Consider the following 288,358-nt stretch of genomic DNA (forward strand, 5'->3'; position numbering starts at 1 on the left):
TGCCAGTAAGAACCACTCCAAAACAGATTTAGGGGAACTGGAATGAGCAAAGTTCGTAAGAGAATAATCCCTAACTAGAAATTTCATAAACATCCCTAGAATTTAAGGCGACCCATCACATTTTCTGTCAGTGTTCAGTGTACTGTTATTCAATTTAATGTAGCACTAATAAAGACACACAATTTATTGAATCATCATTTTTCTCTACAAAGAAGCATTTGATTGTGTAAAGACTCATATTTTTGTCATATTTTCATGTAACAGTCATCCCATGAAACTTTGACACAGCAGACTTTGAATCCAGTGAAGAACAATGGTTTTTGTTTAAAACTAAGTTTTAATCTTGAGTCCTGTGTGCTTACACGTGATTACAGCATCTTTTCAGGTGGAAACATTTGCAATTTGTTGGGCTTTTTGGTAGTTGGTTTTGGTTTGGTGTTTTTGTTTGTTTGTTTGTTTTTTGTTTTTTTTTGTTGGTTTTTTGTTTGTTTTTGTTTGTTTGTTTGGTTGGTTGGTTGTTTTTTTTTAAGGTTTCTCCCCCCAAAAAGGTTATCAGATCAGTTTACTAAAATCCCTGTTGTTGAGACACTACAGAGTGTGGTGGCTGTTAGAAGCTCAGGCCAGTTGTAAAACTAGTTACTGCAGGAGATAGAGCAACATCTGCAACAAGAACTTCCACATTCCCAGTTATTTCTGCTTTCATATAAAGGAGACATTTACTTCCCTACTATTCCCTGACCACTGCAGTAACATACAAAGAAGAGGAAAAAAATGAGGAAGAGACTACTGCAGCTGCTGGAGTCTACTTCTCTCCCTGACAGTGTCCACTATCTCTACCTTGTTTTGTGATTTGGAAGGGATCCTGGTCTACTCCAAGTCTCCAGCAGTGGAAACAAACAGAATTTCTTGTCATTGCCAAAGCTAGAAGGCACATCTTGATACTATTCCACAAGTATATTACTATAAAGGATGAACCACAGGTGAGAAAGGTTAGCACATCAGTAGTAGAGTGCAGAAATAATGCGGAAGAGAGATGCTTCAGAAGGCAAGAGTATTTCAACTTCAAAGGTCACAAATTATATCTGTGCAAGAGGAAAATACAAATACCATTAAGACTTCAACAGTGTATCACTATTAAAATGTCATTGCAGCTTCACAACTCAGTACTGTATGTCTGGTAAGAAAACGTACAGTTTACCATGAACAACAGGGCACTTGTAATCCCAACTCAATACGAAGAATGGTGCCAGTGTAGCTGCCCAAAAAACCCGAAACCAAAACAGATGGGAACCCCGAACAGATGGAAACCCCTTAATCTTACTTCTAATCATCCTTGGCTCACTCCTAGGTACACCAACATCTGTTGTCTTGACTCTGTTGACTGCTGAACATCTCTTGTCTTCCCACATTCCCAACTGAGAGAAGCAGCATTGCGCAGCACAGGGTTGATTCATGCAAGACACACACTTAGATTCCCCCACTCATTTTAAATGTCAACTTTAACACCCCTCTCAAGCTTCAGGCACAGTTGCAGCAACCAGTACTTGCCAGTTCAGAAGGATTGCTGGGAAGGAAGCCTGTCTTGCTTTAAATAGACCAAGGTCTCAGATAAATATTTTTTTTCAACCACCTGTAAACTGCCTAAGACACAGCAGTGAAGACATTCATGGGGAACAGAAAAATCCTTTGCAGCTTCAGTAGTACCAAGAACACTGGAGCATTATTTTTCAGATTCAGAGGTAATTCACAGGGGAATGAAGCAACAGGACCACTTTCAAAGGCAGAGAAGCATACTCCCAAGTGTGGCATAAAGGCACTGAAAGCTAGGCTGCATAACAGAATACTGAAGAAGGATTTTAGAGTGGTTAAACTGCATGAAAACATTGGATAAAGAAATGCAATTGCTACACAGAGGAGAAAACCAGGAGTCCTTATCCCACTGTCAGACATGCTCTCAAATGATTACCATGTATCAAGACTATATGTAACAGTGCCACCTGGTGACCGATGGTATGACAAATTCCTCTTAAAATACAAGACAGCACAGAAATTTATTGTATGAAATAACGGAATACCCCTTATTTTTTAATAGGCATATTAAATCTTACTGTTCCAAAGCTCAGTATGTAAAGTACAAAACTAACACTAAAACTTCCAATTTATTTATATAACAACATTTTTAACGTAAACACTAGAAGAGTACTTGGAAACTATGCCACCTACAGATATCAAACACAAATTCTCAAGTTAGGGCAGCTAGACTGCAATTAGCCATAGGAAGAAAATGCAGTACAGGGAGGAAGAAACCCAGAAACACTAAAATTAGCCTTCACGGAAAAGATCTGCAATCTCAGCTTACTTTCTCAATGACACAAAGTCATAAATAATTAACAAAGATATCCCAGTAACTCAGATCGAATGGCAGGTAATTTCTCCACCTTCCCTCAGAAAAGTCCTGGAAATGAGAGTCAGTAAATCTTTCAAAGCATCCAGGACTGGGTATGAGGAGTGCTGAGCATCATCCCTTGCATGCTTCCTCATGCGCTCAAGCAACTCAAGCACCATGAGCGGAGCTGGATGAGCATACATGGACAGTGCTGCATCATAAAATGAAACATTTGAGCAAAATTGAACAGCAACAAGCAAATCCAGTTGTTTATGAGATGACCGAGCCTCAGGAAGGGAGGACTGTAGCAGCATACCATGCAAGCTCAACCCAGGCTGAAGCACTCGTCATGTCATGTCCTGACCTGCACAGATCCAACTGCTTAATCGAGTGAGTACCCAGTAAGCTAACAGCCCAACAAGCAGCAATAACATTTTACTGAAAATCTGTCTGGGAAATGAGCATTACCGTGATTAACCACAGAGTACTGGATAGGATACAGGCTGCTGAATTTCAAGTCCCTCCCCTGCCGTTGCAAAGGTTCTTCAGAGATGGGGCATTTTTTGCTGCAGGTATATTAAGTATCTCAGGCATTTTTGTGTGTTAGCTCTTGCCAGTACTAGAATAAACAGAGCGCTGCACGCCTGTGCAAAGGAGTGGAAATTACCCTCTCACTATACCCACAGTTAGGAGGGTAATAAAACGTTCAAATATGATAGGGAACAAGGCAAACAAAAAGAAGAAACAATATTCTTCCTCTCCCCTAGTTTATCATCTCTCTAGCTTTGTTTTTAATTGGTCCAAGCTAATGTATCTTCAGGTGTTCAAATAGAGTACAAAGGTTTGAAAACAGGACGGTAGAAAATAAAGTGGGATGAGCTCACAATGAACAAGGTTACATACCTTTAAAATGTGGTTAAAGAAAGGCAGTACAATTTTGTGGAAGCAGGAACAGAGACATGCTTTTCCTTTGACCATGACTAGGCTAAAGTGTGCACAAGCTGAATATATAAAGCACTAGTATACAGGTATGACTACAGCTATTTGTGCAATCTTTCTGTGGGTCTATCTCCATTTTTCTACCAAACAGCTTTCTGCGAGTGGGCTGGTTTTGAAACTAATGAAAAAAAAAAGGTCGTGATGAAGAGGACAGTCATTGTCAGAAGATTCCTTCATTATTCCGTGCCTTGGGTTTGCTTACTGTTTAAGACCCTCTTCCTTTCTCTTGCTCTGTTCCAGGAAAATGTTGAAAAGAAAAATTGTTTACTTGTCTCCTAAATACAGTTAAGGAAAGAAAACCACTTGAATGCAATTTCCTGCAAAATTTCATTAGTCTGTGTTCTCTGTTTTTTCCTGGTTCAATACAGCATTTTGTCTAGCTGTAAGTAATTGATACAAATATTTCTTGTAGCCTGCAGCTACCTCTCAGCTCCTTGGTACCCCATCACAGAGAAAGACTGCATATGTCTGAACTTCATCCTAAGTTAATAAAGAAAGAAGTTCTGTCAGTCTAGTCCTAAACTTTACCCCTTATATTATTTATGAGACACATTCATGCAGTAGGCTTAAAACAAAATACAGACAATTTTTATCTTTGTTACCTATATGTTTAATGACTGTGGACTTACAAAAATATTGATGTTGTACAATTTCATATCAATCAACAAGTAGGATTAAGAACACACAGGGACTCCTGATTCTCTTTGAAAAGATCTGGTTTCTGCACATATAGACAATTCAACATCTTGTTTGAACATGCCAATATTGCTACCCTGCAAATTGTTAGGGTTTTTTTTCTGTTATTAAAGTACTTAATTCTTCCATTACTCAGCACAGGAATTCCTACTGATAGTGATCAAGACAAATCTCAGAAGTTTGAGTACATAGCCAACTTTTAATCACATCTCCTAGATGTCCATAAACACCTCTGAAAATTCTCAGACAGTAAGCTGGTATAACAATCATGCCCAGGCATCTTCCAGAGTTAACACATACTGGAGTTCAGAGACATTTCAAAAATATTCATTAATATTTCTAGAATATCTGACCTCACAATATGTAACAAAGACTGCCAACTGTCTCCTCTTGGTGATGGACCAAGCAAAAATGGTAACAAAGTTTCATCATTATCATCCACTGCCTACTAAACTATTGTTTCTAGAAGTTAAGACATTAATTAAATCTTTCCCATCAAGTTCCAATGAAGGCACAAATATTTCAAGCTATATGAAGAACTTAAGTGCATTAGAACAAATGCAAAGTATTTGTAAGGCTCCAGCTTTACTAAAAAAGTATTCTTCTGGAACTCTTGGCACTGATGTAAACCAATTCATTTACTAGGCCAAAGCATGACAATGTTTTCCAGTATACTTAGCCTTCCACTCCAACTTGTGCAAATTAAAAAAACAAAACAAACAAACCAACAAAAAAACAGCTGCTCACATCACTTTTCCACAGAGGGAAGAACATTTGTACTATGTTCAGACCCGAGCCCTTCCATACAGGCAAGGGAAAAGGTAAGTCTGTTCCTGAAACCGTTTTGTGACATTCTGTTGAGGGCCCCATAAGAGAGTAATCTCCTCTCCCCAGCCACAAAGCAAACTCTTCAGACTTCATCAGCACAAAGGAAGTATCATCCAGAGCAATGGCCACAGCACGAAACTTTTACTATCTGTTGTTAAAGCCAACACTGTTTTGCTTATTTAGGCTTCTAAGCAACTCAAGTACTGCTTTTATGCACCATGCGTAATGCCCAAATAGTGGGGGTGTATCTGTTGCTGCATGCAATACACTCAACGTGCTGCAGTCTGTTTTCATGACACAAAAAGGCAGGCATAACCAGAATCTGTGACTTTCAGCCAGCTTCTAAAAAAGTTACTAAAAAAACCCCCACGTAAGTGGGTTAGAAAGATAGGTGTTGTCCCTTAAGGGGGCCTGAAATCACTTGAGGATCTGTCCCAACAAAACTGGTTCTCAGTCTCTACCATTCTGAAGTTGCAGCATAAACTTCAGTCTGCTTATCAGTATGAATCATCTCTCTCCAGATTTACTTGCTCTACTACACCACCAGCACACCCTGAAACGCAACAGTTGTTTTTATTACAACCCATTACTTTTGCAGTTTGTATTCTGTTTATGGAAAACTCAAGAAAAAGCGAAACAACAAAAAAAAAGAGCATGCAAGCACACTGGGTTTATCACTTGCCCTCTGGAAAAGCCCCCATTCTTCAGAATCAAAGTTAAAATTTTGCTGGTTAGGACACTCTCTGAGAGCAAGTGACCAGTGGACTCCTGCCACACAATACAACGAGCAAAGAAACCTTGCTGACTTTCAGTGTAGTCCTTTCTCTGATGTGCTTGGATAACATTCCAGCCTGAATTTTCAAGTTTCCTCTTGACTCTTCTAGTTCAGAGCTTGGAGTGAGGCAACTACACCAATATTCTAATTTAATTAGAAAGCAGACTGCCAATCAAAACATCAAGCAGAATGCCACAGATGAGAGTTGGATTAAATGCAAAAGCAAAAATATATTAAAGTGCTTTTGAATTAAATTCACCTGTCTACCTTTATTTAAAATTAGCCTCAGGGCTTCATTTCAGAGAATACATTTTGGGTCTCCAGAAAAGCTTAATACATTAACTCAGTTTTTATAAGCTTAAGTGGTAGGAAATAAGTATTTGAAATAATAAAGCTGTTAGGATAAGCACATTCTCCAGTTACTAAAAGAAGACTGGAAGCCAGGTCTGCAAATATGTGTAGCTAACTACTTGACATCGATATTCTTCAAGAGTAACTGTATGCTTGTTACGTGTAACTTCATATATTCCTTATACTTAATAATATTGTTGAGTTCAAGTGCATCTCAATTTTACAGACAAAGTGTTAGCATGGGATTTTACACTTCTCTCTATCTTCCCAGTCAACATTTTCAGGTGTCTTTCTGCACTACAGAGTTAAATGTGTAGTTTCTTACTCTTGGATATTAGAAAGTCTACAGCGATGCTTCTCCATTCACATCCTGATCGTTTGTCTACCAGGATGAACAAAGCTGAGCGTATTTTCACAAACACTGCAGAGTTAGCTTCAAGCACTCAAAAGTGAAGAAACCTTCACAGCAATGCAAGGATGATGCTGACAAATACCTGTTCAAAAGACAAGGATACATACCTTGTCAAACAATGGCACTTTATTCCCTGTGCAGAACAGAAAGTTTACTTGATCTAAGTCTGTCCAAAATTCAGTGTAAATAAGAGTTCTCTTCAAACTGTTTCAAGAACAGCTGCCATTTCCTTGAACTGTCTGAAGAAGTTCTGAAAAGAAAGAGTAAAGATAAATTTCAGTTGCTTGGAAAAAAGCTCAAACTGTACTTCAAACTAGCATGTTAGGAAAAACCCACAATCCACGCTTCTTACATTCTCTCTTTCCTCCAGTTACAATTTGCAGCTTAAACTGTAAGTTTGTGCTTTTCTTTTTGTGAGCTGATTGGCATTTGGACACATTCACTATTAAAGCTACACAGGCTTTATTTGCATGGGTTTGCCTATTAATAGAAGACGCTATAAAAGAAAAGTAGCTCTTCACCACAACAAAAAACAAAACAAAACACCAAAAGACCTTCTCACATAAGTGTTTCTATTCCCAGCTGAAATCATCCAGGCTTCTCAAGTGTAGCATCCATTTCTTGTAGTAGTTGAGCAAATTATTAAACAGGTTTCAGCCAGAATGAATACAACATTTCACAATACCTAAGGATTCAAAATATGCTTCTCAAATTCTTGCCAACCCAACTCCAAAGATTTATTTATTTGTAAGCTTGTACAATACTCTTAAGTGATGTATTCGCCCTTTAAAAAGGACTGACAACAGAAATGCCACACTTATGCAAAATTAAACAAAGTTACGTAAATTCATAGATGAAGGCATAGCAGTTAAGAGCCAGTGATAACAAAGCAGACTGACCTCCATTCCTAATTATTAGCAAGTGTAAAGCTTAACTCAAGTTTTAGATTTTGAGGCTGGGGCACAGTTCCATAGATTTAGAATATTCCATACATTTTTAATAAGGCAGAGTGACAGCTGACAAGATTGATCCAAAAGTCTTTACATCTTCAGTTAATTTATTTCTAAAAGAACAGATTAATTACTGCTAAATTAACCTTTTCTGATAGTGATGTAGAACTAAATGCTATGAAGCAAGTATTTATCATCAGTGTTTTAAATAATTATTTAATACTTCACCTCTGAATGACTGTATTGGTAAATAAGCAACATAAATGTATATGTCAAGGTACACAGTTGCTCCTTCACAATATCACTGTTGCTTTTAAGAGACTGAATCAAGTAAGACTGATTACAAACCTTGAACTGTGGGATCGTCATTTCAAAAGATCTGTCTGTTATTTGTCCTGAAGGGTTTGCAACTTTTATTGTCATTGTAACATAAGGATACTTCAGAGACCTGCAGCTGTCGGAGCTCATCGCAACTCCCAGTTTCCATTTAATATCTACAAACTACAAAGAAGAAAAATAGTTGGAAACAGTTTTGTTGGATGGATGTTTTATAGACATCTAGAGCTCATATCCAAATGTGAAACAAACATACACATTCAGATATTACTGGGAATACAGAATCATCTGTTCTTCCTTTTAATAGTGGAAAAAATAAACAATTTAGTAAGTTACTTAATCTGTTTTCCTTTTTCAAGTACTGTCAATAGTCAAATATGGTCTACTTAAAGTTCTAGTAAGAGGAGCTTGAGCCACAGAGTTTACCTGGCTTGTATATCATTTGTGCTTTTGTAATTTTATTTTTTTTAGAAGCTTCTAAATCTTCTAAATCAAGTGGAAACATGAGAAAAACTTCAGGCAGTGCAAAAAGAAAAATTATAATAGCAATAATAGAAAAAAATTAAGGCATTTCATAACTGTATTTTATATAAATCAAAGTACATCATAAATACATTTCAGATGGGTAAGTTACCATTGTTAGCCTTTCATGGTAGGCAGAACTGTTGAATAAAGAAATGAAAAAAGCCCTTATAAGCTTATTATCAAGCCTCAGACAAAGATTTTTTTTTCCCCTATTTCTGTGCTCTTAAACTGTTGTTAGAAAACAAGATCTTAAAATGCAAATACACTGTGTTATTTTTTCAAAATGTAAAAAAGGAATGTTAGAAATTGACAGAAAGCAAGTTTAAATTTTTTTTAAAGATAAGGGAGACAAAGAAGAAAACAATCAAGTGTTGGTGTTACCAACTCTAAAGAACAATGCAAATTACATTTAAAACAGCTTTACATAAACTGCTAATACAATTGTCTGCCACACTGACTGCCACTTGCCTTCCCTAATAGTACTATGAAGCACTAAGTTTTAAAAAAGGTATGAAATGTGACTATCATCCAAACGGTAATACTGGAAAACTGTTCAGCATTAGATAAAACTTTATTGTATATGATTCTTTAACTGGGTAGACATTTGGCAACATATATATAGGAAAACTTTCAGCAACTGAGATACCACCATGTGCTTGACAACACAACGTACACAATGAAGCACTGACATTTCTGGAAAATTAATAGTTCAACTGCACTTTGTCATTTAGTTACCTGCCCCACTGTGGCCATATCTCTTGCATCTTCTGAAACACCAATCGATTTACCCTCTTCATTCCATACATGACGAATAACTTGAACTGCATGTTTTGGCAGCACGCTCACTGCACTGCCCAAGGTGGTGATGAGTTCTTCTGTAGAGAGATTGTTTCTGGCTGCTGTGCTATAGGTGTAGCCAAAGAACACTGCATCAGTTTAATTCTCCACCAACTTAATAAAACTCCTCACTTCACCCTCAAATAGGCAATTTTTTACTTCTGCTTTATGTGTCTATGTACTTTACAATAATTAGGCAGCCTGTGGGTTGTTTTTCTTTTTTCCAGAATATTTTACTAATCTTTTGTATCCACAGATAAAAAAAAACATGACTTGACTTTTAATGTGTCTTAATATGCAGAGAGCAAGCTTTGCTGGGCTTGCACAACACACAACATTAAGACAAAAATAATCACAGCCTTCAAGTGCTCTTGCAATTGAAAAATGCATAATCCACTGAAAAGACGTGCAGATAGCAGTTAAACAACATTATTTAGAAACAAGACAATTTAATTAAACTTTTAGGAGAGGTAATTTAAGTATCACCAAAAGGCAAGTAAAGACCTCCAGGTGATGGTATAATTGGTACTAACAGGAGTCAAATGATGCAATAAACACAACTGAAAAGGCAGCAAGTCTAGAGGAAACTTGCCACTTGATTTCCTCTACAGAAACAGGTTACAAAAAATTCCCACCCAAGGTTTGTTCATGCAGATCTACTCCTCTTGAAGGACCAACCCTTTTTTTTATTAATGTCTCTAAGCAGCATGGTCTAATATAATGTAAGGCTTTATATTTTATAGAGGAAAATGTAGTATGTTAGATTTCTACTGGTGTATTTTCTTCAATCATATTCATGTTACATAAAATGTTTAGATACTACATATTAAAAGAACAAGCAAGATCTTGAAAATTTTATCTCTGAAAATAAAAAAAAAAAACTACAGCTAAACAAGAGCTGAAAATACTAGCTAAAAACTCCACCTCTATCACGACAGAGCTCAACATTATAAAATAGCGTGCCCTTCAAACAGGCACAAATGCTGGTTTCTACTCTCTGAGAAACAAGAAGTTTTTAGAACTCACTTCTTGCGGGCAAAGGCCTAGCTGACTTAGCTTTAGAACTGAGCTTAATTTCCTTTTATTTTGCTAGTAGTTCTAAAGCTTGCAGACAGGATCTGAGAACAACTTCCTCCTCCTAGTTTTTTTGATACAAAAAGTGAGACTATATATTAAGTAACTACACATTTTTTAAGAACTTCAACTAAGCCCAGAAGTTCCTTTTTGCGAACCGAGAGTTACAAACTTCAGCCCTTTTCTCAAATCAGTAATTTTACACCCACGTTTGATGTCACTTTTTAATACCACTATTAATTTGGGGTGGAGGGAAAAAGATGTGAGACATGGTAAATTATATTGTGCTTACCTAAATAGAAAAGAAACAATGTTAGCTATTTTTGCCAGGTCATCAACATTAATCTCAATCCCCGACGTTTGAATTCTCTAGAAACAGAATGTTCAAACAATTACAACAAATAATAAACTATGCATTAATAAAAACCTCTTTGTGTATAGATACAGACACAAAAAACGTGACTCAGAGAATGTATAATTTACAGCATATATAGCTAATACACTTGCTTACAAGTGGTAGTATCCAAACTTACCTGACACAGCTCAGCTGTATTTACACCTGGGATCTTATGGTTCAGATGTTGAATTATTTGTTCACACTGTAAAGAAAGTAAATTTGAAAATATTATTAATGCATAGTTTAATATACAAGACAAAGCTAGTTTTCATACTCGGAGATTACAAAACAAAGAAGAAAACTGGTTAATGCAAAAATATACAACGGGAAGATGACTTAAATGAAGAGCAAATAATAAAGTCATTGAAATGACTGCTTTTAAAATTACATAAAATCCAAGAAAAGCAAATCAACTCATTCAAGACTTTTAGTTACTACCACACTAGCTATTCCTACAAAACACACCATTTTCATACTAACTGAACAGCTGCCATGTTAAAGTGCACAGCACAGTAAATAAGCTGAACATTTTCCAAACAAGCTAGTTTGACATGTTATTTAATTGAAAGGGCAAAAATACATTCTTTAAACTCTTCTGTGATAAAAACATAAATTTAAAGCAATCCCATTGCTCTTAGCAAAACTGGCCCATTTCAAGTCATGTCAATCTAAGCTACCACATCCATAACATTCCCTTTGCAACAGACAAAAAAACAGAAGACCTTAAATAAAGTGGTTTCCTTGAATCAAAAAGTGCCAGGAGCCCTTCCACATCCCATTTATTACCCTACTTACCAGTTCTGCAAAAAAGTCTTGCGGTATTAAATTAATCTTATCTGCTGCACCACTAACATCTGAAATACACAAGCGGTTGCAATCAGAAGCAAATCCTTAAAACGTTACAGTTGTAAACCTAGTGTTTTTCTGAAGAATTCCTAGGTAATCACGCACATATTTACATAAAACCAAAGCTTTCTCTAAGGGAGCTCGTCCCGAAGGACACTAACGTAACCTGCTCAGCATCCCAAGTAAAGCCAAATAGGCCCGAGAGCCCCAGGCTGAGCCTGTGCAACTGCCGTTTGCCAGCTCCGAGCAACGCCCCCGGCCCCGCACCGAGCCCCTCGGCGTCGCGGGCAGCCGGGCACGCAGGGGAGGGCCGCTGCCCTCCCGGAGGCTTCGCTTCTCCATCCCTCAGGCCGGCGCCCTGCCCACCGGGAGGAACGCCTCACCCCGTGGCTCCGGGTGCGGCGGCCCCTTTGGGTAAGCCCTCAGGAGAGCGGGGGAGGGCCTGCAAGCCGCGGCCCGGCCGCACTCCCCTCCACGGCCCCGCGTGGGCCCCATCTCCCCTCACCCAGCGCCTGCAGCCCCCGCGCCGCCGAGCCGCCCGCCATGGCGCCGCGTCCCCGCCGAGGCCCAGCTTCCGCCACACAGCCCTCGCCGCCCTGATTGGCTACCGGCGATACCGGAACGAGGCAGGGCCGGCGAGCCGCCTCCGTATTGGCTGGCGGGCCGGGAGCCCGCTCGCGCGCAGGCCGGTGTCCCTCCCTCGCTCTGGCGGCGGCGGCTCGTTCTGCGCGAAGTGAATCGCTTCTTAAATCGCTACAACTAAAAGCGGGGCTGCGTTTTAAGAGGCAGTGGGGTCTACGGTTGTTAGGGGGAGAGGGTCGCCTGCGGGCGGGGGGGGCTCAGGGTCTCCCCCCGCATCGCCTGCGGCCGGCCCGTGGGCCCCCTGGGACGGGTGAGAACCGCCTGGGGAAGGCGGTTGGAAATGGCGGTTGGAGTCGCCGCCAGCTGGCGCAACGAGGTGTTGGGTTGCGGGGTTCGTCGGTAACTGGCGCCAGGGGTTTCTCGGTGCTCGTTGTTGCAGTCTCAGGTCCGTGAGTCCCGCGCTGAGCTGTGCGTGTGCGGCACGGAAGGTGTACCGAACTCGGTACGTGGAGCGATTGTCCTGCGCGCAGGTGGACTGGGGAATCGGCCCGTACACCTACACGTAAGCTCTGCAGTTGTGGATGATTTGCGTCGATCAGCTATGTCCTCGGTTTTGTGGTAAAATAGCTGTATTTGTAAAACGACAGCTAGCACCATATTCAGTCAGCTTTTCACACTGAACTTGAGTTTGGGGTGTAGCAGGAGCCCTAAAACAACACTGATCCTTCACCAGTTTCACCTTTTAAAAACAGCTAATATTCTTAGATTTTTCTAGTCATAAGTTTTACATTTACTTTTTTTATATTGTAATGTTATAATCTCAGTACATCTACTGTAAAACTGTAACGCAATAGTGAAACGTAACTTCTCATGTACTAGTGCTGGCTAGGTTAAAATTATGTACTTACAATAAATGTTAAAGAATTTAGAATATATTTCAGGAGAAGGATAATTATTATGGAATGTGGTAAGTGTCTACTAGCTTTATACATCTATAGCTTGTTTGATCTTGGCCTCTCCCTTTTTAAAGTATCTAATTAAGTGTGCAAATATTTTTGAGTAGTATGTGTTTTCATGACATGAATATCAAAACACCAGCAATGTACATACTGGTGAGATCTGCCTCTGATAGCAAGGACTTGACTTAAAATTCTCTTTGTTCTTAACTTTTGTAAGTCTATTACATTGTTATCTAGAGAACTTTACATATTATTTTATATTACAATTTCATCATGTCTCCTGGTAGTGCCTTTAGCACTACAACTGATATTCATTACATTACTTTTAATTCTCTAAGATGTGAAGATAGTTTTGAAGTTGGATATCTTGGTGGTTTGGTAATTACAGAATCATTTGCTGAAATTTTGAGTTATTTTGGGGTTATTTTCATCAATGTGTAAATGTGTTTAGTTCCTTAAATTTGGAAGAGAAGGTGGTGAAGTATGTAAGGATTTTGGCTCGTCTGCCCATCCACAGAATTAAACTGTATGTTTAGAAAATCCTGCCTGCTGTAAGTGTGCTCTGTGAAGCTTTTTGTGGCAGAGGAGGGTAAGTGGGGACTGTGATAGTGATCTGGCAGCACAGGCCCATCTTGTAGCTAGGTGAGGACTGAGAACTTGGTATAGAAACTGGAAGACAAATCTCGTGAGCTACCAGTAGACTGGATTGCTGGCAAGATACACTGCAGTATTGTTGATGGGTCAATACAGAAGCTTCAGGCACAGGCACCGTTGTAGTCCTGCTGATTACAGGGGGCTGAAATAAAATGTGAACATCATTAAGTAATTTACTCCACTGCGTAAATTTGACATTCACAGAACGGGGTGAGAGTTGCATCAATGCTCTCTGAAGAAGTACACCAAGTTCTTTTACAAAGCTTTAGGCAGATGGGAGGACGTGTCACCCATTAACGGGGTTTCTCCAGTACCTGGGCTGTCAACCGTAGGTACCCCCAACACCCTGCCCTTCTGGCTGCCTGGCGCTGTGGTACTCCCATCTCCACCGTACCTAGAAACACCCAGTCACTCACATTCTACTTCTTCCTTCTCTCGAGGGACTCGGATTTGCCTGTAAACTGGCACAGTTTCTATCTTTCCTGCAGCCCCAGGCCTTTCCACTCCGGTGCTGGGTCGGCCTGGAGCTCCAGCTCCTGGGCTTCCACAAACACCTTGTCGCAGGTCCCCCGCTGAAAGCACACGGCCGGTGGGCAGAAGCGATAGGGGCGGGCTGGGGCCAAAAAATTTCGCGCTCCTGTATTTTTAGCTTTTCTGAATCACCTCACTACCTGCCGGAGGTCGTTTCCGAGGGGCCCGGCTGCGCGTTAGCGCCAGGTAACCGCCGGGGGCGGGGGCGGGGCCTGTTCCTAGCGGGGGCGGGGGCGCCCCCTGGCGGCTCCTGGCACACCGTGCGGGGCCCTGGCGATTGGGAGCGCGGCGGCCAAGGCTCCACCCTCTGCCCAGCTGGGAGAGTCCATTGCCTGGGGAGGGGGGGGGGGGGTAAGAGACAAGAGAGTGGGGAAGGGGGGAATTTTTGCGCCATTAATACCCGGAAGAACGCAGGGGAAAAAGGCGTTCCTCACCGTGAGCGCCGCTCCGCAGCGGCTGAGGTGTGCGTGGGGGCGTTGGAGAGTTGTTTTCCTCCGCTTCGCCCCCGCCCCCATTCCCGCGCGTCTCGGTGGTGCGGTCCCGGGTCAGGTCTGAGGCGAGGCGGCGCGCGGCGCTGTCAGTGCCGCGCCGCCAGGTTCAGCCCCGCGCCGGTACCGGGAGCCGCCGCCCCGCCGCCATGGAGCCCCATCGCTGGCTGCCCCTGGAGGCCAACCCCGACGTGAGTGCCCGGCTTCGGGGCGGGGGGGGAGCCGCTGTGTGCGCGGGAGGGCGGGCGGGCTGGCTGGCAGCTGGCGGGAGGGAGGGAGGATGGAGGAGGGGAGAGGGCTCGGAGCCGCTCCGGGCTCAGCATCGCGGGCTGGTGGGGGGCAGAGAACGGGGGAGGTCTTAGCCCGCAGATCTAAATGAGGGTCTTAACGCCTTTCTGTTTTCTGCTTTCCTTTCAGGTCACGAATCAGGTAAGCAGCTTTTATTTGAGGTAACCTTTAGCTTCTCTGCAGTTTTAGGCCCACCTCCTTTCCTTCTTCTGTAGTAAAGGCTCTTGATTCTCCAACGAGAGTAACCCCTTCCTTCTCCATGGGTGCCTTCTCTCTTCTAACACTGGACCGTAGTGCAACCTCCTCTGAAACCCCCCAGTACATAGTGTCATGTACAGATACTGTATGAAAGAAAAAAACAGTCGAAGGAAAGAGAATAGATGTAGTCTGGCTATTAATGTAATGTAGTCTCTGATGTGTTTCAAGGTGGGTTTTAACTCATTAAATAATGAATAAAACACTATTATATATTTATATATAAAGTGTCCCGGTTCTGGACCTGTACATGACGGCTTTGTGCACTTGTATGGATCTGCTTACATCCCTGTGTCACAGTCTTTCTTCTTTGGCTGACTATAAGAAATAATGTCATTTAACCATCTTTGCACTTTGCTGCTTATTCATGACAATATCTGCCATAATGTGTTGCAGCTTTTTGTTAACATAGTAGAAACCATACTTGAGAAAGGAGGCTTGTTCTAGACCGCAAAACAACATAGGTACTAGATAAACTTTACCTGCAGGGAAATCACACATACTTCAATCCTGCATCATGTTCTTAGTAATAATTTTGAGTATTTTTAATTGAGCATTTGAGGTCAGATGTTGATTCCAGCAGACATGTTGATAATGTTAAGGGTGGTGCTTAAGCCAAAACACTGAACCTCCCAACGGTGCGATAACATTCTTAAAACTGTATCATTGAAATGTTTTGGAGATAAAGAATTTCTGTGTGTGAAGAATGTATTTTTTAGTTGTAGTTGTTGTAATATACTGAGTCTGCAGGATGTTATTTGATGCTGGGTCATTTTGTACTTGGCTTTATAGTTTCCTAGGACATGTAATTTTACAATTCTTATGGTATTGCTGCTGTGAAGCAATTTGGGAACTTTTTAAACCCAGTCCTGAATGTAATTAACAACCTTTCCTGGGACCTTTTATTGAATGTCTGCTGTATTTTCCTCATGTTTTAGATTTTTAAAATTTTTTAAATTCAGAGACTAAATTCCAGTTTTGAAGAAAATAAATATGAATAAATGAGTAGTAGAATTTAAAATTCTCTAACTTATCACTTTCTAGATGTTGAGATGTGCTCATCATGGTACAAATAAAGTCCTGACAGCTCTAAAGTAGAAATTGAGGAGGGAAAACTAGTGACTTTTAAAATCTGAAATATCTTGTATCACTACATGTTTATATTAGATGGAAAAAATCCTAGAAGGATGTTAAATGAACAATTCTAAGTGCGTTCAACATCTGTCTCTCTTACCTATTGATGATGGATGATATATATCAGTTGTGGATGATTGTGGATTATAGGAACTTTTACTCCACAAGGATTTTCTTATTAATATTTCTGTACAGAAAATACCAATTTAGACCGGTTAGACTTCCTCCTTCACTATATTTTGCCAGTCTTAACTGGGCAGTGATGGTTGTTATTACCTAGACTGAGAGATGTATATTTAAAAAAAGGCAGGGGGGGAGGGAGAAAATGGGCAGTGTTGAATACACCTTGCATTATTAGTCATTGTTCTTTTAATCTCATCGGTACAGTCGTAACCGGTATGACAGCAGGGCTGTTAGTCACAAGTTATTCATATCCTGCTTACAACACGATCCCTTATTACAACATTAATAGTAATTTGAGATTCAAATGAAATTGTGAACACGTTTTTAAGAAACCCTCTTGAGTTAATTGCAAGGACGGACCTTTTTGTGTGGTACTCTGTGCCATGCTTTGTAAAATATTCTAGAATTCTTCAGGATTTTAAACCCCCCAATGCTGTGCCCCTAACAGCTGTAATAGTAGTGTCTAATAGTAGCTTAATAAATTAATCTCTTTACACAGACATCTAGCCATGTGTTTCTGGATGTTTTTTTATTGCTATTTGTTTTTTTTCTTAATTTGTATTTTGTTTGTTTTACTTGAGTGTTAGACTATCCTTGGAACATATTTGTTAGTATTAAGGTTATTTCTAGGTGTGGTAGTGAACTTTTAAAACCAAAACAAATTCAAATCACCTTTAAGATGTGTAAATTCTGAAGTATTAGATTGTAGTCAGAACTGTCATTACGATTTAACAAATGCTTAGCCTATTTTGGTTATTGTACCAATCGTTTTATTCCCTTTTTTTAGTAGTAACTAGAAAGGAAATGTACTAAGTGCAGGTTCATTTGTTTTTGATCTGTTATTACTATACTGTGTGCTCTCTTGTTTTGAAACATAAGTTGTGAGTTTCAGACTCTTTCAATCTTTGTGGTAGAAATTCAGGCTATAATGGAGAAGAACTGATATTTCTCAATTATAGGGTATGTGGAATCTTTCCAAAGTACCTTGAAGGTTTTTCTCTGTCTGGAAGCATTTATGTTATATTACAAGTCTAGGGATTTCTAAATCCTTAGTGTATATAGGACCTCTCTTTGTGCATATGTGTTAGAATTATTTAAAGGTTCTGAAACTGGATGGTGAGGATAAATAGGAATATTGTTTCTTAGCTTTAAAGATTTCCAGTGGCAGTGACTCACTTGGAGTACCACAGCCACATATCTGTAGTGCTGGTTGTAAGAGAGAACTCAGCATACTTAAATGTACCATACAGTGCTAATATAATTGTCACAATACTTTTTTTTTTTCTTTTCCACTTTTATGGTCTAATAGAATGAACTGTTGTCTACCTCTGTTACAGAAAGAGTTGATGATTCAGCATTTACAAAGCTCCACTTTGTGTACAGTGTTGACAGGGGATGGTTTCTTTTCTTTGACCTTCAGCTGTGGGGCCTGATGTGACCAGTGCTACCCGTCCCGAATCTCTTATGAGACTTTCTCCACTAATGAGAGAGAGAAGGCAAGAAAATTAGGTTTATCTGCCCACTGTTTGCAAGAGGATGTTTGGCCGTGTCTCTTGTTCTCAGTTTCTTCTACCACCAAAAAAAAAAGTCAGACTGCATACAAATTTCTGGAGTGAAAAGATCAGACACAAGCTGATTGTTCATCAACATGATGTCACTTTTGTCTGGCTTTCAACCCTCAATTGATTCCCTAGCAAGCATAGATAAACAAAAAGGTAGAATTGGTGGATATCTTTCTTGATCTACCACCTTTCTTCATTCTCTCTTACTTTTCTTCATCTCATATGTTCTAAGAAATATCTTTACTTCCTAGATAAGGTGCTATGTCAACTCATGCCTTCATTATATCCAGATAAGGATAGGGTATTTGTCTGTATCTGATTATGAAGCTCCAGCACTAGCTTCAGGTAGTTCAGAGTTAAACTATTGAGAGTTGGCTGTGGCTTGGGTTTCTCTGGCCACATAGGGTTTACTTGCCAGTCCTTAGTTACCTTCCAGCATTGTTTTCAGGCCTTTGAGTCAGCTACATAAAGAAATAAATTTTGGTCCGTGGACACCCTTGACAGCTGTGATTTTAAGGTTACAGGGGCAATAAAGATCACAAAACATAGATCAAAAGGCAGGAACTGGATACAGCCAGTCTTCACCCAGTTATGGAACACATTTCTTAAGGGTGTGAGGAAAATACAGAGATTGATTAATTACCTCGAGGAAGTAAACTTTACTCTTCGTAAAAGGTCTTTCCATTTTATGATCTCCGCAACGCTATCACACAAGCTTTCTCAAAAGAAAGCCCTACTGATCAAAGTAATTGAAAAGGTAGTGCCAACGTTTCCTGAAGTGTGTTGGGTGGTGGTACTCGTAGATGAGTTACTGTTTTGGAGTGAAAAGATGTCAGATGGGAAGCTAGGCTTACTTATTTTGGAAGCTTACTTATTTTGTCAGATGGGAAGCTAGGCTTACTTATTTTTTTTTTTTTTCAGTTGCTGGGTGGGAGAAGGGAGTTTAACTCTTCTGTTGTAAGCAGGGTGGGAACAGCGAAGATAGTGTGCATGCGTGGAAAACAGCCTGTTGTTATGAGTGTAGCCTCAGAAAGTGGAAGACCAGGACTTCAGTTTGTGTCTTTCTGTAAAGAGAATGCCCCAAAAAGCCTTCCACAGAGCCAACAAAGGGGAAGTGTTGAGGCTGTGGCACAGCATAACGAAGTGTAAGCACAAAGACAAATATGAAGCAATTGTAGATGGCCACTGTGAGATGACTTGTTGAATGGCTTCTTCTAATTTAAAATATCTCAAGCTATATGGACGACCTCTTACTGAGTTTAAATAGGTAGATATGTTGCAAAGAGAAAATTGTAATTTGTTTTGGGGTTTAGAGCATTGCTTATACAAATAGTTGAAAGATTGACTGTTGTCCTGGGTTGAGTGAGTGGTGGAGTTTTTTGGTGGCAGGGGAGGGGGCTATCGGGGCGGCCCCCTGTGAGAAGCTTCTCGAAGCTCCCCCAGCTCCACGTCAGCTCCACCTCTGTTTGGGAAATGGAGCCAATCGGCTGCGCCTCTGCGATAACGTATTTAAGAAGGGACGTGGTGACGGGCAGTGGGACTTGTGAGGAGGAGTCGCTGCAGCTGCATGAACACCAAGGTCAGTGGAGGAACGGAGGAAGAAAGGAGGGGGGAGGTGTGCCAGAGCAGAGACCCCCCTGTATCCTGTGGGGAGACAGCAGGGCGGCCCCCCCTGCCACCCATGGAGATCTACGGTGGAGCAGACATTGATTTATGGCCTGTTGCTCCTGCCTGATTGATCAAGGTTCTGTGCCCGAAGAAGGCTGGGGTCTCATGGGAAAAGGCAGCCCCGCTGCTGTAATTCAGTGCTGGGAGGATTGCAGCATGCGGGGGAGTCCCACGCCAGAGCAGCTCGGGAAGGGCTGCAGCCGTGGGAGAGAATCCAGTCGGAGGAAGTTAGTGACCCATGACGGAGCAGTGTGGGGAACGCTGCGGCACATGGGAGGAATTCATGTCGGAGAAAGTTTGTGGAGGACTGTCTCCTGTGAGAGGGGGACCACGATGGAGCAGGGGGGAACAAGTTTTGGACTGGGGAGGAGGTAGAGATATCGGGAGCAGAGCTGAGCCCGGGAAGAAGGGAGGGGTGGGGGGAAGGTGTTCTCAAGATGTGGCAATGCTTCTCACTGTCCTACTCTGTTATGTGTTGTTAGTGTCTGTAATAAATGTATGGGGTTTTTTTCTTCCCCTAATGAGTCTGCCTTTTGCTCGTGATCATAAAAGGGGGATTTTTCCCCCATCCCAGTCCTATCTTGAACCCCAAGCCTGGCTCTCTGTCCCTTCTCATTGCCGGAGGGGAAGGGAGAGAGAGCTGCTGCATTGTGGTTGGCTGCCAATCAGGCCTAAACCACGACAACTGTCTTCATACATTCCTCAGTAATTAAAAGCTAAGAAAACCATGTGTTTAATTTCTCTGTACTTGTTACTTGTGGCCTTTTATTACACTCTTCCTTGCTCAGTTTCTTATTTATGTTTCAATGACATAAACTAAAAACTGTAACAAGGAAAGCCCTACTGTCTCAAACACTGTTTAAGTGAATGGGGTGGTACAAACTGGAAGATAAGTGGTGATGGTTCTTGTGATAGGTTATCTTGATGCACTGAAGATGCTGTTCCCTGCTGCTGCATTTTCCTCGGCTTCAAGAACCAGTAGAATCCAATTGTTTTAGTACACTGTAAAAAATAATGTGTATAACAGCTTATTTGGAGGAGTGGATTGATCTGGCTTGTGCCTGTTATGAATAATTGTTTAGGTCATCGAGAAAGGTCTCTGAGTGTCTTTCAAAGCATAATGTGGTGTCCTGGTTTGAACCAGTGGCTCAGTAGCTGCCCCTCAGGACTCTGGAGCATTCTAAAGCTCTCGCTCACTGGGGTGGTTTTGGAGGACGCCTGGGTGAGTTGGTTAGCCTTGGCTTTCTGTGCGCTCTGCATTGCATTGCTGCCTGTGTGATGTCCTGGTTCAATATATATGGCAGTGCCTGGGCATACCAAGTATTAAATTTTGAAACTGCTTGATGGCTATGTTAAAAATATATACCTCTGATTGTGAAGATAGGAGCACAAACTATAAGTCAGTGCTGCTCTTTTAGACACCCTGAAGAAACTAACACAATTGGAAGGATAAGAATTTTGCAGGTTTTCAGACATTTTCGATGAAGTTTAAAGTGTTCTCTTTTTTTCCTCCTTTGTTACAAATTTTGAAAAAAATAATTTAAAAAAAGTTTGTGATGATGAATGGGCTATATTCCTTGAACTTCATTATGAGGTCCTGAAATACAGCACTTGAGGATATTAAAGAACTTGTAATAAATCTTGAATTCCCCAAGTAAGTTTATTAAAATGGAGCATCCCTTGTTTGGTCAAGACCATATTGTGGCCAGTCTATGTGAAGAGTAGTTAGCAGAGGAGAAGAACGCACCTCATGTAAGTTACAGCCCTGTATTTGCCACTGTTATGCCTTTTGACCTGCTGTATAGAACTAAAATTTCTACAGCTGCTGCCATCTTGTCACATCGGTCATTTGGATTAATGGTCAGAAAGATGCCTTCTCTAAAACGTATTGAAAAATGATCCCTTCGTTTTAATTCCATAAATGTCATAATGAAATAATTAAGAAATATATCCTTATAATACCCAAACAATGAAATGTTATTCCCTTATTTCTATAAAGGACTTTTACTTCTGAAACAGTTTTTTCTAATAAGCCTCTAGAATTGATTTATAAGGAATTGAAAGCAAAATATTGTTAATTTATATTTGTAATACGGCCGAATGCAACCATCTATTTGTGGATATTTATAAACTGCAATATAAGTGTTTCTCTGTTTTGTTTTCCTGGTAATAATTTGATCAGTCATATTTTATGCACTGTTTTACTATTTGCTAGGGAAAAAGATTAGCCTCAATTTAACAAAGTGCCAAATTCATATGTTTTAATGAAAAAGTTACAAAATACTGCTTAATTGGCTTACTTAAATGTAGTCCTTGCAGTTTCCTGAAGCTACAGGCATGTTTCATTTTTGCAGAAGAAAGTCTTAACTGTGTGTTTGTTGTGACGCAGAGATGCTTTAATCCACTGAACAGAAGTACAATGAAATGTAGACTCTGCTGATGTCTTGGTTTGCACTGCATTTAGAAGAGGATTACAGCAGTTGGTTCTTCCCACAAAAACTCTTGGGTTTTTGCATCTGAGTGTCTGGAAATGTTTGTGCATTTTGCCACTTCTGTGTTTTCATGGTTCCAATTTGTGTACAAATGCCACAATAAAATGTGGAAAACTCAGTCTTGAGTATAATGCCTTAGTATTTAGAATGTGGCATTCTTGAAATATTTGTAAATACCGTTCAACTTTAAATGCACCTAAATTTCAGAGTCCATTTTGTTTCAGTGTTTGTCCTCACTGTTTTTACATACAAGTGATAAAGTGGAGAAGAGCATCGCTACTTCAGACAATATTTAAATTGTACATTAACTACTTCAGAAGTTTTCTGCTAAAATAAGTTGCACCCATACTTTTCCTTACCCCACCTAGCCTTTTCACATCTCCATCAGCTCCATAAATCAAATCTTCTTACTGGCTGCGTAACTGTGTTGGCAGAAGTACTATTTTAAACTGCTGAAGTCAAGTCTCCTGAGTCAAAGTGTTGCTAGGTTGCCTTTGTCCACTGGGTTTCCATTCTACTTTTGAGGCTCTTTAAAAAGAATTAAATAAGCATGAGGTTTGTTTTGGGTTGGTTTGGGTTTTTTTTTTGCACTGAATAAATTTCATGAATGTTAAAGTTAGCAAGTATGCAAGTATGCCTTGGAGCAAAAGATAACTGCTGTGTGCTTCTCTGTGCTAAACAGTAGGTTAAAGGAGTGATACTGAGAATGAAAACCGCGTGCCTCATATTGTATAGGTAACGTGCCTAAATATGCTTATTGTAATGTTTTTGCTATTAACTAACATTTAGAGGCACATTTACAGTTTGTGGTGATTTAGAATAGAATTGGGTAGGCTGGAAGGGACTTCTTGAATTCTGTAGTCCGACAGTGTTCTGTTCAAAACAAGTTGCTCAGGAACTTGTCAAGTTCTGAATTCCTCAAAGGATGTAGACTCCACGTCCTCCTGGGCAGCCTGTGCTAGTGGTTGACCATGGTCATTATTTTTTAAATTTATTTTTAAATGTTTTCCTTATCAAGGTCAAATTCCATGTGTCCTAACCTATGTCCATTGTTCCTCATTGTTCTACTTGGCACGGCTGAGATAAGTCTGTCTCCATCTTCACTGCATTTCCCCTTAGCTTGCTGAAAACAGTAATAATCAGGTGAGAAGGAAGGGCCTCCTGCAATATGGGGAAAAAATTAGAAATGCAGATAAGTGGTGTTTGTGTGTAAAGTAATTTCAAAAGTGATTTTTTTGTCTAATGGTTAGCTGAGCCAGTGAAAAACCATGAATGCATTTTAATACAAGAAGAGACAACTGAAAATACGACACCAATCAGTAAAAATAAAGCTCTGAAAAAGTTAATAAACTAGATACAGACATATGTGGTGTGTCTGTTGTTCTCCCAGAGCTCATATAAGACTTTGCAATGTAGCCAAATATCTTTTTTTTTTTTCTAAGGTAAATGCTTGAAGACACGAGACACGAGTTAAGTGTATGTGATGTGATCAGCAATGTGATAAGCAGTGACTGAAAAAGAGTATCTAATACTCTATTGTGCAGATCTAGAGACATATAAAGCTGTTTTATGTTAACCTGAGTATGTATTATCAATAAGCTAAGAGAAAGTAAACAGCTGAGAGTGAGCCCTCCGATACAGTGAAGTACCCAAACTTCTTCATCTAGTAGGTATCTGTAGAATAAAATTGCTTGGATAATCACTGAATAATTGGAATGCAAAGCAGCAGAGCTCCCTCCCTATGAATGACACTGTCTAAAAAACATACTGAATTGTCTGTTGTCCTAAAACAGGAATGATTTTGTCAGTGGGGAAAGGGGTTGCTTCATCTCCTGGTGTGTGACATTTTTTTAGCACCAACATCTTTGTCTGGCCTATGAAAGGACTAGAAGAAGACTGAGGGAGGAAAAAAAGGTTTAATTCAGTTATTAGTAAGGTATTCGGAGTATTCAGGTAACTTTCCAAAACTGAAGCTGTTGCTTGTGACATCTCTTTTCTGATCTTCCTGTATCACATCTAATAGGTGTTTTCATCCCTCTAAAGAGTTTTCCTTGGTTCCTAGCAACTTGTATTTATTCCTACAAAATTTCTTCTCCCTGACCTTGCTAAATACAGTCTTGTCTTGCTTATCCATTCAGAATACATTTACAAAAAATTACTTATCTGGGTGTGTCATTGATTGAACTCATTTTTTTCTTTGCATGTCTCCACATTAAAAATAAGCTCCATATATTTGTTTTAAGGGTTCTTCCTATCCTGCCATCTATTGTTCATCTGTTACCAATCTGTTAGTCTCTCTTACACAGGGGCTTATGCTGCCAGATTTTATCATCTACTTAATAAATTTTCAGAAGGATATCGCTATAATTTTTTTCCCAGGCCTGAATGAAATCCTTTTGATATACGGAGATATCTCCTTTGCCTATTTTGGGTCTCTCCTTGGTCTTTTTTTTTTAATGATTATACAATAAACTTGTTAGGCTGCTTGTGTGTTATGATCACTGCCTGTCATACTAAGCCTATGCTCTTGCTGTTCCCTGTAGTGCTGACCATCACTTCTAGTCATCATTCATTGTATGCTAAAATCTATAATTTCTTAAATTGTAAAGTTTCTAGGCAGCATGGTAACACAAATAATGAAAGACACTCTATGTCTGTGGAGTTCTAGTTATGTTGAATATTTTACTCAAGAGTTTGAGTAGCTATTTAGGGAGCATTTTGTTGATTTGGGGTTTGTGGTTTTGGTGGTGGGGTTTTTGTTTTGTTTTGTTTGGGTTTTTTTGTTTTGTTTTGTTTTGTTTTTTCCCCCAGTGATACAGAACAGGGCAGGAAAACCTGAATCACTTATTTGTCCAGTAGCTTAATGTGATCTTTCTAGCATTGCCTCTTCTGGTTGTGGGGTCTTTTTCTAGGTGAATGTTGGTTTTATTTTGTTGGATTTTTGTACACTTATTTCATGTAATCTGGCAAAATAATAAATGGTATTTTTTCAATTGCATTACTTTTCCTACAGTTCTGAATAACCGCAGGAAAAATTATGGAAAGATTACTCATTGGCTTAATAAGAAAAGTATTAGAAGTACAGATAATATTTTAATGCGGTCATACACATACTCCATTCCCCTTTACGATTTTTTTTTTTTGTTGTTATTAACAAAGTGATAATTATCTTCACAACCTTAGAGGGTTAGAATAGGAGTTCAAAATATACTGCCTTCTGTTTTATTAGTTACTAAATACTCATCACTTTCCCTTTTCCCTATTTTCATTAAAATACAGTAATTTGGCCTTCTTCCCAATCTTGGCAAGACTTAAAGATGGTATAGAACTAAAAGAGCTTGGTGTATTACATATGGAGTCTTCTGAGTGAATTTTCTTATTGTACTTCCAAACTACCTTGTTTTTTTAAACAAGTCAAAAAGGGTAGGTTCTGCAAAGCCTTATGGCTTGTGCCTAGTCCCACAAACCTCTACATAAGGGAACAAAATTTCTTTAAGAGCTTGGTAAAGACCCTTTATTTTCCCCTTATGCCCATTTTCCTCTTTGAATTTATGGTCGATCCCTATTTTTCATTATTGGTAGGTAGTGTAAGAAAAATAGAAAAATGGGGAAAGTGTTTACATGGCCTTATGAAAAAAAAGCCCTCCATATTTTGCAATGCAGCCAGACTCAAATACTGAACTAGCTCTGTGAACTGTAGAGGTTATTACTGTATATACACAGAAAGCCATACTCATTTTTCCAAGACACTCTTTAAACTTTTTTCAAACTTAAATTGCCTTTACTTGCCCTTGGTTTTGATGTCATGTCTTGTAGTGTAAAATGGAAAGAGAATAATGAATTTAAAATGGTACAGTGTGGCATTTTGGTTTTTGTGTTTGGTTTTTTTTTTTTTTTTTTTTCCCCTCAAAACACTGGCTGCAAACTGCAGATTCATTTTCTTAATAAACTTACAGGTATGTGTATTTTCTGTTGTTTTGCACCCTTGTAGAAGATATTCCTAAGTGTTACTGGTAAAAATATTCCTTACTCTTTATAAATACTTGCTGTCCGTACATTCAGCCTTTGTAGAAACTGTGTTCTTTCTGTCTCTAAATAGTGAGAGTCGGCCCCTTGGCTATGTGTCCTGAAAGACAACCACCTTGCCTCTTGCCCAGTAAAAGTTGAAACTGGTATTTAAAGCATCTCATGTTAGATGAAGTTGCTTGTATTTCATTATATGTTCGTGTGGTTTGTTTTAATAAAATATTAATTTGTCGTATTTCTTACAGTTGTATCTATGTAGGTATGAATCTACACAAACATGGCGTAACTGTTACAGAATTCTTGTGCCTATGTGTAAGCCTGCTTACTAGGTGGATTATGGAATGAAAAGAGAGCCATCTATACCTTTCATTCAGGCTTATCATTTTATGTGAATCTTAAGTGTCTTTACTGCAAATCTACCAATAAATACATTTCCTCAAATAGCATTGGGCAGGAAATATGATGAAGCTTTTAAAGTAATCTTTCCCTTCTGAGAAAGATAACGGACAAATAGCTCTGGTCTTCTACATTATCATTTTTGAAAACAGCATTGGGAACTGCAGATTTGAGTTTTGTGGAGAGCTTGGCTAAAGAAGTAGATTAGGATTTCATTGTTTTTCCATTAGAGAGGATAGAGGAGTATTACTTGCTACATGTTTTTTTCAGGTATTTATATTTGCATCTGTTTATTAGCTGACTTCTTTATTTTAAACTGGAGAGCCCCAGGTGACTGGAAAAGATTTTACTATAGGATATGTTTTTTACCAGCAGAAATATAATAGGCTGTGAAATGTTAACTTTTTTGAAAATACACAGCGTTCCTACATCTTTAACTTTTTCTCCAAAATGTATTTCTTTCATCAGTAGAAGTAGTGTTTCAAAATAGGATTTGTTTATGCCACAGCGTACAATTAGTTTTTTCTTGTAATTATGAATGGTCAGTGTGTGTATAGTAACAATAGCTTCTGAATTCAGTTATGTTCTCCTAGACTCTGAGAACACAAATATTTCAAATTGGTTTAGATCACATATAGTTACTAATTCTGCAGCTGTTGTTGTACATAACTTATCTGAGTAGAAGAAGAATATCTGATTAAAAAGTGAGCACCCAGTTGTAGGCTACAGTTGTCCAAGCTCAGTAGGTGCTTCAGTCTCTCTCTCCTTCTTACGTGGTTTAATGTTAGGTAAAAGATCCCAAATCACTTTTCGTATTGTGATGTATATAGTAGTATAGGAAAGATGATAAGAAAGCCTTTGGTTTAGACGCTGTTCAGAAGTTCTAAACAGGCAGCTGAGAATCACTTGAAGATTCATGTTTTTTATCTGGCACTTAATCTTTGTCTACTTCAAAATATGGTGTTCAGTCGTAGTTTGAAAGGATTTTTCATGTAAAAGAACACCTTAAAAGGTGCATCTACTACAACATATATTCTGTCTCTTGGCTCAAAAGGTCATCAAAGATCACGATTTTTTTGAATTGCTGAAACCCAGTAGCTCCAGTGTGAGCAGTGGTGTCAGGTATTCTGAAGTACTCATTAAGTCAAATAATATCATATTTATTCATATGTGATCTGACCCATGATTTCTAGTTAAAGTGAATATTCAGTAATTTTCTATTTTGTGACAAAACACTTTCAAAATGACTGAAATACTTTAATGCTTTAGTAAATAGTGCTGAGAGTGTTTTCATCTTCCTTTCATAAATGTATTTAAATAAATAAAACATGGGGATTTTGTGTGTCTTTGTTAGCACTATGATTTATTCAGACTTATTTATTGAAACTTGAATCTCATTTATTCTCCTTAAATTTTGGAAAGTATGGATGTTGCAATGTATTTCACATTGTAGATAATCTGTTATGATATGTTATGATGTGATAGGTATGCGAGCGTACTCATTTAATATTATTCTGTGGTTTTCTTTTCCAGTTTCTCAAGCAGCTAGGTATACATCCTGACTGGCAATTTGTAGATGTTTATGGTATGGAACCAGAACTGCTTAGCATGGTGCCAAGACCTGTCTGTGCAGTGTTACTTCTCTTTCCAATAACAGAAAAGGTAAATGTTTATTTAATAATTAGCTAATCACTTCTGTAAATGAAATGGGAACAAACAGTTTGAATCTTGTACATTGATGTCATAATAGAGTCAAGATGAGACTCAAACCTTATTCAAGAGACTTCTTAATTAAAAACAACAAAAAATGCTTCCTTCAGAACCTTCTTTTGATAACCTTACAGGTATATTTCTAATTTCTTTTCAAGTTGAAGTGGGAAAAGCTAGTGTAGAAGCAGAGAGTAATACACCTCACATTTTTCTATTACAGACAATTTAAGGCATTTTTTAAATTTAAGTATGCACTGTGAAATGGCTCAGTTACGCTACTTTTAGCAGAAAGCTACAATAGCACAAGCAAAATAAGAGGTAGGGTGGAGGACTATATCAAATGCAACTACTTTTTGACTCTTCATACCAAACTTCAATCCACTTTCAGTTCCATCATCAGTACCAATATGGCTTTTGCTTCTTGGATAGATGGGGGCATATTTCTAAGATTAAAGATAATCCCCTTCCCCTGCCCCCTTCTTCCTCTATGTTAGACTTTGAAATACTTGATTTGGTTGAATCTTCAAGTCTGCTTATTTTGTGTCATCATATGCTTCTACATAAAGAAGACATCCATCGTAGGTATCTTCAAGTGTTACGTAGGTTGAAATCTGTGATTCATATTGATCTTTCAATTCATAAAAATCTTACATGATTGTGATGTCAGCTAAGATGTTTGAGGTGAATTTGCCCAAACATCTTCCTTTTAATGTGTCTCTCAAAGACCATATAATTTATTAAGTATAAAGCAGTTACCTGTTAAAGCTTAACTTCTAGAACAAAACATGTTTAAATGGAGAGTCAGTCCTTTTACTCATTAGGTCCTGTAAACCTTTGCATTCTCAGTTTCTCCAAAACAGCTATGCAGACAGTCCTTTTTGGGGTTGATTTCAGCCACCTTGATAATTTGAATTTAAGCAAAGCCTTAACTGTCTTCACCTTTCTTCAGGAAATATACTTTCTTCCACCTTTGAGGCATTGTTTTCTGTGTGCTGTGGTTTCTGTCTGGCTGCTTAAGCTATGTGTCTGAGCTCCTGCTGTGACTGTCACTTTTCTTTTACTTCCCTTCCTGTGCAAACTTCCTTTCTTGGATCATGCTATGGAAGCATCATCCCATAGGAAAAAACCTTTCCCTTGTTCCAGAAAGTGTATCCGATTTCATCCTGAAGAAGCATATAACAAACAGAACCAGAGAAACAGTATATGCTCTGTTGCATTGATCAGTGAAATTTGACCACCAGCCAAATATTTGAGATTTTCTCCAGCATGTTAATCCTTCAGAAACATAAGGGACACAAGTGTTTCTATCAACTGTTTGGCCTGAGTGTGTGAAGGCTGAATCTTTCATGTGAAGTCCCAATGTCCTGAAGCTTTTGTTGTTCAGTGTGAACTCCACAAGACTCTTGATCATTATTATTATTTCATATTTCTGGAGTACTTTTCCCCTCCTCGGTCTCCTTTTCAATATGGTCTGTTATTTTCTGCATTAATTTATTATATATTTATTTTCTTGGCTGTGTCTATGCTTACAGAAGTGTGCCTCAATTAATTTTGCTGCCTTTGTAAACACTTTTCTATCATGTCTTTGTTCTTCTGTCTAGAAGTTCCTTTCTTTCATGTTTCTTATGTATCTTATTTACTTGAACTTACTTTTAGGACAAGATATCCTTGTTAGCTCACACCCAGTCTTAGAGTTATTGTCCAGTTTAAAGGTCAATGACTTTCTTAGTCTGCATTGAAGGCTCTAGACAGAGTGAACACTGTGAGTGTTGGGTATTTTGGGCATGGTCCAATGAATACATATCATGAGATAGCTCAGGTTAGGAGAAACCTCTCGAGGTGATCTGGTCTAACCCTTGCTCAAAATAATATTTTTAGCATTCTCAACATTTATATATTTTTTTTTTTTGCCATGGAGTTTGTTTTGGTTGGCAGGGAATGAATGATAGCTATATTGTTTCCCTTCTCTGATCTGAATTTTTGTCTGATTATGCACTATGAATTTTTTTTTTTTCCATTAATGCTATTTTTGTGAACTTGTAGATAAGTGGTGTCAAATTAAAATGCTTTTTAAATGCTTTTGCTGTTACTTAGACTATTCATAACACTCAGACAAGCTGCAAGCATGGAATCATGATGCTGGAAAAATTTGTTTCTTTCTTTTCAGGAAGAATTCCTTGATGATAACATTCTGCATTCGATCTTTACTTTTGTCATACTTGTATAAAAAACCCATCTACTTCAATATTTATTTCTTTTTTTATAATCTACAAAGGTACCTAGTAAAAGAGGAAGAACGAACAGCATTGTCTGGAACACTTGCAGTTTTCTTTCATTCTTTTTCTGTTTGAGATGAAAACCTTAAAGTGATTTTTAAACAAACAAACAAACAAACAAACAAACAAAAAAACAACCTCTCCAAAAAGAACCAACAAACCACAACCCACAAAAAGCCCCCACAAATCTAACACACTGTTGCACAGTATAACAGATTTTAGTCAGTTATGATTTTTACAAAACAAGTACTTTTGAGGCCATGACCACTATATAAATCTTATTTTATATTCCTGGAAAAAATGAAATGTGAAAATGGAATTTGTAAGAATCCTTCATGCTGATTAAACACCTGAAATATTATGGTTTCCTTGATAACACTTTGAGACCTCTGTCATTAAAAGCTTTTTATTGGATTGAAGGGAGATGGTGACAGGTGCTCAGATGAAGGAAATACTTTGAACATTTTTGAGATTGTTAGGTAACACATATTTCAAAATTATGTTTCAAGCGTGATTGGTTTTTGGCTAGTGACAAGGCACCGATTTAAGAAACAATGCAGAGCTGTTCAGTTGAGTAAGCTTATATGTACTTGTTGGGCCACGTGTGTTAAAAGCGTTTCAAATTACAAATCGACTTTTGTTTTTTATTAGTTAGCTATTGCTTTTTTTTTTAATTATTTTTGGTTGGATAATGTAGCCAGTATCTATTTGTACTGTTTGTGAATGTCTTTAACTTTCCTTCTAGTATGAGAGCTTCAGAACAGAAGAGGAGGAGAGAATAAGAGCTAAGGGGCAAGATGTCAAATCATCCGTTTATTTCATGAAGCAGACCATTAACAATGCTTGTGGAACAATTGGGCTGATTCATGCTATTGCAAACAACAGAGATAAAATGAACTTTGGTAAGTTTTTTTTGTTGCTTGGGTTTTTTCTTGCCTTTTCCCTTTTTTTCCTTAACTGTAAGGGGAGGAATGGAGGGAAAGATATGTTTTGTACTGTTTTCTCTGAATATAACAACTCATAAATGATGATCCCTATTCAAAGGGCATTTCTACCTTTAATTATGAAAACATTATGTCATATTAATCCACGTACTAAACCACTAGAAACGTTGAAAACTACAGGAGGTGGCTATTCCTCTTGCAATCAGCCTTCAGTGTCTTAAAGATACAATGTAACTATATCTTTAAAACTTTTGTTGTCTGTTAAGTATACTGTAAGCTTTGAATGAAGTTGGAGTTAAAATATGACTAATTATGTCTTTTTTTATTTTTGAAGAAACTAACTCTTCACTGAAAAAGTTCCTAGAAGATTCATTATCTATGACTCCTGAAGAGAGGGCCAAATATCTAGAAACTTATGAAGTCAGTATCGTGTTTCTACTTCTATTTAAAATTATTTAAGAATTACTTGCATGAGAAGGTACTGTCCTTAGGACTTGATCCAGAGTAGCACTTAAACAATTCGATTTTACATGTGATTTTGTGATCAGAGAGTTGATACAAAGAAAACTGCTTTGCCTGCCCACAGCTCACTCAGCAGAATGGATTTTGTCAATGTTCCTCATCCATATTAATTCACTGGCTTACTTTAAAATTACTTTTAAATGGATGAGAAATGTATGCATAACCTTTTGGTGGGGTCAGGATCCGGTTTAATGGTCGATTTAAGCTGATCTGGGGCTATTGCTGAAATGATCATCCTTCTGCTGCCTCTTTTCATTTGTGCCTTCTAGTTGTCTCTTTTTGGCTCTTGCAGTGTGGGCCATACAAAAAGCTGATTTGGCTGAAATATAATCTCCTTCCCCCACCACCCCAAACAATTAGATGAGCTAGCTGATAGTGTGGGTAGCCAGATCGTTAGCGCTGTTTGAAAGGATGTGTCAAACATCTGGTCAGTGGTGGAAGGGGAGAAGGTGCTGTTGCTGCTGATCGTAATGATGATCCTCTTTCAAAATTAAAATCTTGATGATTTCCAAGTTTGAGTTCAGTTTAAGCTTACTGTGAAGCCTTCAGGAATAACGGTGTTAACCTGTGGCTGAGGGATGTATTAACAAGCAGAAACTGTAGAGGTTCAATGAGATTTTCTGTAGAGATGTTGGACATAAGATGTCTGATCAGAGCTTCTATCTAAAATACTTTGTCTACTCAAGAAGTGATACATAACAAAAACACCTGCCTGTAGTGTTTTCTGTGTGCAAAAGTGCCATTACAAACTGTTAGGTGTTTGATTTGAATTGACTGTGATGAAACTGAAATATTGGTCTTCCGAGATCCTTGGAAGTGGAGATTATTTGTTTAGGAATTTTTTATTTACTTATTACATACACTGAACAAAAATAGTTACATCTATGGCATTTGATAAAATTAAGAGTATACGTAATCCGTAAACCACTGAAACTCTCTCATTTAATGTCTGATTGAAATATGTTTTAATTTTAGGCTATTCGTGTCACTCATGAATCCAGTGCCCATGAAGGTCAGACTGAGGTATTCATTTTTTTTAAAAAATCTTTGTTAATAACTACTTTGAGTTGAATATAATTGAAATTAAAACAATCCTCTATTAAAGGTTTACAGTGAAATGGAGATCATTGCTTAGTTTGCAGCATTGTGTCATCAAACAAAAAACAGGGCACAAAATCAAGTGTCATTGTTGAGGGGAAAACCAAACTTAAAGCTTGTTTGTGAAGTTTTGTTTTGGGGTTGGTGTTTGTTTTTTTTTGTTTTGTTTTTTTTTAAGCTTTTATATAACATGACTGATATTTTCAAGCATCGTTTCAGAGTAAAACGGCCAGTAACAGTACTTTTAATGAAAGTTGAAGTTTTGATGTTGCAAATTTGTAGCTGAGACTGTAAGATCCATAGTAATCACACAAGTGGATTAAACATTTTATGAGAGTCTGAAAAGTTTTCCTTCAGAAAATAAATAGTACAATATTTGTTTTGTCATTGTGTATGTGCTGTTTGTGTACAAATAGTAATTCAGAGTAATTTTTACTAATACATGTATTTATAAACTTTTATCCCCCAACAGATTGGGCGATATTTAAAAAAAAAAAAAAAAAAAAAAAAAACACAGAAAAAACACCCAACCCCAAAACCAACAAAAAAACATAAAAGAAACATAAACTTCACACTTGGCATTTTTCTGCATCAGTCATACTATGACAGTCTTCTGTCCTTCCAGTTCAGATTTCAGTATCTGTTCCACAAAAATAAAATTGATTAGATCATTGCTACCACTGCATTTTTTGACAAAGAGATAAACCCTCCTTTGTTTGGCTGTGATTCCAGTGTCTCATCTGCCTTTTTTTTTTTTTTTTTTGAAGTACAGTAGATGATGAGATTTTCTTTCTTCTTATGACTTGTGGGGTATCTTCTAAACAATGCAGGAGAAAGCAAAGCAGTCCTTTCTGCTTCCCCTTGCCTCAAAATCTGGAAATTAAAATTAAGAGAATTGTTTTAACTATTTCTATTGTGAAAAACTTTGTGATATTTTCTTTAAAAAAATCCACTGCTCTTTCTTCTTATCTCTTTTCTCTAAATTAATCAAGGTTCTGTATCTCAAGAAAAAATGTCAGAGCAGTCATATTTCTCTTCCTTTTTTAAGTGAGAGACTCCAAAAATCTGGTCTGTTTTCTTTACAAATTAGTCCTTTTCTAGATATTCTTGACAAGCTCAGTAAGATAGAGGCTGTGAAGATTGTTCCCACAAACTGCTGAAGAGTGAATCTTTTCCTAAGATCCTTGTGAAAGAGAAAAACTTCTTCAGGCGTTTTGACGTACTGTGACATTCATCCAGGGAATGATTTGTCTATGGATTCTTCTGGCAGAAATTACAGAATGATTGTGAAAGAAAATGCAAGGGCTACACAGTTCCTGAGAGTCTTTGTAAAGATTCAGGAAGCATCTAAGTGATGATGGAATCCCCTAATAAGGGACAATTAATATTCTGGACTTACACAGATTAATTTGTTTCCCAATCAAGATAACCATAGTAGAAAAGATTAATAGTTGTGTGGAAATATTAAGACCTTTTTTTTGTAATAAAAACTTACAAGATTGTTTTAGCAATCATGTCTAAATGCAAATATTGAATAGGTAAGTTCCTTGCTAAATAACTATTATTTAATTTTTCATAACTGAATCTGGAAGTAATTCAATATGGATATTCCTTAGACTGGTAAAATAAGTTTTTCCTGCCCTTCTATTTTCAAAGTTGAAAAAGTACAAAGACTGAACACATGTTCTAGGACCATTTTTCAGGATACTTCTGATCCATCAACCAAGGAGAGAAGAAATAAGCAGGTTATCTTTTTGGAACATCTAATTGCCTGAAGATCCTGTCCTACCATAGTGTAGTTAAATTGGCAGCAAGGCCTCCTCTTTCATCTGTACAGGAGGAATTGCTTTACTTGAAAGTACAATTCTTTTTAAGCAAAGCAAGATCTGAAACATTAATATGCTGAGAAGTGTAATTGAGGGTTGGAGTGAGTTAATTTAGTCTTTTTCCTTCCAATGGTACATTTTAAATGTTGCTGTATACCTCTTCACGTAGTGGTGAAGGGACTGATGAACAGCATGCCCTTGAAGATGCTGAAATTAGCCTATGCAGGTCATACAAGGATATTGACATGTCCTGCTGGGTAAATGAATAACTTCTAGCACCTTTGGAGCAAGAGAGAAGAGAATCCCATTCTTCCTGCATATACATTATTGCTACAGTTATTTTCCTGAGAACTTAAACTTCCTTTCAGAGCACTGGAAAGGAACATGTTTGTCTTCCTATGACACTGCTGGGTTTCTGTTCTTCACCCCCAGCGACCCTAAACAGCAAGGGCATTTTGCATAGAAACCTTTCCTTCAAATAAAGTGGCTTATATAGTTGCTTAATAATAGTAAGTGCTGTAGCTTTGCAAGCAAAAAGTCATTCCCAGGTTCCTACAGAATTAAAGATTAAGAAGATATGCAGACCTACTCTTCTAGGATGGTTAACTTGGCTTGCATGCTTTCTAAGAATAGCCTGCTCTGGGGGTAGTTCTGTCCCTTAGATAGGTATTTGATACTACTATCCACTCAAATTCTTCTGAAAATGTTGCTTAAGATCAACTGTGTTAGACTGAATTAATTTCCAAAAGTGTAATCTATGACAGATGGCCTTGCTGATTTGGTTAAGTAACAATGTACCAGTTCTCAAGATGTTGTTCTTTCCCTCCCCATGCGAAACACACCATCACACCATAGATCAGTATTGTGGGATAAAAATAAAATTTTCTGCAATCTTGAGATATGGAAGGTTTAAAAATAGCGAAGAATACAGACAAGTTATATTCTGACAATTTTTTTTTTCCTGGGCTCTGATTTCTCATAGTTTTGAGGATTCAGCCTTTAATGCTTTTAAGTAAAGCCTTTATTTGTTGATTGCTCCTTGACAGTCTTGCTAAGCCATCTCAGTGACTACTTCATTTTTACAATATGCAAGTGGATTTTCTGCTTTTTTTTCTGTTCTGTGTATGTGGGTATTTCAAACCTTGAAATAAAGCAAGGTTATCTAGAAATAAAAGGTAGCAGTAATAAAGCAATGCTATCTTTCTAGTATCTGTGCATTTCATCTATTCACCGTGTCCAGTAGGTAGGATTTGTTTCTGTTTTAGAGTAGTCTGTAATCGGATTATTTTTATTTAATTTCTTACATTTTTAAGAAAAGTTATGTTTGAAAAAAAAAATGGTATCTGACAAGATATTACTTGTATAATATTAGTAGGATGTCACATTCTACATTCCAGTTAGTGAGTGATTGCTGGCAGAGAAGCATTACAGTGGTCAGTTTGCTTCTGGGATTTATCACCAATGTGTGATCTCCATAGGTGAAGCATTAAGATGAATTGCTAAGCAAATGGATTGAAGCTGAGAGCTATAAAGTGTTGTGCCTTGATGGACATTTTAACAGGCTTTCTAAGTTTGATAGCTGTGATTAATTTGCCTACTTTCAAAAGTTAAAAACAAACAACAAAAAAGGCTGTGTGTCTAGCGATTTTACATAATTCTTAGCATCGCATTTAAAACTTTTACAGACCATCCATACACTGGATTAGAACTGAGTATTTCTGGGAGGTTTTTTGTATTAAAATATGTGAGGTTTTTAATGTTTAGTGAATTTTTATTAAATGATTTAAAAATTTTCTTAAAAACAGAGAATTTTTTTGTTCTTTCAAAGGGATTAGATTTTAAGAAGAGCTAGGCAGTTTTCATTTTGCTAATTCATTTCAAGTTTGCAAATTAAAAGGACTGTAAATTTGGGCTTATCTTTCAGGACAGGTTTTGGACCAGGTTTGATTCAAGTTCTGTGTTAAGACTCCAGGATTCTGTGGCTCCATGGCTTATTTTTTTGCTACAGTAAAACAAATAATTAGATAAAGCAGTCCTATGACTACCTCTGTGTTTTAAAAAAAAAAAAAAAAAAAAAAAAAAAAAAAAAAAAAAAAAAAAAAGTAGGTCTGTTTAAAATTACTTTAGTAGGAAGCAGTAAGATCTGGGAATAATTCCACGGAAGCGTGGTGTTGGTTTCAGGAGTTTCAAGGTTGGTTTGATTCTGAGCCCATGCTCCAGTACCATAATGAGGGCAATTAACGTAAGACTCTTGTAACAGTCTTTCTGTTAAACTTTATGCTCCTGAGGCTTATCCTTTCCCAAGTGACAGGTATTTCATATCCAAAGCTGCCAAAAAAAGGCTCGATGTCTTTACAACAAAGCTTCATGGGTCCAGCTTCCTCTCCTTTCTGTGGGATAGCTCCTGAAAGGCAGCTATTGCCGAGACTAGAATAGTTGCCAGCTACTCAAGAGCCTCTTTACTCTTTCATGGGTCTTCTGCTGACCATATACTTTTGTTTATAACATTTAGCACGTCTGAAGATGTGGAAAATATAATCAGCTTCTTTGCGGAAACTGCACACGCTTTTAAGCTGGTCCTTATATTGTTGCTTCGTACTGAGCAGTGTTTGACTTTTCCTGTTCATTTGTTTTGCATTTGTTTTTTTCTCTTTTTGTTCTTTGTGTGACTCCTTCAGCAGTTAATGAACTGCTGAAATCCTGTACTACCACACGTCTTAACATTTCTCATACTCTCTTATAAAAAACAAACAAAAAAAAATCCAAAACCTTCAAAAATATTAGAGAGACAATACAGTTTGTGGACGCTAGAGCATCCTCATTAGCTGTCTAATGTACCGTAATGAAGAAGTTATGGCAAAATCTGAGGGACAAAAAGTAGCAATTAACAGCACTGATCAGGGTTAGGTTCAAATCTAACTTCTTTGTATTAATATCTTGGGTTGCTTTCTTTCAAAACAGTTGTAACGAGAGAATTTTTTTCAAAGCAGGAAAACATGTCTTCACATGAGAGACTTCCAGATCTAGAGTCTTTTGCAGAGCAAATAGCCCTTTTGAATTTGGAGTTGGGGAAGAAACTTACTTGGTATCCTGTGGACTCATTTTTATTAATAATAAAAAGTTACTGTGTAGTTTTCTGAGAGAGTAGGAAAGGAGGAAAATAGGAAGGGATGCTTGTTACAGAAATAAGAAGAAATTGTTTAACTCAATTAAACAATGGTATGCTATGATAGCTTGTGGGAAGTTATTCCAGGTAGAAAATATTATCTGTACTGATTCTTGAAACAAATGGCCTTTTTGATGTGTGAATATAATAATGTGAGTAGCAAGATATTTTTGTTCTGCTCTCATATCACTGACATCCACATCCACTTCTTTGCAACTATTCTTCTTTACAGTTCAAATCCACAGCAGGGAAAATGGTGAGCTATACCATATAAAGTACTTTTAAAAAGATTCATTTGCCTTTAGTTAAGGAATTAGGTCCAGAGAACAATCTGTATTCAATTTCTGCATTTCTAAAGAACTCTTATTCAAATACTGTTCTGGTAATAGTATCTGAACTTTTAGTCAGCTGTGTGTGTCTGTGTCTGTTGAAATAATTCTGGATTGTCAGATTACCAACAATATCTTTTGTCTTCCATCAAACTCCTGAAACAGCTCATCCTATAGCATTGTAGGAGCTATTGCTGGCATAGGGGATTTAGAAGCACACCCTTGGGAAGAGAGGAGGCTTAACAGACTACACTTAGATCAGCTTTTGCTGCTGTGGACAGCAAATACTCAGATAGTTGTGGTGTTAAGTAATTGACAGGCTGTTTGTGCAACATCAGGGTATCACTAACTGCTGACACAGGGCTTTCCATATCACTTTTTGTTATAAAGTTCAAATGATAGAGTGAACTTTTTATTATGTCTTGTGGTACTTGCTGCATATGGAACCACTTCTGTGTTTGAGGTTGAAATTTTTTTGGATGGGGGAGTTTTAGCATGGTTTATGCATTACTGCTTAGCAGAATGTGATTTGTGGTCTTTGGGAAGTTTACTTCTTTAAATGTTATTACAGCATAGCTCAAAATGATGTTTCAATCAAGCTAATAAATATGAGTAAAATGGCCTCTTGAAATACCTGCATTAGATACTGGTTAGAGGATAATAAGAGCTTTTGATTTTGTTCATGGCCTAAATTCTTAGGAGAAAATTAAGAGTGCTCAAATTCCTATTTTTTTCCTCTTCTTTAGAGGCTATTGAGAATGTCCAACTAAATGAAGTTTAACCTAGTATATCAGTTACTAGTTATTATGGAAAAGAAAACAACTGGAATATAAAATATATCAACTATTTTCATGTAGCACAGAAAATACTGTCTTTGGTTCTGTAATTCCTCCTGTTTGTTTGGTTTTTATATTTTAGTACACTTCATACATCTATTTGCCAACTGACAGCTTTGGCTACTAGCACTGTAGGTTGGGCTAAATGAGGCTCAGAACTAAGACTGAGGTGCTGCATCTGAGCTGCCACTTCAAATAAAAACAACATTCTTGCACCTCATTAGACCTTTCAGAATATTGATGGTGGAAAACTTAGCCTTGAAAATCAAAACTGGTGTTTGACTCTGTCACTATAAAAGTCAGAAGTAAGAACTGGTCTCAGATGTTCACAAAAAACTGAAATACTTGTGCACATTAGTATGTTTTCTTAGATATACCTTTTGTTCACAAGTATAATCAAGAATATTTTTAACATGGATTGAAGTTGGAAGTCACGAAAAAAGCTACCACAGCTTGATTTCTTCCTTAACTCAAACCATAACTGCAAACTGTAGTCTGTAAACTTGTTTAGTGTGCCTTGAGAACTATAATATTGCTTGGAATGCACTAAGTTAGACTTTGATCACAGTAACAGTCGTTAACATTGGCAAGAACTAAGTAGAATCAATGCACTCTGTTCTCAACTGCTATAAAACTTGAACTTTCAAAGATCTCTGGTTCCCTGGGGCATTACAATTTATTGTTAGAGAAGAAACATAAAGGAGCTTCCCTTTTGCTCCTGCCAAGAACATATGGTGGGATTTTTTTCTTAAATAGCCCATATTCCTCAGTGTTTCTTCTGAATAATCCATGGTCTTGTAAAGAAACATTTGTGTCTCAGGAGAATATAAAATCAATTATATAACTGTTTCTAATATGATTTTTGTTTAGCTTAGCATTACAGAACAAGCATGTAAACTCCCCTGTAAAGGGAAAGAAGTTGCCTAAAAATCTTATCTATAGCTTTTTCTCCTTTACAGCCTATGCAGTAAAAGTATAAAAATGAGCGTACTAGAATCACATTAAATGTTTTGGACATTACACTTGGCTAGTCTTTGACACATTTCATTGCCCTGTTGCTTAACATGTCAGTGTTTCAGATACATGCATCAATCGGATTTCTATACTTTACTGAGCAAATAACTAGTAAGGTATTAATTAAGTATTATTCTGAATTGTTATTCCAGGTCTTAACCATAAAATCTGTATGAAGGAACTCTGATTCCTAGGATGAAACATAACTATAGAGGATATTCGCACCCATAAAGCAGCCCATGAGTTAATTAACAAGTATATAAGAAATAACAAGTGAAAGTAACAAAATGTTTCTACAGTTTTGCATCCAACATCTCTACCAACCAACTGCCATGAGGTGTTTTTTTTTTGTTTTTGTTTTGGTTTGTTTTTTTCATCTCTCCAATCCATAACGCTTCCAGTGCTGTTCTTGCACTATCTGTGTAAGAGACAGTAAGCAGCAGGCTCTAACCGTGTGTTTGCTCACTGTCATTTTAAGCAGGCTGATCATGACAGGTGACGGTTGAGTTCACACTCAACCTCTTTCCTTTAGGCAGAAGAGAAACTGATTTGGCTCATTTTTTTCTTTATCCGGCCAATAATTTGGGGGAAGAACATTGTAAGAACTTACAGTCCTTAAGACTGCCAACATTGATCAATATGGCTGAAGCTAGACAGTGAGCTAAAATTACTCAGAGAATTGATGTTGCATCAACCGACTTTGCTCAAGGAAGCACTCTAAAAATGAAGTAATTGGGTGTGCAACAATGCTGTTAAATTTATTTAAGAAAAAAAAAAAATCTTGTGGAGGAAAAACTAATTGAAAAAATCTAATTCATTTAGGTTTTGCAGAGCTCCCTAACCTTTGGAAGTTTTGTTTTTGTAACTCCACTATTTTTTGATCACAGAAGTCACCATTGTGATAATCTAGCTTGACTTTTGCCTAACATAGGCCATAGAACTTAAATTTAGGTCTTCAGAGAGAGATAAATTATCACTAATTTTGGAAAGATTTTTTTGGGTGCTCTGATCTCACCATTTTTCTCATCTTTAAGCTCTGTATTTACCCATAGGTCTAGCAAAGTAATACTCTCAGGGTACTGTCCATTTTTAAACATGGATTAAACTGACATGGAGAATACTGTAAAGATTTTCTTTTTACCAGCTGCAGGAACACTAATTAGACTTACCAGTGCAGAAGTTGATTAGCTGGCAGATGTAGCCCAATTCAGTTTAAAAAACATAGTCTCAGTTTCAATACATATTAATGCTGGTAATTGCAGTGTTGACAAAACAAGTAGGTCTGTGAGGAATGGGACTGATGAACCTTAACTTTCTAAGAATTTGCATGTTGTGCAGGCTTTTGTTGCATGTAAGGGAAGTTCTAGTTAGAAACAAGGCTTTTCTTACAGTTGAACTATTCATAATGTCTCTCATTTGAGTGAATTCTGTGGTGTGCTGTTGGACACAAGCTTATGAAGCAGCTTCTGCCTCTGTGGAATACTTCCTTTGTCAGGTTCCTCTTCCCTGTCTGGCTGTTTATCTTCTTAGAAAAGCTTGGAAGAACTTAATGTCTCTCACAATTTCACTACCACCACCAAAACAGGCTTGAAATGCTGATCAAAGATCACAGTTGTGAAGGAAGGAGGAGGAAGAGGACTTTTTCAGACAGTGTGATGCATATACTTAATTTGCATGTTAAAAGCCTACCAAGGATAATGAATTATAAGGAAGAAAAGCACTATTACTCTTTGAAATGTAATACAGACCCTTTACAACGCTGTGTTTAAATCAATAAGGAGTAATTACTTAAGCAAAATTTAAAAAGCCTCAAAAGGTGGTGAGGAAAAATGAGAGATATTAAGTACATTCTCTCTGAATATAATCTTAAAGCTATTATAACTCCTATATTGCCCATTTGGCTGGAAAAGTTGCACTTTCTGTTGTCACTTCAACATTCCCCCATCATGACTACAGAACTTACTGTATGGAAACTGTATAACAAAGGCCACAAAAGCTACGTTGGTTGGGAGGAGTTATTGCATGCCCGTGGACTGACTCAACTGATCAGATGCAGAACATGTGTCAGGGCCTCTGATCCCAGGATTGTGCACGTGAGACGAAGGCCAGGACTAAAACTGTTATATCTCCCTGTTTCCTAAGTTTCCAGTGATGTTGGTATGTAGGTAAAACTCAGATGATGTCTGTCCCAGTGCAGCTAGCATTTCTTTCTACACAGTGAAACAACCTCAAAAAGGAGGAAAGAAGAAAGCCCCAGTCACAGCATAGTTTATCAGCTGACAGACAGGGAAGCTTCCAGAGGAAGGTGAGGCATGGACTTGAACTTTCCACTGAGAAGATGCCCATGAATTTTTGTAACCACTAGCAAGTTAATAAGTAATAAATATTTATTAGAAAGAGATGGTCATGCAATACCAGATGCCATTTTGTCCTGTCAGGTCTTTGGTGCAGTAGAATTGGACTGGGATGCTTTGCTGGATTGGGTTCCCCAAACAAGATGAGCAGACAGATCCCTGTTTCTAGAACCTGACAGGTTTGGACGTGAGCCAAATCATGAGCTACTCGGCACTATCAAACTTCTGCACTTTTAGGTATGTGCAAAAGCACAGCTCTTGGTGCCTGATGAACTTTATAGGTGTTTCCTTTTAGAGCTTAGATTTAAATGGCTCTAGGCTTCAACAGCTGTATATAGGAATGAGGTTTGGATTGGGTCAGATAACTGCCTGAGCGTTGGGTTGGTTTGTTTTTTTTGACCTATTCCATGAAGCTTTTAACTTGTTTATTATGTATTTTTTTGCATTACAAACCATAAACAATGTGCTTACTGATTTATATAACAATAACATTCAATTCTATTTCAGAGTTTTTGTTTTACCACTTCAAATATTTGATCTACTGGAATTTTCAGCACAGACATATGCTCCTGTGATCTTTTCATCTTGTGAAGTTAGTCTAATTCTCTCTTCTCTGCAGTTTCTAGCTGTTCATAAGTCTTGTTTGAATAGTGTCTCAAGTTATGATTCATCTTCCACATTTTAAATTAAATGTGAAATGTATGGCTTTGTATCCTTTATTTGGAGATGTGTATTTAACATTAATTTCATATTAATACTGACATGTAATTATTTTTTTTAAATAGCCAGTTGAAAACTTCAGTTGACGTAGCTTAATTTGTGCTTATTATTAAAGCAACACATGGAATTTTATGGCTCTTGCAAACTTGTTAATTAGACATAATCCATCATTAACTTTGCTTATTCCTATATACTGTTGAAATACGATAATACAAATGCAAAAGTGTATTTTCAGTGAGGAGGAAGTTTCTCTGTCTTGGCTGATCTCACTAGGGGACCCACTTGTACAGGAAATAAAGTATAAAAAGATTAAATGAATGGAATTTAAAATGAGGATAAATACTGACCTAGAAATATTAAAATATTAGTTGCCTTAAACTGAATTATAAGTTCCGTTTTGAGAACTTAGTCTTTTTTTGGTCTCATTACATTCAGGCAAGGGGTGTTTTTAATATATTCTCATTATTTTAGCAATATTAGCCAGAAAACAAAGATACAAGTACAGTCATTAAGACTGGTGATAGTGAAGAATAGTAGTAAAAAATGGTAACAGAAGTAAAAAAGGCTTTATAAGAAAACATCTTTCAATATTCTGGTCATCCCTGTACTGTTAAACAAATCTTAAATTTGGTATTGCTCAAAGTCTTATTAATGGTTTCATAGTAATTACACTAGGAGTGCTAAAAGATAGGTTTTTTTCAGAGCAAAAATACACAGTTTAACAGCTTCCAGTCAATGGAATGCATTAAAGCCAGACTAAATGCCTATTCTAAACAAATTTTTCAGTTTCATTTTTTAACTATTTCTAAGTAAACAGTTACCATAATGCAGATTCTAGGAAGACCAACAGTCATGTCTGTTTTGATAGCAGCAGCTTACAAAATTATAAAACATAATGTAGTGTGTATTGCTATTATTGTGAGCTGTCTAGTCAGCAAAACTCTGAAATTTCTGCCCCACAGCAGGTTGTAATCTTACAGGTTCTTCCCTGCATAGGGAGGTCTGTGGACTGTGAAGACTTCTAGGAGCAGAGTTTTATCAGTCATCTTTTGGAAGTTTCTTAGGAAAGCTGATAATATATTGTTTTTAAAGCCATCTGATACATTATCTAAATGTAAAATGTCTCATTTTAAATCTCTCTTGAGAAAAACAATCAGTAGTACAGATAAACTATAATAGCTGCTAAACTCTTGTAAGCTTTTCTGACTCATAGAAGTGTTGTCACTGCTAAATTCTTCTTTCTTCGTATAGTTACATTTTGAGACTAGAGGTTTTTCTGGTTTTGTCCTCTTTTATGTGGAGCTTCTGAGATTTAGAGGTAGATCAGAATGCTTGAAAATCAGAAGCTAATTGAAAAAGAACCAACTGTGACAAATGTGTGGAAAACTCTATTCTCCGGACAGGTTATGAGACTTGATAACACTCCTTATCTGTGAGTTCTACAGTTTCTACTGTACTTGATGCTTGTTCTTCGGGAAGAATTCCTATGCCTGTCTTTGTTCTTTAAGGTCAGCAATATGGGAGCAGAAAGAACCAATTCGTTGTCCCACTCTTGATAGGAAAAGGAAAAAAAAAAATTGAACATGAAAGAAGCTGAATTGCTTCAAAAATACAAAGAAAGAAAATGGGTTTGACTGGCACTTATGCATTGATTAAAAAGAATGAAAATACCTTTTTTCAGAGAATTTATCTAATGTTCAGTTTTTGAAGTCTACTAGAATCATTCCACTGAATGCATAATGTGGGGCATACCTTAAGGAACTGCAGTTTCTATTCTGCTTGCATAATTTTAATGGATTCACAAGCAGCTGGCAGGTTTCAGTGCAGATAAGTGGGGTATCATAAGTACGTTTGCTAGTGGAACTCTGCAGAGTTTGGTTCTAAGATGTGTACTGTTAACAACTGTCAGTGACATGGAAGACAACATAAAAACACACCCCAATACCTATAGGCAGTGTGAAAAGATTGAGAGATAGTAAAGCACAAGACATCACAGGACAATCTGGATTAGCCTTTAGGTTAGCTTCAAACAAATGAGTATTTTTCTGAGGCCAAATACAAGCTCTGTAATTAGCACAAAAGATAAAGTTTATTTCCTGACAGAGGGTGAGGGGTTCTCTGAAAGACTGAGGATGACATTGGGGATTTTTATATATGCTGAGAGGAGGAAGTAGTGGTGGATGATAGGCTGAAGGTGATCTCCTGGTTTGACATCGTAGCCAGATGAACAAATGTAATCCATTGTTCCATGTTCACATAACTGTTAAGCAGAACTAGAAAGGTTTCATTTTTGTTTAGAACTAGCATATTTAGTAAACCATATGAAAATGTTACATATTGTCTCTGTAGCTATAAACAGGATTTATTGAAATTTATATCTGTTCTTATTTATTTCAGTAGTAAAAAAAAGTGTTAAGCATGAATGTTTGCTTTTGTTTTATGAGTGTGTTGTGATCCAAACAAAACTTGAACTTGATTGGTCCTGTGGCCTGTGTGGGACAGAAGATCAAAACTAAATCATCACAATGGTCCTTTCTGGTCTTAATATATTTACTGTAACTTTGTCAGTTGCAGCTGAGAGTCATTTTTAATACTTCTGTGGTCTTTCTTCTAATAGTAACAATTTGAATGGTTTAACATAGTCCTACTGCTTCCACGGATACTAAAGGGATCCTGAGTGTTAATGGCAATACTGCCACTGGCCTGCTATTTTAGAAGAATAGGTGAAAAACTTAGGAAGTTGCATACCTCACCACGGTAAGCTTCCCTTTTCCTTTGCTTTCCTTTTATGTTAGACATGGAACAGTAAAGAAACTCTGGGTTCTGTTAGAGTAGTTACTTGATCCATTTTAAATCCCAGAGTAGCACAACCTAGATTTCCCAAATTACCAAAGAACTGTTGCTTACAGTTTTTGTAGCTGTAGACAAAACTGATCACTGTGTTCTCGACTATTCCTTCCATGAGATGATACTTAAATCCCCTCCCTCCTCACTTTCCAACAGTATGTCTCTTGAATGAGTCAGTTAACTTGTGTTCATATTATGAAGTTCACTGGGTGTGAATAACCTCTAGCTTATCGAGCAGTAAACTTCAGATTTGGACCATGTCTTTGCTTATTTTCATTGTCCTTTTGTCTTCTCATTCAAATTCAACATGTTCTTGATTATTATGTATACGATTTGATCAGATAAAGGACAGTATAATAAATAGTGGACATCTTTGCAGTTGCCTTTTTAGATATGTTACTTCAAGTTTCAGTGGGCTAAGTATGTTCTTTTTTAATGTTTATGTAGTCGTCATCGTCCTCGCTGTCTTCACCACCATCCTCATCGCAGCCTCAGGTTAGCCACAGCAGAACGAAGGCTTCACCATTGTGTCACTCTGCATCCCTCTCCTGGGCCAAACGTAATCATGTAGGTCCTGCAAAGGCTACCAGTCCGTCAATCCGTCTTCGTCGTTGGCGGCCCTTGATACGCCTTCCATCTGTTGGGCTTCATTCTGTTGTAAGTGTAGTCCATCTTCAGTCTTTTCTTACTCTGACACGACTGGCCTTCTGCCATGTAACTTCAGTCTTCAAGGCATCATTTTTTGTTGGGGTCTTTTCTCATCCATTCTTAGGATTTCTTTCTTCCTTTTTTTTTCCCTTTTTTTTTTTAATTTCACCCATGTCGGACAGCAAAAGTACATCACCCCACACTTTGTTGTCCAGGTATTTTTGATTCAGTACACGTGCCAAATCATTTTCAAAGCACAGATCAAGTTTGCCCTTCATGAAATGGCTTTTTTCTTTCTGCCATAGGCTCCACATCCAGCCTCTTCTTTTCACCTCATCTTCATGATCTTTCATTTGGATGTGAAAAACTAAGGGGCTTCTAATTCTTTGTCACATGATATTATTTCTTCTGTGTTTGAGACCTGGTTTATGTTCTCATATCCTAAAACTAGTCTCCTTTTCTTTCATTCTAAGTCTTGCTTAATGGTCCCTGGGTATTTCAATACAGATGAAATGTTTCCTGTAATTCCAAGGGGCTGGCTTACTTTCTCACTTGCCATCTGTTTCTTTCTCCAGTTTGTAGACAGACATTCTAATTAGAAAAGCTTGTCGTCAAGTACCATGCTTACACTTTTTTCCTTCGTCACCCATAGGGCACAAATATCTCTTGAAAATTATGAAAAAAATTAAATTCACAGAATAGCCAATGTGTCTAAACTGTCCCACGACCACCATCAGAAACATTAAAGAGTGGTTTAGTGGTATTTCATCCTGCTTTTAGGGAATGATCACACTTTTAGTACACATTAAAAAAGCCTTGGTATGTAGAAGTGAATTATCTTAAATGCAAAACTGGGGCAGTGATTTTGGTTTTATCATTCTTTGGTAGTGACCACATTTCACCTGTGTTACTAGAAATTCTTATTTGAGGTATGTGGATTTTTTAACTGAGGTGAAAGAACTATTCTGACCGTGGTCCAAATAATTTCCTTTTTCATACAGATCTGTCTTTCCAGATGTGGAAATACTTTTTAATATTTTATTTCTATTAAAAATTCAAGTCCAAATACTTCCATTTCTCTATAGCTTTTATATTTTTATCCTGATAAGTATCTCAAGATGAGACCTATTCCTAGACTCTTTTCTCTTTATGTGAATAATAATTGCTATTATTAAATACCTAGTGCTCTTGTAATCTTCAGAACTATGGAACATTCTTGATGTTATCATTTGGAGCTACCAAATTTGGGATTTGAGGAGGCATAGAGTTCAGCAGAGTTAAGTTCTCCCCAACTCATGCTTCCTCCCCCCATTTCATATTTAACAATTAACACTGGCAAACATCTGGCATTTTACCTGGGGACTTTTTGTTTGTTCAACAAAACTTGGAAAATTCTACATCATGTTTCTGTAATTTTAAACTGGAATTTTGTATTAATTTGACCTATATAAGCTTGTTGTTAACAACCAACTTACTGAGGAAGACTTGAACTTGAGTGTGCCTGCCTAGAACAAAAACATTTAATTGACCATGAGTTTATTTCAACACTAAATATAGTATGATTAATCCAAAGATGTACGTTACAGCATAATCTATTGTGATTATAGTAGAAACCCACTGTTGGCAAGTAGAGAGTTTTATTTATTTCAGAAAATTTCTAAAAACAACTCATCCATTAAAAGTGAGCATTTGCTTTGAAAATGTTCAAAAAATTCATTCAAAAAAATAAGTGCCCTTCAATACAACTGTCTGACAAAACAGAAGCTTGCCACTCAAAATAGTTTTAAAATATTGCTTGTTAACTCTTCTGACTGTCTCCATATGAGAGAGTAAAGTTCTAAGTCCTATATGCAAAGACTTTTCACCGGATATAATATAGTCTGATATTTATTGGTAACTAAAATGTTGTTCTTGTCTTTACACTTTTGTATAACAGACTTTTCCAACAAGTTTCAAGAACACACAAACTACATGTAAATTAGTTCAATATGCAAAAAACCAGACAGCATTTTAGGCATTAAAGCTGTCTCAATTGGCTTGATGATAAATACTACCTTGTCCTTCAAGTTTCATCCTGTCAATGCCCATCAACAACTATTACTAGTATTGCTTTGATCATTCTGCTAGACATACAAAGGGACTGAATTGGTCTCAGCATTGTATGAAAATGTTCTAGTATTGTTTTTATTAAGAAATCTATGCACTTAAATTTAAGGGGGGATGGAAACAATGGGAGGCTGTATTTATGCTCCTTAAATAAACCCACTTTCCCTACTTGAAAACATACCTTGAGTTTTGTGGTGGGTTGACCTTGGGTGGACACCAGGTGCCTGCCAAGCTGCTCTATCACTCTCTTCCTCAGCAAGAAAGAGGGGGAGAAAATAAAATGGAAGAAAACCTCATGGATCAAGATAAAAGTAGTTTAATAACGCAAAAGCAAAGGCCACGTGTGGAAGCAAATGAAAACAAAAGATTTATTCTCTACCTCCCATCAGAAGGTGATGTCCAGCCATTTCACTGGAAGTAGGGCTTCAATGTGTGTAGCAGTGGCTCTGGAAGACAAATGCTGTAATAATACCATGCCACACACACCCCCCTCCTTTCTCTTAGCTTTTATTGCTGAGCAGACATCATATGCTATGGAATAACCCTTTGGTTAGCTGAGGTCAGCTGTCCTGGATATCTTTCCCCCCAGCCTACTGGTGAGGGGAGAATGTTGGAGAGACAGCAGCTGATGCTGTGTCAGCACTGCTCAGCAGTAGCTAAAACACTGGTGTGTTATCAACACCTTTTTAGTTACCAATACAATAGAGGGCTGCTATGGGGAACATTAACTCTATCAGCGAGACCCAATAGAATTTTTTAGAGTAGGTCTCCAGATGAGTTAAGAACATACAATAGAGAGAGGGGAAAAAAAAATTACTGTCCTGAAATGTTCTGTGCAAACCTGATAAATTGCAGTAGGTGTGGCAAATTTTTAAGCTATAGGTAACAGCATGCTTCATTAGTAATGTTGACTTTTCCTCAATCCTTGTAATGATCTCTTGTTCTTCCAGCCAATCTGTTCTTTTAGTTTAGTGTCTCTGCTTGCCTTGAGAACATTTTGCTGCCTTTTATGTGTCAAGCTAATCTCCTAATTCTTTTTTCTCTCCTACACTCCTCAAGCTGGAAAACATTCTCTTTGTTTTCTCCTGCTTACTTCTTGTGTCAGACTAAAGGTCCCATTCTTTAAAAAAAAACTAAGAAACACCAATTTAGAGCAGTTACGGATCTAAAGGAAGTTTTGTGTTTGTATAAACATTCTGCATCCAGATACTCTGGTCATTGATAGACCACATCTCTGAATTTCCCTTCCTTGCTTGACATACTCTCATTCAAAATCGGGTGCTACTGTCCTGCAACTTGGAGTTATACCTCACCTGACACTTGCAGATTCTAGCTATAGTTGGGGACATAGAGTTAATAAGCTTGAGATAGCTTGTCTACCATGACAGCATAGTAGAAAAATACACAAGCCAATGCTTAGCAAAGGAATTTCTTGTCTGTTCTTGAGTCAGCAGTCAAGACAGTCTCTCAGCACCTTTCTTACAGAAATTCTTTTTCAGTATTCTGGACAGGGGATACCTTAATCTAAATTAATCTTTGTATGTTCAGCTGTGAAACTCCAGAGCATTTCAAATATGGTACACTCACTGCAGTATACTGAGCATGAGTAGAGATGTAGCTGGTCTGTGAGAATGAGCTAGAAATATTCTTGCTGAAACTTGCGATCATCATTCTAGTGGTCTTTGTTTTAATTGCAGTATTTTAACTGGGATTCAAATGCCTTTCACAAGCCTACACAGTACATCTGCCCAAGCGTGTTCCATGCTTCAAAATGAAAATTACAGATTCCTAATCTACCCAATAGAAATTGTATCACTTTTTCCCCTTTACATCAAAATTTACTGAACCATACTTAACGTTCTGTTGTGGAAACTTCATTTTTTAATATGTTTTTCTTTGGCTTCTTGTAACTCCTTGTGAGTGAAATTGTATAGTCAAACCCCTAAGGTTTTTTTCTTCTCTTAGACTTCAGTTACTTTTGTCATGATCTTTCAGTTGGATGAATCTGAAACTTGTTATTCTTCAAGGTTCTGCAAAATTGTCTTTTCTTTATCAGTCTTTGCTGCTCGTCTTCTACAACCTGACAGACTCTTGATGCCATTTTTTTGACTCAACACAAGTAGTGTTTTTTCTTTTCCCAGTCTCCCAGTCCTTTCCCTGTAATCAAAGCATTCTACTAAACTGTTTTTTGAGAATTCTTTCTTCACTCTCTTCTCTCAAGAGCAAGTGGAAAGAAATAATAAAAAGACAAGATGTAGTAGGAGGAAGTTGCCTGAAGTCTGTCATCTAACATTGAACCTATTTTTATAATGTGGTCTTCCATAAATAAATTTTAAGCAGGATACAGTGAGGACTTGTTCAGTATGTCCGTGAGAGTATGACAATTTTACTTTTTTTCCCAGTTGTGTGTGTTTGTCCCAGAAATGTGGTTTCAGGGAAATTAAACCAGTTGCACGTCAAATTTGATGTACTGTTTTATTCTAAGTTAACAACATTTGAGGATCAAAACGTTTCAAATGCATGAAAATCAAATACTGACTTTTCGGGTAATGGTCTAAGTGTATTATCGAGATAAACTGTGTAGGTGATGAAAAATACTTTATTAGACCGGCTGATATGATTGGACAAACAGTGATATAAGGGTGTACTGTTGAGTTTCTGAAGGTTAGTGCAAGAACAAGAAAGAAGACAGCTGCAGTTCATGAGAGGAGAGCAGCATGCAGAGGTGAAAGGTAAAACTAAGGCATTTATCAGAACAAGAGGGAGCAGAAAGGGTTATCATTTTTATAGTAAAAGCTTTGGGAAGTGCCATTTTAAAAATTAGACTGGAAATCCACTAATGAAGAATAGAGGAAGAAATGTAGAGGTGCTGTTTTGATAACATGAAATAATGGGTATTGACCTCAGACAATTCAATTAAAATTGACTTTGCACAGCAATCAGCAGTTGTTTGTTATTTAATTTGAATGTCCAGGTTGGCAGAGAAGGCAGTCAAATCCTCTGAAAAATCAGGACTCAGTCATTTAGGTGCTTTTAATGTGTTATCCAAAATTAGAGGGCATGACAAGCTTGTCTGTTGTTTTTGTATATGAGACTGGGTATTCATGAAGATATGCTATATTATTATTATTGACCAACATTGGAATACCTTGAGAAAAAATTACATCTGACGAGATGTTCTCAGAACCATCACTTTGAGCACTAAAATTTTGCATTTTTCCTCTTCAATCAGTTTCAGCTCTACTGGTCATTATTTTTCAGTTGGGTTTTTTTTGTTTTTTTTGTTTTTTTTTTTAATTGAAGAGATAAATTGGAAAAGTGATGTCCACTAACTTGTACTAACAAAACTTATTTCTTATACAAAGGTTGAAACCATAACATAAGCTTTGGTAAGCTACCGAAGATGCTGGTATTTGTCCTCTTTCTGTCTTTTCTGGATGAGAAAGAAATATAAATTTTCTTCACTGTGTGCTACAGCTCTTTGGGAGACTTGAAAGAGAAGTCTTGAATCCCATAGGTTAGTTCCAAATACTAATTAGACAGTCATCTTATTTAGACTTCTGTGTCATTCTCCTTCCTTGTGGTTCATACGTGTGGTCATTCAAATCTGCTGTCTCCTTTTGCACACTGAGTGGGCTTCTAAGTGAAAAAATCTGAAGGAACAGGTCATCTCAACACTTGACTGATGTTCATGTTACTGTGGTCTTTGACAAAAAGAGTAATTAAGAGAAAATCCTCTGTAATTGTTCTGAAAATAGTGCCTGGTGATGAGCATGCAGGCAGACTTCTTAAAGCTACGTTCTCTTGTTCTTTTAAGCATTCACACAGGCTGTTTATTAGAAGCTGAAAACCTGATGAAAGGCATAGCTTTTCAAGGAGACCACAACAGACATCTTCATGAAGCTGGCATTCCTTCTTCTTCCCACTCCTTCAAAGTTTAAAGTCTGCTGGTTCAAGGGTTAGAACTTCTAGAGCTTCCCAGTGGAGTAAAAATTGGCCTGACAAGGCTTCTTTTCATGTGTGTGTCTGTGTGTGTGCGTGCGTGCGTGCACACACATGCAATGGATGTCTTTCCCCTGAGGAGGGGAGGGGTGGGGTGGGGGGGTTGAAACAGATTCATCACATTGGGGAAGTTTAATCCAGTTACTTGCTTGCCTAAGTCATAAGAGACAGATTTTTATAATACCGTGTTTTAGGTCATCTTGACTATTCAGACCCAATTGTTTCTGTGTGCTTACGATTATGAAAATAAATGACTGTCAAAAACGATTGAAATCCTATTCTTTCAAGAAATGTAATAGATTTACTTTGTATTAAATTTACTACTATCTGCATTAGATGAAAAGAAGTCACAAGAGAGGGGGACTGTCTACACTAGAACATATGGTAGAAACGTTAATAATGGCATGGTTCTTCTTCTCTGAGGTTGGGGAATTAAAAATGTAAAAACACAATATTTCTCACGGCTTGTGGCAACAGCACAATGAAAGCATGTTATTTAGATTAGGCATGTACAAAAACTCAGCAGGATTCTATAGGAGTCTGTCTCCAAGTAAACTCTATGAAAAGTTAATCATGCTTTTTTTGATGTCTTCCCTATCCATCTTCTAGCTGTAGATAGGCTCAGCATTCCAAGCATGCCAAGTGTGTCTCTCTATAGAAAAGGTGGTTATTAGAAGCTGGCAAAGAACACAACCCTCAAAATGGTCAAAGAGGCAACTGCATTTTCTTCTAAATGTGATCCAAACCAAAGCCTGAATATCTTGACGTCCTCTGAAATAGTGATACTTTGAGGTCTGAATATGCTTAGATGCAGGCTTCTAAATGCTAAGCCATTTCCTTCTTACAGTGAGACTAACTGGCAGTGGTCTTTCTCCTAACCCTGAAATTTCTTAAGCCCACATTTACCAGTTGATAGGTTTAATTGATAAGTGAACAGCCATGAAGTCATATGTCTACAAAGGGCATTAGGTGGCAATGTGGGATTTGGCAAGAACTCTCAGCTTTGCCTGCCCACACACTTTTGTAGCACCACAGTTTAGAGGCCTGTAAAAAGTTGATTGATCGATGGAAATAACAAGGTGTCACTGGTTGTCAACTACTGTCTTGTGTGGTTTTCAAGAAGTTACAGAAACCTATGGGCCTTCAAAATTTACAACCAGGGCAGCTAAACTCTTGAGGCTGCTTCTTTTTCTAAGCCCTGGCTCTATTTGGCCTTCTGTAAAACAAAATTCCCAAAGGCATCAATGATGCCAGAGAGGAAAAAGATTCCTTGAAGTTATGGTGAAAAAGTCTTCTCGTCCCTTTGAGAGCTGCCTCATCTTCAGAGGCAGGAATGCTCTTTCTTTGTTCTAGGCCCTCTGAAATAGAGATGAAACAAGGTATTTATGCCTTTCGTACTTTTACTAGTCACAGAGATGAATCTCAAATGAAGGTGCGGGGAGGTTGTGTGGTTTTTTGGTTTGTATTTTTTCTCTCTTTTGTTTTTGAGCTTGCTACACAGAATTTCTGTAAGTTGTTGGCAGTTCCTCTATAATGCTTTGTTCTTTGGTGTTCCTGTTGTACTGAAGGACTTACAATGACTTCTTGTCCTTTGCTTTATTGTTCTGGTTGTTTGCTACATTTCTTCAATTTGGATCATCTTTCAAAGTCATAACCATCTGGAAGAAGGAAACTTTTAACCCAGTCTTTGAAACATGGTGCGACTGTAAGCTTCGACAACTCATTTTACATTCTAACCTGTTTCTGGCAAATTCTTACATTTTTGGGGTGCTTCAAGAAATTCACATAAGGCTAACAGTACTTACAAGGTGGAAGAAAATTTACATAAAATATATGTCCAAAGAAGTCAAATTCTTGATAATTTAAGAAAAGCTGACGTGTGTTTTCCCATTCCCTCAAAAAGTATCTTCTTAAATTGTGGATCAGGGCTCAGATGCAGACTGGACAGATTGATGAGGAAATAAGACCATCAATTGCTATTGAGCACAACAGTGGCGATGCACCTTTGGGCTCAGAAGTTCAAAAACTACTGCTTTGTGGGTGCTGGGAATGTGTGCTGTCAGAGTACCCTGCTGTGCATGTCCTGGTTTCTTCTGAAAAAGCTTTTGCTTGCTGTAGTTGGCAACACAGTACTGGGCTAGATTGGTCTTTACCAACTGTACCCATTTTTTATGTCATGTCAGTTGATGCTGTCGCTGCACTTCAGTCCTTTGTATGATGCCTGTGATGCCACTTTGAAATTTCAGTCTAGGCACCTCTGGTTATTTTCCTTTCTCCTCACCTGAGATTTGTGAACTGATTCTTTTGACTGCCTGTGAAGAAGGAACAGGTTATCTGTACTATATGTAGCTTACAAGCAAAAACTTTTTTTGACCAACTGAATATTTTCAATTTTAAAATACTACAGGTTCAGAGTTCAGCCCTGCATTGCTTTGTTATGGGAAATGGGTTAGTGAAGGAGTTGCTATTTATATTAGTATTTATTTTTAATGTTAATGTATTTGAGCTGAGACTGCTGCTAATTCAGTAACGAAAAATAAAGCTTTTATGTAGAGCTATAATTGGAAATACTTCCAGATACTTTACTGAAAGGATTCTTACTGATCTGTGCATTGCAGAAAGCTTCTTTATATTCTGAAATGTTCTGCAGTGTGATGTCTGCCATTCTGTATAGATCCAGAATGTGCTTCTCACTTGTGATTTCTCTTGCCCAAGTGTTTTGTATATTACGAAATGTTCTCATCAATCATACTGTGGTAAGAGTTTTAGTGAACACAATTTCTTTTTCTTTTGTTTTGTTTTGCAGGCTCCAAGTATAGACGAAAAAGTAGATCTTCACTTTATTGCATTAGTTAATGTAGGTGGTCATCTCTATGAATTGGGTAAGAACACTTTTTATCTGCTCTCTGTTTATTTGAAACAAATACAAATAGTAATGTTAACTAGCAAAGTTTGAGAGAGATTACCTGATGTAATGTGCGGCTTAGGTTCTTTTCAGCTGCATCATAAGGTCTAGGGGGTTCTGACAAACAATTGCAGCCTTCTGCAAATTGTTTTTTTTGGATTCTCTCTCCCATTAAGATAAAATTGTACAGAATACCAGACTGCCTCTAGCCTTCCTTTATGATTTACAAGGACAGGAAGAGAGAAAGGATTGATGAACACTCAAAGGTTCAGAGAGGGAAGTGCTGTTATTCTTATGTCCCTGAACTGCTTATAGAATTAATAAATGAACTGTATGCCACTTCTACAGTGTTAGCTATATTACTAAATAGCACGACAGTTTAAACTGAAGTTATCTAGTCAGGATACTAGGAGATACTAATATTCTGCAACTCATTTGTTATAGGCTGGTTATTTTTTTTCTACTTTTTTATGGTTACTACACAGTTAACTGTAGAACAGTAGTATCTGTTTTCTGAATTACAGCTATTTTTTTTTGCTCTTCAGATGTTGTAGCACCAAGTTCTGCTCAGATATTCTCTAATGACTCCAATCTTAAACGTGTTGCTGGGCAACCAGGTTTTGCTGCAGGCATTTCAGAAAACTAGCAAGTAGATCAGCATTAAAAAACTGCAAGTCACTGGTCTTTCCTAACATAATTTTTGCACTATTTTATGGTGAGAACATTTTAATCTTTTGAAAATTAGCATATAATTAAGCAATGCCCTTAACAGGTGATGACTAATCATAACTTGGTGCATAAGCAGTATATAAAAAGTGCTTATGTTGATATTGAGGTGATCTAAGGGTTTTTCAGTGATAAGTCATGAACAACAGGTACAGATTTCTGTGTTTCGATGATGCTGTATGTCTCTCAGTGACCTAGATCAAATAGTGAAGCAACTACTGTAAGATGCAATACAAATATTTTATGACTAAATTTTGAGGTGTGGTGGATGGTTCATTCTTCTTTTAGTCGTGTGCTACTATTTCCATGTTACCTTTTCATTGTGCATTAATTTGCTCTGTTTAAAAAGCACGCTACAGACTATGACTACCATGTTTATCTGTTTTCCATAACTATGATGCAAGATAAACTGCCTTTTTTTTTAAAAAAAAAAAAAAAAAGAGACATTTAGCTCCACTGTATAGTGGAATGCCAATATGATTTGCTTTCTTCTTAAAATAACTTCTCTCTGTACCAGTGGAAGAAAGCAAAGAATACTTCAAAGTAGGAAAATGAGAGAAGGCTTTTCAATTGATTCACTGGCTTCATTCACTGTGGCCAGCATGTGGGCTTTGGCGGGCGGAAAATGCTCGGGAAGCACATGGATGTTAAATACTTGTGATGTTTTTGCCGTAGAAAAGATGTTATTTATAGGCACATGAAATGAAAATGCTCTTCAGCCAAGAGGTATGTAAAAACAAAACAAAACAAAACAATCAAACTTAGTTTGCAACAGTACAGGGCATTCAGTTCTGTTTTCCTCTCACATTCTCAGGGTTTTGCATTGTTCGATCATGGTTATGACAAAAGCGAACAAACTCTTGTTCATATTAATCCAAAAATTTTCTAACATCGAATCTATTTTTAGTTATGGAAAATGTAGTTCGGAAGCATTGTCAACTTCAGTGGAATCTTTGGGGAGGGAAAGGTCTTTAGAAGGGAGGACAGAGCCAAAAAAGAATTTGGTCTAGCAAATACTTAGGATATCCTGACATATGTTCTCATACTTTTACCTCTTCACAAGTAACCTGAAACATATTTCCATGAATTAAATTATTTTTTAAATGCTGAGAATGCTAGCACTATTATATTGCAAGTGGGAGAAAAACTAATTAACTACAGCAGCCATTTTTAAATACTGTGAAAGTACTTAATACTTAAAGTTACTGGGTTTGTTTGCTTATATATTTTAAATGAGAGTAACATTGTAGCGATGCCAGACTCTTCAAACTGGTGGGTTTGGTATTCTGTTCTGTCATGGGCTCCTTGATCACAGCTGTTAAAGACCACAGATGTACAGCTAGCTAGATGTCTGGGTAAATCCATTAAGTGTAGTTGAAATTATTCTTTACTTGAAAAGCTGTATACCAGCACTAAAACAATTGCAACTTACAGCCTTAAAGTTCTCAAATAAAATACTAAGAAGTATTTAATTGTTTTCCTTGGATTTTTTTTTTTTATTGTAACAGACTGTACATAATGATACCTGTTGAAGCAGTCAGCAGTGGAAGAGAGAGACCAGGAAATAGCTAGCTGCATGTGTGATTCTTTTATGAAAAATTAGGTAGCTTATTTTTAAGTGAAGAGAAAAAATCTGCTCAAATAGTTTTAACTGGAAAAATTAAGCTTTTCTATTTCTATGAATGTGTTGTTCAATCCTGCTTTGTGTTTCAACAGATGGGCGCAAGCCATTTCCAATAAACCATGGGGAAACTAGTGACGATTCTTTTTTAGAGGTAGGAATAAAAGACCTTTTTAAATGGTGTTATACAAAGTTCTTGCTGTATTGCCACACAAATTGGAAATCTGTTTATACAAAACTCTTGTTATATTTACGATTGGATAAGGAACAGAGCAAGTGGGATGGTGAGACAAAGTTAAGTTTTCTCAGTTTTAAAACAGGTATTTCAGAACCCTCATGTTGTGGCTCTGGATGAGTGTATCACAACATGGTAACAAGACATGTCAGAAGGGTTGACTGTGACAGACGATCAGGCTGACTTTTCTTCTGTGCTGAGATTTTCATATACCCCAGCTCTTTTCAAATTTTATGTGAGATGAAGTCTTCGGACTGAAAATTTAGGATAATTTTTCATTCTCTTTCCTTTGGTTTAGTTGCAGTTTGATAGGTGCCATGCTAGGCAGAAGTTGATATCCTTTCTGACGCTTGCTAAGAATTATTTTTCTCCAGTTTTGTGGCTTCTTTCAGGTGCTTCTTTGTGTTAGGAGCTGTTTAGTTGAGAAATTAACTGGAAAGGAATAGACTGAATGGGAGGATAAACTTGTCATCCCCACAGAATGATGTGAAGTTGGGGCTGGTAGAAGGCAATGCGTAGATCTGACTTTTATGGTACACAGACTGGATTAGCTTTACAGAAAGAAAAAAACAGATAAACTAAAAAACAGCCAAACAAAACCTGTTATAGTTTAGTAGCACAGACTAATGTCTGTAAAGTTTGTGTACAATTTGTGCTTGTTTGGGCAGAGGGAGAAGTCGGATAAAGCTTTCCTTTTCTCATATGTGGCTTTTTTCTGTTTTACTGATAACATGTGTTCTCCAGATTGCACCCTAAAGCTAGATGAAGAAATTACTTATAATCTTTCACTTACCCCACACATCTTAGATTCATCTTGAGACAAAGAAAAGAATTCTGAATACAGCAGTACTACTAAAAGCAAACTTCAGAGATGCATTTAGAAAGTCAGACAAGCAACCCATCTGTTGCACAAAGTAATATTTAGTCACAAAAATCATTGTTGCTAAAGTTCTGCATAAAACCTTTGCTCTCTTACGCTGCCCCTATGAGCACTGCAAATAATATTGAATACTGGTGACTCAGATCAGAAATACAGTTTATGTAGATTTGTCACACTATTTAGTAATCTTTTAAGGAAAAATCCATGGTGAGCATAGTTTGTATAAAGCATATCTTCATATTTCAGTTGTTGTTCTTTTTTTAATAAATATGATTTATAGTGGTTTTTTGTTTTGTGTTTCTTTTTTTGTTGTTTTGTTTTTTACTTTTTTCCCTAGGATGCAATAGAAGTTTGCAAGAAATTCATGGAACGTGACCCGGAAGAATTAAGATTTAATGCAATTGCACTGTCTGCAGCTTAAAAGCCTTGTCCAGTGGGGCTAATCTATTGCAATGTATTGTAACAATAAAACTGTTGCCATATGTTAATAGTACAAATTTTGATACTTCCCTAACATGTTGATTAATTGTAGCATACGTGGAATAAACTTTGCATTTGTCCTTGCTATATCTTGCTGCTTGTTCCTAAAGCAACTTTGGGTATTTATATACACGCATGCATTTTGTGCAAGACTTCTATGTGGTGGGTTTTTCCCCCTTCCACCCCCTTAAAAGTTTGGGGGATTACTGTCTGTGATATTTCATCATAATATTGATGAGCTAATTCAGAGCAGGATTATAATTTGTATAATTCACAGATAATATTTTGAGTGAAGTGTGTGGTATGTTAATGCATAAAAAATTGAAATATGAGGCTATCTCCATCTTCTAATTATACAAGAATATTATAAGAACTTTTGCAGGTGACTCAAAAGACAAAGGCATTTTTTTCAGTGCATTATTTATTAATAAATTTATGGAAGAAATAAGGTATAAAAAGGACTGTTTCTTCTTACTGTTGGTGATCACTAACATTTTAAAATTATCTTAATATTTACATTTTGAATAAAACTTAATTTTGTTTCTCAAGCCTAATAATGTTAATAAATTGTCAAAAAGCTTTACTTAAACCAGTGTTTGCTGTTTGTATGTGTGGAAAAACAACATGGATTTTTTGCTCTACAAAAACCACACGAGTAATTAATGCTATTTCATATGGTAGGACTGTGGAGGGCACACACGGGTGAATACAGCAACGTGAAGTATCTCACCTAACTGAAATAAATGATAGAAAAGCAATGATTGTTGTAATGAAGTTTTGTGTAACCAGAACAGAAACAGACTGTAGATTTTAAGATAGCCATCATGGTCATATACTTTCTCTTCCCCCTTTAGGAATATCTATTGTAAGTTTGTCAGGTGGCATTACTGAATGCTATGTGATACCCTTCCCCAGTGCCATCCCTCCCACCCCACCCACTGGATCTTAAGGTACCGTTGACCAATTTCTGCGCTTGAATTAGTAACAACTTGGTTGTTTGGGGGTTTCTTTGGGGCTTTTTGGGGGTAAGCAATCTCACGCTTTAGGATTCTTGTGCAGGTTGGTTTTGGTTAATGTGCATGTTTTTGACATTCCGGAAAAGTGTTCCTTATTTGTTGCTTTGAAGTGAAATAATTCAGGTTTGCTTCCAGTCAAGACCACTGCCAAAGGAAACTGAACCCTCTCTGTCCCAGAGGGCGCTTTCATTCTCTATCAATTGTCATTGCAGGAAAAACGAATGGGGTTATGCCAGAAGCAATCTGGCAGAGTTTTCCTTCTTTATATAAAAGAAAGAGGCCTGGGAGTCTGTCTTATCACTTAAGAACATCGTTTTGCACTCTAAAGAAAAAGTCAGTGTCTGTCTAAAACATGTCACCTGGAGAGTCCACTAACAACAAGAGTCTGTTTTCTATAAGTGAGCTGGTTGGAAAAGTGAGGGGAAAGAACACTAATGAGCTTCTATTTTTGAGCACTTTTTCACCCCAATAAAATGCAGTATCATTAAGACTTGCATTATGTTGCCATGCTCATTAGTAAAGCCGTGAAATTTACTTTTAAGTAAAAATCAAAGGCTTTAGTAACCAAAGCAACTGCTTTGTCTTCCTGCTAATATCAGAAAAATCAGATAAAAGTTTCGACAATTAAATTGGTATATTTCATATTTTATGCTAAAGGTGACTCAGATTACATTTAAAGTAATCTTAGTTAGTATAGGTAGGGTGCTTTTAGGGTAGGGAGGAGGGTGAGGAAAGAGAGGAAGAAGTGCAGTTCAGAGCTGTTAAACTAGCTACATCAATTATCTGCTTTAGGGAAATATTCACACCATATATGCTCTTCCATGTTCAGAAGCTTTTGGTGGGTTTAGGTAATACATGGAGGGGCTCCATGCAATTGTTTATTGCAAAATCACTTCAGAACTGGAGCTTTAATTATGAGGGCCGATTAAGTAAATTCATGACAAAGGAAATCAAGGTTAGAATAGTAAAGCTGGGGTGGGATTTTTCATGGTCACACTGGAAAAATACATCTTGAATCATAAGTAAAAATTTTACTTATAAGAATTTAATGTTTTGGCAATATGATTGTTTTGCTCAGTGTTTTTGATGTAATCTTTAAATCAGTTGTCCTGCAGGGCAAGGTTACCTTCTAACTTGTTCTACTTTCAGTGTTAATTTCCGGTTTATTAATATATAAGATGGTCCTTTTTAGTGAACATTGCTTTTGGAAAGGTTCTCAGAAGTTTGAGATGACAGAGGAAGAGCAATGCACCGGTTTTTATGCTGAACTGTATCTGCTCACTGCACGAACCCTTGCTAGATGGAAATCTTGAAAGACTGCGCTGCAGAAATACCGTCTCACCTAACCCCTGTGCCGTAACGGCCTTCCGGTGCTTGTGAGACCGTGCTTTGGCACAGGCTTTGGTGACCATCTTGAGGAGCACAGGAAGGAATCTCCAAGGTGCTGGGATATCTGTGTAACCTGGATGTGAGGAGTGAGGTACGGATGCCGGGCCCCGGCCGGGGCTGATAAGCCCTGCAGGCCACGTGGCGGTTTTGGCTCCGCGATGCCCATGCAGGCGCTGCCTTATTGGTACAGTCGGGTCCGTCAGCTCAAGCTCCGTGGGAAAATAACACTCTTGTTTCCTAACTTGTGGAGCCCTGCCGGAGCCTCGGCACCTTCGCGTGGAGCAGGGCTCGGCCGCGGGCGCGCGGCGCTAGCGGCTGCCAGGAAATCCCTCTTCAGCGCCTGCGGTCCGGGCCGGCCGGGCGCATCAGCTCGCGGAAATGGTGCGTGTAGGAGTGAAGAGGTGATGCGTGCCCAGCGCTTACATTAATTCTAGCTGGGTAAAGCTGGCGTGCTATTAAGCACTCAGGATTGTTCAAGCTCTTTTAAGTATATTGGTGTAAGTTTTTGCACGTCATTGCAGCCATTTTGTAATAAGCCAATCTTACAGTTGAGAAACTGTAAGAATTTAATAACCAGTACAATGCCCTTTCAATTATGGCTGCATGATTCAGCTAAGGAAAGATGGAGAAAGAAGTGTTTTCTGTCATTGAAATGTAATTTTAGAAAATAAACACACTTTACAGCCCACATTTAGAAAATAAATACAGTCTTTCCATAAGGGAAGAAGCCTGCCTTGGTAGAAAATATTATTGTATCAAATATTTGTAGAACTCTCTATGAAAAGAAAATGACGTAAACTGTTGCTTGACTTATCCCTAGGAGCACACACATTGAAAACGTTTATTTTTGCCAAATAGAACAGTATTATGTTTGCTCCTTTTGACACCAGCAATTAGCAGTCATATCTGGTATATGTCATCTTTTTCTGATCTAGGAATCTAGTGACTCTACCTTGTTAGTACAAGGGAATATTAAACTATTTTGGTTGCTCGGGCTTACATAGATAAATCATCTGTGACAGTTGATTTAAAATTCACTTTGAGGAAGAAATGTGCATGTTGGAACTTTTTTTACTTAGTGAATAACTTTGACTTAAAAGCTGATGTGGTCCCTGCAGCTTATTAAAATGAGGACTTAATAAAATTCCTTGATTACTCAGCTTACTCCTATTATTTGATCTAAAACATTAAATACATGATTCATAAGAAAAGCGATTTGATTTTCCATTAAGTGAAATAAAAAAACTGGAAATAAGTGAGAATGTGGAAACTTTTTTTAAGCATGACCTCTTTTGAAACTTGTTTCATAGAATTTTATTCTCAAACAAATGTAAACATTTATAGTATTTATAGTTACTTTCTCCTACCTAGGGCCAAGCATCATATTTTTATACAACGGGAAAAAGCGGACCTTAAAAATCTGGGGAAGACAGCAGTAGTTCTCCACAAAAATGTTTAGCAGTGACAGCTAACACAAACTGATGTCAGCTAGCAGCAGCAGCGCATAGATGCTTTATTTAGACTTTTTTTTTTTTTTAGCCCTTGCAGTCATGAATAGTGAGATGAGAGGGTTGTTTTCTAGTTGCTTAGGCTTCCCACTCGAGAAAAATGCAGATTCTTCATTTGTATTTGGACTTGTGGCTGATCTGGCTTGGAACAGGAAAAAGGAGTAGGGAAAGATTTCAAAATTAGAGTTTTCATTATTGTTTCATTCATCACTGGCTCTATAGCATAGATGTCTCAAATCATACCACTGTGAGGAGCTAACTACATCATTTCTATGCATTTGTAACTTTATTAAATGTCACACAGCTCCTGTGGAACTTGTTTCGGCCAGAATCACTAGGTTTTCCTTTCTGCATGTACCACCAGTAACACTCAGTTCCACGTAGTGCAGAAACTCATGAGTAGTAGCTTCTTGGTGTGTTGACTTGATCTCCTAAAGCTTCTTTGCAATTCTACGAAGGTTGTTTACAGAGCAGAAGTAAGATGTGCTCTCATTTTAGAAGATAATTTGTGTGCAGTACAAATTTTAAGTTATCTTGTCTCTGTGGTCCTTAAAAAATTCCTTATGTTCTGCCATCGTCCATATAAGCCAAAGATGCATGCAGCAACTCCGCTTTGCTTACAGAGAAGATAGGGAAAGAAAAATGTTCTTAAAAGTTCAAGTAGGAAAAGATCATCTTCAGTACGCTGTTAAAATGAAATCAGGTACTTCTTAGAAAATCCCTAAATGCTCTGCATGAAGATTCCAGAAAAGGGCTCTTTTTCCCTGATGTATCATTAACTTTTCTGCTTGGCGCACGTGTCCCCTGCTGTACTGTGGAAGGAAGGGTTTTGTGGTGTTTCGTCAGCACCCCCTGCGCCCTCCTGGCTCCAGCTCGAGTGCCAAGGTGAGGGTGGAAGAAACTTGGCCGTGGCGCGAGCGCGATCCCAACGCACCCAGTGTTTTTGGTTACCGCAGGGGCCGGGGCCCAGCGCGGCCTCGAGCTGAGGGCAGCCTTACCGGGACAGGGCTCCGAGTCGGAGCCCGGGAGAGCGTGGGGTGGGAGAGGTCACAAAGGACCTGTTGCCGTGTAGGGGGGTCGGAAACACGGCAGCGTAAAGTGCTGGGTGCTGGCGGCAAGGGGGACACGGGTCAGCAAAACCAGAATTTTGACAGACCGTGGGGAGGGCAGGAGGGATGCGTGGAGGCTGAGCTTGTGTGGCTCCAGCTCTGCCCCAGGTCGTTTTGGGTGGAAAAAAAAAAAAGAGTTCAGAACACAGCGTGGGACCTCTCGTGTCTTTCCCCAGCGGCGGGAAGGGCTTCCCGCCGTCATCCCCAAGCGGGACGACGCCGCGGAAGAGCGCGGGGCCCGTTTCCACGGGATCCCGGCGGCTGCAGGGGAAGCCCCCGCGGGTGGGGTGGGGTGGGTGGGTGCGGGAGTGTTCCCGGGGCCGGGGGAGGCGGCGGCAGGTGGCGGGGGCCGGGGCCGGAGGTGGCCCGGCCCTGAAAGGTGCGATTGTCCCCAGCTATTCCTGGTATGCGGCGGGGCGGCAGCCGCCGGGGGCCGGGGCTCCCGCGGGCGGGACGGAGCCGCCGCCGGAGGTGGGGGGGGACGGGACGGGACGGGACGTGGGGCGGGGGTACAGCCCCTCCCGGGTGCCCCCGGGAGGAAGGGGGAGGTGTGTGTGTGGGGGGGGGGGGGGGGGTGGCGTCCTTACAGCGTTGCCTTACAGCCGGCGGCTCCTTCCCATTCTTGCGGTCGCTGAGCGGCAGCGAGCTCCCGGGAGGGGGGAGGAGGCGGAGGGGGAGGAGACGGCGCGGGGGAGCGTTAAAAGGCGGCAGCTGAATGACAGCGGCTGCTCCCCGCGCCCCCACCCCTCCGGAGAGCCGGCTGTTCGCCGCCCTATTACCCCCCCACCCCCCCCCGACACACACTTCCCACCCGGTTCTTCCCCCCCCCCCCCCCCCCCCCAACACACACCCCCTCGCTCCGCCGGCCATGGAGGGGAGAGAGGACGCGGAGTGCGAGTGCCAGGCGGCGTTCGCCGAAGCTCGGCGATGGGTCGAGGTGAGGCCGTCTCTCGGTCCCTTTTTTTTTTTTTTTTTTTTAGACACCCACCCTATCCCCACCCCGCGGGGAGGCCGGGCCGCCCGTCCCCTTCCCCCCCCCCCCCCCGCGACTCCGGGGTCTCGCTGCGCCCCCCACTCGGCCGGGGCGGGAGGGCGCTGGCGTGGGGCTGCCCCCGCTCCTGGGACGCGGCTCCCAAACTTTGTTTCTTTGTCAGCAAGCTGCGAGCTGCTGTTTTTAAGAAGGTATCGTGAAAGCTCGCGGAGATCTGCCTGTCTTTGCAGTATCGCCAACGCCCCCCTCCCCAAAAATCCAAATTAAAGGCTGGTATAGCTACCTTCCTGTCATTAAGGCTTCTAATTTCTTTCAAATTACTTCTCTAGCTCTTGCTCTGAGACAGTCCGAATTAAAGGCACTCTTCTTCTTCCTGTCCCGAAAGAGTTCGGGACAGAGAGTAACCTGAAATTACAGTAATTTTCTCCTTTCCTATTTTAAGCATGAGTGCCTGACTGCACATAGCACTTGGTGTAAATATCTGTGTTTCTGCATCGTTACCCAAGATCACGCTGGTGCAGTGTATGCTAATGCAAGGGGAAGGAGGTTGCTCGGAGGTGTACCTGAGTGTGTACGTGTGTAGGGTAGCGTGCGGCTGGGCAAGCGTGGCTGATGGTGTGGAAGTTGTTTTCAGAAATGTTAGAAATACCGAATAGCCTCACTTAGTGTGCTTTTAAAGGGGGCTTTAGCATGCTGGTTTATATGTATTTTAACATATAAAGCTTTTTTTTTTTTTTTTCTGTGCACCCATTCACTTGAGAGGAAACTTCTGTTGTCAGAAACGCTGTCCCAGTAACTTTAAAAAGAGTAATTATCCAAAGAAGAGTGTTCGTTACTTTTTACCCCCCATCTTTGTAAGCCTGTCAAGACCTGAGTCCAGGCTTCTTTGTTTCCTCTGTAAAACGATGACATCTAGTGCTTAAAATCTATTGAGAATTTTGAACTAAGAGCACAGTAGGCAAGGGTATCACAAATGACTCCCACAAGTGTCAGTTTTGTAAGTGCCGTCCGTGAATGTAGGTAATTAAAGCAGTCCTGGCTTCCCCAAGTGTCAGTTTTGTAAGAGCTAGCTGTGAGTTTAGGTAATTAAAGCATTCCTCTCTCACGTATACATTTCTTGTATTGCTTTCTTTAAATTGGCAAAGCTTTAAATAGTTTCATTAAGGTGATGTAATGTCGTCTTTGAAAACCCTCGGTTTAAGGGTTTGGGGATTTGTTTTAATTATTATTAGTTTTCATTTGATACTGGCTGCTTGTACCATTCCTACAAAAGGTTCCCTCTTTGCCTGCCAGTAGCACATGGGAGCACTAGCAAAGCCATGGAAGTGTAAAGCTTGCACTGTTTGTGTAGTGGAAAACCAGTATGTTCTGCTTGCCTCCCTTCCCCATCTAATTTGTGTGGCTATACTTTGTTTCTGTTACATGAAAGCTGTTCTCATTTAAAGTAACTTTTAAACTTACCCCTTGGAGAAACGTTTTATTGTAAATGGGTTAACTTAGAAACATGGTGCTTCTACTCTTGAAATCCAGATGGCTTAAAAAGCCAAAACCAACCACTGCTGTTGTTGTATGAGAAAAGATTTTTTTGGAGTAATGAGACGTGTCCCAAGGATTTGCGGGTCTTGGGGAAACGTAGTGGTGTGTACATGATTGAGAGTGAATATTTGGTGAGTCCTAATGATTAAGCAATTAGTTTTGAAGATGAGGCAGATTTCCAAATATTTATGAACTTGAATTTCTTATGTTTTCGTAAGGTTTTGTAAGCCAGCTTCCCCCCTAACATTAGAGGAAGATGAAAGTATACAAACACCAGCTACTATATATTTAAAAGAACAAGTAAAAATCTCTTTGTAAACTGTTACTATTTCCCCTTGCTGGTGAAATCTGTGTTAACATATTTCTGTATTTCAATACAGAGCTTTTTAGGCTCTGAAATTTTTTTTAAAAAAAAAAAAAAAAAAACAACCTCAGAAGACCTGAGCTCAAACATTGAAGCTGAAGGCTTTCTGTAAGAGGAAATGAGCAGCTGTATTTGTCAGATCTCGGGGGGTGGAAAAAACCACCCCAAAACATGAAAATTTTTCACCCTATCTGTTCTTGAAGCTTTTGGTGAGAGAAAATTGTGTCCTGGTCAGGTCCTACTTCTGCCTATTCCCAGCTAGAGAATCTACGTTGTACGGCAGCTGGTGGGAGCTCAAACATTTGATCCTAGTTCTTACACTACACAAAAAAAACCCAACCCCAAAACCCCAACCAGTTGATTAAGAGTAATAACAACAAAAAAAATGCATCTGATATCTGTTGTTAGTTAATGAAAGACTTTGTTCTTTAATTCAGATGCATGTTGAGGCGTAGTTTGTGATAATGCAGACAAGGCAGATCTTTAGTCTTTACCGTACACAGAGCTCTTCAGGTGTAGTCCCCAACCTCTTGTGTCTTGTGTGTGGTGGTGAACTGGGAGGGAAGATAATGTTGCTTGTCTCGGTATCGGTTACCCTAGCTGGAGACAGTTAGTCACTCTCAGAGAGTTAGCTGTCAAGGACACCTACTTCTTTCGGGGAGAGAGTAGTGGTTTTCTGTGCAAAACTCAAGCTCTTCTCAGTTGTCACTGATCCAGAACCCAATGCTGGTTAGTGGTGGTGGCTTCTTGCATCTGGGATTTTTGGAGTCTCCTGAGCTTTGCCTGTAACAACTGGTGCTGCTCAAACTCACGTGCAGCTCAGCCTTTACTTGGCACCTCAGCTGGGCAGGTGGTGCGTGCTGAGACCAGAATAAAACACTGAAACACCACAACTTAGAAATAGTTTCTCCAAGGTAGAGGTGTGTTTGCCAAAGCTAGAAATAGCTGGGTTAAAATTGTTTTACAGCATTCTGTTCCATATTATAACTTAAGCAAGCCAAAAGCTGTTCCTCCAAACCAAAGCATTCTTCCCCCAGCTATTAAATATCCCAGACTGCCGAGTCTGTTTTCCTGCCTCAAGATGTGGGAGGGCAGTCTGCCTCTTCCTCTCCACAGTCCACCACAAAGTTCTTCCTTGTGAACAAAGAGATGTGGTCCCTCTCCCCCAAAACACTCTTCACCATTTTAGGAGCGATGTCCCTCTATGAGGAAAGAAGAGAGTGCCGTTTTCTTGTAAAAGGTCTCAGCTTTTGATTCATGTTCCGTGTCTTAAGTGAACCCTAATCTTCAGGTAAATGTCTGTGGTTTGAAATTGTTTGCTAAAGCAACTTGAAACCTGACCCATGAAGTCTGTAAATCTTTGGAGTGCCCTGAGGCAAATAACGCTTGAATTCCACCCCCCCACACACCCCCCAGTAGTTGAATGTACAGATCCCGTCTGAGTGAGGGTGGGCAGTGGACGTGTGCCTGAATGAATTGTTGGAGTGAAGCAGCAGAACTGTAGGAAAGCACGTGGAGCAACCTTGACAAATCCACTGAAGGGAAAAATAGGTGTTTGGCCAAGTGACTCCCAATATTGCAAGCTATTACAGGGCCTCTTAGGAGCTGAATTTCTTCCCCTAATAACCCATCTAAAGTTGTTAAAGTCAGATGTTCTGAGAGCTACGAATTTCATCTGATACTGTCACTGAGAGCATCAGTCTCAGAGTCACAAGCGGGACCCTGTAGTGCTGGGACTGTCCCTGGTGCAGGGACACTGCAGCAGAACAGAAGTCCTTTCTAGTGCTAACACTGCCCAGTGTTGGTGGGGAGAGGTGTTTCACCGGTAGGATTTCTGTAGCAAGATAAGGTTTTTGTTGTTTTCAACAGACAGCGTTAGAGGAAGAGAGCCCAGCATGTCTGGACGGCAGCTAAAGATACCTCTGCTGCTCATATCTGCCCTGGCCATTATGTAGGTAGTGGAATGGCCTGATTGATCTGAATGCTGTTGTGTGTGCTGACAGCTTCATTTATTAGTACATTACAGTGTTCTTTTTGGAGTCCAAAACTATCTGCCTTTGTGATTTAAAAGTGTCTGTTACATGTTGGATGTTGGAAAATTATTTGGGGGCTTTGGTTTTCGCCTTTTTTGGGGAAAAAACAGATATGTGTATACACACAGACGCACACACATACACACACCCTGCCTGCTCAGAAGATTCAAAAAGCAGATTCGCAGAGTAGCTTGGTAGAAAGAGTCAGCCTGAGGATAAAACTTGAGAGGCAGGACTACTAACCGAAATCTTTTGGTTTGGACCAACAGTACAGCAATCAAATCCAGTGAATGGTCTCTGACATGTGGTCACCAAATGTTTCTATTTGTTGAAACTGTTCGAAGTCTGCATTTCTACTGTATATTTTTATGGCTTCTGCAAATGCACCAAGAGGTCTAGCAGCAATGTTTTCCCTGTATTTGCATAGAGATCTTACCTCTGTGGTTATTTTCTTCTGTTTTTCCCCCAAGCATGAATCTAATGCATACAGTCTGGTATGGCAGATGGGAGGAATAACTATAGAGGTAGAAGACTCATTTTACTGTTCATATCCTCTTCTTGTAGGTACATTTATTTTAGTTGAACTAATCATTATGAAAAGGTTTTTCTCAGTTCTGGGTAAGGTATTCTCAGACAGTGTGTAGAGAGCCAGTTGATGTCCTGGATGGTGTCAGAATGAAAAATGTGTGAATGAGAAGGGAAAATCTATATATTGTGTTGCCTAAACCATGTCTAATACTGGGTAATTCTGTCAAGTCATAAAACCTGGGTGGGCTGGTTTCTGGAGAACTTCTTACAGCACGGCTGCCAAAGTCCTGGCTCACATCTACATAAGGGATGTATTTAACCCTCCTTTAGGTGGATGCATCAGTATTTCATTATTGTGTGTAGATTCTTGGCAGTGAGCCCTTGCATGGAGTAAATCTAAGTGTATCCAATTAATATATAAATATGAATTGATACATAAGTATACATGCTGTTAAGTAAATCCTGTGGGAATGTAGATCCTAGAAATAACGTTCTCCACTGGCTGCAGACTATGAAAGTGCTGTGGCAAAATGTCATATGGCAGGGCTAGCAGTAATGTTTTAGAGGGAAAGACTGACAGTAATATTGTTTTATCTGGCTGAACATTATTGTCTTCGTTATCTTGTTGTCCCTTTCCTTCCAGACCTCAGGGAAGATATCTGTGGTGTATGTGGTAATGTGTTTGAGAGAAAAATGGGACCGATTTTTTGCTTGAGAGTAAAATCTTTTTCCTGGTTTCTGCAAGGAGGGTTCATGTATTTTCAAGCTAAGTCTATATTTGGATTTCTCAGAGATGCTCGAAATCTGTCTTCACACAATTCTGTGCGATGGGCATGCATAGTTTTGGTCTGAGTTCACAGTGTAGTTTCCTTTGTCGACGGTTCCTCTTTGTAGTCTCTTGGTAGTTTTGAGGGTTGTTTTAAAATTTTGCATAAAAGCAGCATCTGCAGGCACTTTAAGAGGAAGAATTAACTTCTTGACTATAGAAATGGGTATGTCTTCTATACTGGGGAAATGCACTGCAGCTTAAGGGGATCTACAGACAATTCTGACCAGACCTTCCTTTTCTGTTCTGTATCTTGTGGTTACCAACTACAGTCAGTCATGGAGTTACTTTTGTTCTTTTCCTCCTATGTTTTTGTTTGTTTGTTTTTTGAACTGTGCCCTGGCCCATTCTGCAATGTTGTGAGGTCATACATTTTTTTCCACCCATAGTTTGGGGAGGAGGTGAGATGATGATTTCCATGTTTAGCATGCTTCCCACCCCCCATTACTGTGGACTACTATGGACTCCCTTTTAGCACCTTTTCTTTGTCCAACATGGTTTTTTGGTCCAAATTTTTAAGTTTGTAATGAGTACTTGGGTGTATTACATTAGATGGTGACCTTGCTGAGCTTTGGAAAACGCTTGGATTTTATTGTGTTGTAAGAACCAGATACATTCCAGCTGTTTCTTGTACCTACCACTCCTCCTTTTTAATGTTCCTTTATCCACTCCTGGCAGAGTTGTTTTCGTTTTGTTTTGCCTTTTTTTTTTTAAAAAAAAAAAAAACAAACCCAAACCCACAGCACAACCTTTTCTGCTTAATGAGACTAACATAACTCTTAACTATCATTTTTTAAATGGGCTTTACATCTTCAGCAATTTAATGAAAAACAGCACATACTTTCAGACCCAATGCTTCTGCTGGTCTAAGGTGTGCTTGACACACCTAACTTATTATCCAAATTAGCTTAGGAGGAGTGTTTTGTTTTGCTGTTTTTCACATATCTGAATACAGTCAATCCAAGAGAAAAATCTAACTTTAAAGGAATGTAGTGATTAAACTACTTTAAAATAGGTTCTTTGATTCCTCAAGCTGTGAGCTTCTGTAAGCAGTTGTAAATTTAGCATTTATGAATAGTGCTAAATTTTTATTTTTCCAATGAAAAGAAAGCTGTATGGATCTGACTCACAGTGTGCTAGCTTCCAGTTGGATATTTAGCTGCAAAACTTTCATTTGTGTTACACTGAATAGAGAATCTTAATTTCAACAGTGTTTTGCATTTGTGGTACAAAACATCTGGGATTATATTAGAAAGGCATGAGGATTATAAGACTTGCTTCATTTTTTTTGCTAGTGCTGGGTGTGTTGGCACATTTTTTTTGCACCAGCTCATGTGGAAGTCCTAACTTTTTTTTCTGGATGTGATCCAGCTTTCAGTCATTACTATTAGAAAAGAAACACGATACACTAATTTGGGGAAATAGTTATTACTGCGTTTGCCAAAAAAAGTCAAAATCATTGTCATGTAACATAGCTTTAAAGGAATATCTGGGTTCGGATCAATTTGACAAGCAGAGACATTGAAAACTGTTGGTTGGGCCAAGCTGCCCTCCTAGGGTAGGTCCCACGACGATGTGGTTTTGTGTTAGTGCCAGGAGATTGTCACAGCAAGGTGTCATTAAAACTCCGGTGCTTGGCATGTTCTTCTCCTGCCTTGTTTTGTGGTGGCAGTGGCGTTTGTCTGACTCTCCAGTCATTTGGCTTAGGGAGTTCATCTGATGATGGAAACTTGGGAAACTCGGCCTGTTTTGTGTTATTTGGTACTCGATTGGTTCCTGGGAGGTGAGATGGGCACCAGTGTTCATGCCAGGAGAGACGTGATGTTGGCCGAGTTGGCCTTTTGGTGGCAGCTTGCTGTTGGGTTGCAGCCGATCTAGTGGGATGAAGAGAGGCAGGCACCTGAATTTAGAGAAGCCACCTCTTTCCCTGGAGGCTTCTTAAGTCACCTGGTTCTGCTCATTGCCCAGCTCTTTTCATTACGTGACTCAGGAGCCACTTACTGGGCACCCGAGGTTGAGATAAAGCTAGACACCTGAATTAGGGAGGCTGGCTTCCAGCCATAAATAACTTCTTCGGGATGAATTTGATAAGGCTTATATGGTTGGAGCTGTTTTAAATAGAAACTCTGCCAGGAGTTTCTGGGCCAAAGCATTTGAAAGTATTTGATATGCTTATACACTGACTTCTGCTATGGCAGAAGCAGCCCTTGTGTCTTGCTGGCGTTTCGTTGGTTGGGAGATGGTCCTTCAGAGGTGTTGGGCCATCTGGCCCAGCAGTTATGCAGTGATCATCACTTGCCCTTCAGGGGTGCAATCTAATCCTGGATCTAATCTCTAGTGTGATTTGCAAATTCTTTCCTGGAAGTACTTTATTGGCCCTGCTTCTTGTTATTATTACTTTTTCCTTCAGGAAGGAATTTGGAAAAATCTAGCTTGTGGAGTTTGATCTAAGACTTTCTATGTGGTCAAATGACCGTGTTGGCTAGTAAGTCATGATGTGATAAAGAATGGAAGCAAACAAAGCCAGATGCCAAAATGGCTGTGGAGAAGAAGATGATCCAGGTTTGACACTGCAGGGGTGGGGGGTTTTGTAGCAACAGCTGTTGCAATGCCTTGAAATGCTTCTTTGGATCCTCTTTCAGGTTAGGTGAATCTGGGGACAAAGCTAGGCACTGCTGCATTTCCACTCCCAGAAAAACCGCTTTTCTTCTTTGTGTCACCATGCTCCATTTGCCTAAATAGTGCCACTGACAAAATACCCTGTTGTGATGCACCTGAAAATGTAATCCTGAGTAAAAATGGGCTAGGCAGTTGATTGCAGGTTCCTCTGCAAACAGAAGGGGTTGTAACAAAGGGACATGGACTGTCTTAACTGACTACAAAGGTCTCACCTTTGCATATTTTTTTTTTTTTTAATGTCAGGTGGGCATCCTCATTGTGAATTCTCGGCTTTCATTCAATAAAAAGGCTGTTTGGAGTTGCTCTTATTTGGACTGAATGAAAGTGGGGTGAGGATGAAGGCATGAGCTTCAGGTACAGATGGATATCTTTCACAGACATTTGCCTGATGCTGTGGAGGGAAAAAACCTCTGGTATAGTAAACATCAACTCGATGATTATTCAGGAGGGTATTGCTTCACAACTGCGAGTCTTACCTGTCAATGAATTTTTTCAAAGACAAATCCCCATTGAAATGCACAGACTGGGTTGCTCACTAATGACCTAGTGTGCATCTGATAAAATCCAAAAGTCCTCTGTGACATTGGGGTAGGTCTTGCAGACACAGGCTGTAATTCCATTTGAGAGCATCGTTAAAGACTCCAGGAAGTTCTGCATGTGAGGTGTCAGTGGATGGGGTTGGAAGCTGTGTGCTGTGGAGAAATGACAGAGGAGAGAGGCTTGGAAAGGGAAGAGGAGAAATGTGCACCTAAGGTTATTTGTAAATAGCTACTTTTTCCTTCTTACTGGAGTGAATTTCTTACAAAGTAAGTATTTAAATTATGAAATTTTGTAGAACATGCTGGATTTTTAAATCTGGGGTTTTTTTTGCTTTTGTTTTGCATTTTGGCCATTTAAAAGATTGGGGAAATACAGTCTCAGACTGTTCTAAATTTCTGAATGTGTTATTACACTTATTTTAATTTTTTCACTTACAAATTTGTAAAATTAGTATCTCCTCTGCTTTACCTACCAAGGGGCATGGAAGCCTCCTGTTAGACCTGGCTGAAAAATAAATGTGTGTGTGTGTGTACCTATCGTTCTTTTTTTTTATTTCTTTCCTTTCTTACCTCCCCAGCTGAGAATTTCTAAAACAGTTTTGTGGGGCTGTTTTTTTGTGTTTGTTTTTTTTTTTTTTTTTTTTTTTTGTTTGGTTGGTTGGGGTTTTTTTTGTTGTTTTTTTTGTTTGGTTGTTTTTTTTGTTGGTTTGGTTTTTGGTTTTTTTTTTTTTTTTTTTTGGTAACGTGGCAACTAAAATCTTGTGGCATTCCATTTTCCGGTGGAATCTCGGAATCTTTGATCTTTCCTTCTGAAAACTATATCCCCTTGAAATTTACAATGAAAAGGTGAACGTTCTTTTCCTAAACTTATTTGGATATACTGTAGTTAAAAAGAATAAAGCTATTAAATCGGGTCTGGTTGTTAATATAAAAGTTAAGCATTTTGTATTCTGACAAGATTAACATGCACATTTCGGCAACAAGATTTGGTCTTTGTGTGTGGGCGAGTCTCTTGCAAGGACCGTATCTACTGGTCATGGTAACGAAGCGTAAGGTTGGAGCAGTGTTTTCCAGCGTCTAAGCAGACGTGGTCGGGAGGCTGGCAGTAATTCGGTTTCCTGTGTCTGGTGCATAGATGGGTTAGATGCGATCCAGCCGTGCAGATTTCCAGTGGTGACTCATCTGATTGTTTTCTCTTTCCTCTCTGATCAGCCGAGGAGACAGGATAGAGGAGGGTGTCTCTCAGGCAGTAGAAGACATCTCTAATGTCACGCTAACTTTCAGATACGGGGGAATGAAATATATGGAAAGGATATTGGTGTGTCTCAGCTGGTTTTAAAGGTATGACTGCCTTCCTCACCTCAGTCTTATTTTTTGTTTTTTTTTATTTCCTTAGAGTGTTATTCCTAACCCAGCTGTGCTGTGGTTGTAGCTCAGCCATGTCTTACCTTTATTCAGTCTGGGAACAGGTGAACCTGGTGCAGGCTCAGTTTAACAGACATTGCTGCTGGGGGGGGGGGGGGGGGGGGGGAATCATATGGAGAAGAGATCTGGATTTCCAGAACCTTCTCATCCCAACCTCAGCACGTGCTTCTCCACTCAAGTAAAGAAGCGTACGTGTCTTTGTTTCTTCTTGAGGTGGGGGATGTATATTCCCCTTTGGGAAAGGGCACTCATCTGCAGACTGCTAGTAGAGGTAGATGTGGCATGCACAAATTTTACCATTTTTTTTTCATCTACCAATGCATATAATATTGCTTAGATTGCACATGGTTTTAATTTCTGGCAGAGATGCGGATTAAGACCTTTAAGTGCTTTGGCTGCGTCTACCTACCTGATGTAGGATGGGAATTTGAAGCAGTGTGGCTGCTGTCACACAGAAATCCTTGTCAGCCAGTTTGGGTCTGTCAGGAATACCCATGTATTTTACAGTGTTACGCAACATAAACATCCTGTGAGATTAGGATGCTATGAGTTAATTGCATCCAGACACAGCTCATCGTTTTCTTCATCTAAAAAGCCTGGATATTGCTCAACTTTTTTATTTGGTGGGAGAAGATCTAAAGTATGAAACTTGCTTCTATATAACTTCTTCTGGCTGGCTGGAAGACTGTTTGCCAGAGTACTAATACGTTGGTTCCTCAGCTATTGCAAAAGTGTAATGGCCGTTCATCTTTTTAAGAGCTTGTCAGTCTCAGTTATAGAATGCAACATCCTTACCACGAGAAGTGTCTGTCAGAGAATCTTCTCTCGAGAATGCTGCTTTAAATCCTCTCTTGTTTAGAGGTAGGTGTGTGGATTTCTTGTGCCCCCTTCTTTCCTGTATTAGATGTATAATACTGTGCTACAAGAATTAAAGTTTCCGTGTAAATGTCAGAATTATATACCCCCTCCCATCTACTTTTAAAATAGTTTTAATCCTGTGATTTGGAAGGGAAAGAGGTAGCATAAGGGAGATGCAGATAAAAATCCATCCTGTGTTTGGGACCAGTCTGATGGGCAGCGTGGTGTATTGAGGATCTTAGCATACAATAAAGAAGACTCTGGGGATTGGATGTTATTGTAGCACCAGCAATCAGGTACCAAATATTGTTGCACATTACATATGTGGTGCTGTCACATTCCTCAGCTCAATAAAAGTAGTTTTGGCCATCTTCTCAACTCCCATGAGCAGCTCCTGTTTACTGGCTGGGTTTAAATGATTGTATCTTTTTTTAGCATGGGTTTTATGGCCATGATGCTCTCTGGTTTTCTGCTGAGAAAAATCTGGTTTTAATCTTGAATTCTAAACTGCATTTTTTGGGAGGCACTCAGAAGTAGGCATGAGTCTTCAGTATGAACTAAAAGTTTGATTATTTCCTGGATATAAGTGCCAGGACACTTTCTACTTTACACTGAATTTGACCAGGGTCTGTTTGCAGCAACTCCCAGTGGTCATTAAAACATCACCTCTGCTGCTGCTATTTCATGTCTACGTAAAATTAAACTGACATGATTTTTTGCAATATTTACAAAGTGCACCTCTCTCTATATAACTTGTTGGCATAATTAGGCTACACTGTCATGAAACACGGTTTTGTTTAAACACAACAATGGAGTGAAGACTTTAATGACTTTTGGAACATTGTATAAGCACTGTTAAATCACAGCTGTCAGGCTGAAGTTGTGAAAAAAAATCTCTGAAGCAGTGGCTAGTTTCAGGGAGAGAGTTCTCCAGCAGTCAGAAAATTGGTATAATGCTATTTTAGACCTCGAAGCCCCTTGCTTCTATTTATATATAGTGTTAATGGGTGCTTGCTGATGATGGTTATTGCAGATACCACTTGCTGTGGTTTTGGATGATGGGGAAACTGCTTCATGGAGCAGATGAGCAGTTCATGTTCTTCCTCTGCATAGATTCATTAACCAAGTTACTCACATATATGCAGTCTGGAAATACTAGAGGGCTTTGATCTTTAAAACTTAATGTTTGAAAATGTAAATGATACACTACTTTGATCTGCTTCTTAAATTAAATGGTAATTGTGAAAATTACATTAGGCAGCTTTCCACTTAAAAGTTTGTACTTTTCATTTCACACTAGGTTAATTTTAGGCTGCATGTCGCTGGTTTTTCATCAGTGAATTCTGGTAAGGGGGAGATCCTTGTGTTTCTACATGGCCTATTTATCAGCCGTGTGTGTGTTTAGTGACTGGACCTTAACATGCAATTCCTCTAACGCTGACACCAGGGATGGTCAGTTTTTCCTGTCTGCCTGTATATTCATGACCAGGGTTATAGGAATCATTAAGGCTGAGCAGTAGAAAACGAAGAGAGTTTGAGCTGTGTGTGCCCTGGGTGGGTGGCTCTGACTTGTTCCCTTAAGGTGTCAGGAAACTCTTGGGCACGTGCTCCACTGCAGCCTGGTGATGTGACCTCCCAAGCATCTGCTGATAGCAGAGTAGCAGAAACTTTTATCTGGGTCCTTCTGTGCTACTGGACTATTTGCTGTTGCTTTTCCAAATTACTGTCATCTTCTAATCAAAAAACTACGGGGTAATTTGGGGCTCCTAAAACGTTGATGAAGCTCATGCAAAGTTCAGTCTTTTCCTTACATCAGCTTTCTAGTGTGTAGTGGATTTATCTATTTTATTTACCGTAAATGATGATACAGACCTCTCTCCCTTTGTCCTGCTCTCTTATGAAAGGGACCTTTGAAGTCTGAGGGCCACATCAAACTGCCAACTCGTAACTCACAAGGTTATTCAGAATCTTATCTTGTATGTAATAGGTTCTTTTAAGCTCCTGTTGGTTTAACGCCAACTAAAAATCAGCTGCTAAACTGAAATTAAGTTGTTAATTAGCCTCTTAGTAAAATCACTTTGTGTACTTTTCAATTATTAATATTTGTTTAACTACCCAGAGATTAAGCTTATGGGGGAGAAGGTTCAAGATGGTTAGTACTGAATGTCTGCCACAACAACTTTAAGATGTACTCATGGCTGGAGGAGGTTTTCTGTTGTTTTTTTGTTTTTTGTTTTTTCTTTTTTTTTTTAAGAGCAGGTAAAGATTCTTTGGTTCCAGATCAAAAAAATGGTATATGGAGTGGGATTTTCTCTTTTGAATTCATCATGTGGACCTTCTGCTGTAACTCATGCTGCAGTCTCCAAATTTGTCTTGCTTCTTATCTCCTGATTTCCTTTAGTGATATTTGTATTAAGTTCAGCATCAAGCTGAGTTGCGATATTGTTGCTTTTTGCTAATTTCCATTTCTATGTGTGCTGGTGGATTTGAGCATTCATCTCCAGTAATTTGCATCAGATGTTAAACAATCTGATTGCTTTAGTGGCACCCATCAGAGTTAGGAAATTGCTTAGCTGAGGTAAACAGGAACATCTCAACTCAGAGCTGCTACAGCAGCCTGTCTGTGTATTTGAACTTTTTTTCTTTAAGCACTAAACTGAGAGAAGATATTTCCAACCAGGAATGAAAACAGTTGCCAGGGAAAAGAAACTTGAAATATCTTTTCTGAGGTTATGGAAATGATTTAGCTTGGGTTTCAGTGCTTCGGTGCGGTACCTTCCTTATTAAAATTCCTTTTAGGTGGATAAGGATTTATAAAACTTCCAGATAATTGCTCAAAATGAAAATGAACTCTCTTGGTTTTTTTTTTGTTTGTTTGTTTTTGGTTTTGTTTGGTTTTTTTTTGTTTGTTTGTTTTGTTTTGTTTGGGTTTTTGTTTTTTTTTTTCCTTTTTTTTTTTGTTTGTATTTTGTTTTGGTTTTGTTCGTTTTGTGGGGTTGTGGGATTTTTTGGGGTGTGATTTTGTTTGTTTTTGGTTTTGTTCTTTTTTTTTTTTTTTTTTTTTTTTGAGTTAGAAATTGGATGCTTAAATTTTACTTCTCTTTGTCTAAGTGTAGAGGATTCAAGATCATCCTGTCTCAAAATTTCTCTTCCCCAATACGTACCTCTGGCTTCCACATCCTTTTCAATAAGGAAGACTGGTAGAATTGTTAAAATACTAATAAACACCTAAATGTGAATTACAATTATTTTGATCAGATAATTTTATTGGGGGTAGAAGGGGCCACAGGAGCCCTCTGTCCTCTCCTGATGTGGGGGGGGTCTCTGTCCTCACATGAGAGGAGCCGGCCAGGAGTGGGACCATGCAGCAGGACCATTCACTGCCACTCGTGAATCTTCGGCCTCTCTTGTTACCCAAGTCTCAGAGTTGTCAGTGTGGTCACTGCTTATTCTTTCCCTTCTTGAAGGCTAGTATAAAGGTCCATTTTAAAGCTGTTACTTTAAAATATCAGACGATGCTGAACATATTTTTTTTTCTTACAGTTCCTTCATAGTGATTAAACTAATTTAAAGTCAAGTTAGAGCAAGTCATTAATTAAAGTAAGGAATTCTTGTAGTCCAGATATTTTTCTCAAACTTGAAGAACTTGAAACAAGTGTACTCAATTGGTGCCGAAGAGCAGGTAACTTATATTTCCTGGCAAATGATGTTGACAATTTTAAGCCCCTCTCACTGCTCCTTTAAGGCTAGCCCAGAACTAAATAAAATTAAATAAGACCTTAAACTTCAGACCAAAGCTTTGACTTTGAATAAATTGCTCAGGATGAAAAGAGAAGTGGTAGGTGTGTTCTGTTTCATGGATTTAAAAAAACAAACAGAAAGTAGTGACGGTTTGCCCCATTTTGCTATTGGGAGTGATTCTCTCCTAGAGCCAAACTTTCATAAACATTCTGGAGCTCCCCACTTTCCCCATATAATTTCATTTTTAGCCTTGTTTAAGGAGTCTTATGACCTGTTGAGAGTTTAAGGCTTTTCCAGAGAGCAGAGCTACCGAGCTGCCACAGTCCTGTGATCCTCTGTGCAGCTCCCTGTGATGGGGCACAACAGCCAAGGACTTGCTATTTCCCATAAAATTCAACAGGAACGAGAATCTGATAGTACAAGCCTCTTCCCTCTTAAAGGTGTGAGGATAATGTTAAATACAGGAATTTCTTGTAACCAGAAAAATAGATACTTAAATAGCATTATGCTTAATCATACTCTTCTTTCTCTCCCCTTCTATTGACACTATAGGAAAAAGGTTTGACAATGACATCTCAAACTAAACTTAGTCTTCAGGGGCTGTGTTACAGTAGAAATGTAGGTACTTCAAAGAAGTCTTGGGCAACTGAAAGGGCCAAGCTGTAGGCTTAAAAACAGAGTTGTTCTTGTCTTCCTCTAGGTATATATTACATATCAGGCTTCCATTTCAATTTTATGATAAACAGTATATGCTGGGTTTTGGCATTAGATCTTGTAAGCATGTTTAAATTAAACATTAGTAGTCAGATGAAATGGGCTTAGACAGGCTTTACTTTGTTTTGGTGCTCTAGAGCTAATCATTTACAAATTGCTGAGCTAAGGGGCACAAATTAATGACATTCCAGCATCTTAAAATAGCCCTCACTATGTCATACTGAAAAAATGTGTATTCGGCGTTCAGATGCTATAAATTTCACAAATGTATCATTTATGTGAAAAAATAGGATCATGACAGAGAAAGGAGTTTACTTGATGTTTTGTCAATTACTTTCTGTTAATCTGAACACTGCTGTGCATTTTTGAGTAGCACAAAAGCCTTTACAATGTTTGCAAAATTACTTTACTATAAAAAGCTACAAAGAATTTTCTGCCATAGTATTTTTCACATGTAGCCATTTTTTTTTTCTTTTTAGCAGAAATGTTGGTATCACAAGTTTGCTCACAAAACTTTCATTAACCAGCAAAATGTTTACCACTTAATCTAGTTTCAATTTGTGCAAAGTTTTGAGATTTGATTAAAATAACAATGTCGTCCATTGCAGTGTATTGCAGCTTCCCAGGGATTCGGAAGATATTTTGCAGGGATTCTCAACTTGCCATTACAGTGTTTATAAGGGAAAGCTTTCATTCCAGAATAAACTGCTTTCAGATAATGTTGTATATATTTCTCAGAATTGTTTTGTTGTACCCATTTTTTGTTTTGGGGAGTTATATTGTAGACTTATTCCTGCATGTAGGCAAGAATATTAACAAGTCTTTTGTTCATTTTATTGCACATGATTTCATTTTAATTTGCTTCTTCAAAGCCACTGAATGAAAGGTGGGCCATTCACTTTATTGACCCCCAGTCTGTCCTTTCATCTCTATTAATAAATCTAATACACAAACTGACAGTCACTTTTCATAGATGTATCTTGACAGAGATGTGTATTGGTATGAATTTGGCACATGTTAAAGTGTATGTAGCCTTGACTACTCCAAATCTTCGTCCAAACAAAACCTTGGAGGGCTACCTCTGACCTACCAGCTTTTGACTTTCATATTTGGGATTTTTTTGAGGTTCTTGTGCTAGCTCTCATTACTGTGAAATGTTTGGTCATCAGGTCTTAGAGTTGCCTCAGCTTGCCGAGTTTCTGTGACGCCTCCCTGAATTCAGCACTAATGTTGCACAGGAACCAGCAGTTCAACTGGAATAATCCAGACTCCTCGTGCCTTCTCTGGCACTGGGTAGAGGCAAAGGCAGGAGACCAAGGTGTGGCAAAACTCATGTCCCCATTGCTGACCTGAGGCAGGGGTATGAGGGGACTGTGCTGGACACTGTCAGTGCATGCTAGGAGGGATGGGGCAGATAACACACAAAGGGAGCTGGAAAGCTGAGAACAGCCACTTATTTCTCAAATGCAAACATGAACAGCACATTCTCCAGGGTTCTCTGGTTTTGTCCTGTGCTATTTCCATTCCTTCCTCTGGCAGCAAGGCTGTGTGGGGTTTTGCATCTTTTTTCCTGAGGTGGCAAAAACTTTATTCTTTTTTTTTTTTTTTTTAAATGTATGTGTCTAAAATAACTCCTTGAGCAGGTGGATTCATGTAGCACCTGTGAACAAAAGCTACATAATGAAGTCCAGACCTGCTTTTACTTTGAATGTTCCCTTCCAAAATACATGTTTCTGTTATTTTTTTTATGTGGTTTCTGGAGGTTCTTCAAAGAAAACAGCAGTAACTGTAGCTCTTCTCTGCCCCATTCCCACATAACTATGTCACTGGAGATGCCCAGGAGGAGCCCTTTGTCCTTCAGAGCTTGTAGGTCAGTCATTTTTATTAGATCAAGACAATCCTCCATCAAGGAAAGGGAAAACAGATTATTTTTTTTTGTGTTCTGACACCATCGTGTAATCTCTGTGGAAATATAGAAAGTGACAATGGTGCATAGGTATCCTCAGCACCACCACCTTGCAATGTCCCATCTCTCTGCAGGCATCTCGAGTGGTTCCAGGGCAGCAGGACACTAGAGGAGCACAGATGGACCACCAAGAGTTTCTCTAAGCAATGTAACACTAATAACCGTGCACATAAAGACCAGTCAGTTCCTTCTTCCCTATCCCCAGCAAGTGATGAGAATTAAGAGGTCATACAGAGGAATTTATTTGAGGAACAGAATTCATTAGAGAGCATCAATCAGATGTGATTAGCACTTTAGCTTTTAAACTCTGATAAATCAGAATTCCCTATGCAACTTTTACCATAACATTAGAGTTATAGTGTCTGGTGTTTGAGTTATATAAGGTAGTGTAAATGATGCTTAAACTGTGTGTCTTGAGTTGGTAATTTTCCTGATCTAAGTAATTATAGTTACTTGAGAGGGGAGTACTTGTGTCTGTCCCCCCATCATGGGTATACAGTTTTTCTTTTTTGTTGTTTTAACAGTGTCAGGTCATAGTAGGTATTATAGGTTTTAATTTCTGACTTGACACTTAAAGTATACATCCTAAAATAAACTTTATTTGTAGATTTTTTTTGTGTCTAGGTTATCATGTGTTTTGAGCAGTTCCTGTGAACCTCATTTCCAAAACAGCACCAAAACCCCCCCTGAAACTCACTTTGTTCTCTCTTATGCCCTAAATCCTGCAGATGCATACATGCTTAACTAAGAATTTTCTCTTGGTTTGGTATTCAGATGATGAGACTGAATGAGTAATAAGCTCTTTCATGTGGAAATAGCATATATGGCTGGAAGGAGCTCAGAGGTCACGTAGTTCATGACTACTCTCTTGTAAGACCGGATCTTCTTATACCTAGACCATTCCTGGCATATACGTATTATTTTTTTTCTTTTAACCTCTTAAAAACTGGCAAACCGGTCTGTGGTATGTAACTTTATGGTTAATTTTTCTTCCATAATATGTGACAATCTTCTTTGCTGCAAATTAAACCAATTAGTACAACTTTTGCTTCGATAAACTTGGTAAAGAAGTGTTCCCTTGCAGTCTCATCTCTTTTTTTTTTTTTTCCATAATAACCAGTCCTCTTCTGTCTTGCCTTGAAGTGCAATACATGCAATAGCGCGTACCAAAATAAGAGTAGGACAACTACTGCACCAATGCAAACTAGTAAATAACCACTTAAGCCAGTGGCATTGCATAAAAGGGTGTAGGAGTGACTGACTACAAACCGAGGTCGTGTCTGTTGTTAAAAAAGAAAGTTAACATTGTTTTGAGATGTACAGAAATATCCTGTTTTTTTTTTTCTGTTCAGTTGCCGTGTTTTAAGAATAAGAATTTATAACTAAACTCTGAATTTTCTCATGCTGAACTTTAAACCATTGCTCCAATTTAGGACAAGAATGGCAAATTCTCATCTACCCCCATAATACCTGTGCATCTCAGTTTGGGTTTATAAATAATATGACTGTAGTCTGTCACCTAATTCTTTAAAGGACACACTAGAGAGTCCTGGAATTTGAAACAATTTCTCTTGGGTCCAGTTTAGTACCTTATCCCAGTCTGATGTTGCACCTCAGAAACCTGTTCTTTACATGTGTGATCAGCTTCCTACTGTCACATAATGGCCTTTTAGTTGCCCTACCTAGTCTCTATTTCCACAGTCTCTCTGTCTTTAAATAAAATAACAAGGCTTTTTGCCAGTTGCATAACTTAAGTCCACCTATAGCCCACTTACTGCTTTTCTTGTGTATCAGACCAGATGATTTGTCAAAACAGGAAAAAAATAATATTATTTATATGTGACTTTTCAAACCAAAGTTTTACCTTTCTTCCAAACAGCTATGGCTTGGTGGTGGTGAACCAGCAAAATTTAATACCCTTATAGAAACTAAATTTGGGTAGAATTGTCTAAATGTTTTTCTAGTTCTTACTCTGATTTCTTCTTGTGTTGTCACACCTCCAAAGGGGATCTTTATGTTTAATTTTTCAATGAGACCTTTCCAGCCCTTTGAGTTGAAGGTAATTGCTAATGGCTTAGAGCATGCTCTAGAACACAGAACTTCAATTAAGCAAATTCTTCCAGGCTTTGCTGTCTTCAACACTTCTGCTCTCAATGGTTGTGTTCCCAGTGCCATGCTTCTCTGAAGAATCTGAGAGCTCTTTAACTGAATTAGCCATCTTGTCATTCACTATTTATTGACCTTCATCATACCTGATCTGTCCTTTCTTCTTCTTCTAGCATGGCCATAGAATTTATTATATACTTCAGTTACTTTAATGTGCCTGACTCTTTTTATTATGCTAGTTGTGTGAATTTTGTTCACTTTTATTTTTTTGCCAATTGTTTTCTCAAAGCATTCCTGTTTAATCATACTACTATTTAGTTTAGGTTATCCAGTTTCTCATCACATTTTTGATAGAATACAAAATTAAACTAACCGTAGTACTTAACTGATTTTATAGAACACCTACCCGATTCTGCAATAATCTTTAAAACAATTAATAAAGTTTTGAGCCCACTTGCAAGGTACTGCTGGGTAGTCTCTATACACAGACAGCAGAACTGAGGCTCCATCCTTATATCATGCAAAACAGGTATCTTTATTAATAAAGCTTTTGAGTGGGAAACTGTGATGTCTTGACATGCCTTAAAGCAGTTCCATATTTTAAAATATTAACTGTAATGGTAAAACCTACAGGACACTCATGATAGTTTGTATAACCCATTGCTTAGCATCCTTGCTGACAGTCTAGATACTTGTTACTGGAGTTGCAGTAATATTTTGTGGGACTCTTTCTGATTTAGTTTCCAGCAGATGGTGGTTGCAAAAGAAAACATGTGTGGGTGGTTACTGGAAGGGTGTGTGTACGTGTGTAAGCTGACAGGCTATCTTCTGGACGTTTGTTCAACAGAGTGAGGTGCCATGTTGAGTTTTAATGACTGTTTTGTAGTTACAGTTGAGGATCCTTTAAGACTCAGTGACTTAGTCATATTAGGCAGTTGTATTTCCTCCTTTTACTCCAATAAAAGTGTTACGGCAAATTTCCATACGTTTCTCCCAGCAGAAGCAAAATCTTCAATGATTAAAAAAATAAATTGCTTAACTGTATGCGTGAAGGTGAAAATAAAGTAGTTACATGTAGGACAATTTAAAAAAACATTAACTTTGGTATTTCTGGTAAAGAACACAGTTGTTGGTGTAAACAGACTAATTTTTTTTTTTTTTTTTTTTTTAAGAAGAAAATATTGCCAAAGAACGGAACAAGCCTATTTCTGACTTGTAGCTCCAAAAGATGTAGGCTCTTAGCATAAGGATGAACTTGCTGATTTGATATTAGGATCTCTTTTCTAGTTAAACATGAGGATAAAAAGAGCATTTGGTGCTAAAACACTCACTGGGCACTGTGCCGCTGTCTTTCTATTTCTTAGTCAAAAGTGTTATCTGACAGGGAGATACAGTCTTGAATTTATACTGTTTATAAATATTTGATCAAATACTTTATCGTCTCCCAAGCCATGGGAAATCAGCAAGTTTGGCAGAAATAATGCAAGCTGTATGTGCAGTTTTATTTTGAAGTGTGTCAGGCGTTAGGATGGGAAAGGAAGAGCAAATGTTCTTTGAGCATTTGTGATAAATACAGTAAAGGTCCACGCCTTAATCTTCAAGATCAAGGTCTGAGAGGAGACTCCTTATCCAGGAGGGAAAGAGAAGTTTAGAAGTAGAGCATCTTGATGGACACCCTCTTGTTTCTCCTTTTCCCCTCTGAATGTACTTACCACTTAAAAAGTGGTCTTTTGATGCCTTCAAAACCTTTCCGACTGATATAATCATAATTTATTCAGATTTACAATTTCACTGATGTTAATGTATGGGATATGTAGAATATAATTTCTTTACTAACCAGTACTGTCAAAATTTAATCTGGAGTCCTAGACTTGTACATAATTAAGAGAGCTTGATAGTTTACTGGAGTGAAAATGCAACTCAAACTGACGACAAAAAAAAAACCAAAACAAAACAAAAACAAAAAACAAAAACAAAAAAAAAGTGCTGCTTAAAACTAGTTTGAATAGTTTCAGGTTAGTGATATTCTGTATATTGCTGTGCTTGGTGGTTTTGCTGGTATTGGTCATAAAAAGCTGTCATGGTTTAAACCCAGCCAGCAGTCAAACACCACACAGCTGCTCACTCACCTTCCCCCATCCCCAGAGATTGGGGGAGAGAGTCAGAGGGGTAAGGGAAAGGAGACCTGTAAACTGATATAAAAACAATTTAATAATTGAAACACAATAAAATTTAAATAATAATGGTAATAAGAATGCTAATAATAGAAAATGCAGATCAGTAATGCACAATGTGATCAGTCACCAACCACTGACCGATGCCTAGCCCATTCCCAAATAGCGAACCCAGAGAAGAGAGAATTCTGAAACCACAATCCCAGAAGTGAGAGCAAGATTCCCAACCAACATTCATCTATCTAATGAGCATGATGTTATATGATATGGACTATTCTATAGGCCAGTTTGGGTCCGTTGCTCTGACTCTGCTCCCTCCCAGCTTCTTGTGTAGCTGAACACAGGCAGGACACGAGAAATTAAAAAGTCCTTGTTTTCTTAGCAACAACTGAAAACATCAGTACATTATCAACATTCTCATATCAAACCCCATACTGAATCTAAAACACAGCACTTCCAGTTACTAAGAAGGAAAAAAAAAATTAGCTCTATCGCAGCCAAAACCAGGACAGTATCCACCCCTTATTCCATACCATTTATGTTATGCTCAGGTTCCACGTTTTCCAATACATTCTAATTAATTGCCATCTCTTTTTCCTGTTTTTTGATCTATATACACAACACCTCTGTCTGAGCCATCCCTCCAAAATGTGTGGTGAGTTCATTTAGTCTATAACTTTGGGTTCCATCTGTGATGACAGTTTTTCAAGGCAGGAGGGATGAAGGAGACATTGCTCAGTTGATGGAGTGGGTGTCCCTGGGTGCAGCGGGAGGATGGCCTGTAGTCTGTTCGGAGCTCATAGGTGGTGTGTCTGACACAGTCCATGCTCACAGTCTGTGGGTTGAAGATGTCGATTTCAAAGTTGCTGGTCACCAGTTGCTGAAACTAGTCCTGACTTCATGAAAGTTCCTTTTTCATTAACCTGGGCGATTCTCAGTACAATGTCATTAGTATAATATATATCAACCATAGTGATAATGATATGCCATGACAGGGTTATTTAACAATTACCATCATACAATTCAATTCACTGGCTATTTTCACCCCAAATCAAATCCCTGCGAGGCACACATTGGACTTCCCCATCCTTCTGCACTGCACACCAAGTGCACTCAGGTCCTTGGGCAAAAGTGCGTTCTCAGAGAAAGCTGATGTTGGGATAGTTTGGTAGCATATGTAGAGTCCAGATGTGAGAAGAACAGGGTATGTGTATTTTTGTAATAGCCAATGCAACCTATAATAAATGACAGGATGATAGGAATATGATGGGAAAAGAAAAGCTTGGACACTTTTTGTGCTTCATGGTGTAAAATAAAAGTGATTTTTCCCATCATTTCTTTACCCTGGATAATTGTAGATATTTGAAAATTCTTAGTCATCTGAAGGCAGTGTTTTAATGAAAAAAACGACTGTCTAAATAAATTCCACTTTATAACAGCAGAGGTCAGAATATGTCAGGAGATATGTGAGATCAATTTTGCAGTGACACCTAGATTCTGCGTGAATTCACACCCAGTATCAATGCAGACTCTGAAACTGAGGCACCACTCTTGGAGAACATTGGCCAGCATAAGATATTTAGTTTTTAATAGCATATTTATGGTTACATGCCTTAATAAAAAAGGCATTGTATAGATTTAACACTTTGGACTTAATATGCTTTTTCTAGATCCACGTTTCCCTATCTTATTGTATATTACAAACAAAGATATCTTTAAGTAAGCAAATATTAAAAAAAAAAATGGTGTATGGGAGAAGAAGGAAGTGGTAGTTAATATTTCTCATTTCTATAATGATTTGTGATGCAAGAGAACTGTTTGTGAAAAGATGTGTTACTCTCCCTATATGTGTGTTTTTACCATTTAATTATAGAGAAGGCTAGAACTTCTCTACTCTGACTATGAAAGTACTGGTATCCTCCCTCCCCACCCTGTGAACGTACTGACATACCTGGTGCAGGTCACTGTCAGACGGAGGATGCTGGGCAAGATGGACAGCTAGCTCAACTCAGTGAGATAATTCCTTTGTTAGTCTGTAAACATTGTGCAAGTGGTATTTGAATGCTTCAAGCTGACATTACGTCCAACCTTTTGTTCTAACAGAAAATATCTGAGAGGATGTGTGTCCAATAAAATGCATAATATTGTGATGCCCCCAAACAAAATGAAATCTTGCATCGGAAATAACATCGGAAAGTACCATTCCTTTCTCTCTGGAATTTCAAATTAAAAAACCCTCAAAGACATCAGTCTGCTTTGATAAAAGCAGTGGCCTAATGTTAAAAGCACTTCCAAGTTTTGTTTTTGTTATGGTAGGAAAAGTGTCGTCAACTGCTCTACTGAGCTGTTAATAAAATGGTCAAATTTTTGATGTAGAAATGATAATCATGTACCAGATCAAGCAGCAGAAATTGGCATAACTTCATACAATATGTATGGAGGAAAATGCTTAAATTGGGGGCAGTCTATGCTTTGTCTCAGTTGCTAGGCAAAATTTCAGACATTCTTGAAGTCTGCATGCCCTGGAAGGCAGCTGGTCATAGAAACCATTGTGGCTCAAACCTGAAATGCTTGAGGCATCTTGCTTACAGTAGAAGGAAATCACAGTCTTCCAGGACATAGATATATTCTGTTCATGAAAAACTGTATGGGTTACTGATAATGTTTCTCCATTTAATGCATTATTATTTTTAAAGACAAAAGAAAGTTAAGCTGGAGACAAAAAATGCCCGAAGTAGCTGCATCTGTTTATAATCCAAAAATCCATCTTTTCTGTGGTTACAAGGTACAAGCATAATCCTACAAAATGAATGGAACAGAGTAGTCTTCCAAGACTGTTTTTATAGCTCTGGATAGAAGATTTTCTGGTACAGTTTGCCTGCTTGCATCTCAGTGTTTTCATTGTGTGTATTTTGTGGGGGTTTTTAAAATTGCTGTGACTGTATCATTAGGGAAGGTTATGTGAATATATGTGTAACAGCCCACAACAGGTTGGATCCTCTCAGTTTTTTTCTACACAGGACTTACAGTCAGTGTCTGTCTCTGAGAAAGGATGTATCAGCCGTATGCCAATATTTGATACACCATTGTCTTCCAACACACATCACCACCACCCCACACACACACCACACACACACACACCCCCCCGAGGAAAAGAAATTAATTTTTTCAGCAACATAAAATTTTCTAATGATATTAAAAAAAAAAAAAATGGCTATTGAGGATTTGCATTTTAAATGCATAAGGGGTTGAATATGGAAACTCTGGGTTAAATTTCTGCCTCTCTCTTGAAGGGTATGGAATTGCTTACAGAGAGTCATGAACATTTCTGCAAGGATGTCATAATAAATATAAGAAAATTATAATTGTCTTTTGTAATAAGGGGGAGATTGGCTGCTTTTGACTAGTAATTAAATCCTACCTCTGGGCAGTGTACATAGCAACCCTGTGTAGCTGCTATGACAGTCAATCTTATCTTGGACTCCTCTAAACACACCCAGGTGAGGAGGCAAGCACTCTGTCAAACCAGTTTGGCTCCTTAAATAATTAAATAAATCAAACTGCATTTGCAGAGGAGCAATAAAATGGTTGGAGGAAGTGTCTCGCTAGAGGTGGTTGAGTAATGCTTGGGTTGTATTGATGCTCAGCCTGGATCAGAAGCGGAGTGGCAAGTGATGTTGCCAAAGATAAAAGATAGGAAGGGGGAAGCACTGGAAGAGTTTGGAAGAGCAGCAGTTATCACTCTCTGTTTCCCTTCTGGACCACAATCTTTCCTATATGCTCTTTACCTTAATTCTTTAATTGAAATTCTACAGTTGTCCCTGCACGGGGCCACTTATGACTTTGACAGCTGCTAATGCTTCTTCTGTCTGTGGCTTTGCAAATGAAACAGAAGAGTTCCATGAATAATAAGAGTTTGATAGTGGTGTATTTGACTTAAATACTCAAACAACTAGACCAAAATGTTCAAATAGAAAGATAGATGATAGGGCAGTGTGGTGCAGAAAGAAGGGCCTTATGTCATCTTTAAGCAGGATGAAGTCCTGATTTTGAGGTCAATGGTAGCCTGATCCCTGATTTCTGTTAGCAATGACATTTTATTTTTGTAAAGGCAAGTACAACTCAAATAGTAAAGACGTTACGTCTTGGTAGTGGTGGGAGTATATAATTAGGAATAACAAGTGAGTAGTGTAGGCCACTGTTCAGAGTGGTACCATGTGTGCTGTTAGAGGAGAGAAGCATCTTGAAGGAGGCTCAGCTGGAGATGATCCCCTGAAAAGCTGAAAGCTGTGTCAGCAGGCACAAAGCCATGTTTACTTCGTGGGTCTCCAAGTATCATAAAGACACTTCAGTAACTTACAAGTTCATCAAATATTCCTTTATATTTAAATGCTTTCTATTTAAGAAGGCAGTGTTCATATTTTAGAACTCCTCAAAAGCATGCTCAGAGACAGGAGTTGGTCAGCAAAATTTACCGAGCCTAAATGTCCTTATTCCTTTGCCCAGACTGATATTCTGCCTCCTTTAGTCGTGTTCCTGTCATCTTTTCAGATGCATGCCATCCTTTTGCAGCTCCTGGGACTTCAATTTCCTCCGTAGCCATCCTTCCTCCTCTGAATGCAATTATTTAATTTCTTTGCCAGAGGCAATTTCTTTCATCTCCTGCCAAGGAGAGGGACTACATATAAGCACAAAGCCTCTGGTCATGTGTCGTACCCAGCGTCTCTCATTAGATGGTGCTGCACGGCAGTGGCAATGTCCTCTGCCATCCAGTGCTGTAATATATGACCTCATGACTTGTGATGCAGTATATCGCTATGAGCCTTGGGAAATGGAGCCTTCAGAAGTCTCCCTCCCAGCTTAGTAACTTGGTGCACGTATGGTGTATTTCAAATATCCCAATATAATTATTTGTATATGTTTATATTCCTTTAAATTCCAGATTTTAAAAATTCCTAGAAAAAAAACCCACAAAACCCCTCAAAATACTATTGTTCTTGATGTTGCTGTTCTATATAGCTCCTTCTACTGCTTACTCACTCATTTCTTAAAACAAATGCAGCTTAAGAAAAAAAAAAAATACTACTAAACATAGTGGTATTCAAGAACTTTACAGTCTTGCTTTTATTTTGATTTGAACATATCACATCAGTGGAATTCTCCTAAACTAATCTTCCCCCTAAATTATTCCATCTCCAGAGAAAAGTATACTATTTCTACAGCTGAAGTCAGCATTACTTTCAGTGACTTCCACGTGATGGTTTATTTCTACTGGTGCCGGATAGTGTTGAAGTTTCTAAATGCTGTCATTTAAGTGCTGCAATTAATGAGCAGTGCCAGAGTTTACTGGGAAATGGTGTCGTGACTATTTATTTCAGACTCCATATGTGACACTAATTGCCTTTATGGTGTCTTTTGACCCTGTTAAATGTTCGTTTCCACACAATTTCTTTGCTCGCTATCCATCTGTTGCTGTGTTAATGAGCTAAGTAAACCTGGTGAAATGGGTTGGAAACCTGTGGGTGTAGAAGGAAATGTAAAAATCAGGGTATGTGGGGACAGGAGGAGACAGGAGGGGGAGATGTGTCAAGAGGGCTGTTGGTTTGTGGGTGTATGCATGAGAGAGAAAGGGGGGCAGCTTGGTGAATGTTTTTGGCTGAAGCTGACTCGAACCACGTCTTGGTATGCTGCTCAAAGTACTGCTTCCAGTAAAGGTTGAAAAATTTGAAGAGATTGACAAATCTCCAGTAATAACAAGAAATTACTTCCATGCATGAATAACCTCGCTAAACACACAAAAGCAATTGTATGTAAAGTATTTCCCTCTTGTGTGCGTATTCTTTTGTCTGATACCTTTCTCCTTCTGCTGAACATAGTTTCAGGGCCTTGCAGTTAGATCCCTGGTTTGCTCATGGCACTAGCACTGCCCTCTGGAGAAACATGCATATTTAAAATATATGAAAAATCGAAGTATTAGATACAAATTGACTGCCTTGATCCTGGGTGTAAGAAACAAGTGTAATGTAGGGCAGAAGTATTCTCTGGTTTTGGCCATTTCATTTGGTATCTCTGTATTGCTCAGCCACTTACATAAATAATCCCATCAGGGAGACGCTTGCAAACAGCAGTGGAGTTTTAGCATATTTTTCTTAATCAGCGCAAACAAAAGTCTTTCCTATAAAAATAAATGCTAATGAACTGAAAGTCTGTATTGAAACTTGCAGCATACACTCTCTGGCCTGGAATTACAATAGTAGTAAAACTGAGCTATAAACTTAGGAAATACAAACATCAGAGGGCTTTTTATAGCTTACATTTATCTCTCATTCTAAATGAACAGGAACAAAATATTTAAAGAGTTAATTACAGTGAACTGGAGACACTACTTAAAATACTAAATATAAAATAACAGATTAAAGTGTTAGACAAATGGATTTTCAGTACCTCTACAGCAAAAATATCCAAGTTTGTATTTACTTTAATCCTTTCTTTACATTTGCCCTAGACAAATGTGATTTTTAGTATCACTAACATTTTATCTGTTAGTATTTCAAATAATACCTCTAATTGAAGATTGTAAAACTAAATTATTATTTTTTTCTTGCTCACCTGAAGCTGAAGCACTGTAGTTGTCAAACTTTGTTTTCCTCCTTTGGAAAAAGCAGTGATATAGAGAGATTTTGCCTAGAGTTTTTCAGAGTGTTTGGGGTTTTTTGGTTTGTTTTTTTTTTTTTTTTTTTTTGGTTTTTTTGTTTTTTTTTTTCCTGTTATTATTGTCTGAACTTGAAGTTCTTTGTGAAAATGCGTGGCTGGCCATCCCATTGGTCACGTACCACCTGGCTGTTAGGGCACTGAATCACTGGCTCTTTGGGTATGTTAAGCTTCTCAAGAATCTGAACAAAGTCCAGACATTATCCCTTTCTCATCTCCAGTGTGCTGTGGCTCTGGCCCTGTGGTGTCCTTCCCTGGTGCTTGGAATGCCTGGCTCAATTGCTGTGGTCATCTGGGGGCTGGGCAGAGGCAGTGGGATGTGAGTGAGTTATGTGGGGGTAGGTTTTTTCATTTTTTAGTAATATGTTAAAGCACAAAGTCATCTGGTTGATTGCAGGACATTTTCTAAATACAAACCCTTCACATGGGCGTGAGGAATAGAGTGGGAAAGGAGGCTCTGGTGCCATTTCAGGCCAGCAAGATCATCACGGTTTTCTTCTGTGACTGAACTGCTCAGCCAGCCCTACAAATCCTTCTTCTGTCTGTGGTGTGTCTGTGTCTTCTCACAAGTCCTCTTTTCTAAGCTATGCTGTTGCTGATATTCTTCTAGTCTTTTTATTTCAGCATCCTAAGGGAGATGTTGAGAACATATTGATTGTCTGTCCAGGGCAAGCTTTTTGTACACATAGAGGTGGACACTATGTAAGAGTCTAGCTGAGACACAATTATGCATGGATTCCTTTATCTCTTGGTTGCTTATCCCCCAGCTTGGAAAGGCATTAACAACTTGAAGTCAGGTAACAACCAATGCAGTGCTGAAGAGGAGGATGTTTCAGAAAAAAAGATTAAGAAATGGTATACGGAGTGAGTGGCTGAATTTCACAATGGGCAAGTTCAAAATTTGGCTAGCATGAGACTGCATATGTTATGCAACATGATAATTAAAAGATATCTAAGCAGTAAAACTGGAATCTCTGCTCACCACTTTTGTTATCTCAGTTGATTGCTTTTCTAGAAACCGTTCCTTTGTAATTAATTCTTGTTCTCTGGGTATGTTTAACTGTTTTTTTTCTATGGCAGGAACACTCAAGTCTAGTATACCACCATTATACTGTGAATTAACTTTCAGTAAACTAGGTTTTTTTTTTTTTTCTGTATTTATGGAATTCAGTGGTTTCTTTCTGGTTCTTTCAGGGGTGAACTGAATGTTTGCATGGGTTTTTTTCTCATGACTACTTTATCCTTTTCCCTGCTTATTTGGGAACATATACTGTTAAGGGGCCTAATGCCACCCTTCTTTTACCACCAACCACTGAAATAGCATGGAGCAATGCTGGAAAATTGTAAAATAATAAGGTTACTGTTACTCTTCTATTGTCTTGGGAAGGTGCATGAATATCCACTTCTATTTAACTGAAGTTAGTTGCAAATGCATGTGAGAAAGTAAATGCATGGTTAAAGTTGAAATCAGCATTCATCACTTAAGATTGCAGCTTTAGAGTTTGTGTGCATTTAAACTGTTTATGGAATTAATAGTTTCCAAATAAGTCAGATACACCTATATAATCACAAGAAAATTTCAATTATTTGTTTGGGTTTTTTTTCAGAGATTCGTAGTCATTCAAATTTCACTTTGCATTTGCAAGTTTACATCCTGCTGGAACACCTACATCCATCTTGTTTATGCTGCCCATCTCTACATACCTAGAGAGACTTTTTTTTATCACACAAAGTAATGTATGCTGGTTTTCCTAGTTTGACACCTGTCAGTACAATCATCAGTATAAACAACAGTAAGCTTATTCATCTTGCGGTTTTGTGGGATGATCTTGTTTGTGGGGGGGAAAACCTCTATGGAATTGATCGATCCCAAATGTTTATCATTCTTCTTTCTGCAGTATTGTTCCACTAAGTCGGGGATTCCCTTAAATATTGGAAGAAAAACTTAATTTCCACCCTTCAGATTGTGTTTCTACATACAATTTGACAAAAGAGCTAAAAAAACCAGAGTGTAAGCAGCTGATGAGCAGAGATCTGTGCTTCTTTCACTTACCACACCAGTAATTATGTCCTTTCTTGCTTGACCCTTACTCACTGTTTTACTTAGTCTTTTGTAAAAATGTAGTTGTATGTTATTTCAGGAGTCTTGACATGTCTGTTCGAAAGACATACCACAATAAGACCCCATCATTATGTTGATGATAGAAAATAACAGTAGGACTTTCAGTAATCAACCATTTCCTTTCATAAATGTCTGTTCTGGTTTGTTATCAAAGGCAGTTTTGGCTGAAGATTGAAAAATTTCCACATCCTCTGAAATGAAATGATGCCCAGGGATTTGGGGTATGGGGTTAAACAGGAGAGTACAGCTTTGCATTGAGCAAGAGTGGGATTTATTCCAACTGAAAAACATTAGTGTTATGGATATAAAGGGTAACATTCACATGGTCCAGCATAAGCGATCAATGGCAAAGATATTCATCTCCTTCAGCTTTCTTACTTTTGCTGTGCAGTTAGATTATACAGCAGATTTCTGGGTAGATATTTTTCTTATTATTTCCAGCCATCCCAGCTCTTTTCCGTAGTGGAGTTATGCCTGTCATGGATTTTAGCTAAGACGTATTCGGACTTGAGATGAGTAGCTTCCTTTTGTAGAAATCCAGGCTTTGCTCTTGACTCCTGTTGAAGTTGTTAGGCTGGGCAGTGTCATAAATTTATTGCTGGACAGCTGACTGGGAAAGCCTCTGTGGGTACCAGATTCTTGCACACTTGTTGGCCTCTCAAGAGTTTGTTGGACCATGAATTAAATTGTGATTGGAAGGCAAGATAGCAGCACAGTTCCCTCTACAAGCTTGGCTGCTTTGTACCTGGCATCCCTCCTGCTACCAGAGGTGAAATGCCAGTAGTGTTCTTCCATGGGTGGAATATATGAATGCCCACTCTTCCTGTACATCTTCCCAGGGTGCAAAATTCAGGGAGACAGATTCTGCTTGCCTCAAAAATGAGCTGCTCTCTTCTACTGCTTGACCTTGAGAAATCTAGTAATCACTGCAGTCAGGCTGTTTGCTGCAATGCCAAAGGCTTTCTACCCAAATGGCTGATTTTGCCACTTGTGTGTTCAGGATGGTGTGCAGCAATCTGCTGAATGTGGCTACTACCATCTGCCCTTTGGGAGGAGTTTGGATAAATCAGTTGACTACTGGAGCAAATTGTGGCAACATTAGCAGGGTTGGTTTGGATTTTTTAAAAAAGCAATTCAGAGAGGAAGAACCAGTGGGGAAGAAAAAACTGGATGGGAAATCTGTGAAGGCCAAACACCACAAGCTCCTTACTTCAAAGCATAATGGCAGCATTTTTAACAGCTATCACATACACCATTCAAGGACAAAGTCATATCCTGCGTAGCATTTAAACAGGACTACAAACAGGCATGAAAGGAGGAGGCAGTACTTTGTATAGTGCACCTGAAGTGTCCCAGAAAGCATCTACTCACTGTCACAGTCCAGAAGAACCACCAGTTCCTACAGCAGTGCAGGAGAGAGGAAAAAAAAATATACTTTATTTTTGGTGATACTTCTCTTTCATGACAGACGCTAGAAGATAAAAATCTGTCCAGCTGAGGTAGAGCATATTAATGACAACTGTATATAAAATGCAGTGGACTCCGAATACTGTATAAAAATGTGTCGTGAATCTACTTCCAGGCCCTGCCAAATCATATAGATGCCCAAGCATTGGGAGTGTCTCGAATACTTGCTTGTTGGCTGTGGGTGTAGCCTATATATCTCCCTGTGCATCTTAGAGTAGCAGTACCATTCTGGAGTGAAATATTGGATGAGGACGGTTAGAGTCAAATGAGAGCTGTAAACAGAGATATGTAATGCTGGGATTATGCAAGGATGGAGTTGTTTGCAATGCAGTCTGATCCAGAATTTTGGTAACTGGGGTAGGGGGAAGAAAGGCTATTAGCAAGGTAGTAATTCAGCCGTTGATGCATATGTGAGGTGATCCACTGAGGCAGGCACCATGACAGAAACTGGCAGGCGTAGCTGAAATTATGTAGTGGGGATGGTATGGCAGCATCAGATTTGTATCGTTGTCCCAGTTCCCTACAGCACATGAACAGTCTTCTCTGCAGCATGATAAACTTGGCTTTTCTTGCTGCAGACTGAGCTGGGGACCTGAAGTTCATAAATCAATGTAGTATACTTGAGGTTGCCATATGATTAATTTCTTTCCCTGTGAGATCCTTGTGCAAGCCTGCATTAAGGCTGTTGCTGTCATGTGTGGCTCAGTATCTCTCTTGAATCTTCCATCCCTAACCTATGCCCCTACATCAGGGAGCTATGTGCTTCACACTGGTGCAGTTGGCATTTCTCTCAAATCGACGCATGGGATCCTTGTGTGGTTTGAGATAGCGTAGTCTATGTGGGGCGGTGGCAGAGGAGCTCTGAATGAGATGGAGAGAGCAGAGGCGGACAGTGTGAACTGCAGAGCTGGCTGGATGGTGCGTACCTGGCTCCTTTGCAGGAAGACGTTGTTCAGGTTGCAGGCTGAGCACCATGCAGTGCTGCCTCCTTGTTTCTAAGCAGCTAACTCTTTTGTGATGGAGCATTGGTTAGCCAGAGTGCCTGTGTGTGTGGTGTGAGTCTTGCACTGGATGGGAAGAGTCTAGCTTTGGTGTTTCCACCACAGCAAAATTAAATTGAGAAACCTGGCAGTCCTTTGCACTTTGAGTTGCATGTGGTGGTATGTATGGGAAACGGACTCACTTGAAGATGTCTACTGTCCTGCAGTAGAGCTGCCTTTCTGCTAAAGCCATTCAAACCAGTGTGAACCATGGAAGCAACTTGGTAATTAGTATTTTTTATTAACACGGGAAAATCTTTCAACTTTGAACAGCTTTTAAGGCTAAGAAGGTCTATTATGATCAGCTATATTTGGCTTCTAGTAGGACAAGCCAAAGAAATGTACTCAATGTTAATTTTGGTACTGAGGCATATAATTAGCGTATTCTTCTGTGCCATGTGCTTTTTGTTCAGTCCATCATGATTTTGATGTCATGCCATCTTTAGAATGGTTGATCTTTGGTTATTTCTTCTTGATTTGCCTCCTCCTACAAGAATCACAGCAAACCTGAAATTAAACTAGCCCTCTGTGTGTGTAAGCATTTTTAAAATGTCTAAATTTAAGTAAAGACTTGATTTGCATACTGTTTGAAGTAAATTGTTTGGACCTGGCAATTGCAAGTTACCAAAGTATTAAGGGACGCTGTCTTACAAAAATAAAATCAAACTGTTTTATAGCAGCAATTAAATGTGATTTTATGATATAGCCTTTAATTATGTCATTGCTCTCTTCCTATCAAAAAAGCAGAGAAAAAAGCAGGATACATTCAGCTGGATGAAGGAGAGAAAAGAGACATAATTTGAAAAGAGATGTTGTTCAAACATGGATAAAAATTGCATTTGCAAGATATTCCTTTATTATTTGGTGGCTCACATGGCCTAAGTGTTTGAAAAATTGTCCAAAATCAATTATGCGTGTTACATAGCAGTACCACACCCAGCATAACCAGTTTTAATGAATAAACAGTGACTCACAAATCGTATACATTGTTTGAAGATGTAATATCTCGGGGTGGGATTCACTTTGTCTTACTCAGGTTCTTAAGTCAGGGAAATCTTGAGCCAGTCCAGGGCTTTCCATTTTTGTCTTAATGATACCTAGTTCCTATGTAGGCTATAATAGCTACAGCTGAGCTTGATGCCTTGCAGTGGGTATAAGCTGGATGAAAGTCTGTGCTGAGAAAAGTCTTCCATCTCTGTACAAAAGCAGGGTTTAAAATGGAGTATTTATTTTTGTGACATGAACAAATTCAAGGTGTTGTGCAACTTGGAAAATATTTTGGCTTCAAGCCACCAGTGTTAAGTTGCTCCTTGAAATTACCTCTTAATTACTTAATTATTAGTTATCCTTTGAAAGTCAATATTAATGAAACCTAACTTGGCAGTACCAACGCTTTTATTTTAATGCCAACAAACCACATAGCTGTCAAAATCTGTGGGTCACAAGATCGGTCTGACAGCTCCATCCTGTATATCAAATCATCATTGATTGCCACAGTGGCTGTACAGGTAACTTAATCAAAATGCTTCCAGTGTAAAGTCCTCCAATGTAAATTTAAGAGGTTTGCAAGTCTAATAGTAGCATTTACTACCTTATACTCCAGTTAGACTCTTTTGTTGTTCAAGGATGGCTTCTAGTTACCTGAGATCATGTGCCTGAAGACTTTGTGGCAGTCAAAAATGTTCCACATGTCATTCTGAAGACTGAGGTGTTGGGGTTTTTTTGTGGAAAAGACCACAAGATGCGTCACAAAAACATGATTATGTACTGCAGCGTGGCACTCTTGTTTTCTGGAGCGGCTATGCTGAAGTTTAACATGCCTTCAGTGGCACATACTCCTTGAAATCTTGAAAGTAATTTTTGAGGAGTGATATCCTTAGCTACATGCTGCAGTTCTTGGATTTGTTTTTTTTTTGTTTGTTTGGTTGGTTGGGTTTTTTTTAAAGGAATTTCAGTGTGAAGGTTGTTTGCAGATATATAAGACATTGCAGGTTTGGGACGGTCCCAACTCTAGGTGAAGGAAGCATCTCACCATCTATTGCATGCATGACTTACCAGTAAACTGTCTATATAAAATTGAACATTTGGACTGTGTAGACCTGTAGATGTCAGTGCCAGCTGCAGAATGAGATTAACTTTTGGATTCTAAGAATTGATTGGAATTTGTAGTTTGAAACATAACCATAAAGCCAGACTCACGTCCTACAGCCCCTCTTAGAGTACAGTTCTGCTGTATGTCATGCAAACTTCAAGTTTCTAGCTTGCAGAATGAAAAGCTTAATTTATAACCCATATTCCCTATTACCTAGGAAACACAAATATTTATATTTAAACTTTCAGTGCTGTTACGTTACATTGGTTAGTTTCCTCAAAATATCACTGAATATACAAATTTGGAAGCAAGAGGCCGTATTTTATTTGAGATAAGAGTAATTTTAAGATACTGTGTTTTTAAGTAATTTTAAAAAATTATATTTTTAAGATGCAGCATCTCGTTTCCTATAAGAACAGACTGTTGTTAGAGGAATATTGTCTAAAATGCATTTTTCCCAGGAGAATCATTATTACCCTTTGTTGTAGTTAAAAGTTGTTTTTTTCCTTTCCCTGAATTTTGAAATATTTCTTGCCTTGAGTTGGTGTGCCATTATTCTTCATCTCTCATTATTAGTTAAATCCTAGAAAAAGAAACCTTAAACCCAAAAGAAGATTTTTCTAACATTTATTTTTGTCTGGGATTAGGAGATTGAAGTTCCAGCTTTTGAATTAAAAGATAATTTACATTAAAACTAATTACTTAAATTATAGGATTTCTGGTTTTAATATACATTATTTTTGTAATTTAGACAAAAATAGTAGGGTAATAATGTAACAGATCCTTAAAGAGCTACATCCTCTTCTTTTGCTCTTATCAAGCACAGCTCATTTGTTTCACTACTAATTTCCTTAATTATTGTGGTAATCAGTAGCTTTGGTCTGGATGCATGCAGGTTCTACAGCAAGTTTAACTGTGTGCCTGAAGTCCTGTGCAATATTGGGGACAGTCAGGGTCCCTAAAGGGAGGTTCATATTTATCTGGTGACTGAACATGGTGACCTCTAAGCTCAAATAAATACCCTTCCTATTGTTTGATTTCTATAGCCAACTAGGACAAAACCCTCTTTTGGACTGTTTTAGGGAGATTGGCTCCTTGTTTGACTCATGTGTGGGTTACTAATCTGGGTGTCTAGAAGAAATCTGCCAAATTTGGTCCTTTTAAGGGACATGGGCAGAGCGGGGAATCTAGTAGGAAGAATCCAAGTAAGTTTAGACTTGATCAGGGTGCTGCATTGATGGTCTTGTTTGAGATGGAGGGAGTTAATTCCAGGAGCAATTTTTTTTTTTTTATTTGGTGGAAAACAACTTTGCTGAAAACCTGTAGGCAGTGCCTTCAGCTTTGGTTATCTTAAGTCCTTTATATGACGTTGTTTCTGTTCACTGTTTTTCACTGTGAATATAAAAAGTAGTCCCATTAGTATAGTCCTAATGCTTGCCAGGTAATGGGAATTGACGTGCATGTGGTAATACAGACTTGCTGGAGTGGTTCTTTAGTCACACTGTCTTAGTTGCAAGCGGCAGGAAAAAAAAAAAAGCATATAATATTTTGTGTCAGATATCATGAGTATATATGCTTTAGTATGAAGTAGAAGATAAGACTTTCTCTCATTTGCACTTCTGTTTGAAATTTATTTTATGCTTTTGAGTGTGGATGGTATTGCTTTAGAAAATGAGTATTCCCACAGAATTTAGCTGAAGCTTGATTTACACTAGAAGAAACTACTTGAAGTTGGATCTGTCTTCTTTTGAGGCATAAAGATTGTTTTTTTTAATACTTATTTATCTTGAAATTAATCTAAGAAAAACACAGATATTATGAACTACATGTTGAATTGAAAATATACATATATATATATATATATATGTAATTTTTTAGTACTTCTTAGATATAATCTTGTTAATCCTGATTTTGTGTGTGTCCAATTAACTCCCAATTCTTATTTTTATAGACAGTTACTGGGAAAAGCTTTGGAACCAAAGACTTTCGAGCAGCTCTGGAAAATGGAGTCCTACTGTGCGAGTAAGTATTGACTGACATACAGAAGTCCTTCAGGTTAACATCAGTTGGCCTCTTTCCCTGCTGGCTGCTGAATTTTTTTTTAAGTACCAAAAATATTTTGTAAAAAGTAATTTTATTTTATTTTTTGGAAGTACTTGTTGTTTGCTGCGGGAAGGTAGAACAGCTTTCAAACATCATCTCTCAAGATTTGTGTTTCACATGTTGTCCCACACACTTGCTCGTGTGTTAGCAAGAGGGTCATGATGATGCTCTGGCCAGTTGATAAGTTTTATTGGTTACAATGCTCATGGTATCACTGGGCTTTCTCTTCAGCTCGTTCAAGGTGGTGTGGCCATGGCTGGGATCAAGGCACTTGGTTACCTGTATACCCCCTGTTGTTAAGGTTTGGGTTTTTGTCCCACATCCCCATCCACCCATAAGAAATCACTATGAACTGTGTGTCAGTTGTTCTCTAAATCCTGAAATCTACCTATTCCTACCAGAGAACTTTGCACCCAGAGAAGTTTTCTTTTTAAAATGTGCTAGATTTCAGAAGTGAATTTTACAAAATTGTAAATTAAAGATAACACGCAGGCCTTTGATTTCACGTGTCTATTACTTACTAATACTGCTTTTATGGTTACATCCAAGTATCTCAATAATGCACAGTCTATTGGACATCATTTGTCATACTTTATAAAAACATACTTTTATCTTTTTTAAAAACAACAAACACTTTAGGATGGTAAGAGTAAGTGCATCTAGTCTCAGCATAATGTAGAAATATGTTGTCATGTATGTGCACATGCACTCCAGGTTTCAGTACTATCTGGACTGGTTTAGTTATCGCTTTTAACAACAAACTCTGACCTCAGCTTTTTCTGGAGTACTTTCTCTAAAAAGCTTCCTTGTGCTATATATTATAAGTTTGGCAATAATAGGACTTGTCTGGTTTCGTTGCTAGACTGAGTCAGAGGTGTAAAATGTCCACTCGTCAGTTCTCTTCCACATATCTGTAATTGGTTTTGTACTTACTGGAACAGGTTTTTAGGACTGGAAGCGGTGCTAATCCCTTAGTATTTTAAGGAACAGCAGGTGTAAATATCATTAGAATGCCAGTAAGAGAGAAACTTCATTGGAGGACTACCTGAGACATTTGAAAAAATATCTCCAATCTCAGAGCCACTCTTAAATTGGTTCGGCCAAGCTAACTTTCAGAAAATATTTACAAAGATCCAGTTCTCTGATTATTTTCTTTTTGTTACTATATGTCAGAAATAACCAAAGTAAATGCAAAAAGGCAACATTCCTCCATTTTCTCTTTTGTGAATATTACTGTGTGTGCTGTCCTTGCCTTTCTCTTTGGGCCCTTTGCCCATCCAGTCTATCTTGCTAGTTGCTTCTCCAGTTATCTTTGTGATATGGGGGAGCTGGTTCCCTTGGAATGATGTAGAGATGGACACTGTTTTTAATTACATAATCAAAAGTTAACTGGAGAAAATGTGGTAATAAAAATAGTTTATACTTTTAGTAACAACGTATTTCTTCAGGTATGTGTTTAGTGGGACATGTGTATTGTATTCAGCTGTAACTTTATAATAGTGTCTTTAATAATTGGCAGTGAACTGATATATTCTAACCCTTTGATATCTTCATTGTTGATGCTTATTTGGCAAAAAAATGAGCCTCCATCTGCCAAATGCAAATCAGTTAAATTTATCTGTAACTAATAGCCATATGGATGAAAAACATCCTGTAATTTCTTCAGCTGAGCAGCTTGCCTTAGGAGGCATGCAACTTCCTTTAAAGAAAAAGATGCCTCATTATGTTGCACTAAATCATGTAGCTGTTCTCCTGTGTCATAATTTTAAATTTGACATACTTAAGTACAAGGAGAAGTGACTTCCATAGAAATTCCATGGAAACAGAAATGAGCAAGATCGGAAACGTTTTCAGATGTCAAATTTTCATCAAAGTCAATAGAGTGCAAGATCTTAAATAATTGAGACAAACTAGGCATGACATTGCCCATTTCCTTGGTTCACCTGTGACGTGGATAATTTAGTGTCCATAGGTATATTATCTCTGGAGATGGTATATTTGACTTAAACTATAGGAGATAAAACCTATACTTGAACTACGTATTCCTGTAGAAGTCCAGTTGATTTGTTGGGCCTTCTTAATGACCAAGTGCTCATGTTGACTGGGTGATCGGTAGTTGACAAAATAAAGCCTTTTATATTTAACCAGATCTCCTGTGTATACATTAGAGGAAGAAACTCACTGAAGTTTTCCTGATCACATGCTACTTCATGTTCTTAAGTACAATAAAGCAAATAAAAATTATGCATTTGGAAGATTAAAAAAAAAAAAAAAGAGGGGGGAACCCAAACTATTTTTTTAATTTCACCTCAACAGATCACCTATTTTTCTTTTTTTTTGTGTGTGTGTGTTTGTGTGTGTATGAAGACATCAAATGTATTTTGTTTACTAAGTAATTTAATGCAGTTGAAAAATCTCAGGACCTGCAGCCATTATTTCTTCTGAGAGCACTTAGAAATCTATTTTCCTTTCTCGGTTGTATAGGTAAGCTCTGTTCTCTGTGTTTGTTTTCCAAACACTTTTGCTGCTTGAGTTTTAAACTCTAGGTCCTGACTCTGAATTGGCGTGGGTAGATCACAAAACCTTGCTGATGCTTTGTGGGGTAAAGGATCTGGCCAGACAAGCAGCAACAAGAAGGAGGAGCAAGTCCAAAATTTTCAAAGGTATATGGGCAGGTAAAGTCTGCAGGTTGTCCTGAGGTCCCCATTCTCTACTGATCCTGTGGTCTAGTGTGTAATTTGGTGAACCACAGTATTTCCCTACCTCCATGACTGAAAACCTGGGTATAAATGTACAAGGAATTCTGTGCCTCATCCTTACTGCAGGACAAGGTATACATATGAGCTTGTGTATTCAACAGTGATGTGTTAGTCTGTTCTATCTTCTCAGTTTAGTGATGAATTTTATATAAAGTGAGGGTGATATGAGGCACAATCTCTTCTGGCTGAGACTGAAAATGACTTGTGCATGTAGAATATGTGCCAAAAATGATTGTTGCACGCATCATACTGGGCTTGATAGCATTACAAAAACTGAGTTGATTTCTAACACTTACAAGAATATCAGTGCTTTCATACTGAACTCTGAAAATTAATATTCTGATATATTTTTTTGCATGTTCTGCATCAGAACTTTTATGTGAAAAAAATCTTTAAATGGGAAATTTGAGTCTGATTAGCATCACCATCCATGTAGTAGAAACACAGATTCATTTCTGTCTATGCCTACACAGGCATTTTCTTTTCTTCTTTCTCACTTTGCCATTCTCAGAAATTTTTGGTGTGTGTGACTTGTCCCATTTTTGCTTCTACAGTCTGTTGTTGCTTGTCACTTCTTGGAAAACTGAATTAAAAAAAAAATTTAGGGGGCGTTAACAGGTTCAGATTTACTTGGTTCAAGTCATATAAGTTAACTGCATGCAAAGTGTTTCTTAAATAAGCATTGATGCTCATGCTTAAATAAAGTTGATTATGTAACAGAAAATTATATGACTTCCTTTCAGTTTGATTAACAAGATCAAACCTGGCGTTGTTAAGAAGATCAATCGTCTGCCAACTCCAATAGCTGGCTTGGTAAGTAATGACATCAAATTAATATCTGGGGTATTGACACCACGTTCTGTATGTTTTTAATTAATGCTCTCTTGCCTATTGTTCCTATGTGGTCTTGCTACAAAAACCTAGTAAGTTTTCAAAATTTAGCTCTGTTTCCATTTTTGTTTAAAACTATACCATTTATACATGGTGTTAGACTGCAAAGGTTACCTATTCTGTGATTTGGATCTGTAACTTTAATCAGCTTGTCACTGCATGAAGCTTCATCATCTTCAGATGTATCAAGCACTGATGACTCCTGTGAATAAACCTGTATGCCATTACTTCTCTTTATTTAAAGGCCACCATCCTATTTTATATTCACAGACCATTTCAGATGTCCCTTTATTAGGGAATGGGCGGACTGGGAAGTGTTCTGTGTAACTGGAGTATTTTTAGAATCCACTCCTTCCCATCCACAGCAAAGTTTAGGTTGCATTGATATAGCTCTGATGATACAAAGATCTCTCTTAAGGCTTCAGCTGAGGGATTTGCCAATGTTTTGGCTGTAAATCACGTTGTAGGGGGGAAAGGGGGGAGACACGTGTAGTCATTTTCACAGGAAATTTAAAAGATTTCCTATATGCTGTCTGGCAAATTTGCTGGTCAGAGGCTGTAGGATAAATTTTGTAGCCATTTAGCATCAGAAACCCTTTTCGTGGGTGTAAATGAATTCAAGTAATTTTTTCTTCATAATTTTTTCCTATGAAAGCCTTGGTGGCTATTCATGTCACTAGGGTATCTAGGCCACTTAGTCCTGTCACCAGAACTATTGATCTCATCTTAAAAGACCCAAGGTGAACAGGGACACATGCACGATTCCTGCAAGAAGTGGAAGATCCCACTTTATGCTAAACATACAATGTCAACACTAGGGAAAGCTACCTGAATTCTTAATATGAGTAGAATGCAAAACATCTCTAGATGCTTGTATTGATAAGTTTTAATGGGATGAGCCAACAAAATGTCTACTTTTGCTGGTCAGCTGTGTATCTTGTTAGAGAGGAAGTGTAGTTAACTTGGCCAGAGGTCATAAGTTTGGGTTAACTTGCCATATATTATTGCACAAGCTGAGAATGGGCATTTCCACATCAAATGTATGTAAAAACTATTAGTTGCCTTTGTCCCAGAAAAGTAACGAGTGCTGCACATTCTTTTTGCGTGAGGCATCCAGAAAAAGAATTCAAATTAAACCAAAATCATTCTGAGAAGGACAATACAATTATTCTATCAGCGATTTGATTGCCTAAATGGCCTCTGAAGCAGCTATTTGATCCAAACCAGAAAACCATAGGCTAGATTTAATTTTTGTGGTGACTTAAGTGTTGTCTTGAATCTTAACTGTAAGAACTCTCGTTTTTACATGCATATTTTTTGTTTGTTTCCAGATACAAACATTTGGACTATTCATTAGATGTGTAGTTTATATCTTACTTGTAGTGTATTATTGTTCCTTCAAGTTATTTCTAGTTCCTACAAGTCTTCAAAAATAAAGAAAAGGAGAAGAAAGGTAGAAGATTCTTGTAAACCAAGATCATCTAGTGGTATTGTTAAAATACCACTGGAAGATAGTCACTGAGAGAGCTGATGTTTTGTGTTACCCTGTGGAAAAGGTTTTACATAAATACTTCAGTTTCAAAAGATTGTGATTGAGGGTCATAATGGGAGGGTTTCAGAGGATAATGATTATGATGGCAGTGGTGGGAGGGGAGATATATTTTCCCAGACTTGAGAGGAATGTGCTCAATGTACCAGCTTTGAAGATCTCAGATGTCATCCTGGCATGTAAAACTTAAACTAAAAATGATGGGGTTTTGAATTTATAGAAAAGCAAGCATTGGTACCTGACAAGGCTTGGGATACGGTGGCTGATGAACCATAGGATTTAGAGATGGAAACAGATTGCTAAGGAATTAGGGGGTAGGCTTTCTTGCCATGTTGTGGAAATATTTTCATTGTTTGTAAGTTGCTTCTCCCACAAATCTGCTTCTAGATAGTGTTTTGTGTGACTTCGTATATAAACTTCTGTGGTTCCTGCTTCTGCTGTTTTCAGTGTCTTTCAGTCTTGCATTAATAGCTCCCTACCAAGCCTTTATGAGATTTAGAAATTACTGTTGGTAGTGGGATTTTTTTCTGTTGTTTTTTGTTTGTTTGTTTTTGTTTTGTTGGGGGGTTCTTTTGTTGTTGGTTTTTTTTTTTTTTTTTGAACCATATGGAGATTTTAACTTCGAGATGGCGCTTTTTTTTTCCGAAAAGATAAACAGATTCTGCAACTTGAATTCCAGTCTTGCAAATCCTGTAATCTGAAGATCTTTTGATCATGCTCTTTCTACAGCTCCTCTCCATGCTCCTCTAGACTCATGTCCTCAAGTCCATTTCTAAAACATTTTATGCATTCATCATTGGGCAACTAGCATCCATTTCTTTCCTGGCTTCCTTGATTAAAAGGAAACAGAAAACTCATATTCTTAAGTTTTGTGGCATTCTGATTATCAGAGGAAAACAGATGCTGTAAAAGACATCTTGTTTCTTTCCCCTCCCCCTCACCCCCCCCCCTTTTTTTTTTTTTTCCCCCTTCAGGAATTTCTTCAGGTTTGGTTTTGTTCTATAGGGAGTTTACATATTTGAGTTCCATATAAGTGTGGTTTTTAACCTTTGTGTTGACTTCAAATACTTGGCAGGTTTTTTTCAGCAGTACAGAATTACAGTGCTCAACAGGCATCTTCGGTTGAATCTCCAGAAGGGTTTCATTATATTGTTTCTTTGAATTCATGGTTATTTTGGAAAACAAATTTCTTGAGTAATATGCAAAGTGAAAGCTTATATGAATAATGAAATGTTCTGTTTTATATGGAATACTGTGTGCTATGCTTGTATGTATTGAGTTAGGGTGAAGAGGTTTTTTTTTATGAAGTATTATTAATTTAAGTCATATTTACTTTTATGACACCTTAATTATTATAAAATCTAACAGGGGCATTATATTAGTGGGATTGCCTAAATTCCAAACCCATTTTAGACAAATGAAAATAAGCCTTAGCTTTCACCTTTACTTTGACTATACTGCTGCCTAGCAGTTTTGGGTGTGGATTGCAGTGGTTCAGGTATAATCATGGTGGAACGGATAAATAAATATATGTGTTTTGATGATAAAATACTGAAGAGAAACTTGGCGTTCAGTTAACAAAAAATGCTCAATTGGTACCAGCCAAACTTTAAAAAAATTAAAAAAAACTTATCCCTAGTTTGGCATGGCATAGGAAGGCTGGGCTGCAGCTTGCATGAAAGAGTTTATTAAAACTCTTTGGGAAGGAGAGTTGGACCCAGTCATAACTTGATCTCCACCTAGAAGCTTGCTGCTGCAGCCCTGCTGCTCTGTTTCTCTTTGGAGGCATGTACCTCTTACGGTTTGAGTGAGATCTAGCCATTGTCTTAGCCGTGTTTATTCATTTATGGAAAACTGAACTGCCTTATTGGGGGTAAGGCAAGTACCAGAGCAGTCTCAGGGAAGTGATGGTCAAAGATGGGTGACCAAAGAAGCATCCATGCAGCTCTTGAGGTGGTTTCCTGAGCAATGCAGTGTGCTGTCTGCAGGGTGCAAAGGACCAACTCCAGTGATAGCTGCAAAAAGATGCCGCTTGCTGCACACGGCAGGTTTTGGAGATGGTGACATCTCCGTAGGTTTCCTGAAGGGGAAGGAGAGATAGTTGTTTGGTTTGTTTGCTTTAGTTGTGGCTTTTTTTTTAAAAAAAATACCATTTGTTTAAAATCTTTGCACAAAAACAGTTTCTGGAAAATGAAAATTTAATTTCTGTTTATCTTTCCAACTGTTTGTCTGAAATACACAGTTTGTGTAAAGAGTAACGCATATATTTTCCTTAGTAGTGCACAGCAGGCAAGCAAACTGGCACAGAGTAGGAGTTCCTGAAGCCCTCTGGAATTTCTGGGGAACATGGTAAGGGTAACTGAAAGGTCAGAGGATTGTGGAAGCTGGGGTTTCATTACACATGGTTGTGAAAGTCCAGCCTGCCTTAAAAATCCACTTTTTCTCATCCATACTTATGTGAAACAGAAATGGGATTTAAAGAAGATGACTCAGACTGATAAATCTTGCTGGGTTCAGATCCTGCAAAATATTTTTGCTTAGAGCTCTTGGCAGGTGGGGGTGGTGAAAATAAAATGAATCCTTAGCAAAAGCAAACCCAAAGACAACCTGGTTCTTAATAAATATGGGCTTTTCAGCTTGAATCCCAGCATGTTAGATGGTTTGGATAGAATCACACAAGGGGAAGGACTTTGTGATCTGACAACATATCTTCCAACAAAGCTCTGAGGAGTGTTTTGAGGCGCATCTCTGGCTGCAGCACCGTTGTTCCCCAGAAACCTCACATTTCTAGCTCAGTTGGCTGAACACAGAGAGAATCATGAACTGAGGTGGAAGTCGTAAGACATCGTGAGAACAGCAGGAAGATGAATAAGTTTTGTATAGTATGTGCAAGCTCAACATATCTGTCAGAATAATACATTGCTCATGATAAATAACTGTAATGTCTGTAGCAAAGCAAACTTTTAGATAAAGTAAGTTTCCAGCTGAGACCAGGTGGTGAAGCAAATTCAGAGTTAGAGTCAATATCTCCTTTGGAGAGTGGTAGCTAATGGGAACCTTGCCTTGCAACATACCAATTTGGTTGTTCAAGACCATCTATTTTTCCTTGCAGCTCCTGTGAGTAAGATGGAAATGCAACATTTTGCTCTGTGGTTGGGAAGTGTTTCATCATATCAGAGGTGTGAGGGCCGTGGTCAAACCACAGGGCAGAATAGAAAGCTGTTGGGTTTTTAGAATTGTAAATGGAATTCCATTAATACTCTTTTTTTTTTTTTTTTTTTAAAAAAAAAAAAAAGTTAGTCCGTCATTTCAACATAGAGATGTTGCTATCTCTGACTCTCAATGTGAATGCTGGATGAATATTAGCAGCATATGTCATCTTCATTAAGTTTTTCAGCTTCGGCAGAGGGTTTTTTGGTGGACTCCTGTTTCCTTTTCACACTAAAGAATAAAACTGAACATTTCTAGGCAGTCCCAGGTTTGAACATGTGCATCTGAAATACTGTAGAGTGGGATTTTTTTGTTCTAGTGAGGAGTTGATTCCTTTATGGTGAAGAGTATCTTGATAGTTTTCCAGACAGGATTTTTCAAACACTTATCGTCCTGGTTCACCAAGGCCCAACATGCCCTTCTGACAAGTGCTACTCAAACATCATTCCCTCTCTTCAATGAAGTCTAATATAACACCACTACATTCTATAATTCACTTACTTAATGTATAAGAAGGCATTAATTCTACTTGCACCAAGACAACCACTTCAAACAGTGGGAAAGTCCCTTTGTTACAGAGATCATCAGCATGTACCTCTTACATGGGGAAAGTAGGGAATAATAAAGGTAAGAGGGGAGAAATATGAGAGCGCACTATACCAAAATGAAAGAGGAGATAAAGACAGGGGTAGAGAGATAAAAATGCTGCTATTAAAATTTTTTCTGAGCCTTTGTGCCTAGCACTTTGCAAACCATGGAACCGTCCTTGTATTTTCTTATCTCTTGTCATCAAGTAGAGCTGGCCAAAATTTCCTTTACTGTGGGAAAGTTTTCTTGACAGGGTTTTATTTTTTGTGTTGCAGGGGAATGGCACGCAGATGACATTTTGACTTTATTATAGGGCACTTTTAAAGTAATTTTTCAGGTAAAATCCATGCTTGCAAAGTGAAGATTATTTCAGTTGTATGTTTTAATTAGGACTTGGTTACAAAGTTCCTTCTCTAGATTACTTAGAATCAATTAGTTATGTTTTCCAATTAAATTTAAAAATCTGATGGTAATATTAATATGAGAGGTTTTATTTTAATTTAAGAAATAATCCTTTTTTTTTTTTTTTTAAAAAAAAAAAGCAAGTCTACTTCCAAAGTTCATTCCTTCATGCTGAAAATCCTGACTGTTTTCTCCTGCTATTCATGTCCTTGTGTTTACTATAGCCTTTATATTGGTCTGTGTTTTCTTTCTTCCTGATTTTTTTTTTTAAAATAGTTTGAATTTTTGAATATTAAACTGCTGCTCTGTGAATTTGACTAGTATGGACTATATTAGTAATACTAATAGTAGCTTGTCTGGTATGAGAAAACAAGAGAATTTCTCCTCCTTTCTATTCATGGCAAATAAGGAAGGGCGAATACACAAATACATGAACTAAGTTACATAAAAGCTACTGTTGTTTCCTTTGTTTTGCTACTGAACACCAAAAATTAAAGGCTCAAACCTGGATGGGCTTGCTGGCTGTGCAGCAACTAACAGGGTCCAAAAACGCTCAATAAGAAATAGCTTCATAAATTTTGACTGAGAGCTTACTATTGAGCTGATAACCATTCGATGTGCTCTGTTTGCTTGTCTGATATGTCCTTTTGCAGTGATGAGGGAGTAATACTGAGTGATGTGGAGCGTTGCTTTTTCTTCTGAAGGTTTAAGTCACCTTTTTGACGAGGACCAGAACACGTCACAGCTAACGTGGCGGCTGTGAGCTCTCCCTCGAGCCCTGCCTCCATCACCCTCTTTTGTGGCTGGCCTGGGTCTTGGGATTTTGATTTGTCTGTGGCCTGTAAATTCAGAGGTACAGGGTGAGTGCGTATGCAGCACTGCTGTGAAGACTGAAGTTGTAGAAGTCCTATTTGTTGTCTTTCACTAGGAAGCTGATTAGTCTGGTATTAGGCAAGGCACAAGGTGGTACATGTCTCTTTCTCAGAGGTTGATTAATTTGAATATGTAAACAAAGTTCAAGAGGCATCATCACCTGTTTTCTGGATGAATATGCTCAGCAAGTTGTTGGGGAATTCAGAAAGACAAGTATTTTAAGAGACTTCTAGTTACTTGGTATAATCCTTACTTACATGAGTGGAGATTTTTGTTTTACAATAGCAATTGGTGTTTCTTGTGACTTTTAAGTTAAATATGTCTAAAACTGAAGAGGAAGGGGTAGAAAGTGAAAGTGGATATGGTCTGACAGAACTCGTGCCCTGTATCCAATGTGTGCTCTCCATTTTAAGGCAGCCTATGTATTTAATACAGGCTCAGAAATACTTAAGATGGCAGAAATGGGGTCAGATTCCTCTTTACAGTAGCAATATACCTGTTTTCATTCAATATTCTTTTTATGCTGCAGGTAACAAAACTTCCCAAAAGTGTTTTTCTTTTTTCTTATGGGAAGCATGAGATTTGTAGGGATTTGCACCTACTTTTAAAAAGGGTGGGAAGGAGGACCCTGGGAACTACCAACCTGTCAGCCTCACCTCTGTGCCTGGGAAGATCATGAAACAGATCCTCCTAGAAGCTATGCTAAGGCACATGGAGGACAGCAAGGTGATTCAAGACAGGGAGCATGGCTTGCCTGACTAACCCAGTGGCCTGTGATGGAGTAACTGCATCAGGCAACAAGGGAAGAGCTATGGATGTCATCTGTCTGGATTTCTTTAAGGCCTTTGACACGTTGTCCCACAACATCCTTCTCTCTAAATTGGAGACATACAGATTTGATGGGTGGACTCTTCAGTGGATGAGGAATTGGTTGGATGGTTTAATCCAGAGGGTAGTGGTCAATGGCTCAATGTCCAGATGGAGGTCGGTGACAAGTGGTATCTGGGATCAGTACTGTTTAATATCTTCATCAATGACACAGATAGTGGGATCAAGTGCACCCTCAGAAAGTTTTCAAACACGCCCCAGCTGAGTGGTGTGGCTGACACGCCTAAGGGACAAGCTTGAGAAGTGGGCCCATGTGAACCTCATGAGGTTCATCAAGGCCAAGTGCAAGGTCCTGCACATGGGTCAGGGCACCCCCCAGTATCAGTACAAGCTGGGGGATGGAGGGATTGAGAGCAGCCCTGCTGAGAAGGACTTGGGGCTACTGGTGGATGAAAAGGTGGACATGAGCTGGTGATGTGCACTTGCAGCCCAGAAAGACAACTGTATCATGGGCTGTATCAAGAGAACCATGGCCAGCAGGTCAAGGGAGGTGATTCTGCCCCTCTTCTCTGTTCTGGTGAAACCCCACCTGCAGTGCTGTGTTCAGCTCTGGGGCCCTCAGCACAGGAAAGACATGGACCTGTTGGAATGGGCCCAGAGGAGGGCCACAAAAATGATCAGAGAGACGGATACCTCTGTTAAGAGGACAGGATGAGAGAGTTGGTGGTGTTCAGCCTGGAGAAGAGAAGGTTCTGGGGAGACCTTATTGCAGCCTTTCTGTACTTCAAGGGGGCTTATAAGAAAGATGGGGACAAACTTTTTAGTAGAATGTGTTGTGACAGGACAAGGGGTAATGGTTTAAAACTAAAAGACGGTAGGTTTGAACTAGATATAAGGAAGAAATTTTTTACAGTGGCGGTGGTGAAACACTGGAACAGGTTTCCCAGAGAGGTGGTAGATACCCCGTCCTTGGAAACATTCAAAGCCAGGTTGTATGAGGCTCTGAGTGACCTGATCTAGTTGAGGATGTCCCTGCTTATGGCAGGGAGGGATTGGACTAGATGGCCTTCAAAGGTCCCTTCCAACCCAAACTATTGTATGATTCTATGACTTTTTTTCAGTAAAGAAATGGTAATTGCTAGGTAGCACAGCATAACTTTAAGTGTTCATATTTTACTATATTTAAAAAACAAACAGGCAATTTGAGGCACCATGTTCTCTGTATTGTCTTTTTTTTTTTTTTTTTCCCTCCAGATACTTCAGCCTGTTCTTACACTTACTGTGAAACCTGTCAGCTCTGGCAAATTATATAGTTTTATTAAATAGCAAATGTATATGCATTAAAATGTATAGTGGTATGTTTACTGCATTGTTTTAAATGCAGTAACAACCTCAGATTTTAAAAATGCTTAAACCTGGTGAAGACTTCTAACTGACTGTTACCAAACAGGTGACTAGGATACACCTTCGGTATCTAGTTTTGTTCTGACAAGTACAATTACATGGGAGGGGAAACTTTTCTTTGATCAGTGGTCCAGCTGAAGTGCTCAAACAAGTTTCCTGGACATAAAAGAATTTATATTAGTCTGAGAAAATATCTTTTCACGTGGGAAGTGACACAGCATGGTATTTCAAATGTAGCCATCAAACAATGTGTTAAATTTCTTACTTAATGAATTTTTAGTGAGATTTTTGTCAGTGCTACAAAAATTGCAATTGGAAATTAGCACGTGTGTTTCCATTGTAAAATTCAGAAATTTCAGTTGTCATTACTTCATACTCCTAAACAGATGGTGCTTTAAATTTGGGAAAATGATGGGCACACAAACTGGGCGATGAAAATCCTGATTTAAACAACAACAACAAAAAAGTTGTGACTTTTTTTGTCTTTGTACATTTATGAAACATTTTAGAAACCTGATCATTATGCCTAAGAATTTAAGAAAAGTCTGACCTCTTATGTAAAAAGTTTTAAAAATGTTAGATCTCAGAGTACTTCGTAAAGAGCTCTTTACCATGGTTTCAGTTCTATACCTGGAGATACTGTGGACAGAGGAAGTTTTAGTGGCTGTCCTGAGGTCAATCAGTAAGGCAGAGTAGGGTAGTGGTGAAATTTTGACTCTCAGTCCCATTCTCTCATAGATTATACTGTGAACTAAAAAAAAAAAAAAAAGTCTCACCAGAGTTCCGAGAACCTAAACTATAAATTAGCAAATTTTAGGAGTGATGCAAGACCTGATAGGATTGTATGTGGAACTATAAATCTCTTCTAGTACTCTTTCTACTGTCTTATGGGAAAGAGGAATGTGGCTTGTATGGAAATACCTCTGTTAGACAATTAAGAAAAGAGGGTTGTGTGCTAGAAAGGAAGTATGGTTATTAATAGTTAGAGATGACATTGTTCTGTAGTCTTTCAATACCTGATAGTGGGAGTATGTAATCTCAACAGTGGTTTACTGATGTTTTGTGCCCTTCTGCTTGAAAACATATGGTACATTTCAGCCTTAGCTCTGAATTTCCTTTAATTGTTTTCTGTTGCTGCCTAAACACTTTGAAATGTAGGGTGTGGGGAAAGGGGAGGTTGATGCAAACTCTTTGTGACATTTTTAGTAGCTGCTCAAGACTTCAATCAGGCAGAATGAAACCCAGATGCTGGATTGAATTTGACAGGTTTTGGGCGGGTGATGATGAAGTGAAATGTATCTAGGAGACATAAGTGGGAAGAAATTATATGGGTGCAGACACCAAGAAATGGTGGTTCGACTACCTGCCCTGGTCTCTAGTCAGGGGACAGTCAGTGCTGTGCCTGTTAGTTGATCTCCATGAATCAAAAGTAGTACTTTGGAGATGCTTTAATGAGATCATGTCTTGCAAACTGACGCTTTCAGTGTGTCACTGGGAAGAGATGTCAAAATGCTAATTACTTAATTGAAAAATTCTTGTAAATGGACTGTTAAATAATATGACTGGCAGCAAGAATTTTCTAATGTAGAAATTTTTCAGCCCTTCTCCTGCTCTAAACCAAAACTCTGAAAAAGTATGACCTTTTTTGCCTCAACTTGCCAGCACTTAACAAAATACATAAATACAGTTGCCAAATGAACTGCAAAAAACTTCAATTTATCAACTCAGTCAGCTGTAGTCTGTGGTATACTCTGTCATCTGTATGCTATTTTTATTTCCTTAAATAACTGATGACTGTTTCTGTATTTATAAAGAAACATTCCTTCCTAACTGGAAAAAAAATGTCAACCATGTAGAAAAGGTACACACCTTAAATCATAGTGGTGACATTTATAATCTGATTTCTCCTGCCTTTGCCAAGGAAGCATGGTTTTGAGATTTCTTGTGGCAATTGGTGTTTATCTGTGTTAAATCTTCATAAGCTGGACGCTACAGTGCTTTTTTCTGTGGTTTGTCAAATACTTATTGATGTGCAATGCTTAAAATTCATGGCAATTTCCACAGAAAGTAGACGTTAATTGCAGCAGTGATAACTTTTTCTGTGGTATCAGTGCTGGAGCCATACAGCTATGCTAGTCACTCTTTTGTTTGGTACAAAATCCTCATACGACGTCTTTTAATGCCTGTCTGAACACCTCCGTGCCCATGTGCTCGTGCTGAATCACTGTCCTCCGGTGATGTATGTAAAAGATCTAGTAAATATGAAGCTGGTGCCAAATGCTGGCAAATGCAGGATGCTGAGATGCTGCAGCTGCGGTGACTGAGCTTGCTTTCCGTGGGGTGTGAGGATGGGGAGAGACACAACAAAGCCTGGCACTAAGGCAGATCATCTCTGAACCTGCTTATTGATCCAGGAGTGCAGGGGGAGCTCCTCTACACTGTGGGATGAGCCCACATAGGGCATCAAGGGTTAAATAAGGTAGTAGGTTGCTACTTTTCTTGAGAAACAAAAGATGTCTGTCCGCTGGAGGAAGCAAAGTGAGAGGAAACCTTCAAATTTTCTTTTAAGAAAAGTACTAAATCATAGTGTAAAAATCAGGGTCTACATGAATTGAGGATCTGAGGCAACTTGTGTTTCAAGCCTGCATGTTACAGAGGGGCTGAATTTCATCTATATCATATTGTTAACCTGTGTGAGCAAAATGGAAAAACTTGTGTATACAAATAAAAAAAAAAAAAAGGCAGGGGGAAGCAAGCTGTGCCAAAACTTTCAGTGTTTCAAGAACAAGAGGTCTTTGCTTCTTTTATTACTCATTAGGCTTCAGGGGAGTTTCAACTTTAAGTGGATTACTGTCATTCCAGTTCTGTGTAGTGGTATGACTTGGTACTTGGAGTATTTTACACACTTTGCTTGTAAAGTCTGTTTTGTAGAAACTGTTCAGGGTGAAAAGCACATCACGTGATTTTTTTTTTTTTTTTTTTTTTTTTTTTTCCCTCCCTTGACTTTGACTGGAACACAACTAACTGGTGTGAAAATTAAGGCTTGTCTAAACATGGAAATAGCCCAGTATGGTTATTCCATACTGGCTTTCTGAGCCTATACTTTCTTTATAGTAAGAATGCCTGCAAGTGAGCAAACTAAATTCCTTTTGTGTCATCCAAAAATGAAGCTGTGAAGTGCAGAGCCCTCTCAATCAACAAGACATGTCTCCCTGAGGTGCCCACGTGCTGCACTTGTAGCCTTCTCCTTTCCAGCTGGCCTTGTTCTGTAGCAGTGACATCCAGAAACACACCTGTGGTTTACAACCTGATATTCAGCCTCTTATCAATAAAAGGCTCATTTGGTACACCTTGTTGCTGTAATACATGGCTGTAATGTCACAGTGAAGGTTACACTGTAGCGTGGTAAGAGACATGGGCCTGGGAGCGATTTTGAATCACTGGGGACAGTTGGTTGCTATCTGTGTCAAGTACCTTGAAAGCAGTCAATTTGGAAGCCCTACTTAAAAAAAAAAAAAAAAAAAAAAAAAAAAAAAAAAAAAACAAAAAAAAAAAAAAAAAACAAACAAAAAAACCCAAACCAAACCAAAACACCAACACACACATTAATTTCTGTTGTGTGTTTTCCTTAATCCTATTGCTCCTGTTGGAAAGAAACTGTGGAACTCAGTGCTGCAAGATGTTGCAGGCAGTGAGGTGAGAGGTCTTCTGCTGGCCATTACACATGGCAGTGGGCAGTCCCAGAGCTGAGGAACAAACTCTGGGGCAGATCCTTCAATACACACTTTGGGTCTTACCAGAGGTCCATGACCAGCTGCTGTCATCACAGATGGAGTTGGGGCTTGGGGGATGGATGGGCCATTTTATCCAAAACCACAATGCTTCTTATCTAAGTCTGCTTCATAATGTCGCTTCTGTAATGGCTGAACTCTGGTGAGACCTCTGAATTGCAGCGGTGAAGAAGAATGTTCCTGTTCCTGACTATGATTTACAGTTATCGATACTGGGAGCACCAAGGTAATGGGAGAGTTTATGGAGAAAGTTTCATTCCTGCATTGGCAGGCAGGAGCACCTGCTTTTTGAGAGGAAGGCTGGAAGTGATTCATTGAAGAGTTGGTGTCTGTAATGATGTGTAGAACTGGGGCAGGGAATCATTGTGTCAAGGATCACAGTAATATATTATTTTACACAATGTAGAAAAACAACAAAGGGCACATGGAGGGGAGTGGCAAAGCAATTAGCACCGTTTCTGATCTTTGACCAATACAGTGCTCCATGCACTGTTATAGGTGGGATAATTTACCAAGCAAAAGCCTTGAGGTCACGCAAAGTCAAATTATGCCTGAAGGATGACTGTTTTAATAATTATTTTTAGTTTTCAGCCCAAAAGGGAGGAAAAAATTAGTTTAGCTATTCCACCCACTCCTCCTCTTCCTTTCACTTCAAGGTTGAACCCGTTAGTAGCCTTCAGAGAAATACGGAGAGCAGCCTACAGCTGGGATGGGTGGGTGACAGGCACTGAGCATCCTGATGTGCAAGGCCAAAGTGATAATTGGGAGTTCCTGCCTAGCAGGCCTGTGGTCAGACCACAAGGTTGGTTCAGCCTCCTTCCCTGCTCTTCCTCCTTGCCCCTTCTGCCCCCACCCGGCACCCACAGCCATCGCTAATAACCGAAACGTACCTTGGAGGAAGAGCAAGTTACCCGACTAGTTCAACGAGCTCCGGCTGTAGGTTTCTTCCCTTACCCCACCTCCGAATATAAACAACAAGTAGCTGTGCAGTGATGCTGCTGCCAAATGCAACTCTAAATTCTGTGTTAAACTGATTTCAGCCAGCTTTAGTGGCCAGTATCATGCTGCATCTATGAAAAACATTTTCTACTTTAAAAAAATACCTTTTTGTAATGGAAGTAGACCCTTACTTAAGGGACTGCTGGTGCCAATAATGAGGGTTTGTCATAAATGCAGAGCTGAAGGAGAAACAGTATAAGCTTACAAGATGACTCCAAATGTCTTCATAAATGTAGTACTAGGAAACATGCCCGTTAAATATGATCTAGTCAGATGATTTTTGAGAATTCTGTAGCCAAAAAAACTGCATCAGTCTCTCTTCTTAAAATGTCAGAAGTTTTTGTTGCTAGGCACTGTAGGTACTGAGTGGGTTTTCTTTCTTTTTTTTTTTTTTGGGAACCTGCAAATCAAAAACAACTTCTGGCACCAAGTCACAGTCTGGATGATGCTGTAATACTTTCATGCAAATCTATTTCATGGTTCTGGGAGTATCGATTGCCGTTATGAAATCATGTTTCCATTCTTTCCTTTTCATACTCTGAAAAACAAAAAAACAAACAAAAAAAAGACAACAAAAAACCCCCAAAATAACAACAAACCCAAAACAACAACTAAAAACAGCAACAAAAAAAAAAACAGTACAGAGCTTGAATAGCAGTAGAAGTAAGGGCTTTAACTGAAACGGTGGGTATTTGTGTAAGAGACAACAGCTTGTCTTCATCTGTTGGCTGACACAGACAGGAAAAAACAGAAAAGCTCCATGTTAATTACATTGTTTTTTCTCCCAGATGCCAAACGAATTGAAAGATGTGCCATAACTTGTATGCCTATGAGATCTCGCTGTGTTTCGGTGCATGTGTAGGGCTTCAGAGAAACAGTTAACTAGGGAGAAGGCAGGCTTACCACACAACATGACTGCACCCTAAAGAAAGCAAATGTTTTTACACACTTGTTTAATATTCTTGCTCCACCCAGATAATCATGATAATGATGGATTTATTTTTTTAATTACACTGCAGCTCAAATATACGAGCCAAATTTATTGTTATGTTGCGTTATGCATAAGTAGTCAAAATAAGGTGGTATTTATACATTCTTATGTGGAGATCTCTACTCATAGTTACGTTTCACTTCATATATTTTTAGAATTCTTTTTGTATTTTATACACTGTATGTTCCTTCTCAGGTGGTTTTGTAGGTTTTTTTCCTACTTAAGGTCAACTCTTTCTTGATCCTCTTTGCATCTCTACTTTTGTCTTATCCCTCATTTCTCTGTTGCTCATACTATTTATTTTTTTCTGGTTTAGAAGTGTATTCTTTTTTCCCCTGTTCTTTTCAGTGTTGAGGAGCCTATATACTTCCCCATCACCTCACCAGCACTGTATATTTGTCTGTCTTTCCATCACGCTGCCTCACCTTTGTCTCAATTTCTTGGCATGGTGACATATATTAGGAGGTGATTACAGGTGCAAACACAGCACCACTACCAGTCATGATACCTTGGGGTTTTTTAGCGATTTTTAAAAATTATTATTTTTTTAAAGGAAGGTGTCCATATTCTCAAGTTTTCCTATACAGTGACTCTCTTCTTTCTTTGCACTCTGGAGGATAGCGATGGGAATGAGGAGCCTTGCTTTTCCCACCCCATTGACCTTCTGGAGGTGCAGAGCTCTGGTACAGAGCCCCTGCCCCTTGCCTACAAGCAGAAGCAGCACTGAAGTCTGGCAAGAAAGGGCAGGGAAGACTCAACTCTTTCCTGTCCTCATGTCTGTGATGTTGCAGGATTGAGAAAGTCAACCCTGCTCTGCTTGGACATCGGAGGGAGGACATGGACCATAATCTCACATTCAATATAGGCATGGCATGTTGGTTCCTTCTCAACTTTGGTTTGGGGGGGTATGCTTTATCAACAGGCAGAGGGAAGATTTTTGTGACTAGCAATGCCCCATGGGAACCAGAAAGGCAGGTGCATGCCTGAAAGCATGTAGTGTCATTTGTCATTCCCCCAAATGGTGGTATTTAAATGCTTGCTTGTGGATGACCTGCTTCTCACTGCTGCCTCCGTCTCTCCCATATTACCACTTTGCAGTTTTTGGGTGTGGTTTACTTTGAAGTTTGAGGCAAAAATGAAATGCTGAACAGTAATAACTCTACCCAATCAGTCTTCTGCGCTGTGCGTTTAATGTAAGTCCACATGGCATGTGGGAAACTGAAGTCGTGCTGGGCACATCGGAAATGCTCTGATGTTTCATCACGCACACCATCTGAGGAAAAAACAGTGTCCCCCCAGTCTCCTTCCAACCTCCCCACACCCTCCCACCAAAACACTTAGAAGTAGTAATAGCAAACCAGAAATGAATTGCACCTGAATTTTGTGGTTAAGACTTCAGGCTTTATTTTTGTTGTGATTTAAAACCTGTAATTCTATGATGGTAATTCCAACTTCAGATGCTCACAGAAATCGAGCTCTGTATTTAAATCATCCAGCTGATTTTTGTCCCCATTATCCCTGTTAGTTCAGGAGATTTCTCTTTTAATGGTCAGAAAACTTATGTTTTCTGCATAAATATATTTGATCTGCCTGACTATGGATCTTTTCTTTTGGACTGGGCAGCTCTTCCCTCCACTTCTGGTTTCGCTTCCCTTGTGCTTGTAGACGGCAGCAGTATTGCCTCTCATGTGCCATTTTATCGGTATAATGGAAGCAAGTTCTCCAGTTAGCATTATACAGGTTCCTTGTCTTCTCTCATCATCATACTCCTCTTTCTTTGCAACTCTGCTAACCTGAATCTTTCTTAAATTTAAACAGCCTGCCCTTGTTTACAGAGACTGGGAACACCTCAGTGGCAGAAGGGGGTTGTGGACACAGGCATGAACCCTTTTTTTCAAGCACGCCACTTTGGTGATGTGTGGTCACTAGGAGATAGGTCTGTATTGTAGTTCTCTTGTTTTGAATTCTGAATGCTTGAAAATAATAATTTTTGTGGAGTATGATGAGATTCAGATTGCAGTATACCCTTTGAAGCTGAAGTGGTAACGACCATCAGTCTTATTAAAGTACAGTTATATTGGTAAAAGGAATAGTGTGATGGCTTCTATATTTGAGCGCATTAATCACTGAACAATGTTCCTGTTCACATTTCTAATGATAAATCTAACTGCAAGGTTGATAGCTTGTCTTTTTTTTTTTTTTTTTTTTTTTTTTTCCCTGCTTATTTCTGTGGTGCTATTTTAAAATTCTTTTTCAGGTTCATTATTCTGGTAGAATTTAAAAGGGCTGCTAGCTATTTTAAGACCTGTAGCTTTGGTGATTTAATACAATGATTAGGGATGGTCAAGAATAACTTGGCAAGGACAGTATTTAGAAGTACTGATTTGTTAACATGATACCTTTTTGTGTCAATATCCAAACCTGAGAAATAGCCTTTTGAGTGTCATCTCCTGATACTCCGGGGGTCAGTTCCAGGCCCTGACTGGAGGAGAGCTGGCAGATTTTGAACCATGTTTTATCCTGTACACGAGTGCTGTGACTGGCTGTGTTCTGCCTACTGAGTTATCTCCCCCTGCCTCTGACCCATTTCTGAAGGTCTTGACTAATGTCAGTGATGATGTTCTCAGGGGCTTTAAGTGTTATTTCTGAGGAGTCTGATGTTTGATACATTTAATTGCCACTACACCTTCAAAATTAATTCTCCCGTGCACCAAGAATTTGGTGGTTGTGCAGCTGAGCAGCTACTGATGAGCACCTCCTCTGCTTTGTTTTCATTTTGCTTAGGGTGTAGGCAGCACCTATTTCTCTAAATCTCTGACTCTTCTTCCTTGTTTACCAGCACAATGTGCTCATTTTCTGCAGTTCAGTTGACATAACCCATTGGTTTGGGAGTTTACTCTGAGTTTTGGCGACTGGTTGGACCAATCAGGGCATGTTGCCTTGGTGTTGGTGTCAGTTCTGTTCATTACCTTACAACTACTCGTTTCTCCTGCTCTGTTGCTTTCTTCCTTTGTCTTACCTGCCTGTTTCTTGGACTTCCCAGACCCTTGAACGCTAACCTTGATAGCTGAATGTGTTTTGTTGTTTAACAAGTAGCTGTTCTTTTTCTTGCAATGGGACTTTAACCTGTGGCCTCTTGAAGAGGCCTCATGATTTCTTGAAGAAATGATGCCTCTTCAAGACCTTGGGGTTTTGGTGCTAATGTAACATTCAAATACTAACTGAATAAAACTGACACATCTAGACAGTTTTCCGTGTATTACATAGAAACGAAAAAGGGGCATTGCATGGAAACAAAGTGCCCTCCTGAGGTTGCATCCCCAGCATGAAGTGCACTTCTGGCCACTTGTGCAGGCAGCCCCTTGGGTATTGCAAGAGCTGGTGCAGAGGCAAGGTGGTCCTCCATCCCTCCAGTCATCTGCCACCACACTGTGTCCCCCATTATCGTTGTCATGTCGCGTCCCCCTGCAGCAGAACAGCCCCCACTGTGGCACAAGGCAGTCAGGCTTTGGGGTATAACATTCACAGTGTGAGACACTTGGCATCTTGCAGATGTGGTAACACGGAGCCCGCAGCCTGCATGGGGAATACCTTGTTCAAATATTTTCCTTGAATGAAGCCATGTTTACAGACTGATAAGAAATACTAGAATCCTAGGGACCTTCAAAACAGAAGGTGGTAGGGATTCTTGGGTTTGTTTTACTTGTTTTAAAGTATTTATTTTACTTTTTAAAGTCTGTATTAGAAGCAGCTGTTGTTTGTGGATTTTTTTATTTTAAACGCATTTTAAATGATGGAATATTTGTTATATCCAGTGATTATGTGTCAAAAAAAAAAAAAAGGAAAAAAGCTTAAAGTGTGTTAAATTGCTGAAGCAGAGCTTTTCCATACTGTGAAACTCTGATGCCAGTGCCTTGACTTACAAACCTTTCAAATGACAGGGCTGTGTGTAGCTTATGAATTAAGTAACTTTGTGTACCTTTTCCTGTGGCTTCCAACTGAAGGGAGCAAGTGCACAAGAGGGCACATTCTTTTGTTGTTGATAGCATTCTGCCTTAACGAGAAGGAATTTCTTGCCTATTGACTATTGTTTATGAAGTGGAAAGAGATCACAAGTTGTATAATCTCTATATCGTTGGATTTTTTTTTTTTTAACCTTGCTCTTGCTATTTGGTTGATCTGCAGCAGGTGCAGCAAGTGGGTGCTGTAATACACCGCACCTATATTTTGTTATTCATTGGTGTGAGTTGGGGGGGTGGGGAGGAAGGGGAGGAACACAAAGGAGAGAAAACCCCCCAAGTAAGGAAGCAGCAGAGCTGAATACGGTTTGGTTTCTGTCTCTCTGGAGCTTTGCTCAGCAACCAAACCCAGACTCCAGGTGCAGTATTCCCTCATCGGTCTGTGAGCATAGAAACAGCGCGTCCCTCCTCTTCTTCCTCCCCTGCCAAGAGTTTCTGGGTGGTGAATGTCAGTAGCTGGAGTTATTTTTAAAGGCAAGAGGTGAGGCTTGTCGTGCAAAGCTAGGAAGAGGGCGTTTGTTTGCTGAGCATTGCTGACATCAAAAGTGGAGACTGCTGCCTACTGGCTCACCACCGCCTTATGCCAGGTAATCTTTAACGTACCCCTCAGTCACCGAGACCGCAACCCAGCCTGCCTGCCTGCAGGAGAAACAACCTGTGTTTATGATCCAGAAGATCTCTTTTTCAATATTATTTCTGTGAGCCGGACTTTGACATTTAAAGGCTCACACTAATCATCTTGCAAAACCTGCTTAGTGCTTTTAACTAAGCAACTGCTTTCTACTTCTCTTCACAGGATAATATAAATGTTTTTCTGAAAGCGTGCGAAAATATTGGACTGAAAGAAGCTCAGCTTTTTCACCCAGGAGATCTTCAGGATTTGTCCAATCGAGTTACAGTCAAGTGAGTTCTGTGGTTTTGTTTTCTCCCTCCCCTTCTCCCTCTAAGCTGTTTCACAGTCTTTTTTTTTTTTTTTTTTTTAATGTTTGCCTATGGAAAATTCTTCTTTTAATCTGGTACAAGCAGTTCTGAATACTGTGGTGAGGGTTTAAGCTTTGTTAAGACTGGTAGATAAGATTTCACAAATTTAAAAAATGAAGTATTATTATGCCTTACAAGCAAACTAATTGTTAATGATTATTTACAGCATTTAATATATGAGACAGAAACTGTTCAGGTTATTTTGAACTTGGAGCAAAATTAACTGTTAAATGATATTGAAAGCATCACTTCCCTTTATGCCTTGAGATTACTGATGTAAAATCTGAAAGGGTGAGGTGGTACTTCTGATACTTATCTGAATGGCTCTGAGGCTTGGGTACGGTCTTCCTAAAGGACCACTGGTCTCACCACCACTGAGAATATTAAACAGGTGTTTGTCACCAAATGTCACTTCTGTCAAGGGTGCTGAGTGTGTGTGAGTGGAAACCAAGTACTGCATTGCACAAAGGGTAATTGTCATGTTTATAGAGAAAATAGTTTTCCTGTGAAATGGCAGCGGTTTGGTTTTGAAATATAATTAGTGGATTCTCAAATTTCAGGACTGCTGTGTCTTGTAATAGGAGTTTTATTAGTAGTTTCTGAGAGATTAAGGTGGAGCTTTACTATATAGACACTGAACAGGTGTTTTAAGGTAAATGTGTTGTGGAAAAATATCATCTAGGAGCATGTTGCTTTGTTACAGTATTAGCTATTTTAATAGTGTTCGTACAAAGGATGAATTTGCTAAGTCAAAAAAAAAAAAGCTTTAGTGAGTTTTGCTGGAAAACTGTCAGGTTAAACTTTAAGAATAGATTCTTGTCTTAAATTACTAGTTTTATCAAAGCGAAATAGACAGTAATCCTTCTCTAAATACGAGGAAAAAAAATATTATGAAATGATACATTACTGCTTTAATTAGAAAGAAATCTTCTGTAGGTGGATTGGGTGGTAGAGTGTTGACATACTCTCTGTCTGGTTTCAGAATGAAAGTTCGTACCGTTTTGAGGTCTGATACTTGAGATGGCAATGCGTTTTCCAATCTTTGACTCATACCCGAAACGTAATTTCTTGCTAATATGGTGTTTAGGGGCTTGGCGCCTTTCCAGGAGGCTGGTGTTCTCTCCGCTGGTTCCTAGGTCATGCCAAAAGCCAGAGGGTTGGTAACCTCTGCCATGCTTTAATTATCCACAAAACCTTTGCTAAATTTACTTTGGTGGAGGTTTGCTCCAAAGGTATGGCTGGGAAGGGTTGGAGGCGGTCAGGAGCTGGTCTTCAGCAGCGTCAATAAGCGACAAGCTGAAACCCTGGGGAGGTCGAGTTAGCAAACTGTTGTGCAAGGTATGTTGTCCAACTCGTCCTTACATTAACCACGGTGCCCAAGTGAGGTCAGCCATGAAATTCATCCAGTGGGTCTGTAACCCGTTTTGGTTTTTTTTTTTTTTTTGATTCTTTCAGCTCTGCCAGCTCCCTTCCCAGCTCTGGGAGCAGAGAGTAAGGCTGGAATTTGAAGTCGTCATAAGGCAATGGGGGTTTTACATCACACCTACTCAGCAACGGATTAATTAGTGTTTTTCAAAAAAGCAGATTTAATCATTGAACAATTCTCATGGACAGCTATACAAGGGGTTTGGGTTAGAGTCAAAAAATCTGCCAGCTGTATAGCCATGGTCTTTTAATTTGTTTCAATATAAGTTTGGTTTTCCAAACGTTATGTATCATATGACAATCCCACAGTGTGTGTAAAATACTTAGAGTAATTCAAAACTTCTGTATCTGAGCACACTGTAAAGTGGTAACCTAACTATACTAGCACATTTTGACGTGTTAAGGATTCGGGAGAGGGACAGGCAGGGGAGGTTTTATTCCAAGAAATTAAGGAAATAATTTATACTAAGATAATTCTCTTAATGGAAAAGTTAATTATGCATCACTTGATTACACAGAGGCCAGGCTAGTCTTTAGAGGGCTTCCAGAGAGAATCATATGTGTGTCAGGAGAGAAATGCTGTCTGATTGGGAGTTTTATCTGATTTAGGGTTTTTTGAGTTTTTAATAGGAATAAGTAATTTCATACATTCAAGCTGAATTACAAATGTCTTCAAAACTTGTAGGATGCCAGGCCTCACAAAAGGGATACTATTTCATGTCTTGTTTCGTGTTATCCTCTGTTAACCTTAGATTCACCATTAGAAGTAAATCATTTCTTGTCACAAAAAGGGAAAACTTTTTTTATATGCTGATTTTTATAAAGTATTGCATTTAATTTTTTGGCTTTCTAACATTCCTAAGCAAATTCATTTTGCTGCCATCACCTGAGGCTAATTGCCCACATCTTAAACCAGCTGTGATAGGCTTGTACAGGATAACATTAACGTGTGCCTGAAGCAGTGTGTATTTTGACACCTCAGCAAGTATTGCTGTGTTCTGCTGTTGCGCGAGCGTTAGTGCATGCTTTTTATCTACCCAAAATAGATTAAATAAACTGTTGCTGAAGCAGTCAGCTTTTCAGGCCGGGATGGCTGAAAACAGTGTGCTGGTAGGATACACGTATACTGACAGACATGAGAAGATGCCTGATTTGCCTTGTATATGGAAAATAGATAAGAGGAAGGTACTATAAAAAGGGTGGGTCTGCTCCTGTTGCTAAGGAGGACAGGAGAGTTGTCATCTTATGTCAGAGCAAAACCAGTCTCTGACAGTGGCAATCTCCTGGGTTGTATCTATGTCCCTGCTGCACTTGGCCTTCTGTAGACTTGTTTAATTGCTCCGATGCTTCTTGTGCTGGGAAGGTCCTGCAGGAGGAACATTTCCCCTCTGAGGACAATGTGCCCTGTGAAGAGGCGTTCCCTCTGTTCTTCCCTTCTCTGCTGCCTGCCCCTTGTGTGAGGTGCCTCCTCCTTCTTACCTTGTGGAAAATCATACACCCTCAGGCTGCTGGCATCTCAGACCGCAGTCCTGTCCCACCTGGGCAGGCTCTCTTCCCAGCAGGAAAAGCTATTTTCTCCTCATACCTTGTTTCTGAGTGTGCTTGCTGCCTTTCACTCTACCTTCGCTGATAGCACTCTGTCTGTCTCATCACCACCAACACCACCACTGAAAGATACCAACCTCTTTATTTGTGTGTGGTGTAATGTTCTTGTGTCACCTGAGTTAAGGTGAAGACTCTTTGTTCCTCATGGCTTGACAGCAGCTGTACTAAGAAAATAATCTTCCTATCTGGTAAGGAGGTTACAACTTTTGCTTGTATGTTGTTTTCCATTACAACTGACATGATGCACAGGCATAATATGAAACCCTCCTCTGTAATTACTACTAATATCTGGGACAGGAGAGGCAAGAATCCTCTTAAATATCTAGTCTCTCAGTTCCAAGTGATTATGTGATTATCCGTTTTGCAAAGAAAAAGCTCCTTAAAATTTTATTGTTTAGAAGTTTGTGTGAAGAGGGCTGGTTAAAATTACTGGTTGCTGTTCAAAGCCTTGCAAACTTTATGCTTTGCCAGATCAGCGATGAGATTAGTAGTCGGGTGATGTGGAAAAAAATATACTGGCATGGATGGTTTCTTTTCTGCCAATGAAAATGGGAGCGTGGATTAATGTCTGAGATTTATAGTTCAGTCTTTCTGAAAATCTGCAGAAGTTATTGCTGAATGGTATAGTACAGTAATGTGTCATGTGTTCCAATAAAAATTATCCAGATGGATTTATTCCTAACATACTGTGTCCGGCAGTCATGTGCATATCTTCTTGTTTCGTGGCTAGTTACTTGTGTAAATGTGTATATGTCCCTCATCAGTTCTTTCAGTATATTTGATTTATTTAAGCCTAGGATTTTATTACATTTAATCAGAGGAGATGTTATTTTAAAATTCAGCAGCTTGGGCTTTTTTTTTGTTTTTTTTTTTTTTTTTGTTTTTTTTTTGTTTTTTTTTGTTTTGTTTTGTTTTATTTTTTGTTGTTGTTTTGTTTTTTTTGTTGATGTTGGGTTTGTTGGGGTTTTTTGTTTTTTTTTTTTTTTTAATAGTAATTCAAGATTGTCTTAATACTTCAGTTGATTCTTTTTTTAGTTCTATCAAAGTAAGAATGTAATATGAGCTTAGTGACTCTCAGTTGTCAGCATGCTTACTATTTAAAAATGTTAAGCACTTCCTTACCCAGCTCTTCAGAGGTGACACACCCAGTTGTTCCCAGATGTGAAGGGGTTCTTAGTAAAACCATGCCATGGAGTCAAAAGTGAGAGTTTGCTTAGGCAGAAACCGAACTTCTATTCTGACGGGATGTGTTAGCCAGTTAGCAGTCTTAAAGGAAGCAGCCTGAACAAACAGATGGATGGCATAATTAAAATTTGTCTTATCTTTCAAAAAAATTATTTCTTCCATCTGAAAAAATTCCAATTCTTTAAAATGAGGTATCCTCTTAAAGCATCTTATTAAATACTACTAATAAAACCAATCAATGGTGGTTTAATAGATTAAAATATTAAACTAAGCAAAAAAATTATGAAACAATTCACTGCCTTAATCCTAAGTAGCAAACTTTTTTTAAAGCCACAAGTCCCTGAGTCCTGATGTTGAAGTTTTACTATATTAATTTCATTTTTCAATAAAATATCAAATCAAAATATTTGACTTCTATTAATATTACTACTACAGGGTTATATTTAGAGTAGGTCTTGAATGAAACTCAAAAATGTCTCCCAAGATAGCTGGAAGTACCTCAGCACCTTGCAGAACTTGGTATTTGGATAAAGCCTTCAACTTTTTGCTGCTCTATAGTACTTTATTTATTCATTATCAATGCTGTGTGCTACATGAAGCGTAAATCTTATGAAGAAAACAGAAAACCCTGTTGGAGAAATCTTGCTGAAGTGGGATTAAGTGCGTACATGAGATGAAGTAACAGAGCTCTGACTCTAGCCCTGGCATTTCTAACTTTTAGATAGTTTTATCTATTGATTTAATGTGCCTTGAGCTAAATCATTTTTCATAATTTCCTAAAGGAAAAAACAATCCTGGAAAAATTTGAATGCTGTGCTTTTTCTACCATAAAGCTCTATATAACTATAGCCAAGTGGAGAGAAGTAACAACTGTTCTCTCTCATGTTCATCCTTGTGTTTAAGCATTTCAGAAGCTGAATTTTTGAGTCAGGCTCTCTCAGTTCAGAGAAAATACTTTCTGAATTTAAAATACTACAAAAGAGTTGTTCAGACTCTTTTGCATGTTAGATGCTTTTAAAATAAAGTCTGAGAAAATAACATAGTTGCTAAGTGATGCAGTTATAAGCATATATTCTGCATCTTTGTCCATCTGGAGCAAGATATGTTTCATGGGGTTTTCTCCTGATTAAGTAAGAATTATTATACCCATTATACTAACATAATCTATTTTAAGCATACATACAAAATCACTACCTGCCATGTCACAACTATTGTCCCTTACTAAGCAACCATCTCCTTTTAAGGGCTGTCGAAAAGGAAACCTAGCATTAAGCCAAGCCAAACACAAAGCATCCTTCAGTACCTACATTCTTTATCCCATAATTCAGATTACAGTAACACCAGTGCCTCCTTTCAGTGATGAAGTTGCCTCACTTGTCTTTTTGCATGCAATCACTGAATGTACAGTTATAAAAGGATTCCTGAAAATAGCAGTGAAGCAGTAGTAGAGAAGTGTTGAATGCAGACATAACTTTTTCCAGTTCTACATCCAGTCCTTTAGCAAATTACCATTCTTCATGTGCTAGAAAAATAACTGTAGATTTTAGTTTCTAATAAGACAAGAGGCTTTATATATATAGATAGATAGATAGATAGATAGATAGATAGATAGATAGATAGATAGATAGATAGATAGATAGATAGATAGATAGATAGATTTTTTTTTTTAAATATAAGTTGACAGTTTCTCATGACTTTCATGTTCTTCCTGTCTAGTCCTGGGGATTATGCAGAGTTTCCTGATTCCACTTGTGTTTCCTGCTCAGGGTGCTTTTTTCTGCAGGGTCAACAAAGGTGAAGTGAAATTTCTGTTCTATGGGATGAATGCTACCATTGCCGAATAGGTCACTGTAGAAAGCAATCTGGATAGAAACCACTGAAAAGATGGTCTTTTTGAGTGGAGGATTGTTGTCAGTGCTCTTAGAAATCTGGGGTTTTTTGATAGCTTTAACTGTGACAGCAGAACCACCTCTCAATCTTACGAGGAATTTTTTAGGGTTGCTTTGTCAGTAACACTCAGACCTTTGAACTGTCTGGCAAGAGACTTACCTGAACGCTTGAGGTGGAATAAGACACTCTTTTGGGACATATATCCCATTTTGGGCCTTGGGAAGAGATGCCATATTTTGATCAAAGGAGGCAGAGTCAAGAGAGAGACAAACTGATCACAAATTGGTTGACATTGTCAGAGAGAGAGAGAGTGCAAGCCAGTTTGTGATCAGGTAGCTCAGAACTGGTGTTTGCTGTTAATAACACTGAATTCATACTTGGGTCTTCATCCATAGCTAATATATTTGCAGAGTTACTATATCTTCTTGAGAACTTTTTCCTCAAGAGTTCCATGCTTGTAATAACAGTGAATGATGGAGCGAAACCTGAATTTGCTGTACCATTTTTTTCCAAGAAACATACATTTTAATGAGTTGAAAAACCTGGTTCTAATTTGGCTTAAAAAAAAAAAAAATACCAAAACACCCAAAACACAACAACACGGAACCACCCTTTCCTGCCTTTTTATTTTGTGTAAAATAGAAAGTCTCAGACTGGACGAAAGCCAAGTGCTTCAGTACAAAAAGTATGACAGTGGTTAGCTCTAAACTTATACCTGTATAGGATCTCCACCTTATACCTTTGTGACTACAAAGTCAATCAACCCAAAGGTTTGGGCTTAAAGATTTAAGAAACAATCTTTGACTTAAAGTTGAGATGAAAGGAAGAAAAGGCAGTGTTTTGTGGGTCTTGAAAACTGAAATGCAAATCATTTAATCACAATTTATTTAGAACAATGAATGCTGGATTTTTTTACTTATATCTAAGGAAATAACATTTCTTATATATGTGGTTGTAATAGTTTTTTTTTTATTGTGGTAACTGAGTTTCATAGGGACACTTCCCTTGAAATGGAAAAGTGCAGTACCCTCACTTCAGAGTGACTCTAGAAATGTTCCTACAACTTTCAGCGTGGAAATTTTCTTTTTGCTATGGACATTTTCATAGAAATGGATAGTATTTATGGCAGATAATCTTCCTTAGCATTGCTGTATCTATTTTGTTTAGGATAGAACAAATTTCAGGATCATGCATGTCACATGTTTAACTTTTATTCATACTGATGACAGTTATGCAGAGGTAAAGAAAATGAAGAGTATTTTATCTGTCTTGTGAAACTGTTGTGCTTATTGTAAATTATTCCCACTCATGTCTAATTAGCATAAGCTTCAAATATTTCCAGTAAAAGCATTGTAAGCAATAAAATATGTTCTAGACTTTGGACCATACCTGCAAGAAACTTACCTCCAACTCTTCGTGTAAAGTCTATAAAGTGTTGGGTGTGTTGCTGTTTAATCTTTCTACTTCATCTGTGAAGGTTCTGGTCATGAAGAGAAGTGTTTGAGATTTGTTCATTTTTTCTGTTGCATAATTTAACAGTTAATAATTTACACTTCCTTTATGGGATTATACTCTTGATAGTGTTTGATTGTACCATTTATCTATTCTGTGAGATGATTCTGCTGTAAGAATGGAAAGCTTCAGGTGTTGTATACTCGTACATACAAGTGTATAGGAGGAGTCTGAACAAATTTTGAAAAAAAAATTACATTGATGTGTGTTAGTTGTATTGAGAGCAATTCAGGTACCTCTAATGACACAAATCTACAGCCTTCTATTGGAATCTAAATAGTTATGCTACAACTGAATGATTTGTTGAAGGAAGTTACAGTATTTTTCTGCTGAAAGGTACTTGTTTGTTCAAAGGCCTCATTTTTGATCCTATTACATTTTAAAAGTATCTCTGGAATAGCTTTTTGGGGAGTGTGGGGGTGTACAAAACCATTTTTACTAAAAGTCTTGTAAAGACTTTTTCAGGGCTCTTTTGCTTTCTGTTAAGAGAAGTGTCTCTAATCTTTTAGAATTCCAACAGGAAACCATCTAAACCTTAGGCACTTGTGTTCATCTTAAGCATGCACATCAATCCTCCAACGTCCCAGGATTGAAGGTAGTTTATAAAACAATATAGTAGAGAGAGGAAAACAATTTGAATGAGCAGAAGTGAGTTACAAAAGAAGGTAAAGAGAAAAACTGCTTTTTGGCTGACTTGGAGTTTTCCATGGATACAGGAGTTTGTCAGTTAACTGTAATCTGTAAATAGAGAAAGTAAAGCTGAATGGTGTGTTGACAGTTCTGGATCCTACTTCATACGAAATCCTACTTTTGGTCATTTTTATTCCTGATCTGTGATCAATACTACTGTTACAGCACTTGCTGAGTTTTCAATTCTAATTGTTATTACTACTTAATTGGAGTACTCATAGTATCCTTCAAAGTGTCATTAACAAGTTTTCTGCTGTGAGTAAAACAGAATGTAATATGCAAGGCAGTAACTATTTGAAATATTTTTATAAAGCGCATGTCAAGAGGGTTGCAGGGTCATTTTCATCTTGTCACTGAAAGCAGTTAAATGAAACATCTCACGACATGGCTAGAAAACAAGAAGGGGTGGGAGATGGGGGGAAATTAAGAGTGCAAGATAGCAGCCAAACTTGACCACACAAAGGCATGATCTTTTCATGTTTATTTTAAATTATAGAGATCTGTTGTGTTTTTTTGGTTTTTTGTTTTTTTTTTTTTTTTTTTGTTTTTTGTTTTTTTTTTAAAGGAAAAAACACCACAACAAAAGAAAACCCAACTGGAGAACTCTTCTCCAGGCTGAACAAGCTGGATGATCAAGCTCAGAATCTCCAGCCCTGACCATCTTGGTGACCTTCACTTAACTTGATCCAGTTTATCAATGTCTTTTCTGTACTGGAGAACACCAAACTGGAGATGGCAGCGTTATAGACACGGCATAATAAGCACTGAGGAAAGGAGGGATGATCAGGTCCATCAGCTTTCTGGCCACACTCTATTTTGTACAGCCGTAGGTACTGTTGGCCAACATTGCCGGGTTGCTGTCATTCAGCCCAGCGGGACCCCAAGGCCCAGCTCTGCCATCTCAGGGGTTAGGTCCCTCCTGGGGGTAGGACTCAGACTTTGTCCTCGTTAAATGTCATAAGGTTCCTGCAAAGCCAGTCCTCCCAGCAGCCCTGCCCTCCGGCGTATCGACTGCGCCCTCCTCGCCCTCCCATCTGCTTGAGGAGGGAGTGCGGTATCAGAAACTGACTCAGAAAGAAAAATTTTGAAAGCTGATGCAGGCAATTGCTGGAACTAGAGTTAGAAGGTTGACTAATGTGGATGATATTTCCTCTTTCCTTTCCCTTCTAGAAAAAACGTCCTGCAAATGTAAACACGTACACACCTTTGAACCCAGTATGTACAGATATGCATCAACTGACGTGGATTTCAATGCGTTACATGATAAAATATTTAACTGGGGCGGGGAAAGGGAGGCTAAGTTCAAAATACTTCTGCTTTTGCAAAGGCTATTAAATTACAGCCAGCCACTTGTGCCCTGTGAATAAACGCTGAAATATGCTTGTCAGATTTATGGTGCAGTAATATATTCTTTTTAACTCCATGACCTGATGTTTGTAAGATGCTCTCAGCTGTGATTGTTTTCTGGGGTGAGGGAGGTACTTGGTAAAACCCTAGCTAAAAATGCCCGAGTTAACAGAAGGCACAGTATATTTATGTAGGGTTTGACTTGAAGATGTGATGTATTTTCATCACAGATCTGTACAGTTAGAGAATTACTGTACAATTTCACAAACTAATCCTAATCTGTCCAAATTTACCAGTGTTGTCTCCCTAGTAAAGAGCTTTTAATAGTAGTTTGAGGGTTGACTTTTCAGCAACTATGTTCTTTTTTTTATGTATAAAATTGAAAGCAAACTTAAGTTACTTAAATGATAACAGGAATATCAGAACAATTCCAATTTTGTGTATAAAATGACGAGTTTTGGAACAGCTGATGTTTCTCGGGCCTGAGATAATGGGGATAAGAGTTTAGTGGGAGTTTTGTGAAGGTGTCTATTCAGCATTCATTGCCAGTCCAAGAAAAAAAGGAAACAAAACCAACAACAACCAAAAAAAAAAAGAAATCCCCCCCCAAAAATCCACCCAGAAACAAAACGCAGGCATTGTTAGGAAGTATTAGGAATAGGAAAGACAATGGCATGTCACTGCTGCTGTGAGTAATCTAGAACTTGCTGGTGTCGCAAATACCATCTGAAGCTTTGGACTTTGATCACTTTCCATTTTCTCACTGTCTCGCTTCACCTCCCCAAATTCCCCCAAAATCAAATCAATGGAACTGGAATATCTTCATCCTCATGGCATTTATCTGGCCAAAAGTAGGAATATTTTGTGCTGCAGGTTTAGGTAAACACGCTATGAGTACTTAACCTGAAAGAGAGATGATGAAGAGGAGAGGTGGACAAAGTAGGAAGATTATAACAAACAAATAAAAAAAATCTAGCAGATGGCATGGGCAGAGTGGTTCAACTACTGTGTCCCATGTTATATGAATAATCAATGAACCAAATGAAGGGGCAGTAGGCTTCCTTGTCAACAGATGCTGTGGATGATAAAAGTTTACCTGAGTTCAAGAGGTAGTGGAGAAGTTCATAGAAGGGAAATCTCTCGGGAGTTACTTAATATGGGGAAACCACATCTACCTTTGGAAGTCCCTGGGGGAGAAGCATCTTGCCTGCTCTATTTTTACTCTTCCTTAGGCAACCACTTGGGGTTGCATGGGAGGATGGGATCCTGGGCTAGATAGACTTTTTATCTGGCCCCACGTGGATGTTCCTGTGTGTGGTTTTGAAAGTATCACATCAGTGAAAGCTGCTTTTAACTTTTGTAAATCTGTGATGACCTCCTCCAAGAAGCACAGCTAAGTAAAAAATCAGACACAAATTTTATGGAAGCAGTTAATTTGATTTGCTAAATCAGTCAAGGAACCTACCATTGTTAAGCTTTAAGTGTGGAACACCGTATACACAGGTATCTGGAAAGATTAATAAAATAATGGTAGGTCTCTTAATTTAGGCCAGTATCTGACTACTTGACTATGTGACCAGGTTGTGAAATCACAAGGCAAAATACTATGACTATTTCTAAGGAATTTGACATATGACGTTTTTTCATCAAGCCATTTGAAATTTTAGTAAAAGCTTCATAAGAATAATAAATAAGAATGGCTGAAATTCTCTTGAAATAAACTGGCACATGTATTTGCATATACTATATTCAGCACCATTACTTAAATGTTACTTTTGCTCTAAAAAGATCGGTTAATTTAAGAGGTTTTGTTACTGATTTTGGCATGGGTAATGTAACTGTAAGATCACACATCAGATGGTTATGCAGAAGGCACACCCACCCAGATTGAATAAGCACAGAATAAGATGCATCAGTAATGATACTCCTCTGCTATGCTCGTCCTGCAAAATACTCGCTTTCTCTGTGCAGAACATTTTATTCCTTGAAATCTGAGCTCGCCTCTTGTATTGAATGTTGACTGCTGCCGAGAAATCATACAGAAGTCACTTAGCACTGATGATTTACTCATATTTGCTAGTTCATTGCAAAGTTTTTGTTCCTTCAAGAAGAAAAAAATTCTCCTGCAAAAGGACACTTTACTATTTATAAACAACGTTTTGTCTTTCTGAAGCATTTTCCTCTTTGAACTGTGACCAGATTCCTTAGTTTAATTCAGTCTTCTGTAATGCTGTTTGAATAATCTGTGAATGTATTCAACAAGCAGTTTGTTTAGTTATTAAATAACCTATTCAGAAATCTCCAGTTATCCAGGTGGTGTAGTCAGTATAGGGTGGTGACCATCACCAAAACGATGTGACTGCATTTGTAAATTACTTCTTCTATTTTCTGTTCAGTATTCTTCTTCACTGATCGGATAAGATTTTAACTCTATGAATGCAGGGACTGATGGAATCAAATGGTGCAAGTCTGCGTGTCCTAGCTTTGTTTGCTGGGGCACCCGGTGAGCGACGAGTGCACAGTAGCTGCTCTCAGCTGCACCCCAAGCTGCCAGCACAGGAGGACACATCAACTCATCACCTGGCTTGCCAGCACTGCTTTGGAAGAGCATGCTGGCTCAGGCTCCCAGAATAAACTAAGGCAGCTCCTCCATGCTTATGCTGTGTTAGGTGTCTACCAAAATTGCTCGATAAACTTCCTCTTCTAATGGACAATGTGAGTTTTTATGAGGAGAAAAGGTGGAATGAAGGACTGATGCTTCTTGGTTTTCTTGGAAAGTGTATTTACACAATGGGTCACTGCAGTGAAAGGGCAGAGAAGCGAGGGGAGGTTAGGCAAGGTAAAAACCAAGAAGAATCTGAATGCAAAGAGAATTCAAAATCCATTCTCAAACTGTAGTTTAAACTGAGCAGTCATGAAATCTTCACTGAACTGAAATTTAAACTGAAACAGGGCTGAAAAGAGATAGGAAATCTTAATCTTAAGAATGAACTTAGTACATGAAATAAGTTCTCTTCTTAGCACTTTTTTTTTTTTTTTAGCTTTTACTATATATCCTTTCACAAAGGATGAATTTTACAGTGAAAAAGTGCAATAGCTTGAAAAACTGTCAAAATAGAAACTAAACTTAATATATAAGGAGAATAAAGGACAACGGCTTGGTTCCCTCAAGCAGCTCAAGTGTGAGCACATAAGTGAACATGCTGAAGTAGAAGTAGGTCAAAAAGCAGTGAATGCTTCTTCCCAAATAGCATAGTCTCTGAAGAAGAAAGGAGTGTGGGTATCACTTAGCTTCCCTTCATTTTACTTGATCAGAGGTAGGTCTCCACTACAAGGCGTGCTGGGTTGGCTTAACACCTCAGTCACGGGCACAGCAGCCTCTTCTGCTAACAGTGCAAGCACTGCCCCAGAGCTGTGTCCCACCACAGTGTATCTGGAGCATGTGTTGTAGGCACCTGTGACTGTGTCCTGCTGGCATTACATCACGTCACAGCTTTCTCCTTTACCAATCTTTCCCTTTCCCCAGGAGCTTTAGTATTTTTTTACTGTGCTGCTTGGTGTAGCCAACTAACCTGAGCATTGCCTAAATTACTGTGTTCTTCTACAGAACTTGTTAGAGGACAGTGTAACAAGGACTAAAGAAATTGCAGCAAAGTTTGATTCAAATCTAGTGTGAAAGAATCAAGCCCTTTATTTCTTCTATTAACTATGATGGAGAAATCTAACTCAGATGGTCATTAGTATTAGAGAAGCATTGCAAGTTATTGTCAGCATCGCCGAAATGCATTTTCTCACTTTTAAATGCAACATTTCATATGGTAGAATGGTTTCCATTTGCATACCTACAGGGTTTTTTTGGGTTTTGGTTTTTTTTTTTTTTTTTTTTTTTTTAGGTCCCAGAAGGGCCTGAATTGAAAGTTTCTCTATTGGCTTAATTCTGGTTCAGGGAAGATGGGGAAGCAGTGAACACTGGAAATTTCTTCTTGTCTGCTGTTGCCCAGGAATGTGTTTGTGTGGTTTCCATCATGTAAAAATGAAGTATTGCTGTCTGATCAGTCAGAGGAGAGAGAAAAGCTCGCTTTTATCTCCCAGGGAAGGAATCTTTTTGATGGACATGTACCAAAGGCATGCATATCTTGCTTATAGAAGGAGCTTTTGTTTGCAGAATTTTTGTCAGGAAAGCAAATATGTTCAAGCTCCTAGAAACTGTTTGGTCAAGCTTAATTGCATGTAGCTTTTGGCATACAATGTTTAATGGAACATGTTCCTGTTATTTGTGCATCTGCAGTTGCAGGAGAGACTGGGCTCCTTATAAGCTGAAATAAGGAGCAGTGAAAACGGTGGAAGAAAACTACTAAATGGTGTTTTTTCTACCTTCATCCATGAGAGAGTACCCCAGCTAATTGCTTCAGTTACTTCAGCTCTTGGTACTGTAACTTCTTTGTTAACGCTGTATGCTTAATTATGAAGACTCCCTTCAGTTTCAGAACAAGTGTATTAAAATTAATCTTTACCTGTTAAATACTCTAGAATCTGTTTTTACTGTAAATGAAGAGGGGGTATCATCTTCTCAGTTTCTAGTTGTCTGTAGGTGGTCTGTATGCCACCACTGCTGTTGTTCAGCATAGCTTTCTGATAACTCTCTAGCTAATTTGGGATACCCAGTGAAGATATCTTCTCACTGTTTTCATTCTCCATTGCTCAGACATCTCTGCCAGGCAACTCACAAAACAAACAGCAACACTGGGTCAGCCTCAAAGAGTGCACGCTTTGAAGTGGAGCGCAGGTGACGGTTATGAAAGGTTGCTCTTTAAAGGTGTTATAAAAGGTAGCTGTAAAGGTTTCCATGCATTTGCTTATTAAAATGTGTAATGCCCTGATCCTTGCATACAAAAAATAATTAGTGGGTAATTATTATAAAAAATTATCTTGTACTTACTTTCCTTGGTGATGGAGGGTATAGTGGAAATTAGTTTAGAGCCAAGATTTGAAAGCATGTGATTCTCTTTTAAGTGATGGTCAATACAGCAAGATACAGGGATAAAGACAGGAGTATAAGAAGAACTGGATATATATAGACAACTTAAAAGCCTTGTAGAAGGGGGAGGGCAGAAAAATCAGTTGGCTCATTAAACAAAGCAAGTTGCAGTCTATTCTAATCTTTGTACCTGCAATAAAATTAATAATTATTTAAGCGAGTTAACACTGTGATATTGTGTTCCTTGGGTAATTATATGTTTCATTTTTTGTAGAGAATTGCTTTTTGGTTTGACTAAAGCTCTCTTACCATTGGTGGTACTCCCTGGCCAGTTTTCAACTTGTGAAAGCACTTTGGCAAGGCTTGGCTGTACCTGTGAAACACAGGATCTAATTTTACAAGCCAAAATTAGAAAAATGAAAAGTCTGTTTGAAGAAAGAAGAATTTCAAAACATTTTTTATTTCTGTAAGTTACTGTGGAATCACGAGCATGTTAGTAAATGTATTTTTGAGGGGAATTGTTATGACACTAAAATGAGTGTATTTGAGATTTTGCACATTGTAAATCAGCACAGAAAGAATTTAAATGTGCATTTATATATTTTAAAAGGCCTGTTTACTTCACATCTAATCTGCTGATTTCTATGCTATCAGCATTCATCGATGCTAAAATTTCAATGTCACTGCTTAACAAGAGAAGCAATTTGGGAGTGCTTTTGACAGGAGTTTGTTTTTTCTCTTTGCAAAGAATGATACCTCTGTGCTTTTAGTTTATTATTCTTTTCCTGGTGGCTTTCCTTTTTGAAGCATTGCCTGGTTTTTGTTGGTAACTTTATTATACAAAAAAGGTCAAATATGTTCACCTGTGTACCTATCATGTGTCTGTTAGGATTTTTCCTTTGGGGGCTTAAGTAATAACTGTGTTACTTTTAATAATAGTTCAAATAATTACATACTTGACATTCTGTGCAGAGTTCATGCAATAGCTCTGAATTTCTTTCCCTAGCAAAAGCTTCCATGGATTCTTTCCTATCTGAAAAAGATTTTGGGGTGCATACTTTTACATGTACTCAATGTGCTGTCTTCCAAGCAAAGAGCTTTAAATGCAGAATACTTCACATTCATCTTCTTTCTCTTTAAGCAACAAATATCTGACTACTTCAGTGGTTCTGAATCAGTGTCTTCCAATAAATTAGCATCAAACAGATGGCTGATTTGTTATATCATGAGCTGGTTTTGATAGTACTGATTTATATTATTAAAGATGAGGCTTGCATAACTTACACTGCAGCATAAGCGATTTTTTAGTATCTTAGAATACTTGTACACTGTACTACTCAGACATAAATGTATTTCGTTGATGATGAAGACTGTTGCATGTCTTTATACCTTTACTTGCTAAAAAAAAAATCTACAACAGTGACTTTTATTAAATTTATTTTTAAAATGTGTACTGTAGCTAGTTAACTGGGCCACTGACTGCATCTACACTGAAATGTAAAGACAACAATATGTTAAAGAGCACTCCAGCTATTTTTTTTATGGCCTTCTCCACCTATCTAATGCTATGCAGCAAGAAAGTGAAAGTATATTGCAAAAAGATTTCAGTGTTGTGTGGATAATATGGTCAACAGTTTGCTATCTGGCAACCAAACATGATGATAATGCTCGAGGTTATCTCCTATGTATGCTATCTGCGGGTCAAAGGGTGAAGGTATTTCCATCCCATTTTTTTTCTCCTGTACTTTATGGTAATTGTCTTCCTGTCAAGGAGCAGCTGAGTTTCGCTGCAGTTTGGCAACTTATTCCTAAACCATCAGCAGAGACTGATTTATCCTCTTCTTATTGGAGGATGCTACTGGTTATTCCTCCATTGCACTGAGTTAATTTCTTGTAGCTCTGTTAGCCTGGAGGTGAAAAGGAGAAGGAAAGACCTTGGAAGTTATGTTGAGTCTCACTGTTGCAATGTGCCCATTGGTGATGAGACCTCTGAGATGGCTTCCTGTGTGATTCTTCCCCCGTTGTAATTTGTTTCAGGTAGGCTATGCTAGAATTAAGTATAATCAAGAGGAGAAATATCTGATTGGTTTTATCAAACTGCCTTTGCATTTCTCATCCTGTGTAGAGTCTCAGTCTTAATTGGGGGCTGATAAGGTCTTGGCTTTTCATTGAATTGTGAAACAGTGAATATAGTGACAGCACTGTTGTGATTTCTGAATCAAATAGGGCTAAAAACTTGAGATCAAAGGGCTGCTTCCTTAGACACTTCCAAGGTAGGAGGTCTGTATTTAGCAGTCACTAATGCAACATGCATACTGTCCCTTGTGAAGCTGAGCCTTATAGCAGACTGGTGCCATTGACATTGTAGTTTAAACATTGGTTTGATTGAATTGTTGCAATGATTAAATGCAATGATTGCCATTCACAGGGTTTTCAAGAGACCCTTAGTCCTCAGAAGTTAATTTCCTAGATTCCTACACGAGAGTTTCAAGGTTTCTGTTAACCTTATCTGGGTCAAAACTGCTGCCTGGTCTTTGTGTAGAAATTACAAGGATTATTGTGGAAAGGATTTTTAGAATAGACTCTTCCAGAACCCAAGGGTTACTTTTGTGTTATCCTGGCTCTGCAGTTTGATTGACTTCTGGGAAGGATAGATTACAACCACTATGTGTGTTCTAAGGAGCCTACTTCTCCAGTACTTCATCTGGCTAGACAGTTGGTGAAATTCTGCAGATGGCTAATGGTAGTTTCCAAGAATTGGTGCATATAGTATCTTCTTTCTCATGAGAAGGAAGATTCCTAATTTAGCATTTACTCATGCACTCATTAATGATGTTGGGAATATTGCCATGGCCTCACTTGGAGCAGAATCGGATCATTTTGTTCCACTCCCTACCACCAGACTTAGCTGTAATAGCTTGTTGGAGCATTTTGGTGGTGTCTTAATTGGTGTATTAAGCTTTCTTTTCCCTCAGTCATCAGTTTTGTGCTACAAATTATATACTTCATGAGTACCAATGAAAGAGAAGTGTGAGATCATCTGTAGTTCCCTGGCTGGGATTGTTTTCCCATATCATTAATTTTGTTCAAGTTTTTATTCTCAGACTCCTCTAACTTTACAACAGAAACTCTCAAGTGACTAATAGCACATTTGGTTTCAGTACGTTGGGATGCTCAGAATTGATGTAAGTTCTCCAACTTCACAGGTAGATGGTCGGACTAGCTTAACTTCTTCTTTCCCCCACTCCCCCTTTTTGCCTCCCACACAGGCTTTCTAACATTCTGGCAAAGCAAGTATTTGGACTTTTACCCATTCTCTCACTTCTCAGTAAAGAAGCATTCATTTTTCCAACATTAAAATCTTGGCCAGAAAACCTGGCCCAAAAAGCTTAATGTTTTGAGCAAATGTTTAAAAATACCCTCTGGCTTGGCTGCTTTAAGTATCCTTAAACACTGTTGTCCACTGGGGTGGACAAATTCTTTTTCCCCAGAAAAAGCTAATTAAAAAAACTAGTACTTATCCAGTAACAACAATAGCAACAGATTGAATTTAATCATTTCAAATATTACTGAAATCAATCTGAAGCCATAAGGAACCTGAATTAGAATAGTTACATCTTTAAGGAGCTCCCTGACGTGTGGATGTTGCAGGAACTGAGGATGGGAGATGACAAATGTAGCAAATATGGAAAATAGTATCTGCTTGTCTTAGACCTTGTCTATTCCCTGCAACAAAAGGGCATATTTTTGTTAAGAGTAGTACACTTTGTGAATTTTACTTGATTTTTGTATCTTGTTTTTGTTTTAAATTGTGTTGCTGTTTCACACCATGTCTTCTGAGAGAGCTGGTTCAAGGAAATACCTCCTCTTTCAGTAGTCTTTTCTGATAAGGGTGAATAGATTAACATTTGACTCTACATTAATTGAAGTGCTCTTTCCTGGCTCTAAATATCTTCACAAATGAAGGCAGATCAAGAAAACATATGAAACAATGAAGTTTACTTGTATCTGTGTACCTCACTTCTAGGCATATATGCATCAACCTAAGTTAATAGAGAACTTGCTTCAGTAGAGAGAAGTTAGGTTCAGTCTGTATTTCATACTTTTGTGCTCTGTGTGATGAGTGATGATGTTGTACTCTGTGTTGCTAGGGTAACCCAAAGAAACATAGAGAAAATACGGCAAAATTTCAAAAAGGAAGCATTATAATTTCTTCAGTGCTTCTTATTTGCTTGTGAAATATTTTGCCAAAATATTACTGAGAAAACCCAGTAGTCCTTTAAAGTTTTTATTCCAAATGTGGAGACTAAACTAAATGATGCAGTCATGCAGTAGTGATTTATTTCTACTTAAGAACAAACTCCAACATCACTTTAACTTGTTTCCAAAATCTTTATCACGGAATAAGCTGCGCTTACCTTGTAACCTCAATTTTGTCATCTTTGCTCTATTCATCTCTATAAATAAATCTAAATTCTTTCCAAAATCTTCACTCTATGACACTTTCCCAAAAGCTTTTAGTAATCCCCCTTTAAACTGATAAAGCATGTGTTCTTTAATAACATGAAAAAGTTGAGAAAGAAAAGAAGGTCTGGGGTAGACACTGCCCCAGTTCTCTGTCTTCCTGTACAATAGTTTGGCCAGCTCTATCTTAGAGTTGCTCTAGGAGAAAAAATGAGCCATCAGAAAACTGTAAAGTGACTCCCAGGTGCTGCATATCCCATGTACCCCCAAAATGAAGGGGTCTGTCTGTCAAGAGGGATATATCCATCCTCATGCATATACCTGGCATTTATGGGTCTTGGCTTCCCTGAAGAGCTGGGGATTGGAGTGAACTGAAGTCTGGATTACTCCCCACTCATGGGCCATGGATAGGGCATCTGTAGTTTCTGCTGTTAACTCTGTGAGTCACCTCTGCGCTGAATTGTTTTCTCTGTATGTATTAGAACAACAGCAACCAAGCAGATACCTATTTAGACTGGTGAAACTCAATGTTAGCACAGGCGTGAGCATTGCAATACCTGGTATAAGTTACTGTTAGTCATCTTTTTTTCTTTATCAAGGGATATGTTTGTTGCCAAATATATATACTGTGTAAGTTGTACAGTATAGACTTGAGTTATGTTTTTTTATCTTTGTTTGCACACCCTGAGAAATTAAACAAACCTTGCTATTGAGTGTTATAAGCTGTGGTAAACTGTTTTGCTTATACACAAGGTACTTGTACATCACCACCTGTTTGCTGGACACAAAAATAACAAAGGATTACATTTACCAAATCCTTTCCTGGGCGTGGACCAAGGGAGGAGATTGAATGGAAGAGGTGGCTGATTTTTTTTTTTTTTTCTCCTCTCTGATAATAGAGGCTATAAAAATCTCTCTGTCTCTCTGAGCAAGCAAAGTTGTATAACCTGCCAAATCCTAGCTCTTCCTGAGGGACCAGTGAGGGACCACTTCTGAATGCTTTATCCGAATTTTACAATTGTATTAATCTTAGGGGTTGAGGGTAAAAGAGTGCACACAGGCAGTTGCTATGGAGTAGTTGGTAGATGGAAAATTTTTTACCCTAACTTGCCTTGCAGTAACTTGTTTACCCATGCCTGGAGTTGGTGCAGAGGTGTCTGAGCGATGCTTAGAGGGAATAAATGAGTCAGTATTGAGGGCTATTCTACAAAATTACCTCTGGTATCTGCCTGTGGGAAGAGGGGATGTTGAAATACTTCAGTTAGGTGTAAGAGTGGGAGTAAAAAGGACAACAATTTTGGAAAGATTTGATTTAATAATGGCAAAGAGGCATCAGGTAATAAAGTGAATTTTGGTATTGTCTTGAAAAAATGCTAACTGCAAGTTGCCATGGTTGCTGCAGCTTAGCTAAAGCAAATAATATGCTTTATACAGAGTATTTTTTTGTAAATGCTGTGGAACTATTTCAGTGCTAGTTAGCAGCTGCACCTTTGTGTGTTTTTGTATATATTTCTAAAAACTTACAGGGTTGCACTTAATTGCTTATTTTGATACTTACTTTTCAGAGTGACTCCCCAGATATACCAACTATTCCTTTTGGAAAGTATGCTAGCACAATTGTGTGTTCCCCATATGGATTTCTCTTCAAATTCATCTACAAAATTTACACAATATGGTCTAGTTTGGGGAGGGAATGGAGGTAAAGGATATTCAACACTAAATGCAAGAGAAGTTAATATAGGTGATGATCCTGATGATTAACAGCATGAGCTCAAGTTGTTGATTCTTGGGAGGGAGGAGTATAAAATCTCAAAATTTTGAGAAGGTACAAGGAAAGGAGAAGGTAGAAGTGGTATCATTTAGATAACCCTGGTGCAAGGGTCAAATGAATTATGTACAGGTTAAAAAAATAAATTAATAAAAAGGCAACAGGGCGATAAAAGGAGAAATTCAGCAAAATAATATGCTCCAAGTTTTAAATATGAATATTTTGGAAGTTACAAAAATCTCTAGGGTGTGTAAGTAGTGATATGATAGCTATCTATCAGTCTATTTAAATTGTTGTGTATTTTGAAGTGCTTTTTCTTGAAAAGCAATTTCACCTCTGAAATTCAAATGTTCTCTTGAATGTGAACAAACTGATTTCCTTTGACAACTTCAAACACATTGTGTGCGCTTGGAGTCAACTCTGCAACTTCTAATTCTCTGTGCAGAGAGTCCACCGTTTCTCATAAAAGTCAATGGATATTCTTATGCTTCTTGGCCAAAGTACATGGCATGGGACTGGTAGCTTTCAGAAAGAAAATACCTGCTATTTATTTTTGCATAGGTACCAGTCTAGATCTGGAATTCAAAGTAACCAATACAGACTGTGGAAAAATTCTAGATTTGCCCTGAAAACAAACAAACAAAACAAGAGAAGAAATATCCAGTTTAATTACCTGTAATTAGTGAAGCTGCTGGCTTCTAGGGGCTTTTAGGAATGGAGTAAGAAAAGGACACAAAAAGGGACCTGTCAACAGAGCTACACTAATTATTATAAATACTTTAATTTTCTTTGATACAGCTTAATGTTTGAGCAGGAAGCTGCAGGATCTTCTCAGTCTCCTCTTTCTCTGCAAGTTGTTGGTTACTTCAGCAATGCTCCATCCCTCTTCCCCTGCCCACCCCTGAGACAGGAGCCAAGGAGGGTTCAGGTTATCAGCCGGGCTCCTCTGCATAGGCTTGTTCTTCTGGGGATGGTTTTTTGGGGGTTGGTTTTGGTTGTTATTTTTTGATAGGTATGCCCTCTGCCCTACACTATTCTTAGTATTAGTTTTCTCTTTGGGACAAACCTGTAGATTAGACTGGGATATGAGGAAGCTGGCAGCAATAGACCACCCAGGGAGGGGTCGGAAAAGAGCGTGAGGAAATGGATAATGTTAATGTCTGGTGACTTGCCGAGGCTGATGCACATTTCTAGAAGTGTGTGTTTTTTATTTTGATAAGGGATTTAAGAATAGCATGGAAGCATAATGGGTGAGATCAGCAAGGAAGTGCCATGCTCAAGAGGTGTTATGAGAGGAGAGGCTCTGAGGCAATGGACGGGGACACGTTCCCATGGAGGGTGTCAGCCAACTGCGTTGCCTCTCCGCCTTTCCCCTCTTGGGCATCTCTTCTCTACCCATCAACCCCTTCGTTAGGAGGTGAGGGTGTAGGGTGAGGACAGTCTACTTGGTCATCAGGGTCCACAGAGCTGCCTGCTGCTAGCTGCTGGTTTTGTAGGGGCATGGAGAAATGCTTTTTGCATCATTTTATACCCAATTCTGTGTGCTGTCACAATATAAGTGGCATTGGGTCTGGTGGATATGTTGCTATGAAAATACACATGCTTTTTGTAGTCAGATAGAAAGGTGTGTTTCCAAAACCTGTTCTTGAATTCTGCAGCCATAACCTGACCATTTCATTTCCAGCAATCTTGGCAGTGAACTGTGGCTCTCGGGTTTGAATATCAGTTTGCTAAGAATCCAAGTGCTGGAGGAATGTCCTCATGTTTCTGTACCCATGCGACAGCCCCATCTTCCACTGGAGCCTTTCTATTCTCAGCAGCACGTGGGAATTTAGTGAGATCCGATAACGGCAATATTAATAGCAGTTGAGTAGGTGGCCAAAGAGGTTGAAATTTAGCACAAGCCTGCTGCTAGTTGGACAGCCGGCGTTCGTCTCCTGCGCAGCATACCTCAGCGGGGGTGGAGAATCCTTCAAACTCTCCGACGTTTTCCTCAGAAGCGTAAGTGAAGCTGGTTGGTGTCAGGCTAGATTGTCTGGAGCTTGGTGAGAAGCTCGGGAGTGGGCTTGTTCTGCAGCCTGCTGATCTGCCCCAGCTTCCAGGACAGGGCACGATACTTCCAAGTCTTTCAAAGGGCATCTGGGCGGTGGAACTGCTGCCTTGATGGATGGAAGTTCAAAAGGAGAGTACTGATACTTCTTTAAAAAGAAGTCTAAGTCCTATGTTTGTGACATCTGTAGTACAGAGAAAGGGACAGAAAACAGATAGCTTTGTCAGCTGTTGGGGTTTTGTAGAAGTCATCACCAGGGGGAGGGTTTGGCACTGGGCAGGGTGCATTTGTCCCTGGCACATTCCTTTCTATCAGTGGGAGAGTCTGTCCCTTCTCCCCATAAATGGATTTGGATTTATCGTATCTCTCGGGGCACAACCATGTGGCCTCTTCTTGGCAGATAATGCTCATATAGGGCAGGGGGGATTCTCTGATCTAGCTTTTTGGGTTGGTTTGTTTGTTTGTTTGTTTGGGTTTTTTAATGATAGAATGATATCTATACTGTAAGTATGTTTCTACATGAGAAACAGACCCTCAGAAGGCCATGCTTTCTGAAGAGCATGCTGTAAAATCATCCTCCAGCATTTTGTTCTGACTTCTTGGTGTGTTGGATTCAGTCTGGAGCTCCACGTTGATGTTATCTCTGAAAAAAACCTAAGTGTCAAAGTAAATTTGATGTAATGAATTGATAGTTTTGTCACACGGTGACTCTCACGGTACTGGTGTGTGGAGCAGGGTGTCCTCCTCCACTGAGCCCCCTGCCCCATCCTCTGCGGCAATGCGTTGCCTCTGCAGCGGTGCTGACACAGTTGCTTGTACGAGTGTGCTGTAAAAAGGGATGAGCGAGTTAATTGGGAGTTTGAAAATGTATATTAGGAAAAACTCAAAGAAATGGGCACAGCCCTCTGGTCCTGATGCGCAATGTGGAACCACAGTGTGATTCAGATTCACGTCGGCATAACCGCAGGGCAGCAAACAGGAGTGGCTGGAAGGGAAAAGGAGACCAGGAAATCCTTAAGCTACAGCTGCTGCCAAAGCTTTTGTATTGTCAGGATAGGGCCTTGATGACTAATTTTGCTATTTAACCTTGAGCAAACAGTGGAGCTGATGATAAATTCCTTAAGCTGTGGCTCAGCCTGCTAACCTGCCATGTCACTTTATTTTATTCTTGTAGACTGGTCCTCGCTAGGGAAATATCCATTGGTCTGCACTAGCCAGGCATAAGTGATGTCTGTGAATATGTGTTGTGTTCAGATGTAGTGGAAGTATTTGTTCTCTAAACGTATCACCTACTAACAAGTGAGAGTTATTTCTATGCCATTTGTCTTTTTTTTCTGTTTGCTGAAGGACTGATGTAGATGAGGTGATTTATTTTACACAGAAGGTATTATTTGTCTGCAGGTGGTTATTTTACATCTTTCTGCATCAGTTTTCAACTTGGAATCATGCAGCTGTGCTTCATAATTATTATAATAACTCCCACATATTGTTATCTCATGGCCTTTAGACTTTCCTGCTATGTTGGATAGACACTTTCCAGGATAGCTAATCTTGAAGTTGTACATAAACTTTTATTGAAACCACTGCCAACAATTAAGGTTCATACTTTGTGAATTAGAAGTTGTACTTTTAGAATTTTCAGACCTCTTTGTTATCTGGGGTTTGACATTGTTTTTGACATGCTTTCTTGTTTTGTTGTTTCTTCTGCTCACACTATGTCTATCATGACAAGTTGCTGAAAAGGTTTGGAGATCAATAGGGTAGTTCAGAGAAGGAGAGTAGTAATGTGAGTGAAGAAACTTTGCTCATGAAGACTAAAGAATTTGTCCATTTGCTTCCATTGTTAGCTGAGCAAATGTGAATGGAGCACAGTCTGTTGTTTGAGTGTGTGTAATATCTCCCTGCCTGCATTTTGGGTCTTAAGTGTGCTCATTGGTTTACCTGACTGCCCTAAGTTTTGCATTGTTTATAGCCCAAGTACACAGGCCTAGTGTATATATAGCTATTCCAGTATAGAAAATATATTGAAATATAAAGTCACCTGAATGTTGCTCCTGTTGCAAACAGTTGACCTAAATGATCCCAGAAAACTCATGGAAAGCAGAAGTGGACGTCATCATGTTAAGTCATGTAGCTTTGCTCTACATGAAGGTTGGCAAACTCTTGGATGCAGGCTCCAGCTGACTAAGGGCAGAGTTTTTCACTTCTTACTAGACTGCTGAAGTTTGAAAACAAATTTTAAGGCAGCCTTAGCAAGGGCATGCATGGCCTCTGCTTTTATAATTGCAAATAACAGCAGAAATTCTGCTAATGAAAAGCTTTTAGACCTTGAAGCTAAAGAAGGTAAACCTTTAAAATGCTCTCCCTTGGGTGTGGAAAGTGTAATGTTGATACACACCACTACAAGAATAATTTTCCATCCTCTGCTTGGGTAACCAACCTGTCTCTAGTCAGCACATTAGGTCACAGCCATAGTGTGTCCTGCAGCATGGACACTGGAAAAGAAATCCACGTACTGCAGAAAAGTAAGAGTAAATTCTTTTCAAAAATAGTCTCCAGTGAAAAAAGGTCAAAAATGTGTTCCGGAGGTACTTTTTTAAAAAAAAAAAAAAATGTAAATATTTCACATTAAAAGAGAAGCGTTCCTCCTTATCCATGAGAAAGAGGTCACTGTAACCAGTGCCATCTCAGACATGTGATATTAAGGGAGCTGCAGGTGAGGACAGTGCAGGTCAGATATCCATCTTAAGACTTTGTGTTCCTGGCAGCCTGATTTCTTTATGGTGTGGGGATGGGCAAGGCAATTATAGCCTACAACAGGCAATAACACTGAGTGGGAGCAGGTGCTCTCAATATAGGAAGAAAGAAAAGGAGGGATGATCTTTGTTCCTGCTGATTGTCACTTTGCATCAAATACTGTATTTCCATGAAAAGTGCCACCTAGATTCACAAGGCCCTGTCATCATTTTGCTAACTCCTAATTCTCCCTGGAACAGTTTATTCTGCATTTTCCCTGCAACCTTGACTAGAGTGTTCCTAGATGGCCAGAAACAGGATAGGTGCCCTTATACGCCATTGATCTGACCTGTTACGGGGCTCTGCATACGTGTTTCTGCTGTTGTATGTTAATTCTCCACTTTTTTGTTTGAACCCCTTCACCATGCTGTGTGTGAAGCTTGCCACTGAACCAGCCCCTAAACAACAGCATCTGGGGCAGATGAAAAGTTGTTCTGGTGTATTTAAGCCGTGTGCCCTTCCATAACTGCTGGCAGTGTGGGTGGGGTGGGAGTGTTGTTCAGCTGCTGTCTCCAGTCCAGCTCTGAGTATTTACACCTGAGGATTGAGTCTGTGATACCCCACCTTTGGCAGGCTCCCATCCAAAGTTTCTTCTTCTTGCTCTTAAAATGAGCAGGAGAACAGGACCACTGTGAGTGTGCATTGGCACAGTTCTGAGGTGTGCCATAAATTTGCTATATAGAAAAGAGAAAGTTTATTTAATCAGTATTTTTTTGAGAAACAGGTATTTTGCATAAAAGCAAACCAAACCCCTCCTTCCAGCCCTACAACATCTCCCTCCAGATGTCCCAGTTTCAGTTTCTCACTTTTTTTGTCTGAAAAATTCTCTCTAGGCTGAATCATTCTCTGTGTCTGAGGAAAATATTTTAGAAAACCTAATACAATCAGGGAAAAAGTAACAACTGAAACTGCTTTCTTATGGAAATAAAGATATTTGTGGCTAACAGAGTCTGTATTTCCCAAAGTCATTAGCTTGTTTTCCACTTTGTTGGTAAGTAAAAACCTTAGTGAAATAAAAAAGCCTAGAGCCTTTCTGAGTACTTTTCTAATCAGAAACTGCAATAGATCAGTTAGTTTTTTGCTTTAGATTTAATGATTGAAACAGTACAGAGTTATGACTAAGAATTGAAAGGAAAATTGTTTTTATTTCTTTTGGAACAATCATAGTTGCATATTTTATACTGGCCTCTAACTGGGCTTGAAACCTTTTAGATCTTGAATAATAATTAAATTTAAAGTCAGAGATTTTAAAACTTTTTGTTTTGTTTTTTTTTTTCTCACTTCCTGCCCTGCTTCAGACCAGAGGAGACCAACAGAAGAGTGAAAAATGTAAGACACATCTACTTCAATGCTTTCTGAAATGATTTCACACTGGTTCTGATTAAATATTTTTTAAAAACCTCTGTTTATGGCACTATCATGTTTACTTTATTCTTCAGCTGTTCATTTATCTGATGCAAAATAGTGCCATCTTACGATAGAGCTTACTTTCCCAAATAAATGTAATAATTTGAAACAATACTTATATCTGCCTACTTGAGATACATGAGATGCATTGCAACATTCTTTAATTGATTTTGACAGAGATCATAGCTAATGCTGTAAACAAGATTTTACAATTAATTGTGGAAAACATGTCTAACAACATGCTGAGATTCTTTTATACTGGTACATGGTATGAGAGGAAAGTAATTAAGTTTGTATTTGGGTTTTTTTTTTGTTTGTTTTTAGGTTTTGATTACATTATACTGGCTTGGGAGAAAAGCTCAGAGTAACCCTCATTATAATGGTCCCTACCTCAATCTTAAAGCATTTGAGAAGTTATTAGGGCAAGCACTGACTAAGGTAAGGAACTCAAGAAAACAGTAAACAAATAGCCTCAATTACATAGTTGGCTATACCTCATGGCATCAGCTCTAAACAGTGTCCTGGGGGTTTAATTTTATTTATCGAGAACATAGTAATTTGTTTTGTTTGTTTTGCTTGTTATCAAAGTCCATGTGAAAGGAATGACTTTTAGCTTACACTGGTGTTCCTGCTGCCCATCTAATCACAAAATTCAGAATCCACCTGCTCTGATTGATGTGGTAAATTGTTAACAGCCTTGTCTTGATTCCCTTTGGCTGAGAATAGAAATTTAAGACTTTGTATTGAATCTCCTATCCAAGCTGGTTTTAGGAGTTTGTAATAATCTTTGTTAAAATTGGTTTGTGCATTCAAAATGCATTTTAAATATTTTTGAGTGAAAACTCATGAGTAACATTGGCATCTTAAATTATTGTAAAAGACCTTTCAAATGTTACTCTCATAGGCACTTGAAGAGTCCAGCCACCTGAACAGAAGTGGCAGGGATAGTGGGTATGGTGATATTTGGTACGTTGACCGGGGAGAGACCTTTTCATCTTCAGCTAGCCATAAAAGAGACGATTCCTTTGATAGCCTGGATTCCCTTGGTTCAAGATCCTCCACAAGCTTTTCATCAGATATCACCTTAAAAGGTGGCAGTGAAGGTATGTTTTTCTTTTCTTAATGTGTGTGTGGGAGAAGACAATGTATTGGGCACCCAAAGTACTAGGTCCATACTTAAATCAGCTTGAAAGGCAACTCCAGTTCTGCAACTGCTGTGGTTGCATTTTGCTTAAGCAAATATTGACCTTTAACAGTTGGTAGAAACAAAGCAGTGTTTATATGAATTTTCCTAGGAAGGGTTGCTGGGACTTATGCTCTCACTGCCCCAGTAGGGTGTGTGTATGTGCAGGGTATGTTCCCATAGTTCAGGAAGGGAAATTGATAGAATTCAGATCCTGATGGGCTCACCTAAAATTTAACATTTGCAAAAGTCTCTTGCCTTCTTCCTAGTGTGGATATGTAAACCTCTATGTCTTCACTCCATTTGTGAATATTCAGTATTCAGTAGTGGTTTTCCCACCTAGGTTAAAAAACAAATAGTAGTTACTTTTGATAGTTTGTCAGGGAAAGAAAGGTAACAAGAAGAAAGTTTGTGACATTGGATCCCTACAGCTATACTTTAATCTGTTTCTCTCCCAGTTTTAAAATTCAGTACAAACTTGTAGCCTAATTTAAAGTTAGAAAAATAGTGAGCTGTTAGATTTTGTTCCATGTGAGTAACAAAATCATTGGGCCAAGGCCACATGGAACACTTGTGGAGCAACATGTAGCCATGCCACATATGTGACATACCCTGGGTTTCTACTGGATGTTTATCTGGTGAGGTGAGCATGTTGGTATACTGTTTGCTGGTAACTTGTCTTTATTAATAAATTTGAGTGGCAAGTATATTTTTAATTAAAGACTACTGTAAAACAGTACAGTAGTCTAGAAGTTTTGCACTTTGTTTCCTGAAGCGAGCAGTGATAATGAAGGAATGGAACAAATGTAGCAGGGGTATGCAAACGAAACTCAGCTTAATGGACCTTATCGCAGCTTTGCCACTAACGTCTAAAAATACCTCTGCTACCGTCCTGTCACTAGCTCAGCAAATTTGCAGGCAGAACATCCCAAACATGGAGTTAAATTGATTTTTAGAAGATTTTGGTGCAAGTTCTAGATAGAAGCTTGAGTCTAAAGAATTATGTTTGTGCCTTCTCTTTTCTTCTCTTTCTTCTAAGGTTGTGACAGTGACACAGACTCAGAACTGCCTTTCAAAATGCATGATTCCCATAAAGATGACAGGTCTTACCGTAGGATTTCTGTGATTGAACCAAAACCTACTGCTGACTTCAATCGCTTCTTACCCAACAAAAATAAGCAGACGGCGTATGTGCCAGCACCCTTAAGGAAGAAGAGGACAGAGAAGAATGAGGACAACAGGAGGAGCTGGGCAAGTCCCGTCTTCACTGAGTCAGATGGAACATTTTCAAGGTACTGGTGTGTTATCTTAGTAAAGCGGACTTTGATTTATGACTTTTTAAATAAATTATTTCTTTTTGAGTTAAAGAAAAGCTGCTGTTGCTGCAATACAAAGTAAACTATTTGAGTTTCCATATTTTAACGGGCGGGGGGAGGAATGTTCTGGTGTGATTGTGTGGTTGGTTTTTGTTTTGGTTTTGTTTTTTTTTTTTCCTTTGTTCCACATAACTAGTTTTCTGGTGTTTGAGTAATGTTTGGAGGCTTGTCAGACTCCATATAGAAGGAATTTAAATATTCTTAAATACAAGTTCACAAGAGGGAGATCTACAGTTTTAGTTTCTCATGAAAGCCTTCTAAAATATGGTGATGAATTTCAGTTGTCTGGCTTCTTGGTGCATACAGATGAGATTAGTGGGAAGTTCTTGGGGTTCATCATTGCCTTCATGACTTCACTGTCTTAATTCTATTCCTGTTTTGGTCAACCTCAGTGTACGTGAAAGGAATCCTGTAGCTTCCTGTCAAAATAGCAGAGCAGAGTGTGGGCTCACAAATCCAGCTTCCCTCCAGATGATCTATGAGTATGACAGTGACTCTGATTCAGAAGATGAAAGAAAGCTGCCCGACGTGGTTATGGATGACTTAGCAAAACGTAGATTTCTAGTCAAAAAGAGCCCTGTAAGCTCTGCTGCACCTGGACATCATTTTGTGTTGCGCAATGACTCTCCTAAATCTTGCTCACAAGAAAGTTATCCAGCTGGTCCACTAGCTGCAATGCTTGAACCACTGAGGTCAGAGATACTAATCCAAGATCTAGTAACTACTGTATTACCTAGATTGCAGTCCATAAATAACTCCATAAAGTTAGCTTTCTAATCGTCATTTTAACACATCTGATAATTTGTTACGCCTTTTCTGTCAAACTTCTTATTTTTGTCAGAGGCAATAGGATGCTGATATAACCATTAACTTTTTTTTTTTTTTAATATATTTTATTATTTCTGGTGCTGCAGTGATGGAATTGAGAACTAATTTGCTTCATTCACGAGGTTGAACTCCTGAGCCAAAAAGCATGTCTTTTTGCATTCTTTATGTCAAGTTGCTCTTAAAATATCTTAACTGATTGGGTATTTTGAACAGTAACCAGAGGAGGCAGAGGCAGTTGGATACTAAAGAGGAAAACAAACCAAGAGTTAACATTCCTTCAGAATTATCTGGGTATTTTGATGAGGACGAGGAAGAAGAAATAGGCATCCCAAACATTGAAAAAGATGATCTCTATTTTCGCAAGCTAAGTTCTTCAACGGCAAATAGAGTTGTTGCTTTTGACAAATTTCTTCCTAAGTTTTGGACTCCAGAAGAAGAGTTGCTATGGAAAAAAATCAGGAAATCCTCTTTCAAACCCTGGTATAAAGAGATTCAAGGGTTCAGGTGCGTTTTCATGCATGCCCCTGTTTCTCTCCTGCGTGCAAAACCTATAAGTAGTGTAGTTGTATGACTTTGCTTTTATTTTTCATTTTTATTGCCAGTGTAGCAGCAGGATATGTTTTCTCTATTTTTTTTTTTTTTGAGAAAATAATTGAAAAATTATTTTCATTACACTGTCATGCTGTTGCCACTGTTTATTTTACTCAATGAGTACACTTCATGTGTTTGTTTTTTTCTTTCCCTCTGCTCATTCTTTGTGCTGCTGCACAGTAGAAAGAAATCATATTCTGAGGATGAGGAATTTGCTTACAAACAAAGCTCTGCCATTGTTGCTAATCAACCAAGACCAAGTTTTGACTGGAACAGCAGTTGCAGAAGGGATCAGAATTATAAACCAGTTGCTGAATATGTGGGAAGCTCATTGTCACAGATTGCAGAAGGAAAAATCTTGGAGGCTTCTGATCAGCCCAGGTTGATATTGCTGCATGAGTGGTACTCTTGCTGCATCAAAAAGAAATGGCTGGATATGCAACAGCTAAATGAAATTAAACAATATCCTGTGATGTTGCGCTTTTTTGCTTTTTACTATTTTGGTGGTGGTTGTTTGGTTTTGTTTGGTTTGGTTTTTTTGTTGTCGTTGTTTTGGGTTTTGGTTTGTTTGGGTTTTTTTGTTTGTTTGTTTTGTTGTTTTTTTTTTGTTTGTTTGTTTTAATGTAACCAAAAGTTACTGATCTTCTGAAATATGTAAATGTAAAAGCGTAACATGCTGCATAGGGTAACTGGCTTTGTTTATGAGCATGTATGCGTGCTGTTTCTGAGAAGGTTAGTATGCCATGATACCTTTACATTGGTTGATGTGTGCTGTGCTATGGTTGGTGGTGAATGCCAAGTGGTGTAGCTGTACCGCTCAGAATACTGCAAGTCTAAACCAAATGTGTATCGCAATACATTGTAATCTGCTTGTCTCTTGCTAGTTAATGATATTTTTACTTCCCTCCTTTTGTTTTATATGCTTCAGTCAGTTTTCGTTACTTCAGGCCCTGCAAAAATACTCTGACTACTTGTCTTCTGAAACGAAGACCAAAATTGATCCTACTTCTGGCCCTAGGCTCATAAAATGTAGAAAGAATATTTCCTTTGTACCAGGATGCAAGCAAGGAGACACAGAAAACGGATATCTGTATCCAGATTTAGAAAACGATGACTTGTTCGTTCGGAAAACGGGGGCTTTCCATGTGAATCCAGTTGTTCTCCAAGACCCCCGGTATTTAAAAAAATTCTCTGACCAGGATCCTCCCTTGGAGGGTGAGATAATTTTGCAACCCAGAGAGGGCCAACCTGTGATTCCAGATTTGGAAAAGGATGACATGATTTTCCGTAAAATCCTCTCTCAGAAAAAAGAGGTGCCTTTATCAGGTGCTCCAGACAAGTATCACCCAGCACTCTTTCCTGATCCATGGAGCCTTCCAGAGGAGATTCGGTCCAAATTTCTATGTTTACTTGAAAAAAACACAACTCCGGAGGAAAGAAAGAGCAATGGCAGAGTGCTGTCACCATCTTCCCACCATAAGAAGGATGATATGCTGACCCGTAAAATTGAATCTTGGAAGGTGGGAAGCAACACCCAGCCAGTAAATTTCATCCCAGGTCCATGCAGTGAAGAAGACTGGAAGAAGTGGGAAGCGATCAGGGAGGCCAGCAAAGTTAGACACAAGAAACGGCAGATGGTGGAGAGGTCAGGTTGTCCTGCACGGATTGCGCTTGAGTGCAGTTGAACCCTTTCCATTCCGAAAAGCATCGTCTTGTGCTGAACCATTCATAGAGTGCCAACCTGCTATTTGTTCGTGGCGTTCTAGACAGGCTTTTTATATGCTTTGAATAGAAGCTCATGACTGCAATACCATATTTTCAACAAAAAAAATACAATGTTTTCTAGGTTTAGGCTGCTATTTTATAGAAAATATTTTATCATTCCTTCAGGCTCAAAGTTCTGCATAAGTTTCTTTCCATGGTTGAACAGGAATAGTGATTATTCAAAAGACTCTGGAGGCTAGAAATATTTCATTTTTTTCCCTAATGAAATGTTTTTACCGATTAGGTAAAAACATTTCCGAAACACATGAATGCTTTAATGACAAGTTCTGGAAATGGGCATTCTGATATTCTTGCCTGCACCTAAGTTTGAAAATGCTTGTAAACTGTCCTGTCACAGTTTTGAGATAATCAGATGAAGTGAAAACACATACTAGTGGTGTTTTGTCCACTCCGAGTCATGGTGCATGCAGGATGTGTGTCCATGTAATATTAAATTCCACTGTGACATATTTTATTCTGCCAGTATTTTCCCTCTGCTTTCATACAGTCCTGAATAGTACTTTCCCCTAATCCTTTCCTGGTATACTCAAAATTTATCTTCTCTGACTCAATACTGTTTTTAACTACTTCCTAGCTATCCTTTGCATTTTGTGCTTATTGGGGGAGAGTGAGGTTTCAAATATTTCCTTAGCTCTGAAAATACGGCATTGCAAGTTGCAGTTCTCCCAGCTGTGCATCATTACTTTGTGACTAAGACACTTCCATGTTCCAGTTGATACTTCAATGTTGCTGCATTTAATTTTTAAGCTTAATACTGTTAACAAACTGTGAGTTTCACTGAGGAATATTCCACTTTTTAAGAATTCATCCAATAAAATAAAATACTCATTCCAGAATACTAAAATTCCTCTTGAATCACACTGAATGAATTTGGTTCTCCACTTACTGTGTTAAACTTCTGTATATGGCCTTTTATTCTTATCCATCCCAAGAGTATTACTTTCACTTAGTATCAGAGATGGTTGAAGTAACAAGGAAGTCTTGTTGGGACTCAAGTTGGCATTAATTTTCATTTCTTGAAATGAGTATCTTCTGAGCATCATGTTGTTCAGCAGCACTGGGATAAGTGGTACAGAATTAATACAGGGCTCTATTTGTGTAGTATTGCTAAATCAGAAGCATTGGAAACTTACAGGCAGTCTTGTTCTGTCAGTTTTCTGCCCAACTTATACATCATGCAAGTCCTGATGTGTTTCTTGACTAGTGTCTGATCCCTGATGTGCTATTCCACACTGGCTGGTCCTCAAGCTTTCGGTTTCCCCTTCACTTAGTGAAAGTGCTGGTGTACTGATGGTGTTAATGTTGTTATGAATATCAAGACACTGAATATTTTCTTTTTTGGTTTCTGATTTCTTAGACTGTTTCAAAAGCTTTCTGATGAGCAAGGGTAAGTTTTATAAAAGCTTAAAAGATCGTAACACTATTTTTGCCTCTTTAAATTTTTGTGCATGCACAGTAGCTAAAAACTCATGCTGAAAGCAACTTGTGCATGCTGCTTTGTCGTTCTGTGCTTGGGCAATTTATGTAATGAATGTAAGACTAAAAGCTATGCATCTGGCAAGAGTTCTCTTTGGCACCTAGCGTATCCGAGTCATGGTTATCAGGCATTTTGAAAATCAGCTGTGATATTTTATACCTGCTGAAGTGAAGTACTCAGTGTTCTGTATTTAAATTAGGCCTTAAAGCATTCAGAAATGTAAAGGATGATTTGTAAATATTTTTATTTTGAAGGCTGTACAGATAAAATCTGAAAATAAGTAATGACATGGTGTTTATCATGGGAGAGATGAATGTTCTGTGGTCATATACTCCAGGTTATTGAATCATCAGTGGTAAAGTTAGTGGTTATGCCATATGAACTTAGGCCTTATTTATGAGGTACTGTGACTCAAGAGAAGTATTTTTGTGTGTACTGTGTGATGGCATGTTAAGTAATTGGTTTATGCATGGTGTTCTAAATTTTTTTTTAATGTACATTTATTTAGTTAGTTATCTATTTTTACCCTGAGACAAAACCTGTTAAATGACTAAACACTTCCAGAAAAAAACAAGAAATGTTTCAGAAGTTAAATGTTGGGGGGGGGGGGGGGCGAGACTCAGAAGAGAAGGCTCGAGTCACTAGGTAGATTTTTGAAGTTAAGACTAGAATTGAAACTAACATCTTATTCCTTGGTATGATTATACCATTACTTGGGGCATATTGTATTCAGATCTGGAATTTCCTGTTTTGTTGCAGGAAGATATAGAAACTTGAGAGAAGGAAAAGGAAGCTGTAGTTACATAAGTTTTCTTGAATTAATCTGGAATGATTTTGATAGTTATGTACAGTTCAGTTACCCAAAACCATTTCTGCATGTGATATAAATTAACCATAAAAAAAAAAAAAAAAAAAAAAGGAAAGGAGATAGAACTGTACAAGAAAAGAGTTTCTGTAGTTGTGACCAGGAGATTTTTCACTAAATTTGGCATCATTCCCATTCAGAAAATAAACAAGCAAATAGGTATAATGAGTTAATGCCCTAGCCTTTGTTTCTAGAGGCCAAAGTCCAAAGTCTCGTGTCACCAATGAAAGTGAGGTGCAAGTCTTGGGAGGAAGTGAGAGATTCTGGTTTGTTAGTTCAGAGCTCTCTTGGTATGTAAGAGATTAGAGCAAGGCCCTGTGCTGAATCAGTTTTGGTTTTAACCTGATTTTCTGTCGTATCAGAGAAGTGTCACATTTTCAAGTCCTGTTAGAACTTGGTTACACCCATCTGTCATTCAGACTTTGTTCAGATAAATGCAAACAAAAGTATTTAAAAAAAAACAACCAAAACCCAGAAGCCTAGCTCTCCTTTTATATTACAGCATTGAACCTTATGTTGAAACACCTGCATTTTGCTTGGTGTCAGCAAGTTGTGGTCAGCACTTAGCAGAAGTCCTGTCCTCTACCTAAATTAAAGTTCTGTTAAGTTTATCATGGTGGTGTGAAAAAAGAAAGGAGAAAATAGCATTGGAGAGAGGGGAAAAAAAAACATAAAGGTGATCTTTGAGGAATTTAGATTGAAGGGAACTAGTATGAGCTCATGTGGGAAACTTGTAACCATGTTGTAGAAATTAGTGGGAAGGTGGCTGTGTTAGCCATCATGACTTGGATGGAAAGCATCAGGGAGGTTTGGGGAGGAGTAATATAGGCTAGTAGGGCCCATGACATGCATGAACTGTGCATTTAGCAGTGAATGAGTGTTTTATCCTTTAGGAATGTGCATCAATAACTGACTTGATTTTATCATTAGCCTAAGGAAGGGAAGAACAGAAGGTGATTCTGGGGCTGTTACTAGAAAGAAGTGAAAGGATAGGATTTTGACTTGAGGAGGGGGGAATGCCTTTTAGGTCAAAGAAAAAGGAGCAAGGTCAGTGAAGAGAGTAACAAGTTTAAACAGAAGAAGCAGTTGGGTAGGAGGAATTCAATGTGAATGCTCAGTGTGGAGCTGCTGCAGAGATGCTTATTCCTTTAACCTGATTTTATTTGCTCAAATATGCAACTACTGACTTGAATGCTGGTGCTGGAGCACGTCCCAGCCTTGCTCGTTCAGCTGCCCATGTGTTTCCTGCTGTATTCAAAATAACACTCAAGAGCTCTCAGTTGTACTAATATAAATATATATCTCTCTCTCAGGTTTTATTTGCATAGATGATGGCGAAGATGTGATAAAGCCAGAGTACTCTTTTTTTTTTTTCTAGGAGTAAATCTTTGAATGATGTCAGAGCAGAGGAGCTGCAGTCATTGCGCAAAATCCGTTATGAAGAGCTGCAAAGGATAAAAGAACAGTTACAAGAACAAGATCTAAAGTGGCAAGAAGTACGTACTCCTTTTCGCCTCTCTTCATGTGTCCTGCTGAAGGGCTGGGTTCCACCTACCTTCAGTGTCCCTAGAAAACAGGCTTTGGCATGTCTGAAGCAATTATAGTGCTGTCTTCTAAAATGATCCATCTCATGAAACTACTAGTGGTTTTTGGGATGCCTGTTTAATGCAAAACTGAAATGATTTTAAATATCATCATAAGTATCTGATTAATGCTTCAGAATAAGACTTGTATGTATTGTAATAAAGCCTTCAGGCTTGATTTCTGTGGACATGAAAAGTTAGGGCACACTTTCATGTGTTATCTGAAATTTGTGAATACTTTTTTAAAAAAAAAACAGTTAGAATGTCTGGGTATTTGATCCTTTGGGAGAAGGGAAATAACTTTTCCTTGTACAAATTCTCAAGGCTCCTATCTCCCAATAATTCTGTCTTAAATACAGCTTGTAAACTGATGTGGTAGCTTTGCACAGCATCATAAGGTTATCTGAAGACCTTTTCTTTCTTATTAAAATCTGTGCTTGGCAATGGTTACCAAAAAAGAAGCTGAAATTAATAACAGAGAATCAAGCAAGATGTTCATAGTTTGTTTAATGCAACTCAGGTTCTAATATTCAGTACATCTTTTAACCGAGCTCTGGTATTTCATGGAGAATATTGCCAGTGTCCGTGGTTTTACAGAAATTAAGAAAATATGGAAGTATTTGTTTTCAATTTGGAATTTAAGGTGTGTTTATTCTCAAGCTGACTGATCAGTGTAATACACTATTGATCTGGAAAAAAATAATATCCCAAAGTCCAAAGCCTACAGCAAAGAAATAGAGATGGCATTTTCATTAGTTTTCAACTTTGTGTCATTGGGTGAAGTATTTTAAAATAAAATTGATAATATAAAGGAAAAAACAAAACAAAACAAAAAAAAACCAAAACAAACAAACAAAAAAAAGGACAAAACATATACTTTTCCACTCATAGTACAATAAATAAATTTGTTAACTTTAACAGACAATGAGCCTGTAACCCTGACTGAAATATGAGAAACCCTTTATCATTTAGGAGGAAGGTGCATGAAAGTGTAGCCTTGATGCAGACATGCAAGCAGAATCAGGGCAGTAGGTAGCATGTGATGGTAAGCCTCTGTAGATTTATGAGGTCTTGAGAAAATCTGACTGCATGCATTCATGATATTCTTGTAGGATCTAGCAAAATGGAAGAATCGTAGAAAGAGCTTCACTTCTGAATTGCAAAAGAAAAAGGAAGAGAGAGAAGAAATAGAAAGGAGAGCCTCTGAGGTTTCTGAAAGGAGTACCAAGTCACTGAAAGAAATGCAGCAGGAGAGGTAATGACCCTAATGGGAGTATTATGTTGAACTTAAATCTGAGCGTTTTTATTCCCTTGAATTCTTGAGCAGCTTTTACTGGCAAGTTGCAATTGATTCTGCAGAGATCTCAACAATTTTAGTTGAAAATTATTTTGTAGAAAACTAGGCAATTGAAGAGCAGAATATGGTCTGCTAATGCATTGTTTTCACAGAATGTTGAACAGTTTTGCTCAATAAATGATGTTTTATTCTGCTATCCATAAATAAATGTAAAGTGGATGTAAATACCGACTTCTCACTAAAGAGGTTAAAACAATGGAGTGTTGAACTGGATAATTTCCTTTTTTATTCTTGGATTAGCTTAACTATTTGTCTTTCCTCTAACATTTCACTTGCTGTTCTTCTAACCACTGTGGATATATACAGGCAGAATTTTAATGTATATCACAGAACTGTAAACCTTTAGTTTATTTCTGCCATATTCCCAATTGTTCCTCTGAGTATTTACAGAACAAAATTCTCTTTGAAGAGTGAAAAATATAAGCTGAGTAGCATGGTACTGTTTCTCCTGGTTGACAGTTTGGTTTTCTGGTTTGTTTTCTTGTTTGGTTTTTTTTTTTTTTTTTTGTTTGTTTTTTTTTAAACTGAGAGGAAATGAATATACACATAGTATGTATTCATAAAATACATTTAAATATAGTCTTAAAACAGAATGCTTTGAGTTTCTGCATTTTTTGGCTTATTTGTGAGGACAAAAATTAGTCTCTCGAATAAAAATATGGAAGTTAATTTTATTGAACATCCAATATTGTCAGAATCTTAAATACGCGGTAAAGATTATCTCCGTGGTGATCGTTCCTTTATGACAAAGGAATGAATAGCAGGGAAAAAAAAAAAAAAAAAACAACCTGAAAACTTCAGGAAACCATATTATTTTGTTATCTGAAGTTTAGTATAGCATTTCCATAGAGAGGAGACATAAACAGAGTTATACAGTTCAAGCAATGTTATGGGACTTTCTTCCCATTCTTTCCTTAATAAAATCTGAATTTCTGTAAATATGTAACTTGAATAGCTATGTAATTTTCTTGGCAGTGGGATATCAGTCATGGTGACAACCTGATAATGTGTCAGTAGTATACCTGAATGTTATGTCAATGTTGAAATAGGAAGGAGGGGGAAGAAGGTAGACTTAAAAATATATTAAAATACTAATATTTTTAAATTATGCCATTCTTTTTCATTTACTAGAGATGTGTTTCTCAGTTTATGCTCTTTTGAACATTCAGTAGCTGAAAGACTTAGAGCCCAACTGTTTCTCAGGTATTTTAACAAGCTCTGTCCCTGTAGGGAGGACAGAGACCAAGACTCCTATCGGCAGCGAAAACATGAACCCAGATGGACGTATTCACTGAATGACGATGTGTTTAGTGAAGAAAAAGCACCTTCCACACAGTCAGCACCAAAAGATTACCTTTCAGAAGAAGATACCTCCTACAGCACAAGTGTGTATGCTGTACAACTGTGCAAGGAGAACCTGCCAGAGACCTCGGCCGCTCATGAAGCTCCTGCTCTGCCAAAGAGCCTGGCAGAGGAGCAGAGCTCGGCTCTTTTGTCTACCCGCTACTCGGCAAATGCTCAAACTGGGTCAGCTCAGGTTTCAGCTTCTCTCCCGAGAAGTTACCAGAAAACTGATACCTCTAGGTTAACATCTGTGGTTACACCAAGACCTTTTGGTGTCCACTCAAGAGGAATCTCATCACTTCCACGGTCGTTTACGGTAAAATTCCACTTCATCCTGAAGTCTGTAAATGTCGGGCTCTTGGATAGCTGAGAGAACAGTAGAGTTTTAACATTCATTTTTTCTTGAAAAATCATATGCTGTTTGCAGGCTGTGTTAATAGAGCAGGCAATTCTGTCATGCCTTTAGACATTTAGCTGTGTTTCTGTACTTAAAGGCACTCCTAGAAATAAAGCTGATAAATATATTTGGTAGAATAATATTTTTATTACTTATAGCAAGTCTCCTTAGTATTCCTTATCAAAAAACCTGCCTTCATTGGATGTAATTGTCTGAAGCTAAGTTAACATAATTAAGTATTAAAGACAAATTCTTCAGATGATATGTTTCCTTTGCTCACTTTGTTGAAATTGACATTTTATGCTAGCCTGAAATTTGCCTGTTCAGTAAAGCACTGAAACACAAAAATCAATTTCCCTACCTCGATTACTATGTCAATTTTCATAGCTTTCTCCTAAATCCCTATTTGTCTGAATTTAAAAAATTGTAAGAATGTAAATCATCTGAAGTGGATGATTTTTAACAAGACTATCTTAAAAAGTCTGGACTATTTATTCTGCAAGCACTTCAAGAGAAAAAAATACGTTGCTCTTCTTTAAAGTGGTTAATTAGTAATGGATACAGTAACAAGAATTTGCATGAAAGGGAGAGAGTTTTTTTGTTAAATATTTAGATTGCTGAAAGATTAGGGACTTTTTTTTTAAACAAACAAACAAACAAACAAACAAAACATATTTACCAAACTGTCATTTTTTGTCCTAGATGGATGATACCCAGAAATACAACGGAGAAATAGAAAAAGCTAAAAGAATTCAAACTTTGTTCACTAGCAGTTCATTTTCACAACCAGACTCTGCACACCCTCTCTCCACTAGTGCATTCAGTAGCAGAAATGGGGAGGAGGAGGAGAGAAAAGAAGGTATTCAGTCAACACCTCCTCCTAGTTTGTCATTACCTGTAAAATCCCAAGACCAAGATACTGGAAGCAGTATTCTTAAACCAGAGTATTGCTCTCCTCCTGATTCTCTTTCACTTGCATCTTCTGCAGAAAATGTGAGTCTGCCAGAGACTGAGGATTCAAAATCCCCGGTAAGTGTGGAAGTTCTGCAATTACTTAGTGTAACTGAATGCTACAGCAAAGTAGAAGAATAAATAAATAAAATTACATCAAATGCAAGTATTTTTGGTAGTAAGAAAGCAGCTCAGAACTAGTATTTCCTTTCATTTAATTCAGGGGAAAGAATATTTGGAGAGAAAATAATAGGTTCTTTTGCTGCATTTTTTCCCTACCTTTTATATGTCCTATGCTTAATTTTATTTGTCATTCTAATTCAAAATAGTTATTTTAAATATTGTTTGATGCTTGCAAAGCTTTTTGTTATTCTCCAAATTAGCACACTGTGTGCACAATCAGGTATGTCAGTTAGATAGATGAATGATATGAGCTGCTGTAGCATTCATTTGCACTTTTAAACTGGTGGTGGAAAATAAAGATCAGCTTTTCAAAGGCCAGCCTTAAACATTAGTATCATACTATCCTTTTTTCCATCTGTTTTGGCTTGAGCCACCCCTTTCTTTTTAAAATAGTTATTTACTTGAAAGTAACCTAATTAATGTTCACATTAATGAATTTTAGAGCAAATCACCATCTCTGTGTATCTGCTTATTCAAGAGTTGGGTCTTTCAGTGTTTTTTTGAAATATGTATCTTCAAGTGCTGTTTTCTCCAATTGATCATGTTTCACATGTGAAAAATGGCCAGCAATAGCTTTAATGGTTGATACCTTTCTGTATCAACCATACAACTAACGAGGTGGTTCATACTCTTTGACAGACTAGAGGTGAATTCTTTGCATTCCTGATGCTGCTGTAAAACTTAATTGTTCCAGTTGCTTGGGTGAGGATCATAAGACTTTGGATGCTGGTTTATGGAATCACTCCCACACCAGCTTTTTATAAATTTAGTCTCTTTGAACCATTCTTCTTCCTAAACACTTGTGGAAATGGAACACATTTCAATTTAATAATCATAAGTTTTTGAAACTGTGATTGTTGTATAATGAAAAAGATCATGATTTTTTTTCCTGCACTGTAGCAAAACAGGCAGAGGAATTGCTGTTCTAATCAGTGAAAACATAGGTTAGGCTCACTTCAAGTGAGCCAAATGAGAACAAAATGTACAAGATCCATATTTTTTTTTTTCTTGTCATTAGTTACAAGATGATAAATTATTCTTCCTGCAAATGAGTAATGTAGGTTTTTTAAATCAAAATTTAAAATAAATAAATAAAAGCACTTCTGTTGTACCTCAAACAAGCAATAACTTAACAGAATGCAAGTTCCATTTCTCATGTTTGTAAATCATTGACAGAGTTGAGAGATTGATTTAGTTCACTAGTCATCAGGGCAATAACACCAGGTTTGTGAAGCACTAAGTGTTTTGGAGATGACCTGTCCAAATGATGAAGTTCAGTGTACAGTTGCATTACTCCTCTGACAAGAGGTAGGTTTGAAGAAGAGCGGGGTTGAGATGGTGGATGTAAGAATAACAGCAAAAGTAATTTCCAGGAACACATTGAAATTCAAAAGCTTTATATGTGCTCTAGCTCTGTGTGCTAACCTGTCTATTAGTAGATTAGCTTTTAAAGTACCATTACTCAGTGTAAGGACTTGGGTTGAACAGGAAAAAAAAAAAAAAAAAAGACTGTTTCTGTATGGGAGCATTTGCAAGTTTAGTAGCTGTGTTTTGGAGAAAGGACTTAATTTCCACCCTGGGCTGTAACTGGGAGTGTTTTGCAGGGAACATTCCTGTAACAGGAGGCAAAGCCTCAGGGTGTTGCCTTGGAATGTTGTTGTCTTCTGCACCCAGTGCTGGGGTACTGCTGAAGCCTCCTCTGGCTGCATGCTGCCCAGAAACTCTGGTGAAGTACGTCTGCTTGTGCAGTGCTCCTTGCAGCTGCCTGTTGCATCCTACCAACACAGGTGCTTGGGGGACTTGCCTTAGATACCTAGACTTTTAAATATTTTAAGTTAGGGAAAATGAATCCCACCTTTCAGGAAGGCTGGTTCACTAGGCAGCTGAAATGTAGGTATATGCTTAATGCATGCATATAAGCATGTGGGGTCACCTTCATGCATGTGTTGCTGGAATATATCTATTGTAACAGTGTTTGACAGAAAAAGTTAAAAACTTTTTTTTTTCTCTTTTTTAACAATGCCAGTGCCATGATAATGAAGTGAATAGCATGCATTTGAGTATTTTAATTGTTTTTTAATGGGTTCACATTAAAATGTTAATGTATGCAACACATGTTCACAATATATTGCGGGATTGAAAGCACGTGTTCCGGAATGTTTTCCCAATCGAGTAGTTCTGTAGTTTAAAATGGTAATGTTGGGTTTTCATTCAGCTTTTGATAGCATCTTTAAAGTCCACTAGAATGGAAGATCTGGAATCTAGCTAATTCTGGGATTAGTTTTATTATCTAAGGCTTCCGTTACAAAATCCATAGGAAGCTAGTAGTATTTCACACAAAACTATAAAGGTGATTGTTCACCCAAGAAATTCTAGTAACAGCACTGAACTTAAAGGAAACTGATGATGCCTACTGTAGGATGTGCAAGGAAAGAATACGATGAATTACTGTTAACTAGCTTTTTCACATCTGACGGATGCTTTCAGGAGGCACTACATTCAAAAAATTCACAAGACCATTTAGGGCTTTAGTTTCCTTGAATATGTTTTGTAGCACTGTGTTAGGAAACATTTAAAGTAAGAGAAATGCACAGCTAAATATAGATGTAGAGAAAATACTAATGTAAACTGAAAACATACCTGTTTGAATAAAAACCAGATTAGTTACTTAACTGCCTTCAATGTTGTTTCCTTTGTCTGTGATGCTAATAATAGATGATTAAAGTGCACACTGTGAGCAGCCTCACTTATTTAGAGGATAAACTTTCCCTCATTTATATTCCTGCGATACCAGATACTGTAGTGTCATGTTTTATTTTTCAGGAACAGTACAGTGAAATGAGAATTAGTATAAACCAGAGACCTGGCCACAGTCGCAGCTTTGGGTTTACAACAAATTGGAGTTCTTCAGGGGCCTTTGTACAGACGGTTGAAGAAGGTAAATGTGTACTAAATGTACAATTTATTGTTCTTGTGTTTAGTTTAGAGAGGCTTCTAAATTAAGGCATTTGCTGTTAAAAATGTTATAAATGTTTTAAAAACTCGGGTAGAGAATTGAAAAAATCAATAATTAGTTTGCTAATTTATTTCTGTGAAACCTCATCTCTTGAAACAGGTTGAATTCAGAAATACCAAAAAATATATTTTCCTAATCAAGGACATTTCTATAACTGAAAAGGCATAAATGTGATCATTCAAACATTCACCAGACCCCTTACAAAACAATAGTAAGGGGAACATAGAGATTATTAATATCCAGTGTTCCTTTTAGCTAAGTTTAAAAGGTTACACTCTGTATGGTTTGTAAATGCATATAGAGGAAACTTAAGAGTTAATATTTTTATTTTAATTTTACCTTTCTTAGTCATGTTGAATTTTTTTAGACAGTTAATGTTTTTTAGCAGTTGCAACTTCTAAATTGATTTCCAGTGCAGTTTTCCTCAGATGTGCTAACACTGAGGAAAAGCAAACATTTTTGTCTTGAAATGAAAGATACATAAAGTTTATTTCTAAGATTTCTAGTCTTCTGCAGAGAACAAACTGTTTTCTTAACTAAAAAAAATGCAACAAAACAGAGCAAAACCCCAAGAAAATCACGTCTTGTTTTCTGAATAGCAATCTTTCCTATTGCCAGTAATACTTAAGGATATTTAATTGTGCCCATTCTTCCAGCTAACACAAGATCATCCTGAGAAAGGAGAAATTACTGGAAATGTCTTATTTAGCCCTTCATTATGCTTGCCAGGGAGGAAAAAAGTGCAATTTAACAGTACTTACTGAGCAGTCGTTTTGTTTACCTTCTCCTTTTTTTTCCCTTTTCATTTCAAAGTTAATTTTTAGACCTCTCTTTACTATAGCTGGGTACTTCTCATAATTATATTATAACCATTAATAATTGCTTTACATGAAGAATAACTTTCCATTTACCTTCCCTGCTGGTAGGCTTTTAGTTTAATTTTGTTATTTGGAGAGGCAGAGGACTCTGTGCTGCCAGCTGTGAATGATAAACCTGAGGGTAGTGAATGTTCCTGATGGTCATTCACAAAGATCTAAGTGAGCTCTATCCCCAACTCTGTAGGCAAGGAGAAGATGAAGGCCTTGTGGTTGTTATCTTGGTTATGCTTTATTAGCATTCTCAGAAGGAATGGTGCAAAGTATAAAGGTTGAATGGAGTATGGACTGCATCTCGATATTCTGATTTATAGCATGTCTTTAACATCTTTGTTTCAACAACTGACTCATGTTGTATCCTTGTTCAATAGCTGTAGCTTCCTTTAAAGGATCAAAGGATGAAAGAGGTGGATGGCCCATTGAAAGTAAGGTGTGATTTCAATTGGACACTTCTGAACGCTGTGTTTCCTATTTTTAAGGACCAGTCATAGGATAATTCAGGTTGGAAGGGACCTTGGAAGATCACCTAGAGCAAACCCCTGCTCAAAAAAGTGTCAAGGCTTAATTCAGACTAGGTTGCTGAAGGCCTCACCCAGGTGTATCTGAACCCCTCCAAGAATGAAGACTGCACAGCCTGTCTAGGCAGTATGCTCCAATGGATAATTACCCTTGCAGAGAAAATGTTTCCCATATATCCAGTCAGATCATCCTTTGTCTCAGTTCTGTTATGGTTTAACTAAGCCACACACAGCCACTCTCTCACTCCCCCACAGTGCAACGGGGGGAGAGAAGCAGAAGGCTGAAAGTGAGAAGACTCATGGGTTGAGATAAAGACAGTTTAATAGGTAAAGTGAAAGCCGCACGCACAAGTAAAGCAAAACAAGACATTGATTCACCGCTTTCCATTGGCAGACAGGTGTTCAGCCATCTCCAGGGAAGCAGGGCCACTCCAAATGTTCCCCCCTTACTTCTTCCTCCAGCTTTATATGTTGAGCATGACATCATATGGTATGGAATATCGCCTTGGTCAGTTGGAGTCAGCTGTCCTGGCTGTGTCCCCTTCCAACTTCTTGTGCACCCCCGGTCTACTTACTGGTGGGGTGGGTGAGAAGCAGAAAAGGCCTTGACTCTGTGTAAGCACTGCTCAGCAATTAATAAAATGTCATTGAGTTATGAACAGTTTCCAGCACAAATTCAAAATACAGCCCCATACTAGCTACTATGAAGAAAATTAAGACTACCTCAGCCAAAATGAGCACAATTTATAACCACTGTGCTGTGTTTTCCTGCCATGAATTTCAATAAAGAGCAGGTTTTTCCTTCTTGGTGACCTCTCTGGAGGTACTGGGGTTGCGGGGATTGCTGTTAGGTCCCGCTTCAGCCTCTATTCTCCACGCTGAACAAGCCTTGTTCCTCACAGGGCAAGTGTTCCATCCCTGATGATCCCTTATGTGAACTTGCCCCGGTTTATTGATTTCTCTCTTTCAGTGGGACACCAACACTTGGATGCAGTATTGTCGACATTGCGTAACAAGTGCTCAGTGAATGGGATAGTCACTTGCCTTGATCTGCCGGTCATACAAATGTTTTGCCCTGAGTACTGATAGCCCCACCACCACCAGGGCCTGCTGCTGCCTCACACTCAACCAAAAGTCCACTAGGACCCCTTCAGCCCTGCTCTCCAGCCAGCAACTTGTACCATCATTGGGGTTAGTCCATCCCAGGAACAGGGCTCTCTATTTGCCTGTGTTGAATGTCAGGTTTCTGCTCTGAACAGCAGCCCTGCCCTCCAGCGTATCAGCCACCCGCTCCCATTTTGCGTGGTTTGCAAACTTGATGAGGGTGTATTTCATCTCCTCCTCTTCCTGATTATTGGTGAATGTGTTAGAGAGGACAGGTCACAGGATACGTCTCTGGGGAGCTCCACTTGTAACCAGCCTCCAGGCTGAATATGAACCATTAACCGCTAGCCATTGAGCCTGACAGCCCAGCCAGTTTTTCACCCATCTGGTCATTCTGCCCTGTAGACAATACCATCCCAACATTGATACCAGGATACTGTGAAAGATGTTTTCAAGAGTCTTGCTAAAGACAAGGTGGATGGTATCCACCGCTCTCCCTTCATCCACAGATCTAATCATTTCATCCCTGAAGACAGCCAGGTTGATCAAGCCTAATATAGGCTTGGCAAATCCACACCAGCTGTTTCCAGTTGCCATTTTCTCTTTCACTAGGCCAGAAATATAGCTTCCAGAAAGACTTTCTCTGATTGTCTTGACATACTTGTCATCCTAACTACCTAGACAATTTTCTGCAGGTGATCACTTGCATTTATTTTTTTACTTATAAATGCATCTGTATTCTACACATGCTTTTCCTTCAAAAAATTGTTAAGAAAACTGCCTGGCACGCAAAATTAGCTTCTTAAGCTTTAACACTTATAAGAGTTAAGCTTGTGACACATGCTTCAGTGAGGCCCACTTACTACATATAAAAGAAGATAACGCTCATTTTTACTGGAATTTTCAACCTTCGTGCTAAAAAATAGGTAAAATGAAAGACTTAAAGTCATTAATCTAGATGTTGTTCTGCCAGCTTCCCCATTGCCATATAATCTTTGTTGTTTCAGTCCTTCCCCTCACCCACCCTATTTACAATCATTTTTCTGAGATGGTGTTGATGTAGAAGTTCACAGCTCTGTGGTCAAATATTTATAGGCACGTAGAACAAAGTAAATTTGACTCACTTCCTTCAAGTTTTAATTTTTTTGCGTGACTGAACTAGTATTTATCTGTTATAAAAACAACAGATGAGGATAGGTTAGAGATAACTAAATACGTGTGGAAAATGAGTATTTGCTTGGTTTCGTTTTCATTGGGAGGTAGTAAGAAAAAAAAATCTTTTACCTTCAGGGAAACTTATGAAAAACAGAAATACATGTTTTATATAAAGTAAACTAAATCCTCTACAGAGGTATAAAGATATTATCAGTAAATTCTATAGTATTGGAGGAGCTGGACAGAGAAAGACAACAGGTACTGTACAACTTTCAGCACCTGAATTTCCAGCTAATATCTGTAGGCTCCTCTGGAGATGAGTCAGAGCAGAACCCCAATATAGGAGCTCTGGTTTGCACTCTTGACAGGCCCTTCTGTTCACAGACTGTAGAGACAGTAGAGGAAGAGCAGCTGGCAAAATTATGTGACAAAAATTGAGTGGTGTAAGTTGTCCTGGCTGTGGTAGGTCTGCACATGCAATCTAGAGACTGCCGCTATTCATTCAAATCTGTATGGTTGGGGTATGGTCTAGATGTGTTTTTCTGGTGATATTATAGGAAGAACCATGCAATCTTAAATTCCCTTCATTTCCTAAAACCTGTATTGGTAACCCCCCTTTTCTGTTCACGCGTTTACCATAGCTGAGCTGAGGTATACTGTTCTCACCTAAGAGCTGGGTCTCAACCCAGTCAAATTATCTGAATAAAATGAACACCACCTTTTTTGGTTGCTAGGGCTTGTTGTGTCACAACAGAAAACAGATAATTGATCAATTCTGATGACTCTCCTTAAGCCCAAAGGATTCTCTATGCCACGAGCATAAAGTTCAGTCTATGTGTGGTCAATCTGTGTGGTACTAAAGATCTTAAATTTTTAATTCAGACACAATTCCAAATGTTATATGATGCTGTTGAAAATAACTTAAGTAGAAGTATCTTCAATAGTTTCCTTAATACCTTCAATTAATAGATTTAAAAATCTATTAATTCTTTAATATCATCTTGGTTCTAAGGAGATGCATTTTTTTTCCAGGTTAACTCTCACCTGTGTTTTCTTCCTCCAAATGAAAATCCTACATTTTCTTCTATAATATTGTTTAATTGGTGTGTTTTGAAAATTTTACTGATCTCTGCTAATGGAGCTTTTAGTCCATACTTTAAGAAGAATGCAGAAAAACATAATATGGAGTTATGTTCTTCCAACATAAAAGTTAGTGGTGGAGGTTTTTTGTGAACTATGATGGATCACTGGTTGGTGCAGTATTAGGAAGTATAGAATTTCCTCATTTCTTAACTTCCTCAGATGCCAGGAATAAATATTAAAAGCTATCTGAGTCCTTACTGGATGACCCAGACTTCTAGCAGCATTTTACTAGTGAGTCAGAAGAAGGTCAAGATGAAGCATATGGTGTCTGAATTCTTGTCATGCATGTCCATGTTTCTTTCTGATAATGTAATTAGCATTGTTCTTGGTATATTTTAAACAAGGTGTGTGGATTTCACTACTTACTTCGGAAAATGTTCCCACTGTGTAATTAAAATTTATTTTATTCATGTGAGGATTTATTGTGCAATCTTCAACCACATTTTCACTATAGCTTTTCCATTTTCTATTCTGCTAAGGGAATAATTGTTAATGGAAGAACCTTTAGATATAATTAATGAAATCTTACTCAGGGAATACTGAGTTTCTCAGCTCACCTATTTTCTGAATTAAATAGAAAAAAGTTTATTAACTGGTTCTGTATGTTCTCTGTCCTTAGGCTAGTGAGATCACCTGCCAATGTTTAGTGGTAGATGAAAAAGAGTATAAAGTGCAGCTGCCTTGCAAAGTATCAGTAGAATTCAAAGTCCAACCTGCAGTAAAATTTGCTTTTAATTGGCAAAGTAAGTAGAATTCAGCGAAGTCTAATGGGACAGCACCCAGCAGTATATTGAATCCAATTACCAGTCAATTTAGAACCAATGAACTATTTTAGCAAACCAATAAAGCAGCATGTTCTTGTCAGTAGAGCCCAGAAAATGTAAATAAGAATATGAGAAAGGCAAGTTCTACTGGACTTAATGAAGTAGAGGGTGTTTTTGGGGGTCAAATAAGAGGATTACCCAAACTTTGGCTGAATTTCAGCTAATTGTTGGCTACAGACTCTCTGCTGCTCTGTCTGTCTCACTCTGCCATTCTGTTTCTTGCTCTGTTTCTCTCCAAGATGATAAAAGTGAGTTAGTGAAGGAAGGGGTGAGCCCAGAGGCTCTTTAATAAATGGGCTAGCCAGAACGTGAGCACTTGTATGTTCAAAAGATTGATGTCCTTTGTCATTTTCATAAGTTTCAAATTGAAACACTGCTTTGATATTGAGCTTACTGGGCTTATATTCACAATGTAGTACAGCTTGCAAAGACTTTCTGAATATTCACCAGTAAGAATTTCTTTTGTGAAAAAAAAAAAAAAAACAAAACAAACCAACTTTAATTCAATCACAATTGTAGCAAAAAAATAATTGTGAATGGAGACATAATTTCATTTTTCTTGTTTTCTGCAGGTAGCCCTGCAGCACTTTGTCAACTGCATGTAGATGATGAGATCATTGCTATCAACGGCACAAAGGTTTCATGTATGGACTGTAGTCAGTGGGAGGAAGCCGTCGGCAGAGCACTAGAAACTGGAAACCTGGTCATGGATGTCAGACGATATGGAAAGAATGGTGAGTTGTTTCGTCAGGCAGATACAGTATGCTCTGTAAGGCAAATAAGCTTTGTCTCTGCTGTACCTGACAGCTGAGTCCTTATTACCCTTACAGTTGTAATATGTATCTAAGCTAAAGTAGTTTGCTAGCATGTCTGTTGCATTTTAACACAACTTGGCTTTTTTTTTTAACTACTCATGCATTAGAAATGTCTTGACAAGCAAATCTACAAAGCATTGAACTACTGACCTCTCTTGTTCTGTGGCTTGTTTCTGAGAGGATGCACAGGTAAAAAAGTGTGCAACCACCACACAAGGGAATAAAATTTTATTTTCTGCCATGCCACAAAAACAAAGAGGGGCTGGCTCTAGAGTATAGTAATTTTTAGAGACTCTTGCCTTCAGTCAACAGCTCCTCTTTTAGTCAGGGAAGGAGGGAAGGAGTTTCTTTTTTTTCAGGGAGTGTTTTGGGTGGTATATGAGCTTGTGGGTGATGTAGCACCTCTGTGCTATGATTTTGACCACTGACTCAAATATTGTGATGCTGTAATCTCTCCAGAATGGTGGTACTCATTCTGGCTAGTGAGGTTTTCTATCCTGGCTGAAGCCCTTGTAGCATCTCTAGGCTTACCATGGGCTTGATCAGGATACTCTTCTGAAGTCCTGAAAGATTTTTTCCAGAGATGGAAGTGTGACCAATGACTTCTTTCACATTATAAAGACAAAATGTTCTTTTAGTGGGAAGTTGCCAGCAAGTGGGAGGAAAAAATAGTGCAGTGGGGAAGAGGCAGGAAACAAATCACAATTTATACAGGGCCTAGCACAAATGAAGAGTGAAATTAGTGGAGTACTCTTTTTTGAATACATTTTAGGGAGTTGGTGGGAGAAGTTATGGATTTTGAGTGAAGATTATGATTTGTCTTCACCTCATCAGTTTTACTAGTTTAGTTTAGACTGGGTTTTTTTTGCCCTCTGTGTGTTTCCTGAGGAGCACGGACATGAAAATGACACTTCCCTGGATAGAGTATAAGTCAAATGGTACCTTGTGTGAGTAAAGCTTGAAGAATTTTCTCCATCCTTACTAATGGTAATGAAATAGTTTTCAATGAATACTAATTGCTCTGCAGTGCTAAGCTGCTATAGTCCATGTTAGCAAAACATCCGGTGAACTTTTACCTGGCTTATGACTAACACTTGCATTTTTGGGGAAGGCGGTCTGCTCATGAAAGCCCTATTCCTGTCTTCACAAATTCCACCTGATTTGTGTCTCTTCCTCTTCTGTTATTTGTTTTATTTGTGTTATTTTAATGTGTTTTCACTGACTCTTTTCTTTGACGTTACTGTCTACATTAATTTCTTGATCCTCCACATACCAAAAAGATTGGGGCAAAGACCAGCCTTCCCTGCCACATGTAACGCATAAAATCCTCAATCTCACCAGTATGGCTACCAACATTATAGGTACATCTGAAAATAAATGGATTGATGCGACTTCTGGAGAACACGTTTCAAATGTTTCCACCATATCAACAAAAAGAGATTTCTCCAGCAGCCTTCGAAGTTCTGTGAGTATGTTTTTGAAGGGTCATTGGATTTGGGGGGGAGAAAGAAAGTGAAAATGTAACACCTTGATAGGTGGAGGATGGAGAAAAGACCTTGGAAATCTTATTTTTACTTGTTTTGCTTAAGGAACATAGAGGATGCTGCAAATACAGAGATAAAGCTCTGTACTTACTAAGGTAAAAGGTTTTAAAGACTTGCTACTGTCTATTCATGAGTGCACACTGCTAAGTAATAAGTATGAAAATATTTGCAGACTGTATTTTGATTAAAATGTATAGAGTATTTATTCTTTAGAAGAGACTCTTACCTCCACTGTTAGAGTAAATGAAAGGTACAGCCCCAAAGAACAATCATATACGTGTTTTCAAATTACTTGCAAATAACACCCTGCCTGCCAAAGAGCTGAAATAGGAAGATCTTGGCTTCTGGCATTTTCTTGCAAACTAGTAGGTTTTATTTCAGCCACCAATTCACAGCTGGTTATTGACCCCCTCAAACATCTGTAGTTGTTTTATCATATAATACACTCAGGAAATTTTAGATAATTTTTTCTCTTTCTGTGGAAAGTGTCCTGAAGTGCTTCATGATATATGATTCCTGTCAAGGAAGACACTTAATTGGATAAACTTCCACAAATCTAATGAGACTAAACACTATGTTTTTTATTTTTTTTTCAGGATACAGAAACAAAATTGATAAATGGAATGCAAAGAGATCTTGGCTCTAATGAGCAAAGAGGTAAACCACTGTCAGTTTTCATCCGCTAATTGTGTGGGTTTGAAACAGACACTAAACCTGTAATCATTGCAAGCTTTATGCAGTAGGCAAAGCGAGACCTTAATGAACTGAAAGCTAGACAGGTATCACAGAGATCTAGTTGCATCCAAACTGGGTGTAGTTTGCTTCCACAACATGCTAGGCAGTGACAAAAGCCCCAGTATCTGCATTAGTGGTTGTAGGGGTGAAAGAGAAGGACAAGGCACACAAGTTATTGTAATTGCTACTGCATTGTGTGAAGACTGAGTCAGTATGAGTACCAATTTATTTCACTGCCCAGGAAGTGTGTAAAGAGTATTCAACTTTTTTTCACTTGTCAGGTTTTGGGGGTGATGATAGGTTTACTATAATTATGTTAGTTTTATTCCTGGAGAACAATATTGTTGATTCTGGTATGAATAATAATTACTTATGATGTTATGAACAGTTATAGCCTTACTTGAAGACAGTGAGAGAAACCAGATACATATACTTCCTAATGGAACAGTAATCCTTAAATGGAAACTTTGTATTTCATTTTATCTTGAATGCACATGGTGATTTATAAAAGAGTTCCCCCCAAGAGATGATCATTCACCCTCTGGAGATGCCTTTCTGATGACCTTAAATGGTGATTAGGATCCTCAATGAAATTGGCATTTCAGTTGAGGAAGTTTAAATTAGACAGGGAGAATCTGAGCCCAAGTTTGACACTTGCACTGTTGTTATAGCTGGACATTGTTAGTGATAAAATGAAATACTAATCAGTATATGAGGTAACCTGCTAAAAACTGCATTTGTCATTATGAAAGATTAGATTTCCTTTGTCGTTCACGGGCTTTTTTCTGAAGTGACGTTGCTGTAGATTAGAGGTCTAATAACAGAAGTTTGTTATCCAGTGGTGATAGTGTTTTGGGTTTTTGTTTTTGTTTTTGTTTTTTAAGAAAAGCACCTCATTGACTTGTTTGTATTCTTTGTATTTTTCAAATAGCATCTGAACCTATTTCTTTGAAAAACTTAAAAAGGCGGTCACAATTTTTTGAGCAAGGTAAAATGCTAACATTTCATGTACTTCCATGAAATTCCTCTTGCTGTACACTCTCCCTCACAAGTCTGGTGCTGGGTACTATACCTCTTCAGCATTGTTTGTTGCAGTTACAACGAAGCAACATAATTAATTTCCCTTCTTTCCCCAGGGTCATCAAGTTATTCTTACAGTTCATGGGTCTACCTTTGTGGTAATGGGTCTTTGTGTGTTCTCTTATACCTGTAGCTGTTTAAATCTCTTCTATGTTGTTCATACTTTTTTTTCACTGGGTAGGCGTAAGAAGGATAGCACACTGTTCAGGTTTGCTACTACCTACAAAACAAGAATAATGTTGAATACTCCTGCAGGGGCTTAGCACAGATCTCAGAGCTGTTCAAAAAATACTTAACGCTGGATTTGAGTTTATCTTCAGTTGCAGCTCTGTGCTTTCATCTAAATTGGTGGAAAAAGGCAGCTGCTGGCTTTCCACTATGTGGTGATGTCACAAGATCCCAAGATGACCAATATAAATTTTGAATTGAATATGCTAGCTTTTCAAAGCAAAAAATGAGGCACTCAATTTTGGTTTTGTAGGTTGCTTTTTGGTGTTTTGCATGTCACAATTCACATACTTCTACTGGTGTTGTATGTCTAATGCTGTCTTCAGACAATGTATGCCTTGCTGTTTTGCTGTATCCTGAAAGAGTGAAATTCTGGCCCACTGGAAGTTCAGTGTGAATTTTGCCAATGATTTTAGTGGGGCCAGGACTTTGCCTTCAGTGGTGATGGCTTCTGTTTTTTCCAGAAGTGATATGTGAAGTGCCACAGCATAATTCTGTGTTTGTGGTTCTGTTTGCTTTTTAAATATTTCTGCTGCACTGTATCTGCAATATGGTGGTGTTTTTTTTTTTTCGGTTGGTTGTTTTTTTGAGGGGTGGGGGAGGGGCATTTTGTTCTGATTTGGTTTTGGCTTTTTTTTTGGGGCTTTTTTTTTGTTTATTTTTAAAGGTTGGCTATGAAGTTTGGTTTTCATTTTAATAAATTTTATAGGAATATTTGAAGTATTTCACTTGTGCTTGAGGGGGAGGAGAAAAGCATATTTCTAGAGCGTACACTCAGTACAGTTTTGTTCATTTTAAACTTCTGATGCTTTAGCTTTATAGTGATATGAAAGATTTTTCTTTCTAAGCCTGTACAGGCCAGCATAAGCTTACAGGGATGAGAGAAGAGGAGAGCAAAGTTACGTGCTGCCTATGCCTACCTTTAGCATCTCCTGACACAATTACAGATCAAGTCTGCTTGTCCTACCTATTGTCACCGTGGCTGTTGCAATCTGATAATGAAGACAAAATTATGCATATAAAGTTTGGGTACTAGTCCATGACTCATTAGATATCTTTTGTATCCTAAATGTGACCTTTTTCTCCACTTCATGTGATCACACTTCAGAAAACCATTGCAATTTGTTGCTTTTATGCTTTTTTTTTTTTTTTAAGTTAAATTTGGACAGCTAAGTAACAAGTACACTAGCAACAAAAATAAATAGTGATGAGGCTTAGTATACTTAAATCTGTCCTTCCCATTTTCTCAACTTTTAATGTATTAGCATAATACACATCTCTCTCTAATAATCATCTTGGCACAAGATAGCCTCAAATAGCATAAGGTTTTTGGTGAATGGTGACAAAATCACCAAATTCAGGTGTGCTTCTGGGAGTAAGGAAAGGAAGACAGTTGGAAAGAGGAAATACATGCTTTTGTGATAAGCAAGTTGTCTGTGGATGTCTATTGCTCTGAATTCACATCAAAGGCAATGGATGAGTACCTGCTGTACCCTGGAGCAGCATTCTGGGTATTGGTCACACTAAACGGTTGGGTTTCACAATAATAATAGGAGAGGTGTAGCAAAGAACCTCTGTACTACTGCAGTGGGAGATGTACTGCTAATTTAAGCAATTGCTGATGGCACCTGTAAATGTGTAAAGCTTTTAAACAATTGTGCACATTAGTTGAAAGCACATAATGAATTTTGACCTCAAATAAGTTCAGTAGGGCAAAATACAAGCATGGTTTACTAAGGAAACAAAAATTAGTCTGAAACTTGGACTTTCCACCTTTACACAAGTGTTGCAGTAGTATGTATGGTTCTAATGATTTCTGGTTTTTGCTTTCCAAATCTCACAGGAGGCCCAGAGACTGCAATGCCTGATGTAAGTACTATTTACAAACTACTAATTAGTTTTATCATCCTGGTCTTCTCAAGTAGCCCACTACTCTTTATACTGCTTTAAAATTGTGATCAAATCTGAGATTACTGACTAAGATTTTCTAATGTGCAATGGAATGGTTGCTTTCTGTCCTTTTGAAAACAAGGCTAATTTAGGTCCTTGTAACTATAAAGCTGTAGTGTTTGTAATGGCTTTTATTCCTCACTTTAAATATAATATGTTTTAAAATGTAGAGTGTTAATTACATACAAGAAGATAATACTATTTCATTCCCATGTTATATTAGCTCCCAGTTCCAACCATTAGCGTTCCTAGTCGTCGGGTTTGGGATCAAGAGGAAGAACGAAAACGGCAGGAAAAATGGCAAAAGGAGCAGGAGCGTTTATTGCAGGTATAATTAATCTTCATAATCATAGGCTGCCAATCCCTTACGTGCAGAAACTGTTAGGGGAGAAAAGTAACATGTGACTTCTGCAGTTCTTCTTACTGGTGGCCTAAGAAGACTTTCAGATTTGTTGGCTGGGCTGTGCACTTACACACACTAGCAATTATTCTGCAAAAGGAGGACAATGCATTAGTGAGCTTTATGAAATCAAACCCAGACTGTGTATTCACTACAGCCTGAAGTGCTCAGTTATCACAAGGCTGATATGCTCTTACTTGCAACAGAATTTAAAGTATAAGCAAACACCTAATGAGCAGTAGTCTTTACCTTTGAATATGAATTTTATTTTTTCCCCTTAAGAAAATTGTCTTTCGAGTGAGTTTTACTTTCAATTAGTGATATTGCCTTAAATTAAGAGATGAAGAGAAGGCAGCCAGTGCCGTGCTTAGATGCCTACTAATATCCTGTCATTTAGCAATCAGCTAACCAGCTCGAATCAGCCTGGTTCCCAGGACCTCTGTGAGTCAGGAAGCTGAACCTAATAATGCAAAACTACATCGATAACCAGTTGCTAGAGATGGAGGGAAGTGTTGCAGAGGGAGTGGACAATGTTTGTCATCTTAGGGTAGCACAAAAAAGCAAGCACACATCTCTGCAAAGACCTCAGCTCAATGAAGCATAAGCCCATTCAAACAGGTTCATCAAGACACATCTCTGCAAGTTAAATTAAAGTTTGTTATCTAAAGTCTGTTGGCTAGCAGAGACGTCAGTGAAGATCATTTACTCTATGCAAGCCTCCTTAATAATCTTGGTGTATTCAGCAGAAAACTGGGATGTCAAAGTATAGTGTAGCAACTCTGTTGCTTTTTGGATGTTTTACCTTTTGTCATTCCTTTTAGTTTACAAACTCTGCAAGGCAAGAGCTGTGCCTGCCTAAACATATTTGTGGTCTCTGTTATGGTTTGGGTGCCCCATTTGATGTCTGAAGACATGGCTTTAAAGAATGTAAACCTTGGCTCCCCTTTCTTGAGAGCAGTCTCAGCCCTCTGCCATCACTTTTCTTTTCTTTGATTCTCCTTAGCCTTGAGTAGGAAAATTGGCTAGAGTAATAATGTTCTTTCTCTTCTGCATGATCCTAGTGATGAATTTTCAAATAACAGAGAAAGGAAGCAAAGTCTTTGTTTGCTTATTTCCAACATTTTAGAAGGGATACTTTTGACATCATTAAATATTTTGCTTTTCCCAAGATGTAAGTGGTGACTGACAAAACCACCAAAACATTTATTGCGTACCTTGAGTAATGCTTGAAGACATTACATTGGTTTCATACCAAATCCAGTCATGGGACAGATTTGGAGGTCCAGAAATTGGTTTTTGTTTAGGTAACATTCCAAAAGACCGGGAGTTCTTGCTCAAACCAAATTACTGCCTCACTTAGTGATCACTTTATATTTACTGCCTTAATGTGCCCAATTCCGAGTTAAATATAATCACTTCATCTTTCAAGAAATACCTAAGATAGGTGATTTTTGTTCAAATGGGAACTAAACCATAAGATGGGGAATATAACAGATGTGAGGTCAGTTGTGGTGAGGCTTAGTGTGTAATAAGCCTGGATTCTCTGAAATCAATTGCAGAACTCCTTTGGATTGTATTTGAGCCAGGATTTCATTCACTCATGACAGACCTGGCATCCTAGTGGAGCTCAAGCATGTTTTTACCATGCTGGTCTGTTAAAAACCACATTAAATACCAGTAGAACATTTTAATGTGAATGAAAAATACCATGTTTCTTATTTGGGTGTTTAAATTCAATCTAACCTAACAGGAGAAATACAAACGGGAACAAGAAAAACTGAGGGAAGAATGGCTACGAGCTAAGCAAGAAGCAGAAAAAGAGAGCTCAAAGTATTTTGATGAGGTAGGCTATGAATATGTCTTCACCTTTGACTGTTTAGTTTCATGATGGCTTTTTTCCCTTATAGTAGATGAATGCAAGCAGGCAAATAATTTATTTTGCTATGTCATTTATCTTCTCATTTGGGAAAATAAATTGTTGTCTATGACTTAGTAGAAAGAGGTTACAAAAATGAGAAGGAAAGGGCAAATGGGGTGTTTTGAGACCTGTTGAATTTGACTTGTGGGTTGGTTAGGTAACTAACACCAGAAATATATTGGCAAAAATTTACATCATGTGTTAATTATTGTGACCAGAATTAAATGGTCACCTTTACTGTATATTTACCTCCTGAAGCTACTTGTTGGGAGTTCTGCTTCAGTACTTTATCACGAGGCATGTTTGTATGTGCCTGACTTGTTACTGGCAAGCAGTTCATCCTATCTCTGATAATTACATATCAAATCAACTTCAGATTTGCTGTGATATGTTTCAAGACATTGAATGCGTGTGGTTTCTGTAGATGCTGACTTTTGTGGCTGTTGCTTAAGGGAGGATGAACAGGTTCTTTCCTGAGTGTAGGTGTCTGAGATATCTCTTCTTTATTTGCTATGTGAGTGCTGCTTCAGGCTTCCTAGCTAGATCAATTGTGTTTATACAGTTGTGTATAAGTATATTGTAATTCAAGGCTTAGGACTTCAATAAAAAAGATAGGCTTAGGACCTCAGTAAGAAAGCTCTTTGAGCTGCTAGAGGACTTCACTGTACAAGAATGTAGAGAGTTTCACATTTTTTCTATCATTAGAGGGTTGGATGGATGTGTAAACAGTATTTGTCCTCTGCAACTAAAACATCTTTTGACCACTGAAAGACCTTTTCTCGTGTTTGAGAGAAGAGTCAGAGTGGTAGGTCTAAGGCTTGACTTTCAAATGGTAGGAGAATGGAGGAGGGTGAGGGTTTCTTCCACATGAGGATACACGTGAAATTCATTGGCCTGATATACACTTGCAGTGTATATCTTTGTGCATACACTCTTAGGTCTCAGGTTTCTAAATCAAAACAGTAGGAAGAAATTCTGGTTATCATGGAAGAGTTTATTTTTCATGTGTATTTAAGTGGAGATGGGGTGGCTTGAAGTGTAAGTGATACAGAAAGAAGAATGTTTCACATAGTTGTGGCCATGCTGCCCGTAGCTCTCGCTTAAGGCTGCTGTGTGGAATGAAGCTCTTGCATTAGGAGAATGTGCTAGCAGGCACTCAAAACATGAAACCAAAGTACACCCTGGGTCTTGCATTGAAAGTGTTCAGGATGCTTTTTACAGTCTTCCCTCATAAAATAAATGACTTTTCTGAGTGAGCAACCTGTTTAAAAACAACTAGTTCCCTTCCCTAAAAATATTGCTTGCTTTGTTTGATACAGGAGCAGACTGTTCTAACCTTAAACACAACGTCTGTCCCTGAACGGGCCCCATCTGTGTCCAGTTGGAGCGCAAGCCCTGAAGCAAATACTCATGAGGAGCCAGAAGGAGATGGAGGAAGCGAGCTGGCAGCACGCTTGTTGGGCAAGGGAGAAGAGAGGAGGAGGCTTCAGAAGGAACAGAGGATCCAGGAAGAGGAAGAAAGCGAGCTAAAAGAGCTGGAGTTTGAGAGACAACGTAAAGAGAGGGAACAGCAGTATGCTGAGGAGCAGAGACGGCAGGCTGAAAGGCAGAGCAAGGCGCCAGTGGAGATGTCTCAGTACCAAAGGTGTGTGGTTGTAATGGCGTATACTCTCTCTTCCTTCTACATTAAAAATTCAGGTACATTTCTGATGGGAGTGTGTGTATGTCCTGAATGCATAAGGGTATTCATGTAAAGTTCGTACTGTAATCAGTCAGTGCAAGATATCACAGGATAGCCTTTCTTTCTAAAGGTAGAAGGATCAGGCGTAAAACAAAGTCTTTCCCCATGAATCAAGTCCTCTATTAACCCCCTTCAGTTCATTTTTTAAATAGGAAATGTAAATACAGTAATTACAGCCAAATCAATGATGACCTGAAGTGCTTAGTGTGAAGATTTTGTAAGAACCCTGCATAAGCCTGTAAACTCAGAGCCAGTGGCTCAACATATAGGTCTTTCAGAAGAAATACCAAGTTGACTCTTTTCCAACCAATGCGTGACTGATTTTCCACACTCCTCTTATTTTAGTTTGACAGTTGACAGTGCAACAATAAAGTTTAATTGCGCTACTGGGTCGAATAGGGGTATCATGGTATATGAGTGAACAGACACTGGCTTAGATATCATAGGCTGTTAGAAATACCCACTGTGGATGTATTTATTATAGAGCATGAAAAAGTTTCTTTCATCACTTTCTTCAGCTGCTTGGTTTAAAAAACAAAACAAAACAACAAAACCAACCAACCAACCAACCAAACAAACAAACAAAAAAAAGAAAAAGGAAAAAAAAAAAAAAAAAACAACCAAAAAACAGCAAACCCCAACTATTAGTTTACACGTTCATGTTCTTGCCCAGAAGTTTTCAGATTACTATTGCAGGTGTCATGGGAGATTAATCTGTCTGAAACAGATTAAAACAATAACTTTTCCTTATTTCATGTGCATTTAGCTTACTGTCTTGTGTATGACTAGCTTTGCTGCTTCTCTTGAGGATTTTCCCCTGTTCTTATATAAGTAATAAGAGATGACTGAAGATAACACATGATATCACATTAAGTCTTAAGAGAAAAAAATATGATTATAAAATTGAAGGGGATATTGTGAGACTTGGAGTTACTTTAGCTCATTGTAAATGACTGCTGCTTGTAATCACTGCTGAGCAAAGCAGAGGCATAGTTGTTACAATGGCTAAACAGGTTCTTCTTGGCATCTGAGCCAGGGTATCTCTACAGTTTTAGCTTGCCCCAATTGCAAGATAATAGAACTTTGTGCGGTAGCTTATTAAGCTGTTGTAATATCTGCATATCTAAATCCGTGATACATTCTTTAGTCCCAGGGGATTTCATTGCTTCTGTGGTTGCTGCCAAAGGACGTGTTTTGCTAAACAAGGATGGCTTTGCTTGATAGTAAAGGAGCAAGTTCAATGAAGCTGGGATTTTAAATATCTGATGTTAAATATTTGCTTTACAGTGATATCCAAAGATATGACTTGAAATCTGAAATGCTATATAAACATCTGTGGAGGCATGATACTTGCTGCAAAGATCACTGAGGTTGGGGACAGGCAGCTGGAAGAGCTTTGTGGAAGTTAGTGTTTCTCTACGGGTTACAAACTACACCTATACAATTTCCTAGCATATACACGTAACTTTTGTCCAAACACAGGAGGTCTCTAAAACTGCTGGCTTTGAAACAGATGAGATAATCATTGTCATACACTGGAATTTGTATTTTCTGCAGCATCTTAAAAAGTATTTTTTTTTTTTCATGTATTTTCATGTTTCTAATGAACACATCTAAACTTTCTCAGTTTTCTCTATGTATATTTACCGTTTGCTCAATTTCTAGATTTTTTTTTTTATTAATACATAATTTCATTCATCTGAATGTTGTTTCTAGACATTATGAGCACTATGAAGTATCTAAAACAATAGAGGATCGAGCTGGCCATCCTCTCATTGAAAGGTAATAAGAAATTGAACTGATAGGTAGGTTGGGACATCTTCAGCAATAAGTATTAACCATTTTGGCATGCTCACTTTTGGATTTTTTGTCATTTACAGAAATGTAATTTCAGGCAGTTTTTCTGACAACTTTTCTTTTGTTAACTGTGTTTCTGGCTGATAAAACTTCAGCCTCCTTAGAGCTTCAACTGTTTGGGGATTTTTCCTTTTATTCCCTTAAAGATCTGTTTTGAATGTTTTTAGTAGGAAATATTTATGTCTATGCCTATGTATGTCTTTTTCTGTACATGAACATGTTTTGTTTTGTTTTTTTAATAGGCATTATGAGCATCATGAAGTTTCTAAAACCATTGAGGAGCAACGTGGCCAGTCATTTACTGACAGGTATGCATGATACTGAATCTCGGTGTAGACTGTAACATGACCATTTCAGTGTCAGAAAGCTTTGAAACTTCCAATAAACTTTAGCCATATGAGCTAAGTGTATACTTTGTAGTGCTGCTGTGTTTTGCAGCTTTTATGGCATGTTTTCATATTGAGAAAACAACCAACCAAACTTTTGGCAGATTATATGCTGTGCTGTAAACAACAGTTAGTCAACAGGATTTTACTGGGAGAAGTAGAATTGCAGGGAAGTAAATATGTGGGTGATACTAGACTTATCTGCCTGAAAAACAATTGCAGATAGTACTGCGATTGTGTAATAACGTGCTGTACAAACTAAGGTGCAGTCATCCCAATCAGGACTGTACGATTTAAGAGAGAGTAAACAGGGAGGGAAGTGAGAGGCAGCAGCAATGTATTTATCAGGAAGATAATAGATGTGCAACTTGTTAAGTTATGCTCTCTTACCTTGGCTATTTTCTGTTTTGCTTTGCTTGGTGGTTTGTTTGGGGGTTTTATTGTTGTTTTGTTTTGTTCTAGTTTTATTTCAATTGAATATATTAGCCACTGCAGATTTGGGCTCTTTGAATAGACAGCTTTTTCTTCTCCATTTTATAATAACTGGGCTATGGTTAAAGAAATGCTGAAGTAACCTTATCGCAAAATGTTTCTATCAAGCCTTTGTCTTAGATGTCATCCCACAATAATTCTGGAAGATCACCTCTGCTGTGCATTTAATCAGTTCTTATAGTTGGAGTGAGCATACTTTTTTTGATATTAAGAGGAACCCCAGAACTTACAGGGTACAACTAATAGATTTGTAAGTAATGGAAGATCTAAATCTATCTTCAGAAGGGGCCTGCATTAAATAGTTACATCTTGGATATATGTGTGAGGAGGATACTCAGATGCTAAAAGCATCCCAAGCAAGGCTGACCTGCTCTTTGGAGCTCCTAATTATTACAAGCGTCTGTAATTGTTGCGTCTTTTCAAACAGATAATAAAATAGGTATGTGCCATAGAACTTGGTGCATAGAACAATCAGAACTTGGGGGAGCAAGAAATGTGACACAGTTTACGCATCATTAATCTATAGACAAAGGGCAAGGCTCCCTCAAAATGATGTTATGCAGCCAGTGCTGTATGTGTAAACACACTAATGTAGCAGCTTTGAGTCGTGACACAGAAAAGGATTTCTGTTCCTTTCTGAGGCACTTTAAACTCAGAAACTGTCTGTATTACTTGAGACTAATAATACACCACAGAGGTGTTGCTCAAACTCCTGCTCTTTACTGTCAGAAAACCGGCTTTTTGCCATTTGTCTTCCTGTATATTGAATTATATTTCTTGGCAAAAAACGTATTAAAAAATTATGCTTCTGGGTATAATCGGCGAATAATAAATTTCATAAGAACAATCTGCATGTAGTGTTTGAGGAGGTGTTTTGCTTACAGTCTAGTAACGGTGCTGAAGTATGATTTAAGTTTCTCATGAAGTTAAATAATTTATAAACCTGCTCTGAAAGTTACCACTTGTTTGACTGTCTGACTGTAGTCCCCACAAAGCTTCCATAGGGAAGGACTTTGATTTTTACATGATTTTGTTGAAGCAAATACAATGATTGGTCCCTTATACCTGAAGAATACACGGGGAACTTTCAGTACATAATTTTAAGATTTAATCAGTGCTTACCTACTGACACCTAAATATTGACATCTTTTTTTCCCCATAGTATCCTGTTGGTCCTTGGGTATTTTTTCCTCTTGTTTTAAGTACAGCATAAGTTGTTGATGGGACGGATGGTGAAAAAAGGGGCTGTATATCTGTGGTTTGCAGTGGTAAGATCTTTGTCTGTGACAAGGTCTAATAGGTAAGATAGAGACATTCATGTTTTCTGTATCCTTAGGAATAAGTCCAAGTCGACCTCAGAACTGAATGAATTCAACACAATCGGAAATGGCAAGTAGTGTTTAATTTGCATTATTTTTTAAATGTCCCTTTTTTGAAAAAAAAAAAAAAAAAAAAGGTATATTGGAACTAGTCATCATAATAAAATAAATTGTCAAAGTGCTTTTTGATAGCTGCATCATAATTCAAATTCATACCATGCCACAATTTAATGAAGTTTCAACAACAAGAGGAAAATCATACACTCAGTCTAGGACAGCCTAGGACAAATATGATTAGCTGCTCTCTTGAAGACCATAACAGTGATTATAAACAGATCTCAGATGCCTAAATTTTAGTTTACTGGCATTTATATGAGATTAAACCAATTGTGTAGGTATATCATTGAAGATGTATGTGTTCTTGATATGTTGACTCTGTCAGTACAAAAAGCTGCACATACCAAGATGCTAAGGTATTAAATACAACTGTTTGCTCTTTTTAACTTCTGCTAGTGTGTAGGAGTAACACAGCTAGAAGTCAGCTTTCGATACAGTCACGGTGACGTGTTTCCTGGACTCCAGTTCCTTGCTGCCTTTCTTGAATTGTCTTTCAGTTATGTTACTGCATTTTTAGAGGAATGTGTGTAAAGCAAACAAACCAGATTTATAAATGTTACAGTAGAAAATGCCTGAAAGCTATTCCTGTGTCTAAAACATGGTTTAAAAAAGTAATCAGAAGACATCATAGAAAAGTAAATGGTGTATTAGAGGATATATTGCAGATTGACAACATTGCTTTCACACATTAAAGCTTGGTCATTGAAACTAATGAGCGAGTAAACTTCCATAATGGTTTATAATGGTAATCTATAGCAATAAAACCAAGAACAAATCTACAGTCAGAGCAGTATTTAAAGAGATTGAAATTTCAATTGAATTACTTATTGCTGAGTAATTTTCTTAATTGGTCCTACTGTAAGGAATAGTTACTGAATCTAGGAAATAAAAAAAAAAAAAATGTTGCCTTCTAACACGTCAACAGGTATTGGAGAAAGATGGATTGTTTGTTTCCCCCCTTCCAAAATTGCAAAGGCCATCTATACCATAAATCTCATTTCAACTGACTAGTTAACACAACACCCAAACAAAAGAGAAACTCTCTGTAAGATTTCCCTCTTCCCCCCTGCCTCAATACATAAATATTTATATAAAGTGACATAAAGCAATGTGTTTAGTGCGTTGAATAAGGAACTATTTCTTTAAAATGGGTACAAATTACAGATAAAGAATATGAACTCTTAAAGGGAAAGAAGGTACTGCACCATTCAACTAATATTCTATACTTGATTCAGTTTGTATTGGAGGAAACATACAAATTGTGTCACGGAAAGAGATCATGCCCTTTTAAAAAAATACATGTGTGTGTATATATATGTATACACAAATGCATGTGTGTATGCACTTGAGACATGAAGGAAAATACCTACTTGTAGTTAAGTTAAGCATCGTGTAAAAGGCCACATTAATGTAAACATTAATAAAAAAATTGTAATAATAATAATGATGTATTGCCAAGTTTGATACTGGTCACCTGGCTAAAAAAAGGAACTGGAATAACTCTGTGAATGTTGTGATGAACGACTGCTTTTGGAGCTATAGCCAGAGTACCGAATGCATGATAACTGCTTTTGTGCCTTAAGGTGTCTAGATAAATTTTGCACATGTTGTCTACACAGATACCCAGAGCAAACATCCAGAGAGGTCCTGCAACGCGAGTGAGTCGCAGAAGAAGCCTCAGAAGGAGCACAGCCTGTCTGCGGCAGAGTTGGAGAGACAGCAAATCCTTCAGGAAATGAGAAAGAAAACATCTCTACACACGGACAGCAGCTGGATTAGGCAGCGCAGTTCCAGTATACATAAGGAGCCCATTAGTCTGTACAGCAATAGTATGAGGAGGTAGAAATCATGTTAAAAATTAACTTTGACTCTCATCAAATATTTTTGTTTGGTTGTTCTAAACTTCAGCTTGTGTTACAGAGCACAGAAACAAACTGAGTTTGTGAAATGCTGTAAGGTAAACTGCATAGCAGCACAGACTGAAGAAAGTAGCTGTATTACATCTGGGATTATATTTTTTTTAAGTAAAAAATGTGGATGAGACCTGAAAATAACTCAGCTGCTTGTTTCTTGGTTGGTATACCAGCAATGGAAATCAATAGTGTGCCTTGTCATTGACAGATATGCTTAAGAATTTCAGAATGACAATTTATTGTGGAAATTAATTATTATTGCTAAGGAGTATACCTTTGTTTACATAGAAATATGTCAGATAGTCTGGAGCTTATTTCTTGCTTTAAGTAATGTATGAATGTTGGGTTTGTCTCTTAGGAAACAGCCTAGTTATCAGTCAGGAGAACATTTGGCTATTGGGCCAACACCTTGTACCTAGACGATGCTATCCAGTCTGGGTGGATTGTTATTTTTGATCTAGTATCCCTTGGAGAAAACAAAAACAAACCTGGTATCTGAGGTCCGTTTCTGTACAGCGGATTTTGATACGGTTCACCCTGATAAGGCTGTGGTGAAGTGTTTTGCCTTTATTCTGTAGTGGTTAAGTGCCACCTCTCTTTCGCCTCACGTGCATTTTCCCATGAAACTAGGACTTGGACACAAAGGATATTGCTGCTCAAATGTTTTAAATCAGTATATGAAGAATATTGCACAGGGTGATCAGACAATCATATTCATGATAGAAAATCTTAAAAGTGCTAGGAAAATGGTTTTCTTTTTTAAAAAATCAGAATATAGTTCTGCTCCAGCCTTACTGCCATTTACATTTGTATGTGTACCTCTGTTACAGAGGGGAGTCTTTGGACAATCTTGATTCTTCAAGAACGAGCTCATGGAGGCACCACTCGTGGCTGAACCAGTCTGCCTCCTCTTCATCTCTAGCTTCTAGTCAAGATTTCAGTCGTCCGGTGTCCACTTCAAACCGAGCCTACATGTGCACTCCTTCCTCCAGCAAAGCACCTCCTGCGGCTGCCTCTGCGAGAGCCCCCTCCGTGTCCCAGGCAGCCCCTCGGGCTCAATCTCCCCTCTCTGCTTCCCAGCCAGGGTCCCAGACACGCAGCAGGTGAGTGAGTGCCCTTCTGCTGGGGAGATATAAATGTAGGGCTGCCCTAAAGAGTGGACTTTGTATATATGGTGGTCTACACCAGTGTTCTTGCCCATAACATTGATTAGCAAGTCTGAAAAGTACCTGAAGTTTTCTGGCTGGGTGGGGCAGTGGAAATATGGGCTGGTGTTACCTCCCTTCTCCAGTCATTCAGAAAATTCCCCAGGTTTGCCATCACTGCTTGACATCTGTTAAGAAAACAAAGGAACTGGAATAATAAATCTCCAGTCTCCAAGATGTATGTTGGTTACCAAAATGATTAGTAAAAGCCTACTCCAGATGGCATTTCTGACATTTATTTTCTTAAGTTTGTTTTAACAAAAGATTCCTGAAACCCACACTTTGTGGATCTCATCTTGGTCTCTCCTCCCCCTTTCCTGGCATGTGGTCAATATCATCTCAAGGAGCGCGCAGGAATGCTCATAACCCGTGACCCTGGAGAATTAGAGTAGGATGTTGGTTTTAATCTAGGAGGAGAAAGCAAGAATTGCAACATATTTTGAAACAAAAATGGAATTCAGTTGTGGTAGGGTGGATAACTCTGCTGTTTTATGTACTTGAAACATTTTAAAAATACCTTGGTATAAGACTATCAAGAATCATCCCCACACAATTACATGTATTGTATATAACAACAGTGTGAACACTGCTTCACTAGCTCTTACACTCTCAGGCACTTCATGATAAATTGACCCCTTTTTTAAAGCTAGGCTCCTACATTCTTTATAATGTAAGAAAATTACCTTCTTAGCCATGTTTGCTTATCTTATTCTCATTTCCATTTGCTAACAACTTGGTAAATCTATGGAAACTGACCTCTGTATGGCTTATGTTCAAAGAGTTAACATAATATTATATGTCCAGGACCAGCCTTCTGTTATCTAACAAGGTGCAGATGGTGGGACTTGGCAGGGGTACTTGCTACACTTAGCCTTCAGGATAATTCCCCACAAATAAGAAATAAGGCAGGAGCACAAAACCTGTGTTCTTTCTCTCCAAACTTAACAATATACTTTTTATGGTTATTTGTAGAAGGTATTTTATACAATGAAGTATCTCCCAAGAATGCGACAGAATTTCTTCAGTTGTTCCTGTGTAACTTTGATCTAAATTATAACACTAAAGCTCTCCCTAACTTTCAGATCTACTGTAAATAATATTAATTTTCAGTTTATTTTCCCCAAGAAGCCTAATAGTCCACTTTTTAACACTATGTTTTTATTTTTAATCTCAAAAAGTCTTTGATAACTTTTCTTTGTCTTTTAAATAAATCCTGGTTTTAAGGATTTTCATTCTATATTTAGGTCAGTCAGTGGGAAGAAAATCTGTTCATACTGTAATAACGTTCTGGGCAAAGGAGCAGCCATGATCATTGAGTCTCTTGGTCTTTGTTATCATTTACATTGCTTTAAGGTGAGAGCTGGGAGTTACATCATGAAGGAACAGGAACTAATCAGGAGCACGCATGGCTACTCAATGTTATGCTCACCAGGGGCTCTACTAATCACCTGCTTTGCCTTCTACTCTTGACAGCGTGGTGCATGCATATTTCCATGTGGCAGTCCTATCTGCAGGCATTTAGCACTTAACTCTAGAAGTATTTCTTAAATGCCAGAGCTAACAAGTAGGATTTTTATAAGTAATATGGGCACATTGACTGTGAGATCAATGTTCTTCCTTCTTCAAATAGGCACCAAAAAATCAGACAGTACTGAGCCACTTTTTCCAGAGAAAGCAGCTCCTTAAAAAAAAAAAAAAAAAAAAAAAAAAAAAAAAAAAAAAAAGTCAGCCTGCACCCTGGCAATTGAATCATTTAAGATAACCCATCATTTCTAAGCTAATCCTAGCAGATAGTGTTCACATGGTGTTTTCCAGGCAAAGGCATGCTGGCAGTGTTCAACCTGGCAGGATAAAACCCAGCACCAAACCAGAAGCTGTGTTTAGTGCTACTCAATCCTGGTCAGAAGCTAAGTGTATTAGCTCATGCTCAGCACTGAGACATAGTTACCTGATTTCCAGTCAGCTTGAAGCATATGCAGAGCTGAAAAAATAAGTGCCTGCCTGCAAAAGACGTAAAAGCACTCCTAGTTCCCCTGCCCTAGGACCAGATTAGGAATTAGACTCTGATTTGGAGGTGCCGCTGGACTTCCTCCATGGCTTAAAGAAAGAGACTCCTGTGTCTGGTTCAGAACACTTATCTTCTGTGCCCAGCTCAAATGCTTCACCTGGCGTATTACAAGGGATCAACTCGAAGCTTTTCCTGGTCCTGCCTGCCTGAGCAGGATGGACAGGAGCAATCCATGGGGACTGGTTGTCATTCCCTTTCTGCAGAATATGTATTCTGTCAGATGAAGTACGTCTGTAGCTCCTAACCTACATAAGAAAATACCAAATTTCTGTTTTTCAAATTCCTGAAGATTAATGAACTGTTGAACAGACTGCCATCCAGAGGATTCATTACTCATTTAAGCAGGCAAACTATCTGTCCTTCTGTAGTCAGCTGAATACTTGGCTTTGTAAATTCAGTAAGGAAAGTGTTATGTTTTGGGTTATATTCCTTCCAGAGTTGGTTCATATTCACAGCAAAGAGGTGTTCAGCCAATGTAGTTAAATAGTTTGACGTTAGCATGAAAACTATCAAGCCCCTTATTCATGTGTTTATTCAAGAACAATGGAATCATCCCCTTCTGTCCAAATAAGATCGTGTTTCTGTGATGCAAAACCAAGAAACTGGGGTGCCTGAGTCTTTGCTGCTTTGAGTCCCAAAGGTCTGAGGACACCAGCAGCATACAGTGCCACATGGAAATCTGCAAATAGCACACCCAGGTGTTCTGTGCCAAAATTGCTGTTGCCGTCTAGAAAACAGTTTTTTTTCACGTTGAGCCAGTTTTCATTTTCAGAGAAACCGAAGTTCAAATTAGACTTAATGAACTAATTTCTAAAAACTGTCTGCTTTATGTTTGCTTAGTTGGCATATCTCTGCTATTTGTTGTCCAGTTGTCGCCTCAAAATACTTTCTCGGAGTTCGATGCATTTTGATCTACTAATCATTATACATTTGCTTCTAGTGATTGTGGGTTTATGGTTCAAGCTTTGCTGAGCTTAATCCAAGCTGCTTTTGAATAGCATTTTCATTTCTTAATATTTTGTAAGTAGTTGCTAATTAATCATCTATTGTACAGTGTGTTGCCTGTGGATGCGACCTTGGCGGATCCCGCTCTGGAGCTGAAGTTAGGATCCGAAACAACAAGCTCTTCTGCAATGACTGCTATATCAGATTTAAAAGTAAGGCAATTCAACTGCAGTGTGCATGATCATACTTCTTTTCTGTGCTGTCCAACCTCAGGTGTTGGCACAGCTGAGTCATTTGATAGCCTTCATGTTTAGCTTTAAGTTGGTATATTAATGAATAGGTTCAGCAAGGTTTGATTCCCAGTTTCTGTCTTTTGTAGGGTAGCCATTCCTAACTTTTAACTTACTGGTAGCTGATTTTACCACCTTGTTCAGACAATGTGGTATAGTCATCCTGCTTTCTTCGTAGATCTGAGAAACTGGTGTCAAGGAGTTGTCAGTTGCTGAACAGGCTTGTCTTGATAACAGAGAAGTCTTTCTGAAAAATTGTCTACATTAAAAAAAAAAAAAAAAAAAAGTAATCTGAATATGTATTTAATTCAGTCCTAACGCATACCTGGAAAGTTATTAGTTTATCCTGTGCAGGTGGCACAAATGCTGGTTTCTTTTTGCGATGCTGTTATTTGAATTATAGGTCTGTGATTGGTTATTCATTTAGGTACAAGTTCAGGAGGAATTGATTTACTTACAGATCTTAATTAAAAGGTGCAGTATAATTTTTTTCCTTTATTATGGTTTGCAGAATTCTGATTTACTGGAGCATGATATTAAGGTTTTGAATAGTGTTGTTGAGTTGTTTTTTTGTTTTTTTTTTTGTTTTTTTTTTTTTGTTTGTTTGTTTTTTTGTTTGTTTGGGTTTTTTTTGTTGTTTTTTTGGGTTTTTTCTGCTGTCATAGATGATGGTAGACAATCTCCTAATTGTGACAAGACTTGAGAGTTTTATATGGCTCTGTTTTTATGTAGCAAATAGAGAATTCTCTAGAATTATAAAAATTAGCTAAGGGAAAGCATCTATGAATTCCTTCCTGGGAAATATGTCCGTGTTTCTTCGTGAGCCCGGCACATTTTTCTCATGGTGGACCAGAAGGCAGTGAAGGGAACACGATACTCATGCTACAATACTTGAGCAGGACTTGGGCATCTGCTGGCTGAGAAGCCTAGCTCAGAAAAAGAGGAGCTCTGCATCTGATGCTGTTGCTGTTTTCAGGTTCTTTTTGGCTTCCAGGAAGAGGAAAAGCTGCCTGCACCACAGAAATGACTGTTGGTGCCTGAACTAAAACCAGAAAACCCCACACCTATCCTTGGCGCTAACAGTGCGTTCACTGAGGCTAATGTTAGGTGCAAGGATGCCACTGATCGGTGCAAGGAGGAAGAGAATCACCCCCCTTCCATCTGGAGGTGATCCTGAGCACTGGGTCATATCTCTCTGAGTTACTGTTAGGAGAATTTACCTCTCTCGTTGATGACGAGACTACACCGACGTGACCGTGTTCCTATCTGAAGTACCCAGATGTGTGGGAGATGCAATCTGGAGCCCGCTCATGTTATTTTATCTTTTCTTTTTGGGGGAAAAAATGCTGGATGAGTTGAATAACTTTGGTACTGAAAAAAAACACCTGTTTTTTATTATTCTCTTCCAAGACAGTATTCAGGAATTTGGTGACGGAAGTAACCCAAAATTTTATTATGGATAAATTGCTGTTTAGTCTCTCTTTGGCATTACAGCCCGTAAAGTCACAGCAGTGCCTTTCAGAAGCAGAGTTGATCTGTGAGGAAACGGTTCTATTCCCTTCCCTTCAGACTGCATCTACTTGGGCCAGTGGGCACCTCAAAATATAATTGCCTGAGATATGAGTAAATCAGGAATTGTTAGAAGTTGTAGGTAGAGAATAAAGTATTTAAAATAGTGATTAGTAATTGAAATCAGCTATTTGAATAATATGAAAACCAGCTATGTAATTACTGCAATGAAAATACACTGACAGCACAGCACTGGTCTGTCAGCATTTGACATCAGCCTGGCTAATTATTCATTAGTTTGGAACGTGAACATATTGGCTAAAATGTTTGATAAACTGTAAGATTATTAATCTTCACTGTGTAATTCTATGGTGTGATGTTTTTGCACATTTTTATGCTAATTTTGTGGTTTAAACTTGGAACATTGTAGTGAAACACCAGTGTATTGGCAGATGCCCACAAACATATGCAGAGAGGATAAAAAAGTTATTTTTTAATATTGTTACAGTTATTTAGCAAATTTTAATTTGATTATTGAAGGGTAAATTTAGAAAAAACTGTCACCCTGTCTCTATGTTAATACTAAAAATAATTCTTAGAAACTTGGTAAGGTGCATGTTCCGTTAAATATTACTTGGCCTGAAATACTTTAAGTGCTATAATTGGATTAAGCTTAAATTTGTATTGTTCATTAAATTTGGATTGCTAGATTCAGAATGTATACCTCAGTTTGTGTTACCATTTTCAATAGGTTTTGGAAATATCATTATCTGACAATTTTTAACTCGGAAATTTTAATTTTTGTCACTAAGATTCTTCAGCAGTTAGGCTTTAATTACAATTTCTTCTGTATCTCTCTAACAGCTGGACAACCAACCTCCATGTGAAGCAAATGAAGATATGAAGCCACTGATGCAGATAGAAGAAGAGGTGATTGCTGCTGATGTAGATCTATAAATATATATATTGTGTGTATGTGTGTTTTTTCTAAGAGTAACTCTTGCTTGTCTAGTCTTCATAGCAATGCATTGTATTCTTCATATAACTATTTTTATTTATAAGAAAGTAATTGCAGTAAGGAAATATCTGGGGAAAATGCTTTCACTTTTTCAGCTTCAAGTACTGAGAGCACAATGGGAGAATAAGTATATTTTCAGTAATAACTTCAAAATATTTTTGAGGCTTATAATCAACTATTTGGCTTTCCAATGGTATATGAAGAGGGTATTTTGTTTCTAAGCTCTTGAAATGAGCATTAGAGAAATAGCTAATATAAATATATATTTGCAATTGCTGTCTTTATTTTTGACATATACTGAAAGTGAATTCTCTAGGTTAATATGAAGCTGCATTTAAATGCACGCAAATGTGTTTGCTTTCCATATGCTGGTTTCTAAAATTATGTGCTTTTTTGAAACAAATACAAAGAATAATCTGTTTGCTCAGTGGTGTTGGCATAATATCTCTGGAATCTATTTAAGGGGAAGAGTTCTCTTTTCCCATTTGGAAAATGTAACTATCACTTTTTCCTCCACAAACTGAGTGGAGAATGGTTGTTGAATTACAGTATATTTGTAAATAAAATTTCTGATGTTGCATTTATTAGAAGTTTTTTTTTTTTCTTTCATCCATCAAAATGTGTCTAAGGTGATTTCCTGAAATATAAAATTGTGTGAATTTCATCTTGGGAAAATATTTTTTATGAAAGGATTAAGATGTCCACCTAAATACATGCAAGAACAATAGTTCTTGGTTTTATTTGTTCCTTTACAGTAGATGTCAAATTTTGTATATAGTTCTCCCATCAAGCTCCTCATGCTCTTTCCCTTCAGCATTTAATACAAGTGGTGAGACCGATTCTTTGTTCTCATCCCTGAAGCACAACAATTTGGGCGAGGTGGAAGTTCCCCAGAACTTCTCTGCTGTGGCTAGAAATGACATGCTGAAAATATTTTGGGCTAGGTTCTGCTCCTGAAAATGCAGCTGGAATGTGCGTTGTTTGTTTTTCACTGGGGCCTCTCAAATTACTTTGGCCAGTGGCTTCCCCAGATTCTTTCATGCCCAGTTATGTACCTTTCTGTGTCTACATCCTCGGAAGCAGTGAAGAAAACATGGAATGTGAATCAGAGGAATTTGGGGGAGCATTTTGTGGATGAAACCAAGGAATGGGACAGCTGGGAGGTGTAGGAGAGCAGTGGGGCTCTAAGTTTGAGCTTGTAGGTGACACCATGAGGAGCCACAATGAGGGTGCCAAAACAGATTAGAGTACCTCTTCCTCTCAGGGGGTCTCGGGGATGATAGGAGAGCTAGCAGCTTAGGAAGACATCATGGCTGCAATAGCTGGGATAGCAAGGGGGAAGATCATTCTGTTTCAGTGTGGTGGGAGAACTTCACCTGTCTAGGCCTCCTGTAACTTCTGCTTGTAACTCCGCCTGCCTTCTGGTTTGCTTTGGTTTATTGATCTATCCCCTGAATAGATGGGTTTTGCCTTGCGGCGAGGAACTCGCTGCTAATAAATGCTGCGTTGCAAAGTGCCAAACATTATTTTTAAATTCTGTTTAAAAACAAACAAGCAAAAAAATCTAATATGCCTCATCAACCCAAACTCGCCAAGCTCCTTGTTCAACAAACTTTGTGACAGACTTGGCTTTTGATATTCGGTGAAAGTGTCTCCTATGAAGTGGACTGGTAAAGATACTTAATTTGGTTTCCACTATTGTGGTAAGTAACGGCACAGTAGGCCACAGGTGAGAACTCTGGGGTTTGAAGACCCTTGTCCTCAAATACAGTCTATGGAGAGATGTTCACACTGCCTGCTCACACAGCTCTCTGGGAGCCTCGAGTCCTCCCCGCTGCTTTTGGAAGAAGATTACTTCCCGGAGAGCTACTGTTGTGGTTTAGGCCTGATTGGCAGCCAACCACAATGCAGCAGCTCTCTCTCCCTTCCCCTCCGGCAATGAGAAGGGACAGAGAGCCAGGCTTGGGGTTCGAGATAGGGCTGGGATGGGGAAAAATCCCCCTTTTATGATCACGAGCAAAAGACAGACTCGTTAGGGGAAGAAAAAAAGACCATACATTTATTACAGACACTAACAACACATAACAGAGTAGGACAGTGAGAAGCATTGCCACATCTTGAGAACACCTTCCCCCCACCCCTCCCTTCTTCCCGGGATCAGCTCTTCTCCCGATATCTCTACCTCCTCCCCCAGGGGCGCAGGGGCAGGGAATGGGGGGTGCAGTCAGCGCTGCCACTTCCCTTATCTTCAGTGAGGGGAGTTTCCGGAACTTGTTCCTCCTGCTCCATCGTGGTCCCCCTCTCACAGGAGACAGTCCTCCACAAACTTTCTCCGACTTGAATTCCTCCCATGGGCCGCAGCGTTCCCCACACTGCTCCGTCATGGGTCACTAACTTCCTCCGACTGGATTCCCTCCCACGGCTGCAGCCCTTCCCGAGCTGCTCCGGCGTGGGACTCCCCCGCATGCTGCAATCCTCCCAGCGCTGAATTACAGCAGCGGGGCTGCCTTTTCCCATGAGACCCCGGCCTTCTTCGGGCACAGCACCTTGATCATCTGAGCAGGAACAACAGGCCTCAAATCAATGTCTGCTCCACTGTAGATCTTCATGGGTGGCAGGGGGGGCCGCCCTGTCGTCTCACCACAGGATACAGGGGGGTCTCTGCTCCGGCACACCTCCCCCCTCCTTTCTTCCTCCGTTCCTCCACTGACCCTGGTGTTCATGCAGCTGCAGCAACTCCTCCTCACAAGTCCAACTGCCCGTCACCACGTCCCTTAAATACGTTATTGCAGAGGCGCAGCTGATTGGCTCAATTTCCCAAACAGAAGTGGAGCTGGCTTGGAGCTGGGGGAGCTTCGAGAAGCTTCTCACAGGGGGCCGCCCCGATAGCCCCCTCCCCTGCCACCAAAAAAACTCCACCACTCACTCAACCCAGGACAGCTACTCAGAATAGGAACCCAAATTAAGTGCAGTGCAAATCTGACTCTCAGTTAAGGCCCATACCTAAGGGAGATGGTGCTGATGTCCCTTTATACTGTCTAGTTTTCAGCCTTCTTTTATGGTAGGCAGCATCAGAATGTGAAGAAGTCTCTCCAGCCCCCCCCCGTAAATTCCAGATCCCCACAAACCCCAACACCAGCCCTGAAAAGCACAGAGACACCAAATCTTTTGTCACAGGTGAAAGTTTCTCAACTCACAAGATGTCTGTGAAAAACTGGGTTATTTCATTAGCTTGTGCCAAATTTCTTGCCTGTGAGAAAACAGCGAGTGGAATTTCAGATTTAGTGGAGCTCGAAGAGCTGAAGTTGAAACTCTTGCAGAGTTGAAGCTGTTTCTCACCCTTGTTAAAGGCCCCGTTTAACAAGGCTCCTTCAAACCTGCATTTATTAATTTCAGTTGACAAATGTGAGCGACACAAACTCCTTCCTCCTCCTTCCCCTGGAGGGGAACCGACACAGCAACTCACCTTATGAATGTTGTTGTAACTGTGTATTTTGATCCTTACTAAAGTATTTGGAGCACGTTGGGCTCAAGTTCAGCAAAACTGAGTATCCTCTAGCAACACAAGATGGCACTGTGTAAATGCAACTTGCACAATAAAAGCCCTCTCTGTGCTTGTGATCTTGTATAAAAAGGGTCTCATTTGCTAAATGATAGTAAAGTTGCAATGTTATGAGAATTGTAGAGAGAACTTTGTCTTAATTTTGGGCCTTTCTCCCCACCTGGCATCATGGAGCTGTGATGTGCAACTGAATCTGAACAGTCTCATTTGATTTTGTTTGCTGTTTCATTAATTAACTGCTATTTAAACCAGTAATAAGTAGGGATAGAAGTAAAGCGAATATTTCCTATGAAGAAAAATAAACTAGATGATTTCTGGTGGAGGATTTTGCTGTATTTTGTTGGCTTCTTTTTTTAAGATGCTGTTCAAGGAAGAAGCAGCAATTGCTCTCCCTCTGTTCATCAGCTTCAGACACTGTTTAAGGTTAAACCCTTAAATGCAGGTGTCTACAGGTGAGCTGTGCCTCCACACTGCTATTAAAATCTGAATGGATTTAGGGCTCTGCTCCGTTCTTTACTCTCGGGTGTTTGATACTGCTTGGGATGTCGAGTGTCTAGGACATCCACCCAGTGCTGGGGGGGGGGGGGGGCAGATAGGGTGCAAGTCTGGGAGATATTCATGCAGCTGCCAGTGCTTGTCTCATGGGATGCTTTAGAGCATCTGAAAGGGCAGCAGAGATTTATGAGCAAGTAGCTGAATCAGGCTCAACTCTCTACAGACAGCGGAGCAAAGGTGAGATTTCATGGGCCAGTGAGTAGGTGTCCACTGCCACGTGAGGTGCTTGGCTGTCTAAGCTTCACTGACTTTAACAGGCACATGGACCCTGGCTCACATGTAGACACCTGCATTTTTACACACCTATGTTTACTGGCCTTAATGCTGACCAAATTCTTCTAAAAATATCTGAGAAACTCAGATTCGGCCAAATCCTTCATCTACCCTATCTTTACGCTTGCAGGTTGTCAGTTAATTAATTGTAACGTACATTTGCATATGGCTTTGGAACTGAGTGGTCTGTGGATAGCGGCTCTGGCACAGGGCAATGTCTAAATAAAATGACACTTCAAATATATTTTCTATAACTTTTAGTGTGAGTTTACTGTGGGTTTTCTCTAATACATTAGAACAAACAAATCAGGCACCTCAGCGTGAAATTCAAGGCATTGCATATACTCTTAGTTTTGTTGAGATTTCTCTAAGATTTTCTTTTTTTAATATAAGATCTGTCAGAAATTTCAAGCTTAATTACCTATGCATTCATCTCTTCAAGCAAGCTGCAGCACCGCAGGCAATGCTGGTTAGTGGAGAGATTTATACAGCAAGCCCTTTGTAGAACCTGGTTTACAGAATTCGGAGCTCACACTCGTACCAGAAATGGGCAGAGGCAGTCTTATTTTCATGAAAGTACTTCACAGGTAAACCCCAAGGAGGATCCAAGCAATAAGTTCAATGCTTCCCTTAGGTAATAGCTGTTGTAACATGGCCCACCTTGTCACTTACGGAGGTTTAAAGGGTTTGGAATCTGACAATTTGATCTCAACGTGAAAACCAGTGTGTTTGCAGCGGTGTTTTAAATTCCAGCCAAACATTTTTAATGGATTAGCAAAACATGTGCTATGGCTGTAATGGAAAGCTATTAGCAGCAGACATAGTTACATGGACAAGCAGCTTCATGCTGGAAACTCTTCAGCATTTTCATTTTAGCTCCATGCTTCTTGGGAGCTAGGGGCACCAACATAAAGCAACATAGGAGGATGATGTAGAGCACTTGCTCACAAAAGGAGTATTCTAGGGTGAGCGGTAGGGTATCAGTTTATTAAACTGAAGAATTTCTTTAATTGATTCAACCTACTGAAAACAAACTTGCTCATTAAGTAGCTGCTGTAGGCAACAAACGCTCAAGAGATGCGTTGCACAATGGGAATTGCTGGCTTCTATGTGTTTGCTTTAGCAGTTAACATTGTATAAAGAACTAAAACACTTTAAAAAAAAAAAAAAAGAAAAAAAGGTAAGTACAAGGGTATGTGTACACACAGATTCTCTGGATTAATTATAATAGAAGAAAGAAAAAGCAGGGCCATTGCACGGGCAGTTCATAAACACAACCTAGTGAGGGTATGCTTGCAGTCAGTATGGCATGACTTCTTAAATGGCCTTTTGCAAGTAGTTGTGCCAGAACAAGTGTTTCTGATTCCCTGAGCTGGAATTTTCTTTTGCCCCAGGCACTGAACCACATGTGCCATTTAGTGGTGCACCAATTGCTTATGGCCCTTCCGGGATGGAAATTCACAGATTTCAGGGTCAGATCAGGCTACTGCAATCATTTGATTTGCCTGTATCCCTACAAAGATCAGAACCTCTAACCCAGTAATTCGTGTATCGAACACAACTTCTGTGTGAACAACTGTGTTCTTTGTTGGAAAGAAGCCCTGTGTAGATCTTAAGTATGCAAATGATGGGAAATCTACCACATGTCAACATAAATTGTTCCAGTGGTTAATTAGCATTCTTAAAAATGTTAATTTTTAGCTATTTTAATTAGCTTTCTAGCTTATGATTTTACTTTCATTCATTTAACTTGATTTAGGCTCTTAGCACTGGATTAATTCCTTTTTCTTTTTTTCTCTTAGACTGCACATGTGACTTTGATACAGTCCCCCTCCTCCTTTTTTTTTTTTTTTTTTTTTTTAGCTTTATTTCTTATACCTGTACATAAAGCCTTATTGCTCACATCAGTCAGAGAATAGCAGATTACCTCCATGGAAGGATACTGTGGATAGACTGACTTTCACTGAATTGCAACACAAAACTTTCCCAGGAAAATATCTAGAAGAGAGAGTAAATAATCTTTTAGAGCATTAAAAAATCTGAAGCTCTATAAAAATCTCTTTGCATTATGCATATATTCAAATAAGAGTTTATGCCTACAGGGGAAATTTTGTTGCATAAATCTTTTGGCATAATTAGTAAGGCATAGAATTGCCTTTGTGGAAATGACCATGCCCAAATTCCTGTGTGGTTCTGCTAATTTTCCTGTCTTGGGGAAGCACCTCTAATAGATTTCCACTCTGATGTATCTCAGTTGACAAGGGGGCAAGATCACATTCCGTTTTTATTTCTTAGCATGAAGTATCAGCTGCAAAAATAGAATCAGTTCCTGCTATGTTTGGCAGGTATTGGTAGGAGGGGTCCAACTTGCAGCCTTTCATTAAACTCTAGCTCTGTAAAGATAAAGATGACTGCCTTCTGATGCCCAGGTAAACAAGACTCCTGCAGAGAAACATTAGTTTTACTTGCATGTGATACTTTAAGTAAAATTAATTCTTACTGAGGTAATTATTGCATTTATGTGATATATATGTGCTGTACCTCATTATTAATGCCGGAAATTCTACCAGTGTACTCCTGTCTGCACAAGTCAAAGGAGAACACCAAAACAGTTTAGGAAAAGCCCCATTGATTGCAATGGAGCTAGTCAGTAAATGAGAAGTCTTCAGCTAGGCACAGCTACTACCTGTTAATAAACTACATTCATCTAGCACAGCACACTGCAGTGTGGCAGTCATGAGCTATGCTAATCAGCATATTTTATGCAAAATTCATAAGTAAACACACATTTCTATCAACAATTTGAATGTTTACAAGTACTTTTGAACGTCACCAAGTGAAAAAAGTGACAAATCACTTCTTTGCCCTTTCCTATTGGGATAATTGGATGGATGATTTTGGCTTTTGACTGGTGGACTTTTTATTCTTTGGAGTTTTCTGTTGCCCGTGATAGTTCATAGCATGTCTAACACCTGCAAGCTTTGGGATTTTGTGTTCCCTTTTCCTCAGTACTGTGCCAACTCAGCAATAAAAGGCAATTCCGAAGTGAAGGTCATCCCTGTCAACGTACAAAAGTATATAGGTTGTCCAGAACACTCTGTGTTACACCAGCTACTTTGGTTTCACCATCACTTAAACTTTTTATTTCATCTGCTGCTTCTAGTGATGTAGTGCTAAATGGAAAAAAGTGAGCAGAAAAAACACCATTTTGGTACTCAAAAAGTGGGTAGGTGTTAAACAAGAGGGGATATACATGCTACACAATCTATTTATCCTTATTACGGTAATGGTCTATTTGATTATTCCCTATAGCACTTTGAAGATATACAGTGTTATCACACAGCGTATGCTTGGTATCACATGCACTTACGTTCTCTTAAATCCTATTTCTCTCTAACATATTGGACTCAAAGCCAAGAAATTTACCTATTTAGAAACACTGTTTACATAATCTTTTAATCCTGATCTCCTTGCCAGATCATTAATTGTTCATAAAACTGATCTGTGTATAAAATATTAACTGAAGGTACTAATTTCATTAAACTTGTAAAACCAAAGCATCCTTGCATCTAGCGCTAGAGAGTATTTGAATTCTTCCCTTCAGTGTCTCAAGGTTATGATCTTGTAAGTGTGTCTATAAAATATCAATACAATCAATACACAAGGGCAAAAATGTTCCTGGGTCAGTCCCCCAGGAAGCAGATAATTGCACTCACTGTTTTTCATAGTCAAATCATTATTTTTTTTCTCTCATCAGCCCTGTTTCACTGTTTTTTTTTTTGTTTTGTTTTGTTTTGGTTTGGTTTTTTTTTGTTTTTGTTTTTGTTTTTGTTTTTTTTTTTTTTTTTTTTTTTTTTTTTCCATGATAACAGCAACAGTTACACTGTTCAGCAAATATATTTATCTTCTGATCAGGCTTGGTGCTGAGGCAGCGAAACAGATGCATCTATAATGCTGTTCTCATGCACGTAGATCGATTGCAAGTCTCTGATTCCCACAGAGCCTGACTGGTTATAAGCAGAGCACTCAAGAAGAGTGTGCTGGGGAGTCGTTTGACTGCCTCTTGCCTCCCATGATGGAACAGGCTCTCTGCAACAGCACTGCTGTTCTCTAGCCTGGGAAAAAGATTTCCCCATGCAACCCACGGGCATGTTCTGCTCTTCAGTAAACTCCAGCGGCTGGTGTGAAAGGAGAGCCTGCACCACTGGAGATTTACTTCACTACTGACAAGTTGGAACAGGAGTATGACTCAGATCAGCAAGGCCAGTTAGTGAGTCTGTGACCTTGACTAAGTTAAATACTAAAGGTTGTATCGCTGGACAGTGTTAGAAAAATTAGCTCTGTTATTGTGAGCAAAACTGCACTGGTTTGCTCAGCTGCTGATGTATGCATGGTGCAGATGAAGTTACAACTACTTTGTAATTCTCATCTCTACTTCAAGTTTTTGTATAGGTGCTTTAGACGTCCTGTGCAGGCGTACAGGTTTCACCAAGTTTTTTCTGGAAACTTGTGAGAGTAGCTGGAGATTTAAGAGAATGATGAAACAATATGCTGTGATTCTGTGAAGATGTTGAGTGCTCATCTGTTTTGTTGAACTATAAATCGCCTTTGTGATGACCTTGAAGCCTCTGATTTCAAACTGTCTAATTAAATGGTAATTTTTATAAACCAGGTGACCTTTTTTCTCCTTAAAGCAAGAGAATAATGAAAGCAAACCCAGATTGTTCAATAAAAAAATTAACTTCTCTTGGCATTTCTTTAGCTAATAGTGTGAAGAGCCCTTGATAGATGATTGCTCCACCGAAAGAAATGCTAAGGTTGAATCCTTTCTTAAATTATTAATCTCAGATAACCTGTTTGTCCTGGACTCTTCAGCGATGTGTTTGTGATCCCCCGCTACTTTTGAAAAGAGTCTGTGGGCAGTATTTTCTAATTTTTCTAGTTAGATGTTTGTAACATGAATTTGTGTAGCTGTACTGATTATTATTTTCTACATGAGGACTTAGGTTTTAAATTTTCCAGATATATATGTAGCACCCATCAACTGTTAGAAAGCTTCAGTATTCAGCTAACCAGACTGAGGAGAATACTTGGAAGGAAAATAAAAGTTTCTGTTTAATATTAACTCTAAGTTAAGCCAAGATCTAAACTTTTTCCTCTTTAGCATGCTGTTTCTCTGGGGGGAGAACACTCGCTGTTAGGATGGGGAGACTGTACTTCAATGTAACGTCTCCAGCAGTGGTAGAAGATTTTGGGAATCGCAACTCTTGCCAGACGAGCACCTCTACCGAGTTGGTTCAGCTTAGGAGTAGTGTTTGCTTCTTTTCTCTGCCCAGACATTAAGCCCTGAACCTCTGAGACCTGATTCAATGCTTAAAAGCTGTAGTAGGTAGAAAGGCCTTTCATCTACCAGCTTTTCAATACAGGACTGGGCAGGTAACAGTCAGGACAAATAAATGTCAGGGAAGTTAGGCTGTCCTGCTTCCTCTGGCACTGGAGTATGGACTCTCTTTTTTTTCTGTCAGTACAGGATTTGCACTGTGGATTGCATTGGGCAGAATTTGACGTGTTTACCTAGCCACTTTTCTGAGCACAGCAGTACTTTCTGGTGTGTTTTCTTCACTGGTGGTTCTGGCCAAGAGGGTTGGACACGGTCCCATACCATGGCTGCTGGTTTTATTTTCTCCAAGCTCACGTTCCAGCACTAAAGTCAGATTTTTGCATTCTTGACAGCTGAAACAGGAGGAAACCTGATGTTCAGCCTCCATCAGCCTCTCCCTGTAATGTCAGTAATTAACTGTAGAGTTTTGCTTGCCAAGCAGCAAGCCTAGGGGTTCTTGCAGCCATGCCAGAGAGCAAAATGTGGCGGTTTCCTCACATTCCTACTGCACTGTCAGGTTGGCTCAGGGATTATCTACCGACGGTTGTGCTGCTGGCAGGAGTGATGTCTCCTTGGCAGCTAGCTCCCGCGTGACTTGATACTTAAATTATTATTTCTTTCCCTCGGCCCTGCTTCAGCAATACTTTACAGATTCAGCCAGGATTCGGGTTCCTTTTCTGCATTCAGTATGCTGAGGGGAACTCTTCCCCGTTGTCGTGGTTTATGCCCAGAGCACCACGCAGCTGCTTACTCACTCCCTCCCTCCTCGCAGAGATGGGGAGGTGAGAATATGGAGCAGGAATGGCTCAAGGATTCCATCGAAGGACTGGGAGGAGTAGCTCACCATTGTGGTTACAGGCAGAAGACAGACTCATTAGGGGAAGAAAAAGAGAACATCACTTTAATTCAACTGCTAAGACAACACTTAACAGACAAAGCAGGGACAGTGAGAAACACCACCACATCCAAAAAACACCTCCTCCCACCCCTCCCTTCTTCCCAGGCTCAGCTCCGCTCCCCATCTCTCTCCCTCCTCCCCCAGCAGCGCAGGGGGCAGGGGATGGGGGTCACAGCCAGCTCGCCGCTCCTTCCTTCTGGGGACAGGGGACGAACACCGCACACCCCTCCCCTGCTCCACGGGGCTCCCCTCTCACTGCAGACAGTCCTCCACAAACCTGCTCCAGCGTGAGGCCTCCCCACGGGCCGCAGCCGTTCCCGAGCTGCTCCGGCGTGGGTCCCCCCCGCGTGTTTCAGTCCTCCCAGCACCGAACCACAACAGCGGGGGCTGCTTCTCCCCTCAGGGTCCCGGCTTCTTTTAAGTGCAGTCGCCTGTCCTGGAGCGGCTTCCTCCTGAGCCTTCAGGCTGGCCTCTAATTCACCGTGGACCTCCGCGGGTGGCAGGGGGGGTGGCCCTGCCATCCCACCGCAGGATACAGGGGTCTCTGCTCCGGCGCAGCTCCCCCACGTCCTTCTCCTTCCTTATGCTGACCTGGGTACCCCTCCTTCTCGCAACTCCTCCTCACAAATCCCAATCCCTTCTCAGGTTCCCCTTCTTAAAATACGTTATCGCAGAGGTGCAGGTGATTGGCTTGGCTCTGGACAGAGGTGAGTCCGACTTGGAGCTGGGGGAGCTTTTGAGCTGTATCCCCCTTCCTCACTACCAAAAAACCCCATGTCACAGAAACCCAGCACACCCCTTGACCTTGTAATTAAGTCAAGTTGTGGGTTTCATAAATCACCTGCCTTAAATGTGAAGCAATTTTGGAGTTTCCTGATTTCCATCAGCTGTATATCTGTCCCTGTGCAATGCACTTTGCTCATTTTCAGCAGAAGCCACCTCTGAGGCTCAAAACTCCTAGGGAGGAGTACATTTGGACCCTTTGACTGTCTAAATCAGGTACTGGAGGAATAGTATAAATTTAAAGCAAAGAATGTACAACTATGAACTCTTTTTCAGGGGAGCTATTAATCCCTTGTATCCCGTCCCCAAGAAGAGCAGAAATATGGGGAAAAGCTTGCCTCCTGGTTTTAGGTGGTACTGTGATGAGTGTGATGGCATATGCTGACTGCAGGAATTTGAATGAAGGCAGATCACGAGCAGGAAAGGGCTGGACCCAGGATAGAGAAAGGCAGCTTTCAGCTTCACTGGTTGCAGTCATTAAGGACTATTTCCCTCATCATACCTTAAGCTGTGCCTTTTATCATTGAAGAAAAATATTTGAATTTGAAGGATAATGAGACAATTCAAAACAATTTTTTGACATTTTCTGACATATGCATTTAATTCCTCTTTCCAAGAGGTGATTGACAACCAGTTTGGTGAAAACCTCACTCTAATGGCGGACATGTGGTGGAAATATGGCTTGCATAACTTGGTGGACAACTGGATGAAAAGCTATTTACACCAACAGAGAGTGTCATAGGTTCCATTTCTTGGGGATTTTTAGGCTGTGATAAACCTGACCCTGTATTTCAATCAAAGACACCATTTCTTCAGGCCTTTCTCTGAAGAGTTTAGTGGGGACTTATTCAGCAACAAGAATAGCTGATCCACTGACACTAGAGAAATTAAAGAGCTGAATTTTGGAGATTTTTATCTGAAAAATACTGAGAAACTTCAGAGGTTTCATATCCAAGCTCTTTGTAGATTTGACCTTGCTTCCCTTGTGGCACTTGAGGCAATGCCTCTGGCTTTGCAGACCCATACAATCATTAAAGAGTTAGATATGCCTTTTAATTAATTTTTATTTAAAATGGAGGAACTGGAAAAGAAAAAAGGAGACAGTACTAAAAGGTTGAAATCTTAGTTCTGCTCTGAGTTGGCTTCAGTTGTTGGTATGTTTGAGAACTACAATTGATTCCGCCTTTCTAGTTCTGTTAAGAACTGGTCAAGGTACATGGACATTTTCTTGCAAAATGCATCCAAACTTTGAGTTCTCTGTTGTCCCTGTATGCTCTGGTCTGATCCTAAACTCAGAAGCCATGGATCACAAATCAAAGCCCAAAGAGGCTCATAGAGTGTACTGGCTGCTTATGGAAATATTTAATAGTAAAACAATTTTACAAGACTGCATCCATTAACACGTACTACTCTATGTTTTTTGTCACAACATAATTACCTCCTTTTCACCTCTTCTTCACCCTCAAAAGTATTGTCAGCCAGCATGAATCTCATCTGTTCCAGTTTAATGCATTAAGGCCATTTAATGAAAGGTCATGTTCTTTTCCATAAATGCCATTTAAATATATTTAGTGAATGAGTTTAAAGATTTTTCTCTAAAATGACACTATACTTAATTGCCTTTTTATGTTAAGAAACTATTGGAGTTAATGAACTGCTTTCATAGCTCAGTATAATATTCAATTAGGTGAACATAACAGTTTCTATTTTATTTGCTACCTGTTCTGCCAATTGACGGGGTTAACACAGAGGACACAGACACCAACCTAAAGAAATAGGCTTATTTTACTTTAGTTTAAAGCAGCAGAAAGAATAAGCAAGGTAATGCACCTAGTCAGTACTACATAAAGCTAGCTATAGTGATTAAGAAAGATCCATCACCAATTGCCCTCCTACTTTACCATCACCCCGACCCGTGCATCAGCTGGGGAGCCCCGTCACAGCGGAGGGTCACAGAGCCTTTCCCGGCAGCTGGGAAGTCCCACGCAGGGCGTCCGCTCGTAGGTGAGGTCTGCGTCTGTGCTGTGAGAGGGCCCGGCTTTTGTACAGTTTAACAAACAAGTCTAAACAAAATGTAGATATCTGGTAGATTGACATGCCTCACTCTGGCATGTCTGGATCTGGCCAGGATCCGGGCATGTCTGAGGAGTTTCTGTTTTTCTTTACATTTGGGATTTATAGTTACTTCCTATTGTTTATTGATAGTTCCCAGGGATTGTTCCCAGGTTACATTTTCATGCTGATAAGATGCTGGTCGTTGGTCGGGGAATTCACTCAGAAGTCAACTTTGGTTTGAGGCCTATTGTTTGGGCCCCTTTTTGTTTCACTGTCTAATTTGTTATAATTGAGTTTTGTTTTACTTTTAGATTGAATTCAGATAATAATCAATTGTATTTTCCTTGCATACACTTAGAATCCTAACAAATGGAAGAGGAAGAGACTAAGTCTTCTAAATTATATTCAAATTTCAAGTTGTTATAGATCTTATGTGGTTGTTATAATACATGTAGATGCCAAGTGAGGTTGTCTGACCCTTACAATAATTTTTTTATTAATTCAAAATGCTCTGTGTATAACCCTCCCATTGCTTCTAGATTTGTTTGGCCTAGAAAAGGGTTGAAAGAGAATATGATGATTCATGTATAAATTCATTCAGGAGAGGGAAGAAGGTAAAAAAGATAATATCTTTTTAAGTTAAGAGGAAGTACTGGCATAAGCTCAAAGCGTTGTACACTGGTCATAAATTTAGACTGGAAATTAGAAAATTTCTGACCATCTGAAGGCTGAGATCTGAACTAGTCTTCCAAACATGGCAGTAGAGGCAAGATGGAGTTTCAGAGTTATACGGAGGCATGTGTATGGCAGAAAATAGAGCAGTTCCTGGGCATAGAAAAAAAATAATCTTATGGTCCAAATCATTTTGTGCCTGATATGTTGACATCTTGCACAGGCGTGAAAGGAATGTTTATTTGCACATGTATTTAGTCTTAATATGATTTTTTTTTAGGGGTGAGTAGGTGAGGAGTAGCTGTTTGGTAGGACTGGAATTAATTTCTTCCCTCTCTTAATGATTTCTGGGGCGTGGTAATTTGGCTACAACTACTGGCATGAGTAGGGTGTGTTGGTCCTTCTAGTGGCATTTGTCCATTTTGCAGGTCCCAGGTCTATGTGCTTTGATCAATCAGAGGATTGACTGGATCACCTCTCTTGGGACTGGGACAGAGCCCTTCCCAGGCAGGATGGCTGGGGTTTGCCAATGTGTGAGACATGCTACGAGAAAAAGGGAGCTTTGCAAGGCAAATTCCCTATTGCTAGCGGGATTAAGGACAGCATCAATGTTCGTGATCTTTCCTGGTCTATTTCTATGACATATTATAAAAATTCAGCTTCTTGCTGAATTTGGATGTTAGATACTTATGCATTACGTCTTTTACACTCTATACAAGTACAGGTGGGTGATTATCATATTCCTATCTAGTTGAGACCTACATCATGTATTCAGTTTTTTCGCAGCTCCTCCTCCCTGCTGCAGTTTGCTGGCCTCTTTGTAAGGCAGTTGGGTCCTGTGCTGATCTGAATATTCTAAGAATAGTCAGTTGTTATTCCCCCTTCATTACCTGAGGTCACAAGAATACCTTTCCAAAATATGTATGACTGTGCACAGATTGAATATATTCTGTTTTCCAAGTCATTAATGAGCTTGCTCCAAATTAGTCTGAAAAGGAAATTCTGAGCCATCCATGATTAGTCTCTTATTAAAGTTTTTCCAGTACTTCCAGTAACACAGAGACCCAATATGAACTAATTTTTCAGATGTGACGGTAAGATGCAGTATTTAGTTTTACTAAAGCTTTATACTTTAGGAAGCCTATATTCCCTCTACTTGCCTTCTAATGGTCACTTCTATCTCTGTGTACATCTGACAATGTTTTCTTTCCAAAATATAGTCAGGTGGCAAATTACACCAGAGCTATGAGTCTGTAAACTCTGGATATGTGCATAAATATACTCACTTATCTTTTTTTTCCCTTGACATATTAGTGAAATACCTGGGCCAAATCCTCAGTTTGCTCCCTGTCATCTTTGAAAGTGAAGGGCAGTGACTGTTTCTTGACTTTAGGGAATTAATCCAATAATTCAAATTTACTTATTTGCTATACTAGAGAAAATTGACAATTAATATATAATAAAAATAAAATATTTGTTCTTTGATTTTATTACTTGATTTTCAAATTGGGCGGTGAAAATAATGAGGACTTTTTTAGTCAGTCTGTGAATTTAATTCTTTAAATATGATGTCATAGAAGCAATTTCAGGAAATGCTTAAATGCTGTTTCCTAAAAAAATTCACCTTTGTAGAATTGTTTCATACACATCATACAGACGCTAGTTCAGGGTTCCATATTAAAAAAAAAAGTTTTTCTGTTCCTTATTATCCCACATTAAAGAGCAATATCTGCTTCTAAAAATGAGCCTACTTTTATTTTCTTCATATACAATATGAGCAGCTATTATAGAAACTGATGGATGTGTATTTGTCAGAAAGGATCTGATCTGTCATTAATTTCAACAAAGTGAGACTTTGTAAGGACACATTTGATGATTTTCCAAGACCTCTGAACTTAAACAGCTTGAGGTGAAAGAGGAAATCAATCCAAATAAGTCCATTTCTTCGAAAGTTAGAAAAAAGCCTGAAAAAAGTGAGAATTTCTCTCTATAATAGCTTATAATTTTTTAAAAACTTTTGATCCTGTTACTTATTCCCAAACATGAAGTGAGCTATGAATCAAAGCAAAAATTAGTAATTTTCCTGTGCACTTTAATTTTTCAGTTGTTAATCACAGAGTACATTTGCTACCTAAATTGGGTTTTGCTTTTATTTTTAATAAGTACTAAGTTTAACAATAGACAGTGATTTTTATTAGCTACCGTAGCAATCTATTTTGAGAAATTTCCTCTAAGATATACCTTTTAATTTGCTATGCCCTAAATTATGTTAAGTAGTTTACTGTGTCTTAATGCAGTAAATGCTACTGCATTTTATGCTGTTTTATGAGTATCATATAGAGATTCATGTTTGTGGGTCAGGCCTGAACAATTTCACTGTAAAAAAGCAGGAGAATCCCACAACTGGATTCTGATGGCCCCGTGTGCTGTACTGTAACTCAAGATTCAGATTTGAAATCATAAATCAGAACAGAGGAATAATATACAAGATTATACTAGCTCTGTTTATAATATCATAAATATTGAATATGATAGTATTCACCAATGTATAAGATGTTTTAGAAATTAATCATAGTAAAGTTGTGGTACTTGCATATTTAACAAGAACACTTGGTTGTTTCTCTTAAAATCTTTCAGTTTTGCACCATGTGAATCAGGCTGAGCGATAGACCTGAGCAGAGTCTTTCTGTTTCTCTTGTAGAGTCCCTAAGGTAGTATTGTTTTTCATTATCTCTAAAATCATCAGAATGTTAGTCTCACTGTATTTTTGTATTGCTATGAATATGTCAGTGGAGCAGAGTACTCCAGCAGAGAGAATTTTTGTACATTTCTCATCACAATGGCACAGTGATTTTCACTGTGGCCTGGGTACTCCTCTCTGTTCTTTGATCTCACTTTTTTTTTTTTGTTGTGTTTTTTGTTTTTTTCAATATAGTGATAACAACACTTGGCTATTGAAAACCACTCTGTTGTAAAAGTTCTCCATTGCCAGTCTTTTTCTTTGCACTGCTTAACACATGGTACTAGAAATATCCATTAAGGTAGAGAAGACAGCCACAATAAAAAAAACTCTACTGGGCAAAGAATGCTTTTGTTTATTTGGCTAGTTGACTTTCAGGCAAAGTAAACATCTGTGCTGGCCAAATTTATCACATAGCCTGTCAGTAAGTGTTGTAGAGGCGTTGCACCTGTGGAAAGAACAGATGACTTCTTTACAATGTGTAACCGTTGTGCAGATAAGGTATAGATTAGTACCCTCAGACGTTACCAGGCTTTCTTTTATCTTGCAGCTGTAAGTAGGAAAAGATAACAATTGTGCTTAAGTATGGACTTCCCTTGTTAATGGGAATAGCTCACTGATGTCCATGAGCTACGTAAAGTACCTTTCTCAAAATACTCACTGCTTAAATGGCTCAATGCTATTTCTCCATAGAGCAGTAGAGGCTAAGCCCACTTGACAGTCTTTCTGGAGGAGAAATGCCTGGTTCCAGTAAAACATTCAGTGAGCAATGAAAGAAAACAATAAAAAGTCTCTAGCCTAAATCTTCACCTCTGCTTCTCTGCTGGTGAAAATATTCTGCCAGCTGTTTGGAAAGTCTGTCCCTGAAGTCACTCCAGCAATAAGACATTTCAGGGTCGCAGCTGTTGTGCACAGATTCATGCATGTCGTGATGAACAGACTTAGAAAATAGGAGTCACGGTGTCTTTGTGGGTGTAGGGGGAAACCTCTCAGAGGGACTGGAATGGAGAAATCTATAATTTCTTTATTATCAAAAAAACTAAAAAAAAAAAAAGCTGTTAGCTCATTCATTACCATCTGTCTTTTCTTGACTAATCTATTCAATAAACACAACTGCATTTTCCCAGTGTTTATCTGCCCGCAGTACAGGCCCAGATGCCTATTTGCTGTGCAAATCCAGACATTCCTGGATACAATCAGCACTGCCAACATCCCCTGGAAAAACATGCTTAACTGTGAAAGAGAAAAGCTCTGCAAGCACACAACCATTTAATTCAGCTAACCTCTGCCATATCCACTTAATGCTGCCTGGTTCTCTTCATGTAAAGATGAGTTACAATAACTTGAAGAAAGCATATCCCCTCATGGCTGATAAGCTCCCGAACAGTTGTCTGCTTATTCTTGAAAGTAAATTCTCTGCTTGCACAGCCATTACCTCATTAATACGTAAAGATCACCACATACTGGTTGATCACTTCCTTGAAATGGTTTCATGGGTCATTGTGCAGTGTAATTCCAGAGTTTGGTAATTAATTTATTTTTCTTCTATATTTAAAGGTTTTATTTAAAGCTCATTGTCAGAAAGACCTTTGTAGATCTCACAAATAACAAAATAATGATCATACTGACAAATAACAGTTTTTAGGTATGAAAATGCATCACAGGATAGCTGCAATGGAGAATGTGTTGTCTGAGGGAAAGAAAAGGGAAAATGTATTTGTAACCGCAGAAGTTCTTTGTTGCTTATTTTGCTTTGGAAAAAGTCTTGTTTTAGCTTTAGCCCAAACCTAACACAAGCAAATCACTGTATGACATTCATATAAAGAGGTGGTGAAACTTTCATTTAAGGTATTAAAAAACTATGAGAAGAATTTCCCTCTTTTCCTGTCCTGGGCAAACAGAAAAGGAAAGGAAAAAACAAAATAGAGTTTTTATATGGGTCAAGATTGCTGCTTGTACTGAAAATGTGTGACATTCTACGTAAAAAAACCAAGCTACTCATGGCATTTGCTTAGGGATCTCTAACTCATGTGGTGAAAAACATCCACCTCAGGTAGTTTCTTCCTCCATTTCTACCTCATTTGGTCAGCCTGTTACTTGTCTAGGTGTTAGTGAGTGTGACATGCAAAGCTCCTGTTTGGCATTATTAAGCAAAGGTGTGCGTGTGTCTGTCGTCATTTGAGCCTGGTCAGCAGCTAAACGCCCCGCAGTCACTCACCCACGCTCCCCCCACTTGGGAATGGGGAGGGAATCGGAGGGGCAAAGGGAGACTCACGGGTTGAGATAAAAACAGCTTAATAACAGTAACAGAACAACACGCTGACAGCAGTATCAGCAGGTAATGTACCATACAGCTGCTCACCTCCCACCAACCAACACCCACCTGCTCCCAGCCGGCGATCCCCAACACAAAGCCACCACAGCAACACTCCCAGAAGTGAGAGCCCCTCCTGGCCCACTCCTGCCTTTATATAGTGAGCACAATGTCACGTGACATGGGATATCGGCCAATCGGGGCCCAGCCCTCCAGCTGTGCTCCCCCCGCCCCCGCACACAGGTGAGGGCACTGGGCCCTGGGGAGCCCCTGGGGTCTCAGGGAGCTGCAGCTCCTCCCGCTGCCAGACCAACTGAAAAATCTGAAACAGAGAGAAAAAAATGTAAATAGAAATGTACAAATTATTTAAAGCTAATTTCCAAAGGACTTTCAGTGAAACTTCAAACAGAAGCATTTTAGGTCTACACCACTGGGGAAAAAAATGCAGAGACAAATCCCATAAGAGTTTGTAGACTCAGAAGTGAGGTATGAGAGAACCCACAGAGTGCTACCAACCCCTCAGTTTTCTTCAGCCAACACAAGCACTATGACCACAGAGCCACTGAATATTCATGGCAATTGCTGGGTCTTGCAGTTTTTTTAGAGGTCATGGCACCATTCTTGCTTAGAAAGGAACATCTGCTGAGAATACAAACTTTCCCATGATCAGGAATTGCTTTCTGATGAGCCAGGCTGTTGCTTATTGCTGTCTGACTCCTGTTGTGTTCAGGGAAATTGCATTTTCTCCTCTTCTTTGATAATAAATAGGAAAGTAGTAAAGAAATACTAGATGTTAATGTTGATGATTTCTCCTAACTGGCCCTAACTCCACTTGAAATTTTCCCTGCCTGCCTTTAACAGGAAAGAAACGGTTTCTCTCTAGTTCTCCTGCTCTATGTCTTTTACCATTTGCTTTCTGATTTTGTAACTCTTTGTCTTTTTGAATCCACGGGCAGGTATTGTATGTCTATGCTCCTTGCCTCTCCCCGTGGAAAAATCCAGAAACTCCTGGATGAAATATGATTTACCTTTCCTATTCAAGGTCTAGCAGACAAAAAACCCCAGCAAACTCAGCATTTACTTTGTGGCCATTTATTTTAACATGGCTCTTCCACTGTGACATCAGTGCACTATCAAACATAATTTTTGCTTCAGATTTTGTACAAGCTAAATACTTTCATTGGAAGCAGTGCAATACTTTCAATTCACACATCCTCCAGGATGAGTGAAATAAGAAGTGTTCCCCATTCACTTGGGAAATACCTTTGAAACCTGTTGGGGTTTTTTTGTTGTTTTTTGTTTTTTTTTTTTCTTTCTTTCTTTTTTCTGCTTTCCTATGAGTAGAAGGCTTCTGTGAATGTACTGTCTCTGTCTGTCAGGCTTTTGTTGGCTAACATCTGCTTAACCTGGCAGAGATGTGGAAATCTCAAAATAACTACATTCCTGGGTGTTCTGTGAAAATGCTGAGTGGGCGGAAAAGGCACAAATCAGTGCCTGCACTGAAAGCTTTCAATAAATAGAGATGAATCCAGGCTCAGCTGCCACATGCCTTGGCTGACGTGCATCAACTGCGTGGCTCAACCATCCCAGGCTCTTCATGGAGATATTGCAGGGCTTGTGGGGAGGTAGGGGTGTGGTAGTGGAAAGGTTTTGGGGACAGAGGCCACAAACCCACAAGCAGCAACGGCGGGACCCTTCTGGTGCTCATGGAAGCAGTAATTTTTGAGCTGACATGGAAATAGCTTTGCAGTGTATTTAAAAGTCTTGTCACATTGTTTATGCTTTCCTATCCACTTGTAGGATTTTTTCCTCAGTTTTTTTCCCCTGTCTTTGACTCGAGTTCATGTTTAAAGCTGGGAACATTGTTTCTGTATTCTTCACCTTAAACAGTCTTGAAGCCTGGTGAGATAATGTGAAAAGCAAATTAAATCCTTTTCAAATAGTCTGCAAGGGAGTGTCTGGAAAGTATCAGTGACTAGCTGGTTATTGTCACAGCACAGCTGATGTCAGGCAGAGGATAGAAACGATGTTTGATCAAGGATGTGAATACTTATTTAAATAGGTGTTCAAGACAGTGTTCCAAATTTTGAGGTGACTTTAGACTTTGTTAAAAGTACCCATATACTTATATCACATATATATATATGTAACATGTGTTAACAAAGGAAGCACATAACCCAGTGTAACTCAACAGTGTCCAAAAGCAGAAAAAAAAAGGAAAATACATACGATTTCTTTTTCATGCCCTGCCTGTAAATACAATTTTTCTGTCTTCCTCACTAACCAACAAGTAGGTGACTATCATAAACACTAGCAATCAATGCGAGCACATTTGGGAAAGGATCTTGGACACACAGAGATTTAGTTCACTTTGGACTGAAAGGAGTCAATTCAGAATCTGGGATCCTCTCTTCTTCAAACAGAGATGTTTGATGCATGCAAGCACTGTACTGAGCTCCAGATTCACATATTAATGTATATGTCTACATGCTTACCTGTGTGCGAAGTGTCTATGCTTCCACCACAGTCCAAGGAGAGCTAATCAATACAGTCAGTGGGACTGATTGAGAGGGATGCTTATGCATTTTATCCTATACCAGATAGTTAGGGCTCAATTCAGTTGTTAAAACATAGGCATCTAGTGCCGTTTGGAACAATTCTGGATATCTGAGGTATCTGCATGGACCTTACAGATGTGAGAGATGACCGACTGAGACAACTGAATTGCATCCCAAATTTGCTCACTGAACTGCTCTTCTGATCCACTTGGCTGTGTTGATTAGATCTCCACTAACACCAAGTGTGGACACATCTGCATGTATCTACATTGAGATGCCTGAACCTGGAGCTGACTCCTAGGTTCAGATCCTGGTGCCCCAACGCAGGGCTTGATGAAATTGCTCCATAGTCATGGTAGCCATTGCATGACTACAAAAGATGTTCTCAAATGAACAGGTCTCAAACTGTCTGGGAATTCATATTGCAAACCCAAGACTTTAAACAATACCTATGTAGCAGTCAGATGTTTGTAGAAATGAAATAATATAAAAGTCATGGCAAAGAGCTCCACTGAGCGGCTAATGAGCCTCCCATGGGGACACTCAAAGGCTGTGCCAACGCAGGTAGGAGCCAAATTTAAGAGACTTTAGGTGGGTCTGTTCTACACATAAACTAGTTTGCACTTAAGCACTATTTTCGTGGTCTCAGTAGATTCAACTCTAATTCACTGTCATTTGTCCTTGTCTTCTTGCTCTGCTATTGCTGGATCTACCCGTTTTCTGACATTAACTCATTGGTTTCCCTTTCATTTTTCTTACAACCATAGAATTTGCTTCCTGCTTTGTTATCCTGGAGATGTTTTGCATAGCATAGCCACCTTAAGACATTTCAGCTAAGATTAAAAAGTTACACTACAGCAAACTGTGTCAGAGTGAGGATGAGGAGAATGAGCTTTTAATGACAACTATTAAAAAACCTGCAAGCATATGCAAGGCTTTCTTGCAGATACATGAGATAACACTGAAGTATCAAACCTGGTTTTAGAATTACAAAAATTCCTGTTATCTTTCTTACTCACGAGGTATCAAATTGAGACCTCAGCATCACTGAAACCTGGACTTTGTGTACATGCTATGAAATCCTGTCACCAGCAAAACCAATGGGCATCTTGCCATTTATTTTTAAAGAAAATATGACAGCACCCTGCTGCCATGGCCTTTTTGTATCATGTACTTCCTAGGAGGCTTTGTGCTTTCTAACTCTTCATAGGGCAATTCTGGCATGAACTGCTTGTAACAGGGACAGCAGCAAAGCAAAGAGCTGCCTTACAAGGAAATCAAACTACAGGGAGTTTCCCAGCATCTGGGACAAAATGCAATCAACAGATATCAATGGGCAATCCTCAGAAGGTTTAGCAGGTGAGACATTTAAGTGACACATCTAGGGATTGGTTTGTTCTGCGTTTTCACCCTTTTCCTTTTAGCTCTGACGTTGTTCTTTCTTACATGGGTCAGAGGGAAGGAATAACTGGCACATGTCTGTATGTGTAACAGGGAAGTTGATGTTCAATATTAAAATAGTTAGTATGACTTTTGGAACAAGACAAGATGCCTCCACACCTTTTTTTTTTTTTTTTTTTTTGGTACTCAGTAGGTGAGATACCTTAAAGAATAGGCTTTACAATCCAAGGGTGGGAGTACATTACCTTCAGAGCAGAACCCTTAAGTAAGCTAGACAGAGTACAAGGATCCTAATACCACTAGCTCGTTGCTTTTGAAAGTCCTTCAGAAAGACTGGCTAGAAACACCTTGTAGGAGTGAAGAGCAGTGATCCTGACATGTGAGGAACTGGGACTCCCAACCCTATTACACCAGATGTGATCAATAAATGAGCTAAGGCAGGAAGGGGTGTGCTGCTATTTTTTTTTTTCCTTTAGCAGCTGTTGCATGAGGCCTCTTCTCTCTCTGCCTCTGGAAGAGACAGAGATGCTGGGGAGCACAGGCTAATCCCAGGGCAACCACTCCCTCTGCAGGAAAAAGGCTGGAGGGATCCACTCCACAGGGCTGGGTGAAAAATCAATGCAGTGTGTACCAGCATGTGAATGAAGCAGAAAATATGGGGGGGACACGACATGGTGATGATGACACGACCAACAGATGTTTTTACATGCAGGCAGTACATGTAGCTTCAGAATTTGCTGGAGGTAAAGCTTGAAGCCTCTGTGAAACGCAAGTCTATCTAAAGGGGAATGGCAGGGAGATGGCTGCTGCATCCAAAGAGCACACTAAGGAGGGAACCTGATTTTTTAAGTCCTGCTCTGTTCTCTTCTGCTTAGCCCAACCACACAGATCTCTGAAGTCTTGTATATGGTATCTTACCAGTGCTAGGAAAGATTTTTTTAGACCATTTCAAGACCTGATGACTTTGCCTGTTAAGACAGGATGATCTGTGTTTTTACTGAACTCAGGCATTGTGTCTAGCTGTTAATCTCTGAATGTGGTCTCATACTTTCCTCCCCTGATATGCTAAAAATAATTCAAAGCTGGCCCAGCCCTGAAATTTTAAGTCAGCTGCTGGACATAAGGATGGTTTTGTTTTTAATAGAAAGTCACTGGGCAGAACTCTGTGCTTTTTATATTGTCTATGTAAAAATAGTTCATGGGTGTTCTATGGTCAATCTGATATTAAAATAACATTTAATATGGACTTTTGATTTTACAGCATGGAGCAAGAGCTCTGCTTCTCTTCAGTTTGGTTAATAAACATTCTATGAACTTCATGAATGTATGTCTAGAGTAGATGCTAAAAGTTCAAATGTATCAATGAACCAGGATTTAAAAAATCCCTAAGTATGTATTTGCCTAGTTTGGTATTTAAATTCTATGCATACAAACTTACATGATAGACCAAGATAGAAATCAGCTTAGATCTGCTACTACAGATCTGCTTCCAATCTTCTGGTCTTATCAGAAATTATGGATTTTTTTGTATGAATCATTGAACAGTAGCTGTTTCTTCTATCACTCATGAAAGTAGACTAAATAAATGCAATTATGTTGTCTGGCCTTGACTAATTGAATCGGTTTAAAAAAATACCCCAAAACAGTACAGGTCCATTGGCCCCAAAATGTCTAAATCTATCGTGTTATGTTTACAGTAAGGATTATGTATTTTATCAGTCTCTGAATATGACACATACTGAATGATTATACACATTAGCTCAGAGTTGACTATTCACAAGGGTAAATGATTTTTTTTTTTTTTTTTCTGACAAAAGATATAGACTAATTTAACTAGTTTATCTAATCTGCTCCATCAGCAGGAAAGAAATCTGGGAACTGAAGTTTGGGATCTTGTGGAGGTATTCCCAACATTTACAGTAGGAACATTTTAGGTACTCATTTTAGGTTAAGAGCTGAAATTCTTGATAGAGTGATGGGAAGAGTTAATTCCAGAGAGTAATTTGGACCAGTGAGATTACATTTACTTTTGTCTCCCTATTTAGATGCCTTCTAGATGTTTTTCCTCACAGATTGCATGAGGAGTCAAGACTCTTCAGCTAGGTCTTTAGTTAGATGACATAAAGTCAGGAGCTGTTTCTGAGGGACAGTAGATTTAGTTTCAATATCACTGTACTCATGAATCAGGAGTGGAGCTTGTTACTGCTCCCTCTTCCCCCTGAAAAAAAAAAAAAAAAAAGAAAATAAAAAGATACAAATACAATATATTGTGTTTAAAAAGTTTAAAATTGTATTTTTAAAATATATGTGTATGTATGTATATGGAAATAATTCCATAGAAATATTAGACTGAAGAGAAAATTAGTCCTAACTTTTTCAGGTAATCCACAACATGGAATTCTTTTCATAAACTATTCAGGTTTCATCTCACAGTGAATATGCAAGAAATGCCTTTTATTCTTGGAGACATTTGTTTCAATACATACGTGAAGGAGATGAGAACTTAAGAAACAACTTTTCTGCTGCTGTTTCATTTCCCCTTTTTGTACAGAGCATTGAAAAAGGCCTCCAGCAATCTCAGCCATAGCAAAGCTCAGCAGCAAAGTGAGGGACATCACTGCAAGTTACTGTTTTTGTGTGAGGAAACTTGAAAATGGATGAAGGGCATTAAAGGATTTGCTCTATTTGTGAGAATGCAGAGGGTATTGCTTACAGTGGTAGGACAGAGCACTTGTACTCTGCTTTTAACTTCCCACTTTAAAGTACTCCTCACAGTATTAAGCAACATGGTCTTAATTTTTGCATTGGCTGTAAACTCCTGTATGTCTTGTTTGTCTCATTCCCTGTCTCTTTCTTGATTTCTCCTGCCATGATCTTAGGCGCTAAGGTTTGAAATACAGCAAATATACTGAGATTGCAGACCAAAGGAATCTGTGTACATTGATTTGCCCATGTTTTTGAATCAGGCATTAGCTAATCTCTTTGGGATGGGACTGGAAACATTTCCAGTGTTTTTATTGTGACACGTTAACCAAAATTCAGATGACTCATTAGTAACCTTGTAATATTAATCAGAAATAGCCTAGCCTCCTAAATCTTCATGTTTGAAACAAGCAATTCAGTATGGTATGAAATATAGTTTATATTTAAATTCTGTGTTGGATTATCAACAAAAGAAAGCTGAAAATTCTCTGGTAAAACTAGCAGTTGCCATGAAGCTTTTAGAAGGATATTGGAACTTAACTTTTTTTTGTTTGTTTTTTACATGGATATACCCTAGAAAATTTGATAATTAATGAATAAGTTATTAATCATTGCTAAACACATAATAGATTATATGATATAATAGTGGATGGCCTAATGCACAGCTCCCTAAAAATCACTGCAAATCTTTTCACTGAGGAAGACTGAGAACAACATCTTACCTCAGCGAGACTGAAGATTTTAAACAGCTCTTCATTCTCCAGGCTGTGGAGAGCTTGTTTTCTTCCTTTCCTTCATTTCACTCATTTTAGACATAGAGGTTAGCTGAATTTTTCTTTAATATCAGTTTTGTTTTCAGGCCCTGTGTCTGAGGAAGCTTAGGCTGCCAAGAGTGCTGGGGAATATGCTATTTATTTAAAACCAATCTATTTCCATAGATGTCTTAAAGCAAAGCCAACAATACAGTTCAGTAAAACCTTGTTTTTACAAAATCTAAATTCTGAGAGAGCAAATCTGAGTCAAAAAGGTTCCTTTAAATCTCTGCCTTAACCCACCTGTGTCCCTTTTTGAACAAACCTGATTTTTAATGACTTTTTCTTTAGGCTGTCTGTGTGTGAGCTTTCTGATTGCTGCAGGAGAATAAAGCAATATCTCTCTGCTTTCTCCTGTGAAGCTGTTTTTAAGAAGGCTCACAGTAAAGTAGAAGCTTTTTCTCTGCCCTGCTTTTTCAGGCTGATTTTGAATCAGTTTGTGTGATTTTGTCCAGCTTTAGTAATGGTGTATTTGATTTGCCCAATATTCTTTTTGCTTGTTTTACAACAGTGGGGTTTAATTTGTGTTTTAGGGTGAGGGAGGACCTCCATGCATGATTTCCAATGGGTCTGCAAAAGGAAACTAAGAAAAAAAGTGGGCTTAAATCGGGGCTGTAAGTGTCTATACCTCCTTTGGAAACTTTTCACAATCAGTATACTGAAGATTTCAAATGGCTGCTCACTGCAATATTTATCTTACATACATGTTTTCTGGCATAGGTAAGGATGACATAAAAAGCCTAACAAGCAGTCCCCTATGCTCTGAATTTTCCTATGTAAATCTAGACTGATCCTACAGTCCTATATGGACCTGCATCAATTCGTATCTGACAAGTGCTAGTGCCAAGTAATTGCTACAGGTTCATTCCTGCTGGCTACAGATGTGGAGGAAATGGGTGGCAAATAAGCATAGAAAACATCTATCCTGATACACAAGATCCTGTAGAGTACATGCTGGCTTCTTATAACAGTGGTTTTAGGACATTAAGTATATACTGATACTTCTGAGTATCAACTGCAAGACAAATGTAATCCGTATTCAGTCTTCTGAATCTCCATTTGATTGCTCTGCATTCAACATAATAAATTGGCCATTATTGCACTAACCTTGTGGATGATTCAAGAACCTCTTCAGTTCAGTAAGTAATAAAACTCATGCTGATGTTAGGTTTCGTATACTTTTATCTTGTAAATTCTTTGAGTGGTTTGGGTTTCTGATGTGACCTTGGCTATTACTGAGATTTGTATACAGGATGCTTTAAACTTCTCTTGTAATGGATAAACTGTAACTTCTGGGTTGTAATTCATGCCCCTGACCATTCTGCAACAAGTAAAACCACAAATATAGTGTGGAGGATGGGAGCTCAGAACTGCTGTCTGCAGGGAGCTGAAGGTGTGTGAGAATGTTGTCACAGGCTGCCAGACAACAGACCAGTGTTAAAAATGTGGTATCCTGCCATGCTGGCTTATTTATTGCTTTGTTTAATTTCTTAATATCACATATTGGGAGTCTTTTCCTTTTGCTCTGCAGGATGCAGTTCCTGCATGTGATCCAAAGGCAGGAGAGTCTGGGAAATCAAAATCGTCCTTGTGTACCTTTTCCTTACGCAGAACTCAAAAGCACTTAGAAAAACTGCTGTCAGAGTAGAGAAAGTTAATTTATTAAATGTCTGTATGTCTCAACTGCCATCATAACTACAACAAATATCAGTGCTATGGCCTTGAGGTAACAAGCAAGAAAAGATTGAATGGCATTTTATGAAATGATTTATTTTCACTAAGCTGAGTCCATCTCATGATTTTTTTAAGGATGAACCACAACACTCAGAATAGCACTTCTCTGAGTGAAAATAAGGATACCAGAAGAATAAGTTTCTACTTTTGTACTTCAGAACCTAGATTGATAGAGTATTAACTGTTTTTTACATATTTTGCTCAGTATATAGCTATTTCATTTATTAATTTCCTTATGGTTATTAGTACGGCATTTAAACAAATTCACAGTAGATTTAATGAATTAGGTGCTAAGGCCTGCATGTTCATTGATATGTCAGTAACATTTTAACAGCACTTGCTATGATGTATGATGTACTAGTCTACATTAAACCCTAGGCGGGGCAGGAAAGTGTTGAAGAGAGATTTGGGATGCTTCAGAAGTTTTCTGCAGTGAATTTATTTTATGTTTACATTAATCTATTTAAAAATTGTTTTCTTACAAACCCGGTGTTAGAGTAGAGAAAGATTATGAAGTTTCATGTGATTTCAAAACTGTTGCTGAAAAAAGTTTATTTTCTTTCCTTTCAGTGTATGCATTACAACACATCACTGTCTGTTGGGATTTAAAAAAAAGAGAGCATGGGTACCCAGTTATGTATTCTTCTCCACTCAGCCTTTTGATCTCACCTGCCTTTACTATTTTCAAAGGGCTCCAATAGGCGCACTTGAGACTGGGATCTCAGTTCTTCTTGCATTTAAAACAACTTTTCTCCATTTAAGTCATTTAGGATGTATAGGCATAGCAGAACAGAATTTAGTCCTTTGTGTATCTCTTCCTTTTTGCAGACTTGTGGTTTTGGTTTTTTTGTTTGTTTTTTTTTTTGTTGTTGTTGTTGTTGTTATTGTTGTTAAATAGAGAACTAGCATGATGAGTGTCTAAGTAGCCTCACTGAAAAAGAAGGAAATGAATTGAAGTTAAGGGATTGGAGTGAATGACAGGTGACTGAGATAAACCTGAAATAGCAGCTTAAAAGAGTGACAGGGTAAGATTAAAAGATATAAGTGAAGGCAACAGCAAACCACTCATAGAATATAGGATACAAGATGATGTAGAATAAAGAAATTTTGGATGGGAAAGCAATTCAGACAAGATGAGAGTGAAAGGGGAGCTGCCACAGGATTTCAGTATTTTCTCCAATAGGAAAAAAAAAAAAAAATAACACTGTGCTGATACTTGATGTGGAAAGAGAGAAAAGAACAAATAGGCTCCTGTCTGACAGAGAAATAATGAAAATGAGAAGGAAGGAAAGCGAGGTCTTTGCAGTAAAAAGGAGAGTTCAGAGGGCTAGGTGTTTATTCAGAATAAAATGGGATTATAGTCAGAATCGTTTGGACAGGACTAGGTGTAGTTCAAAGAGTGTGGCACTGGAGGCAACCCAGAGCTAATTTTTGATAATCCGGTGTAGTGAATAGTATTCATCAAGCCTCTCCTTCCTCTGTTTTCATCAAAAAGTAAGATTATATATATACTTTTGGTAATATGCTTGTGAAGGCAAAATGTTTCACCGACACAAGCGTAACAATTGCTAAAATGGGATGAAAAGCAACAACCGGTGAAAGATTTGAAGGAAAACCTTATCCTTCAGTGCAGCCCCTTCCTTTCTGCCTAGGCCTGAGAGCACACTATAGTTGGAAACAATTAATGCTTTGGGGTAGTTATTGACAAAAGGTGGAGACGATGGACCACTGACACACTGGTTTAAGCAGTTTTCTCAAAAGGCATCTGGACACAACCTTGGAGTCAGATATCTTTCGGTTATCATAGTACAGCAACTAGACATCGTTTATAAGAATTATAGCATGTGATGCCTGAAGCAGGATTCATCCAACAGTCTCAAGTGCAGGTATTAACAACTGCAGAAGCAGTTTTGTGCTTCCTTATTACACAGTGGAGAGGAAGGGGGATATTTCACCTCATCCTAGTGTAGATATCTAAAACCAGACAAATAGATAATTTCATAAAAATGTTGGTCTTTCTCCATTGGCTACACAGAGACCTTAAACACCCAAAGTTAGGTGAGAATAATCCTTCACCAAGAGCTATATCTAGCTCTGTCCTCCCAGCCTCCTTGTCTCTGTATTGATAAGGAGCTGAGAACTCCACACTACTGCAGGGGCCCTGATGTGCATCTTGGCACTGGGAGATGAGTTCAGGACAGAGATCTTTGGTCACCTGCGCAATTTCCTAGTTGTTCCACCTCCCAGAGGGAGAAAGGCACAGCAAGCACTTCAGGGACAGTTCGTGTCACTGTGCAGTGACTAGGCTTGTGCTGGGGATGACCTCTGAGGCTCACCTTTCTCTTTTTCTTGACTGTTAGAGGAGTTTATAACAGCTTAGATTAGATGTCTTTTGGAAAAGATTTATCTTACTGAACTTCAGCTAAGTGTACTGCATTTGGAGTCCAACTGAGTTTGTATTTAAACTCCTGTTTGAAATCAAATGAAGCAGGTGTGTTTTCCTTAATCTGGGACACAGCAGAAAGCTCTTAATTTTTCTTTTTTACCTTTCACTTTATCAAAGTACAATGACTAAATTTATCAGTAACACAATCATTTTCTCCTAGAGGTCATTTCTGTATACATCTCAGAGAGAGATACTTTGATCTTCAGAAAGTATAATTTAAAACAAAATTTGAATATAAAGACCCCCATGGAGCTTTTTCATTTTCCTTATTTTAATCTGTGAAATAACTGATATCATGGAGATGACTAATAATATCATTTACTTCATCAGGGAAATGCCATGACAGTAAGTTACATTTGCCTCTGGAAATTCCCACCTAAATTATCCCTGTCACTCTTCTACTAATACTAATTGCCCTCTCAATTTCCGTTCTTTTCATGTCTATTTTTTTTTGTCTTCTGGATCTTCCTATTTCTCAAGGCAAAGTAGCAATATTATTAAGCACCAGCTTAGCTATGGAAACACAAAGGAGTTTTCATTTTTAACTTCTCCAACATTCATATAAAATCAGCAACTTAACAATGGATAAATAGGCATAGGTGTTATTTTGTATTGCGCTCCCCCATAGCACTCAGATCAGGGCTAGGCTTTTCCAGCCTAATAAAGCACAGGGAACTAGGAAAACATACCTAGTAACTCACAGATCTTAATTCAGCTTATTGTGCTTGAAAATTCCACTGGAACACCACTAATAAAGTCTAACTTCATCATGATTATATATAGTAGATGGACACATTAATTTATCTATTGGCTTCTTTATTTAAAAAAAGTCACTTCAGAGGTTTTAAACTGGAATGCCTTTCAGTATGTTACTACTTTTAGTAACTTTAAAGTCACTGTGTGACATTGAACATCAAAGTGAGTACATTTTTTTTGTCTTCGCATACTGAATACTTTGTTTTTAATTGCAGTGTTAGAGATAGATTTAATCTGTGATGTTTTGATTCCTTCTGAACTCCTCCACAAAACAATTTCAAATGAAAAAAATTGTGTTTATTAGCTGCACAGAAGTACTGGAGTGGATGAGAAAAGAAATCATGTTGCTATCATACTCTCGAACATTATGTCTAATTATCCACTCAAATTATTTTTTGATTTTAACATTACCAACACCTGATTTTGTAGTTGACCATGGAAGGAAGGAGAAAATCATTGGCACTAGTTAACTGCTGACATGTGATTTTAAAATGATGTGATATTAACCGCTAGGCATTTAGTTTAAATCTCTTTTGTGCAATTTTCAGTCTTACAAGACCATTGTCTTTCTCCATTGCTCAGAATTAGTCTGTTCAGAACAATAAAGCATCACGATTCTGCCAAAAGCATTCTGCTGTATGTAGAAGGTGTTCAGCATATATATTGTATGTACAAGTATGTAATTTCAACTATATATTGTATGTATAAGTACGTAATTTCAACATATACTCAGTTAAACCTCCACACAAAGCCCTGCTGGCACCATTTTAAGACCACAGAACCACAGAATGGTTGAAGTTGGAAGGGACCTCTGAAGGTTATCTGGTCCAAACTCTCCCTGCTCAGGCAAAGCCACCTAGAGCCTAGGACTGTGTCCACATGGGTTTTGGACATCTCCAAGGATGGATACTCCACAGCCTCTCTGGGCAACCTGTGTCAGGGCTCAATCACCCTTGCAAGACCAGGACAAAAGTGTAAAAAAAAACCCTGCAGACCTAAAATAAAGCAAATACAATAGAGTTTCTTAAAAATTGAATGAAGAATTGTGTGTCTTGAGTGTGTTTTTTAAAGTATGGATGAATGTGCTTCCTACTTGAGATTGTGCTTGTATTAGTAAAGTTCATTTAGTTTCTGGATCAACAACAAAACAAAATCCCTCAATTTTACTTATGAGCTACAGTAGAACACAAGCAGAAACTATTAAAATTATTAAAATATGAAAGTGAGAGAAGAAGCAATGGGGAAAGGCACTCTGGGAGTCAGAGGAGAGTTTCCCTGAAGCCCGTGGAGACACCATGCTGGAGCAGGTTTATCCTGAAGGACTGGAGAGGACCATGGAGAGGACCCACACCTATGCAGTTTTTGAAGGACTGTATCCCATAAGAGGGACCCTATGCTGGGGCATGGGAGATGTGTGAGGATGTTGTGGTTTGAGCTCAGAGGGCACCTGAGCATCATACAACCACTTACTCCCTGCTTTGCCCCCAGTGCTGAGAAGGAGAAAATTAAGCCCCAAAAGGCTCAGGAATCGATACAAGGATAGGGAGATATGAATCACACATTATGGTTATGGGAAAAAGACAGACTCATTAGAGGAAGGGAAAAAATAAAAACAACATAAATTTAATACAGACACTAGCAACAACACTTAACAGACAGAGTAGGACAGTGAGAAGCATTACCACATCTTGAAAACACCTCTCTTCCACCTCTCCCTTCTTCCCAGGCTCAGCTCTGCTCCCAGTATCTCTACTTCCTCCCCCAGCAGCACAGGGGCAGGGAATGAGGGGTGCAGTCAGGGCTGCTGCTGCTTTCATTTTCAGTGGAGGCAGCTTCTGGAACTTGTTCCCCCTGCTCCATTGTGGTCCCCCTCTCACAGGAGACAGTCCTCCACAACTTTTCTCTGACGTCAGTCCCTCCCACTGGCTGCAGCATTTCCCTACATTGCTCCAGCATGGGTCACCAACTTTCACCAGCTGGAGTCCCTCTCACAGGCTGCAGCCTTTCCTGAGCTTCTCCAGCATGGGACACCCCCCCATGCTGCAATCCTCCCAGCGCTGAACTACAACAGCGGGGGCTGCTTCTTCCCACAATGTCCTGGTCTCCTTCAGGTGCAGTCACCTGTGACAGTGTGGGGGCTCCCCACAGGCCATAAATCAGTGTCTGCTCCAATGTAGACCTCCATGGGTGTCGGGGGGGGCCGCCTTGCCGTCTCACCACAGGATACAGGGGGGTCTCTGCACCGACACAGCTCCCCACCTCTTTCTTCCTTCATTCCTCCACTGATCTTGGTGTTCATGTAGATGTGGCAACTCCTCCTCACAAGTCCAACTCCTCCTCCCAGGTCATTTCTTACATATGTTATCACAGAGGTGCGGCTGGTTGGCTCAGCCTTGGTGCAGAGGTGGGGCCGAATTGGAGCCAGGGGAGCTTCAAGAAGATTCTCACAGGGGGCTGCCATTGTAGTCCCCAGCCCTGCTACCAAAAACCTCACCAGTCACTCAAACCCAGGACAGAGGAGGAAAGAGCAGCAGAGAGGAGTTGTTTTGGACCGACTGCAAACCTCATGTTCTATCCCCCTGTGTTGCTCAGGGAGGAGGAAGAAGTAGAGGAGTTGGAATGAAAAAATGAAGTCTAGCCTGGGAAAAAGTGGGGGAAGGTACTGTTTTAACTTTGTCTTCGTTTCTCACCATCCAACTATTAATTGGCAATAAATTAAATCAATCTTCCCCATGTCAAGGCTGTTTTGCCCATGATGGTAATTGGCAAGTGATCTCCCTGTCTTTATCACAACCCATAAGATTTTTCATCTTATTTTCTCTCCCTGTCCTCTTGAGGAGGTGGAGTAAGAGAATGGCTAGGTGGGCATCTGTCATCTGTCCAAGGTCAACCCACTACCACTATATAGTATGCAAAGTCATGTTGTGAGCCAAGAGAAGATACAGGATCAGATCCTTACCTGATGAGACTTGGCAAAGGTTGTCAGATTTCAACAAAGTGATTCTGCTGACAGAGATCCCAACCTGTGGTTTTTAATGTCACACACTTTGTGAACAGTGACATTTGGTTGTGTTTGGAACAAACTACATGTAAAAGTACTGAGACTCGGGAGGTACAAGTTTGGGGGTTTGTTTTTTTTTTTTTTTTTTAGCCTGCAACTGTAGTTATGTAGTGGAAAGCTAGATGTATTTTCATCTGTACAGCAAACAATCTCAGCTCTGGCCTGTGGCTTATTGGATATTAAATTACCTGAGCCATTCTTCTGAGTAAAATCTAATACCATTCTGGAATTTGCTCATTTCTAATTGAGCTCAGAATCAACATTGTAGAATACTACTCTTCAAAACGAAGTACAAACACACGTGAGGAGCAATAATGATTTTTTTGTCATTCAGCAAGAACATCTCTCCTTTTCACCTGCCTTCTTTCAGCTCCTCTATGTGTTCTTTTCTCCCAGAGATTTAAAACACCATAAATAGTAACCTTTTGTTACCTGGTGTATCATTTTGTCATTGCTAAATTTCTTTAGTTGCTGGGTTTCTGTATATGGTAGACAGCTAAAGGCTACTTTCTTACAATAGGGACCTCTTAAAGTTTCTGAAAAGAAATTAAATAAGTAGTAGCTTGAAAGAAGATGTATAATAGGAAGGGGAGTGGAAAACAGGCCAGTCAAAACCAGAATGCATGCCAGCTATCACTCAGTCATTTTAGAAGGCTACTGAAAAAGAACAGCAGAATTAACTAAACCCCATCCTCTCTTGCTCTATACAATCACTGACCTTTTGTGCAGCTTTTAAGAGTTATGCAGGTTCAGGGGTGAATTTGCATGAGTAGAAGATTATCAGTTGCACTTTGAATGGGGAAAACTGCATGTATTAGTTCACCTCCAGGAGCTGTACCACCAAACAAACCTACTCTGCACATGCACGAGAAGGTGGTGTGAAGTCCAGGTTCACCTGAACCAGAGCTTCAGTCACCAGTTAGCTTCTGAAGCTTCTGACTATTGCCTTTATGATCTTCCTGGGTGTGCTCAGCCAAGTGTCATGAGAAGAGCAGCTTTGGTAAGTGATGACCTGATACTTTTTTTTGACACTGAGGGGATAAAAAAATGTCATGGCTAGATTATGATCAGAGCTGGAACATCGCACAGCAGTAATAAGAGATATCCAGATCTTGACTGTGTCCTTGGTTTTATAAGAACTACAAAAAAGGTCTGCAGGAGATTTTGTCATCCAAGTAATAGGAATTGATCTGGTCTATTGAACAGAGCACAAAGTGTGTGCTTTTAGCTTTTGAGGGCCTTATATTTCCCCAACAGCATTTTAATGTTTCCATATGTTCAGGCTGTATGGCTATTGACACCAACATATTTGTTTCACAGTGTCATGGTTTGAGCCTGGTTGGCAGCCAACCACCACGCAGCCACTCCCTCCCCCTTCTCTTCTGGCAATAGGAAGGGACAGAGAGCCAGGCTTGGGGTTTGAGATAGGACTGGGATGGGGAAAAAATCCCCCTTTATGGTCACAAGCAAAAGGCAGACTCGTTAGGGGAAGAAAAAAAAAGAACATACCTATATTACAGACACTAACAACACATAACAGAGTAGGACAGTGAGAAGCATTGCCACATCTTGAGAACACCTTCCCCCCACCCCTCCCTTCTTCCCGGGCTCAGCTCTGCTCCCGATATCTCTAGGAGTCCTGATATCGGGACAGTCAAGGAGAACTGCAAAATGTAACTGGACCCTACTAAACAGTGGGCTGAGTCAGGGTTTGACTTAGTTACTCTTTGTATGTTAAGGGAATAAACAAGAAGAGATATTTTCAACTCACTGGACTGAGATTATCTTCATTTGGGGATACAGCCTGGTGATGATATAGGTTATAAATATTAATGTGTTACTTCTATCTAGAGTAGCCCAGTGGGATCACTGACCATATACTCACCTTCTATTTTATGGAAATAGCTTTGAAAAAGTATAATTAATGCAGATCTATGTAAATTAGAGTTAAAGTTTAGCCCAAGGTGTAAGAATTCCTTTACATCCTTTTGGTTAATTGATTGGATTATCCTCTCAGTTACACTGCAGGAACTCAAATTTCCCTTCAGTAATTTAAAACAGGTGTTTTTCTCTGACTTGGATGGAGCTCCTGCGTAAACAACAACAGAATTAGGCCCTGAGTCCATGGTTTTACCAATCAGTTCAAGCTCCAACTCTAAATTACCATAATGAAGCAAACCCAAATATGCCATAGATTAACTCTGGATTATGCTCAGGCTTTTTGTTGTTGTTGTTGCTGAAGAGATAAAAAGAGCTTCATGAATTCTTTAATGAACAATAGGAGATGTTTCAATAAATGAAAGTCCTGAGTAACTGAAGCTTTTTCCTATAAATACATAATCCACATACAGTGCACTTAAAAATTATTAGCTCAAGGAGATCCTCATTTCAGCATTGTAAAACAGAAGCACAAAATTCAGAAATTACCTCAAATAACTATAAATAGCAATTAAAACCTCTAAGCAAAGAGAATGTTGTTTGGTTTTAGGTTTTGCTGTTTCGTTTTTGTTTTTGTTTTACTTTGTTTTGTTTTATTTTTTTCCACTGTGTGTGATTAACTGACTGCTACTGAAAGTATACTTGAATGTATTTGTATATTCAGGGTTTACAAACTCACCCCATGACTATGTTTTTGTTAAAAGGAAATTTAACAAATGGACCTTATTGATATTCCATCCAGAAAAACATAGAGGGAGGGGATTAATGCAGAAGTAGCTCTTTTCAGAAGAATTTATGCAGGTTTTTCAAGCCTATCAACCGAGGCATTAACACCTGGACCATATTGATACCAGTGCTGTGGTAGTCACATGACTGACAGCATCTTGTTTCAAGCAAATGGAAGATTTCTGTGGCTACAGTTCTAAAATGGCTATTCTTACATACACTAGACATACTTTCAGTTTAATAGAATCTGAAATCATATTACTATTTCTTCATAATACCATATGTGTCAAAAGCAAGATTACATCACTCACTGCAAAAAAAAAAAAAAAAAGGTTTTTAGCTGGCTTCAAGAAAAGAAAAAAATCTTTATCAAAAGATTAGGTACAATGCCTGGAAAATAATTATGTAGAAGAAGATAAGAAGAAAAATAGGAATTTAGTTCTTTCTGCCTCTCAGGTATAACTAGATATTTTTCCATTAGAAGTAAACATTACCATTAGAATTATCACTGTTATTTAACACTTGTTTTGGAAGAGCACATGGATTTGAGCCTGACTGTGCCAGGTGCTCTCTAAATAAGTGTGAAAACATAGTTCATATACACACACATTTGGAGCCAAGCTGCTAAAAAACCTGCAGTGGGAAGGTGTCATAACTTTTGTTCTGTGACACTGAGATCTACGTGATTTATCAGCCGGGGGCACCAATAAAGCACGGCTGAAGTAATGAGCAGACTTCAGTTCAGTTCGAGCCTGTTCAGTTCAGTTCATTCAGGGGCGAGAAAGTGGTCCAGGGAGCAGATCTCTGAGATAGTCAGCCTTCTGCTGCCCTCCATGCCAGCTCTTGAATTGCCTGGTGGGGAGGATTAGAAGCTGGTGAAGACCAAAAAGGTCCCTGTTAACATGGAGCCACCTCATGATGGGAGACAGTAGAACCAGGGAACCAGGCATAGATCCCTGAGCTAGATTAACTTTGTGAAGGATCTTGCCCCAAACCACTGAGCAGCAACTTTTTGGATATGAGTGACCCTCAGCAATCTAAGAGTAGCTAAGAAATATATGCATGTGTATATCTGTGCCTGTAAAATAACTTTCTTCAGCTTTTTTATTATTCTGCACCATGTCAGTGTAAACAAATCCCCATTTAGGATCTCTGTGTCATGAAAAAGACAGGTGTGTTCTTCCCTTGAGCTTTGTTCCAATGTTATCCTGTGGAAGTATGCAATAAGAAATAGTATTTACTAAGAGGCCAGAAACCATATGATTAAGACTCCAATCCAGATCCAAAGATTGCATCTGGGCTTGCTCCTGCTTGTGTTAGCTTGCAGGATTGTCTTCAGATTTGTTAACAAGTGCACATATCATGCTTGCCTTATGGAAAGAGTTGTATGAACTAGACATATGTGAAGATAAAGAGGATTCTGGCATATATTTCATGTCCTAATTGTATATAATTCAGCTATGTCCTGGTGTCCTTTTCCTTCCTCCTTTTAACTAATAGGACATTTCAGGCCTGTATTGCCAACGTTTAACATATTTTTGGAAAATAATTGTGTCTCCTCAGTAAATTCCCATTTAATACACTTTTTAAGTTACAGATCCACAGAATTTTATGGAATTTAGAGGACTCTTGTGTAGGCCCTAATTAGGTTGTGCTGGTACCAAACCCTCTGATAAATACTTTTTTTGTTGCTGGGATTCATCCCCCTTGGTTCAGAGATCTTAGAACTGAACACCTGACTGTGAGTTACACATCCTACCAGCTCCTTTCACTTTCTATGGAGGGAAAGATTTTTTTTTAAGAGGTCAATTCATAAGACATGTTAAATATTCCCAGAAGACATTCCATGGCATCCTAAGAAAGAGATCAGAGGGCTTCTGGAAGAGGCCTTGTTTTTCTCCATAAAGTACAGAGGGTGATGATTTTAAAACTCTTATTTGCCTTTCTTTCATGCATTTTAAAGTGAAAAAAATCTGTGTGTCAGCATGTATGAACACTTCTAAATTTTATTTACCCAACACCATAAAGATACAGTGTAAAATAAAGGGCAGAGAGGTAGCTATTTCAGCTGGGAATCATCTTCCATGAATCTCACAAAAAAAAACACTGGACCTAAACTTTTAGGTTTAAGCAAGACATTAATTTGTTAACTCATTTAAAAAATATTTTCTTTTCTTTTTTTTTTTAATGTGCTGTCATTTCAGACTGCACTGGAACACTGGTGACATTTTAGCAGTAAGGAAACAAGAAACAATGGGATGATGGTCATTCTCCTACACATTTTTTTTTTTTTTTTTCCCAGATATTACTACAGAATATGTTCAGAGAGGATGCAACTTGTAATATGTATTTCCACTGTTGTGCTGGAAATTGCTCACATAGCCTCCTGGGAGTCCTCTTTTAATAGATTGAAGCAATTAATTTCCATGCATCTGGTAAAACTCTGCATTTTTTCCAGAACAGATATGATCTGTGATTCATAAAAATACTTTTGAAAAACAACTTTTTCTTTGGGACTGAATCAGTTTGCCTCAAACAGTAGGAATACACAAACAACAGTAATTCAGATAGTTAATTGTATGCATTAACTATTATGATATAGCTCTGTCTTTAAGTAATAATTGAAGTTGTGCTGCACAATCAAATATTGTTAATGTATTCTCATTAGCCATGTAGCTGTAGGGGATTTTGTTTCATTGGTGGGTGACTATGAGAATGTGCTGCATTAGCTGGAAAATAATGTTGACAGCTGTACAATCTATGGAAGAATACAAATATGCATCAATCAAACTTAGATTTAGAGGCTTGAATATTATGCAAAACAAAGCCCATACTGAGGAATTAAAATGAGATTGAAAGGAATTCTAAAGTCAGAGTGAGACTACCAAATGAGTTTTTGCCCACTCCAGTTTTCTTTGCAGTGTGTGCAGAAAAAAATAATTGGAAAGGTTTTTTTCTTCCAAAATAATATTTAAAGGTTTCTTTTAATGAAATGGAGCAGTATGGAAACTGTTCATGGATGAAGAATTAAGTAAAGAGAAAAAGCGAGAGCAACGCAATTTGCTCTTTGGTGAGATATAAACAAAGCAATGGCATTTCCCATCTTTCACTGTTTTGAACTCTGATTGTTTCCATGAGACCACCCATTTATGAAACCAAAAATAAGCAGGTATGGGAGAAACCAGGATGCTTTTTCACTGTACTTCAAGACGCCTGACACAGATATAGACACTCTGTAGCATGGATTTCTTGAGGATGGTCCTCAAATTAGGGTTGGAGAACCTATAAGTTTTAAGTAGGGATTTTGCTGAATGTAACTTCATGGATGTATTAAGTAAGTTTGTTGTAAATGTGTACTGCATGAAGAAAACTGCTTTATTATTAACTGACACAGTATTAGCTGACACATCTGTTTCAAGCTCATTTATTGGCAATGCCACAGAAGCTGATGGTGTTCTTTGGGAAGAAGGAGCCTTCTCTAAGGGAGCATAGTATGATACTATGAATAGAAGAAACCGCTGTTTAATATTTGTTGTAAGATTTTCTTTGTTGACATGCAGGCTGGTGAGAGGGAGTGTTCAGGGAAATAAGCTGAAGATTTTCTGAGATGTATCAAGCTAACTTTAGTGAAAAATCTTCTGAATCTTGAAAGTATCCTAACAAAAAAAGATGCACCTGAAGTTGCATCAAGAAACAGAGATTCACCATTGTCTTATGCAACTCTGTGTGGATGTGTAAAGAAAATATGAACAGAAAACAATAAAAGAAAAGATAAAATCATCAGAGATTAACTTGGACATGGTAGAAGGAGTAGAACAATTTTACATGCATAAATGTTCTACAAGCTGCCCTCTAGTCCTTCTGCTGGTGGAGACAAGATGCCATCCTATCCAATTTATCACTGTTATTTTGCCTCTTGGTGTTGACTGTACTTGCCTTCAGGTGGTGCTTGCTGAGGCCTGCTATTTTCAGGCAGACACCAATACTATGTGCAGTCAGGGTGAGTAAATGAGTAAGAAAGATAAAGAGATTGGCCATTATCTGAAAATTTATGCACCGTTTTTTTCTGGGCCCTGATGATGGCTCTTCAGCCATCCTGGCATGCTGCAGAAAGTCATGATGGCACATGTCCTCATGCAGAACTCTCCCTCCAGGCTGAGCACTCAACAGCCTGTTTTCTCTCAGAAATGCAGTTCAGGAGGGATTTAAACTGTCTTGTGACAGTGAAGCTGTCACTCAATAAGGCAGCACAGGACGTGGTCTTCTCCTTCCCTAGCTATGCCCTATGTATTTGGCTCACGCCATTTGTGCTATGACAGAGCCAACTGTTCAGACCATGTCAAAGGCCAGGAGTCCTCTTCTCCAGAAAGCCGACTGACAAAGAGACAAACTCTTATATTTCTAATTGTATCATGATAATCCCTGAACAATCAGTTTCTTCAGCAATCACATAACAGAATGGTGCTCAATATGGGACACCCATAATTTGCCACCTGCTTCTGCACTGGGGTTTCTGCAAGAACACACCTTCATCTTTAATATTTTGGGAAAGGTCAGGATGTATGTACAAAACCTTTTGGAAATGCACATACTCTTGTCAAAGGCAAAATGGCAGAGGATGGGGAGATCTCATGCAAAAGATAGCACATATCAACTATTTCTCTCTTTCCCCAGCTGGCATGCAAAGTACTGGTCCTATTTTGACATTCTCAGCAATAACACATTAGGCTGTGCACAGAGCAATGAGAGCAGGACAAGGAAAGAAGAACAATAAAAGACTTCAAGAATAGTGATTAGCTGAACCAACCAGGTTGTTGTTTTGTTTTTTTTTTTTTTAATTTTTTTCTGTTGCCAAATCCCGTTCTTCTTTCTCTCCTCTTTTTCTTTAAGAGCCAATTCACAACTGGCTATGTTCCCACTCTGTCTCACTGGCCTTTGGTCTCTTCTAGATCTCATGGAATGTCCTGTAGCTCTACATCATATTTTCTATTTTATGTACTTTTTCACAGCTCTGAGTCATATTTAGTATTTTACATGCTTTTTTTCCCAGCTGAAAACATCTGAAATTTCATTTGGCTGTGGTATGTCTTACCAAAGCAGTATTTTTCTAGCACAAAAATAGGTAAATGTGATGTGGTATGAGAACACGAGGGAGAGTTGAAACGGGTAGAGACTTCTGAGATAGTGTTGAAGGACTGTATCTTACTAAAGGAGCCAAATGTGACGCTATTTCAATAAAACTCTGTAAGAAGGGTCTGGGTCCTCCAGCGTCCTGCCTGAAGTTAGGTAAGTTCAGAAGGTCTCAGAATTACAGAACTGATTGTTCCATGTATTCAGCACAGTCACAGGTATCAGGAAAGGTCTGCACAGATGTAACACAGGGGCTTTATCAAAGTCAATTGCTCCAGGTTGTCTGATGCACTAACAGTTCTGAAAAACAGTATGTTTGCAATTGCTAGGTCAACAGGGAGAAGTAGGTCTCTAAGCCCTCAGGACAGGTGAAATGCTCTGGTTTGCTTTTATTTCAGGTTTGCCTTTTACCCGGATTATTCTCTTCCAGTCAATTGTCCTAGTGTCTGGTCAAAGGGTTTTCCAGTAATGCTCTATCTCTGTATCTCACTATATCTTTATATCTGTACCTGTGTCTGTATCTATGTCTAGCTATAAATATTTTTTGGTGTTGTCCTTTGTCACTCTGGATCACATCCTGCTAACACAGGTGCAGGAGTCATGTGTTTCTTCAAAATCTGCAGAGACCAATTTTATTAGTGTCCAATCTGCTTTTCCTGGCTGTGTTGACCTGGCTCCCTCTTAGGTGGTGGATTCCTCAATAACTCCATGCAATGCAGAACACAGAGTTCCCTCTATCTAGGAGTTCATGTGGCTTTTAACTGGTCCACAGTTTCTGGTACCAAAATGAACGAGCACTGCAGTTTTTACATAGTCTGTAAAATGCAGGCACTGTTTTGAATAATGTCCATTTGTACATGTGTGGATCATGAGCAGCATTTTTACCTCAGCATTTTCAATGCACATCTATACTTAGGAATAACTTGGCATTTTATAATATTGCCATGCTAACTAGTAGAGGACTATATTCTCATTCACACAGAGAAAATACAATTACAATTTTTGAGGCAAGATCTTTTGAGCTTAACTTTAATAACATTCTGTTATTTCCCTCCCCCCTAAACTCTGAAGCATAAATATCAGAGTTAAGCCCTATTTTTATTATTGTCTTCTTGCTTAATATTAAGCTTCCTTTCTCCACCATTTGTACATACTACCTCCCAATAATATATTCTTGGTTTTAGTAGGAAGGTTACAGTCATGTTCCTTAAACAACATGTATAATTTGGGTGTAAAGAAATGAAAACATTCTGTAAGAAATTACCCATTTTTGAGAAGTTGTGGATAGAGTTCAGACAAGTCAGCAAAATTTAATTCCTAATTGAGTTAAAAATTATTATAAAATATTAACCAGTAAATGTGTACTACTGATGCTAAGGTCTTTTGCATTTTTTATACAAATTTACAGTTCAGTACCTGTTATTTCTACAGACAATCTAAAAAAAATAGTAATGTGAAAAGGTTAAAAAAAAAATTTACAGTGCATATAATCTCCTTAAATAGACAAAATTTTTAAATTTTGTTTAAAAAGGGAACTTTTGTATTTCTTAAGTCTGTAATTGTGATTAAAATACACAGGCCTGGTTTATCTGAGACAAACAGGAAATTAACCCATGAGACCTTGTAAAAGGGCAAGGAAATATTTTTTTCCAAACAATTCATTTGGACATTCATGGTCATTCCCACAGATTTCACTCACTCTCAGACCCACCAACAAGCACAAACATACATGTCTGAGCAGTCTGCCCAGGGTCACTTGTGCGTAACAGGGAAAAGAGACACCAGTAGTTGAGTCTTAATCATGCCACAATGTTTTTTTCTGACAACAATATACTATTTTTTTTTTTAACTCTTTTTATAAACCCTGATGTGATTCTTTTGCCTCAGAATTTTTCTTTCTTTCTTCAGCATGCCTAAAGCAAAGCAAAGTTTTGTCACTGTTTGCTTATTTGGGTCTCCTCACAATTATAGTCAGTCTTCCAGCTGGGATAAGAGGAATAGTGCGCACACTGTGGTGTCACCTTATTGCCACCTTCCTGTTGTCAGCACACAGGTCTTCTGCTGAGAAGTCATCTGTGCAGTGGCTTTATCAGATCATAGACCTGCTGGTCTTGATGTGAATAACAACAGGTTCCTGAGTTTAACCAGCCTATTGCTGTCAATCACATCCTTGGTCATTAATACGTGCTATTATTTTGACCTTTGTTCTCTAATGAGTCCTCTGGTGCTTTCACACACAGATATTTCCATTAGTTCTTCATTCAGACTAATCAATATTTCTAAAATTTCTGCAAATGCTTTGGATTATTCTTTCTAGTTCTGAACTTCATTGTCTTTTTTTTCAGTATTCATTTTCTGTGTTCCCATTTACTCTAAAACTCCTTGTCCCTTACCATATACCTTGCTATATACCTATACTTATATACTTTACAACAGCTCACCTAAGTGCATGGTTGCAGGCAGCCTCTTTTCTTCCAGTAACTGATAAATTCTCCCCGTTCCATCTAATCGTTTCAACTGATGTGTTGGAAATTTTCACCTCGGTAAACTGCAAAAAGCTGAAGTTAGCATAGTTTACCTGGAAAGTCCCTTTTCTGTCTTTCAGGGGCTTTCTTATCCTGATGTGTCTATGCTGTATTCAGTGCTTTTTCCTTTCCATCATCTTTGAGATCTCCAATTTATTTTATTTTCTCATGTCAAATATCTCGGTTAACCCTCTGCGTCTCCTTGTCCCAGTTACTATTCCTCAGCATCCCAAACACACACTTTATTCTATTTAAAATGTAACTCTTCAATACAGTTACACTGAACACTTAAATACCTTTATCCTGCACAATGATTTCATCATAACAAAAAGGAAGGCCATTGCCAGTTTGACATGAACATAAAACAACAAAGAAATTATTTTTGTTAGCCCTTTCTTGTCACCACTGGTTTGCTAGAAGACTATAAAAAACGTATAAGAACTCCCCTATTTTTTATCTGCCTTAACATAAATCATATAGTTAATACCAGTAAACATACAATGCTTGTTTCTTTTTGGGGGGGTCTCCTTTTTATTGAGATTATAATGTCTTTGCAACAGGATACTTCCTTCTGGGAGTGGAATGACAGTCCCCTAGTTCTCCCAGACCTATTACAATGGAAACACAACCTTTAGTTTCTGTGAAGATTTCTCCATTTTTAGGAAATTGTTGCAGAACTCAAACTATTACTCAGAATTTTAACTCAGTCCCAGAAAAATAATAATACAATATTTACAAATTATCCCAGAATCTATTCTACTAGATATTTGTGGTAGATCTAACACTGAAGCACTACATATTTTATATATCTCTGTTAGGATTACAAAATAGCTGTCATATTTTAGCTCAGAATGCATTTATGTCTGTGGTCCTACACATCTTTATATGAAGTTATTTTCTGTTAATCTTCATAACAAATGCATCTCTGAAATCCATATATTTAGAGTCGTAATACATGGGTGCTAGGGAAAAAAAAAAAAAAAAGAGGGACATCACCATAATATAATAAAACCAGCTATAATGTCTTGGAGAGCTCCAGCTGGTCTTTTCTTTTCTTTTAAACTCCTCAGTCCAAGCAAACGTAGTTAGCATCTTGCAATGTAGGTGATTAAATATAAAGAGGTCAGGTAACCTCTTCTATTTAATGGACAAAAGAGCATCTAGCCCTGTCTTTAACATTTCAAAGCAATTGCCACCTTGTTTTTTATAGATGTATAATGAAATGCTGAAACTGAAATTAAGTGAGGGCTGCCAAAGCAATTATATTTTCTACAATCTAATAAAACCACTGACAAATAGAATACATTAGCAACTGAATCATTAATTACTTTAAATTCTCTTAAGGCATTTAATAAAACAGTGTTTTTCCACAGTATCACTGTTTGGCAGATGTTCTTGTATGTTCAAAATAAGCTGTTGATCCAGTGCTCATGTAATATTTTTTACTGGGGCTCCCTTGTTCTGGATCATTAGACAAGAACAAGAACAGTTTATATTGTTGCATGGGATTGTATCACCACATGGTGTGATAATCATTTATCTTATCCAGTAGTCACTCTAATATGGAACATAATGTAAAAGATGTCCTATCCATTGTGCAATGTTCTGGGTTTATAGTTGCAATTAGGGCTCTGCAAAGAAATTCCAATTCAATATTTTGAAAAGAGTCCTGCTATGAATTCACTGATTTATTCACGTATCCCAGCAAACTGTCTGCCAGTGTAAACTGGCATGCCTTCATGTCCATGTCAGTTGTGGGTCTTGTCACTTCAATCCAGATGTGCCAAAGAGTTTGTAGATAAAATAAAAGTGGAGAAGACGAAGAAGGGAAAGCTAAAATGATTAAAACTCTTAAAGCACTCTGATCGTCTCTAGCATTGCTGCTTCACACATCCCACCAGTCATTCTATATGTAGTTCCCTCAACTGCACAAAAACTTTATTCAAATATCTGAAAATAATAGAAGAAAATTAGAAACTTTCAATGAAAACATGTTGAGTTACACCAGCTGTGTCTATGTCTTTTTCAGCTTAATTTATATGCAAAACATTGGAGAGGCATAAAGTCACAGAATGACAAAGCAAATGAAGACTCTATTATATTACCAAGGATAGCTGGATGCAATATTTTTGATGAATATAACTCTTTGTTGAAAAGCTGTTGCTTCAGCAAAACAGAAATAGTTATTGGAGATGTATGAATTCTGCAAAGATTTTAATGAGAAAGTATTTCATAGAGGGTGAAAAGCAAACCAAGTGGTTACATGGAGTGTGATACTTCTATTTTTGACAGGAAAAAGTTGAATATGTATGTAACTGGATGACTGGACAAAAAAATGACAAATGAAATTCAACATAGATAAATGTAAAGCAATGTACATGGGAGAAAAACAATCCTATCATTGAATAAAATTATAGGCTCTGAAGTGGTCATTACTGCTTCAGAGAAAAACCCTGGGGTTGTGATAGATAGTAGAAAACCATCTCAGTAGCAGTCAAAAAGAAGATCAAATGCTAGGAATCATTAAGAAGGAAATAAAAAACAAGGAAAAAACATCATCTTGCTACTGTATAAACGTGTGTTTTTTTCCACAGCTGATATACTATGTGGAGTTCTGGTCCTTCTACCTTTTTAAAGGATATGTTGCAACTGGAAAAGGTCAAGAGAAGGAGAGTAAGAGTATTTAAAGGATGGAGAGCACCAGCACAGCTTGGCAAAGGTCTGTGGACCTGTGAGTGGCACAGGAAGGTTGAAAGACTATTTGCTGTCTCTTCCATCGTGAGAACAAAGCACCATGGAATGCGACTGGTGGTAGCCAGATTTAAAGCGACTGTAAAGAGCCAGTTTTCTGTGAAATGAGTAATAGACCTGTAAAACTCCTTGTCAGAGGATGCAGCCCTTTGTGATTGTGCATGAGGTGATCTTTGCATGGATAAATGTGCATCTAAGCATCTTTATGAACAGTTACAATGACTATCAAGATTACTGCAAATCTTACCATTTGACTTTTATTGGATCAGGTCCTTTGTTCTTCAGACCTCAAATCCTATTTATGATTGATTATCTGTTCTGATTCTTTTTGGTATTACAATGAAGCAATTTGCCTTTGCTCATATTTGATACCTTCTGTTTTCCCTGTAAGATGTCACCCACACCACTTGTATTTTCAAGTCTGTCTGAGTTCATAACTGTGGTGATAGCTTTAGAGCAGAGTCAGGAGGTCAGGATGGCTGGCTTCTGCTTGCAGTTTAATCACTGAGCTAAGATAGGTAAATTACTCTCTTATCTGCACTTGCAGTTTGCCTATTTTTAGATAGGTGTAAGAATAATCCTCAAAGTGGGAGAACAGAGGTAGGCTGTACCCTCAGGTTTCTTCCTGTTCTCCTAAGATATGCTCACTACTTCTAGGGGAAGAGGATTTTATTTAAAGCACATGCAGCAGCTATGTGGATAACGCTGCTCCTGCAATAGGCAGGAGCTGTGAGCTCAGCTGGAGCCACGAGGTGCTGCGACCCACTGCCTCAGGAAGGCAATACATCCCCCAAGTCAGGCACCCAGCATCGCTGGGCACTGCGAGGGGGTCACACAGCTCTGCTGGGCTCCCTGGACCCCACGTTTGCTGGATACCTCTGATCAGCAGTACCCTCACGTGGTGAAAGGCTGTGCGTCCTGGGTGGTTGCTTGAGTTTCACAGAGTTGGGTGTCTCTCTGCCTCTCACAATGCCAGCATGCTGCTCCCATGAAAGAAAGCCATTTCCAGGGCCTGCTGAGCTTTAACCCATTTTCCTCCCCTTGAAACAGCACTGAAATAGTTGCCTCGCACACATTATAGGAGCTGTAATGAGCTTCCCATATAAAAGCTTAAAACTCTCCTGTAATAATTCAACATATGAAAGGTGGATTGGATCCAAAGATCCAAAATAGAACCAGATAAATAGGAAGCTCTTTTACAATTATCAGAGCCCCAACTGACACCTTTCTGTTTTCCTTTCTCTTTCTGTCTTTGTCAGTAAGATATAAACCTCTTGCTGAGCTCTAAAAAAAAAATCAGCAAAGGCTGAAATGAAACAGGTACTGCAGCTGTAAAGCAATTTAAAGTGTGCCTTTAGTTTCAACAGCCAATCCATTACAAATTCCCAGAATTTTTTTTCACTTCATTCTTGGGAAACCGTACAAAGAAATCCACCACAAACTCACATGTTAAATACTCACTAATTGTTAGAATTTCTTTAAGCTAATGGATCTTCCTGGCTAACTGGGTTTGATAGCTTGCTGACCTCGGGTCTGAAAAGGTAAATAGAGCTGAGTCAATAAGATAGTCAATATTTAAAGGACAAGATCCTGAAAGAAGTTTTTCTCTGAACAAAACAGCAGTAGGAGGCACTGTATCAGGTCTTCCAGTTGGAGCTGTTTTCTGTATCCTGAACCCCTTAAATGGTCACACTGAAGTGTTTGGAGGACCACATTCATCATTACTCCTAGTGTGTCCCAGGTCTTATAGGGAGGTATGAACTTTGTTCTAATAGAGCATCCAACATGCCATAAAGTGATTTATTTTCTGGATTTTTAATACATATGAAATTTTTCCTGGGTTTCATTGTTTTTTCTCATATGCTGAAAATTTCTGTCCAAAGCTCGGTATGCCTTGCCAGGTATTTGTAATACTGGGAGATACTGACCACACACTTGTCACAGTCAGTATGTCTCAAACTTAGAAACAGTTTGGTGAAAAACATTACAGAGAAATCAAATCTCAAATCTTCTGGAATTTCTTTAGAAAGATGGATCCCTGCATGAATCTTGAAACAGTAGTTAAGTCTGAATAATGTTGTTCACACCTCAAATTCCAATCCAAAATTTCCTAAATATATGTGTGTCTTCAATTCTTTAAACAAAACACGTCAGGATTCTCATGATATACCAAGCAGTATCTCAGCTGTGAGCAAAAGGTTCAGAATTACTTATCACTGGTGAGAAAGGAGTCTAAAAAGCTTATATTCATTTGATGAGTTTGGACATGTTTGTAAGCATAGAGAAATTACATGTGTTGTAGTCTTTAAGCATTTTGATTTTGGTTTTGGTTGTTAAAATTCTTCATATGACTACAATTTAGTGATGTTCAATGTTAGTGATCTCCTGAAGGGGACTCTTAGGAGGTTTGTTATAATTCTACCAGATCAAAGATGAAGATAGAGTGATGGCCTTACTTCTGATCTGGAGAAAGTCCTGCAGCTCATCTCTAGGCTACTGCTTAATCACATTACCAAGACACACACATATTACTGCGGAGTGAATGTTTTGCCTGTGAAATGAATCAGAATGAACTGCAGTAACCCAGAGGCTTCAGACAAAATCTCAGCAGAATCTATGAACAGTCCTTTATGAAGTCTCTTGCTCTATGGACTGATCATAGATGAGAACTAAGGCATTTTATTAATCATTGTATTATATTCTAGTTCCAAAAAGGGGCTTTATGTCCAGGAGTGTATAATACATGGGGAGAGTCTGGTGCATCAGAATGGGAATCAAAGAGGAAACTACCCTGTAGGTGACTCTAAAAGCAACAAATGAGGAAAACAAAGCAAGAGGTAAGACTGGAGCCAATTTCACCTGAGATGTCTTTACATGCACAAACCTTTTTTTTTTAAGCAACACTGAAGTCACTCATTAAACAGCCCATGTGGCAAGGGATGCAGTATAGTCCTCATGGTCTTTGTGCTCCATCTTTAATGCAATGAATATTGAAACAATTTGTGCACAAAGCTCAAAGTAACATCGACTGATTAAAGAATGTGAACAAATACTAACATCTTCTTGAAAGGTCTTTCCCTCTGTGTACCCATGGTCAGCTAGAAGAGCCTATTGATTAAGGTATTCTCAAGAAGACAGGAAGTAGACTTCAATCTCCCCTTCCTTGGATGCATGATTTAACTAGTGAGCTCTCTGTAGAAATTTGGAACAGAGGCTGAAGAGAGAAGGTAGAAACAGCAGTATTTTAAAATACAATTATTGCCCCTGTGTAACTCTTCCATGAATTTATGATAGTTGTTTTCAGTGTACACTTACTGAATGGAAATAATTATTAAGTACTGGTAGGGGAACAACTGATTTCTATACCCTGAGTGATTCTGGACATAATCTGTCAAGCCTCATTGCTGAGCAACTCTCATTTGGAAAGTAGTGATGCTTCCAAGACTAGGTAGCAGCTAAACAGAGACTTAAGAACTGCAATGTTGAACTTAGGGAGCCTAAATTCTGGCTTCTTCTATTTTCAAATGAAGTTCATGTCAAATGATAGCTATTCACATTCTCAGTATGCTCCTATTATGAGATGGCTACTTTCTCTGACAGCACTGGTGAACCAAAAGTCTTTATAATTAGAATGATTGATTAAAACTTCCCTGTCTGAACTTCAGCTAAACCTGCATTCTTTGTGTATCTGGCATCAGAAGCCTGTGACATGTGCTTACCCCTATTTTATCCTATTTACGCCATGGATTACCATCCGTGTTATTGTCCACAGGTGGAATTCTTTGACTTTCTACCAATTTATTTTTCAGAACACAAAATAAAAATTGCCAGCAAAACCTAATTTCAAATGGCTCTTCCTCTTTTTGTGATACCAGCCTTCCTGCAAATCCAAGCAAGAATTTCTTTGGTTAAATGGAAAGATGTTTTTACAACTTTATTGCTGAATGACAGATAATCCATAAACCTTATAATGAGCAAAGGAAGGATTTCTTTTATTAGAGAAGTTTGTTAAAATATTGGCAGCACATCACCAGACAGCATGCATCTTTCCTTGCTCTTTGCAGTATATTTGTAAAAACAATGCTTATTATTGTAACACAGATTTGTAAAGCCAAATTTATTTTCTATATTTAACTATACAGTGTTTCCTACAGGGAAGATCAGATGAACAAGTTAAAATATGTAATTTCTAAGCACTTTGTTACTGAGGAGAAAGGGTCTTGTAGACCTTGGCCAATTGTTAGTATTCTTTCTATATATGATTGTCTTAAATATTCATTCTGGTTGTTTGAAAAACTCAATGTGTTCTGACACCAAAGGATCTATTTATTAATTGAAATTTTATTGGGAGAATTCAATCCTAAAGGATGAATCACTGTGGCTGGGAAGAGGACATTCTGATAGACAGATGAAAGGGAATCAGTATATATGGTTTCAACAGAGAAAAGAAAGTCTGATTGCTTTGCTTGTTGGAACAGTAACTGTTTAGGAATATTATTACTGCAATAGCAGTCCGGTTTATTTCAGGATGACTGGAGTTGTTTCAAAGGCTCAGAATTTCTTTTTTTCATCACTTTTACATAGTTCCAGTTCACATTTGAGTGGCTGCTCTTGCTTTGTGCTTATTCCAGATGCTGTCTCACTTTCTTCTTTTGCTGGGATAGCTTTCATAAGCCTTTCTCATTGAAGCATTGTCTTTTTTATCCAGGAAATGGAGTATCCCAGTGTGTTTTCTGACAGCTATAAAAGACAAAAATCTTTGGCTGATGTGTTTGCAGGCACAGCCCCTGAGACTTTTTCTGCCTTAGTGGAATAGCTAAGGTCATGAATATAGCAGGGCTGAAAGGTCAACCTGGTATATCCATACTGGTACAATTATATTGCTTACAAGAAAAGAGACAGTTTTAATGAACTAGTACATATGGAGACAAAATAAGCATATTTTGTAATCAATCAAGAGGTTAAATACTGCTGTCCAACTTTCATTTCTGTATGTTTTTCATGTCATTGTTTGCTTGACAAATTATTACTTTTACAGAGTAAGTTAGAAAAGAAAATCCTTTTTTCCAGTTACAGTTCTGTAAATAAGTCAAGGAAATGGTTTTCAGATGTATGCTTAATAGCAAAAACAACAAAAAATGTACATACAGCCAAAACTCCCACCCCACTGACTTGGGCAGATATTTTCAAGGTGCCAGACACGCATAGACCTTAGGTTTTGATTTTTTTTGTTGTTGTTTTTGTTGGGTTTTGTTGTTGTTGTTGTTTTGTTTTTGTTTTTGTTTTTGTTTTTTTTTTTTTCCTGTTGTTGGTCTTGTTTAAACAACAGTCAGCTATCAACTAGCACCTACATTCATTCTTAATATTTTTTTCTCTTCCAAAAACATTTACCTCATCCAGTGGCTACCCTTTAAATTTGAATATCTATTGATCTTGGACCCTCTCCTGATAACATTTAATAGGTTTCTGTAGAGCAGTCTGACCTTCTTCTCTCTTGGTAAGAATTAGGCCCATTCCTTTAATCACTTTAAATGATGTGGGGAAATCCACATCTTCCATTTCCCTTACACACACCACCAGCTTTCTGGGTCAAACTATAAGCTGTCTCTATTGAAATTTGCTTACAATGCCACTGTCCTTGAAATCTTTCAGCTGTCCAATGCTATTCTTCTACCACAAAATGCTTTCTATATGGACAAAAAAGAATTAGAAAGAAGAATGCAATTTAAAAAAAAAAAAATCTAAAATTTCCAACTTCCCTTTTCTTCCATATTATGTTTAAGTTGGTGTTGCCCTCAAGAGTATGTATCAATGTGTAGAGGATCCTAGTTGCAAAGATTAATCTGGCTGACAGATCATCACTGGTTGGTCATCACTGATGGAGAAGGTGTAGAGGAAGAGGAGAAAGAAGTTGTTAGCATCATGCATGAGAGTGAAAAGAAAGGCAAGTGACTTGAACTGTAAGTGATAGATCAGAGCAACCAAATTCAGAGTTAAGTAAGAAAAGATCAGACCAAAGGGCAATGATGTTGACAATGTATTTCTTTGTGTCTGTGTGTATGTACAGAGAGATAGACAAGTAGATATGTTTTGCATGAACTGTGAGAAGTGACAATGTCGAAAGAAGCCAAAGAGTAGTAAGGGGCAGTCCGCAAAGTGGCAGAAGTGAAGTGCTTAACCAAGAATTTACTACTGGGGCAGGAGGAAAAGGTCAGCTGTGAAAGCCAATTTACCCAAAAGCGCTGCTTGGTGGGGGATTTTTCCTTCTTTTTTTCTCCCTGCCTTTAAACGATCTGTCTGACTTTTCTTTTTGAAATCATATATCTGTTTGCCTTACATTAATATCCATGTCTTGTTCTTCTGTGTTACATTACCTTTGAAGTGCCTGAGCATTTGTGCTTCTCCTAGAAAGTCTTAGCACTGAGAAATCTTGGTATTAGATAACCTTGAGAAACTGCCAGTTTCCTTATTTATCACTTTGTTTCTGACAAAATATCACAGCAGTAATGCTGACGCTCCAGTGTTGTATTTTACCGCTTGCTTTTTTCTCATTCTTCGCATTTTTTTCTCAGTTAAATATCAAGGCATTTGTTTCTGTCCTAGAATCAGATCACTCCTGTTTTTCACCAGACGCATCCTATATCCCTGGCCTTTATGCACCACGTTAATCCTGTCATACACATCCTGAACTGTCCTTTCTCTTTCTGCTTTCCGAAGTAACTGTCTCACCTTGTTCTTAATACGGTGAACATACATAAAATGTTGTCTTGGCTCCTCATGATACAAAGATGCAGACGTGCCCCTGCCCTGACATCAGGCTTCCTGCGGTGGTGCTGACAGCTTGTTTTCTCCCAACTAAGGCAACTGCAGGGTGCAGGGGAGCTGTATACCACTAGACAACCAAAATCAGGATGAGAAAAAGATCTATACCTGTGACAAAGGGCATCAGAGAAATAAGGAAGTGGATAAGCATACAAACATTCAAAATATTCAGATAAAAAATGGTCCCATTCCTTAAAGCAGGCAAGTTAACACATACCATGGGTATGAGAACAGCATCTTAACACAGCGATGCTCAACAGAGCTCCTAATCCAAAATCTGGGGAGCTGAAACTCAATGTGTTTGGAGAGGGTTATTTTTATAAACATCTAGACAAGAAGCTGTGTCTGGCAAAGTATCAAAGGAATGTGTTGCTTTCTTTTTACTCTTGCCATCACAAATTATGGAGAAGACCCTCCCCCTCAGGAGATTAAAGTAGTGTTTGCTACCAGACACCTTGCTCACATAGAAGGGAGCAATGGGAGATCTTGGAAAATCACCAGTTTTCTTACGTGCTGCCTACATGCTTTAATCTCTGGGGTTTTTTCTTTGTTGTTTGTTGTTTGTTGTTATTGTAGTTGTTGTTTATTTGGTGGGTTGGTTTTGTTGGGTTATTTTTTGGTTGGTTGGTTGGTTTGGTATGGTTTGGTTTGGTTTTTGTTCTTTCAGGACTGAGAATTGCTGCTTTTAAAAGCTGAGAGATCAGTAGACTGTTGAACACTGGAAGCATTTTTACAGGACCAAAGGCTACCAAAATCTGAAAGGCTTATAAAAAATTAAAAATAATGGTTTTGGTGTCACTTGTTTCCTCTCTAGTATACATTGAAAACAAATATTTAGACATTTTTACTCAAGAAGATAGCCAACAGTCAAGGCAGAACTCAGAAGTTCTGATATAAAGACAGAAGTTCTATCTAAAATAAGTCTCTATCTTTGCTATACTATTTCCTCAATAAGAAATACTCCAAATGTAAGTCCCAAGTTCTGTATTTTTTCCAGAGGAGATAAAATTTCTTTTATAGATAAAGGCTGGCAGAAAGCACTCTTAATACCCTTTTCAGCTCATATATGTAACAAGAAACTGCAGTACTTCACGCTCCATAAACTTTACTACTTCCCTCCAGTTTCAGACCAAATGAAGTTCAGAGTTACATTTAGGAGACTCCACATATGATTAGAAATCACTGTTGCTCATACATTATTCATGGAACTATAATTACATGTGTAGATTATAGGCATTTATACATGGTTTCATATGTTCTTCTTAACTGGCAACCACTTTTAAATTACAACCCTTAATTTTGCATTCTAGGAAGTGAAATTAAAAAAAAAAAAAAAAAAAGAAATCTCTTTCACTATCTGTAATCTTTGAGTTTTTCCAACAGAGGTCACCCTAAAATCTACTTTAGCCTACTGAGAACATCACCAATGGTGTTTCTATAGCAAATACAAATTATATCATTTATTCCAAGACTTAACAGATCAATGACTGTCAGTTGAGATGCTCAGTTTATCAGCCTGAAGATGCATAAGTCATTCAAAATAAAACTAGGATTTGGTTTATCATGAAGTCAGATGTGAGGTATTTTACTTAACATTTTCATTTGCCACGATAAAAACTTTTCAGTTAAAAAATACATACAAAGCTAGATATTTGAATATAGAAATTACTTTATAATACCATTTAGTCTTATACTAGTACATTTTTGCATACGATACTGCAACATAACTAAGGATCATTTTTTATTTATCCTGATGGCAATATAAGTGCCAGAGTTGACAGAGGAGAATGGATATTGAAAACTATCATTTGCAACCTTGTTTTTTAAAAGATAAAAGTCCTCATGATGTCCCTTAAACTCTCCTCTCCCACATACCGAAATGAAATAACTTGGTAGTCTGCCAAATTTCCCCTCTCCACATCTTCATGGGCCAGGAAAAGGCGAAGGCACTTCAGGCCAGCCTAATTGAAGCACAGACCAGACTCAGCGACAGCTACCTTTATTTATAAAGCATGCCCCCAGAGTTGTTAATGGGTTTGTTCTACTTAGAAATAACCTGTCTATTTATCTATTTAAGGTGAGATTTGTGTCTGATTAACAACAGATCATCCCTATTGGAGTGACATGGGGATTTTCTTAATTGCTTTCCACTAATTGGAAAATATTAACTGTTCGTGTTATCTGCTAATGTGACAGCTCATATTGCTGTTGTGCTGTTAGGCTGGCAAAGCCATTTACAGATGATGTCCAAGAACAACCTTTAAATAACAGAAATGTAGCTGCTTCCCAACACACGAAAGAGAAAGAAACATTTTATAAGGGTGCATTGGTAGGAATTGTCTCATTGCATGCACAGAGAACTGATGGATTTGACAGATCCAAGTGAATATTTTGTTCCAGTGTCATGTGTTGTTTCTTCCTTAGCTGTTGAAGTGCCTGAAAGCCAGTAGAGAATTTCTGTACCAAGTTGTTACTGTTGTGTGAGCAGGAAAAGTCTTCTGAAACTAAAAGAGAGAGTCAGACGGACCAGAAGGCACTTTCTAGAGGTGTCTCGTCCAATTCCCCTGCTCAGAGCAGAGTCAGGGTTTGCTCAGAGCCACATCCAGTTGGCTTCTGAATATTTCTAGGGATGGAGATCCCACAGCCTTTTGAGACAACCTGTTCCATTGTTTGACCACCCTCATAGTAAAAACATTTTTCTCTATAGCTATTCAGATTATCCTGTGTCCCAGTTTGTGCTTATTGACTCTTGTTCTATAACTGTGTACCTTCAAGAAAAATCTGACTTCACTTTACACCTTCTCATCTGGTGTTGTTCATAGCGGTAAGACCACCCCATCAATAGCCTTCTCTTTTGCAGTCTGAATAGGCCCAGATCTTGAATGATCTCTTGGTACATCATGTTATCCAGTCCCAAACCCACTTGTTCTAGTATGTCAGTACCTGTCTTATACTGTGGATCCCAAAACTGGACACAGCACTTCAGATGTGGTCTCACAAGTGCTGAATATAACCTTTTCCTTTGACCCGCTATCTTAACTTCTGCTGATATATCCCAGGACACTTTGGTTTGCTGTGAAGATACATTGGTGGCTCATGTTCAAACCCTCCACCAGAATCTCTGAATCCTTCCCTGCAGAGCTGCTCTCTGGCCAGCTGGGACCCAGCCTGCCCTGCTGCATGGGATTATTCCATCCCATGTGCAGGACTCTGCATTTGCCTTTTTGCTGAACTTCAGGAGGTTCCTGTCAACTCAAGCAATTGAGAAGTGTCATGTTAAATTTTACCACATTTCAGTGTTTTCAGGAGACAGTTAAGAAGGTGGTTTCAACAAATTTTGCTGAAGCTGTTGAAGATTTTTACTGGGTGTGAACATCAAGCCTCAGGAAATTTCACAGTGCTCTTAGCTTCAAAAGTCTTAATTTGAAACCCCTCTTCTCTTTTTCTCAGAAATTGTAAAATATGTACATGCAAATGCAACAATGCACTTGTGAATGTATACACATGCATAACACTACATATTTCTCTACTTTCTACTGATACCCATTAAAATACACAATAAAGCAAACAAAGACACTTTCACATTATAAAGAATTATATCCATTCTACAAAGAGCTGTAGAGAACACAGAAGTATAAGGTCTGTTAATCCTGACAGTATCCTCTTAATTACAGCATCATGAATGTGATGCTCAAATATAGCAAAATTCAAATTTTTTGTTGGCCCATTAGGTAGTCAGTTACAATGCTGTATATTTTTTGGAACGAAGAAAGTTTAACATTGCTTGTAATAAGTACTCATGAGACTTTTTGAAAACTGGTAAATGATTCAGATGAAGTATTAACAGTACTATTTCTGAAAAAATAACTACCACAAGATGGAGGTACACACTACATACTGAAATAATCACTAGAGCCTTTTTCTGAGAGTACAATCAGTAGGGACAGAGTTTCATGTCCTGTACTTTCCTTGCAAAACTAACTGTACTATCTGTAATCTGAAAGTCTGTACCTGTGAAGCTCATTGCAGGCTTGGGAATTTATGCACCAAGACCAAGATATATTGGTTGAAATCCTGAGCTCATTAAAGTCAATGGCAAAACTGCTACTGATTCACACAAGCCTGGCTTTTATATCTAGAACTTTTTATCCGCACTTGTCTTCCACGTATTAACATAAATGCCAGCTAACTAAGAGAATCAGTATCTCCTCATCAACACAAGTTCATTTAATTTACATGCTGTACTTGCACCCAATAAAATGTTTGTGTTCTGAGCTGTTATAAGTCATTAAGTGATGTTAAGAGCCCAGGAAAACAGATGGAGAACCTTCAGGACATGCCATCTGATGAATATAAGACTACAGTCCTACTGCAAGAAAACAGTGTGCAAGTTTTGCACATGACATGAAGTTCCACAGAAATTAGACTTTGCCTATTAGTGTGGCTTCCATGGGGACTGCACATGTGTGTGGGTGTATTTGTGTGGCTGAAAGATTCATAACCTAATAGTAAGTATCAAAGGATATTCATTATAAATTAATATTAATAGACAAGCAATACCTGTGGAAAGCAGTGTCTTTTAAAGAGTTCTGGGGAGCAATAAGTCAGATTCAGAAAACCCACTGGCTCCCAGAAACATCATCAGCTGCCACTGGTGGGAATGTGATGCCCCCAGCCTGCCACCGGAGAGGATTTGTCACACTGCTTCCCGTGGCAATGTACTGTGGCAAAATCTGCTTGCAAGTGACCTTTCATTACACAAAACAGCAGATGGCAGCCTACAGCCAGTATTTTTTACTCTGCTGTTTGCTGCTGTAATTAATAAACAGAATCTCTCTGAGAGATTTTTGTAGGAAAGCTATGATATATTTAGGTGCACAGAAATATGAGGAATGAGTGTTTGTGTTCTTCCCTCCTGCCTTGCCTCTGTGGCACAACTGTGCTCATTCGTATTTTTGGTGCAGAGGGAATTCTCCTTTTTTTTTTTTTCCTCATCCAGCTGGTGAAATTTATTGCTGTAATGTAGTCAGCTCCTCAAAGAACCAGGGCAGAAGCAGCTGATCTGGGGACAGCAGGCAAGGAAATTTTAAACTGTTTAATGCTCCTGACTACAGCCTTTGATGAAGTCAAGAAAGACTTCATAACATTTTTTACTTTCCATTGAGTTTTTATTAGTCTGCTTTAAAAGAAATAACTGTGAAGTTACAGAAGCAGCATCTCCCCTCCCCTCCCTTGGCTAGCTGCTGCTGTGCTAACACACAGTGCTCTGAAAGACTAACAAATTGGTGCATACTCTCTTAGGACTTCAAGATCACCATCCAGCCCTTTTAGCGTAAATGCAGCTACATTGGGGCACTTATATTCCAAATGACAGAGGCTTGAAGAATTTATCTATTAGCCACAGAGCACTTTGCAGGCTGATATCTCCACGTGTGTCCATACACATGAAGAAGTGGTCCACAATATACAGACAGTTGCCAAATCCAGAAAATATGATCCTGGGTCTTGGATTTGTTTTTTTAAGGTTTAAAATTGCTTCTGCTTCAACTATTGGGTTTCTTCTCATCCCCTGTTCTGGTCCCCTTTGCTTTGCCCACAATCCAAGCAGTAGTGAAGGAGCAGGGGCCTCAGAGAAATGCCTGTATGAGGCTGCCTCTGCCCATAGAGACCCACACCACTCATGCCCTGTACCACTTAGCAGTGCCTCTTCACCTTGCAGTCCTCAGTGGTTGGAAATAGTAATTGGGTTCTGCAGATTACAAATGTCTTTTGTGCAAAGACTTTTACACAAATAGCTGATAAGGTAGTTGTTCTTTTAATACTAAAATGACCAGAATTACTTATATGTTATCACCTAAGGATATCACAGTAGGATGACAGTCAATTTGTAAAGGATTTTCTTTGGATCAACAGAGAGAAAAACTGAATGTTTTAAATGTGGTCTTTCAGCACAATTTGATTTTATATACATGTAGATAAGCTTTATGTATATTCATCAGGTGAACTATAAGCCTACTTCTTTCTTTAATTTGCTGAAGAAAAATCTGACGACAGAGAGTATTTTTACAGCATTAAAAAAGCTGTTAAGAACATTGCCAAAAGGATATTGCATCAATAATTCAGGATATCCTTTACAAAATATATAAATATTTCTAGGAATTCTAAAATGGAAAATCACAATGTTTCTTAATCTAGTTTCATAGGAGAAGACTTGTCTCATCTCAGTTGCTATTCAGCCATAGAAGAATGAGGTGGAAGTCACTTTTGATGCTACTCATGGAACAAGGCCTGCTTTTAATGTGGGCTGTCACCCACCCCTTCCAGCCTTGGGATTTGCCTCCTTTCATCAGGAAATACAAAAATGTCATCTCAGACCCTCAGTTTTCTTTCCCTCTTCTGTATTCTTGTGGTGGGTTGATCCTGGCCCCAACCCGGTCACTCACTCACTCCTGCACCAGAGGGATGGAGGAGAGAATTGAAAAGGAAAAGCAAGAAGCTTCCTTACTCTGGATAAAAAAAAAAAAAAAAATAATAGGTGAAGAAAAGCTGTGCACACAAGCAAAGTAAAATAGAACATTCATTCACTACTTCCCATCGGTTGGCAGATGATTATCTACTTCCTAGAAAATTTTGCCTCAGCACGTGTAACAGTTTCTTGGGAAGACAGCTCCTATAACCACAAATATCCCTGCATCCTCATCCTTTCCCTGAGCTTTTATCTCTGAGCATAACATTATAAAGCATGGAATATCCCTTTGGTCGGTTGGAGTCAGCTGTCCTGGCTGTGTGCCCTCCCAGATTCTTGTGCACTCCCAGCCTACTTGCTATGGGGCAGAGTGGGAAAAATTAAAACCTTGATGCTGTATAAGCACTGCTCAGCAACAGACAAAACACTGGTGTCTTGTCGACACTGTTTTAGTCACAAATCCAGAATGGGCTGCTGTGAAGAAAATTAACACCAACCCATCTAGACTTAGTAAAACTTGTCTTCTCCTCTTTCTCCAGTGGACTAGCATAAGGTACACAAGAGAAGATCAACAAATTCAACCTTTCTGGTCTCTCTAACCATGTAGATTTTTCAGACTCGTTCAATGTAAACAAGAGGAGGAATGGTAAGGTGTAAGATTTCTCCATGAAAGTATTCTGCTAAAAGGACTTAATGGGGACTCCTTTGTAAAAGAACTAAACCAGTACCCCTTTGTGTTGGTACTGCATTATAAGCAGCACTTTCATTAGAAGTTAAATGCCTTATGAGGTTATAATTAGCCAGTCTGGACAGTATTGCAAAATTAAGAGCTTTTTGTTTCCTGACATGCCCGAGGGAAAGATACCTGTCATGATACCCATTGCTAAAGTTTAGGATCAGCTCCTGGAGGGGGGCAAGTGCTGGGGGAACCGCTCCAGGAGAGAGGCCCCGCGGTGCCCTGGGCAGTGGGAGCTTACAGGTGCAGCTTAACCCAGCCATAGACCAAAACACAGTTACCAAAGAGACCTGCAGCCTGGCCTGAGGAGCCCATCCTCCGGTGGGGATGTTCTGTTGAAGGCTTATGGAAGTTTTCATACAATATTGCTGAAGATACCCAACAGTTTTCTTCGCTCGTCACTGTGGGAGAAAGGGTGTGACAAACACAAGGTACAAACTAGAGATTCAACTTTTCTTATTACATCATTGTTTCTCATGCTAAGAGTGCCACTTGCAACATTTCTCATTGCAGCTGCTTGCTGCTATCTCCTGTTCTGTAAAACTCTCATCGAGGAGAAAGGAATTAGTCTGCATTTTACAGATTTTTTTGTCTCCTTTTTGCCTGCAAGATGGAGACATGACACCAGTTGTCATATTTCAGGAGTAGGATGGAGGATGAGATTATAATTATCAGCTTTACTGGAAAGCAATTGTCCCTTAATTGCTCTTATAACACTGTAATAATAGAATCAGAAACAAGGAATATTAACATATTGCTGTTAACTTCTGTTAGTGGAAGATGGCTGAAGTATGACTATAATACAGAAACAAGTATTTTCTAAATTCTACCCAGAATACTGATTCTCTAGTCCTGCAAATGCAACATCTCAAATTCAGATACACTTCTCAAGTGTCTTGATAAAGCTGTCAGTCACTTTCAGGGACCAGTCATGTATGTGATCAATACTCTGTGTCTCATCTTTGGATCTCACCTGTCATCTAACATGTATAACACAGATATTCATATAACTGTTGTGCAATAAGTGTCAGATTGCTACGGCTTAGGTAAATACCAAAATGATTAGATTGCATCCTTCCTTCTTCTTCATTCTTTTTCTTTAGTTATGATATTTATACTTCACATTGCTGTAATAAACTTTATCTGGTAGGACACTGTGTTCCCTAATTGGCAACATATGCAGTAATTAAGAACTTAATTCAAAGCAAATATGTTCAGAAATACTGGAGTGGAAGTATTTACAAGTTTTAAATTTGCACTGGCATACCTCTTCTTTATCCAAGTAGGCAAGTCTCTGTGTGGGGGGATGCTGGGCAGAAAAACAGGGAAGAGAAGAAAGATCAAGGTATGAGAAGGGTAAGCTGACAGTGGCAGACGTTATTAGAGAGAGTCGAAGGAGCCAGCTTCATGTGTTTGCAATTTTGTTGAAGATTCAGACTTTTAAGTTTGCTTCTGTGGGTTGTCAGCAGGAGGTGACATGGGTGCTGATGCTAAATTTGCATGTGTGTGGGAAAGAGAAAACACAAGTACGCACACCCCTGCCTCACTGCACAGGCTTTCATATAGGCTACCTATGATTTTCAACTCCTGGATAATGGCAGTAGAGGCTGAGCTTTTTCAATGTGGTCAGGCAGAGTAGAGAGTTGCTTTCACAGTTGTTGACAAAGCTGTTTGATAGATAAGGCAAAGGACTCCTTATTTACCTTGAAGAAAAAAACAATAACAACAGGATGGTATTTAACCTTAAAACTCAAAAAATAGAAGTGTTAGAAAAACATCTATTTGTATCCGTTACAGTTTCTGCCTAAGAGTTGTAGTAGCTGCTCTGGTTCTGCCCTCTTTGTTAAATGTTGCCCTTTAGGAAATACTATTTGGTTATTTGAGAATACTTGTTTAACATGGGTGAGCAGCAAATACATAGCAGCAAGTTCTTAAAACTTCACACTTTCTTTTTCTTTCCAAACATAGAATAAAGATTAATTTTTTATTTGAATGACATCTAGCCACAGTCTGTCTTTTAGATCTTCACAATCAGTAAAGTTAGAGTTTGTATTCTAGAGACAGTGGTGTGTCAGTAAGATTGGTCCTTTAATGCAATACATGAGGCTATGTTCCTGATGTCTGTGTTCATTTATTTCAGATTTCATGATTAAGTTACAGTGCCTCATTCACTACCTGTGTTTCTATGGTAACCAAATATCCCATAATTGGTCTGTTACAATGCCAAAAAATGTTTCAGTTTAAGCTAATCTATTCAATTTTAGGTCATTATGCTGCAGTTCTGGCAGGGATGACGTTACAGATTTTTGGCTTGTTTTAGGCTTATTTTGTTGCCGAGAAAAGGAAAAAATAGACACTAAAGAGACTGTTGTGAATAAGAAGCTCTGGGATGTCCATGAATTCAAGAAAGCTTTTATAGCTGTCTGGCATCTAAGTCCAATATATTTTGTGATCTTGTGGTCCTCACAGCTGTATCCTACAATTGATTTTTACTTTGAAAAAACAGCAAAGTCCTGCTTTGGTTCTTGTGTCCTTGTATTTCACTGTTTGGATTTTGGATATCTTAAGTTTTCTCTACAGGAAACAACCACTCAAGCTTTCCCTAGTATAGGGGCCCTCATGCTTCAGAAAGAATAGTTTTTATACTTATTGATTAAATATTATGAGATTGATTCAAGCACTTTGATCATAATAATATCATGGATGGACTGACCCCCACTTCTATTGGCATATTTTAAGAAGCCAACAATATGCACCTGTAACCCTAACACTGCAACCACTTAACACACATTTAAGTTTGAGTCACCAGGGCTCTTGCAAACATCTGTCTGTAATTAAGCAGCTGCATAAGAGTTTGAAGAATCAGGCACCAAATGTAATTTTTTGGTCTGTTTTTATCAAATCAGTGAGAGGAGCAGTGGACTCATACAGGTATTTCTCAGCACATTTCTCTTGGGTACAAAAAGAAGTAGCTAGTATTTCAGCAAAGTGCCTTGGAATCAGTAAGTGATATGGCTCTTTTTTCTGTCTCTCTGCTCAGTAGTCCTCCTGATTTCCCCTGGGATTCCTCCACACTGAAAAACTCTGCCCTGATACAAACAAATTGATGCAGGAGTTATTTCAGTGTTGTGTCACTACAAATTCCTGTTATGATGGTACTACCAAGCCTCCCGGTTTGATGAAATTAAGCAAAGCAAGAAACCCGTATACAGTTCTTGCAAATGCAGCTAGTAAATGTGTTTTGTTACACAGGCTTGACAAGATAAATACCAGCACCAGAAATGAAGCCGAAGAATGGAGAGAAATGGAGTGATTTTGCCTATATTGAATTAAGAGGATATATATATATATATATTTATAGGAACAGAAGATGAAATAAACTGGATGAACATATGAAACATACTCAGTGCTGTAACTGTACAATAATGGCATACATATACACCACAGATTGATTGTAAGTGGGTGTGCAATGAAGACAGACTGACAAAGTCACACTTGGGGAGTTTGGCTCACAGACAGTCAGTGTCACTTGCTACCAAGAGGGGGGACAGGCGGCATGTCTACAGTTGCTCGGTCTCACTAATGCTGCAGGATATGCAATGCCGAGCTGGAGTCTCTGGCCTGGCAGCTGAGCACAAACAAATGGAGGCAAATGGCAGCTGAGTTCTTCTAAAGGGGAAAAGGACAGAAGGGAGAAAGCTTTCTGCACATGCTCCTTGCAGCAGGAAGGAGGTAAGTAATTTTTTTTTTCTTTCTGTTTTAGATCACCTGCCTAAAAAAATGCAGTCAAATGCTCCCAACTTTCCCACTATTTCATCCAAACTGTCAGCATTCGGTCACCTCTCTCTTGCTCTCCTGCCCCCAGGATGACTGAGTTGGTTAAAAAGACACTACACTCAGCACTGTTGTCTAGCCATTGTTCCAGGAGGTTGCAGAGCTGCTCCTCTCCAGCAATAGTGACACCATTAGCAGTAGTGAGATGTCAGCAGTGGAGGCATCAACTCACAACAAACACGCCCAGACACCAGGCCAGTTCTGATTCCTGTCCCTAAATTACTTACACATCAGAAAGAACTGAACTGATAAAACTATTTGCTTCAAATGCTCCCCATTCATTAGATGATCCTACAAGTGTATTAATTTGTAGAGAATTGATGAAGATCCAAGCAAAAAAATCAATAATATTGAGCTTTATATGGCATTATTATTTTTATATGTGCCAGAGAGTGGTACAAAGATTTTTTTGTATGTTATAATCAGTAACAAAATAACAGCCTTAAGAGGTAGGCATGTTATATCTCATATGCTGTAGCTAGCTTTTCTTCAAAGTTCAACAGTGAGAAACCAAGGAGTTAGCAAAAGTTACGTTATGCTGACCTTGCAGCATGGATTTTATCACTGCAGTATCTGTAAATCTCTGTAGTCAGGAATGTTTAAGTGCTTATTATTAGATGCCTAAAAATGAGGCTTAATTTTGTGATCAATATTTAAAGAATGTCATCACAGAACAGACTCTGAGTTCCTATAAACCTTATTCTGTCCAGCTCTGCTCAGTGAAATAGTCACAATTTCTATCAGCTGAGAATATAAGCAAGAGTCTTCAGATAACTCACCAATATTGTGCCATTTCCAACATGTTGTGAGAGTACTTTTCCAAATACATAATATTGTTATGCTTGCTTTCAGCATTTCTTGTGACTGGACGAGATGCTTTGTTTTTGCTGGAAACACGATCTGTAATGCAACATTACAACAGAAAATTGCAGAAGATTCACCTATTCACAATGCCTTGAATTCCGTCCAAATCCAAGTGCAACAATTAGCCAGGATGTGCAGAAAAAGGTAATAAACAATTAAATTTATATTCTTCACGATCCTTGAAAATTATATTTCTGCCTATTTATTGAGAGAAGAATACTGTTAGTAGAGAAGAAGCTTATCCCTCAAAGACTGTTTCCTTTTGGCCTGCATCCCTTTGTTCATCAAGGGGAAACAGGCAGAGCACTCCCTGTCTCTCCCTTTAGGCTGAACATTCATCTTCTCTTTGTGCCCCCAGCCCGCATTAAGCCACAAAATTTAATATTGTCAAAATTCACTGCTTTTTTCACAAGACAGCGTGACACACCAAGTAAAAATACTTTTAATCTGAAGATTTGTACATAGCCAAAGAACATGTAAACAACTCAGGCTGTGCCTGCATAATGACTTGAGCATGTTAAAAGTGCGTGTAAAAAAGTATTCACCTCTCCTGTAGTTAGCAGCATGTAGCCTGCTTTTCTTTAAGTATGGCTTTGCAACAGAGCTGTGCCATTCCCTTCATGAATTTTTTACACTTTACACTTTCTCATGCACTGTTTGGATGTATTGTGGAAATTTAAGGTGCAGTAAAGGGGTAATTTCAATTGTTGGACTACTATGCTAATCATAAGAGTGTAGAGATTACCCTTAGGATCACAACACAGAATACCGTTTCCTTCTTCAACTAGCAGTCGTTTGCTGCTTTAGTACAGAAACTAGTAGGAGGAGCTTGAACTTACTGAAAACATGCAAAAAAAATTGTTAAAGGTGTTTCTCAGCGCTCACTGGAGTATTTGTGCCGTTGTTTCTCTTTTTGTAGTCCAGAGTAGACAAAGAAAACAACAAAGAAGCTCGTATGATTCTTAATCTGAAAGAGAAGATCTGTAATAAAAGCAGATATCCAGGTAGGTACCAAAAGGCTGTGTATTTAATCATAATGTAGAGATAAAAAATAAGCATTAGCATGCTTGTTGTCTGATCTGCATACCTTCTGTGTGTCTTGTGAGCTACTGCTGCAGCTGCAGCTCAGGTTCAAAGCACCCAAAATGCTTAGAAAGTGACAAATCTAAGATGATGGTGGATTTATCTGTAACTTGATCAGTCCCACCACATCTGATCATTTTACACTGTATGAGCAAGAAATTTGTTTTTTTCCCAAAAGAAAGTTCCAGAGCATAATGAAAGTCATTGCACTTGTAACAAACTTTCGGGAGGGCAAGTGATCTGAGTCAAGAATGGGCTCAGACCACTGTGTAGCTGACATACTTGTAAACACATACGGAATCACACAGAACATTCTGGTTTAGAGGGGAAAGAGGCCACCAGAAAGAGCATGAGCTTTGATTTCATTGATTCCAGCTGGAATATAACACAGGGTTTGCAATAAGTCGTGCAAGTTGACTCACAAAGAGAAGTACCTGCAGCAGCAGCTGTGCATTTTGCTCCTGCGACTTAATAAAGTTTCCACCATATGCACAGCACTGTCTTGTTACTGCAGAGGATAATGAAGAAATTAAATAATATATAAAAAAAAAATTGAAAAATCATGGATTGCATCATTATGTTACTGGGAAGTGTCTGACCAGGCATCCTAGTGGATGTCAATCTGACTGAAATCAGCCCCATCTAAATATGCAGAAACCCACTCTTTCACTCTCTTTTATATAAACAGCCTTCCTTAAGTCTTATCTTTGTGCTTCCCAAATAAAATTGACAATAATTGCCTATTCTGACTCCTTGAGATTCCTCTCCTCTTTTAGATGTCTGTAAAGTGGATGTCTGGTTCTCAAATCCCTGGATTCCTTTTACAGTCTCTAGAGAGAAGGGGACACTCTGGGGGCATCACCTACTTCACTTTAGAGTGGATGTATACTTTTAGAGTGACTACTTGACTGTCCATCATTCCCTCTGGCATAAGCTGTGTGTCACCCTGTATCTCTCTGTGATCTCTTGTTGGGATTATATACTTATATGGGCAGAGACCATCTTTTGTTTTGTGTTGGTACAGGCATTAGCTGAATGAGATCAAAAATGACACTCTACATGTTCCAGTCATGGGCATAAGAACAATAAAAGCACAAAGTACTGAATATACTTCCAGATAATTATATATCTCTTATCCGATGTCATCCAGTAATTTAAGGATGTTTGAGTTTCCAGATGTAAGATGTACACGTGGTTTGAAAAGATGTAGAATTCAAACAGCCAGTGCTCCAAGTCCTGTGACATAGCACCAGAATAGCAAATCTGTGAGCAGGGAGAGGAGCCTCATTTATCATCTGCTCTGCTATGGTTGATGAAAATAGCTGTAAGGTAGAACAACCTGAAACTCAGAAGAGAAATAGCAGCATAAAAGAGTTTTTAAATTTTTCTGTGTAGACTGTAATGACTAATCATATGTCACTGGCTAAAAATGAATAAAGTTTCTTCTCCAGGAAATTTGAATTTTTAGCCTGTCCAGCAAAAGTTTTATGAGCACATTTTAAATACATTAAAATGCATTTCAGCAATCCCTATCCAATATTATATTCAGTTACTCATTTTATTTTTATGACATTCTCCATACAAGTGCCACAGAGAGTTCAACTACAAAACACACTTAATTAAAAACACAGCTAAGTAAATAGGATTGGGTTTTATGAACCACAAGACACCTATCATTTTAATCACACATGGAAATGTAGTCCACACACAAGAGGCATAGGTTACTATATAGAGAAACTGCAAAAACAATCCTGCTTTAATTTTTACTGAGTTTCAACAGAGATACTATAAAAATATGTATTTCATATACAATATAGAGTGCTGAGCATCTGGTGCCCAATGTTCAAATAAATAAATACTGAAAAATAATTTCATGTATGTTTTAAAACAGGATGTAAAAGTGGAGAGTTAAATCCAAATGCCTATTCCTCTTTCAGACAAAAGAAAAAAGAAGTCTTTTAAAAAAAAATACTCTCTTCATCATGGAATCTTCATCAGCACAATCATATTGCCTTCAAATTTTTTCTTAGTCACATGAATTATGTTTGTGTTTTAATCATTCTGCTACATCTCTGAATATTACATTTATGTATTCAGTGTGATGTACAAGAAATGAGTCAGATAATTACGAGTAAGCTGAACCAGCTGCAAATGAAGATAATGTACATTCATTACACTATAATATGAAGACCGTGTGTGTATGTAAAGGTTTATATACTGCAGTTGTGTCTGGGTTTTTTTAGCAATTGTTCCTGCACTGTGAGATGTTTGCCAAGGTTTTCATGCCTGTACAGACTGCCACTGCCACACCTGTGACTCCAGAGAGCTCCATGCAAGTGGGCTTTATGGCAGGGCTTTATCTTCGGTTGTAAATCTACTTGGAGTAGTGAGTATCTCACAGCAAGATCATGAGTGCTTAGCCACCATAGCCCTGGTCCCAAGAGCCAACATGCTTGGAATAAATAATAAACAAAACTTGCATGATTGTGCTACTAAGTGAATCTTTCATGGTAAGAATGACATTTTGACTATAAATGACAAATCCTGTGAACAAAACATAGACCCTTTGTCAGTGAAAGGAAAAATATTAAAATTACTTAATAAATTGCTATCTGAAGGATGAATGGAAAGCTGAGTGCATTTGCACTTGACAACTATTGTTGTTGTCATGAAATCATTTTGACACTTAAATGTCAAAAATATTTATATGGATATACTATTCTTACAAGATTTTCAATGTCTTTGATCATTCTGGTATTTCTGGTTTTGTCTTTCAACATTTTGACTTCACTGTGGATTAATGTCCAAGTGATGCACTAAGTCCATCATTAACCCTGTACACTTTGCAGCGTATTGGGAAAATGGTGATCCTTGCAGCTTCTTTCCTTGCATCCACTTTATAGTCACTTCATTCTTCCTTTCTTGTCTTCCTTTCCAACACATCTCTTGCCTTCTCCTTTATTTCCATGAGCTTTGCCTTCCAACTTAAAAATGAGAATTGTGGACCATGTCAGATGGTCACTGTGTCAGACCCTTCTGCTGTCATGTTGTATCATTTCCTCCAGCCTTTTTCTGCCTTGTCTATTTATAGTGGAGTTTTTAGGCAATGGCTGCAGTTTACCCTGTTTTGCTCTGTTTAGTCCTTAGATTTTATTCTAATAACCATGATTATGAATGTTAATTAGTTTTCACAGGTAAATGTAACATAACATTGTTTTGGGAGAGACCTTGGGCTTAGGCTTTCTTGTGTGTGGGAAAAGATCTGACTTCAGTTCATGGCATATTTTTAAAGTTTCTGAGATGAAGTTGGGCAAAATGTTCCTTCCACATAACTTAGGCATCTAGAGACCCAACAAAGATATGCTTACCTCCATGACTGCAGAAAATGTTGAAGGTACATTTACCATAGGTGCCTGAAGAAAGGTAAGAGGGATATGGTCCAAGGTCCTCATCCAAAAAGTTTATTTGGGCTGGATTTTTTCAGAAAGGACTCAAAAACAACTAGCTCTATCAAAAAATAACTATATTCCTTTGCATGTATTGTTTGTTACACATTCAAAGAAAGTAAATTTGACCTGGGGTGTCTCAGATGCTCAGGAGGATGATCAGTTTCTGTGTGCTTTTTCTTCCTGCACCTTTAAAAACATGACCCTTAATTCAAGGGACTAAAGGGGAAATATATCTCCTCCAATGCATTCTCTGATTAGTACTATGTGTGTAGCTTTTACCAGCATTTCATTCCACTTCATTTAAATAAAATATGGCCTTTGTAACCGAGAAGATAATTAGTAGCTGGTGGAAGCTCATTTGTAATTATGTTGAGTTGAAACTAGTAATTATTACATTACTTTATATGTACAATGTTTTTCCTCCCAAATCCCCTCTGATTCCCTCATAAATGCCTATGAATTTTGCAGGAATTTTGCAACCACTCCTGTGGAAGATGGAGGAGAACCCAACAGCTCCTTGTTACCTTTCTTTCACTACATAAAAAGGAAATAATTCTTCAGCTTGTGAGGAAATCACCCTTCTCTAGATGATACTGTTTAATCAGAGACAGTTCATTGCTGGGTTTCGTTCAAGAATATCTGGCTTTGGGACTGCCAGAGCTGTCTTAAATGTTACAGGTTTGTGTTCAATTTTTCAGTCATGGAATGTTTCCTGAGGTTCCTTCTAGACATTCTTCAATCTTATTAACAATTGCTTGTGATAAAAACTGGGATGTGTTGCTAGTCGAACTTATTCTGTGGCTTTGGGAGGGCATTGGATGTTCTGTGAAAGATGAAAGGAAAAGCATTGCCACCAACGTATCTCTGTGCTAATTGGCACAGTCTGCCCTCTTCTAAAAGGCAACCTTTGCCTCTTCCCTACGCTCTCCCTTAGTGCATTCCCCAAGGTCTGTGAGGTCTCATGTAGAGCCCAAGGATATTTCTGGGGGTCACACTTTGACGTGTTAGCACCACTAAGTAGTGTCATAAGTTTCACAGCTACAGGGGGCCTATTTGCTCTTCTGCTCTGACCTCCTGCAGAACACTGCTTGTTCAGCACCAGAATGAATCATCATCAAGCATCACTGTGAAAAAGCTATGCAAACCTGTGTTAAAAAAATTCCCACATCTCTGTGTGCTAACTTCTCTTTTTTTTAGGAAAAAAGCCTTCAAATTTATCAGTCCTTAATTTTCAATCATGGCATCTCTCTAAATATTCTCCTGTTATTTTGCATAATTTTACTGACAGAAATTTCCTTCCATGTAAGCAAGTGTGAATATTGACAATAATGCATGATAATATCTCCTGTGCCTTTTATTAAGTGTGTTTTCTAGTCCATGACCAGGTCATGTAGCTCTCTGTGAAATCCTTCCCCAGCTTTCACCATCTTCTTCTTTAAAATGTTAACAGAGCTACAAAAGCTATTGCAGATGGTATGAAGGGAGGCAACACCGCCTTCCTCCTCCTGTTTGATACCATTTGCCCTACAAGTTATCACATTGCACTTATGATGCCTACTGTTTTTTTGGTGCCTCTACGTTGAGGAAGAAAACTGACATCATCTAACTGTGGCATCTTTTTTTCCTTGAATGGTTCTGGCAGATGGGATTCATTTCTAGATTAAGACAGATCAGTTTAGGCTGATAAATTTAGTGCCCAGTGGTGTCTGCGGAGGAGACTTTGTAGTCGGTGGAGATGTGGGAAGCAATTCAGCTGACCATCACAATGAATCTGATTTAGTCACACCATAGAGACATTAATGCCACTTCCCATGTTTTCAGTAATCTCATCTGGCTTCCAGCTGCTGCTCTGGAAGGGCAAGAGTCTTCCAGAGGTCTGTTTGACATCATTCATACCTTGAGACGTATCAAATGACACTGCAAACCAGTGTGTGGGCAGCTGAGTCATCTTCTAGATGTCTGTTTTATCATGAGTTGAAATGCTTCCTAAGCTCTATTGCCTGTAATAGGATTTTAGACTTCTATAGACACCTACGTGGAGACATTTTAAGTTTCCTAGACTGAAATAGATTTGGGCCCAAAGGCTCAGTTTACTTGCCTGAAAACAGATATTTACCATTTCTTTAATCTCAGGTCAGCTTGCCCTATTTTTTCTCAAATTGTTGTCAGGACTGCATGAAAGTAGGCTGTATAGGAAGAGAGACTCTAATGGTTTTGATACCCCTAGGTGAAAGATCTGCAGTTCTCTCAGTTTGAGAACATTTAGCTTTAATAGTTACAAAGTTTAAATGTTTCAGGCTCGCTAAGGAGAAGGAAGCTATTCCATTAAATATGTTAAAATTAAGCACATCTTTCAGATTTCTCTCGAGATAAAGAGTGCATATATCTGTTGAATGCATCTATCTTCAGATCTTCACTGGCAATTGTGTCAGTGCTGGCTGGTGTCAGGGCCAATGCTAGGGTTTCATTTGCACACAGTATACTGTATAAATAATGTGTCTTGGGTATTTTAACATTCCAGGCACATGACTCTGAGCTTCAGTAATACCAGTATTATCGTTTTCGTTCTTTAGAAATGAACAATGCCAGTTCCTTGTGTTTATATCCAAGACCATTAACATTGGTATATACAATAGAAATCAAATCTTTGTTTATCTATCAAATGTCATGCGTTTTGGCCTTTGTGGTATTATTAAATAGTGCAAAACAACATTCTACTTCTCTCTCACAGTTCCATTCAAAATAGCAGTGAGTTTGTTATGATTAATACTAGAAAATATGACAATGTTTTCATTTTTGCTTGGACTATGAAATATTTGTATTTAGATTTAAATTTAGTTTTTGAATTAGAATTAGGTCTAGATTTAGATTTAGATGCAACAGAATCACCCTGAATTTGAGAGCTAGGGGTTTGGATTACAACTTTGTTTCCTAGGTTTGGCTATAATCTTCTGTAATGTTTTACAGAGAATTTAATATATTACTCACTTTCCTTTTTTATTTTCTTTAGTGTATTCTTTGAGATTTATTTATGAATGTCTAAAATCAAGATGCTTGAGTGCAGGGGATATAAAAGCTGTCATTATTGCCACACAGTCTTTTCCACATTGTATCATAGGCTCTTTATGCCTTAATAGCATGCTAAAAAGTACTTTAAAGATGTTGTATCTGATGCTTATGACATTTCACATAAAAGATTACAGGCTGTACAGCTCAGCTGGTGGTGCCAGGTGTGTGTGCACTTCATTTCAGGAGATATCACTAAGAAATATTTATGATGGGTAGTGAAATGATTGCGAGAGAAAAACATTGCTGTAATAGGAACTGCAGTATCATTTAACTTTCAAATTCTTTTTATCCAAGTTGCTGTCTTAATAGTGGCTGTCATAGATGCATTACATTAGCATACCCATGGTGGGGTCCATCTGCTACAATGTAAGAGTCTAAAAATTAGACATACAATTCTAAGTTAGTCATCCTAGGCTATACTTTCATTTGAGAGATATAGACCCTTCCAGAGGAATATTCACATTAAACTCTTATTTTATGATGATCTGAATCGCCTCTGAAATGCAGCTATCCCTCATTGACTACAAAGTGCATGTAGAGTTACAAGCTTAGGTTCAGGCATGTAATTTTAAATTATCAAGATTATTAAATTTGAACAAATTAAGGTTTGGTTTACCAGTTCTTATTTGGTTTCCTTAAAATCTTTCTCCAAATAATCTATTATTATTTATATAGCATAAATATAATTAAATATTTATCCTTTACCCAAGAAAAAGTGACAAACTGTGATAACACAGATCCAAAATATAGGAGTTTTACAGTAGGGCTGCACACTGGCAAATTACCTGGTTCCAAAGATTTGTGTCTTACATAATGTCAGAAGGAAACAAAGGAGCAAGGCATCCCCTTTTCAAAGGCATGGAAATGGCTGTGCTCCTCCCTAGGGTGATGGCTTCATCAAGAAGCCCAGCCCAGAACTGCTCATACTTCTGCTGGGGTGCATGGTGAATTTGCAACATTAAATGCCATTTACTGTCCCTGTAGCTGTTCTCACATTTCTATCACATTTCTGATGAGACATGCAGGCAGTTTTCAAGGACATGAAGCCGAGGAGCACATGCTGCTGTGCCTAGATGTACAGCATAACAAACAAAAGGAGTCATTTCCTTAGCCAAAGGTGGGAGACATGAAATTCTGGCAGAATAAGTGCCCTGATGAAAAATGGACTGTCTTAATCTTTCTCCACTGTGGTTTGACATATTTATTGAGAGAAGAGATCTTGGTTTAGTCCTTTGCCTTGTCAGCTAGAGCCAGCAAATTATATTATTTTGTTTTCGTGGAAATAGGCAAAAAAAAATTCCTTTTTAATGAGCAGGAGTGATTATATTTTAGATGAACCCAGAATGCTGTAAATTTTATTTCCATGTGTTTTTTAGGCACAGACCACAAATGGGCTAAGGATGTTTGGCATTGGTTTTGAGACCAGCAGGTAAGAACAGAGAGTAAATACAGGTGTCTTAAGGCAGGAAGAGTTGTTCCAAATTCTGTGAACCAATCTGGGCCCTTCTGAGTTGCAGTATCTACTATGAAAAGCCTGAATTCTGCCATTTTTTTGTTTTGAAGTAGTTTATAAGAATATTGGTTTATTTTCAGATGTTTGAAGTGTGTTGTCATAGTTATGCAGTGAATCATGCTACCTAAAAATACATCCCCTGTATTAATGAAAGGTAGTTTCAATTTTATATAACGTTATATAAGGCAGTTGTACCAACACATCTTCATGGTCTTTAGCTCTTCAACTAATTATAACTAAGCTGTTTGTAAAACGATCTTTCTTTTTAGTTTTTGGAATTTTTTTTTTTTTAACAAAAACATTACAGTGGTGTGCTCTTTTACTTCTGCTTGAAGAGTCCTGTGCTCTGATCTGCCTTTCGCAACACCATATCTTTTTGGTGGCAAAGCTAAAATAAAATCTCATTTGTGTCAGTTAACAGGGAGCAGTTCCAAATGCCCATTATGTTGAGTAGCATTAAATTTATGCAATGTATTTATGATGGTATCATAAGCTCTGTTTTTGTCATCAACATCATGCTCCCCTGGAAGACAGAGTGACTTTAATTATGACTTCAGTAGTAAAGATTCTTGATACTGTACATTGGAAAGATTTGCTCCATGTCACCCAGGAAATGTAAGTAGAACATGTAAATTCAGCCACATCTCCTATAGCCCAAGCTAGTACCTTCAGATTGATCTAGTCTGCAGTCCTTAAAGACAGTGATTTTTTGGTCCCCTCTGTAAAGCCCTTAGAGACAGTTGCAGTCAAAAACTGTAGTTATGTCTTTAAATAAATCTTACCCTGGTTTACAGCTATAAGAAGAATGAAGCAGGTTATGTTAGGGTGAGATGGTATATTTGTCTTGAGAGGAAAAGATATTTTCACCTGAGTGAAAATTCACTAGAAGTCAGGAACTATCAGTTCTGGCACCCTACATTAGGGACATACCTCATAGCCAGTGACAAAACAGTAGCTGTTTAAATGGATATACCTCACCTCAGTGGTTTGCCAGAGCTGTTTCTTGGGAGAACTGTTATTTGCCACCTTATGGATACATTTTTGCTCCTTCTTATTATTGAAATATGGGGATGGCCCTATCCATGTCGGTGTATCCTTTTTCAAAGTCAGCTGACTCAATGATTTCCCCTCTGAATATTACTTGTAAGTCCCAAGTGCTTTGATCTCCCTGAAATGACCTCCCCTAGGCTTCAGGCCAGCTCTGCAAGTAAGACAGTAGTGCTTCCTAGATGCTATAATACTTCTGGTTTGTTCTTTCTCTATTTTTTCTGAAGAGAGAATAATTCACTTTATCATAGAAATGACTCATTAGGGTCAAAATTTGGATAAAAAAATCTCTAGCTGCAGGACAGTTAAAGACATTTGTGTAAGAGGCAACTATCTGTCCTTGCAGATTGACTTTCATAGATTTCCAGTAAGTACTGGAAAATTGAATGCTAAAAAACTTGAAGTAGAATCAAGAAGTTTTATAAAGTGGAAAATAAAAGTGCTTGTAAAGTAATTTTTAGGATTAGCTATTCTAACCAAATTTGTCTGTCATCTCATTTTGTTCAGGTTCACAAAGCTGCTGTTCATTTTTTTTAGAACTCTACCCCATTTGTATAATATTGAAAACAATGTTGCTGGACACCATGTTCTCTCAAGAACCCAACGTCTTGACATGAGGCCAAGATCATTTGTCTAGAAAGCTCAGATCTAGTGCAATACCACTTCTCTGACAGATTCTGCTTTTGCTTTACCCCCTGTTATTTCATGTTCCTTTAACCAAAATCTTTTGTAGTTCCCTTTTTTTTTTTTTCCAGAAGATTCTGACAAAGATGCTGTTTTTATTCAGGATGGGACTACTTATGTTTTTTTGTTGGCTATTCTTTAGTTTAATTTTTCACTGAGATGTGACTTTCACTTCTCAGCAGAAACTTCCTGCCCCTTGGAAGGGCAGTATCTGCCATCAGGGTCTTCCTTTTTGGCATTATGATTGCAGTCAGGCTGCCATCAAGGACACCCACTGTCTCACATATGATGATGCAGAGAACTGCCAAACATTCATAAAACAGAGGTACATGCATGTCATTCACAACAGATGAAAGAAAATGTGCCTGGACGTACGTAGGAATTGTAGGCAAATAGGATTTGGTGCAGATGGAAAGTTCTGCAATGCCAAATGAGAAGTCTGCTCTAAATTTTGGAGTCCAACTTGAGTGATAGCTGCAAGCCCAGGCTGAAATCTTGAAAGACTTGGCATGTCTATTTCCTGCCTGAATATAATGATCACAGAAGCTAAGCTCTTAACTAGTAGCAACCAATGTTATTTGTCCCAAAAGTTTCATTAGACATAGAGTCAGGCAGAGGCCATCTGAATACAAGATAGGCTTCCTCAGACGGAGAAGTGTGATTTTAACATTTCACCCAGCATGGCTCCTCACAGCAGACTGTGTGCTGGATACAGCTGTGCAGCGATCTGCTGCTTCCTCCAACCACTCATGGGGATTTATTTGTTCAGCGAGTGTGTCTGGGCAAATTTATTGTAGATCCTACAAATTTCTCCTCACTGCCTGCTGTGAGACACATTAAGGCGATCAGATCATCTTTCTAGAAATTTTTACAGCATACTAACATTTTTTTTGCATCTCTTACATTTTTTTTTTTTTTTTTAATAAAAGGAGCACATTGCCTTATTTAACCAGAAAAGATCTTGTTTTGCTTTCCTTAGAAAAATAAAAGCCCAAATCATCCTTGTAATTGCTACTGCAAGTACCATTTTCCTAGTAAGGCAGGATGGATGTTAGATTTTCTTCTAATCTGAATAGGACCACTGTGCCTTTTTAAACTGCAACAGCTTTGACTGGGTGAAAACAAGAAGAAAATAAAATATTAAAAACAGAACAAAACCAAAAAATGGAAGAAGTGAGGCTTCTTAATGGTATCCTTTTTGGAATTGCCAACTTCTTTGCTTTTGGTTTCAGACAGATACTGTTGTTGCCTGCTAATGGATCTCACTAAACTCTTCCCAGATTTATAGTTCCTGTTAATGTAAAACAAGTAAACCCAGCAACTTACAGTTACATGTAGCCCAGGAAGAATACTAGCAATTACTTTTCAGCAACCAAAATGACATAAAGATGTAAAAGAATGCCAAAGAAATTAAATTATCTTATGTTTTCTTTCAAAAAAGAGAGTCTAAAGACAGGATGTTAGTGGCATTGAGGAGACAATAAACATGTGTTGCAGATACTTATTATGGTTACTTTTATAAATATCTATCCTTAGGGACATAGGAAACCAAGAATGCAAACTACTCCTACTCATGCATTGAGCCATCGAGCTCTGGTTATCTGTGTTTATTTGCTGTACACTGGTATTTTTTTCCTATACTGGCTCTTGTATTTGGGAGTACATTATATTAGGTATATTCAGTGAGGTATGTCTGTAGATACAGATTTCTCAGATTTTACAGTGCCACACAGAGATAAGGCACCCCAAGAGTTATCATGGGATGCGCTGGCAACACCGTTCCTTTTCTTATGGTGGTCAGGGCAGTTAGACTGCTGAAGTGATTTAAACTTTTACTGTTTATGTAAAAGAAAAGACAGCAAATGTCCTTTGGGGAACACCATGTGTCAGCAACGTAATATTGTTAGGAATTGCTAATACGGATAAGGTATAGAACTTGCAAAACTGTTCAATGAATGAGAGGACATGAAGGAATATTCAGACAGCTCTGAGTAACCCTTTCCATTTTATACTTCTTGCTGAGACTCCAAATGCACCTCACATTTTCTGGACAAAAAAATAAAAAGATGAGGTGAGATCAGATTTTTTATGGATACAGGCTGGTTAATAGCTGGCTCCAGAAATTGCAGGAAGTGTTTTGTCAATTTGCAAGAGAACCTTGCCATCAGAAAGACACACCTCTTGTGTCAGGACACCCAATTGCTAAAATCCATTAACATACATAAGACATTTCTGTGGCTTCTGGAATCTAGTAGGTTTTTTTGTTTCTTTGTTTGAGTGAATTGTACAACTCTGCCACAGGCATTTGAAAGCTTGTGCTTGTGTTTTAAAATCTGACAGGAATGTGAGGGAAACTCTTAATCTACATGGCTTATTTTGCCCTTGTTGAATGTTTGGAATTGCAGTTGATAAAAGGTTGAATAATTTGTTGTTACACAATTAAGTATCAGTTGAAATGAAGTATCAATTTAAATGTAAATCTCTGCTTGCTAGTTGTGGGTCATATGGTGACATTGTATTGGCCTGAATAGATTGTTTGCTCTTTCTGTGTATTACAATAAATCCCTTTGACATTGATATGGCCTCCTGTCTCCCTACAACCATCTAGGAAGCTACAAATGATTAAACAAACTGACCAGTCTCAGACATACATAGAATTGGAGACTTCAGAGCAGACAGTCAGACCTGCTGGCTGCAAGGAAAGTCGCTAATAACCAAATCAAATCTTGGGACCAACATACAAAAATTTAAACTACAGCGCCAGGGAAGCTTATTTGTCAGTGATATCTGCTACTTGGCTTGCTCCTCTTGTTTTTATGTTTCCTTTTTGCTTGTACCCAAATCATCTGGGTTGCAACAGCAAAGCTTTCTGTCCAGATGATCACAGCAATACAATGCAACATAGCCACAGGAGTAAAAGGGGTTATCCACGCTTGGCAGTGTCGTAGTTTGGGCCCGGTCAGCAGCCAACCACCACGCAGAGGCTCTCTCCCCTCTCTTCCGGCAATAAGAAGGGACAGAGAGCCAGGCTTGGGGTTCGAGATAGGACTGGGATGGGGAAAAAATCCCCCTTTATGGTCACAAGCAAAAGGCAGACTCGTTAGGGGAAGAAAAAAAGAGAACATACCTATATTACAGACACTAACAACACTTAACAGAGTAGGACAGTGAGAAGCATTGTCACATCTTGAGAACACCTTCCCCCCACCCCTCCCTTCTTCCCGGGCTCGGCTCTGCTCCCGATATCTCTACCTCCTCCCCCAGTGGCGCAGGGGCAGGAAATGGGGGGTGCAGTCAGCGCTGCCACTTCCCTTATCTTCGGTGAGGGGAGTTTCCGGAACTTGTTCCTCCTGCTCCATCATGGTCCCCCTCTCACAGGAGACAGTCCTCCACAAACTTTCTCCGACATGAATTCCTCCCATGTGCCGCAGCGTTCCCCACACTGCTCCGTCATGGGTTACCAACTTTCTCCGACTGGATTCTCTCCCACGGCTGCAGCCCTTCCCGAGCTGCTCTGGCGTGGGACTCCCCCTCATGCTGCAATCCTCCCAGCACTGAATTACAGCAGCGGGGCTGCCTTTTCCCATGAGACCCCGGCCTTCTTCGGGCACAGCACCTTGATGAACCAGGCAGAAGCCACAGGCCATAATTCACTGTCTTCTCCACCGTAGATCTTCGTGGGTGGCAGGGGGGGCCGCCCTGTCGTCTCACCACAGGATACAGGGGGGTCTCTGCTCCGGCACACCTCCCCCTTCCTTTCTTCCTCCGTTCCTCCACTGACCTTGGTGTTCATGCAGCTGCAGCAACTCCTCCTCACAAGTCTGACTGCTCGTCACCACGTCCCTTCTTAAATACGTTATCACAGAGGCGCAGCTGATTGGCTCAATTTCCCAAACAGAGGTGGAGCTGACTTGGAGCTGGGGGAGCTTTGAGAAGCTTCTCACAGGGGACTGCCCCGATAGCCCCCTCCCCTGCCACCAAAAAACTCCACCACTCACTCAACCCAGGACAGGCAGTTAGCCTGACAGGAGAATGACAGGAGCAGGAGTAAAGGCTGAACTCCCTCTGATCTCCTCAAGCCCTTCTTTACGGGGCAGCCCGCCTGTCAATAGGAAGTTATTAGCTTAGTTTAGTCATCCCACGTGATATCACACAGAAACCCTGAGATTTTAAAAGCCCAATGACAAACACAGGTGAATATGTACCGTGTCAACCTGCAAAATTTGCCATACCAACAAACCTGAGTGACTAACTTTAATTCTGGTTCTGTGACAAAATAGCATTCACCAGCTCCCAGCAGTGTGGAAATCCTTTATAAGGTCTTGGTGTGATCCTAGTTCAGTTGGCAAACACAGATTTGCTTACCTGCCCTTTCCAAAGTTGCAGTTTTGTTTTAGTATTATTTTGTTTTGTTTTGTTTTCCCACAGCAAGAGTATATAGCATTTTTATGCATCTTACAGTAATTTCACAGGAAAAAAATTGTTACAATTCTGAATATGTGAGTCATGTAGCTATCTAATTGTAGCAAGAATTGAAAGATGAGGTGAAGTAACATTTACTTTCTGAGTTTTTGAACATTTTTTCTCTATTTGATAGACTCTTAATACTATTGACTCCTAAGACTGCCCCTCTTACTCTATGAGAGGCAATAAAAAGATCAAAATACCTTTTGTTCCTTTATAAATCCCTTATATGGCTTCTAGCATAAGAAGAATCCAAAATTCTGTGTCACTTTTCATTGTCTGGACCATCTAACGGGAAGTGCCTCTACTTCAAGCCATTATAATTTCTCTCAAGCCTGTAATAAAGAAAATAGGCAGCATTTACTGTTACTCTACGAGGTCATGTTCCTGTTTACAAAACTAAAGGGATCCTCAGATAATTTGCTTAAACTGCCTAGTGGAACAATTTGCTGATCAGTGTGCTTGAAGTCACTGTCAATTTTAATGACATAACCACAGTTGTGGGCTAAGATCTCTTCCTGAGATGTGTCCCCCTGTTCCTCCTTGTGGCTTAGGTCCTATTGGGATCTATAGGATGTGGTTCCCATCACACATCAGTGAGCTACTAATAGTGAGAAAGTGGAACTAGGTCAGTGCTAACGAGTATCTTTTGCTCTCGGTATCACTGTCAGGGGTATTTGCCATGGTCCTGGAATTGCAACATGATCCACAACATGTCTGACTGAACAAGCTGCCTTACAATTCACTTTAACTATTACTTTCTCTCCAGAGAGATTATTTTCATATTCTAAATAGTTAAACTGAGTAATTCATTGTCACAGGATACTGTGGAGGCCAAAATGGGTTCACATCCTTCAGCACCTGTTAAAGATGATTATCTAGATGCAATCTCTGTTGTACAAAGCGCACTTTTAAAGCTGAATGGGAGGTATGTCAAGATCCATTCAGATCACTCAAATTTACAAGACAGCGTAAATAAAGATTTAATCTTTATTTAATGAGCTTATTAAGAAATATAATAAACCAACAAAACAAATAGGGGCTCAATCCCTTAAGGCCCAGGCTATTCTGTCATATTAATTCACTTATTCATCATTCAAGTCATAAGATTTCATAACTTATAACCTGTAACTTTTAATACTGTGCACATATGAGCAAAAGAAAATAATTAGTTATGTAGCCAATGGTGAGAGTGTTCATCCTTTCTCCTCCATCATGGTGCAAGTGTCCTCTGTATCACACCAGGAAGCATGAAAGCCTCATCAGTCTGGCTACTGTTGGATCCACTTCAAAAACTTTTTGGGTAATCTGATGTTTTATATGCTCTATCTTGGAGGTTTGGCCTATACTATTTTCATAAGCTATTGGATTCTGAGGAGACAGAAATTTTCAGGTGATCATGGCTGCATAGCAGCCCTTAACTCTTCCTGGCCACCTGTCCTGCCTATGTGGTGCTCTCAGTTTGACCTTATGGCGCTGCTCCCAGCATACACCAGGTGTTAGCATGAGCTGGCTTAGCCAAAATCTAAGCAAGAGTTGAGTGAACAGTCACAGAGGTATCAGGGGAGCCTTTATGCTATGTGTGCCCATTTTCTCAAGTATCAGCTAAGAGACACTTTTCAAGACAGACTGTTGAGTTGGATGGATCTCTGGTATTACTTTATTTGGCTGCTTTTAAATTCTTATCATTATAGAATCAAGCTTAACTGCATTTGACAGTGCTTATTGACCTAAATAGTCTTACTGATGTCGGGCAGCATTTACTTTTCCTAGCAGTTGCATTTTATGAGTTGCAAGGCCTACATACAATGAAATGGTTTAAGGTTTGGATGAACTTCAGCAGAATTTCCTGACATAAATAAATATATTTCAAATGCAGAATTTGAGCATTTTTTTTGTTTCTGAGTTCCTAGTTTTCTCTGTTCTTTGACATCATCATGAAAGAAAATATTTTGGAGATCTCTCAGCCCACATCAGAGAAATGAGACTCCATCATGATGCAAAGCAGCAGTTGGCCAGTCAAAGATCTGAGCTGAAATCCTGACTGTTTGCTCAGTTGCTGAAGTCAAAGGGAAAATGATGATTAATTTCTGTGAACTCATCATTTCATGAGTACTTTCCAGTCTCAGCTATCCCACTACTCTACTATCTTTGATCTTGGTAATAAATATAAGCTGTTCAATGGTTAGGAATCACTTAACTTCATTGTGTTCTAGCTTTCCATTTTGCTAAGGAGGAGAAATACAAAGACTGCCTTGGTAACACATTTTTGGATCCTCAAATGAAAGTTAATGTAGGAAGTACAATATAATCCCATAGAGAGGTGCTGGGGCAGATATTGTATATGCTTACCTTAGGCCTTGTGAGAATTTTATCTACGTTAGGCAGCCTGGGGGAACTTCCCAGTTCCCAAATGTGAGTTTCTGCCCTGATCACAGCTCCTCACTCTTTTTCTCCCCCAATACTTCTCTTCCTTGTGCTCCATTTTCCACAGAAAGGAAACATAGTCATGTGGGCCATGTGGGAGCTTCAGCTGATGAGACTAATATTTTATGCTTACCCTAGCCACTAGTCCTAGACTGCCCACAGTTGTGATCTATCAGACACCGTTGTGAGCAGAAAGGGTCATGTTACAGAATCTGGCCAGACATCATAGGAGACTATCACCATGACCTGGTAAATCAGAGGACAAAATATAGTTTGTTAATCACCTAAATTTAATAGCAATGTATGACAACACATCTCATAGTACTCAGGTCTAAACTCAAATCCATTTTACTGCAAATCAAGTCCTGAATCACACAGCTGTGAAAATATAGATTAAAAGATAAAGATGACCTTAAAATAGGCATTTATCTAATTCTGCAGACAAGAAAAGAAGGAAAAATGCTAGTCAGTGTTCATTAATCTAAAGAACAAAGTTGTTGTTTATTATTTCACCTTGGCAAAATGTGCCTTAGAGGAAGCTGGAATAAGCTGGCTTTGTTAACAAAGAAAGAGGAAAAGTCAAGGAGAGAAACAATAATTTTGGAGAAGGTCTGGTTTTCTGTTTTATGTACGCATTTTTCTAAATCTTCAGATGTTAGTATATTTAACAGAACATTTAAAATTTTTGCTGCCTATTCTTTGAGTTTTGGACACATAACCTACTCATCCATGAGCATGAAATGATCTACAGGCATCTCTTCCTATCTGGTGTATAGGACAATAGCAACACAGAAATACAAGGAACTCTTTTATTAGGCAATGAATCCAACCAATTTTAATAAGGTGAAGGGTTTTTTTCCTTTATTATTTTCATGCTGGGAACATAACTAAGTTAACACTAGGGCATTTTCTTTTGTCATTCTTGTTCATGTTCTTCACAGCCAGACTCTAATCCTCCTTTGATCTTCCCACTATTTATTGCAAGTCATCCACAGAGCTCTGTGATTTAAAGCCAAAATTTCTAGGGATTATTTTCACTGAAGGGCCCTCTCCAAGGATATGGGTAGAAGACCTGTATTGGAGAGGAGGAAAAATGTAATCCTGATGCAGACAAATTTCTGAAAACTGAGAAAGAGGGCAGAAAATATGGTTTTCCACATTTTAATAAAGTGAAGAAGTATTTTATTTTTTCCAGCCTAACTTTTTTTTCTTAAACAAAGGTGGCAGATGAAGGACCTGAAGTGCCAATATTGATGACATATATTATATGTATTTTCTAAGGAAAAAGGGAGTCAAAAGAGACCTTCTGATCAACTGCCACCAAAACGCCATCTGATTAATGAACACATGCAGATAAACAAGCTTTTAAACTAACTTTGTCGCCCTGGACCATTCTGTGATGGACACACCAGTCAAGCTTTTATTTTTGCATCATTACCTTCTAGGAAACCTTTGCTGCATTTGCAGACACCAGTTCCCAAAATCTTTAATCAGAGCAGGTGACGTGACAGATTGACAGGTCCTGTTGCAGTGGAAGCTCGTGCAGTTTCAACTCTGTATCTGCAGTACTGTCTGTGTGATGGTGCTTTCAGGCTGACAACATCAGTCTTACTTGACAATCTCTCTGTTAGCTTCACTGCCAAATAACATTTCAAGTAAAAATTTGAAGATAATATATTCTCAGAGCAAAATGGTCACCTCTGAAGGGGCTTAAGGAACTAGTGACTTGGCCAAGAACTGGCCTACTGGTCACTTTGAGTATTTTCATTGTAAGGGTAAGGGCTGAGAGTAGAGAATCTGACAATTATACTTATTTAGAAGTGTGCTGCAATTTTACTGTTATTGTTCAGGTAGATACACTGCTGAAAAGGCACAATTTGCATGTTGAAAAGATCCAATTTGCATGTTTATGAGCTTTTTTATTGTAATGACATGGATAATGGCTTAACTCTTTATATTATCAAAAAATAAAAAGGGAATGTGTCATGAGATTATCTTGAGAAAGAAGAAAATAGCATAGTGAATCACTCAGCACCATGTACACAATCCACTGATCAGTTTCTAATGCTCTAGTTTACCTGAATTTTAAATAAATAAATACATAAATGGAGATAAATATATGCCTGCACCAACTAAAATTAAGAAGATAGAAGGCTGCTAACGTGAATGGCAACATTTATTTGAGTCCGTAATTAACATAAGATATGGGTAGAATATGCAACCTAGTGTCCTGCTAAGTTCCACACTTTCCATCTTAGTAGCTTTTCTGGGCTAACTAATTAACACAAAGGTCATTGTTCTCATTTTCCCAGTATCAACAGAACATTAAAGCAGCACATCTCTGATTATGTTGGTAGATGAAGGATGCTGCAGTTGAGATGAAATTTCAGTTTCACAAAGGTTAAGACCAAGGTCCATAAATTTAGCAAGGGGAAATTCTACAGTGCCCTAAGGTTTTCTGAAAGGACAAAAAAGGAACTGCATGTGTGCATGAAAGCACACAACCAAGGAGAAATTGAAATGGGTATGGTCTTTATACTTCGATCAAAGGTACATCTGCAAAGTTCTGTGTGAGAAATAAGTTAATAGCATGAGTCAAATATCTAATTTTGAAACAATAAAATATCTGTAGATGCAAATTGAAAGTACAGGTAAATTGGTATCTTGTAGTGGAGCCTATATGACCACAGTGTTGTAGTCACCTAGCATAACTAGGAATGTGTCACACTGGATAATGTTAGTAGGAGAACTATATTTCTTTATCTTTGCTTCTTTTAAATCTATGACTAAGACAAGCACTCAACAATGCAGAGGATTGTGTGAGAATATTGAGAGTCTTTTTCTCATGTTTCTGACTGTCTTCATTTGCACCAGAAATATGCGAGACAAACTCAATATTTTTCATAAACAGTTGATAGCTTTTCTTTATATTTTGGCAAGAATAAAGCAATGGTAATATTAAAGAAAAGAAAGAATGTTTTTTGATTTCACTGGAGTTTGAACTTGAATACTGCTGGAAGGCCAAAAGGATTCTTATTTTAACTAAATCATTTCTCCATGTCCTCCAAGTAATTGACTTCTAAGTCTGCAAGGTATCATTCTACTCACCTCATTTGATTTCTTTTTAACACCATGTAATGTGGACTCTTGCTTCTTGGAATTACTGCATCAAATGTAATTTTTGATTGAGCTGAACCATACCTCCCAAATTGACATTACATGTAAACATGCAAGTTAAAGAATTCAGTAAGGAAATATGATACTCCATGTTAGATTCTGTTGCATAAAAGTATCTAAAGGCAACTTCAGATATGTTTTAATTAGAAAAACTAGAGGTGAATTAAGTTTTGCAAACCTATTCATTCTGAGTTATCTGTTGTTGGGAGGAGGGATGAGGACTAGAAACGAGTCGAGAGAGATCTACAGATAATTTTGACAGTGGTGCTAGATAGACTGACAGAGATGTGCTCTGATGGGTCTTCTTGAGAGGATGTGATAGCCAGTGGTAGTCTTTACTGCAGTGATCATGAGATGATATTGCTGAAGAACCTGAAGAAAGGAAGGAAAACAGTTATCAGAATAATGACCATGAACTTCAAGAGAGTGAACTTCAAGAAACTTTGTTCAGGGAACTGACGGTCATGAGGGGCTGCTGTGAGGCTTAAAGCAACCAAAGATTGCTGGTTAATCTTCAGAAACAACCTCCTCAAAGTGCAAGAGCAGTTCATCCTGATGTACAGACAGTGGAGCAGAAAACCAGCTTGACTGAAAGGGTAACCTCCTGCCTGAGCTGACACAAAATTGGGGAGAATGGCTGGTGAGAACATTCCTGTTGCAGGAACCTTGACAAGCTGGAAGACTGGGCTGACAAGAACCTCAAGAAGTTCATTAAAGCTGTATGCAGAGGCCTGGATCTGGAGCAGAACAACCTCATTGAGCAGTGCAGGCTGGGAAGTGACTGGAGATCACAGCTTTGATGAGAAGGATCTGAGGTCCTTGTGGACAGCAAAATGAACATGAGTCAGTACCATGCCTTTATGGCAATGAAGGTTAGCCATTCTGGGCTATGCTAGCGAGAGCATAAACAATAGGTCTAAGAAAGTGATTATTCCCTCTGCTTGGCACTTGCCAGACCATGCCTGGTCCTGTGTCCACTTTTAGACTAGACGGTCTTCAGAGTTTTCTTTTGACATAAATTCTTCTGTGATTGTACAAAAAAAGGAAATTGCAAAGTAACAGTTATATGTATTATTTGGCACAATACTGTGAGGGTTTTTTTTTTATATGAAAAATATCTCTGTACTTTATAAAAGGATTGATTTCTGCTTCATTATGTTTAATAGGATTTTTAGCTGAGGACATGAGGTGATTTTTTGGGGTGGATAAGCAATCTGATAGCCTTAAGGCACTAACTTTAATATGAAGCCTTATGAAATTTTCTGAGATAATGCAGAGAAAGAAGAATATGAAGAATTTGTTTTTCTGTTTTGGAGTGTTCTGAGAAGAGGAACTACATGGCTTAAACCAAAGCACAAATAGGATCATATTATTAAATGTTTTGGAGTGAAAATGAACCTAATGTTATTGTCCAGAAACATACAGACTTTAGGAATTGATGTCAGCGTGATTATGTCATCAGATACTGTAGCAAAGTAAAACTTCTATGTTCAGCTACACACTGGTTTACTTTGTCTCATTTTTGCTTGATTCAGCATGCTGACTTTCTAT

At 38.6% G+C, this 288,358-nt stretch overlaps 3 protein-coding genes across 13 annotated transcripts; 2 read left to right on the top strand and 1 right to left on the bottom strand.

Annotated features, from left to right (window-relative positions):
* Nucleotides 1–3,971: 3,971 nt before the first annotated feature.
* COMMD6 (COMM domain containing 6) lies at nucleotides 3,972–12,043 on the bottom strand. Its single transcript, XM_042805828.1, has 7 exons — nucleotides 11,918–12,043; nucleotides 11,362–11,420; nucleotides 10,703–10,768; nucleotides 10,462–10,538; nucleotides 8,994–9,162; nucleotides 7,746–7,898; nucleotides 3,972–6,697 (listed from the first exon to the last, which is right to left on the bottom strand). The coding sequence occupies exons 1-7, from the start codon at nucleotides 11,955–11,957 to the stop codon at nucleotides 6,647–6,649; spliced, it is 615 nt and encodes a 204-aa protein (XP_042661762.1). The 5' UTR covers nucleotides 11,958–12,043; the 3' UTR covers nucleotides 3,972–6,646.
* Nucleotides 12,044–14,565: 2,522 nt separating this feature from the next.
* On the top strand, nucleotides 14,566–60,633 carry UCHL3 (ubiquitin C-terminal hydrolase L3). Its single transcript, XM_032985939.2, has 9 exons — nucleotides 14,566–14,817; nucleotides 15,044–15,055; nucleotides 28,164–28,292; nucleotides 31,362–31,518; nucleotides 31,895–31,980; nucleotides 33,058–33,105; nucleotides 55,835–55,910; nucleotides 58,376–58,434; nucleotides 59,733–60,633. The coding sequence occupies exons 1-9, from the start codon at nucleotides 14,776–14,778 to the stop codon at nucleotides 59,814–59,816; spliced, it is 693 nt and encodes a 230-aa protein (XP_032841830.2). The 5' UTR covers nucleotides 14,566–14,775; the 3' UTR covers nucleotides 59,817–60,633.
* A 5,059-nt stretch (nucleotides 60,634–65,692) lies between these two features.
* On the top strand, nucleotides 65,693–199,983 carry LMO7 (LIM domain 7). 11 transcript variants are annotated; one of them, XM_042805970.1, is made up of 34 exons: nucleotides 65,693–65,834; nucleotides 102,761–102,831; nucleotides 106,415–106,484; nucleotides 126,013–126,119; nucleotides 153,206–153,236; nucleotides 153,639–153,752; nucleotides 154,219–154,417; nucleotides 155,537–155,789; nucleotides 156,266–156,565; nucleotides 156,915–157,205; nucleotides 157,476–157,673; nucleotides 158,221–158,937; nucleotides 160,435–160,464; nucleotides 162,798–162,915; nucleotides 164,115–164,257; nucleotides 165,590–166,019; nucleotides 166,803–167,129; nucleotides 170,058–170,172; nucleotides 176,442–176,603; nucleotides 177,965–178,149; nucleotides 178,825–178,885; nucleotides 179,895–179,951; nucleotides 182,115–182,140; nucleotides 182,445–182,549; nucleotides 184,372–184,464; nucleotides 185,859–186,184; nucleotides 187,997–188,062; nucleotides 188,380–188,445; nucleotides 190,352–190,404; nucleotides 192,071–192,290; nucleotides 193,195–193,467; nucleotides 194,814–194,922; nucleotides 196,692–196,794; nucleotides 199,246–199,983. In XM_042805970.1, exons 1-34 carry the CDS (start codon nucleotides 65,766–65,768, stop codon nucleotides 199,266–199,268), a joined length of 5,511 nt encoding a protein of 1,836 aa, XP_042661904.1. In that variant the 5' UTR covers nucleotides 65,693–65,765; the 3' UTR covers nucleotides 199,269–199,983. The 11 variants fall into 11 exon arrangements, with proteins under 11 accessions (XP_042661904.1, XP_042661896.1, XP_042661894.1 ...); XM_042805968.1 differs by lacking the exons at nucleotides 156,266–156,565; nucleotides 156,915–157,205; nucleotides 157,476–157,673; nucleotides 158,221–158,937 and adding an exon at nucleotides 180,100–180,141 and having other exon boundaries at nucleotides 65,716–65,834; nucleotides 166,803–166,959; nucleotides 167,089–167,129; XM_042805960.1 differs by lacking the exons at nucleotides 156,266–156,565; nucleotides 156,915–157,205; nucleotides 157,476–157,673; nucleotides 158,221–158,937 and adding an exon at nucleotides 180,100–180,141 and having other exon boundaries at nucleotides 65,712–65,834.
* Nucleotides 199,984–288,358: the final 88,375 nt, after the last annotated feature.

This window comes from Tyto alba, unplaced genomic scaffold, assembly GCF_018691265.1.
Source record: "Tyto alba isolate M040663 unplaced genomic scaffold, T.alba_DEE_v4.0 Super-Scaffold_45, whole genome shotgun sequence".
Taxonomy (NCBI): domain Eukaryota; kingdom Metazoa; phylum Chordata; class Aves; order Strigiformes; family Tytonidae; genus Tyto; species Tyto alba.

Coding starts and splice junctions, on each gene's coding strand:
- COMMD6 (XM_042805828.1), bottom strand. CDS start 11,957: ATGGCGGGCGGCTCGGCGGCGCGGGGGCTGCAGGCGCTGG. Junction 10,769..11,361: donor AAGACTTTTTTGCAGAACTG/GTAAGTAGGGTA, acceptor CTTTCTTTACAG/TGTGAACAAATAATTCAACA. Junction 6,698..7,745: donor TGACGATCCCACAGTTCAAG/GTTTGTAATCAG, acceptor CTTTCTTTTCAG/AACTTCTTCAGACAGTTCAA.
- UCHL3 (XM_032985939.2), top strand. CDS start 14,776: ATGGAGCCCCATCGCTGGCTGCCCCTGGAGGCCAACCCCGAC. Junction 31,519..31,894: donor CAGAGATAAAATGAACTTTG/GTAAGTTTTTTT, acceptor TTATTTTTGAAG/AAACTAACTCTTCACTGAAA. Junction 33,106..55,834: donor CCCATGAAGGTCAGACTGAG/GTATTCATTTTT, acceptor TTTGTTTTGCAG/GCTCCAAGTATAGACGAAAA.
- LMO7 (XM_042805970.1), top strand. CDS start 65,766: ATGGAGGGGAGAGAGGACGCGGAGTGCGAGTGCCAGGCGGCGTTCGCC. Junction 182,550..184,371: donor AGCAGGAGCGTTTATTGCAG/GTATAATTAATC, acceptor CTAACCTAACAG/GAGAAATACAAACGGGAACA. Junction 188,446..190,351: donor GGCCAGTCATTTACTGACAG/GTATGCATGATA, acceptor CTGTATCCTTAG/GAATAAGTCCAAGTCGACCT.